The following is a 233,544-nucleotide window of genomic DNA, read 5'->3' on the forward strand; positions in this document are numbered from 1 at the left end:
ATAGCCAAAGTAATTTTGAAGAAGAAGACCAAAGCAGGAGGCATCACAATCCCAGACTTTAGCCTCTACTACAAAGCTGTCATCATCAAGACATCATGGTATTGGCACAAAAACAGACACATAGACCAATGGAATAGAATAGAAACCCCAGAACTAGACCCACAAACATATGGCCAACTCATCTTTGACAAAGCAGGAAAGAACATCCAATGGAAAAAAGACAGTCTTTTTAACAAATGGTGCTGGGAGAACTGGACAGCAACATGCAGAAGGTTGAAACTAGACCACTTTCTCACACCATTCACAAAAATAAACTCAAAATGGATAAAGGACCTGAATGTGAGACAGGAAACCATCAAAACCCTAGAGGAGAAAGCAGGAAAAGACTTCTCTGACCTCAGCCGTAGCAATCTCTTACTCGACACATCCCCAAAGGCAAGGGAATTAAAAGCAAAAATGAATTACTGGGACCTTATGAAGATAAAAAGCTTCTGCACAGCAAAGGAAACAACCAACAAAACTAAAAGGCAACCAACAGAATGGGAACAGATATTTGCAAATGACATATTGGACAAAGGGCTAGTATCCAAAACCTATAAAGAGCTCACCAAACTCCACACCCAAAAAACAAATAACCCAGTGAAGAAATGGGCAGAAAACATGAATAGACACTTCTCTAAAGAAGACATCTGGATGGCCAACAGGCACATGAAAAGATGCTCAACGTTGCTCCTCATCAGGGAAATACAAATCAAAACCACCCTCAGATATCACCTCACACCAGTCAGAGTGGCCAAAATGAATAAATCAGGAGACTATAGATGCTGGAGAGGATGTGGAGAAACGGGAACCCTCTTGCACTGTTGGTGGGAATGCAAATTGGTGCAGCCACTCTGGAAAACAGTGTGGAGGTTCCTTAGAAAATTAAAAATAGACCTACCCTATGACCCAGCAATAGCACTGCTAGGAATTTACCCAAGGGATACAGGAGTACTGATGCATAGGGGCACTTGTACCCCAATGTTTATAGCAGCACTCTCAACAATAGCCAAATTATGGAAAGAGCCTAAATGTCCATCAACTGATGGATGGATAAAGAAATTGTGGTTTATATACACAATGGAGTACTACATGGCAATAAGAAGGAATGAAATATGGCCCTTTGTAGCAACGTGGATGGAACTGGAGAGTGCGATGCTAAGTGAAATAAGCCATACAGAGAAAGACAGATACCATATATTTTCACTCTTATGTGGATCCTGAGAAACTTAACAGAAACCCATGGGGGAGGGGAAGGAAAAAAAAAAAGAGGTTAGAGTGGGAGAGAGCCAAAGCATAAGAGACTCTTAAAAACTGAGAACAAACTGAGGGTTGATGGGTGTGGGAGGGAGGGGAGGGTGGGTGATGGGTATTGAGGAGGGCACTTTTTGGGATGGGCACTGGGTGTTGTATGAAAACCAATTTGACAATAAATTTCATATATTGAAAAAAATAAAATAAAGAAACTTTTAAAAGCAGCAAGAAGAAAGAAAACACACACAAGGGAAATGCCATAAGACCATCAGATGGTTTTTCAGCAGAAACTTTGCAGGCTAGAAGGGAATGGCAGGATATATTCAAAGTTTTGAAAGAAGAAAAAAATAAAAAACCTGCAACCAAGAATACCATATCCAGCAAGGTTATCATTCAGAACAGAAGGAGAGATAAAGAGTTTCTCAGACAAACGAAAATAAAAGGAATTCATCACCACTAAACCGGTCTTACAAGAAATATTAAAGGGAACTGTCTAAGTAGAAAAGAAAGATCATAAGCAGGAAGTCAAAAAGTAGTAAAATTAAGTATATCTATAAAAATCAGTCAAGGGTTTCACAAAATAAAAGGATGTAAAGTATGACACCATATACCTAAAAGTCGGGGCGGGGGGAGGGCAGGGAGTAAGAATTTAGTGCTTTTGCAATGGATTCAAACTTAAGCAACCATCAACTTATGATATACTGCTATATGCATAAGATGTCATATATAAACCTAATGGTAATCACAAATCAAAAACCAGTAACAGATATGCAAAAAATAAAGAGAAAGCAATCCAAGTATATCACTAAAGAAAGCTAGGAAACCACGAGAGAAGAGAGGAAGAGAAGAAAAGAACACAGGAGGACTACAAAAACAACTATAAAACAAGTAACAAAATGACAATAAGCACATACCATCAATAATTACTTTAAATTGAAATGGCCTAAATGCTCCAGTCAAAAACCTAGGGTGACAGAAGGGTTAACAAGGCAAGACCCATCTATATGCTGCCTAAAAGAGATTTATTTCAGACCTAAAGACACATGCAGATTGAAAGTGAAGGGATGGAAAGCATTTCTCATGCAAAGGGAAGTGAAAAGACAGCCAGGGTGTGAATACTTATATAAGACAAAATAGACTTTTTAAAAAGACTCTAACAGGGGCGCCTGGGTGGCTCAGTCAGTTAAGAGGCCGACTTCGGCTCAGGTCATGATCTCGCAGTCCGTGAGTTCGAGCCCCGCGTCGGGCTCTGTGCTGACAGCTCAGAGCCTGGAGCCTGTTTCAGATTCTGTGTCTCCCTCTCTCTGACCCCGCCCCCCCCCGCCCCGTTCATGCTCTGTCTCTCTCTGTCTCAAAAATAAATATACGTTAAAAAAACATTTTTTTTAAAAAAGACTGTAACAAAAGAGGAGTGCCTGGGTGGCTCAGTTGGTTAAACACCTGACCACAGCTCAGGTCATGATCTCGCAGTTCGTGAGTTCGGGCCCTGTGTCAGTCTCTCTGCTGACAGCTTAGAGCCTGGAGCCTGCCTAGAATTCTGTGTGTGTCTTTCTCTCTCTGCCCCTCCCCTGCTCACACTGTCTTTCTCTGTCTCAAATATAAGCACTAAAAAAAAAAAAAAAAAAAGGACTGTAACAAAAGATAAAGAGGTAAAGAAGGACCCTATATAATCATAAAAATAACAATCAAACAAGCAAGAAGGTATAACAGTTGTAAATATTTATGCACCCAACATGGCAATACCAAAATACATAAAGCATCTAGTAACAAACATAAGGGAAATAATGAATATAATAATAGTATGGGACTTTCCTACCTAACTTGATCAATAGTAGATCATTCAAACACAAAATCAACAAGGAAACAGTAGCTTTGAATGATACATTGGACCAGATAGATCTCACAGATAGGTTCAGAACATTCCATCCAAAAACAGAAGAGTATACATTCTTTTCAAGGGCACAGGAAACATTCTCCAGAATAGATCACATATGTGGCCATGAAACAAGTCTCAACAAATTCAAAAAGACTGAAAGCATACCATGCATCTTTTCTGATCACAACACTATTAAACTAGATAGAAATCAACCACAAGAAAAAATCTGTAAAGAACACAAATACATGGAGGTTAACCAACATGCTACTAAACAATAAACGATTCAACCAAGAAATCAGAGGAAATCAAAAAAACATGGAGACAAATGAAAATGAAAACAATGTGAGGTGCCTGGGTGGCTCAGCTAAGCGTCCAACTTTGGTTCAAGTCATGATCTTGTGGTGGGTGAATTTGAGCCCTGCATCAGGCTCTCTGCTGTCAGCACAGAACCTGCTTCAGATTCTCTGTTCCCCTCTTCCTCTGCCCCTCCTGCACTGATTCCCCCCTCCTCTCAAAAATAAATAATCATTTTTAAAAAAAGAAAAGAAAATGGGGGCGCCTGGGTCACTTAGTCAGTTAGGCATCTGACTTCAGCTCAGGCCATGATCTCACAGTTCGTAAGTTTGAGCCCGGCATTGGACTCTGTGCTGACAACTCAAAGCCTGGAACCTGCTTCGGATTCCATGTCTTCCTCTTTCTCTGCCCCTCCCCCACTCATGCTCTGTCTCTCTCTCTCTCTCTCTCTCTGTCTCAAAAATAAATAAACATTAAAATTTTTTTAAAAAAGAAAGAAAAGAAAATGAAAACAATGAGATGCAGCAAAACTGTTCCAAGAGGGAAGTATAGCAATACAGGTTTACCTCAAGAAGCAAGAAAAATTTCAAATAAAAATATTAACCTAATACCTAAAGAAGCTAGAAAAAGAAGAACAAAAAAAAAAAAAAAACCCAAAACCAGCAGAAGAAAGGAAATAATAAAGTAGAACTAAACAGGGGCACCTGGGTGGCTCAGTCAGTTAAGCATCCAACTTCAGCTGAGGTCATGATCTCACAGCTCATGAATTTGAGCCCCACAATGGGCTCTCTGCTGTCAACATAGAGCCTGCTTTGGATCCTCTGTCTCCCTCTTTCTCTTTCTGCCCCCCTCTGTCTCTCTCAAAAATAAATAAACCTTTTTTTAAAAAGCAGAACTAAACAAAATAGAGACTAAAAAAACAATAGAACAGATCGATGAAACCAGGAGCTGTTTCTTGAAATGATCAGCAAAATTGATAAACCTTTAGCCAGTTTCATTAAAAATTAATTGATTAATTAATTAATTAATTGTGAGAGAGAAGACTCAAATAAACAAAGTCAGGAATGAAAGAGGAGAATTAACTACTGACACCCCAGAAATAGAAATACAAAGGATTATAAGAGAATATTATGAAAAATTATATGCCAAAAAATTAGACAATCTATACAACAAATGGATAAATTCCTAGAAATATATAATCTATCCAAACTGAAGCAGGAAGAAATAGAGAATTTGAACAGACCAACTGTCAGCAATTAAATTGAATCAGTCAACAAAAAACTCCCAACAAACAAAAGTCCATGCCCAGATGGCTTCACAGGTGAATTCTACCAATCATTCAAAGAAGAGTTAATATCTATTTTTCTCAAACTATTCTAAAATACAAGAGGATGAAAACCCAAACTCATTCTATGAGGTCAGCATTATCCTAATACCAAAACCAGATAAAGACAAGACAAAAAAAGAAAGAAAAAAGAAAAGAAAAGAAAAGAAAAAGAAAAAGAAAAGAAAACTACAGGTCAATATCTGATGAACATAATGCAAAAGATGCAAAAATCCTCAACAAAATATTAGCAAACCAAACCTAACAACACATTTAAAAATTTATTCGCCATGATGAAGTGGGATCTTTATTCCTGGTTTGCAAGGATGGTTCAGTATTCCCAGATCAACTAATGTGACACATCACATCAACAAGAGAAAACATAAAAACCATATGATATTTTAATAGATGCAGGAAAAACATTTGACAAAGTACAACATCCATTCATGATAAAAACTTTCAACAAAGTAGGTTTAGAGAGAACAAACCTCAGTATAATAAACTCCATGTATGAAAAACCCACAGCTAACATCATACTCAATGGTAAAAACAGAGATCTTTTCCCCTAAGATCAAAAACAAGACAAGGAAGTACACTCTCACCATTTTTATTCAACATAGTACTGGAAGTCCTAGCCACAGTAATCAGAAAAGAAAAAGAAGTAAAAGGCATCCCTGCTGGTAAGAAAGAAAGAAAATTTTCACTATTTGGAGGTGGCATGATAATATGTATAGAAAACCCTAGAGACTCCACCAAAAACTAGTAAAACTGATAAATGAATTCAGTAAGTCACAGGATACAAAATCAATATACAGAAATCCATTGCATTCTATAAACTTAATAAGGAAATAGTAGTAAAAGAAATTAAGAAAACAATCCCATCTCCAATTGCACCAAAAATAATACAATACCTAAGAGTAAACATAACCAAGGAGGTGAAAGAACTGTACTCTAAGAAATATAAAATGTGGGGCGCCTGGGTGGCGCAGTCGGTTAAGCGTCCGACTTCAGCCAGGTCACGATCTCGCGGTCCGTGAGTTCGAGCCCCGCGTCGGGCTCTGGGCTGATGGCTCAGAGCCTGGAGCCTGTTTCCGATTCTGTGTCTCCCTCTCTCTCTGCCCCTCCCCCGTTCATGCTCTGTCTCTCTCTGTCCCAAAAATAAATAAAAAACGTTGAAAAAAAATTTAAAAAAAAAAAAAAAGAAATATAAAATGAAAGAAATTAAAATGACACAACCAAATGGAAAAACATGCCATGCCCACCGATTAAAAGAATTAATATTGTTAAAATGTCTGTACCACCCACAGGAATCTACATATTTAATGCAATCTCTTACATCAAAATACCAACAGCACTTTTCACAGAAATAGAACAATTCTAAAATCTCTATGGAACCACAAAAGACCCCCAAATAGTCAAAGCAACCTTGAAAAAAGAACAAAACTGAAGACATCACAATCTCAGATTTTGAGATACACTACAAAGCCATATATTCAAAGCAGTGTAAATTGATGACTATAGTTGATAACACTGTATTAAATAATTGAAATTTTCTAAGAAAATAGAACCAAAATTTTATCACAAAAAATAATTAATGTGCATATTTTTGTGTATGTGTGGTGATGGATGTGTTAATTAACCAGATGGGAGGAATCCCTTCACAGTGTATACATATATCAAATTATCATGCTGTACACTTCAAATATCTTACAAATAATCTTTATTTGTTAATGATACCTCAATAAAGCTGGGAAAAAAATTCCATAGTTATTAACTGGAAAACTCAACAAATTGAAGATGTCAATTCTCCCCAAGTTGATCCACAGGTTTAATGCAATTTCTTTCAAAATCCTAGCAAGATTTTGAGGATAAAAACAAGTTTATTATAAAATTTACTTGGAACAACACAGGCTCTAAAATAGTTAAAACAGTCTTGACAAAGAAGAATATCTTGGGAGGAACTATTCTACCCAATATTAAGACCCATGATATAGCTACAGTAATCAAAACGATATGGTATTAGCTGAGAGATAGACACATGGATCAATGAAACAGAATAAAGAACTCAGAAATAGAATAAAACCGAAAAAAAAAAAAAAAAAGAAGGAAGGAAGGAAGGAAGGAAGGAAGGAAGGAAGGAAGGAAGGAAATTTAAAAGAGGTGACTGGCTAGCTCAGTTGGTAGAGCATGTGACTTTTGATCTCCTAGTTATGAGTTCAGGCCCCATGTTGAGTGTGGAGCCTACTTAAAAAAAGGAAAAACAAAAGAAAGAAATAGACCCAAACAGATATGCCCAGCTGATATCTTTTTCTGTTTCTATCTTTGGCATTTTAACTATCTACAAAATACCTATCATGCATTCCTTTTTTAACTTTTATACTGAAATACAATTCAAACATCATAAAATTTATCTTTACAAAGTGTACAAGTCAGTTATTTCTACTATGTTTAAAAGTTATGTAACCATCACCACCATCTAATTCCAGAATATTTGCATCTCCCCAAAAAAGAAACTCCATACCTATTAGCAGTCCCTCCTCATTTCCTCCTATCCACAGCCTGGCAACCACTAATCTGTATTCTGTCTATACAGATTTGTGTATTCTGAACTTGTTTACATAAATGGAATCATACAATATGCGGCCTTTTTTATCTGGCTTCTTTCACTTAGCCCATGTTTTCAAGATTCATCCATGTTGTAACATGTATCTGTGCTTCATTCCTTTTTATTGCTGAATGATAAACCCTTGTAAGGATATTTTATTTATCTACTAATAAGCTGACATACATTTGAATTGTTTCTACTTTTTTGCTATTACCAATAATGCTGTCACAAACATACATGAACAAATTTTTTGTGGACCTCTTTTGGATACATACCTAGAACTGGAATTGCTGGGTCATATGGTAACTCTGTTAGACTTTTTCAGGGATTGCCAAATTATTTTCCAAAGCAGCTGCACCATTTTGCATTCCCACCAGCAATATATGAGAGTTCTGATTTCTCCACATGCTTTTCAATACTAGTTATTGTCCATCTTTCTTATTATAGCCATCGTAGTGAGTGAAGTAATATCTCTTTGTGGTTTGAATTTACCTTTCTCTAATGACTAATAATGTTGAGCTTTTTTTCATGTGCTTTCTGGCCATTTGTCTATCTTATTTGGAGAAATGTCTATTCAAGTTCTTTGCACATTTATTTCAGAAGCAGAATAACCCACACTTGAAGACCAATGAATATCAGAAGAAAAGGAAAGGAAGGGGTTTGAGATGTATCTGAACCTTCTTTTAGGTGTAGTAATATGAAATTGCCATTTTTGTAAGTCAAAAATTATTGAACTTCACCAATTTAAAATGTTCCAAATGAGGGGCACCTGGGTACCTCAGTCAGTTAAGTGTCCAACTCTTGATTTCAGCTCAGATCATGATCCCAGGGTTGTGGAATTGAGCCTCATGTCAGAATCTGAGCTAATTGTGGAGCCTGCTTAAGATTCTCTCTCTCTCTCTCTCTCTCTCTCTCTCTCTCTCTGCCCTTCTCCCCCATTCTCTTTCTAAAATAAAATACATACATACATACATACATACATAATATGTTACAAATGAGAGACTCAGCAAATAGTTACTTTACAAAAACAAGATATGGCAAACAGATAGAAGAGCTATTTTTGAGTGAAGATATGATTTTTATTAAACAAAAGAAGAGAAGGATTAATTTCCAACTTTCAAAAGGCAGCCTTATAGAGATACTTTGTCAAATGTGAGAGGGAGTGTTCTGTAGCTCCTTTCCTTTAAATCAAAGGTGGCCTCAGAAAAGGGCAAAGGGTAAATTGCAAACTCAAGAATACAGTCTTTCAGAACGAAGAGACCTGTTTCATGTGTTTCCAGTGATCACCATTGTTCCCCTTCCTCCTGGACACAATGCTAAACTCCATTCCTTATCATCCCTTGAAGTTGGGTGTGGCTGCCACCAGAATGCAGGTGGAATTGATAGGCATTACTAGACATGGCCCATAAGACCTCCATGGTCGGCCTTCATTCTCTTCCCTATCTCCCAAGCCAATGCAGAGGCTTCATCAGAGGGCACCAAGCCAGAAGTGGCCCATATCCCTAAGTGACCACAGTGAAGTCTCCCCGTCAAACAGGAACATCCATATTAGACTTTCCTGAACAAGATGTAAACATTTATTGGGATAAACTATTTAAATTTTTAAGTCTAAGTTTGTTATAGCAGATAGTCTACCCTGACTAATATAAGCTCTTTAATAAATAGCCAAGAACTTTAGGCAACCATTTGTTTGCCATTATGCATCAGTATTGCTTCCTTCAAAGTCATAAGGGAAGAGTAAATCCATGGTTATGTTCCAGCAACAATTTCTCCTCATGAGTATCCTCCATCTGTTTTCAAAGTACAGGCCACTCTTCTTGTAACAGTCTGATTAAGTTGACACAGTATAGCACTTCAATAAAATCCCTAAAAACAATAAGCAAATCATTTTAAATGTAGGGTCATTAGGAAAACAAACTAGACACAGAACACTCTATGATGATTTCATAATTCACTATATAAGTTCCACAAGTTTCATAGCATTAAACAGACCCATGATGGCTTTACTGTATTTATCATCTCTCATAGGAAGAAATGAGAATATATAAAAGGCTCTTCAAATGTAAAATGTAAAATAGGGACTCTGTTTTCTCTTTGCTCCACGCTTTCCTAAAAAATTCTGCTTTCACCCAGACTCCCCATCTCAGGAAATGGTGCTACCATTTGCTGCTTGAGCCAAACACCTAATAGTTATGTTTTAAACTCTCCCCCCCCCCCCGCACTGAGCACTGAACCTGCTTAAGATTCTCTCTCCCTCTCCCTCTGCCCTCCCCCACTTGCTCAGGCTCTCTCTCTCTCTCTCAAAATAAAATAAAATTAAAATTAAAATTAAAAAAAAAGAACCACAGCTTGATTTTCTGCCTTGAAGTGTTATTTCTACTTCTATTCCTATTTCAAATTGCCTATTGTTCTTTCTCTCCTTATGTTTCACTCTGATTTTAGTCTATTTCTAGACACTATACTTGCAGTGACCATGAGTTTTGAACTTTTTATTTTTTTTTTATTTTTTTAACGTTTATTTATTTTTGAGACAGAGAGAGACAGAGCATGAACGGGGGAGGGTCAGAGAGAGGGAGACACAGAATCTGAAACAGGCTCCAGGCTCTGAGCTGTCAGCACAGAGCCCGACGCGGGGCTCGAACTCTCGGACCGCGAGATCATGACCTGAGCCGAAGTCGGCCGCTTAACCGACTGAGCCACCCAGGCGCCCTGAGTTTTGAACTTTTTAAACACAAAGGGTAAGGAACATATATTTCAAGGAATAGATTCAGTATTCTCATGTACCAGTATCTTTTTTTTAGGAGCATTAGGTCAAGTAAGCCACAAGACACTGGCCATTGTAATGTGTAACAACACACCATGCTCAGTAACACCAACAAAAGTCAGTAGTTTGAAGCCAATGCTCCTGTGCTGAAGTAGGAACAGTAACAGAAAAAGGTATGTGGACACAGACTTTTACAGATTTAGGGATGTTGCTATTTGTGTCAATAAATCTGAATGGAAGAGGGTACACCACAACAGAAAAAATAACGATAATGCTATAAGCTTCAAATGAGACAGGAAGGGATAAATCAAACTCAAGCAAAAGAGAAACCCTTAATTGCATGCCTTGTGGACAAGGTCATTTAGGACACCCTCTCACTAACCAATGCTTCATTCTTTTCAGTAGATGGATAAGTCTCCATCACTTTAAGCGCCACCTGGATGCAGACCTGCCTCAGGGACCAGCCCATTTCAGCCTAGAGAAGCAGACATTTGGGTAGCATGGGTCTAGAAAAGTATTGCTCAACCCAATTAGACCCAATAACCTCTTTATTAACAATGCTACCCTAAAGTAAAACTAATTAATATAACTTACTCATGTACATATTTCATAAGGCTTCAATAGTGATGTAAAGAAGATATAAAAATAAAGCATTTATCATTTCAGAATATATATTTCAAAATGTAACTGTTCAGAGATGAACTCCTTAAAGACCTAATGAAGTAATTAGAAGCTTACAACTATCAATAATAAATAAGTCTGAGTTAAGAAATACAAGAAATCCAAAGCCATTTCATATGAGAAACAGAGACAAATAAAAGAGAACATATGAATAGGAAGACATGCCTTGTCTTCTAGATAAGTAACAGGATAAGTAACAGGAAATCAAAATGTATCTGCATAGCAATAGGACAAAAAGGGAAAAAGCAATATTGCCGTGACAAGTTACAGACTATCAAAGTGATGAAAATAAGGAAATATATTTTTTGATTGATTAATAATGTCAATGCATTCATGCCAGGATTGTCAGATTTTACTTTCAAAGTCTGTGGAGGTTGTACCACTTAGAAATATATTTAGTTGCTAGTAACACATCTGAAATAACCTTGGCTTAAATATAATAAGGGCCTATTTCTCTCTCATGAAAAAAATCCAGAGGTAGTACACAATTAAGGGCTGGAATGATAACTCCATGATCGTCAGGAACCAGGCTCCTTCTATCTTTCTGCCAGACCATTTTTAACATATAGCTTTTACCCTAAAAAATGCCTCATAGGTGCAAGATGATCACTGCATCTCCAACCATCAAGTCTATGTTCCAGATATCAGGAAAAAGGAAGAAGACCAAAGGTCACATATCCCAACTGATTCAGCGTCCTGTAAAGTACTTTTATGAAAGTCTCACCATAAGACCCCCATTCACCTCTCATGGACCACTACCCTTTTCTGCAAGAGAGATCAGGAGATACAGCTGCATATCTGAGCACATTGCTACACCCAACATTTTAGGAATTTCATTACTAAGGAAGCAGAGGAGAGACTTGGGAGGAAGAAGAAAGCGATGTCTAAAGTGGAATGTTAGGAATTTAAGATGTGGAAAGAGCAATGCAGGTCTTAAGATACTTCCAAGAAGACAGATAATGAAGATCCACGTTATTCTTCAAGGGTTTTGAATTGCTTTGTGTTTTGTTTGAAAGTGACCAGCTCACACTGTCCCTGAAGACAAGCTTCCGGTCCAGGAACAATAGTCATCCACCCAAAACATGCAAATCAAGTTCAATAGAGAACAACAAGATTCAAAGGCAAACCCAAAGTATGGGTTACTTACAATATTTCTTACAAAATTAACCAAAAGTAATAGTAAATAGAAAAATAATCACATTTACTCTCCTTAGATAAATTTGATACTTTGAGCACCTGGGTCGCTCAGTGCTTAAGCGTCCAACTCTTGATTTCACCTCAGGTCATGATCTCACGGTTCATGGGACCAAGCCCCAAGTCAGGCTCTACACTGACAGGGTAGAAGTTGCCTTGGGATTCTCTCTTTTTCTCTCTATGCCCCTCCACCACTCTCACATTCTCTCTCTCTCTCTAAATAAATAAACATTTTAAAAAATTGATACTGATTTCTCTGTGATTGAATTAAAAGAAATGGAGAATTTGGAAATCATTTAATAAATTCAAGCTTTATATATACCAAGAGTATGAATATTAGTTTTGCTTTGGTTTGCTGTTTTGTCATTTTTATATTGGCCTTCCTGTCCCCAATCTTCTCATTCTGCCACCAGTTATTTTCCTAAGAAATAAATCTGATCATCTCATTTGACTGCTTAAGAATTTCTCTTGATTCCCTGTTGAGTAAGTGATAAAATCCATGCCCAACTTGGCAACAAGGTCTCTCACAGGACCCAAGCTTTCTTCTTCAGCTGTACACCCTCATGCCTGCCAGACTGAAAACTCAGACTGCACTGCCTTAGCATGTACTATTTATTCTCTTTGCCTCTGTGTCCTCCCCTACATCCTCATCTTCACCTGCCCGATTCCATCTCTCCTCCTGAGCTTGAGGGTTTGCTTCCTTGAGTGAAGCCTTTAGTGACAAACTCCCTGCCCAAGGTAGCTACCCATCCTCTACTCTTACAGCTTTCTTCAGATCTCTGAAATAGCATCTAAATATCTGTCACTTCCCTCAGATTAGGAACAAGAACGACTTTGTGTTTCCTCTGAACTCCCATGCCCGGCAAGTTGCCTGGCACTCACTGGGCAGTGGATGGCTAAGCAAATATTATGTATTCCACACCACCAATCACTTTCCACTGTTCCTCAGAGCTTCAGGGACAACTCACCATAGCTTACCACCAACAGGTCCATTGCCCTCACTCAGGAGGCCCAAGAAGTGGATAATGAGAGTTCTCTAAGCCCACACCAAGCATTCTCCTAGAAGTAATGGTGTCCTCGGGAACTAACACTCTGGGACACACCTCTGGGAGTCAAAAACATTTCCCATGGGTATCTCAAAATAAAATGTTGGGGGATGGGAAAGGACATGCAAAAATGTTTCCCTTTCTATTTAATAAATCTTCACACAGTAGAAAGAAAAAATGATAGAAGAAGAGACTGAGAGCAAGAGAGTGGAAAAGCAGCACAAGGAAGAGAGAGTGAGCTATCCAATGCCAGCCTCTGCTGTGTTTGTCTATACCTCCTACTACTCTGCTACTTAGGAAGTCATCTCAGCCAATCCCTTGTCCCTTTCCCATTGATCTTTCTGAGTCTTTCCACTGCTAATCAAAAATAAAAAGGGAAATTTGGTTTGTACAAAAAATCTAAATGATTTTACCAGTATATTTACTATATCTAGATAAATATCTTGTCGATATTCATGTCTATATTACATTAAGTAGCATCTATTTTCTGCTGGCAAATAATAATTCAGGGTTTCTGTTGTCTCTGCAACCAGCAGCATCTAATAAGTCAATTCCATTTTTTTCCTCAAATTCTTTGAGAAATATTATCAGAATAAGACAGCTTATCTTTCCAACGTTTTAAGTTTAAGTTGTCTGAAGTTTCTCTTCCTTTCTTCAGCTGTTTACCACCATGTTCAGCATCTGCAGATTCATATCCCAGAGTTAGATGAGCCCAGAGAGTTTCTAACTTCATGAACTCTCTGTTCTTGGCTGATTCCTGCCCCCTGGGAAATATCAGGCTGCTTTTAGAATCTTTCTAAACCACATATGGACTGTTGTGTAAGGACATTTCAGTGATCAGTTTATGACTCAGAGCTTTTGACAGTCAAAATCCTAGTATCTGGTTTATACAGCCTGCTGGATAGGGCTTCTTCTACACCTCACTTTCTCTCCACATTGTAGAAACTAGATCCAAGAATTGATGAGACAAACATTTGCAGATATCATGTTACATTATAACAGGATATTTTAGATAAGACAAGAATAAATAAAAGGGACAGAAAGTTTAATGAATATTTGGAAGTCATTTATTAATTAGCCCAATATTAATTATCGACTATATGACAAGCAATTTCACATACATTCTCCCATTTAATCTTAAAAGTAACCCTGTGGCATAGACATTAATTATATTCACATTAAAAGAGAAAACTGAGGCTCAGAGGTTAAATCCCCTGCCCAAGGGTCCCGCTACCAGTGAGTGCCACAGGATTTGAACTTATATCATTTGACTTGACTTTGAATTCTTTTCACTGCACCACTCTGTAGAAAAGACTAGTACATTCCACAGTTTGAAAATTGTCATCCATTATCTACAATCCACTTTTTAATGTAAGCCTTACAAAAATAAGTTTCTATTATAATACAACCTCAAAAGATTACCTTGTCTAGAAACATGAAATTGAGAGGTTGTTCCTATTCTTAGGATTGTCTCACTTAAGCAAGAACTGAGAAAGGTGGAATCTGTAGAGACTTGATACTGTTCCCAGGATCCTTTACAAACAGGAATAAACCTCTGTCTAATGCAGACTACTCAATGCCCCCCTCCTCTTGGACTAAATGGGGCCCTTTTACCGAGGAAGCTGCTAATATGGCATCAGGCTATTAATGGGAAAAGCATTTACTTTAGATTAAGAACAGTGTAAAGTAGAGCGGGGCCCACTATGACTGGCTATTAGGGATGTTAATTAAATATTTATAATGTCTAAATTAGCATAGTGAAAGCTCAATTCATCAATTTGTTCTGGTCTGTTTGTAAGGGGAAAAAAATAACTCCAAATGCCCCTGAAGAAAGATGCTATGTGAGTCAATAAGAAGATGACTGAACAATTTATTATGATTGTGGTAAACTTTTTATTTTGATTTTATTTAAAGGTACTTGTTGCAGCACCTTACCTTAAAGACCATTTACCACAGTCAATATACTGGAGGGCCATGCATTATTCATTGATATCCAATGAAAAATTTGCTAAGGTGCTTCAATGCTGCATGTCTCATTGATTAATTGATTTCTTGATAGTTACTTCCAAAAAGTAGGGACTAAGGTTTAAAGTTGAGAACTGGGGCTGGAAGCCAGAAGCCCTGGGTCCTTCCTCCATTACTAACAAACCTACCAAAGGACCTACTTTTCCAAGCCTTGAAATGATATCTTGCTAATAGAGTTGTTTCAGGCTTCATGGTTAATAATTGAGAGGAATAGTTGGATCTTCCACTGATAACAGTTAAGTATGTGGCTGCTTTTCTTTCTGGCTAGTGTCAGGAAGCCAATAATATTAACACCTAAATGCCCACAGCCTGTGAATGCTTAATGAATGTATTTTCTGAATCCCATTAGTTTAAAAATTTTTTTCTGCCTCATTTTATTATGGGAAAGTCCCAAAAGGGAAAGGTCAACTGTCCAACATACTTTCAAGTGTAGATGAGGCTGATTGCAATGGAGACTTTTCATCACCAGCACTTTAAATGGGGTTGTCTGTAGCTGGCTGAAACTCATCACCATTCACACGTTTTGATACACATAATTATGGGAGGGAAGTTTGGAGTTTTTACAAACCCATTCTTCCCACACTGGACCAGTGGTTTGTTTCATGATCATACTTAATGAATGTACTTCTTACCCAAAACTAAAAGGTAAAAAATAAAACTTTATGAACACGTTTTAGTTTGGCTATAAGGAACTGTCTTCCTTGTATCTTGTAGGTTCCTCTCCTATGGAGAAGCGACCAGAAATATTGATCCCTCTATATATGGGGGTATCTGATCTCCTTCTTTCTTTCCTCCTTCAGACAAGCTGGCCTCCCTACCGAAAGGGCTGAAGTGAAAGGGTTAAAGGTTTTCTGGTCAAAATGACCCAACAGAAGGAGCCCGGCCCAGAGCTGAAATCTAAGTGCTAATGACCGCTGCCCTTCACCCCACTGCTGTCCACCGGCCGGACCTGCGGCTGGGCGGGGGCCAGGGCTGGGAGAGGGCACAATGTTCTGCATTTAACATTTGAACTTCTCCTATGCGAGGCAGCAGGACGTTTTGTCCTGAGGTCGCTGACCCTGGCTCCCCCATCAGCTGCCCTGAAACCTTAATTGAATGACAGATGGTCATCTTCGAGGTCTCCAGAAGCTGCGCGCTGCCAGCCGCGTGGGGGCTACGGCCCCAGGCCCCAGCGGTCCTGCCCCGACTCTGCCAGCAAGGGGAGGGCGGCCCAAGCATCAGGCGCCCTGCAAACACGCCCGGCGCAGGAGAACAGCGGGGTCAGTGGGCCATGGCTGCGCTCCCGGTGGAAGCCAAGACCTCAGTGGCCGCGCGGGAGAAACCGCCGGATCCTAGTGCCCCTGCCAGCCTCCCGGGTGGAGCGCCCACGCCAGGCCTACGGCAGGGCGTTCTCCCTGGCAGGTGGAAGCCTGGCCCACCCTCAGGCCTTTGGAAGCGGCCGAAGCGGGACAAAACCGCGTCTTCTATACCGAAAGGCCTAAGTTCCAACATCCTCGGGACCCGCAGCCTCGTGGTCGGGAGCCTGTGTGGCCTAAGGCCAGCAAGCCATTGTCCAATCTCAGGACGCCCACCTCCAGGCCTGGCCCTCCCTCCAGGGCCCGCAAGGAGGCTGGATTCCGCGCGGACCGCTCTACCGCACGCGGCCTGCCCTAAGCCGCAAGGAGTAGCTTCGAGCGAGCGCGGTTCCCGGCCGAAAGCCACTCGAGCCTCGCTGTTCCCGAGGGTCCCTGCGCCTCCCGGGCTAATACCTGAGAGCTGGAATCTCAAAACCATCCCACTGCGGGGAGCTTTCGGGGTAATAAGGTAAAAGATGGGAGCCCAGAAAGACGCCCGGCGGCACCACGCCTAGCCACGCTGCCTCAGCCCTCTGCCCGCGCTCTAGTGTCCTTTTATTATTATTTTTTTTTAAATAAAAGCTGCGAGTCCTACAATTACTAGGATTACAGTGAGCGGGTATTGATCTGTAGCCAGCATTGTAGGATCAAGCAGGCGGGCGGAGGCAGACATCTCTGCCCCCACCCCTCGTCGCCATCTAGTCCAGCAAAGCGCTAAAAAAACGTTTCTAAATGTTTGATTTCAGACGCACCGTCAACACCTGCTGCAAAAGAATGACCCTCCCCCCACCCTCTCCTACCCACCAGAGCGGCCACACCTCCTTCCCTCCACCCGTGGGCCTCCCAGGCCCGAGCCAGCTACGCCACCACCTTCAGCCTTCCCCCCGCCCCCCCCCCGCCGCCGCTTTTTTTTTAATTACTGAGGAAAAATATACACATAAGCAAAAAAAAAAAAAAAAAGAAAGAAAGAAAGAAAAAAGAAAAGAAAAAAAAAGCCTCTCTGGCAGGCGCGAGAGGGGGTGGTGAGAAGGCCAGGGAAGGCGGTAATGCAACCCTAATGCACAGATAGCTGACATCAACTTCCGTCAGGCAGCTCCTGAAGATCGAACCTTTCGATTGTAACTGGGACAATTTGCATAGTGATTCCCTTTCAGAGCTTTCCCGGGTCCGTAACAAGCCCAGGCAGCTATTCAAATGCAAGTTGCAACCCCAAATGCGAGGGTGGCCTGACCAAAAGGAGCCACCCGGCTCCTGGGAGAAGCGAGACCCGTGCTCCGGTTCTCATCCTTCTCTGTTCTTCCTTTTCTCTTTCTCTTCTCCGGTTCCTGATTTAGCTGGGAGCTGTTTATTTATGGCTGCAAATGTGTGTGTGCGAGGGAGAGGGAGAATTGATCTTTGCCTGGATTTAAAGATGGAGCCGAAGGCGCTGGAGGGAATTTGGGTTTGTGCGTCTGGCTCAAACCCTGCGCGCCAAAGGGGGCCGTTTGGCACGGAGCCCGAGGTCTGTCTTTCTCGCACCCCTCACCTCGCGACCCTGCAGGAATCCGCGGGCCCAGGAGCGGCCTGACTGACCCACCTGCCCCGGGCTGAGCTGTCGAGAAAGGCTTCATGGAGGGGGCCAACCCGTCCTGGTCTTTAAAATGAGCACAATAAAAGGTATCACCTGCGACATGTGCGGATTATTTTTTCTTAGGGTTCATTGACGCGGGAGCGGGGTGGGGCGGCTTACAGGTTCTGAGGAGGGGGGAATTAGGGTGCCTGAAATTAGACTCCCCAGTTTCCCGGTTTCTTTCACATTTGAAATTATGCAGATTGACTCTCGTTTCCCTCCCTCCTTAGGGGGGCAAATCCTCCAACGCGAACCTGATCGCTTGTCACAGAAGCAACTTGCCATGAAATCCGCTAATGCGCCGCGACTCGCCCACCGGGGTAAGCCAGTCTCACAAGCGCGTGCGGGGGGAGGGGGGTGGGTAAGCCGGGGCAGGGGCTCCAGGGCCCTGCCATTCAGGTCCACTGCTGAGCTTGTGGCCACGCAAACAGGGTGGGAGCCGAGGGCGGAGGGCAGAAGCCGCGTCACGGCCTGGGTGCCGAGCGGGGGCGCCCCCCTCCCGCCTGCCCTCCCAGCCACGACCGCTAACGGGTCCTCCTGGCGAGTTTAAAGTAGCAAATGAGGGCAGGGAGGAGGACTCCCAAGCAGGGAGTAAATATCCCGGCGTGCCCAGCTGGGTGGCCGGTACGCGAGCGCGTATGCGGTTTGTGCGCGGTTCTCCTGCGAAGCAGCGTGAGGATGCAGAACAGCACCTGCATTGGTGCGCGTTGTGGAACTGGAGCCCTCGGAATTCACATACGGGGGTAGTGGGGAATTACCCCGATTGGAACTTGTCTCCACATCCCTAGAGAGCTTCCCGCTTTCTGAATCTCCCAGGTTGCTCGGTTGGCTCTCCAAATTCAGCCCAAACCTGCTAAAGATGATCACAGGCCACTATTCTTGCAGCATTGACCATTATCTCAGTGGCAGAACCAGCTTCTCTGGTGAGAGAGCAAAAAGCGGCGGCTTAATTTATTTTCTTTCTTTTCTTTTCTTTCTTTTCTTTTTTTGAAGTTGTGAGAAATTGTAGGCTTCTTAAACCCATGGAAGCAGCCGAACACATATTTGCCCATGTTCTTTGCTTATATTGGTTCCGGTGCTGGAAGCTGTCAATCCATGAGCTTTTTCGTTGTACTCGTTCTATGCAGAGCACTCGGGATATTTTTCTCATCTTTTAAACCTTTGTATCTTAAGAAACATATAGAATGCTCTCCTGATTGTTTCATAATAGGTTTCTTAAAGACTAGATATGTAGAGGGAGTGTTTGGGATTGAATGGTAAAAAAAAAAAAAAAGCAGACTGGAAGGTACAAATAAACTCAGTGCAAATTGAAAACAAATTGAACAAATGAAATGATTATGGAAGAAGATGAGGGAATTAACTAGGCTGGGAAGAATAGGTTTAAGGTCTGAAGTTTGCAGATTTAATGTCCATAGGTAACAAATTGAAAAGAATTAAATCTATGCTTTTGCCTGTGTGTGCACAACCAAAGAGCACACATCCTCCTGGGTATCTTGGTCAAGTGCACATTTATTTCAAGGCATTTCAAAGGGCAATTCAGCTTTGAGATGCTTTCCTGTTTTTGGCAAACTACAACTAGTTAGGTGACCTTTAGTTCCGGGTGGAAAACAATTTAAAATTTATTTCCGGCTGTAGAAAAAAGTAAAATTTTTACAACTCTGATAGTTAAATTATTACAGGTTTCTAAGGAGTTAATTTGATGTAAATAACCTACTCTTCTGTGAGCACAGGAGTAACTTAGAGGCCTTGGCTACAAGAAGCTTATGTCTGATGGTGACAGCTTTGTGTGTCTGAGGGGAGTGTGAGGAGGCTCTGAACCTAGCTTTGGGTTTGTTGCATCCCTCTCCCTCTCTTAAAACAGTAACTCAAGATGTAAGTAAAAGTGTTTTCATTTTTTATTGATCCTGCTAACATCTTTCATTATCCAGCATGTAGCCACAGCAAATTATTGCTCATTTGATACCGAGAATTCTATTGACCATCGCTTTCATTGGAGAGAGAATTCTAACTACTCTGCTGCTGTATAGTCAGTCAAAGCTAAGGCTGAGGACGTTCCTCTGCTAAAACTGAAGTAAATTGAGCCCTCTGCCTCCAGGAATTGATGGAGATATGTTCATTACATTGGGCCACGTGAACATGCATAGAAATATGCTTTTTACTCTGCTGACCTTGCCCCCATTCATGCAAAAGGTCGGCCCCTTTGGAACAGATCTGCCGTCTTGGAGGGCTAGGTATTCGTTTGCCTCTCCTGGATCCCTTGTGACAACTTCTTTCCAGTTCTGACCAGGGTTGGAGCAAAGGAAATGATGAAATGATGCAAAGGAAGCCTGCTCCTGTGGTCAATCCTGTGCTCAAAACCAGTCCAATTTGGACACCTACAGAAATCATTAAACCTCCCCACCCTCACCAAAATAAAAATAAATCTCCTAAAATATCCAGATGAGTGACTTTATGGTCTGGATATGATTTTCTAAATTAAACTGAACACCCCCCCCCCACAAACACACACACTAAGACCCCACCTTATCAGACAGGGCTAAGTAGGGGAGGAGGGAGCTCTGAGATCAGCATCTGTTCTCTCTTTGGTTGGCAATGGGCATCCAAAAGAGAATGATGGTCCAGGCGAATCCTGCGCTCACCTCACACCAGAAGCCAAGCAGGTGGAACCTCAAGCCTAGTGAAGGAGTGAAGGTCTGACCTTTGACCTGGAAACCCCAGCTCTGGGACTCTCAAGGCTGGAGACAGAGGCCAGTAAGGAAAAGAGGCTGGAGAGACGGACAGGGATAGGAGACTGCCGGGTTTGTTCCCTGAGAAGCTGGTAGATGAATCTGCCTTGACACAGGAAGGAGCTAGAGCTACCACACAGCAGAGGCCACCCAATGCCCCAATCCTCGTTCGGCCTTCCTCCTTCCAAAGGCAGCCTCCTCTAGCCCTGCCTGTCAGGACCCAGGGCCTTCACCTCCTCTCTTTGGGCATCTCCCGGCAAGGTGCCTGACTCGAGGGTACGCTGGCTGGGCCGGACAGGGCAGAGAGCAGCATCGAGCCCGATACCGAAGGAAGGCTAAGCTGGTGGGGCTGGACTGCTGCTAGCCCAGTTTCGGCACCCAGCCGGGCCTGTCAGATTTCCAAGTAACAAGCAATCCATGCCGGCTTCACCTTAAGCCCTCGACCGGGAGAAGAGGCCAAACGACCTTGGAGAAGCCACGTCCCTGGGGACTCCGTAGAAGAGAGGGTTAGGTTAGGTTTCATTTCAGAAACCTCCAGGAGATAAATCCTCCAGGTTCCAGAACAAAAGGAGAGCCAATTAACGACTTTAACAAATGAATCCGCGGCTTGTGCAACCCATTAAACAGAACCAGCTCCAAATCGGAAGGCGCGGGGGAATTCTAAGGGACCTGGCTTGGTAGTTATTTTCCTAATTGTGCTAAGTGCTCTTGAAGCTATTCACACTCTCTCGCAGGCCACGCTCCATGAACCTTAGTGCGCGGTTGGGAGCCACTTTGTTCTAGAACAAGGCAGTGAACGAGTGAGAGCCTGCTCTGGGCACGCTGGTCTCTGACCGAAGAGCAGAAGCTGAGAGATGAGGGTAGATTCTAACTCGGCTACTGGGGATAAAGGTAAGGGAGAGGGAAATGAATTTGAGACGAGATTCACATGGTGGATTTTTTTTTTTTTTTGGTTTTTCTTTTTGTTTTTAACGTAGATAAATACCCGCCGGCGTTGGTGTAACCAGCGCACGCCCAATACACTCGTATTCCTCGAATGCGCTCACCGCCGGCCACACTTGGAGAATCCAGTGCAGAGGTTTCCGAAACCCCATTTTCCTGATTGCAGCCCAGACTCTGGAAACCCACGAGCCTTCGGGGGAAGGGAGCCTGTTCCGGGCCAAGCGGAGGGTCAGGAGCGAGCGCGGGCCAAGCAGAGGGTCAGGCGTGAGCGCGCACATGCACACACACGCGCGCGCGCACACACACGCATACGCACACGCACACGGATGTATACACGCACTAGGACTGCGATGGAAGATGCAGGGTGGCTGGACGAGGATCTGGGAGGCTACGACTGAGGGAAGGCTCTGGCGCTGCCAGACCCGTGCAACCTCTAAAGCAGTGTCATCCTTAGAATTATTTAGGGGAACAAGACCTGGGACATGGGTTTGAGTTAAAGAAATTAGGGGCAAGGTACAGATGGCCCAGCACATCTTTAGAATGAAGCAGAATTGAGAACTGAGGAAGCTAGACCCGCACTTCTGTAAACTGAAGATTAGGAAATATAATACCCTCACACAGCAGCAGCACATGTCTCTGATGGCTGGCGAGCTCATCCCTGAGCAAGGGGTCTCTGGCCTCGCCACTGAGCTTCACAAACACCCTTTCAGCCTCCTCCAGGTTTTGCCAGGCAAATGAAATGAGCAGAATACCATAGTAAATTATTTTGTTCAGCCCTCTGTCTTTTTATGAGAATAAAAGGCAACACTTTGTCATTTTTAATCATATAAGCAGACAATAAACCTAATTTCGATATTGATTTTTTCCAGAATCAAGTGATTTTGTGCACTGTCTGTTGTGTTTCCTTTCCAAGGAATGGCCGCTTGCTGGTAGATTGTGTGGGTGTAATGCTGCATCTACGCAGCGGGCGATTATCTGTAACATGCAGTTGATGGTGGACTTTGATGCCAGATAGGTGAGAGGTGGCTCTTCCCGGATGGCAGGAAGTTTCGTTTTTGTCTAATTATCTAGATAATGGTTTCAACTGGGCTGCCTCTAGAGCCCTAGGGTAGATTTAAGGCTCTCGGCTGGCAGTTTTACAAGTTATGGCCTCAGAGATTCACTTTAATTTTTTTCAAAATATAGCCAAATAAATAAAAGTAAAAACAACAACCCAAGATTCTTGCTAATATCAGGGGCCCAGATGGCACCCGGAGGAGCATTAGCAAGGGGAGCACACTCTCCCTGTTTGTCGAGTTCCAAGCCTGGGAAAGGGGTGCCACTGAGCCAGCTGGACATGGCCACTGCAAAGACTCAGCTGAAAGTGTCAGGGGATACCTGTTACAGCAAAAGGGCCTAGAGGGTGCTCCCTCTGCATTCTGGAGCTGACTTGCCTCTTTTCTTTAAAAAAAAAAAAAATTATTTGATGTCTGTGCAGAATATAGTGAGCACCTTTCATAGGAAAGTCTTGAGGTGCAGAGAAGTAGACCAGGCCTCTCTGCTATAGAAGGAAGAGAAGGAAGAAGGAAATGAGGGAAGAAAGCTTTAGAGGAAAAAAATAATGAGAATAGAAATGGAGAGGGAGAAAAGAAGGAAGGTAGCAGAAAATTAAAAAGGAGAGGTGGAGAGGAAAGAATAGAAGGAAGGGGGAGGGAAATAAAAAGAAGTGAAAAAGATGGTGAAGGACAGGAAGAAAAGAAAAGAAGGAAGAAAAAACAAAATGTAAAAGAACTAAAAAATACAAAAATACCCCATCCTTTGCAGGAAACTGTAGTTGACCTGGAACATTTCCTGTGGCTCCATCCAGGTGGCTCCTACTCCCTCCTGAAATGGAGAACAAATGACTGGCCCAAGCATAAATTAAAAGCCTCCCAACTTCCTACTCTAATCCAAAAGACTAGACTCAAAACCCACCAGACTGAGTCATAAGGGGAGGACCCACCTACTATCCTAGCATCTTTTATAAGGATGCCCTTATAATTAGCAGGGAGGGGTCGCCCTCCCCCCCCCCTTTCGCTTGCAAACGCCTGGGACCCTGCCTATGGGAGGGGACCTGGTAGCCCTATGCTCCCCCCCCCACCACGCAGGGTGTGGGGGTGGAACTTCGGGCCTGAGAGTGACCCTGGGGCTTTGACCTTTCCCTGCCGTCCTCCAGGGTCAGTATTTAACCTTTCGCTCCCTGGTTCCTGCCCTCGGCTAGGGAGAAAAGGAAAGTGGGTCGATATTTGGGACCAGCCAGGAAGAGGGGGGAGGTGCCCAGGCCGCTTTGCTGGAGGATGAGTCCCAAACCTGAGCGCTCACACCACTCCCCACGCTTAGGAAACCGAGCCTCGAGGATCCTGCGCTTGCCCGGCGCTGGATGCCAAGGCCCAGTTACACCCCGTGCCTGGTAAAGAACCCCCTGAGGCATGGAGGAGTTGCGTGAGCGTCATTCCCAGTTTTCCTGCCCTGTTTAGAGCAGTTTCTCTTCAACCAAACTAATTCCTTCTTAGACATGAGCCACCCGTTCAAATGTGGGGAATACGGAGAGCCTTAGCCAGATGGACTGGAGGCGACAGTGTGGAAATCAGACCTGTGAGCTCCCTCCACCCCCCCCCCACCCCCCCCCACCCCCCCCCCCGCCAAGCCAAAAGTATTTGACGCTTCTATGGGAACGGGTGCCAAGAGGACCAGTGAAGAAATCGGGCCAAAGTCCGGGCTTCCGGGCCCCAATGACCGCTTCACTGTCCCTGCTGGGACAGCAGAGGCCAGCCTCGCCCCTGACACATTCCACTAACTTCCAAAAGCGCCTGCGACCAGCGCCCCAGAGGGCTCTCCTGGCGGGGGTGGGGGAAGGTGGGCTGCAAACCGGAGGCTGCAGAGGCGAGCAGAGGGCCCTCCACTCCCCAGCTCCCCGCGGCTTAGGGTTTTCGCGGTCTCCCCAGCTGGAGCCGGGGACGCCAGGAGCCAGAGCGTTAGGTTCAAATGCATCAAGACTCTGAAGTCATTTATCCGGTTTCATAAATAATTTTCTTATTACACTTAAGCCCGATTCCTGCCCCCTTCCCATTTTTATTGCGGGGTTTCAGCGGCTAAAAAGTTTCTAAGTCGTGTGGGCCGTTGTTTTCCTTTTTCCATCATTAACATCATTAATATACGCTATCAATAACCCTGTCGTTCGGAGCCGAGTTTCACGGTATTGATCCACGCAGCTATTCATCTCTGCCATGCAAGACACGGAATAATTTTCGCATTACAGTAGCTTGGATTTGCTTTTAATTCATATTTAAAGCTGCAACCGGCTCGGTGGAGCGCTCTGCGAAAGACTAGAGGCGCCTAATTAATAATAAGTTAGAAACGAAGGAAGGCACTGGCGAATAAATAATTAATACAGACATCTATGTCTCTTTGAATATTGCTCCTTTAAAAATTTAGACTTACCAGGACCATACTGTAAGTCTGCAATTTATATTGCAGGGATGATTTAAGAAAGCTATTTTTTTTCCTTGAAATACTATGCTAAATTATTTACAGTGTTTTGCAAACCTAAGTTCCTTCATTAGCTAGCCCCTCCGGTTTGTTCCTTCCAGGTGGAAAACACCAATTTTTTTAAATAATCGTAATAAGGATCGTAAAAATCTCCCAGCAAAAACCACCGTTTGCGATTAGCTGCGAGTGTCAAGGGTGGAAGCAGATTGGCCCAGAAAGTCCAATATGGGGTCTCCAGTTCTCTGAGGTCTGGGGGCTGCCTCATAGGGGGTTTTCTTAGGGAAGGCAAACAACAAAATCCAAACTATTGACCAGTGACTTTAGGCATTTGCTGGTACCAGAAGAGACGGAGTTTGAGGTACACTCAGAATCCTCAAAGGGCCTCTGGAAAGAGGTTGGGCTTTGAGGGTTCCAGGTTCTACCCCAAGGCAAAAAAATAAAAATAAAAAAATAAAAAAATAAATCAGGGTTTTTAGAGAAAGGCCATTGAAATCCAGGATTGGATTCCAGGTTAGCCAGCAACTACAGTGGATGAAGAGAAACAGCAAAATTCAAGTGGGTAGAAGTGACTGAAAATCGGGAGCAGTTTTTGTGTGAGAGAGACTAGGATTTGTTTGCAATATTGTTAGCAATATTGATTTTTTTGTTACTTGGATTAATGTATGTTAAACAGGAAAATACAGGCATTAGTCAAGTACATTATAATCATCTATTGTTGAGAGCAAAATTTTTCAGGTGAGTGCCAGAGACTGGCGACTGTAAGGCACTTCCAGGGACCTCAAGACCACCCAGGCTTAGATTGGGGCAGCCGAGGCCCCCAGGGGCTGGCTGTGTGGGAGAAGGAGGGGGCTTCACAACTCCAGCTCCCTCTTCCTCTCCCCTTTTTAGAATTACAGCCTTATATTTAACCAATCCACTACCCAGGTGTGTCAGGCTTGACCTCTCTCCAAGGGTTAAATGATGATTAGACAAAAGGAGAGGTGGAGGCGCTCTTGGCCACCCGGGTCCCTCAAAATTCCTCATCTCGCCCTCCCATCTTCCTTCCAGCCTCCTAGCCCCGCCTCCAGGCCTCCTGGCCCTGGTAACCAACCTTACAACCCTCCTGAATCTTGACCCACGACTAGGGGCTCCCACATCCCAGCCTTGGTGGCCCGAGGCCCGGCGGGTCACACAGCCCGCGTGCCTACACAAATACATGCACGCGCACACACACACACACACACACACACACACACACACACACACACAGAGGTTAGGCCTGAAAAAAAAGACACACGAGGTGGAGAGAGAGACACACGAGCTTCTATTCATGACCGCCTGCAGACCCTCCCAACCCTCGCCCTCCCCCAACCCTTGGGCGTCAACCGGGCGCAGAGAAGCAAGACTCGGAGAAACGACACATTCGCACCTCTCTCTCTCTCTCTCTCTCTCTCTCTCTCTCTCTCTCTCTCCCCCCCTTTCCTCACACACACACATACACAAACACACAAAACACCCCAATCCCTAGGGACGCCGCCCTCACCCCGCAGGCCCTGCCTCCACCGCCTGCTTTCGTGGGTTGGAGGCCAAGGCTGCGCTCTCAGATTTTCTTCTCAAGGCCCCTCCTGCGCCCTGGGTCACCATATTTATGTGGCAAGACACTGCGATGCACGCACGCCCCGCCGCCCAGGTGAAAGTCTTTTCCGAACTCTGGGGAAGCTAGCGGGCACTCCCAGGACCCCTTGGGCCTCGGGTGGTCTTGGGTGGCTCGGATGGCTCGGGCGGAGACGGGAAAGTGAGCTTCAGGGTCAGAGGGTGAAGGCCCGAGGAACAGATTTCTGGGCCCCAGAGATTTAATAATCCTGCGCCGGAATGGCGCGCGGGCCAAAGGCTGGCGCACTCGCTCAGAGCATGAGGGGTCCCATACTCTGAGGATGGGTTCGCGCGCAAGTCAGGGAGTGAAGGGACGAGGAAGCCGAGACTAGCAATGTGGACTGGGCCAGATGGGCAAGAAAAGAAAGAAGAGCGGAAAATATGAAGGGGAAAGAACAGATGAAGGAAGGGAGGCAACAGGGAGGCTCGGCCAGGAGAAAACAAAGGGCTCTGAGGGGGCCCGGCTGAGCGTGGAGGGAAGCGCTGTCAAGGGGTGGGGAGCCCGGAACACCGGCGTTTCATTTTTAAATCTTCTAGGTGTCTGCGGGTCAAATAAAGACAAGGGCAGTAACGATTATTCTGTTAAATCTATGGTACTTGACTGCGCAAACACTAATTGATTAGACACCAAAATGATTTGTTTAAAGAGTTTTCCTTCCCAAGTGCAGCTGTTCTCGGCCCGGGTAGACGTTATCCTGCGAGGCTGCGGAGAAGCCCGCCAAGTGGGCTGTGCGCCCGACCGCAGAGCCTGCAATCTAACGGTGTAAGGGTGTTTGGTCCCAGCCTCTCCAGTCTCAGGCTGGGCCGAAACCTGCGACTTTCACCCCTATGTTCATCAGGCCTGGAGGCTGGTGCATCGGAGACCGTCGTGAGCCGACTTTGTCCTCCGCCAGCCCTCTTTGTTCCGAGTTCTACTCACTTCGAGTCACTTTGCCTTGCACCAAAAGGGACCCTTCTCCCTTGTCCCGGTCCTCCCTAGACCCCAGCACTGCTACTTTCTACCCACCCCCCCCCCCACCGCCAGCGTGGCTAATCCAGAAAGGGAAGAGGAGCCTCTTAAGCATCGCCCCAAAACTGAAAAAATTCGTCGTCCTCCGCAGCCGTTATAGGTCTCTCCTTGTGACATGCTTCAACCATACAGAGATAAGACCAAGGAAATCCACGGAAGGGTTGGCGAGAGAAGCCCAACTCTCCCGGAATAGAGCTGACCGCGTCCAGCGCCTGGTCCTCTGGCCAGAGCGTCACCCAGAAGCTTTGAACCCTTCCCGCAGCCCCACGGCATCAGGACACCCCTTTTCCCTTCAGCGCTCTGATGCCTTAATAAGCCCTCGCCAGAGGCCAGAGTGGAATGGATTTAAGCCCATGAGAATCCGCCTCTGGCTTACAAGATGGCCCAAGAGAGGAAGTAATCAGAGATGCTCTATCAGGACCGCTGACATCCTGAGACCACTGCCTCTCGCATCTCCTGGAACGCAACCCTTGAACCTTCTAGAACCCCGAGTCAGGAGGGGTTGGCACGGGCCCTTCTCCAGTGTATCTTCTCTTTGGGACTTAGAAGGAGTGGGTAGGAAATGAAACAAAGGCGAATGCAAAAGTACAGTTATATATATACTCATATACACACATATTATATATTGTCATGGGCAAAACCCGTAATTTAGTTTGTTAGGTTTTCTTTTTCTTTAAAAAGGGAAAAAAGTTAACCTAAGAGATGAATAAAAACTATATGCTAAATAGAAGATCAAAGGTTGACAAAGAGGGCTAGAACAATTGGTTACCACTTCCTCGGGCCCCCAGAGAGGGGGGAGAAGCCATTGACTAATTTAAAAAAATGGTTTTCAATAGTGAATCACCGGGTCACTTCTGAATTTTTTTGGTGCTCTATTCTAAACTAACAGCAATTTTCTGAATAAAATTCCTACAGAGGTGTAAAGGACAGGAGAGGCTGGCAGGAAGCATCCAGGACCAAACACTTCACTCCACAGTTATCAAGTTCCCTACTGTTGCCAGACCCCATAGAAATGGTTCCTCACCAGGAGTTTAATTTTAGACTTGCTACAGGCATCAGAAATTCTGGTGAGTTACATTCTGAGGCTCTAGCCAAGGAGTCAGCCTCCCCTGGAGCCCTGGATGGGAGAATCTGCCCTTGACACCAGGTTTGCTGTTTGTATGGTCAACAAATAGGAAGTAAACATTTAATGGCTCAGAGGGGCTAGAAACATTTTTTTTGGAATGGTCCTAAAAACTAGAACTGAGCCAGGTTACATCTCTATAACTCACAAGAAGAACTAACACAGGAATTCTGAAACTTATGGAAGGTTCTGAGAGAATTTTGTGTGGCCAGCATTTGGAGAAATGGCCTTATTCCCAGTCTCTTTTCTAAGCATGGTAGAGTTACATGGCAAGCTGTGGCCCACTCAGTACAGGAAGGACTGTATCTGCCCAACCACTGCCACCCAACATTTACAAAATAAGCAGTCTGAAAATCTTGTTTCTGCACTGAAAATATTGCCACTAACAAACATCCAGTCTGTAGTATTATTTCTTTCCTTCTTAAATATATACATGTATGTAATTTCGTGGTGGTGATTGGCCCTATTTTTTTTTCCATTAATTTCCATGCTTCTACTCAAAATCTAATCGGCTGACAGTAAGCCCTCCCCTTAAATTTCTTGACTGTCATAAAAAATTGAACAGCATCCTGTAATTGTATACACTGACCAGCCAAGTAGTTTTAAGGGGCCCCTCTCGAGCTGTAATTATTTCTTTACCCATAGTTCACCTGATGGGTACCAGGCATTGTGTTGGCACTGCAAGGTGGGGTGGGGGGGAAGCAAGAGAGGAACAAAATGATGAAAAGCTATCGCAGCCCTCCAGCAGTTGGCAATCCATCTAGTGTCTGTCACACACACACACACGTATATTCACCTTAACTAAGCTTAAGAGCATCCTTCCCACTCATCACCCATCCTTAGTAACAGGAAAATTTTCCAAAAGGTCGAATAAGAATACAATGTTTCTTTAAAAATCATTGCAATTTGTGTCAACTACAGGTAAACAATGGTTATGAGAGGTGTGAAAAGCCAAGAAAGATTAGGCAGATTTGCAAACCAAAAGCAAGTCCTGTACACACATTACTGTAACATACATAACACTTATACAGATCTTTCCTTTGACTTCTCCTTTAGAGACCAAGACTGAACCAGACCCTCTTTTTGTAGGGGGTGGGGGCCAATGTTGAGCTCACCTGATCCCAGCCCTCTTCATAGGCTCCAGGGGCCCAGCTGGGAACCACACATGGACAGTTTCCAAGATCAAGTCCCTAATTACTTACACAAAGAGAAAACCATGAACACTTTGTGCACTTGGTGATATTCACGTCTTTCTTTTAACAAACTGTCTTTTGGGAAGAGAGTTGTCATAAGGGCAAATCAATCATTTCAAGGGGATTAAAATATGTGCGGGTGGGGAGGATACACAATGGTTTAGCTCAAAGGTTTAGCTCAAAGGCAGCCTGCTACTGTAAGCTATTGTCTGGTCTCATATGAGAGTTACGTACTCTATGTTGTAAGAAAAGAGAACAGAAACAATAAGGAACCAAGGATACAGCTTCCCACCAATATATTGTGATTCAGTAGGCAGAAACTGTGTTTTATGCTTTTGTGTGTGTGTGTGTGTGTGTGTGTGTGTGTGTGTGTGTGTGTATGAATAGTTTAGGTGTAGATATAAGTTTAAATAGAGTAACTGTGTTCCCTGACTTTCTTTATGTCAGTGTGTTCCCCCCCCCAAAAAAACTTTTCATTTCTGGGGGCGTTAAATTCCTAAATGTTCACTGTGCAGGTAGACACTAAGTCCTCCAAGATGCATTCCCATTTCCTGGGCCTCCACAAGCATTATTTGGAAAAGATAGGCATGCCTCTTGGTGATGAAACCAACCAGATTAACCAATCCCAGGACATGACCACTTTCAAGGAAGTCAAGTTGGACTGTACCCACTGGCCTTAATCTACCTGGATCATGATGTTGCCCTGGTTTTGTCAGGGAACTAGATAAAGAGATGGGCCTGCTCATGCCTTAGCTGATTGGAAGTTTCTCCCAAGGATTGTGTGGCTCAAGTGTTTGCTTAGGGGACTCAGTCACCACTACTCCCACTACCTAAGCCCTGGCCTCTCCTAGGGTCTAAGAACATTTTCAGCAGAGACACTGCTGGTGGGCTCTGATTAAGTGCCCCAGGAAAGGAATGTACAGTCTAAGTTTGGCCCAGAGAAGGCCACACATGCTTTGTTCCACATCCAGGTCCAGATAACCCAGGCTCTGAGAGCCTGTCCCCCATTGTGACCACTGCTTGCCTGGGGCTGAGGCTCGGCGCTGACCCGGTCGTAACTGCCAAGGGCTGGACAATGGGCACATCTGTCCTTTCTCTGAGGGATGAAAGCACCTAAGCAGACAAGGCTCTGCCTTTTGTTACGGATTTTTTTTTCTCTCTTTTGTAAATGAAAGAAAGCCTCGGCATGTGGTAGCCGGGTGTACGTCCCACACTGGGGGCCTCCCCACGCGTCCCCACCAAGCCCAAGGACCAGGTTCGATTCCAGATTGGAGCGTGATTGTGGGAAGCGGACAATTACGCCCGAGGCTGAATTGATTTTCAAATCTGGAGGCTTCTCTCGGGGACGCCGGGAAGAGGGCGTCCCTACGGGCCAAGCGGAGACCGGCGCGCCAGGTCCACACTGCCGGCGTCAGTTCTTCCCACAAGCAGCGTCCTCTGGGTGTTTCACCACGAGGGTCTTAGAGCAACCGCAGGAACAGCTCGCGCCTCGGCAGCCCCACCAGCACCCAGAAGTTAACGTGGGAACCCACCAGAGCACTCCCTACCCCCAATACACACACACACACACACACACACACACACACACACACACACACACTCATTCGCGAAGTGGCACGCCGCCTTAATTATCAGCTGAGATGAAGAAGGACCCAGGCGGCGGGGGACAGAGAGGTATGGCCGGGCCCGAACTCGTGGCACTGAGCGGTCTCCTCTCCCGCGCGTGTAAGAGGAAGGGTGGGCAGAGGATTATCAGGAAGGATGGAGGTTGTCGGGTCAACAGGCACCAAGCTGACCAAGGCATTTAAGATATTTGCTTCTACTCCCTCCAAAGAGGCCAAGCGTTTGAGGATGGGGAAAGCGCGGACTCCCAGAAGCCCTCTGGGGAAAAGCTTGGTAGACCAGAGTGTAAGGAGTAACGACACTGGCTGAGGCTCTCTGGGCAATCTACACCGAGAAGCAGCAACTGGACGGAGGGGTGAGGGCTCTCCAGGCGTAGCGCGCCTCCCGGGATGGGAGCCCAGGAAACGTTGCTGGGTGAAAGCGCACCCCAGCCAGAGAGCCGAGAGGGGTGCAAGTCTCCAGCGGTTGCGTTGGCCTCCCCAGGTCGCGGTCCACGCCAGGCCTTCGCACGTGCGCGCCGCTCCAGGGCCACCCAGAGCCGCTGTTAAGGCGCGGAGCCCCCCTTCCAGCATTTGTATGGGGACGTCACGGGCCTACCGCGCGGTGGCCGAGGGGGCGGGGCCGAGCCGCGCGCCTGCGCGCAGAGCCCGGCGGGCGTGAGGGCGGGCCGCAGCGGCGGCGGCGGCGGCGGCGGCGGCAGCGGCGGCGGAACCGCGGCCACAGAGTCTGCAACAGTAACCGAGCCATGGCTGGAGCTGGCCAGCGGCGCGGGCAAAAAGCAGCCGCCGAAGACGCGCGGGCTGCGTCAGGGGAGCCGGGGGCCTCAGAATTCTAAGAAGGAAAGGGCGAGAGGGGGCCAGGGGCGGGCGGGCTGGGGGCTCCGCGCTCGCCCAACGGCACGGATCCTTTTTGGAAATTAATATTTAAAAAAAAGCCGAGGACGCAGAGGGGAAGGTGGGGGCAAGAGGGAAGGCGAGACACTCAGAGAGGGAGACAGAGCCCCACAGTGAGAGGAAGGAAGGCAGGCAGGCAACAGTCGCCGGCAGCCGATGTGAAGACCGGACTGCGTGCGCCCTTCGCCGCCTTTGCCCGGCCTCATCGATGTTGTGTCCGCCGCCCGCTCGCCCGGATCACGATGAACGCGCAGTTGACCATGGAGGCGATCGGCGAGCTGCACGGGGTGAGCCATGAGCCAGTGCCCGCTCCTGCCGACCTCCTGGGCGGCAGTCCCCACGCGCGAAGCTCCGTGGCGCACCGTGGCAGCCACTTGCCCCCCGCGCACCCTCGTTCCATGGGCATGGCGTCCTTGCTGGACGGCGGCGGCGGCGGCGGCGATTACCACCACCACCACCGGGCCCCCGAGCACAGCCTGGCCGGCCCCCTGCACCCCACTATGACCATGGCCTGCGAGACTCCCCCAGGTATGAGCATGCCCACCACCTACACCACCTTAACCCCTCTGCAGCCGCTGCCGCCCATCTCCACCGTCTCGGACAAGTTCCCCCACCATCACCACCACCACCACCACCACCACCATCCGCACCACCACCAGCGCCTGGCGGGCAACGTGAGCGGTAGCTTCACGCTCATGCGGGACGAGCGCGGGCTGGCCTCCATGAATAACCTCTATACCCCCTACCACAAGGACGTGGCCGGCATGGGCCAGAGCCTCTCGCCCCTCTCCAGCTCCGGGCTCGGCGGCATCCACAACTCCCAGCAAGGGCTCCCTCACTATGCCCACCCGGGCGCCGCTATGCCCACTGACAAGATGCTCACCCCCAACGGCTTCGAAGCCCACCACCCGGCCATGCTCGGCCGTCACGGGGAGCAGCACCTCACGCCCACCTCGGCTGGCATGGTGCCCATCAACGGCCTTCCTCCGCACCACCCTCACGCCCACCTGAACGCCCAGGGCCACGGGCAGCTCCTGGGCACGGCCCGGGAACCCAACCCTTCGGTGACCGGCGCACAGGTCAGCAATGGAAGTAATTCAGGGCAGATGGAAGAGATCAATACCAAAGAGGTGGCGCAGCGTATCACCACCGAGCTCAAGCGCTATAGCATCCCACAGGCCATCTTCGCGCAGAGGGTGCTCTGCCGCTCCCAAGGGACCCTCTCGGACCTGCTGCGCAACCCCAAACCCTGGAGCAAACTCAAGTCCGGACGGGAGACCTTCAGGAGGATGTGGAAGTGGCTGCAGGAGCCCGAGTTCCAGCGCATGTCTGCGCTCCGCTTGGCAGGTGAGCCGGCCAAGGAGCTGGGCGCGTGGGGGAGATCAGAGGTTGGGGAAGCTGAAGGGGCCGAAGAAGGGAGGGAAAAGAGAGGGTTGGGCAAGCTTCATCCCATTCTCCTTCTCCTCCCAGAAGGGAGGGGGGTTCCCCTGGGCCTGGAAGAGCCAGCACACGGCTCCCAGATGCAGACCGCCTCCTCCAGAACTCAGTGCATTGGGCTGTGGTAGGCTCCGGGAGCTGAGCGGTACCGCCTGGGCGACTGCGGGGACGGGAAGCTTTTATGCTGGGAGACAGTGCTGGAAGCGCTCACCGCCGGAGGCGAAGGGAGACCCCGGCACCTGGCTGGATACGTCTGTGCGTCGCTTATCAGTTGGACGCTCCGGGTTTGGGAAGAGGAAGGCGACGAGTGCGTGGAACTGCGCGCAGATTCTGCCAGGCAGTACTCCTGGCACACGCCCGGGTGTTGGGTTGGAGTGTGCAGCAGCTGCCCGCCCACGTTTGGCTGAACTTACGGCGGTGACCCCCTCCGGAGCTCACTCTATTGGCGCGAGGCAGGGGTGGGAGGGATGGGGAGCGCACTCTGAGACTTTGGGTAAAGGTTTTGAAGCCGACGGAGGGTGTGTTTGGCGCCGACGCTGTGTTAAGAGCACGCACTCTACCCTAGTAACCGGTTGTGGAAGGGAAAGGAAGGCAGATGGTGCCGAGGTAAGGGTGACTGCGGGCGGAGCAGCTAGGGAGCTTACAGCTGAGCCCACGGACCGCCTTTGCTGCCGGCTAGTTTACGACTTCGCATTTCGTTTTTGTTGTTTTGTTTGTTTGTTTCCTCTGCTTGGTGTTTCGAGTGAATCCCCATGCAAGGGGGTGAAAGTGTGGACATGACCCCCAAGTCTGCGAGCAGAGGTCTCCCAGGCGCGAAACCCGGAGGCCCGGTGTTTCTGAGTTGAGCAGGAATGTCTCCTCGGCTCTGCACAGACAGCGCCTAGCTTTCTCAGTTTCTCAAAGCCAAGGTTCAAGGAAAGCTCCTGGAAGCAGGCTGAGGGGACAGCTTAGCCCAGGCTGAATCACACTGGAGATTTCAAGCGGATTCGGCGACCCCGGAGGGCAGAGGACACACGGGGAGGTAGAGCCAAGGGCAACCGAGGGCGGACACGGTTTGATGAGACCGGCAGACTTGATTGACTCCTGGGTCCGTGCTACTCCCCCCGCCCCAATCTCAGCCTTGTGCCCTGGCCTGAGTCCTGGCGAAGAGAAAGGTAAAAGCCGGAATGAGGGTTTGTTAATTAACTGATCGTTCTCCATTAATTCGTCCCTGGAGAATGAGAGACAGTCAATCCGCTCAGAGCCGGGGGCACTGAGGCGTTTCACAGTCTAAAATCAAAGCGAGAGGCCAGAGCCCCCTCCCCCACCTCGTGCGGGCCAATGAGAAGCTAGAGGGAGGCAGGTGCCGGCGTGCCAGTGAGCCTGCGGCGGGAGCCGGATGCTACCCAAAGCACTCCTAGGGTCTGGGCGCTCCTGGCCTCTCAGCGGTCCTCAGCACTGGCGGAGCCTGTGCTCCGCCAGTTTTTCCAGCCCAGCCCTGCGCTCCTGGTTCCAAGCAATGTCCCCGCGCAGGCTATTACAGCTTGCGCCTGGAAGTCAGGAGATGGGGGGATAGGACAGGAAGGTTAGGAGAGAGAGATTGACAAGGTGCCCTCCGGGGTTCCCGCGAATCCATTCCCTATCCCTGTGTGCATCCACCATATCGCCTCCCACCCTTGTGAGCTGACCAAGACCCTAGGGCAGCTGAAGTTCCACAAGGAGCGGGAGAAACAGCTACCCTTCTCCCTGACTTGCTCTGCCTCTGCAAGAGCCCAAAGTAGTCAGTGCCTTTTCACACGCCTGCGTCAGCCTGGTACTCCGGCTTGAGGACCTTTTAACCAGCAGTGCTCTCACAGGCCCGCCTGTGGGGCAGAGGAAATGGAGGAACGGGGTGGAAATGAAGAGGGATCCCCTCAGGGAAGCTTGGTACTCACCCCCCATCCCCAGCCTAGTGAAGGTTCTTGCTCGAGACTTCAGTGACCGCCTTTCCCTTCTGCGCCACCCCCCCCCCCCCCCCCGTCGCATCCTGGAAAATCAGACTGACAGGTTCTGCTCAGAGATGACCCCCAGCCCTGGAAACCCGACTTAGTACCGTGATCTGCGCGAGCGCCCTCTGACCTACACGCGTGGGCGCCGCAGTGCTGTTGAGGGAGTAACACGAGTACTGGGGCCGTCATGTGGGAAGGTTGGGCCAGCCTCACCGGACCCAGAAAGTTATCTAAGGGGCAACGGTCTGGCACCCAGCAGCCAAAGGCGAGTTAAGCTCGGCCCAGGCACGTGGCCTTTTCTTGGAGGGAAAAAATTTTAAAAAAGGAAAATCGGATACTGTGTCAGGACAAGCTTTGGTGCCCAACCCCAAGTGGAATCCATATCTTAGGACCTGGATGGAGCGCTGAATGTTTAATTTTCTTTCTTTAACTTAATTGAAGGGGTTGAAAAGACTGGGATGGGGACGCTTGCAGAGCGAGCCCAACCGGGAACAATCCCATTATATTGCAGGAACCACGACCTATTTTAAAGTCACCGAAGAACAAAGAGCCATTCCTTTAACATTTGCATTTCTCGGGTGGGGTGAGGAGGGCGTGAGGCCTTTTCCTGAAGTCTCCAAATAATCTCTAGTAGGCCCCAAGTGCAGATTTAAATGCATTGCAGGACACTTTGGTTGAGGCTGGGGACATTACCGCCATCATCAGCCTCCACGCACAGAGATGCCCCTTGCAGTTTGACTCGCTGTTGCACTAAAGACCCTCAACGTCGTCCCTATCCTGCTGGGTGGTTTTTTTGCGATGAGTGGCTTCTCCATCCTCTTCCGGGTGCCCAGGCTCCACGAAGCCTGTTGCGGAGGGTCAAAACCTACACTGGTGCTCGGCCTTTTGGCTAAGATCAAGTGTAAAACCTCCACTCGTGGCAGTGTGTTTGGGGAGGTGCTTTCTCCTTACAATATTACATTGGCTTGGTGGAAGATGGGAGACAGGAGGAAATTCTCACCAAATTAAGTACCTTTAAAAAATCAATATGTGTTCCTTCAACCTAATACTTGCTGCTGCCCCATTAAAGTACACTGCTGCTTCTCATCCTCAGTAGGCGTGGGCGGGCTGGACTGTATGGGTGGGTGGGCGCCTATTAAGACCCTGAGATTAGTTTCCAATTAAAGATTCCGGAAGGCTTTGGCCACAATAGAGGAGCTGTCAGCCTAGGAAGAGGCTGGAATGTGCACTACCCGAGGGCACAGCACCATGGACCCAGGAAGCAAAGCCCAGAGGCCCCAGGCTCAGGCAGGGATGGGTGCCAGGCCCCTTTGACAGTGGGGTACCTAAAAGAAGGGAACCTCCAAACAATGCCAGCCAGGGAGCCTTCCAGATCTCCTGCATCTGGGACTGCACCCCCTTCTTGTCCAGAATCGGCCACAGAAAGACCTGGAGGAGAGCCTGAGTCTGGGGGTATGTGTGTAAGGGAGAATGTTCAGCCAGGAAGTGGCCATGAGAAAGTCTCACCGGGACCAACCTGGGCTGTGTTTGCCATAAGTGGCCTTGCGGTCTGGTTGATTGATAACTGGCCTCCTTGCAAGTCCATTTGCTTTTTGTTAATATTTATCCCAGTGGGTGACATTTCAACTGTCCCCTCACATCCCTGGGCCAAGTGAGCCAAGAAGAAGGAGTGAAATGCTGGGCTTTGGGAACCTCACTTCCCCAAATCTCAAAGACTCCCAGGCCAGGAGAAAAACTAGGACTGGGCATATGGGGACATGGGAACTGGAAGAGTTCCTGGGCCCCAAAATAGGAGAAGGTGCCAAATGGACTGGTTCTCTCAAGCCCCACTTCTCACATTGGTGCAGCTTCTCCCAGTCCACTGCAATTCAAACAAAGGGCCTGTGGGCGCGGCCAACCGCATCTTCCTAGCAGCCCAGGAGCCAGTGGGACTGGGGAGGAGGGGCAGTGGTGGAGGAGAAGGGAGCACCTTCTCCCAACATGCAATGGCGGGGGCAGCCAGTTGTCAGGAGGAGATCAGAGGAGTCCCAAAGAACCCCCATTCCCTCAGGGTGAATAGTGGCCATGTGCTCAAGGAGTTGACTGTTGACCCCTCCCCAGCCCCACCCCTCCCACTCCCCCCCCCCCCACACCAGCCCAGCAGGAATCCAAAAGTTCTCATCCTTAGGGACAGTCACCAAAAAGCTCTGCATGGGCCTTTCTCTCAGCCTGTACCTGATCCCTTGAGGGTGTGGGATCCTTCTTATAGTCCCCACTAGGGAGCACAGATGCCAGTGAAGAGAGGAAGGAACACTTGGTGTTAAAAAGTGTGCATATGGTGAAGATTGGAGCCAACTATTTGACTGGTGTAGGAATACCTGTTATTGAGGCTTGAGGAAGCCTGGTGGTTAATGTCTGTAATCCTAGTGTTAGCACATGCAGGATGGCTGCTTGAGACAGTTAACCCCATTCTGATGGGAGCTGGCTGTCCCACCAACAGGTGCAGCCCCAGCGCCTTGGAAGTGCCCAAAGGTGATCAGGATCAGCCAGAGTGATCTGCTGGCCCCAGGGATGTAGTGGTCACTAGAGAGACAGACCCTGTCATAGCTGTTTTGCTACTGGCACTTGGGACAGACTGTGCCAACAATACCTGTGTTGTAACAACAAAGCAACTCAGAGCCCAGGCCGCATCTTTCTTTACCTTCAAGCATTGAGCCTCACTGCCCTGTGCAGAGCTGGAATCCTGCCCTCCCAGATGCCCTCCACTGGGCTCAGCTTCCCCAGGTGGCCTGATGGGTTGTGTGCGGTGATAGCTGCATACGCCCCCTGCAGGCTGCTGCAGCCGGCCACCAAGCAAGCCTCCAGTGGCTCAACATGCTGCGGAGAGGAAAGGGATACTTGCCATGGCTTTGTTTTTAGAACATCGTTATCCTAGTGATTTGCAAAACAGTAATTATTTTTTGATAGGAAAAGGGTGTGAAGGAGGAAGAAAGGGATACATAGTAGATCTATCTTGGCTCCTGACAATGTCTGGGTGTTACTCCACTAATGAGACAAAATTGCCATCCCCCCCACCCCGGAAGGAAAGAAAAAAAAAAAAAAAGAGGTTAGAGTGGGAGAGAACCAAAGCATAAGAGACCGTTAAAAACTGAGAACAAACTGAGGGTTGATGGGGGGTGGGAGGGAGGGGAGGGTGGGTGATGGGTATTGAGGAGGGCACCTTTTGGGATGAGCACTGGGTGTTGTATGGAAACCAATTTGACAATAAATTTCATATATTGGAAAAAAAAATTGCCATCCCCCCCAAAGTACACCCCAACTCTGACCTCTCGGAACAAAATTCACATTTGGATTTTCTATCCAAATTATACTTTTGCTGGCATGTTTTTGTTTGAGGAAAGCAGGTGACCCCGGTGGTGTGGAGTAGGAGGCTGGGGCTGGGAGATGCAATACTGGATGTGTGGATTAGTGGTTCCTTTGTTTTGTTGTTTCCCCTTCTAGCTAACTGACAGGAGTCTGGAGGCAGCCCTGAGGCTTTGAGCTTGGAGGTCTTTGTTTCCCTTAGTGTAGGGTGGATGAAAGGGCCTACGGAGGCCAACCGGCCTGGAGTCTTGGTGCAGCGTCAGGACCCTGGACAGGGCCCCGCCTGGCTAGGCTGTTCCAGTTTCTCTTTGCTGCTGGAAAGTGGGTAAGATGCCTTTGAAGAGTTGTAGTAAGGAAGTGAAAACTAACAGCTAATATTCTGAAGTTTATGAGAAATCTTGAGGCCCTGCCAGGAATATACACTGGCACAGTCAAGTAATCAAAAATATCAAACCTGTCCTCGTCAAGCCGGTGATTGATCTTTTCGTCCCTCCCCAGCAGCTTTCTGTGTGTGTCTGAGTACACGTGCACACCCGCTTACAAAATCAGAATTCGAGTCCCTATGGGTGTGACAGGGGTTGGATCATTAAGCTAAAACGTTCAATTCAGTCCCTTTGATCCGTGCTGGGGAAAATCTATAGTCATCTCTAATCTACGAGGTCCTTAAGAAGGTTGTTACATGAGCTGTTTTGATGTCATCATTTCCACATTCATGGGAAATTCAGCTAATCAAACAGTCATTGCTATCCAAAGTTCTCAGAGGAAATAGCTCTTACAGGGTATATCAGTAAAATTTATTCTTGATTTCCTTGTAAGAAAGAAAATCCTCAAGCCTGATGGAGGTGGGTAATTTAAAAAGAGGTTCTTTTTGTCTTGCTCCTCAAAATCCATAGCTAGAAGCCTTGTCCTCCAAGTAATAGTGCTCAGTGCTCTTTGTAAACTCCACATATTGGAATAGTTAAACACCAGCTTAATGTTTTAAATCAACCAAGGAGCCATCATGGATTGGATGAGAAATGCTTAGTTTCATTTCAGTTAAAACAGCAGAATCTCCACACTCTTGCTAAAATTGAATGGTCCCCAGCCTAGGGTAGCAATAGAAGGAGGTCTTATTGAAGTAATGGTAGTTAGAGAATAGATTTCTCATCATTCTGGATAAAAACATTCATTAAATACTATTTTCATCATGTCTCTACTTAAGTAAGATGAATAACCACCTTTGGGAGAAGAAAGCCACATTATTTCTCCATGAAAAGTGTCAGTTTCATAGAGTTCAGTAAAAAAAAAAAAACTGATTTCTAATAGGTATGAATTTAGTGCACAATCATAAATTCCTGTCTTCTATCAATAGATATGCACAGGTTTTTATTTTGTGACAAGTATGTTAATACTAGTGAAGTTTAATTTCCTCTTGAAGTGATAAGATTGGATTACATGACTACACCAATCACAAGACAGTCTGATTATTTTTTTCTGCTTCATTATAATATTTTTTCTTTTTTTCTTTTACCTAATTATTTATTTTTTATAATTTACATCCAAGTTAGTTAGCATAGGTACAACAATGATTTCAGGAGTAGATTCCTTAAGCCCCTTACACATTTAGCCCATCCCCACTCCCACAACCCCTCCAGCAACCCTCTGTTTGTTCTCTATACTTAAGAGTCTCTTATGTTTTGTCTCCCTCCCTGTTTTTATATTATTTTTGCTTCCCTTCCCTTATATTCACCTGTTTTGTATCTTAAAGTCCTCATCTGAGTCAAGTCATATGCTATTTGCTTTTCTCTGAGAAATTCTGATGATTTGATATAAACATAGGAATTTATGTTTTATCACTGAGTCTTGCTACAGAATCATCTACACTGTGTTCTTCCTAAAGGTGTTACATTATCAAGTTGGAAAACAGCTTCTAGAATTTTTCTTCTCCTTTAGATGAGACAATTTGGTAAACCAACAGCTAAACAGAACCAGCCCCTGAAGTACTACCCATCCAATTTGTCATGGCAATTAATAAAGAAGGGGCTTATGTCTGTTGTGTATGTTCTATTAGTCAAGTACTGTGTGAGGGCATAGGTGTTCCTATTTAATATTCACTGCCTATTTGAGTGGCTCCCAAATCTTGCTACATGTTGGAATCACTTAGGGATCTTTACAGATACGATTCCTAGCTAAAACCCTAGATATTCTCGTGCAATTAGTATAGGACATGACCTGGGCATTGGGATTTTTAAGAGCTACAATTTTAATGAGCAGCAAAGTTGGGGAGTCACTAGTTTAGTAGTAGTTACTATTATCTTCTCTATTTCCATGTTCATTGAGGTTACATAATTTACCTGTGGTAAGCACTGATGTCCTGAACTCAGCTTTCCCAGCTCAAAGCCCAGAACCCTCTTACTCTCCACCCTGTGCCTAGTACAGATCCACCAGGTCAGTGGACCTAGAATGTGGAGATGTCTAATTTGCTGTCATAAATACCCCATCTGGAAAGTGTCTGCATAATAAAGGTCTTGAAATTGAAGAGTGTGTGTTTCCTCTAGACTCTCAAGGAAGTTACTTATAGAAACTTATGGCTTTTTAACCGAAGACTTATAAGTGGGACTCTTTATTGCTCTCTTTTGAAGAAGCAGCCAGAAGGAATATAAGGCAGTGTGAAAGCTAGACATGGAACCCAAGTCTCCCTATCCATTTGTTCATTTAAACAGTTATTGATGGGCAAGATCAATCATTAGATGTGTTCTGTGGGTAGGACTGGTCCATTGGGACTCATGCCTGGAGGAGGGCCCAAAGGCCCAATCCTCCCATACTTTGAGGCATTGGTGTTCTGATCTGCACTTGGACAGCAATTACATTTCTTTGCTTCAGATCAGTAGCTGTCTTGCTATTTCAAGCTTGACTGTTACTCATATTTTAGGACCCTGCACTAAAAAATAATAAATGAAACTAAGACTCTGTGTATAAGTTGGCAATCATCCAGAGGACAACTTACAACTTCCCTCAAACACTATGTGTTTCCAGTTATCCGTGTGTCTCTCATCTTCCTTTGCATATGCCATAGGGTACTCAGAATCGACAGTTTCTGAAATCACTGCTTTCGTTTTTGCATCTGGTGATGATCTCATAGTCCCAAAGAGAGGTTATCAAAGGAACACAATAAACTATGAGCTTTTCACTTTCTTTCCTGTTGTCTTCTAAAACAGATCAATGGAGGGGGGTGGGGCGGGGTGGGGGGGGTGGGGCGGGGAGGTGGTGGGGGAGAAGGATTAAATAAATAAACGAGCGAAGCGCGCCACCTAGTGACCCCCGTGTTCACTGCAGGTGAAGTGCGTGAGAGGAGTGGGTAACGCGATTCAAGTATTGATGGAGTCGCAAAAATCGTTCATTAAGGCAATTTAATCTTTGCTATTAAATGTCCTTTCAATTCATTTGGGATAATTAAGATGCAGTTAAAGTGATTAAATTCTAATTACTTATGCTAGACAAAGACATATTTGTCACGCTAATGCGGTTAACTAAGGACTCAGAAAGAAAGTTAACATTTACTTCAAATGATGCAACTGGAAAAATCAGTTCCTCTTTTCATCATTAATCCAGCGAGCTGGGTGATTATGTAATGGCACTACAAGCTCATTAAATAGGGGAAGTGCTGATTAAAATGACTGCTAGGAGGAAAACCTGAACCAGGAGCACCTCAGCAGTTTGGTTAGCATTCCTAGCAAAATTTCTTGGTGTTCTTTCTCTCCAAGCCCCCATCCCAAAATAATAAACACCTCCTGAGTTTTATCCTGACATTAGAAAAAAAAAAAGGATATCTCACAGGAAGCCTTTATTGCCAGCCTACAGACATTGTTAAACCGGAAGATATTTTATTAGTTTATTAATTAATTAATTTATTTTTACAGAGAGAGAGAGAGAGAGCCGCGTGCACGCTAGTGGGGGAGGGGCAGAGAGAGAGGATCCCAAGCAGGCTCCATGCTGTCAACGCAGAGCCTACCTAACACGGGGCCTGAACCCCAAGATCATGACCCTAGACGAAGTCCGACGCTTAACCGACTGAGCCACCCAGGCGCCCCAATCAGCAGACATTTTTAAGTGGTAAATGGATTCTCAGTGTAGGGAGGAGCTAGGCAGATGAGCCAAGGGAGGGCTGGTGAGGGAATTCCCTGAAGTCAACAGCTCCAGAATGAACATATCCATTGAAGGCTTCTGAGGCCACTTTCCTTCACATAAGCACCCTTCCTAGTAAAGCAGTCCTTCTCGTCTCCCTGGTTGCACTTGTACTGCTTTGATTCAAGAGGACAGATTCCTCTGCAGGGGATCATGCCATGCTTGATTGTTATGCACACTCTGAATGGTGCTAAGTACCTCAGCTGCAAATTGGCCTTTTTCAGTATTTTTCTGCGTTCTGATATTATAAATTATTGAATATTAAAGCCATCTGATATTATAAACCATCAAGTTACTGAGGCTATCTTACTATAATGTTCACAAACAGCTCCCAGACTCTTATGATAGCTTAATTATCAATGCTCATAAGAGACAGAGGAATTGAAAAACTGAATTTGAAGTTTGCCTTCCTCACAAAAAGTGACTTATAAAGCCGTGTTTAGCATTTTCTGGGGGGGGGGGGGCGGGAATGAAATGATCCAAGGATGAAGATGGTCAGACATAAAATTGAGGATTATTTTCCCCAGGAGATAGGTGTCTTTTAGTACAGTCAAATTTACATACTGACAACTGTAATTGTGGAGGTTGCATTTTCCCCCTATTTATCCCAGTGTAATTCAATATTATCCCTGTTTTCTTCATAAGCAGAGAAGCTAAAATTAGTAAATTCATCAGTCACATAAGTCAAACAACTACCTTTAAAAAATAAATTGGCATTCATTTGGATACTTACAGTTATTTTTAATTTAATAGATCATTTTATGCCACCTTACATTACTAAAACAAATAAAGAAATTAAAATTAAAAACCCTGGACTAAGAATCAAAAGCCCCAGAGACAAGTTCTTGCATTAATTAACTCAGAGAACTTGTCATTTACCCTTTCTGGGGCCTCAGTCTCCTTAAATGTAGAATGAAGGAATTGACTGTAGGGTCCTTTCAGGTCCCACATTCTATGACTGATTGCCTTCTGGATGACTGTGTATCCACAGCAAAGTCTTTTGTCTCTACTTACTGCTCTGTCCCAAAGTCAGGATTCAACATTAGGTGTAAGGCCCAGGGGCCCATCTCTTGGGCAAAGACTCAGGTCAGGCTCTCCTGTCAAACTGTCAGGAGAAAACAACTTACCCAGTCAGGAGTGCTGCCTTCTGGCACAAATATGCTGCAGTTTGAGATTCCTGTCCCCGAATAATACAAGCTGTTGGTGAGGATTTGGATCAACAGGAATTCATACACTGCTGGTTAGGAATGTAAATTGTTACCATTGTTTCAAAAGATAATTTGGCATTGACTTATAAACCTGAACCTACACCTATCCAGTGATTTTACTCTTTGGTATATACCCTAGGTAAACTCACATCTCCAGATGCTCCTGGAGATGTATACAAGACTGTAGCAGCACTGTTCATAAGAGCAAAGAAGTCAGAAACATCCAAGTGTCCATTGACAAAGAGTGCATAAGTTGTGATATATTTATCTAATGCAGTAGTATACTACGATGATATTTTGCACCATATATAGCTATAGCTATATACAGCAGCATAGTTGAGTCTTAGGAACAATGTTGAATTAAGGGGAAAAAAGCTATGGAAGATCACATCAAAGCATTACTACTTTTGGGCACCTAGGTGGCTCAGTCGGTTAAGCATCCATCTTCATTTAGGTCGTGTTCTCACAGCTCCTGAGTTGGAGCCCTGCATCAGGCTCTGTGCTGACAGCTCTGAGCCTTGAGCCTACTTCACATTCTGTCTCCATCTCTCTCTGCCCCTCCCCTGCTCTCTCTCTCTTAAATATAAATAAACATTTAAAAAAGAACAATATCACCTTTACAAAGCTCAAAAGCAAGCAATGCTGAACAATTTATTGTTTAGAGATGCATAAGTATATGATGAAGCTATTTAGAAAAAAAAGAGGGGTGCCTGGATGGTTCAGTAAGTTAAAGCATCCGACTCTTGATCTCAGCTCAGGTCTTGATCTCAGGGTTGTGAGTTCAAGCCCCACATTGGGCTCCATGCTGGACACGAAGCCTACTTTAAAAAAATGAAAAAGTGAATAATAAACTCAAATTTCAGAGTGTGGTTACCTCCAGTAGGGGAAGGTCAGAAGATAAGTAGCTTTACAATGCAACTGATGTTTTAGTTCTTTTGTTGGATGCTGCCTTCACAAATGTTCATTTTGTTACTAGGCTTCCTAACTTAAATATACATATTGTTCATGGATGTAAATGTTATTTAATTTTAACATTGGGGAGGAAAAAGATTGATTTTTTTTCTGGTTTCCCAACCCAAACAGCTTGGACCAAACAAATCTCACAGCATTATGGTCATTTACCCTGTTCCTAGCCATGTACTAAATGTCAACCCTCTTAGAAATTATATTCTGCCAACTGTAGACAGGACACAAGAAGTGAAAGAGGATGCCTTAGAGCAACATTGTCTACAGTAGCCGAATTATGGAACCAGCCCAAGTGTCCATCAACTGATGAATAAAGAATATATGCCACACACACACACTCACGCACGCATGCACGCACACACTCAACAGTGGAACATTACTCAGCCATAAAAAAGAATGAAATTTTGCCATTTGCAATGACATGGTTGGAGCTAGAGGGTATTATGCTAAATGAAATAAGGCAGAGAGAGAAAGACAAATATACCATATTATTTCACTCATATTTGGAATTTAAGAAACAAAACAAATAAGCAAAGGGGGAAAAAAGAGAGAGACAAAGCAAGAAACAGACTCTTAACTGTAGAGAACACACTGATGGTTACCAGAGGAGAGGGTGTGGGTGAAATAGGTGTTGAGGATTAAGGAGGGCACTTGTGATGAGCAACAGGTGTTATATGAAAGTATTGTATCACTATTGTACAGCTGAAACTAATATGACATTGTATGTTAACTGGAATGTGAATAAAAACTTAAAAATAAAAACAAGTGAAAGAGGAAATTTTATTAGATAACGGAAAGAAAGACTTGCTTTTCATTCATTTGAGCACCAGCTACAGCACGTGTGCTCGGTACTGGGGATGGCATATTCAGCCAACTTGTCCCTTAGGACTTACAGTCTAGTGGGAAAGAGAGACAAATAGCTGTTCGTTTCCTTCTTTTTGATTTGTGTGTGTGTGTGTGTGTGTGTGTGTGTGTGTGTGTGTGTGTGTGTGTCTGCATGCATGCCAAGAGAACTTTGGGGTGTGATGAAAGGACAAGTTTGAAGATCTGGAAAATGAATAGGACTTGGGTCAGAAACGGAAGGGATTACCAGGCAGAGGGAACAGCAGTATGTGCGGAGGCCCAGGCTGAAATGTTTTTGCAGATGTCTTGAATCTGAATTATTATACAGCTGAAAGCTTGTTTCTTCCCTGGCACAGCTGAGTGACATAATACCTTCCCATCAATAACAAAAGTGTTCTCCAAGGCTGTGGTTTTCAGTGCTGGGGAGGAGTGGGCAGAGGGTTTTATATTCCTCTAAGGGAACAAATAAGGTTGGTGGAGGAGAGGTGGGGAGAAAATAGGTGCTGGTTAAAAAGCTTCACAGGTGATTCTAATATAATTACAGGTTGAGAATTAGAACACTTATATGGAGGGTTTAAGGCAAATTACTTTTGTTTTTGCCCCTTTATTTACCATTTTTCTGGAATAATCTATAGTTCCATAGTTTTATATTTGTAGACAGATAGAGATATAATACATAGTGGAATGAAGTCAGCTGTGTGCTTTTGAAAACAAACTTGAGTGAGATCGTAGGAGAATAACAATAGCAAGGAACTAGCTGGGAGGTGGGGTGAAATAGATGATGAGGGTCTGATTGTATGTCATCGTCAGCAAAGGTGGAGAAAACGGGTAGGCAAAACTTGAGAGATATATCAAAAGTAGAGAAGACATCGTGGAGAACAAAAATGAGAGAGGAACTGACTCCTATGGTTCTGGTTTGGGAAGCTGGTGCTTGGATACACCATTAGCCCTACAGGGTGGCTGTGTTGATGTAAATATAAAGATACAACATGTCAGAATAGCCCATCCACTCAAGCATATTCTTAAGAGAGGTGGGCTCTCTGGCCTCCACACAGATTTGAGATGTAAAATCATGTCCTCACATGTTCCTCACAGGAACATGTTACTGAATGGGGAAGACATGATGTTAGCATGCTAGTGAGGTGAAGATTGTAGGTTCAGTCCTTTAGGTCTGGTTTGTATTTCCCAGTGTTGGTGGGCAGTGATAGGTACTTTCATTCCAACCAGCTGCCTACCATTGGGCACACAAGAACCATGAAGAACGAGTGCCAAAGGTTAGCCCAAATCTGTTCCTGCTGGTAGAGAAACAAAAGCATGGGGCACCTGGATGACTCAGTCAGTTAAGTGTCCAACTTTGGATCAGGTCATGATCTCATGGTTGGTGAACTTGAGCCCTGCATCAGGCTCTGCACTGACAGCTCAGGGCTTGGAGCCTGCTTCAGATTCTATGTCTCCCTCTCTCTCCGCCCCTCCCCCACTGGCTCTCGCTCTCTCTCTCTCTCTCTCTCTCTCTGTAATCCTGTGTAACACTGGTCAGGAGCCCTGTGTCTATAAGTGAAGACAACAGAGGAGGGTATAGAAGCACAGGTGTATTGGAGGGCAGACAGGTACTGGCAAGTATTGGTTTTTGTCACTTTCACCAGAATGCAAATTTTGCTTTTCTAAAACTAGTCTAGTTTACACAGTTGTTCCCCCATGAGCCCCCAATTTTTTTTTAAATTTTTTTTTCAACGTTTTTTATTTATTTTTGGGACAGAGAGAGACAGCATGAACGGGGGAGGGGCAGAGAGAGAGGGAGACACAGAATCGGAAACAGGCTCCAGGCTCCGAGCCATCAGCCCAGAGCCTGACGCGGGGCTCGAACTCACGGACCGCGAGATCGTGACCTGGCTGAAGTCGGACGCTTAACCGACTGCGCCACCCAGGCGCCCCAAGCCCCCAATTTTTTAAATAATTGTTTTTAATTAATAAATGTTTATTTTTGAGTATGTTCTATGGGCACATTGTGTTTTAAAAGTTAAACAACACGGTGGGGCGCCTGGGTAACTCAGTTGGTTAAGCATCCTCAGTGACCTGATTTTGGCTCAGGTCATGATCTCATGGTTCATGAGCTCAAGATGCGAGATGCATTGGGCTCTGAGCTGACAGTGTGAAGTCTGCTCGGGATCCTCTCTCCCCCTCTCTTTCTCTGCTCCTCCCCTGTTCAAGTGTGCATGCACGCGCACTATCCCTTTCTCAAAATAAATACATAAACTTTTAATTAATTGCTTGATTAACAAAAGTTAAACAACATAGAAAGGTATACAGAGAAAACCAAGTTCTCCTGCTAATCTATTCCCTCAGTACCCAATCCCCCTGCCCTAGAAACAACCCTTGTTACCAGTTTCTTGTGTATCTTTTAGAGATAGTCTATGGCTTTTCAACTGTGTGAGCATGCATGTACATGCCTGTGCATGTGTGTGTGTATGCATGTGTATCCCTCTTTTAAAATAATCAAGGACCTCTTCCCTCTCCCAAATAACTTTCTGGGAAAAAGATTGAATGCTTCTTGCTTCCTTTATTCTGCTCTTTTGACTGACAGTTGCCTTCCTGTAAATATATTTATATGCCCAGCAAGGTACTGCCCAGTGCAATTATCTGAACACTGAAATTAAGGACTAGCACCAGGAGGGTGACCACCCTTCTGGGTATATTGAAAGTGGTATCAAGTGTTTCATTAAAGTGCTTTAATCCAGTTCTTTTATGAAAGACAACTTAATTTAGGAAAGTTGTTCAAAATTTAAGCTTATGTAAATATATGCTATCTACCACCCAGCCTCCCTATTTTAAAGTAATATAACACCCAGATGCAGCTACTATATTATTTTAGAACACTGCCTTCAATAGAATGATAGAGGTTTTTAATCAGTTAATTATTGTACTGTATATATATTTAATTTTAGACCCTGGTTTTGTCATGGCATAACCCTAGTAAACATTTTTACTATTTGTTGCATACCTACCATGTCTAGGCACCCTCTATCTTTTTATAATTTTTTATAATTTCATTTTTTAAATAATTTTGTAAACTTTTTATAATTTAAATTTTTTATAATTTCATTTTTAATTCCAGTGCTCTAAAAGAATAACTTCTTTGTAAAAGAAAATGTTATTCAAGAAAAGAAGATGACAAGGGGTGGACTGGCTGGCTCAGTCGGTGGAGCGTGTGACTCCTGATCTGAGGGTTGTGAGTTCAAGCCCCACACTGGGTGTGGAGATGGCTTAAAAATAAAATCTTTAAAGAAAAAAAGAAAGAGGGGTGCCTGGGTGGCTCAGTCTGTTGGGTATCCAACTCTTAATTTTGGCTTGGGTCATGATCCCAGGGTTGTGGGATGGAGCCCCACATCAGGCTCCACGCAGGCAGGGAGCCTGCTTGGGATTCTTTCTGTCTCTCCCTCTGCCCCTCTCCCTTGCTTGTGCCCTCTCACTCTCTCTCTAAAATAAAAAAAAAAATTAATCTTTATAAAAAAAGAAGAAAAAAGATGACAAGAATCACCCATAACACCCCCCACACAGAGATAACCCACCTTTTAAAGAATATTCTTCTAATCTTTTCTCAATGGGATGATACATACAAACTATTTTATAGCTTTTAAAATTAAAAACTCCCATATTATTACATTTATGGTAGAACATTCAAAAATACATAAAAGAATAATGGAGACAATAAAAATTCCTGATAATTCCATCATCCCTCCCCCCTCCCAAATACCTCATGACTAGCATTCATTCATTTAACAGATGTGAATAGATAAGGTGTTTATGATTTGCAGGATAGCAGAGATCAACAGAGAAAAACAAAGACAGTTCCTTCTACTCCTAGAGCACTCTATGTCAGAAAATATTACACATTTTGTGTTTTATAGCTATGCTGTCATTTAAGCAATCCCCTATTTTTGGACACTTGGGTTGGTCCATAAATTGATTGGGTAAGCATAAATTTATATGACTTTATTATACCTTAAATAAAGTATCATAACTGATATAAACTTTCTGACAACCTTTTCTATCACTGTACATTCAGTGATTTTAGGGGTTTTTGTTTGGCTTCGTTTTTTCAATTACTAAGGAATGACACAGCAGTCAGCCACATTATACATAAAACTTTACTAAATATCTGTTTTATTCCTTCAAACTTAATTTGTAATTATTAAAGTAATACATGCAGGATGTAGAAATTTTGGAAAATACGAAACATTATAAACAATACAACAGAGTCAAATTATCCATCCCATAATCCAGGATGATACCTGAGTATAGTTTTGTTTCCCTCTGGGTTTTTAAAAGTACAAAAATAAAGATACATTAAAAATTTTTATTTTTCACAAAATTGAGCTCATAGAGAATTTAAAATTGAACATATTTCAGTGCCATTAAATATTATCCAAAGCTTGATTTTAAACATTTTTCTTTGGAAATTATTTCACAAATTTTAAAAGGTACAAAAATAAAATGGTACCAAGAACATCCATAAATCATTTTCCCAATTGTTAGCAGGACCCACTGACCAGTCGTTTACATTTTACCCCACTTGCTTAAATGTACACACGTGCTCAAGCACTCATACTCCCACTCTGTGTCTGTCTGTCTGTCTCTCTCTCACATATACACACACACAGACATTTTTTTCCATGAACCATTTGAGGTTAAGTTATAAACATCTGGTCTCTTTCCCCTAAATACTTGAGTGTATTTCCAAGAGCACAGCTATTCCCTTATGCAGCTACACTTCACTTTTGTCAGTTGACCCAGTAATGTCCTTCATAGCATTGTTCTCCTCCAAGACAGAATCCAGTCTCAGGCTGAGCTGTCTCATATCTCCTTTTTTTTTTTTCTTTAATCTGAAACAATTCCACAGCCTTACTTCACCTTTTATAGCATTGACATGTTTGAAGCATACAATCCCCACTTTATTTTGTGTTTGATATTTCCTCGTGATTGGATTGAGGGGATGCTTTCTTACCCAGAAAGCTGCATGAGTGAAGTGTGTCCTCTCAGAGGATCACATCTTGAGGCCACAAAGTCTGTCTGTCCCTCACCTAACTGGTGAGTTTATTTTGATCACCCAGCCAAGCTGTTGCCAAGTTTCTCCGCTGTATAATTACAGTTGTGTTTTTTTTTTTTTCTTTCTTACAACTAATAAGCAATCTGTATAGAGACACTTTAAGGTCATGCAAATAACCTTGTTTAAAAAATTCCCCTTAGATTTGGCTTCTACTGATTCTTGCCTGATCTATTGTTTATCACAATGCTTTTATTTTTTTATTTTTTTTTATTTTTTTTTAACGTTTTATTTATTTTTGAGACAGGGAGAGACAGAGCATGAACAGGGGAGGGTCAGAGAGAGGGAGACACAGAATCCGAAGCAGGCTCCAAGCTGTCAGCACAGAGCCCGATGCGGGGCTCGAACTCACGGACCGCGAGATCATGACCTGAGCTGAAGTCGGCCGCTTAACCGACTGAGCCACCCAGGCGCCCCTCACAATGCTTTTAGAATGATATTCCATCTCCAGCATTCCTGCCATATTTAGCAGCCAGCTCTCAGCTTTCTTCCATGAGCAAGAGCTACCTTCAATTTATTACTGATGTAGCTTCAGACATTTCCCCCCCCCACACACACTGGTTTATAATTCATTACTGTACTCACCTATTTCAGTGCGCAAATTATCCCAGACTTGACCAGTGGGAGCACCTTTGACCTGCCTTCTATGTTCTCAGGACATTCTTCCATCTATTTTTTTTTTTTTAAACTTTCTGGTGTTATAATAAGATGGACCAACCCCGTCTATTACCTACCCTGTTCTACTCCTAGAATCTGCCATTTTAATGAGCCCTGGTATATTTTGGTGGGGAATGATATTAGCGACCAAAAAGTCCTAGGTGTGGGGTTTGGCTCCTAGGGTGACTTTGTTATGGGATCATTCAGAAAAATCCAGGAAATATATGCATGTATATTTACACGCACACACAAATGTACATACACACTCATACATATGTTATATACGTGTATACATAAACATGCTTATGTATGTACTTTTTAAATCATGAGTTCACACCAATACCTGCACATCCAATTACAATATATACCCATAGGATTTTTTCTTCCTTCTCCCACTCTGTATTTGTACAGGCATTCCTTGGAGATATTGTGGGTCCAGTTTCAGACCTCTGCAGTAAGACAGATACTGCAATAAAGTGAGTCAAGTGAATTATTTGGTTTCCTAGTGCATATAAAAGTTATGTTTATGTTACACTATAGCTTATTTTTTAAATATACTTTTTGGGGCGCCTGGGTGGCTCAGTCGGTTAAGCGGCGGACTTCGGCTCAGGTCATGATCTCACGGTTCGTGAGTTCGAGCCCCGCGTTGGGCTCTGTGCTGACAGCTCAGAGCCTGGAGCCCGTTTCAGATTCTGTGTCTCCCTCTCTCTCTGACCCTCCCCTGCTCCTGCTCTGTCTCTCTCTGTCTCAAAAATAAATAAACGTTAAAAAAAAATAAATATACTTTTTATTTTATCTGAGAGAGCATGAGCAGGGGAGAAGGGCAGAAGGAGAGTGGGGAGGGAGGGATGGAGAGACAGAAAGAGAGAGAGAGAGAGAGAGAAAGAGAGGGAGAATCTTAAGCGGACTCCATGCTCAGCATGGTGCTCCATGCAAGGCTTGGTCTCACAGCCCTGGGATCATGACCTGAGCTGAAATCAAGAGTTAGATGCTCAACTGACTGATCTACCCAGGTGCCCCAACTATAGCCTATTAAGTGTGAAATAGCATTATGTCTAAAAAAGGTGCAAACCTTAATTAACAATACATTATTGCTAAAAAATGTGAACCATCATCTGAACTTTAGCAAGTCATAACCACTGATCACAAATCACCATAACAAATGTAATGAAAAAGTTTGAAATATTTTAAGAATTACCAAAGTGTGACGCAGAGACACAGAGTAAATGCTGTTGGAAAAATGGCACCAATACACTTGCTCCATGAGGGTTGCCATAAACCTTCAATTTGTAAAAAAAATAAAAATAAAAATAAGTAAAAATAAAAATAAAGCAATATCCACAAAGCACAATGAAACATTGCATATCCCTTCCTCTACAATGAGAACCCGGCACCCATAACATCTCTATTTTTGTTTTTCTCTCCCCCACCCACACTTACTCATTTACTCAATCGTATCATAACATCTAAAGTAATTTCACCCATACCCATAAAATAAACAAATCTGCTATAAAAATTTTTGTTAGGGTTTATTTTCAATTCTTCCCCCATACATATGCCCCAGCATCCCTTGGGAACTTGTTAGAAAAAGTCCTACTGATTCAGTCCTGATTCAGAAACCCTGTGGTAGAGCCCAGTGTTTTTATAAGCTCTGGAAGTGATTCTAAACCTAAAGTTTGAGAGGCCTAGCTGGAAATGTGCACCATGGGTTTATGATATGTGTGTGTGTGTGTGTGTGTGTGAACACACATAACCATGCATTATTATGTAAAGTTATACTTTAAACATATCTTAAAATAGGGGAGCCTGAGTTAAGCATCCAACTGTGGCTCAGGTCATGATGATTTCATAGTTTGTGGGTTTGAGCCCCTCATCAGTCTCTGTGCTGACAGCTCAGAGCCTGGAGCCTGCTTTGGATTCTGTGTCTCCCCCTCTTTCTGCCCCTCCCCCACTCATTCTCTCTCTCTCTCTCTCTCTCTCTCTCTCTCTCTCTCTCTCTCTCAAAAATAAATAAACATTAAAAAAACATATTTAAATATAAAACAGGTCTAGTGCAGACAAATAGAGGTTCTTCTGTCACAGCATGGGTGTGAGGGTGTAATGTAAAAGAAAATAAACACCGTAGCTCTATTTTCTCTTCCTGGTGCCAGCCCAGGAGGATAATCAGGAGGCAGAGAGGGAGGGTGAGTGTGAAGTACCCTAACCTGCCAGAGGGGGTGCCCTCCAATTCCACAGCTGTCTCCCCTCTGAAGTAGACAACTGAGAGTACAGTCAAGATGGAGGAGGTGCAGTCGGTGCTGAAAAGGCTCACACCTGTTCCCCCTGTTTTCCCCTAACCTCCTCTTTCTTGAGAATCACCATATAAATCCCTCTGCCTCCAGCATTGAACACATGGATGCTTCTGCCCTAACTCCCTACATACTCACTTCTCCTCTACGGATTTTTATGACAGTCAACATACCTGGGTTTTTTCAGGGACAACTTCATGGTGGAGAAAGGGAAAAGAGTTACCTGGACCTTCCCTGGCCCCAGTGGAAGATCCTACCAACCAGGCTTTCCTAAACCTAAAATCAAAAGGCATCACCTGCTGCTTTTCTTAAAATGCAGATTCCCAGGCCACTTCTAAAATTGTGATTGGGTCAGTCTGTAGTCTTGACAAATGTGTGGAGTGATTCTTTTGACCTTCGCAAGTTCTGAAATACTGGCCTAGCCTTTTGTAGCAACATGGATGGAACTGGAGAGTGTGATGCTAAGTGAAATAAGCCATACAGAGAAAGACAGATACCATATGGTTTCACTCTTATGTGGATCCTGAGAAACATAACAGAAACCCATGGGGGAGGGGAAGGAAAAAAAAAAAAAAAAAGAGGTTAGAGTGGGAGAGAGCCAAAGCATTAGAGACTGTTAAAAACTGAGAACAAACTGAGGGTTGATGGGGGGTGGGAGGGAGGGCAGGGTGGGTGATGGGTATTGAGGAGGGCACCTTTTGGGATGAGCACTGGGTGTTGTATGGAAACCAATTTGACAGTAAATTTCATATATTAAAAAATAAAAAAAAAATAAAAAATAAAAAAAAAAAAGAAAAAAAAATGAAATACTGGCCTAGGAGCAAGCGGCTGTCCAACTTGGGTATCTGAATCACCTGGGAAGTTTGTTTAAACTGTGTATTTGTGAATCCCGTTTTCTCAGAGAATCGAATTCAGTAGGGATAAGATGAGGTTCTGGAGTGTATTTTGAACAAACCTCCTCTTCATGTGCCCAGGTGATGCTGATGTATTTGGCCCACAAACACATCAGTTAGAATTTCTTCTCTGGACTCTAGACCCTGCTTACTTGGAGTGTGGTCAGAGACCAGCAGCTAGGCATCACCTGGAGCTTGTTTCTTTTGCAGACTCTTAGGCCGCACCCAGAACAGCTGAATCATAATCTTCACAAGATGTCCAAATGATTCAAGTTTGTACACCAAGTTTGAGAAACACTGATGTAGAGTACTGGTTCTCAACCTGACTATGTATATGTTAGAATCACCTTGGGAGCTTTCAAAAATCTCAGGGCTGGGCCTCTGCTAGACTGAATAAGTTAGTATCTCTGGAGATGGGTTTCAGGCAGCAATGTTTTTGAAGTTTCTCAGGTGATTCATTCCTATTTATAACCAAGGCTAGGAACTTCTGAGGATCCTTCTAGACTCTCCCACTGCAAAATTCAGGCCAGAATGGAGACCCAGGGTGGAAGGAATGACACCTCTCACTCTTCAATCAAAGGTCTCCCGGGGCGCCTGGGTGGCTTAGTCGGTTGGGCATCTAACTTCAGCTCAGGTCATGATCTTATGGTCCATGAGTTCGAGCCCTGTGTCGGGCTCTGTGCTGACAGCTCAGAGCCTGGAGCCTGCTTCCGATTCTGTGTCTCCCTCTCTCTGACCCTCCCCCGCTCACACTCTGTCTCACTCTCTCTCTCAAAAATAAATAAACATTAAAAAGAAATTTTTTTTTTTAAAAAAAGTTCTCCCAACAGCCAGAGGTCCTACACAAAAAAATCCAATGATTTGGCAGTTACCAGAAGTAAAAGAAACAAAATGATATTTCATTTCACCTTATATGTAAATCATTCTTCATCTGAGTTTTTCAACCCTTGATTTGACTGCATCCCTGTATTTGAGGGATGTATGGACCAGTCACCACCCAGACTTAGCAAAGACAGACACAGCATGTTTCTGTCCTCTGATAACCAGTGTCCCCACCTGAGCATTTTATCTGGGTGAGGCTGATAAACTTGTTCAGCTTGTTTCAATGCTACTCCCAGCTTGTTTCAATGCTTCAGCCCAAATTCAGCCCCTCTGCATCTTCTGCTCTTCCACTCTGTTACTACAGTCCCCTCCTTACCTGGCCCTGACCTACCTTCTGACTCGGTCATAAGAGTAATGGCAGTGCTCCCTCTCACTCTCTCTCACTCAAAAAGAGAGAGAGAGAGAGAGAGAGAGAGAGAGAGAGAGAGAGGGAGAGAGAGAGAGAGAGAGAGAGAGAGAGAGAGAGAGAGAGAGAGTCAGTCAACCTTTATGGGGTGCCTGGGTGGCTCAGTGGGTTGAGCATCTGACTCTTGATTTTGGCTCAAGTCATGATCCCAGGGTCATGAGATTGAGTCCCACGCTCAGTGTGGACCCTGTTAAGATTTTCTGTCTCCCCCCCCACCCGCTCTGCCCCTCTCCTCCTCCTCTCTCTCTCTCCCTCTCTCAAAAAAAAAAAATTGGAGGTTATTTTTGAAGGAATTCCATTTTAGAACTTTCAATTGCTGTGAATATTATAAAGTATTATACATGGCTATTGATTAAAGAAATAGGATCGAAAAATTAAGACTTGCAATTCACAATAGGCCTATATGAGATAATAACACATCATAAGCGTGAAATTCATCAGGTCTACCATTTGTTTTGACTTTTAGAGGAATCAGCATCATAACTAGGGCATGAATATCACTTGTTTCCAATTATTAGGGTCTAAACTATTGAGGGGCTCCTTAAGATGAGGGATACCGATATAGTAAAATTCCAGTGGGTCAGGCATAAACAGAAGTTTAGGAATTTAAAAATCAGAATCCCTGAGGCAGTGTTTCAGAGAAAAGAGCCATGTTACTAACTGAATGAGCAGGTACAAGACAGCGGTGTTGCTTCCCGCTGGTTCCTTTGAAGCTGCAATGCAGGGAAAGAGTATTGTGGAGGGGAGGGTCAGGTACTGGGTATTTCTTCCTGTGAGTGTCAAAAAGCTTGAGCTTGTGCTCAGGAAAATGTGTGTGTGTGTGTGTGTGTGTGTGTGTGTGTGTGTGTGTGTGTGGAGAGAGAGAGAGAGAGAGAGAGAGAGAGAGAGATTGTCCATGCCCAGCAAGAGGACAAAGCAAGTCTCACAGGGATATGTATGAAAATGTATTCATTCAATGAGGATACTCAAGTCACCTTTCTGGTTCAGGTTCAGCCAGTACTGGAGGGAACACAGAACAAAAGGGAGAAGACAAATTTTGTGGGGAGAAAAACTAAGATAGTCTAGAACCACACAAAAAAGGCTGTTTGAGGGGCCACAGAGAGCAAAGGCTTGTGTGATTCCCTAGTGCCCTCCTGGTTTGTGTCTGAGGAATACCTGAGCCACATCTCCTCATCTCCTCCAGTACCATCACAGGGCCCTGCACAGGCTGGAATCCCGGCTCCACCGTGGTAACCTCAGGACAGTCCCTGAACCCCTAAACCTCAGGCTGCCCATTTGTAAACTAGAGATAATAATAGTACCTACCTCCCATAGTTGTTGAGAGGCTCTGTAAGGTGATACATGTGCAGAGTTTAGCACAGGGGAAGCAGCCACGCGTTTCAGATGATCCCGTTCCACTTCTCCCAAGCACAGGCAGCCTCTGCCTTCCTGGGATCATGAAGTCCAATAGCCTCACCTGTTGGGCCATAGCCTATTGAGTTTTACCTAGAGAAGAGAGGTGGATAGAAATATTTCATATGCTGACTCCAGAAGTACTCCAAACAGCAGAAGCCTGGAAAGACGGTCTCTGTCCTAGATGGCTCTGTTAAAGAAGCAAATCAGGTGGGGTAAGGAGAGGTTCAGGTGACTTTTCCAACCAGAATTTGTGTGGTTTTTAAAAAATTTTTAACGTTTATTCATTTTTGAGAGACAGAGCATGAGAGGGGAGGGGCAGAGAGAGAGAGGGAGACACAGAATCTGAAGTAGGCTCCAGGCTCTGAGCTGTCAGCACAGAGCCTGATGCGGGGCTTCAACTTGTGAACTGTGAGATCATGACCTGAGCCGAAGTCAGACGCTCAACTGACTGAGCAACCCAGGTGACCCTCGAACCAGAATTTGATAGGGCACGTTCTCCCACCTTTAGCTGCTCCCCAGCTGCTCCACTGGGTCAGCTCAGTTTCCTCTAGCTTCCTTTCAAAACCCATATCCACATGAAGATAGCTGTCCCCTGCCCCTCTGCATCCCTATCAAAACTAGTTTCCCTCTCCCAGGCCAGAGTGCGTGTACTGTCCCTGTAAAGCCGAATTCCCTCTGTGTCCTCTCCTGTGCTGCTCACTCTCCTGGATGGGCTCACTGTAATCCTTTCAGCCGTAGCAAAACAGGTCTGATAACTGGCTGCTGCCCACTGGCCCACTGCTCCTGTATCGGCTCACCTTGGCTGTGGGTTCCCTGGGCTCCCTTTCACCAGCTGTTTCTGCCCATTTAACCATTCTGGAAGAAGTTTTGATGATGTGTCCATTGTGCTGACATCTGCCTCCAGGGCACAGTGGGTTGAAAGTTCCCCCACCCAATCAGCTGTGTGCCCATAGACAAGTCACCTAGCCTCTCTGACATTGTTTCTTCATCTATAGAGAAAAGTAATACCCATTTCTGCCTCACTTGAGTTTTGTGGGGATCACCTAGGAAGGTTCAATGGTGATGTTTTAAGCACTGTAAAGCAAGAAACAGGGGTGAGTTATAGGGATCATTTCTGGCTGGGAATGTCTGCAGGTTTCTATTAGACCTTCCACGTGCATGCCCGGAAGAGTTTCCACTGGTGCTCTGGCTACCCGCAAACTCACAGACATAAGCAAAGCTAGCTTGTGTCCAGCAGGGTATACTGATTGGCTCTACCTCCCTCTGCTGGGCATCACAGTTTCCAGACAATGTATGCAGGAGTTCACTTCCTGTGCAAAGGCTGCCCTTGACCCCAGCAGCTGGAACTCACTGGAATTGCTTTTTAAATTACACACCATGCATCATTCTGTGTCCTCTAAATCTTCCAATTAAAAAGCTACATCAGTCCAAAAACAACTGGGAGCGTGGATTATAAAAATCTGCATAATATAGCAAAATAACTCAAGGCAAGGCAGATAACATTATGACCCAGTACTCCTGGAGTCTGAGCTATAATTCAGAAGCTGTTGTGGCCTGTACTCTAGTTGTTTGAGCTCCACAGTGTAGGTATTGGCCTGTTCAAATGGGCTCGGAAACCTGCCACATTCACTTCCATAGTTTCCCTTTTTATTTATTTTTTTAAAATGTTTACTTATTTTTGAGACAGAGAGTACACACGGGGAAGGGGCAAAGAGAGAGGGGGACAGAGGATCTGAAACAGGCTCTGCACTAATAGCATAGAGCCCAAAATGGGGTTCAAACTCACAAACCATGAACTCATGACCTGAGCCAAAGTCGGACGCTCAACCAATTGAGCCGCCCAGGCACCCCAATAATTCCCCTTTTTATATCTCTCCCAACCACTATCTTCTTTTACTGAAATCTGTTTTATTTGCATTCTTGCTCCTCCACATAGAGTCTGCCTTGAAAAGCAGCTTCAGCCGTCAAGAGAGGGTCTTTGGGGGCTCAGTAGATATGAGGAGCCGACCCCTGCTTGTCCTTGCTATAGTTCAGAAGAGGCAGACAGGGAGTGATAACAGAGGACTCACCCTGTGTACATGCTCAGCTACTTCTTTCGTGAATAATTTTATTAAGATATAATTTATATGGTATACAAATCACCCGTTTAAAATGTATAATTCAGTGGTTTTAGTATACTCACAGAGCTGTGCAACTATCCCCACAACCAGTTCTAGAATCTTTTCATCACCTGCCCCAAAAAGAAACCCTGTACCCATGAGGAGTTACTGGTATTTCCTCCTACCACCCACTCAGCTTTAGGTAACCACCAACCTACTTTCCGTCCCTGTGGCTTTGCCTATTCTGGCCCAGCTGCTTTTTTACCCTTTCTTGGCTTCCCTGAAGCCCCAAGCTCCCCTGAGCAGAGTATGCAGGGATGAAGGTGGGTTGAAGGGTTGAGTATGCAGGGATGAACGTGGGCAAGCCCATCAGAAATCTGGGTAGAATTTTGGGGTGTGCTTTTATCTTACCAGTGCACCCCACCTGACCCTGGAGCCTCAAGGGGCCTGAGGGCCTGAGCAGCTGCCTGCATTCTCCTCCAAACCGAGGCCAGACCTCCTGTGAATGACAGGGGGCATCATAGGGTCACCTGCTCAAGAATACTCTGCCTTGCAGGTTGTGGATTTCGGCCCCAGCATTGGCCTTTAGGGCAAAGACACTGGGTCTCTAGCAGGCCCCTATTAAAATGCCACACCGTCCTGAGATGGCAAGGCAATTTCATGGTGCCCTGGAAATTTCAGCTTTTCCCTTTACTTCTCTCTGACCCATCTCCCTTGGGGTCCTGTTAGTATGGCAGACACTTGGGCAGTTGTTTGGAGGGAGAAGATATTTTGCCATAGCACAGGGTAGGCATACAGTCCTCCTTCAATGTATTACATTCAGACCACCAAATGAATCCAATTTGAACCCGCCAGGCCTGGTTCTTTCACCCTGCCTCTCTGGGGTTCTCCATCCAGACATCAAGGCTAAAACTGCCCTCCCCGTAGGTTAAGTGCCTAAATTTCATTCAGCCTATCATATTGTAGTCCTCATAGTGCATTGCCGAGACTTAGTAATGCCTCTAAAGTGACAGACGCGTGATTTGTTTCTCATTTGGCCCCATTCCCATTTTATTCTATCAGATAGGCATGACTGCTTAGAAGTGAGCCCTCAGTCCTGATTTTCATTTGTGTGTATGTGCATCTACCCCCCGCCTCTGCCACAACACTTAGTCCTTCTTAGTAAAACTAAGGTAAGCTAGACTTTTCCTTTTAAAAAAAAAAATTTATTTTGAGAGAGAGCAAGAGGGCACGCACAAGGATATGTGTGTGGGAGAGAGAGAGAGAGAGAGAGAGAGAGAGAGAGAGAGAGAGAGAGGGAGAGAGAGAATCCCAAATAGGCCCCACACTGTCAGCACAGAGCATGATGCAGGGCTCGATCTCATGAACTGTGAGATCATAACCTAAGCCGAGATCAAGAGTCAGTCACTTAACCAACTGAGCCACCCAGGTGCCCCAAGCTAGAATTTTCTGAAGGACTTTTACAAAGTATGTCTAAGAATAACACAATTTATGAAGCCCAATTTTCTTTCTTTCTTTTTTTTTTTTAGTAAGTCAGTCAATACACGTTTATGGAGCCAGGCATTGTTCTGGTACCCAAGATGCAGTAGTGAATAAGAAGAGCCTACTTATTAGTGGCAGGGGTGATGGGTGATGTAAGTTTCTATCCAGGCATCAGTTCCTATCAAATGCAAGACTCTGTGCTTCTGAAGCTCAATTTTCTGATCCTATCTGATAATATCATTTACCATACATGCAGGTCTTATTCCCCTTCCCACCTCACTGGAAGGTGTTCTGCCCAACGATCTTCTCTCTTTAATCCCTCGGCCACCTCTGCCTGTCAGGAGTGAGATGGAGGTAGTACTGGTACGTGGGTGGTCTGACAAAAGAGAGGGCATGGACTGGAAAGATTGCCCAGCTATCCCTAGTGTGAACAGTTTCAATGCTCACACTTGTCCAGGTGCCCATTAATGACATAGAAACCCATAGTCCTGAACAGGGTCTGTACTGCCTGCTGCTTCCCTCTGGAGTGATGTAGAAAGCCATTTACATACATCAAGTCATAGAGTTGCACCTTGAAGGGACTATAAGTCATTAGTCCAATCCCTTCATTGTACAGTTAAGGAACCTGGACCCAGCTTGGTTAAATGACTTAATCCAGACATTCGACTAATTGATGACAGAGTCAGAGCAAGAGCCCAAAGCTTCTGACGACTAGTGCAATGCTTTTTATAAAACCTTCCTCCCTCATAGATGGATAAGATGGAGTATACATTGACTATACCTGGACCCACAGTACACTCTCAGTAAGCACATGTTGAAACATACACAAGAAGGTAGCCTTATTCCAGTACACAATTTCATCCGATGTGAGCAGCCAACTCTGGGACAAATTATCAAGAAAGTCAGGAAGCAAGTTAAATAAATTGTCCTACAATTTTCACGAAAATGTAGCAACCCAGTAAAAATATAAGCTGCAATGGTTTAATGGCTCAGAATCCTAGGAGGGCAAATGCTTACCTGTTCTCAATGTCTGTGGTCCTGGTTGCTGTAAATATTTTAACCTCCAGAGCTCATAACATTTAGAAGTCAAAGCAACTAGGAGGAATGTGAGTTTTTGTTTATCACGTTCATTCAGATGAACGCAGATCTGGATTATTTGCAGAACTGGCTGATGATCCTGCAGAGCTATTACTTGCTGTTTTTGAGAAGCCATAAGGTGAGAGGAGATGTGCTACAAAGTCAATATAGTGGCTATATATTCTAAAAGACAAAGTAAGGTTGCGTTGGAAATTTTTTAACAGAGGTGATAATAGACTTTGGAAACCAGGAGAGACACTGCAGCCATACATTAATTGACTCACAGGGCTTTTGAGTCCACAGAGGCCTTGAAGCATAGTCTGCTCATTTCAAGAAGGAAGAAAAAAAGATCAAGTGACGTGTCCAAGTTCATGCAGCAGACTAGAGGCAGAGCAAATATTCCAACCTACTGTGTAAATTCAATATTTATACTTGTATCATGACTGAAGAAGAAAATTAATTTGCACACATCTGGAATACTCCCTTAAGGGTTTATAGTTTTAATAATCACTTCAACATATATTGTCTTATTTAGTGATTATTTTAATCCTGTGATGAAAGAAGGCCATTGTTCTGTTTTGCACCTGGGTGAGCTAAGACTCAAAGAAAGTGAGGGACTTGTCCAAGATCACACATCTACCATTGGTCAGAGCTGGGACTTGAGCTGTGTCCTGAGCCCACGTTCATCTACAAAGTTATCTTATAAATGTATCTGGTTTTATAAATGTCTTCCAGGCCAGTATGTCTGTGCCCACATGCTCCTAGACAAATTTTTGGCAGACTTTTGCATAACTCAGTCAGCACTTTAGATACTGTGAAGTCCTTTCTGTCATTAAATCAGGAAACTGGATACAAGTTGATGAAGGAATGCTTGGCCAACAGCAGATTCTAAGATGTTACTGTCTACCATGCTTTATAGAGTATGTTCCAAGACAGGGTCTCTTAAACCCTATGTAGTCAAGGGCTAGTTGTTTGTTTATAATTTTCATCTGTCCTGGAACAATAGTTTTGATAATACAATTAAAAATGTATTACTAGGACAATAATAACACACTTGAATATTGTAGCAATACCAAACTGCCATGAAAATTTCTAACTGCTTCTTCTCAATTTTCTGTCCTGATCTTCCTGCGGGTCAGTGGGAGTTCACAGACCAGTATGGGCCTGCCAACCACATTTTGAGAAACACTGTTCTAAGTAATGCCATTCCTGAGAGAAAGTCCCTGAATAAAGAGCTCCTTAATCAAAGAAGCTTGGGAGACCCCGTAAGTATCAGTGCACATTAGTATATTAAATTGGGGGAGACCCCCAAGTGTCAGTGCACATTAACATATAAAGGCTCTAAGAAGTCCTGCATTTAAAAAGCTTTTTTAATCCTTAATTACTCACTAGTTCCCAAACTGACCTCAATAACTCAGGTTATTGTTATTGGATACCTTTCAACATCCTGCAGAATTCATATTTCTTGAAATACAGTTGGCTCAGTCTTGCCAACTATGGGCAAAGCACAGGTCCCAGGCATGCCTAAAATGAGAGCCTCTGTCTTTTACCCATATCCTCATGTTCTGCCTTAAAAAAAAAAATAATTCTTTACCATCTTTTATTCTTGTAGCACCCAAAGTCATGCTCTGCCTTTTACCATCTCTCATGCCTACTTCTGCCTCCCACTTAGTACTCACTGTGTGAGTACTCTTTGTAGCACCCAAAGTCATGCTCTGCCTTTTACCATCTCTCATGCCTACTTCTGCCTCCCACTTAGTACTCACCTTGCCCACAGAGAAGATCAAAGTCTCCTAGGATACCCCCACTACACTTTGCCACTGCATCCTGCAAATACACCAGCTGTGCACCTTCATAAAAGTGACTCACGACAGGTCATCTTCCTCTTCAACACTACCTTTCACAAGCAATAAGTACCCTCTTCCCTTTAATCCATTTCTATGATAAATACTTATCTATTTTTAATGGAAACTATATAGCTAAACAAGAAGTATAACTTTCACATAAAACACATGCAGTGGTTTTCCCTGAGCAGCAGTATCTCTTGTCATGTCTCACTCTCATTCCTCTCCTCTTGCTCCCTCCCTTGCACACTGTGTGGACTCTCATGACCTCCATTTAGTAGTCTCCAGGGTAATCTCTACCCTGAAATGTATTCCATGAAAATCTCAAAGCATTTCTCTCATTCATATTCTCTTAACAGTTTTAACAATTGTAGTTCTGTAGAGCCTTCCTGAAGCATGATTTTACTTCTGTGGGTTGTTCCTCCTAGCCTTAGTTAAGGTCACCCAGTGAGCCTCAGCAAGCTTTAGTCCACTTTTTATTCTACTGATATCTCTGCATTCTTATTCACAGAGTTCTCTGCAGATATACCACATTCACTGAGTCATAGCCACCCCCCTACAATACTTACCCTTCTATCCAGGCACTATACCAGCATGCCCTAGATATACAGAATGAGACAGCCAGGTGCCCTGCTCCTGGAATATCTCACTTCCCAGGTTCTGGCATTGTGACATCTGTAATGCTTGAGAGTTCAGGGAGGAAACTTCCAAACTGCATTTCCCCAACATTAGTATGAGATATTAATAGACATTCCCTACCATACAGAGTTCAAGGGTTAAATACATTTGGGAAACATAATTACATTTGCTAACACATATTGTGAATTTTGAGGAAAAAGATATATATATATAGTAGGTTTTTCCAAATGTGTTTGACCTGCAAGCCATCTTTTCCAGGAACCCATTGGAGACAGTATCATTTCTCTGACACCATTTGGAAAATGCTGGTTTGGGGGGCACCTGGGTGGCTCAGTAGGTTAAGCGTCTGAGTTCAGCTCAGGTCATGATCTCATGGTCCATGAGTTCGAGCCCCACGTCGGGCTCTGTGCTGACAGCTCAGATCCTGGAGCCTGCTTCAGATTCTATGTCTCCCTCTCTTTCTGCTCCTTCCCAACTCATGCTCTATCTCACTGTCTCTCAAAAATAAATAAACGTTAAAAAATTTTTTTTAAAAAAGGAAAATGCTGGTTTGGAAGTAGCTTCAGCCCACCCAGTCCTGCCAAATGCGAAGGACCAGATTGAAGTCATTCAAATATACAACCTAGTTAGGTGGAAAATGAGTTGTGATTTCCCTTAGCTCTGCCTTCTGAATGATAAATTGTAGTTCTGTAAGTTGAGTCTACAACTGATGCTCAATTACTTACCTTTCCATAGGTATGTTCTGTGTAATTTGCCATCTGGAGCCCTAATGCCTTCCCAGTCTACAGTCCTAGCCCACACCTCCCCACTGAGCCCTAGGCCCTATATATATACATATATATGCTGCTGTCTGCTGGACAACCACATGTTGGAGATCTTTAATAGAATGTCAAACAAGCACTTCAAATTCTTGTCCCACATAGAAGTGATTACCGCTCTCATAAAGTTCATTTCTCCATCTGCATTCCCTAATGGCCTCATTGCTACCTTCCACTCAGAAACCTGGGAGATGTTCCAATCTCTACCCTCCCAGCCAAGTTGTCATTGAGTCCTCTTGATTCTACCTTCCAAGAAGCTCTTACATTTGGTCTCTGTATTCTACCCTCAACTGTCATTGTCTGATATGGGATCCTCAGTACAGTGGTTTTCTCGGGTCAGGTTTTCTGAGTCTTGCATGTAGGCAGGTTATTGGAGAGAGCAATGGAGAATAACTCCCACTGGGGGAGCAGAGGAAGAAAGAGCAGGCTGAAGAAGCTGAACTTTGATATAGTTGCAACAATAGCCTCAACCAACCCTATGGGGTGCTATGGAACTGGGTGACACTTCGGAATTGTCCCAACTTGATGCAAGGGGTTGGGGAGGAGATCCTTAAACTAACACATTCCCACCCTCTTCATCCTTCATCCTCCAACCCCCATCCTGTACCCTCCGCACCCCCCACTGGTTGTAGGCAGCCTCCCACCCCACTCCCAGGGTGCCATAACCTTTGGCCAAGGGCACTTCCCAGAATGGCCCTCAGCTGAGAGCCAACAGCCACCAACTCTTCTAGCAGAGGAACGAATGTCTTACTCCGGAGGGGATCAGGGTGGCATACCCCAGCACCCTGCTCCCAATTCTTACTGCTTTCTGATTTATCCCTCACAACACCATCAGAAGGGTTTTTCTAAACCCAAATTTAATCACACTACACCCTTTCTCAAACCATTCGGTAACTCCTCCTTACCAACAAGATAATTCAGTTCTGATCTCTGTCCACCTGTGAAACCTTGTCTCCCACAGCTTTCCTCCTTTTATGTGCTCTTGCCCCACTAACCCCAATCTACTGATGTTTATCAATCCTACATGAGTGCTGCTCCCCCTGCTGGGCATGAGTTTGTCCCACTTCTCTCTAACAAGCTCCTATTCATCCTTTCTAGCCCAGAGTAAGCACACCTTCTTTTTGATGCCTCTTTTAATATCCCCAAGGAGAAGTAATATCCTGTATACTCTTTTTATACTCACAGTTATTTGCTTCTGTGACTGTAAGAGTGACCTCCTTAAGAGCAAAGCCTGTGTTGTATTCATTTTTTTTAATGTTTATTACTTTTGAGGAGGGGAAGGAGCAGAGAGAGGGGGGTACAGAGGATCCGAAGTAAGCTCTGTGCTGACTGAGACAGACCAATGCAGGGTTTGAACTCACAGAGCTAGAGATCATGACCTGAACCAAAATTGGAAACTGAACAGACTGAGCCACTCAGGCAACCCTGTCATATTCGTTTTTGAAAGTGAATGAATGAATCAGTCAGCTACGTGCATCAGTATTGTGTAAAGCTGGGTCTACATGGGCTGATTCAAACTAACTAGAGTTGCCTTCAGTCTAGTCAGCTCTTTTTTTAGAGACTTAATCTAGTTTGCCCAATGAGGGCTATAGTTGCCCCTGGGGGCAGGGATTCTATTTGGGAAATCTCAGCTGGTTCAGTATATGTGACTCAGTGCTCTGAGGGATGGGGCATTTAATACATACTTCCCATTATGTTGATGCTGCCTCTTATGTTGAGAAGGGGCACAGCCAGTAATGTTTGGGTGATGTTATGAAAGGTACCATATGGCCTGACTGGCCTAAAACTGTCTCTTTTATGACTGAGCTTTCCCGTCATGGCCTTTCTGAAATTCTTACCCTCATATTTCCCTGTGATTGGAATTGGACCGGTGGTCCTTTGGGGTGAGTGCGTGCTAGGGCCTGGGCAAGCTAATTCATCTGGAGAAGAGAATTTCTGTGTCTATTTATTTTTATTTTACTTGTTTCAAAATGTCTGTATTTTGTATATATTTTATCATGTATATAATACTGTAGTAGAGTAACACATATATGTAATTTGTAAATAAATAATATTAGGAAGTGTACACTCAAAACATTTTTTGCTAAGTAGCACATGGTTAAAACATTTTAGAGACTCCTTTATTGGACTCCAAAGACTGGAGTCTCCTTCAGCTATCACCCATTAACTTTTCAGCTGATCTGATTGCTGAGCTAATTTGCGCTAAGGCCTTAGGAAAACTCTGAAATCCAGGAGCTAAAGCAATTAGGAATGACAGGTAGGGGCAGGCAGAGGAGCAGGGCTATGTGTGGAGAGCACAGAGACTGCATCTGTCCCAAACTGATGAGCCATCTGGTAGGAAATTGAGAACCTGGAATAAAAAGAGGCAGGAGGTGGAGCAGGAGACAGCAATAGGAGGGCAGCCAACAGGAGGTATGAGGAGGCATGAAAGGGTAACAGAACTTCAGGCAGAGACAGGGACTGGGACATAGTCAAGTTGAAGTGTTGGGAGGGTGAACTTGTGGAGGTTCTGGGTTTGGAGGGGAGCCTGGATCGTGCCAGGGGCAGGTACACCCTCCTGCTGCACACCCTCCTAAGTGTCCTGGTAGTGATGGTGGCCTCGACATGCTGGTGTGGGCAGCTGAGATTCAAGCAGCCACCCCACCACCAACTGCCTGGCTGCAGTGCTTGCCATTGGCCTCCTCGTCCTCTGGGTGACGGGCTGCACTTGTACCTTCCTGCTCAGCATCTCCAGGCCCATGCTTCTGATTCTGGTGGATGCCTCACTGCACCTGCAAAACCTCAAGAACAAGATTGAGAACAAGACTGAGAGTATTGGTCTCCTAGGCGCCTGGGATCTGTACCCTGGAGAATGTCTGCCCACCCCCGACTCTGGCCTGGAACCAGGGACCCAGAGCCCTTATCCACAGCCTAAAAATAGAGCTCCCCTTCCAGTTTAAAAAATAGGACATCTGTGACCATTCACCCAGGTCCAAAATTGGGATATCCCTCCTATCCAGTCCCCATTACCTAGGAGACCAGACTCTTCCCCAGCCCTGAACTTGGGGCTTGGAGATCAGAGTATCCATGACCAACCTCAAACTCTGGACCCAGAGATACTCCCCCACCCTCAATCTGGGACCCACCCATCTCCCGTGCTCAGCCCCAAAGCCGGGATCTGGAACCAAGGGAATCTCTTGAACCCTGGACTAAGGCTTTTCCAGACCTCACCCCAGCTTTGAACCCAGGTCAGGGCATTACCAATCTTGAACCTGGGACCCAAGTGTTCCCAGCCCCCATCAAGACAGAGGATTCTAGGGGTGCCTGGATGGCTCAGTTGGTTGAGTGTCCAACGTCACTCAGGTCATGATCTCATGGTTTGTGAGTTGGAGCCCCGCATTGGTCTCTGTGCTGACAGCTCAGAGCCTGGAGCCTACTTCATATTCTGTGTCTCCCTCTGTCTCTGCCCCTCCCCTGCTCACTCTCTGACTCTCTCTCTCTCAAGAATAAATAAACATTAAAAAAAAAAAAAAGACAGAGGATTCAAGCATCCTGACCCTGTTGAACCCTTGGTTCCAGGTGACCTCCACACTCACCAGTCCCACTTGACTCTGTCCAGCTCTGCTGAGGGATTCTGCCCCCTCCCTTTCCAAAGTTCCACAGTGATGAGGACCAAGGGGTGGGGTGGGGTGGGGTGGGGGTAGCCCTAACCCAGAATGGGGCATCTGTATCAGTGTTACCATAACAATATAGGCTGTTGATCACTCAAGCCAAAAGAAAGAGAGAGAGAGAGAGAGGAAGAAAGAAAGAGAGGAAGAAAGAAGGAAAGGAAAGAAAGAAAGAAAGAAAGAAAGAAAGAAAGAAAGAAAGAGAAAGAAAGAAAAAAGGAAAGGAAAGAAAAGAAGAGAAAAGAATAAAAGAGTAACAGCCTCTACGTCAATCAGGAAGATACCCCATCTGCCTGTCACTGTTACTGGAGCTCATGTCAGAGTAGAGCCAGCCAGAAATGAAGAAAGCACTGGCTGCTCCACAGTGCCTATGTAGGGGGCTGAGAGGCAGCAATCTGATTGGAGTCAGGGCATAGGAGCCTTCTTAAGTTGCATTAGCATAACCAAAGCATCATTTTTATATAGGTTGTGCAGTTATTTGGGGATGGCTATAGACATTGATTGATGATGGAAATTAGGAGTGGGTGGAGCGTGTTATTAGCAATGTAGCCCTTAGTGCCTCTTTGGCAGGTGGAAGCTAGTGAGCCATATTAGCCCTCAAAGAGGAAGTATGGCACCTGAGGTTAGGAGAACCCCTGATCCAACACCAAACCATGGGGGCCCAAAGGCCACATTGGGATGATACACCAGAACAGTTCTAGCAGCCAAGAAGCATGATACCTGATGCAGGACCAAAAGGCATGAGAGGAAATAGGTCTTCTGAGTGGGAGATGAGGTAGGGGAAGAAGGAGACTCCAACGGCAAAAAGGCACAGAGAAACCCCAAAAGGGAATGTGCCTAATATGACAGGTTTAGCCCCAAATGCAAGGAAGCAGGCTTCACACCTCCCAAAGTCCTGGTTCCACTAAATAATCAGTAGAAAACTGATGGGCACGGTAGCATGCTATATACAGAGTTTTCTTACATACGGAGTTGCCTCGGAAGCAAAAAAGATCAGAAGGATAGCAAATGCAATTCCTTTTTCTATTGTTTTCAGACCCTCTTAGGCTCTTAGTATTCTACCAGAAGCAGACCGTAAACCCCTTGAGGGCTACAACCACATCTAGGTAATAAGACTTTGTAAAGCATTTCAGTTAACACAAACTTATGCATGTACTATTTCATATATCCTTACCACAACCCAGCAAGGTAGGTTTTTTGCAGATGATGATACAAAAATTCAAGCAATGAGTTTGTTTTGTCAGAACAATACAGAAAATACATTCTGCAGATGAGGAATCTGAGGCGCTGGTGGTGTTAATTGATTTACCACTTACCACGGACAAAGAGTTGATGCTTATAAAGCCAGGACCCACACCCAGGACTCGCAGAACCCCACCTCCTAATTCTCTATCCTTATATTACACTTTCTTCCCAGCCCAAAATGGTGCTAAAATTAGAGGTCAGCAGTCACAAAGTGGTCCATGAGGAATGGCAAACAAATGCTATTGGCTCTGCCTTTCTACTCTTGAATCTCCCAGGCAAGTTTGTTCTAACACCCGCTATGTTTTTTTGCAGCATGCAAAAGGAAAGAACAAGAACATGGGAAGGATAGAGGCAACACACCCAAAAAGCCGAGGTTGGTCTTCACAGATGTCCAGCGTCGAACTCTACATGCAATATTCAAGGAAAATAAGCGTCCATCCAAAGAATTGCAAATCACTATTTCCCAGCAGCTGGGGTTGGAGCTGAGCACGGTCAGCAATTTCTTCATGAACGCAAGGAGGAGGAGTCTGGACAAGTGGCAGGATGAGGGCAGCTCCAATTCAGGCAACTCATCTTCTTCATCAAGCACTTGTACCAAAGCATGAAGGAACACCCACAAACTAAACCTCGGTGGAAAAGCTTTAAATAAAAAAATTTTTAAAAGACCAGGACCTCAAGATAGCAGGTTTATACTTAGAAATATTTGAAGAAAAAAAAAAGTGTTATTTATAGTCCAAAGAAACCAAAGACTTAGCTCACCTGCATTCTGACTTTGTTCGGAGACACACACTTCAGCGGGGCAACGACTTGGCAAGAGAAAATATGAGCAGAAAAGCACCACTGGATCTCACACCTTCAATCCATGATCATTCTCGCTGTGCTTGGCTGTTTTGTGGTTTGGAGCATAGTGATTTTGAGCCATTGAGTGGACATCTTTTAAGATCAGACTTTCTCATCTGTTCCACTATGCCACGAAGGTGTATGGTGTCTCAGTACTGTGTGTGGGTACGTGAGTGCATACACATACATACACACACACACACACACACACACACACACACACACACACACGCATCACCAGTGGTTAGGGACTTAGGCAGGGCTGGTCTTCAGGAAGGGTTGTGCTATAGGAGTGCACCCAACATAGTGTGGGGTTGTCTGAGTTCATTGGATAGGAGTGTGATTTCGCTCGTCTAGCCTAGCGTTTGAACCTGCCAGGCCCGCAACCTAAATGCAGATTCAAACCCAGCAATGAAAATTTGAATGACACCTAAACCAGTGCATTCTCTTTGTTTGTTAAGGAATGTTCAGATATTTTTTAAGAAATGAAACAAGAGTCCATCCATTAAAAGAAAAATCACCTAGGTACCAAAGAACACACTTAATATTATAGTGCAGGTATTTTATTGCAATGATTTTAATAACCAAAGCTATTTTTACACAAGATACTATGTAAAGTTATACGTATAAACTGATCTAGCTGTAATACACATGCCACATAGAATCATGACTATTATTTATGACTCTTGAAGCATTTGAAATATTAGTTTTCAGAACTGGCAAGAAAGAATGTAGCTTCAGGGAAGCAATTAATATCAGAACAGAGAGGTCAGTGTAGTATACATGTACATCCAGATGGCACACTCCCTTTCGGGATCCATAAATGATACTTAGACATATAGACGTGATGCCATAATCTGTTCATAGCTGAGAAAACCTGGGGATTCTTCCAAAGTAGGACCCCATTTATAAATTAGAAAACTAAGTTTAACAGAGCAAACAATTAAATTAGAATATTTGTTCAAAGTAATGCTTTTTTAGTAAAAGACCACTGAATAAAGGATATCATACTTGGGTTAATTTGACTGAAAGTTGCTTTATGCATTTGACACCAAATACCTTTTTAAAATATTTTATGAACACACAAAGCGAGCAGACCAACATTATTATTACAATGAACTATCCAGTATTTGTAACCAAATTGATCTTATTGCCAATCTCAGACATATTATGACTTGAACATCAATAAAAATAGCAGAGGCAACTGAGAAGTGGTGGAACACCATTGAAAAAACCAGAGTTCTAGTGGAAGACAAGACTTTGGGTTCTATTGGCGTAAAGCTATTTATTTCACTAAGCATAGCCTCCAAAGTATACTACATTCTTTCTTGCTACTGCATTAAGCTGGAAATTTTCTAACAGAGAGTCCACTCTCTAACAGGGACAGATAAAACACTAGATCTGAGCTTCCAAATACAAAATTTTCAATTTCTGTTTTTCCAAATCACTTAACCAGAACTGGAGAAATCAAGGGGGAAGAAAAAAACTAATACAGTTGTACTAGCAATACCCAAGTAAATCACTTGCTTCCCAGAAAAATTCTCTCTGAACTCCATTGAATTGTAACTCAAACAAATGGATGTCTTTTGTACTATTAGGTAAAGAATTGGGTACTCTTGGTTAATTAGCACACCTAATTAGAGATATGAAGTGAAATGTTATCACAACAATTAGTTGTTAATTGATATTCATTAAAATGCTAAAGGAAAAATATTGAACCATCTTGACACAAAACCTAACTCCTTAAGGTCAAGTCTCAGCGTCTTGTCTAGGTCTAGAAAGAGATGGGCACCTGGAGAGATGAAACTAAACCAACAAGCCATCTGGATCTCCTTCATGTCTGCTGTAGAATGAGAAAAGCAAACCAACACATACTTCTCCTTTAATGAAATAGTGCATTTGCCTTGACACATTTTGTCTTAGTATTTTTTTTATCTCATACCAAACTCCAGCTTAAAAATTTCTCTTCTAAATATGGCACAACTACAGTTCAGCTATTAAAAGAGAGCATTTCAATGGCCACCCTTAGAGATTTGCTTAACATATAATCTTGTCAATGACATAAACCAAAAGGAAAAAAACTGATTAACTTTTTCACTCTCTCCAGGAATGGTGGGGGCCAGGGGTACAGCTATAATAATATATTTATAATTCAGGAGGGAGGAAAGCCTTATTTATTTAAAACATGAGAATATTAAATGCAGGGACATTCAAGCTGTGTCTACACACAATCTTACCAAATTCAGCTCCCCAGGAAAAACAAAAGTTGAATTCGAACACCATGGTTTTTGCTTCATTTGTGCTACATAACCTCTTCAGATTGATCCAATTGCATTTGACCTTTCAACCAATTATTTTGGTACTGTGTAGACACAGTCTCAGAGAATATTACTACATTTCTAATATTCCCATCATAATGCTTTTTTGAAAAAAAAAATACAGTGATCCTATTTGCTGACACCAAAGATAATTTTCATACCAGCATTGAATTTGCACCCATTACGCAATTTCAGGGCCTAGAGATATATTTTCTCATAAACAGATGCACAAATCAGAGCCTGAAAAGCAATTTTTTTACTTGACTGTTCAAGTATACTCACAACCTTTGCTTTTTAGAAATCATAATGACAAACTCAGCTTCTCACGAGCAATATACTTGTTACGTCATGTACAACTGATTCTTTATTGCTTCTAACTTGGCATGTGGCATTAATTTATGGCTCAGCTTTCTTAACCTACCACACTCAACAGAGCAGATCACATGCCATTTGCTCATCCATTATTTCTCAATCCTTTTGGAAAATTCACCTAAAAAGGTATCTCATTCTTTCATTTGTATGTTTGTTTCTTCCAGAACTGCACTTCACTTAACATGTTTTGGGGTTCTGTGGGGTTTTTTTTTTTTTTTTTGGTAGAATGGAAGTTAGACTGTTTTTCACCATAAAGCATTCAGGTCCTCTCATGCCTAGAAGTTTCCCTGAAAGGGGGCAAAGAAAGAGAGTGGAAGATGAGAAGTCTGGATACTCCAGAAACCCAGACTTCAGTAAATGTTCAGGTAAATGAATTCTGAATGTCAGGAACTAAGTATTCAGTCCCTGGATGCAGCTGTCATAGACCCCAAAACCCAAAGAGAATGTGGGGAAATTCAGAAATTCTAACTGAATATGTCACTCACTCTGCACCCCCCACCCCCCCAAAAAAAGCATAATTAATTTTCCAGGACAAAAAAGTAAAAGCACCATGCTACTTTTGGACTCATGCCACTCCCATTGCTACCCCAGGTGAATGATCCATCTTTGCAGGTTAAATGCAAACTTTGCTATACCAAAGAGTCCTAGGACATTTTCACATGAGCTATAAAGGCATTTTCTGTAAGAAAGGTCCTCCCTTCTTTGTACATAAAGGATGAAAACTATGCATTTAGCAAACAAAGAGAAAGCACTTCCCCCTTTCCTATCTATTTGTTTAGGGTGCATTCAAACACCAGAGGCCATTTTGAGATGCGATTGGCCTTCTGGATTATTCTTGTGGTGTGGTTAGCTTTACAGTACATTTGGTAACTATTTCCTAAATAGTAAGGACAAAGAAGCAGAAGGTAAGAAATAGCTACTTCCACGTGTAAAAAAAAAAAAAAAAAAAAAAGAAAAAAAGAAAAAAAAAAGTGTAAAGATCTACTATTTATAGTGTGAACCAAAGACGCTACCTCACTCGATTTCCATTGGTGATTTTAATCACATTGATGATACCAAAGAATACCAAAGATATTTTCATGCACGGCCTTGGTCTGCAGAGGGAACTCCACCCTTTTCCCTCCCCCACCTCTCCTCCCCTCCTCACTCTTCACTCAGTGTGTAAACTTGTCTTCATTCTTAATAATAATGATACGAAATGATAACAACAACATTAGGAAATACTACTCTTACTACTGCTAGTTCTACTTGTAAATCTCTAGGCAAACATGTTGCAAACTTTGTAAACTCCTAGGATGAGTGCCTTGCTTGAACCAAAGTGTTAAACCGCTGTTGACCTCTCACCTTATACTCTTTGAATACCTCAGCCTCTTAGAAAGGCCACTAATGAAAAAAAAAAAAAGGAATAATTATTCACCGTGGTGCTTTTTCCGTGCAACCATGCAATGAAACTTTCTTTGATACCAAAGGATGACTTTTCCCCCCAATTTCTTGCTGATAAACCAAAGCTCCTCCTCCTCGTTCCCTCTCAAGATCCCCCCACTTCACCGAGCCCCTTCACCAGGCAGGCCGTGCATCACTTTTACCAATTCCTCCAAATACCTCATAGTAATAAAGTTTTAGGGTTATGTTGTATAGAGAGTCTATGTGATAAGGCAGAACTTACTAGTTTGATAATTGTTAAGGTTACTTTAAAAAAAACTTTATAATTCTTATTTATTTTGTAGTTTGTATGTTTGGGATGTCCCCCCGCCACCCTCCCCCCCCCCCCCCCGCTTTGGTTTGGGGTTTATTTTCTTGGCAGAACTGCTTTGTTGCTCAAGGAAGACTTAATTTCCAGAAATGTTCCCCAGGTGGGTTAAGGGTTGTGTAAAAAATGCAAGAATGGAATAAGAAATGATTCTTCTTTTGATGGTTACTTATGAAGTTTTTGTGTTTTGTAGTAAATTTGTTTCCACAGGGTAAAAAAAAAAAAAAATATATATATATATATATATATATATATAATCTCTTTTTTGTGAAACTGGTTCCTATTTTTCTCTATAATGTGCTGTGATTTTTTTTAATTTAATTACATTTTATATGAGCTTATTTAATCACTGCTTTAATTTATGACTGTGTAGTTTTTAAAATGTATATAGTAGAATTGAAACGGCCAAAGCTTTACGTTACAATCTTTTTGTTCTTGATGCTAAGATGAAGCTGAAGGCAAGAGCTTCTCTAACTGCAGGGTGTATCTTCAGCTTCTTAGCAGACACTTCAATGTGTGTTGTGAACACTGCCAGGTTCCCCCCTCAAAACACTTGTACATGCCAAAATGAGTGTTTCATGGTAGTCCTTTTTGTCACTTAGAAAGGAGAAAGGCATTATTCGTGTTCTTCCTTTAATTTATTAATTTTTTTTTAGAAGAGATTATTTTGCAGGTTAGACCTGAAATTCCAAAGAATTTTAGAGTTGTTTAATGTTTCAAAGCACCGGCATTTTGTGAGATACTTTGCTACTTTTTTTTTTTTTAAACCATTCACACGGGTATGAGAAGTAAAGAGTGTAAAAAAACACAGAAAAAAAAAACAAAAAAAAAAAATCAAAGAGGCAAGCTAACTTGAATTTGGAAATCCTCTTAAGTTCCATCAAGTTTCTGAACTGCTTCAAGGCAGGGGGCAGGGCAGAGAGGCAATTCTTCTGGCCGAGCTGAGGAAAGTGGAATGGTTTTGTGCCCTGACTGAGAAAGTCAAGGCTGAGAGGCAGCCGGCCCAGCTCCTGCCTGTCTGGCCAACCCACAGGAAAGCAAGACATAATTGCTTAGCCCCAGTTATCAAGGAAAATGTTTCACAGTTACATGCTCCTCTCCACATCCATTTCTTGTAATCTGCTACCTACAGTTACCCTCCCCCTTTGTCCCCCCCCCTGCCCACCACCTCCCACCTCTACCCATCCCCCCCTCAATCACCCCCCAAAATGGCAAGAGCTCTCCTCAAATGTCAGAGTCCTGAGTGCATATATCCCAGCCCTATTTGAGTTTGTCTCTTCTCACTCATCTTCCCACTACTTTTCTTGTCCACACCAGAGATGGTCCCTGCCCCAGGCCCCCTTAATCAAAGCTGTTCAGATTCTTGGCCCTGCTTTAGGTCAACACACACACAATTCTCAGCCAACTAGCAGTATCCTCAGAAGTGCCGGTGCCCACTGCTTTGTTTTATTTTGCGGAAATAAATTGCTTCAACTATATGGAATAAATCCATAGATGTAAATACTTTTCCTCTCAATACAAGAATTTTATCTTATTTTCTTTTGCAAGGGTATTAGGGGTGGGGAAGGAAAGGGAGGGCTTAGACTTTGGGTCAAATGTTCCATTTTCTTAGAAACATTTTTATACTCGTTATGTATGTTAATAGGGCAATAAATCTGCTCTGACTTGCAGGATCATTGGTAAGCATTGACTAATTATTTGTTTTTAATACAAATGCTGAGCAGTGAATTACAGAAAGCCCAGGAAAATGGTTGAGGGAGTAGACTTTTACCATCAGCAATGAAACGCTGAACAGAGTTGTATTCACAAGGTCATGTTTTCTGTTTCTGTGTTAGTCTTGATTTTCTTTTTGTGGTATGTTCTGCATTTATTACATAATCATTGTGGGCTCATTTTAGATTTGCCGTCTGAACCAAGTGACAAGTATTTTTTAACAAAATAAACTTTAAAACATTGTCTTCCACTTGCTTCGGTAGTTTTCATATCTCCCTGTGTTCCTTGTCCCTTCAGAAGGCAGCCCATGTGTCACTCAGACCTGTCCCCCCTCCCTTCTATTTTCAGCACACCTTTGACCTTCACTATTGTTTGAGTGTGACTCAGTTTCCCTGTTCAAGTTAGCTTGATGGTTTATTATGTAAGGAGGGTGCCTAAGACAATCATCAGGTAAAAAAAAAAAATTAAAAATAAAATTTTAAAAAGATCAGTAGAGTAGAAAATCTTCCAAGAGCAGAGGGAGTTCTTCCTTAGCAATGAAAAAAAAACAAAAAACAAAAAAAAAAAAAAAAAGGTAAATACATAATTAAATAATTAATTTAAAAACCTAACCATGAGGGGCTTAGAAGATTTTTTGATAAAAGACAAACGTTGTTGTCATTTTCTTCTTCAATTAGAAAGCAGTGGTAGTTTCTACATTGCATCTGCATTTCAGACTAAATGATTATTGTACCCAGTTATGGTTGTTCGCTAATATTTTGTCTCTCTCTCTCTCTCTGTCTAATGCTTCTTCTGTATTTTTGTGTGTAGCAACAAAAAGTGTAATGCATTAGGCATTATTCTGGTTTGTTTATGAGTATCTCCTGTACTGCATTAAGGTTTCTTTCATTTTTTTAAGCTTCGCTACTGTTCTCACTTTATGCCGTGCAATATCATCTGCTGTGTTTGCTAAGCAAAAAAAGAAAAAAAGAAAAAAAAGCAAGTGATGATGCCATCATGCTTTTCAGTGTTAAAATGTTTCAGCATTTATGTAGTCACCAAAATGTAGTAAAATAAAATGTTGGATTTTCCAGCACTTTAAATTTAGACAATTCTTGCCTTCTTTTGTTCTTATTCTCTGCAATTCTCAGCAAGGAGCTCATAGTTTTTCTTTGGAGGAAGGGTGAAACTGAGAGGGTGACGTGCTTGAGAACTAACGCCAGTGTCATGGTTTAAAGAAGGGTTCATTACGAGGGAAAAAAGAAAATGGTATTCTCCAGTGGAGCAGAAGGCTGGTTTTGTTTATTTTGTTCTGTTTTGGTTGGTTTTGTTTTTTTAAAGATTTTATGTTCAGGTAATCTCTACACCCAACCTGGGGTCTGAACTTACAACCCCAAGATCAAGAGTCTCATGCTCTACTGACTGAGCCAGCCAGGAGCCTCAGGAGGCTGTTTTTAAATGGAAGGGGGACATTCTATTTGTAGATGTTAGCCATTTGTATTAACCTGACTGACTTTCAGAAGAAATAAAAATTATTATTAGAGAGAATGACCTTTAAAAGTCCTCATCAGTAAAATACTATGTGTTTGTGTGTGTGTGTGTGTGTGTGTGTGTGTATGTGGCTCAAGATCTAGGGGAGGATGGAGAATTAGGATCTTCAATTAGAAAGCAGTGGTAGTCTAGTGATTGATCAAGAGGCCTGGTTCAGGTACAAAAGGAAACTGGGTTTGGAATTCCTGCTATGCTCATTACTAGATTTGTGGGCACATTCTTTAGCTTTAATGATTTAACTTCCCTAAATCTCAGTTTCTTCATCTGTAAAATGGGGATAAGTATCTATATATTTTTTAAATGTTTATTTATTTTGAGAGAGAGAGAGAGCAAGAGTGGTGGAGGGGCAGCGAAAGAGGGAAAGAGAGAGAATCCCAAGCAGGCTCCATGCTGCCAGGGCAGAGACCAGTGCGGGGCTTGAACCCACCAACGATGAGATCATGACCTGAGCCAAAACAAGAGTCAGCTACTCAACCAACTGAGCCACCCAGGCACCCTGTGGGCTAAGTATCTATATTACAGGGTTGCTGTGAGGATTAGATATTACAAGTAAGTAAAAGTATGGTATCTGGCATATGACAAATCTTTAATAAACCTTAGCTGTCTTTATTATTGGTAAATATTTTAAAGTACAGATATTTTTCTAGTTAAAGAAATAATATCTAAGTTAGGCTTTCCATTTTTTCAATATAAAAGCAAGATTGCTTTCTCAGCATATTCCAGCAATTACTTTATATTTTCCAAAGTTAGGAGATATGCAACAAAGATGTACAATAAAATGTGAATAGGGATTTGCCAAGTGGTCCAATGGGTTGACCCTAAAGAGATGTCCAGTTTAATGTCTAACTTCCAGGACACCAGAAAGGAAAAAGCAATTGCCTGTCTGGAAGAAGTTTTTGAAGGGAAAGTGGACTTTGAGAGTCTCCTTGTAGGCATCCCAAACACTGACTCCTGAAGGCTTCAACTATTAGAGTCTTTAGCGGAGTGGAGCTAGTTTGGGTAGATTTGGAAGGCTCCACAGAGAGAACCTAGAAGGTCTAAGAGTACCTGCAGAAGAAATTATAAACGAAGCCCAGGGGAAGAGAAGTCAAAAATGGAAGCCTCCTAGATGGGGTCAGTAGTTCTCTATTTCATTAAGTGCTAAAACTAGCATACATACTGGCTGCACATGGCAAATAAATACCTATAAAATGTAATTGGTTTCAAATCCTTCCAAAGAAGCTTTTTCTGGGATGCCTGGGTAGTTCAGGTGGTTAAGCAACCGACTTCGGCTCAGGTCATGATCTCACCGTTTGTGGCTTCGAGCCCTGCATCTGTGCTGACAGCTCAGAGCCTGAAGCCTGCTTCAGATTCTGTCTCCCTCTCTCTCTGCCCCTCCTCCGCTTGCACTCTCTCTCTCTCTCTCTCTCTCTCGAAAATAAATAAAACATTAAAAAAAAAAACCTTTTTCTATTTCCACCCTACTAGGAAGGGTCCTCACCTCCAATGACTACATTCATGAAAACCTGATGCACTCAGTAGGTTTGTTCATGGGCTTAAAGGAGGTGATGGGAGACAATTCACCTTATTCCCTTTTCAGGTGTTTAAAACTTTACTCCCACCACCAACCCTCTAACGTGTTACTACTAAAAGTCTCCACAACCAGGGCATTTACTTCATTCCATTTGAATTTTAGTCAAGTTACCATGGTCAGGACCACACAGTGTTTATTACATCAGCCAGTTCCTTAGAAAACATTAAGCAGGAACATTTTGCCTTTGGCTTCTTGTTTCAGATTTTTTGTTTTGGGGGAAAAGGGTTAGGTCTCAAAGCCATCTTTCCATAAAAACAAGAATTTCAGTAATAGGATATGACATATTTTCTTAACCAGCAGTCTAAAAAAACACCCAGGGAATGAACATCAGTAAATTTGCCAAATAAGATGTTCCTCACTCATATCCCCCCATCAACAACAATTTGGTATCCATCCAAGGTCACAAGTACCTTCGTGGGAGCTATGGGATCCAGCATCATCTACCAAGGGACCCAGGAGGATTCTTGCCCACCCATACAGGGTAGTAAGTCCCAGCTTGTGGACCCTGCAATGTACCAGGAACTGGCTCTAGCCTCTCTTACCCATGGTCCAGGAACCCCTGGAGAACACTATCTTAGACAATTATCCATGAACAACAAAACTTTTGTGGAAGTCTAGGAGTCCAGCAGAGGTTCCAGAACACCATTGGAGCAACAACAACAACAACAATAACAACAACAAAATGAGTTCAGATGCATTGGAGAGGGTAAGAGGAGTGGTTTGACTTTACCCACATCACTCCTCCCCCAAGAGAGGCCTTCTTAGCCCATAATTTCTCCCACAGTGGAAAGTGAAAGCACATGAGTGAGCACACAACTTCTATAGCTGTGCAGCACAGGGCCAAAGATGCCCATTTTTCTCCCACTGCACCTAGAATACTGAATTGTGAGCTCACACATGGGAGACAGAAGGTGGCTGGCACAGGGGCAGATAGAGCTCTCAGGGCACTAAAGAGACACAAATCCTAATAACCATGTCATGGACTCCATCAAGAAGCTTACCCATGATCTACTGAGGATCCCTCACCCACAAATCTCCCCAAGTGGCCACAGTCATCCCAGCACTACTCAAGTCTCACCCCTCCACACACACACACACACACACACACACACACACTCTATAGTCAATTACCTATGTGTGCTCCCAATAGTAGTGAGAGAAAGCTTTGCAGATGGCTAGAGAGCCCTCACAGAAAGCCTGCACCAGTCCAAATCTTTGGTTGAGGGAAAGACCATAAAACTTGAGCTTTAGCACCACCTTTGGGAAAGCAAAAGGGAGGCTATCAGCACTCAGCCTGGTGTGAAGGATCAAAAGAAGGCACACAGCTTAAGAATTCTGCCACAGGAGGCAGCAAGAAGCATGGAGCAGGGATATCCATAGAAGGTCTGAGAAAACCTCAGAATCCCCAGCAGGACTCAAGGAAGATATTTCTCTGTCACACTTATTCAGTAAAGACTGGAGAGGGGCACTACAACTTCAAACATGAAGATAGCAATACAAGACTTAAAGGAAGATGAAAATTTGAGGCAACATGACATCACTAATGTATCACAATACTCCTCCAGTAACCTCCCTCAAAGACATGGAGATCTGCAATTTACCCAAGAAAGAATTTTAAACAGCTGTTTTTAGGAAGATCAATGAGCTATAAGAAAACATAGAGGGGTGCCTGGGTGGCTCAGTCAGTTGAGCGTCCAACTTTGGCTCAGGTCATGATCTCGTTGTTCATGAGTTCCAGCCCCACATTGGGTTCTGCTGACAGCTCAGAGCCTGGAGCTTGCTTTGGATTCTGTGTCTCCTGCTCTCTCTGCCCGCCCCCCCAGCTTTCACTCTCTCTCTCTCTCAAAAATAAGTGAACATTAAAAAAATAAGTATAACTATAATAATTTACTAATGGATACGCAATATAAAAAGAAGTAAATTATGACATCAAAAACATAAATACATGGTAGGTAGCAGTTGGGTCCCACTTTGGCTTTGCTGTCTCTTTGATCCTCAATAAATTTCTCAACCCAGTGTTTCTCAGACTCTGTACATAGATCACCTGGAGTTCTTGTTAAAATGCATAGTCAGATTCAATAAGTCTAAGATGATACCTGAGATTTGGCATTTCCAAAAGGCTTCCAGGTGATGCTGTGATGCTGGTCCACAGACCACACTTTACAAAGCAAGGACTTAACTTCTCTGAGCCTCAGCTTCCTCTTTTGTAAAATCAGGGATTAAGACTTGGAGGCTCTTCCCATTAGAGCACATTCTGATAACCCCACAGGCCGGGCTGGATCTTCAGAGGCACTAAGCACTGAAAGATTATGATGTACCTCCTTTCACCCACCTCCTCCCTACCATATCCCTAATGTAGAATTCAAACTCAAAATAATACTAAACCTACAGTACACAAAAAGAAATTAAACACATTTTCTATTTTTCCCATGGTAATTACTTTAATGCTTTTCTTAATAGATCAAACATCATAGTCTTTCCAAAATTTGTTGTCACATTTTGAGTGCCCCTGCATGGTTGGTACCTTAAATGTGTGTTTGGTCCACCTAATAGTAACTCATCTAAGCCAAGTCAATCAGCTGGCTCAGAGGATCTCAGGCCATATGCCCAGAACATTCAAGGCACCCAAAGCACTTGCTTATCTGCACATTATCATCCTCTGGGAAGAGCTAAGACCAACCTGGGAGCTATCTAATCATAAAGTGTGGTAGGGTCCCCTCCCTAAGGAAAGGAAAAAAAAAAAAAAACCTCAAGGCAACCTGGCTATAGGTGACAACATCCCTCACAACGATGACGTTGTAACATGAGACCCCTTAATCAGGCTACATGTTTGTGTGTTACCATATATGGAAGACAAAGAAGTAGAAAATATATAAAAAACTATGCCACGTGGCATTCAGGGCTCAGTTCTTTGGGTACAACCCAACTGAGCAGTGCCAGCAGGAATAAAGTTGCTTCCTGGAAAGAAAAGCCTCAGTGTCACGAGTCTGTGTTAGAATCCTGCTACAAAATGAATTTTTTGTTTACTTAACTGCAATTCTAACTTATATGCCAGGTACTTTCTATGCAAACATTCGCTTGCCTCCTCTGCCTATGCCTTACTCAAGGATTGCCCCATCTGTTCTCAGTTCCATAGCACCTAGGGTTGCCATATACAGCTATGCCCACCGGAAGGAGGTGACTGGGGATCCTATAAAAATTCTCCTTCCATCAGGCCAAGGCATTGGCTACACACTGTTATGTTAGATTGCCTCCTTATATAAATGTTCACTATAAAGGGGAAAGAAAGATAATTTAGTCTTTCCTCTAGCATAGTAATTCTCAACTAGGGATGATTTTAGTTCCCATGCAATACTAGCAAACCAAATTCAGCAACACACAAAAAGGATGACATACCATGATTGAGGGGAATCTATCCTAAGAATGCAAGGTTGGTTTAACATGTGAATATGCATTAATTTAACATACCATCTTAATACAATAAGGAACAAAATCCACATGATCATCTTAATAGATGCAGAAAAAAAATGTCAAAATTCAACATCTTTTCATGATAAGAACTCTCAACAAACCAGAAATAGAAGAGAACTTCCTCAACCACACAAAACACATCTATGAAAAACTCACAGCCAACACCATACTTAATAGCTAAAGACTGACCGCTTTCCTCCTTAGATCAGGGACAAGATGAGGATGTACAGTATCACCACTTCTATTAAAAAATGTACTGAAGGTTCTAGCTTGAGAAATTAGGCAAGAAACAGTAGTAAAATCCATCCAGAATAAAAAAGAAGAAGCAAAACTATATTCACAGATGACACAACCATGTGTATGGAAAATCTTAAGGGATCTATAAAAAAATTATTAGAACTGATGAATGAATTCAGCAAGGTTGCAAGATACAAGGTCATTATACAAAAATAAATTATATTTCTGTACTAATATATTGAATGAATAATCTGATTATGAAATTAAGAAAAAATTCCATTTTTATGAGCATCAAAAATAATAAAATACTGGGGCGCCTCAGTGGCTCAGTCAATTAAGTGTCTGACTCTTGATTTCAGCTCAGGTCATGATCTCATGGTCATGAGATCAAACCCCACATGGGTCTCCATGCTGGTCGTGGAGCAAGCTAGGATTCTCTCTCCCTCTCCCTCTCCCCTGCTCACTCTCTCTCTCTCTCTCTCAAAATAAAATAAAATAAAATAGAACAAAATACAATACAATACAATACTTAGGAACAAATTTAACAAAAGAAGTGCCAGACTTGTACGTTGAAAACTGCAGTACATTGTTGAAAAAATTTTGAAGCAATCTAAATAAATTATAATAAGATATACAAATGGAAGATAAAAACAAAAAAGATACTCAACGTCATTAGTCATTAGGGAAATGCAAATCAAAACCACAAGGAAATATTACTCTATACCCACTAGGAGGGCTATAATAAAGACAAAAACAGGCATTGGTGAGGATATAGAGAAATTGAAACCCACATTGCTAGTGGGAATGTAAACAGGTGCAGCCACTTTAGAAAACAATTTGGCAGTTCCTCAAAAAGTTGGTCATAGAGTTACCATTTGATCTGACAATTCCACTCACAGGTGTATTCCGACAATTCCACTCACAGGTGTATAACCAAAAGGACTGAAAATATGTTCACACAAAAACATGTACACTAATGTTCATAGCAACATTAGTCATAATAGCCAAAAAAATGGAAACAAGCTAAGTGTTCACTGGATACACGAATTGTGGCATGTCTGTACAATGCCCTATTATTCAACTATAAAAAGCAATGAGGAACTGATACATGCTACACTACAGAGGAGCTTCAAAAACATTATGCAAAGTGAAAGAACACAGGTACAAAAGGCCACATGTGTATGATGCTGCAGGGTCAGAAAATGTATCCCTTCTTCTCTTCTAAGTTCTTAGGCTACTTTAATATTTAAATTGATATAAAATGGATTGACAGGAGAAAAACATATTTAATTTCATATGTAGGGGGGCCCCAAAGGTATGAGACTCAAGGGCAAACCAGTTGTGGCTTGTATGCCTGCCTGAGCAAAGGAATAGGATATGGACCTGGGGCTTCGAAGGGGAGGTGGGTAATTCATAGAGCAGGTATTCAGTAACCATATATTTACCCTGACATACAGATACGTCTTTCAGATACAAAGAGCTATCTGAGGTAATAGCCCTCTTTCTGGGCAGGCCCCCTGTCTAAATTCTTTTAGGTAGTTAAGGGAGAGGTAAAAGTTTTTCTTGAGTCTGCAACATTTTGATTGACTGCAGCTCAAAATAATCCACATGCCAAAGTGGCACAATTTGGGGTGTCTGCTACCCTTCAATTCCATTTGTATGAAATGTTCAGAATAGGCAAGTCCATTAAAAAAAAAAAAAAAGTAGATATTAGTGGTTTCCAGGGACTGAGGGAAAGGAAATGGGGAGTAAGTGCTAACAGATTCCTTTTGGGAGTGATGAAAATGTTCTTGAATTAGATAGTGGTGATGGTTGCACAATCTCATGAATATACTAAAAAACACTGGATTGTACACTTTAGAAGCATGAATTTTATGGTATGTGAATTATATCTCAATACCATTGTTATTTTTTAAATGATGGTACCTGCTGAAGGGCACAGGAACAGACTTAAAAGAGCTCCCAAAGGCCTAAGCTTGGACAGTATGAACAACAACAAAAAAAACCGATAGCATTGGATTCTAACCCATAGAATAAAGTAAATATCCATGAGTACACACTGATATAAAGGAAAGAAAGAAAGAAAAGGAATAAAAAGAAAAGGAAGGAAGGAAGGAAGGGACAAAGGGAGAAAGGAAGGGGAGAGACAGCCCTTCCTTACAGCAGAATTCCAATTTCAAAATATAGGAGAAATGGAAATAATCACCACTAGGCAAACAACACAGTAATATTTGCTGCAAGTGACACCCATTGATGAACGCTAATATCACTAGGTGGAAGTATGATAAACAGGATGTGTGCAAAATCTCAAGGTGTCTCCCATAAGATACCCATCAATTTAAAAGAGGAAAATAATAACTTTACCGCAGAGAAACCTGACAGGCCCCTCCTTAAGTAAGAGGTCAAAGCTAGCATCACTGGGGGCACCTGGCTGGCTCAGTCAGTAGAGCACGTGACCCTGGATCTTGGGGTTGCGAGTTCAAGTCCCATGTTAAGTGCAGAGATTTCTTTAAAAAAATAACATCTTAAAAAAAAAAGTTAACATCACTATTTGTTAAGTCATATCAACATCATGTTTCCCCTTATATGATGCACTGACAAAAATGTATTTCTTCAATCTAATCATGTGAAAGTATCAAACAAACCGAGGGACATTATACAACATAGCTGACCAGTACTCTTCAAAAGCGTTAAGGTCAAGAAAGACTGAGGACCTGTCACCATTGGAGGAGACTAAGGAGAAATGACGACATGAGCTCCTGAATTGGATCAAGAAAAAGAACATTCGAAAGTCAGATTAGGTCTCTAGTATAGTTAAAAGTATTGTGTCAATGTTAATTCTCTGGTTTCAATAATGGCACTATGGTCATGTAGACTTAAAATTAAAGGAAACTGGGTAAAGGGTTAATGGAACTCTCTGTACTATTTTACAACTTTCCTGTAAATCTCAAATTACTTCAACATAAAAGGTTTAAAAACTTTTATTTAAACCCCTATTTCTAGAGTTATTTTTCTCTGAAAGTCAGTTATGGATTCCGTCTCTGCTTTATAGGTTGCTGACAGAATAATATGAAAAGCCGCAACCCAGTGACATCACAGAGCATGGTCTTGGAAACATCAGGTTTTAACATTTTCCCTGCCACATCGCCTTACTTATATACATTTTGGCCAGCAGATGGCAGCACTCAACCAAGGTTATTTTCAGCAAAACCCCCAGACAAAACCTGAGATTGCAAAGAGGGGAGGTAAAACAATGAGACATCCCCAACCCAGGAGTTGAAGGTGACAATGTCATTATATGATGTACAGTCACTATAGGGAGATGCCATTTTTATTGGCACTTAAGTGATGAGGCAGGAAGGAAAGAACTTGTAAACAGTGAGGTAAGGCTTGGAGGCAAAATTATCTACCCCACCCTATCCCCACCCTGCCCCCACACCCAGCCTGGGGCATCAAAGAGCCCTGGGCACTGCGTCCACTGGGTGCTAATGCCACACTGTTGAAATTATAACAAAGGATGGCTTGCAAATGTTTTTTAAGCTTTCAAGGAATGAATTACAAGGAAATGATAAATTATTAATATTATAAGACGTTTAATCATTTTTAAATACAACTAATAGCATTTTTTTTAACTGTAGACTTGGAAGAAACTCCACTTGGTTCTCTCTCTCCTCTCCTCTGTCTTCTCCCCCAAAGCCCAGAACTGCTCCCATGAAAGTCTGATACCCGACCCCCTTATCTCAGCCATCTTTACTAGTTGTTGAGCCCCAGGGCAGGCCAGAGACTGGTTTAAAACACCACAGCTAGCAGGTGCCAGAGCTAGGACTTAAAGACAAGAATTTGGATAAGCCCAGTCCTTCCACTGGAACGGAAACTGGTTCTGAGCTCCTGCCATTTATTTGCAAAATGAGTGGGCTCAAAGGTAACAGGGACCTGGGCCGATTTCAGGCATGCTGGGCACCAAGGATTCCCTGATGAAGGTGAGTTGTGCTAAGCCAAACCCTTTCCTCAATGGTTCAGACATATAAAATATGTATTGTAATGTTTTCTAGTCTGATTTTCCTAGACTGACGATTTTTGTTCCTCATTCCACTACCCCACCCACCTAACCTTTTCTTTCTCCCATTGAAGTAGGAGGGAGGATAATGGTTGTGAAATGTAAAACCCAAAGCTTCTGACCAGAGCTTCCTGCTTCTTCTGAAGCTTCTCCCAGAGTGACCTCAATCACTAGGCTTGAAACCAAACAAACAAAAAAAGAAATCTATTTAAAGATATCCTTTCTACCACTTCTAATCCATAGCCTACTGCTAATGGACAGACGGGCATTGTGGTGTCTGCTCAGAGTCCCCCAGCAATATGAAAATACCCAGTTAACACTCACTGCCTGGCATCCTCAGACATCCTTTCCCCCTCCAGCCCTCCCAGCCCGTTCAGCAAAGCAGCAGATTGGATGTGTAGAAAGACATGGCCTTCAGAATCAGTCAGACTCAGCGGGGCTCCCTGGGGCCTAGGCTTGAGAAATACTAAGACTGACAGAAATGGGGTTAAAGGATCCCAACAGGAGCTGTTCCTGAGTTTCTGGTACAGGCCCAGGTTGGGGGTCACTGCAGGCACCAGCCAGCCCAGGGGCCCACCTAACTTGTTTCTGTCTTCCCTTCCAACCCAGAATCCTTGCAGTTCATTTTGACCCACAATATCCCAAGACAGACCTTTTGTATTGCTTTGGAGCCTCTTCCCACATCTGCAGCTGAATGTGACAGGATGTGGGTAAAAGGACTTAGATACTGCGATGCAGGAATCCCTGGCTTTACATAACACAAGTTCTGCTCTGCTGACGGTGCAAAACTCAATACAAGAAAGAAGCAACTCAAGAAAGACATGCATGGCTGTGAACATTTTGATTTGTTGTAATTTCCTCCCCACGCCTCACCCCCACGTGTCAGTGATAACACTTGGCTTTAACCAGAAGGAAAAGAAAAATGAAGCACAGTCCTGTACCCTACTCTGATCTGGTAGCCTTCATTTTAAGAACTCAATCAAAGTCTGGTGGTGGAAGGAGGGGGATGGGTTGAGGGGATGGTGACGACACAGTTTGTTTTTTAACTTCAGTATACATCTTTTTAAAACAAGAACATTTTTCATTTCATTGTCTGCCCCACTGTCCCAGCCATGGCAGGGGAGCTGTGAGGGTCTCAGGGGCCTAGAGGCCTGGGGGGCTTGGACCCAACGCTGCACCAGACTAGGGGGTAGGGCCTGGGCCAGCTAAGGTCTCCTGTTTGAAAGGAGAAAGTGGGTGCTAGGGTGTGCTAGGAAGTGTCTGGGCTGTGGCTCCTGGGTTGACCCAACCCATCCCAATGCTCCCATCTGCCTCTTGGATGCTCTCTCTCTCTCTTTTTCCGCTGATGTTTGCATTTCTCTCTCCAGTTCTTTGCCTAGCTTTGGCTCTCTCTCCTCTGGCTCTGTGCCTTTCTTCTTACTGATTCTGCTGATCTGGGTCCTGGTCGTTTCTCCCTGGGGCTGACCCATCTGCTTCACTCCTCTGTGTCCCTGGTTCCTTTGGACCCCACACCGCTGATCCTGCAGAATCTGTCCCACAAGACCCCGCTGCCCTAGGGCATCCGGGCCGGCAATGTGATGAGGATTCGTAGCGTCATTCCTGTCAAGGCTGGCAGGTTTTATGTGAGCCTGCTGTTTAGCCAGGTGCAGGGTGGTGCCTCTGCCCTGCATTTCAACCCCCGGGCTGGATGAGTCTGCAGTGGTCTTCAACACCCTGGTGCAGGGCACCTGGGGCCGAGAGGGGAGTAGCGCAGTCATTCACTTCCTGTACGAGACAGCCTTTCCGCGTGCTCCTCACCAACGCGGAATAAGGGCTCAAGGTGGTGGTCAGCGATCCTGGGTGCCACCACTTCCGCTACCAGATACGCCCTCGAGTGCGTGCCTCTTGGAGGTGGATGGGGACCTGCTGCTGTAATAGGGGAAGCTCTGAGCTTCCCCGCCTGGAGGGCGCACCCCGACGGTGGGTAGCAAATAAAGTTCAGCCCATTAACAAAGTAAGTAAATTAAAAAAGAACGTTTTTTATAGTCAAAATAACATTTTCACATTGAACCAAATTAAATTATATAAATATATGCCTTAATGTAGAATTCCCAGTTAGAATTCAAATTTCTCAAATTGTCCTTAAAAATGTCCTTTATAGTTGTTCATCTTAAGTAGGTTCCAGGGGTGTCTGGCTGGCTCAGTCAGAAGAGCATGCGGCTCTTGATCTGGAGGTTGTAAGTTTGAGCGGTGTAAAATTACTTAAAAGAAAATTTTTCTAAAAAATAAAGAAAGAAGAGGGCGCCTGGGTGGCTCAGCTGAATAAGCGTGGGACTTCGGCCCGGGTGATGATCTCCTGGTTGGTGAGTTCGAGCCCCATATTGGGCTCTGCACTTCCAGTGCAGAGTCTTCTTGGGCTTCTACACCCCCTCCCATCTCTGCTCTTTCTGCACATGCTCTCTCTTTCTCTCAAAATAAATAAACTTTAAATAAATAAATAAACAAACAAACAAACAATTAGTAGGCTCCAACAGCGAGACCACAATTGCACTTGTTTTTTATTTCCCTATTGTCTCTTAATCTACAACATTCCCTTTTTTAATGCTTCTGACTTGGAGACTTGTGATCAGTTGATCTGGAAAATGCCTGCCTCCTGGGTGTGTTTGATGACTTCTTCCAGATGTGGCTTAGCTTGTTGCTCTATCCGTGAAGTTTCCTATAACCTGGAAGTTAGATCTAAAACAGATTCGGGTTAACTTTTTTTTTTTTTAATTTTAGAGAGATGGAGAGCACAAGCTAGGAAGAAAGGCAGAGGGTGGGAGAGAGAGAGAGAGAGAGACACAGAGAGAGAGAGAGAGAGAGAGAGAGAGACAGAGAGAGAGAGAGAATCTTAAGCAGGCTCCACACTCAGCATGCAGTTTGACAAAGGGTTCAATCCAGGGCCTTAGGTTCATGACCTGAGATGAAATCAAGAGTCGGTCACTCAACTGACTGAGCCACTTAAGCACCCCTGGGTTAAATGTTTTTAAAGAGCCAGCATTCTAAGAGGCACCTGGCTGGCTCAATCAGTAGAGCATGTGACTGTTGATCTCAGGGTTGTAAGTTTGAGCCCCATGTTGGGTACAGAGATCTCCTAAAAATGAAATATTTTCTTCTTAAAGTGCCAGAATTCTAAGTATGTTTTTATAAAATGGAGAAAGTGTCTCACAGAAAGACTGAATGACATAAATGACAATTGCATAAAATATTCATGTATCAACTGGTACTGCTCAATTAGACTGCATTTATCTTAGTCCCATGAAACACAAAACCTACTTACTTATTCACTATATGGATCAGAGTCTACTTATAATTCTACCTTTGGAATCTCATAAGTCATAAATATATGCTCTCATATGGTTTGGAAGAAACCCACATAAAATAAATTAGAATATTTAAATCTTTTACAGGAAACACCTGTTTTTTTCTTGGGAGCCTGATCTGTTTACATTTTCTGATTCACAGCCCTGTTCCGACCCCACCCCTGGATCTGATCCTGGTCCAACCGTCCACTTCACACCTGCTCTGTCTGGTCCCTCCCTCAGCCCCAGCCCCATAAGTAGAAGATTGGACATTTGAAGTTTTACCTGTTCCCAAAGTTTACAAAAGCTTCCAATTTCCAAACTTAATTTACCCCCAAATCTAAATATTTTACCATGTTTTGTGGAATAAAGAATTTGTTCTATGAACATGTGATCTACTCAAACAAGCCACCTTAAAGTGATCTCAGATATTTCTTCTGTTTAAGGAAATGTGGAGCCTCTGGATCCTCTTAAGACAGGATAACTCTGGGGGTGCCTGTGTGGCTCAGTCAGTTGAGCATCTGACTTCGGCTCAGGTCATGATTTCCCGGTTCATGAGTTTGAGCCTCAAATCTGGCTCTCAGCTGTCAGCACAGAGCCCGCTTTGGATCCTCTATCCTCCTCTCTTTCTGCCCCTCCCCTACTTGCACTCTCTCTCCCAAAAATAAATAAACAATTAAAAAAAAAAAAGGATAGCTTGAGCCTGTTATGATGGTCATGTAACACTGAACAGCAGCGGGGAAGGATGTGCTCCATCTCCAAGCGTACCCTCAGAATAAATCAGTCGATTGAAGAAACCTAGGAGGCAAAAAAAAAAAAAAAAAGTGGAGATTGGAGGGACACAACTGTGTGTACCCATGTAGGTAAGAAACAAAGGGAAAGGCTATAGGGGTACACCTATCTTACATCTGCCTGAGTCTGACTAGTATAACTGCAGAGATATTGAAGGTATGGGGTGGGAGGAAGACTAATTTTAACATATAGCCTTTTGAACTATCTGTGTTTGTTTTGTTTTGTTTTTTACTGTGTGGATATATGACTTTTTCAACAACTACAGGTTGTTTTTTCTTTGTTTAATGTATTGATATATGTTACCATTCTTGGGAGGGTTTGCAAATTCACATGTCTTCAGCTAAAGGCATCTATCAGCAATAGAATTTCAGGTGCTGGTTGTTAGAATAAGGAAGGTATCTTGCCCGGGGGAAAGCGTTTCTCAATTCTTCTAAAATTTCTATGATAGCTCAAGACTGTCTCCACTATGCTTCTGGGGGAGCTGTGTGATGGGCTATCTTTGTATTTGGGCAGCTTTCCAGAATCAGAATGCCCTGCTCAGGAGGGTGGCTGTGGCCTTATCCGCTCCTCTCCAAGGTAAAGCCCTACTCTCCCCCAGCTAGAGCAGAGAGAGGTATTTTTAACCTCGGTGTTGGCTTACACAAAGGTTCAGGTATTCTCTGTGGTGTACTATGAGACAAGAAAGCTGAGATCTGACACTTAGACTCATTTGCCCTACCTCAATGTGCTGGTTTTATGCACCTTGGAGAATTGGACTATAAAAGCTGTAATAAGTGAAAACTATTTATTACAGTTCCCCAGAAACCCTTTGGATATCATATTCCTTTGTTTCTGACACAGAAGTGTAGTGCAGGGATGGGCAGCTCACTCCACCCCCACCCCCGTGGGGAAGGGGATAGAAAAATTACCTGCACATCACCTGCCTTAACTAGACCAGGAAGAGAAACCAGATGTGGGTCTATTACAAAAGAACTAGAATTACAGGTAGGTTATTTAGGTCCTCTTCAGAAGGTGGCATGCATTAGTCATAAGATCTAATAGCACGTGCATGAGACAAATCAAGTCAACAGGAAATTGATCATGTTTTCATGAGATGAAGACAGAAGTTGAAATATGTGTGCTACACAAAAAGATTTGTAGGAAATTGGGGGTTGTGGGGGTTCTTTTTTCCACAAAATGAGTCTGAAGGGGTATGGATTTACAGATTTATTAACAAAAGAGGGGTACAAATATGACTTCAGTAAATATATACCCCTATAAGCCACCACCTACACAAGTGCTGGGCTAGAAAGCAACTAGTCTGGGCCCATTTGGGGATAATTGTCTCTTCCCTTAAGAGAAAGGAAAGTAAACTTAAGCAAGCTGTGAGTTTGTTTCAAACAAACTCATCACACAATAGGAAGATAAGTCTATGGAAACCATCAAAATTCTAATTACGAGGCTATGTGATTCTTTAATTTGATGGCCTTTCAGAAAATGGAGCCCATTGAAGAAATTAAATCAAATTCAGTCCCGGTTTTTTGGATTGGCACTCGTCTAGGAATAAACTTGCTCCTAGCAGTCTCCCAGATCACAGTTAACTAAGAACTGGCCACTCCTGTACTACTCACACAGAATGCCCCCAGTTACAAGGCAGGACAACTAACATACACTTTACTGCTATCTGTCTTGTTCCAAATTCCAAATGCCTGTTCGGAACTTCTCCAGGAGCCCCTGAGAGCTGGAAGGGAGGAGGACCACTTCCAGATTCCAGAGTCACCCCACAAGGTGGCCTCGGTGCTTTACTCCTCTTGGCTGTGACATCCCTCCATCTCATCTCACATCTCCATTGTCCTTCCCAGCTCCTTGTCCCTCTTCTTCCTTTGGGTCTTTCTTAGCTTTTTAAAAATTAAGGCTTAGGGACACAAGGTTGGCTCAGTTGTTAGAACATGCAACTCTTGATGTCAGGGTTGCAAGTTTGAGCCCCACATTGGGTGTAGAGATTACTTACAAAAAAGATAAATAAATAAAAATCAAGCTTTAAAATAATAAAGTAATTCTGACCGTGTTGTTATATAGCTATTAAATCTTTATTTTCAACTTGGTTCCTTTTAATTTCTTCAACAATATGAAATGACACAATTGATGGTAGAAACCTGGTAAATTTAAAAATCAGAATTCACTGGGGCGCCTGGGTGGCTCAGTTGGTTAAGCATCCAACTTCAGCTCAGGTCGTGATCTCACAGTTTGTGAGCTCAAGCCCCACGTTGGGCTCTGTGCCGACAGCTCTGAGCCCAGAGCCTGCTTCAGATTCTGTCTCCATCTCTCTCTGCCCCTCCCCTGCACATGCTCACACACACACACTCTCTCTCTCTCAATAAACATTAAAAAAAAATTTTAATAAAAAAAATAAAAATCAGAACTCATTTACAGACTAAGTCCCCATGTCGTAAGTGCCTCCATGTGGTTATGGTCTAATATCTATAGCCACACAGACTTAACTGAACAATCTTAGTTCTGTCTTGCTTCTTAATTGGAAGAGGAATCTGGAAATCATTGCCAAATAGGCTACATGAGTCACAACAGGTGACTGTATTTTCCTTTCTGGTGTTAGGCAGTGCAGGATAAATTTAGTTTCTATTATTTTTGTTTCTCAGGAAGAGCAGGATTTGCAAAATAAATTAGGATTGCTGATCTGATTCACGTCAGTTTTCATTTCTTTCAGGGGTGTTTCTCACCGATAATGGAAGGCCTTTTCACTAACTCCTCAAAGGCTCTCTGTGAATTGGGCCTCAGATGTGATGTTTTTGTAGTTAAAATGTATTTAGATCACTTAATAGCCATAATCAACTCTGTGGTTCATGCAGTCTGTTCAGCTGGTAGTCACAGCTTAAAGAGTTTTGGTCCTTTGTTTTTCATTTTCTATTCACCATTCCATAAACATGAAATAGATCCCCATGGTGCCTTATGAGGCACCTTATGATTACCTTATGAGCTGTGTGAGAGAAGGTGTAAGGTTTGGCCTCTGTTTTCAAGGAAATGGTTGGTGACTAATTCTAAGGCAGCCTGAATGGCAATAAATGATATATGTATAAGCGCTAAGATTTTTAAGGAGGGAAAGGATTGCCATAGGAGAAGGTCACTCAGGACAATATCATAAAGAAAGAATTGTTAAACTGGTACTTAAGAAAGCAATAGAATTTGAAGCACTTCTGCTGCTGGCAGACTAGATACTCTGAATAGATACCCCGACCAAACAGTTAGATCTGTAGTGAAACATATTTTCTTTGCATCAGTGAGCTTGTAGGAAGTAAGGGACATTTCCCAGGGGCAGAGATTAAAATGTGAGCTAAAAACAGAGTGTCGAATAATAAACACACAGGAGGAAAGCTGCTGTTACCCTGAGGGCAAATCCTAATGAACTGTACCATGTAGCCTATATTAGTCTGCTGGGCTGCCATAACAAAATACCACACAATGACTGGCTTAAACAATAGAGATTCATTGTTCTCACAATTCTGAAGTCTAGAAGTCCAAGATCAAGGTGCCAACCCTTTTGGACCTCTCTCCTTGACCTGAAGATAGTCACCATCTCACTGCTTCTTCACCTGTTCACAGAGGCGAACTCCCTTATAAGGAAAACTTATGACTCCTTATAAGGAAACCAGTCATATTGGATGAGGGGCCCACCCTAATTGGATCAGAGACCCAGCCTTATTTTAATGTTATCACCTAAATATTTAATGAGCTTATCTCCAAATATGGTTACATACTGAGGTACTGGGGATTGGGATTTCAACATATGAATTTTGGGGAGACAATTCAGCCCTTAACAGAGCCTACACCTTTGGTCGCAAAAATGAACCTTAGACTCTAGATTAAGCCAGAGACCCTGGAAGGGGCCAAAAGGTCCCTGAAGGCAGTGCCCCCTCCATGCAGAAACAAATGAAAGTTTCCTTTGAAAAAAGGAAAGTTAAGCTTCACCCTGAAGGTTCCTCCAGGTTAAGATCAAACAAATATGTACTCATTACCAAGGATCAATAAGGAAAAAAGGCACCATGAGTGAGTATCAGCAAAAACATTGATCATAAGTCATGACTTATAGAAAGAACCGTCCAAACTTCAAATACTAGAATTACCAAATAAAGACTAGAAAATAATATATGAAATGTCTAAATAAATAAAAGTTGGAGTCACAAAAATAGAAAAAGGAGACAATAAAAAATGAGAATTTGTATGTATGTATGTATGTATTTATTTATTTATTTTTTAATTTACATCCAAGTTAGTTAGCATATAGTACAATAATGATTTCAGAAGTAGAATCCAGTGATTCATCCCCTATATATAACACCCAGTGTTCATCCCAACAAGTGTGTTCCTTAATGCCCCTTACCCATTTAGCCCCTATACCCACCCCCAACCCCTCCAGCAACCCTCGGTTTGTTCTCCGTATTTAAGAGTCTCTTATGTTTTGTCCCCCTCCCTGTTTTTACACTGTTTTTGCTTCCCTTCCCTTATGTTCATCTGTTTTGTATCTTAAATTCCACATATGAGTGAAATCATATGATATTTGTCTTTCTCTGACTAATTTCGCTTAGCATAATACATTCTAGTTTCGTCCATGTTGTTACAAACAGCAAGATTTCATTCTTTTTGATTGCTGAGTAATACTCCATTGTCTAAATATACTACATCTTCTTTATCCATTCATCTGTCACTGGACATTTGGGCTCTTTCCTTACTTTGGCTATTGTTGATACCACTGCTATAAACATTGGGGTGCATGTGCCTCTTTGAAAAGACACACCTGTATCCTTTGGATAAATACCTAGTAGTGCAGTTGCTGGGTGGTAGGGTAGTTCTACTTTTAATTTTTTTAAGAACCTCTATACTGTTTTCCAGAGTGGCTAACCCAATTTGCATTCCCACCAGCAGGGCAAAAGAGATCCTCTTTCTCTGCATCCTCACCAACATCTGTCATTGCCTGAGTTGTTAGTTTCAGCCATTCTGACCGGTGGAAGGTGGTATCTTATTGTGGTTTTGATTTGTCTTGCCCTGATGATGAGTGATGGTGAGCATGTTTTCATGTGTCTGTTAGCCATCTAGGTATCTTCTTTGGAAAAGTGTTTATTCATGTCTTCTGCCCATTTCTTCACTGGATTGTTTTCTGGGTGTTGAGTTTGATAAGTTCTTTATAGATTTTGGATTCTAACCCTTGATCAGGTATGCTATTTGGAAGTATCTTCTCCCATTCTGTCGATTGCCTTTTAGTTTTGCTGATTGTTTCCTTCACTGTGCAGAAGCTTTTTATCTTGATGAGGTCCCAATAGTTCATTTTTGCTTTTGTTTCCCTTGCTTCCAGAGACATGTTGAGTAAGAAGTTGCTGCCGCAGAGGTCAAAGAGGTTGTTGTCTGCTTTCTCATCTAGGATTTTGATGGCTTCCTGTCTTACATTTAGGTCTTTCATCCATTTTGAGTTTATTTTTGTGTATGGTGTAAGAAAGTGGTCCAGGTTCATACTTCTGCATGCTGCTGTCCAGTTTTCCCAACACCATTTGCTAAGAGACTGTCTTCATTCTATTGGATATTCTTTCCTGCTTTGTTAAAGATTAGTTGGCCATATGTTACATATAGAACTTTTAAAATAAAAAATATATAGAAAATTTAAAAACTCAATAGAGATTAAATAGGCAGATTAGAAACAACTGAAGCAAAAATTGGCTAACTGAAAGAGAGAGCTTCAGAAATTAACAAGATGTAGCACAGAGAGAAAAGTTGAGATAGAAAGAAGGAAAATGTTTAGCATATGTCTAATTAGAGTCTCAGAAGGAGAGATCAAAGACAATGCAAGGATGCAGTATTTAAAGAGATCATTGCTGAGCATTTTCCAGAATGATTAAAGTCAAGAATTTAAAGCTACAGTAAAACAACATATGCTGAGAAAGATAATTTCTTAAATATCTAAACCTGGTTACATCATAGTGAAATCTGCAAAATACCAGAGACAAAGAAAGTATCTTTTTTCAGAGAGAAAAGGCAGATCACCTACAAAGGAATAGTAATTAGAATGACAGACAGTGGAATAACACTTTCTTTTTTTTTTAAGTTTTTTTTTTTTAAGTTTTATTTATGTACTTTGAGAGAGGGAGAGAACACATGCAAGCAGAAGAGGCAGAGAAGGAGACAGAGAATCCCAAGATGGCTCCATGCTGTCAGCTGTCAGCACAGGGGCTCAAACCTACAAACTGTGAAATCATGACCTGAGCCAAAATCAAGAGTCAGACACTTAACCAACTGAGCCACCCAGGTGCCCTTAAGACTTTTTATTTATTTTTAATTTTAATTTTTAAAAATTTATTTATTTTGAGAAAGAGAATGGGGGAGGGGCAGAGAGAGAGGGAAAGAGAGAATCCCAAGCACTGTCAGCACCTAGCCCAACCTGGGGCTCAAACTCACGAGCCATGAGATTATGACCTGAGCCAAGATCAAGACTTGGGCACTCAACAGACTGAGCCACCCAGGTTCCCCAAGATTTTTTATTTTTAAGTTATCTCTACACCCAACATGGGGTGTGAACTCACAACCTCAAGAACAAGAGTCACATGCTTGGGGCACCTGAGTGGCTCAGTCAGTTGAGCAGCTGATTTCGGCTCAGGTCATGATCTTGCAGTTCATGGGTTCAAGCCCCATGTTGGGTTTTATGCTGACAGCTCAGAGCCTAGAGCCAGCTTCAGATTCTGTGTCTCCCTTTCTCTTTGTCCCTCCCCCCATCATTCTCTCTTTTTCTCTTTCTCTCTCAAAAATAAATAAACATTTAAATTTTTTTTAAAAAAAGAGTCACTTGCTCTACTGACTGAGCCAGCGAGACACCCCAGGAATGACACTTTCAAAGTTGGAGGCAAAAGAGCTGACAGCCTAGGACTGTGTATCCATCAAAACCATTTTCTGAGAATAAGAATGAAATAAAGATGTTTTCTTTTTTTATTTTGAGAGAGAGAGAGAGAGAGAGAGAACCCACACGAGCAGGGGAGAGGGGCAGAGGGGGAGAGAAAGAATCTCAAGCAAGCCCAGCACAGAGCCCCACAGGGGGCTCGATCTCACAACCCTGGGATCATGACCCACGCTGAAATCAAGAGTCAGCCACTCAACAGACTGAACCACCCAGACACCCAAGATGTTTTCAGGTAAACAAAAACTGAATTTGCCACCAATAAACCTGCAAAAAGAGAATTTCACAATGCTCTTGTCTTCTCTGGGGTTTCCCCAAAAGTAAACTGATTAAATGCAAGTTGTAAGCAAGTAGGGAAGTGAGACAGGAAAGTAAAGGAAGCCTGGAAAGTGCATTGTCAAGCAAGTCACCACCATGAGCAATTGAAACTTCATCCCAAGGCAGAACCCTGGGGCCAATGTAGAATGCAATGAGAGTTCTCCTACCCAAAGGACAGGAGAGTTGGGAAATCCACGGTTCCCTTCAGAACTTGCTTGTGTGCTGCTCCCAGGAGGCATTACTCCTCCGCATTCTTGTCTGCACCTGGCAGGAGCAAAAGGGATGCAGTGGCCAGAGCCCTCGGGCAGAGAAAGCAGGACCAGCCGAGCTTGGAGATCGTAAGTGCTGAGGGGATATGGAAGCGCCACTGGCAAAGCCTACTACCCACGTACTGCCGGAAAACTGCAAAAGAGTTGTGCAAGGGGAAGGTCTGCTGTGCTATAAAAGAATAAGGGGTCAGTAAACTAACTAGCTACCATGTAGGTACACCTAAACCCTGTTAGTATAAAATGAGAATGTTAGTAGCTACCTTATAGTCCAACACAAAACAAAACAGAACATAATTAAAATACTGGCTGCTAGTATAGTTTAGTCTGTATCACTATTATAGACGAAAAAGTAAGTTAGGAACTATAACTTTATTTGTTTGTTTTAAAGTTTATTTATTTATTTGGAAAGAGGGACAGCATGAGCTGGGGAGGGCCAGAGAGAGAGAAGAAGAATCCCAAGCAGGCTCTGCACTGTCAGCACAGAGCCCAACGAGGAGCTCAAACCGTGAACCCGGAACCCTGACATCATGACCTGAGCTGAAATCAAGAGCCAGACGTTTAACCGACTGAGCCACCCAGGCGCACCCATAAGTTTTTTTAAAATAATAAAATTTAGCCAATTGTATTGGTAGGAGACTAAAGGTATGTTAACTGAGACCACCTGATTAAACAGCAGCTGGGATAAAAGCTTGGAGTAGCAGGAGCTTCCAGAAATAGCAAGCTTGATAGCATGGAGGAAATAGGGTGGAGGATGGCGGGAGAATAAACCTCAAAGACCTAACATTCTGTCCTGCAGGAAGAGGTCCCCAGCTTTTGTTTTTGTTTTTTGTTTGTTTAACGAGTTTATTTATTTTGAGAGAGAGCAAGTGGGGGAGGGGCAGAGAGAGAGAGAATCCCAAGCAGGCTCCACACTATCAGTGCAGAGCCCCATGTGGGGCTTGAACCCATAAGCCATGAGAACATGACCTGAGCTGAAGTCGAACACTTAACCAACTGAGCCAACCAGGTGCCCCCCCCCCCAGTTTCTATTTTTTTATCACACACATCATCCATTAATATGTTTGAATTTGTGCAGCTGTATATATTTGTATATTATGAAACATACACTAAAAAAGAATTATTAATGAGCTAGATGAGTTAAATAAGCATTAAAAATAGTTCTTTTTAAAAATGTTTATTTATTTTTTGAGAGAAAGAGAGAGCTGGCAGGGGAGGGGCAGAGAGAGAGAGAGAGAGAGAGAGAGATACAGAGAATTCAAAACAGGCTTATGCTGTCAGCACAGAGCCCGACTTGGGTCCCAAACCCTTGAACCATGAGAACATGACCTGACCTGAGGTCGCTTAACCAACTGAGCCACCCAGGTGCCCCTAAAAATAATTCTTAATATTTGTTCTTAAAAATAATAATTAGGGGCACCTGTGTGGCTTAGTCGGTTAAGCATCTGACTCTTGATTTCGGCTCAGGTCACGATATCACGGTTTGTGGGTTTGAGCCCCACGTCGAGCTCTGCACTGACAGTGCAAAGCCTGCTTGGGATCTGTCTCCCTGTCTCTCTGGCCCTCCCCCACTCACTCTCTATCTTTATTTCAAAATAAATAAATAAATAAATATTTTTAAAATATATATATAATTTATGTGAGCAATAAGCTGGGCTATGATTCATTATTCTGGAAATCTTAACTTATGGAAAATGGGTATATTTTGACATTGGGTTTTAGTGGCTGTCATGGCTGATAAAAGATAACTCACCAAAACAAAGCAGACCCAGAGGAAGAAGTATGCTTATAAATCACAATAGTTATTATTTCTTCAATACCACACACTCATTTTGTAAGTAATCTTGTTGAGATTCAGCTAGGAAATTTCCATGTTATCTGCTTTCAATCAGTGGTGATAGCATACTAATCAGAAGGGACTGATTTCAAGGTTTGTTCCTTTAAAAAAAAAAAAAAAAGTCCAAATCCCATTGAAATTCTTCATCAGAGCAATATTTAAACAAATTAGAAAGTAATGTTTCTGAAGATTTTTTTTTTATTTTGTCTTTAAGTAATCTCTACACCCAATGTGGGACTTGAACTCACAATCCCAAGATCAAGAGTTGCATACTCTCTTGGCTGAGACAGCCAGGAGTTCCTGTTTCTGAGTTTTTAAGTTGGCTGTGCCAGGAGGAGGCCACTGTAGCCGTATGGGTAGGAGGGTTAAGGTCTTCCAGTCAAGAGGTAGCTATAGAAAGAGGGGTCTGAAAACAAATTTAGCAGGGTTTGATAATGGCATATGGGAGGAGAGGGAACAAAGAGAAGTCTGGATGGAGTTACAAATCCCTGGATTAGTGAGATTTTTTCAGGTTACAAAATGCAAATAATCAAAGTATCTCCACGAATGGGATTATATGATAAGGACACATGGAAACCTAAAGGGGACAAAGAGCCACCTCTGTGACTGCATTGCTGGCCTCATGAAAAGGTCACTCATGACATTTCAGACGTGGCTCTGGTAATCCAGTATCATTTCAGGGCTCCACTGCAGTCCTCCTCAATGGCCAAGTTTGTGACTCAGGTCCTCAGAGCCTGCCATCTCTGGGTTTTTCCCTCCCACTCTGCAGTGGACTGACTTCCCTACTTCTACTGCCTCCTGATGCCTCTTTACTGCTTTTTCCATTTCTCTCTCTAATTCAACACCATATCACTTATTTAGCATCCCATCTCTACCTCACAGAAAAATCTCAGAGGGAGAGAGTCTGACTGATCCAGTCACTGCAGTGTTGGCCAAAGGACTCAGGTGAGGCCAATGGTAGATCACCGGCCTTTAGATTGACTGCCTTCGAGCAGGTGTTCACCTAGGGTGGAGAGTCATGTCTCCATGGCACAAATTAAAGCAATTTATGCAACCTAGGTTCCTGATAAAGCAGCTGTGGACCTACAAACAACCTGAGGCTTCACGTACATGAGCTGGGTAATCAGTCAGCTGCTGATACAGTCTGTGCATTATAGCCCGGGAGACAGGAAGATGGGATATTCTGGATGTGGCTTATTATGAAACTAAGACCAGTGACCTGCATACATGTATTTCACTTAACACCTAACTTAAGCTTTACTTCAGGTATAACATAGGAAATAATAATTTAAAAGTTACCATTATTATTACTACTAGGAACAGAAGTATGAGTTATCATGAGGTTAAGATCACAGACCTTGGGACTAGACTGCCTAGGATCATATCTTCAGTACTGTCACTTACTGGCTGTGTGACCTTGGACAAATTACCTAACCGATCTATGCCAACCGATCTAGTTCTCTCATCTGTACAATGAGTATAACCAAAGCTTATCCCATTGGTAGTTAATGAGAAGTGAATCCGTTAATATATTTAAATGACTTAGAACAGTGTCTGGCATATAATTATCGCTACGTGAATATTTGCTATTTTACTTTCAATCATGAGTTAGATTCCAACTATGTACCCCATCCATGCATTATATCTGCAACTTTGATCTCTTGATTTTTAGGTTTGTCCCCTGATTAAATATTATCTTGCACTGTTTGCTAATTATTTCCTGTTGCTAGTCTTGGCTCTCTAATAAGATTTTATCCTTTAATATGTATAAAATAAGTATTTTTTGACTCAGAATTGTAAAACTAGTCTGTTTTTATTTTATAGCCAACTCTAGGACTTCTCTGGCTGATAAATCACAGGGTCAAAATTCTGGGAAATTATTCCTATCATAATAACTACTTTAAAATTTTTCCCTTGCTCTTATTTTTGTTTCAAGGTATTTGTTATATTGTCATAGTTTTATTGGTTTCCCTCTAGAGAAGGTCAAGTTCCCTGGAACATTTGATGTCATCATTTAGAGATGAAATAGGTGCTATATATTTATTAAAAGTGATACACAAGTTGACTCAGAAACCAGGAGGCATACATTAATATTTTTTGCCTCAGTAATCTTACTGGCATGCTTACATACTTGAATTTGAATGCTGGCTCAAATGAATGAATAAATAGTTGGCATGATTTGCTTCAAGTATTGAAACTGCAATGTTCTACTCTATTTACAGATACACATTTAAACACATTTTCATGGGGTGCCTGGGTGGCTCAGTTGGTTAAGTGGCTGACTTCAGCTCAGGTCATGATCTCATGGTTCGTGAGTTCAAGCCCCGCATCGGGCTCTGTGCTGACAGCTCAGAGCCTGGAGTCTGCTTTGGATTCTGTGTCTCTGTCTCTCTCTGCCCCTCCCCTGCTTATGCTCTGTCTCTCAAAAAAATAAATAAACATTAAAAAAATTAAACACATTTTCATGATGTCATTGTATTTTGTGATTGCACACCCTAATCATGAGACATAAATCACCATGGCAACAAGCCAGTGGTTACATTAACCAGTGGATCCATCACTCCTGGGACATGCAGTCAGCCCATCCTTGAACTGAACTCCAAATTGTCCTGATCCTCTCACTGCAATGATCCTCAGAAGCTTCACCTTCAAGGAATCTGGTCTGGAGCTTGTGCAGATCTCTTGTCTTTCCTTTCCCCTGGGGGCCAATCACTGAGCCAGAGCAGTAACCCATAGACCATCCTTCCTCCGCAAAGCCCTGGGAGAGAAAGAGCATTTATGCCCCTCCAGTTCCCCCTCTCAGATGGCCCAAGTCACCAACACAATCACTGACCCTCTCAGCTCATTCTCTCCACCAGCATTATTACTGTGTCAGTCAGAAAGTCATGTGCTTTTCCTCCTCCCCACTGAAGCTGGCACAGGTCAGATGTCACCCTAGATGGGGGAGAGGGAAGCAAGGAATTTCCAAGCAGATGGGGACAGGACACATGTTTCCAAGTTAATATTGTAGGGGCTATGGAGGTGACACATTAGGCAGAGATATTTCATTCCTTACCATCTTGATATCAACACTGAAATCATTTAGAGCAGTAATGGTAGCCACTATCACTAAGAGTAGTAGAAGACTCTCCCTCAGTGTATGCATACCCCAGGATCTCTAATACCCAAAATAAGGTCAAATGAAATCACAGGGCCATGCTGCCTTCCAGCAAACTCAAATGTCCGTACTCACACAATGTGCAGAAATATGAACATATGACCCTCCACATTACCAATGCAACATTTTCCAAGCCAAAGTTGTGTACTTAATATATTTCTGGGTGCTGAGGAATTACCAAAATGCATAAGAGATTTTCTGAAGAAAAGTATAATCTTATTACAGAGCCACGACGAGCAACAGGAAACAATTTGAAAACTGTGCAAGATAACATTTAATCAGAAATCATAAATTAGAGAGACCAAAATGGCAGATACAATGCATTCTGGGGTATGTGGCCTTGGAGGGCCTTGGACCTTGGTTTCCTTATTGATTTTTGTTTTATTTTGGTTTTAGGTAGGAATAATGTTAATCCTTTACTGTCTGTTGAATGATTCTGTGACGCACACATGTAACAAAGAACATGTCAGCATTTTAAAAAATTCTTAGTATTGGGGCACCTGGGTGGCGCAGTTGGTTGAGCGACTGACTCTTGATCTCAGCTCAGGTCTTACTCTCAGGGTCATGGGTTCAACCCCCATGTTGGGCTCCAGGCTGAGTGTGTAGCTTACTTAAGATTCTCTATCTCCTGCTGCCCCTCTCCCCAGCTTGTTCCCTCTCTAAAAATTAAAAAAAAAATTCTTAGTATTCTAATGTAGGACATGATGATGATGATGATGATAATTGCCATTAGGATTATTTTTTCAATTATTTTTTTTTTTGAGAGAGAGCACACACAGAGGAGGGGCAAAGAGAGGGAGACAGAGGGTCTGAAGCAGGCTCCATACTATCAGCTCAGAGCCCAATGTGGGGCTTAAATCCATGAACCTTGAGGTCATGACCTGAGCTGAAGTCTGACACTTAACTGACTGAACCACCCAGGCACCTCACCATTATGATTATTAATATGATACTTTAAGTTACAATAGGGGTAGGGATCCTGGTATTCAGGGAAACCTTCCCAGAAAAGGAAGTATCTGAAAACCTGAGCCACCTCTAGTTTGAGCAAACCTCTAGTTTGAGCAAAATTCAGAAGGGGCACTAACAGGCTTGGGGTGGTAGCAGGGAAAACAGTGTGCACAGAGGCAAGGAGAGAAGTGTCAGGTTATGAGGCATCAGTCAGGTGCCTGTTTGGCTGAGCATAAGGACTGTTGAGGGTAGGAATAGATCATTTATTTTGGTGGATGAGGAGGCTGACCCAAGGCAGAACTCGCCATCAGGGTAGAGCATGAGTCCTGCAGCTAGCAAGGGATACGTTGGCATTTTCTTTGTTCAAGACTAGTGGGTTTGGGGAAGAAAAAAAAAAAAAAAGAAGACTGGTGGTTTGCTTATAAAAAGCAATATATACTCCTTAGGGCAGGAGTCCAGATAATTAAAATGTTTCATTCCACTACCCTTCCTAAACATTGGTTCTTTCTTCCAATTGAGTGTATTTCTTCCCTGCAGCTTTGGTTGTATCCGGCTGAGGGCTTAGCAGATAATAAGCACGGGACACTACTGGCTGGATTGAGTCCACATGACCTGTATAATTGTCCATCGTCACTGCTACCACTGCTCCCCAATTTCTTTCTGCTACCGATGATCTCATTCTATGCCAACCAATGGTCATTTGTCTTCATCCTTCTTGACCTCTGCTGAATCTGTGCCTGGCCCTTACTCATGCCACGTTTACACAGAAGGCTGTATTGTCCACTTGGTACTGGGAACAATTCCATTCCTGAGTCTGAGGCAAACAGCTTCAGAATTCTGCATGAAATTTAAACCACTGAGATATTTATACCTGTAAACTCAGTTTTTTTGTTGTTGTTGTTTCGAAATATAAATATATCCAAGGTGGCTAAAGAGGGCTGAGACTCACACTTCATTGTTAATGATTTTAATTATTTCATTTTTCTCCTACCATCTACCTTTAAGCCACACTGGAAGGAATGAAGAAATGCTTGCTTTGACAAGTTTAGATGGAAGGAAAAGTCATCTGGATGATGAGGGAATCATGCAGGAGGGCTTTGGTCAAATGAAGAGCAGAACAAGGATACCAGAGATGAACCTAGTTTTCAGACTCTTGCCAAAGCTCAACCTTGTCCATGTACACATATCTAGGCTCCCTTTCCCTCCCCTCACACCCGCTTTGGGCTTTTCTTCCTCTGGCTGACAGCCCTGGAAGAGAGACACCTTCCATGCCTCAGAGCGGCTTCAAATAAAAATAAACATATACATTATTTTCTTCCCTCCAAACAAGTCGGCAGGGAGCTCAGAAGGGAATCCTTGGCTCCTTTTCAGGACTGATCTCAGAGTTTCAGTTGCAAATGCTCAGTTGCAAAGTACATCTGCCTCCCCCATCTCATCCACCCATGAGCCACAGGGAGCGATGTTACTTACCTAGCTCTGCCCTGATTAAAACTTGGGTTCATGTAAAATTATAACTTCCAGGACCCACCTGTTCTGGAATGTTCTTCTGCTAGGATAAGACCGAATCACATGACAGCTGAGGGAACACTTCTCTCCTTCTTCTCATGTTCTATCGTTGACCCCTAAAATAGTAACTTCTGCCCACACTTTGTCCTCTCAGGAAAGTGAGAAAGCAGCTCCCAGTGCTGCCCTTTGGTGAGGAGTGACTGATATGACCAGGCAGAAGGGTAAAGGTCACACTGCTTTCTCACTCTCTCTGGCTGAGAACTGCCTGCACCTTCTCCTCATTGATTGTGTTCCTAAGAAGCAAGTTGATCTTGAGTGGGACTCAGGCCTACTTTTTGGAGGCTGATGTTTCTCTGGGCCTCCTCTCTGAGTGTAATAGGGAATGCGGGTGGAAACTGCCTTTCCTGCAGAGGCAGGTCAAGTATGCTCTGCAGAACAGCTTTCCCTACGTACAGGTAGAGCTGAAGGCCCTACCTAGACCAAGGTACAAGCAGTGTTCTCTAGTGCAGCTTTATCATTAATAAAAAATTGTCATTTTATTCCCACTAGATATGCATGCCTATTTCTCAACTGATTCAGAATCAGAGAGGAGGAAGCATGTGATTGATCAGGTCCCTATGATTTCAGTGGTGTTTTAGGGAGAATTGCTCAGCAAAGGCTTCTACTTCCTTGCTTCTCAGAATCCTCTGAAGAGCAAGAACCCATTCTGATATATCTTCTTAGAGATCTAGCCCCCATCCTCACCTCTACCCCTCATCTTTGCCTTCCCCCAGCCCCATGTGAGACCTGGGGTTTGTCAAATGTATTAAGTGGACTGGAGAACACCTACAGTTGGTGATGAGGACCCAGTCACCTGCAAGTTACTTCCTGTTCTGCTCCCTTTCAGTGTTCCCCAGGCTCTGATTTGGGCCACATTGTGGATTACCAGTGTATTTGCAATGCTCTAAGGGCCCTCAATCCAAGATACACTTAACTCTATGTGGTTTCCCTGCATAGTTATCAATATTAAGAAAGAGTGGACCATTTAAACAATTTACTATTCATGATTCCTTAGGAAAAAACCACTGTGGCAATTCTATAATTTATTATTTATCAATAGGACCTTTCATAAGACTAAATATTTTTATCTTTCAAGCAAAAATTTGATGGATTATCTTTAAAGAAAGATGCACTTTTGTTTCTTATATTACAAGTGTTTCTTATATTGCAAGTTTAGAATAATAACTCTAGAATTCAATTACATTGTCAGAGTTATCTGGCACAAACCATTATTGCAATGTCTCATAAAAAGCAATGAGACAAAAAATAACCATTGTTTTTATGACTGGAGTATTGGCTGGCTGGTGTCATGGCCATCTTCCAATTAGAATAATTATATTCCATCTATATATTTCTACCTATGATTTAGCTGGACTGATCTGTAATAGGAAAAGCCATGTCTCGCACTTCTGAGGTCTTTGGCTTAGAAAAATCTCATGCCATTCCACTCTAGAAGTGTATTTTTAAAATTAATGATAAAACAATTTTAATAACCCTATTTTCCAGCTGACCAAATTTTCTACCATAAAGGCTACAGAATGACGTTTATTTGCATGACTTGAGGTAACATAATATTTAAATAGAGATTGCACATTTTCCTAAACTATGTTGCTGTAAGATATTACTGTTAACATATCTTTTTAAAATTTTTTAAAATGTTTATTCATTTTTTCAACAGAGGGACAGAGACAGAGAGATCTCACAAACCCTGAGATCATGACCTGAGCCTACGTTGGGCACTTAACCGACTGAGCCACCCAGGTGCCCCTACTGTTAACATTTCTAAGCAAACATGTTCTTATATCTGATGCTTACAGCAAATGCTTAAGTACCTGCACTATTCTGAACACATATGAGTGGGTGACAATTCTGTGTGAAAATATTTGAGAAAGAGTGTTGCTCAGTCATGAAAAATCATATATGCTGAAAGAAATCTGAAATTAACTATGTAGTTTCCCTCCTGACCCCATCAATAACCCAGGATTGAAAATTTGGCATTCTGTTGCCTTTCTTTTTTGTGCTCCCCTATCTTGGTAGTTTCTTTTTTCTTTTTTTAAGTTTCTTTTTATTTATTTTGAGAGAGAGATAGCAAGCAGGGGAGGGGCAGAGAGAGAGAGAGAGGGAGACAGAATCCCAAGCATGCTCTGTGCTCAGAGCTACCCAGGTGTCCCTACCCCAGTAGTTTCTTATGTGAACTTCTCAGTTACTGTCTCCTTTTCATTCCTTTGGTCACATTTGTCCCCCTTCACTGAGATTTTCGCAAGGTACAGTGCTGTTAAACCAAGGCAAGAAAGGCCCCTGTGCTGCCTCTCTTCTGACCGTGTTCTTCTCCACAAAGTAAGGATACTGTACAGCTGAGGGACATATGGTATATGGGCCTCTGTTTTTACTTTTGCCTGAGCCCTACTAACATTAGCAAGAGGACTAACTGGCCTCCCTATGCCTAGAATTTTTCAACATTAGAGCCTCCAACTCCTAAAGTGCAATGAGGACACATCAGTGGTATTTTACATTTTTCTTAATGTTTATTTATTTTGTGAGAGAGAGAGCACGAGCCTGGGAGGGGCAGAGAGAGGGAGACACAGAATCTGAAGCAGCTCCAGAATCTGAGCTGTCAGCACAGAGCCTGAGACAGAGCCCGAACCCATGAACCACGAGATCATGACCTGAGCCGAAGTCGGACGCTTAATCAATTGAGCCACCCCGGCGCCCCACTGGTATCTTAGGTTTTAGCTTTAAGAATCTTTGGAAATGTGCTTCGAGGTTTTACCCTCAATTATTCATTTTGTGTCATTCATGGAGGTAAAAAAGAGTGTGGCTAGTATAAATGACTAACTGCATTGGTAAGTCTATCAATATCTCAAACCAATCAAATTACTGAGGAGTCCAGAGTCACTTTCTACATACTAGCTGAGAGCAAGCAAACCAATCTGCCAGCGATATCTGCATAAGCCTCCATGCAGCACCTTACCTCATTTGACCCTTACAACAACCCCTCCCCCCCTACCTCCAGGGCAGCTAGGTACAATATCATTCACTTTTCCGGATGAGACATGCTCAGAGAAGGGAAATCAGTGAGTTGCCTAAAATTAGACAGCTAATAAATGGCAGAGTATCCTAAGGCCTGACTCCAAGTTTTTGCTTCTAGGGGGTATCTGATCCAGACTTAGACTCTAAGACATACAGGTGTGCTTTTTATACTTGCAAAAACTACTCTAAGAAAATGCATTTGGCTGTCAGCTCTGGTTTGGCACTGACAAAGTTTCTTGGGGAAGTCGTCCAACAGGGGCAGGCCTCAGTTTCCTTCTTTAAGATTATTAAAGTAGATGATCTCCAGGCCTTCTTCCAGCTCTGTGGTTCTTTTACAGTCTATACCCCAGATTGCATTCCACGTGTGTGAAAGCAGCCTTCAACCCTGGGCAGCACCCCTGTGTTATATTAATGAGACTTTACCAAATGGCCCCAGGTGACCTCCATCCTCCCAGGTTAATCATATCAAGTAGCACCTGTTTAATCAGAAGTTAAACATGAACACTGGGGACAAAAAGGCAAACCAACAGTAGTTTTAGTTGTTGTTGCTGTTTCCAAACATTTTTAGGGACAAGACAAGGGCAATATTTTCCATAGTATACCTGTTCCAAGGGATATTAATAGGATCTCCTTGAAAAGGGAGGTTTTTGATCACTTGGCTGAACAATATCAAAAAATTTTCCTTTGTAGAGACCTTTTAATACTTAGAGGGATTATTAATTATTAATCTCCAGGAGGAAGATTTCTCACGTCCGAAAACTAATGCTTAGAATATAGCTTTGGAAAACCTTTGGGAAAGCATTTAGGACACACTGATTGTTGCTAGCACCTCAGAACTTATGCCCAAAGCAAAATGTAGCTTTTGGTGATGTCTTTATGTACTAAATGTGATACAAGATGATGAGGCTATTTGTTTGTTCCCCAGGAAACCCAAATGTAAGAATTTACCTGCCTACATGTCAGTTCCTCAAATAAACCCCTAGAAGATAATATACTTAATGCAATGCCTAATCAGATATGTCATGGTAATTGGGGGAATGATGCCAATTGTTTTAAAAGTTCTGCAAGAGGAGGGATGCCTGGGTGGTTCAGTCAGTTAAGTGTCCGACTTCAGCTCAGGTCATGATCTCACGGTTGGTAAGTTTGAGCCTGACATGGGGAGCCTGCTTTGGATTCTGTGTCTCTGTCTCTGACCCTTCCCTACTCGCACTCTGTCTCTCTCTCTCTCTCTCAAAAATAAACAAACATTTTTAAAAAAAGAGAGAGAATACCTGAAAGTATTAAAAAAAAAATTCCACAAGAGAAGCACCTGGTGACTCATTTGGTTGAGCATTCTCTCTCTCTCTCTGCTCCTCCCCTACTCATGCTTTATCAAAATAAATAAACCTTCAAAAAAAAGTTCCACAAGAGGTCTTTGGAAATTGAATTCTGGACTAGATGTGACCAACAGAAGGAAGTGTTCTTATTAACTAATGGTCATATTCTTCATTTTTTTAATTGAAAACAGCTTCACTCATTTACATTTTTTTAATGTGTACTTTTAAGAGAGACAAAGCACAAGCAGGGGAGAGGCAGAGAGGGAGGGAGACACAGACACTCAAGCAGACCCCAGCCTGTGAGCTGTCAGCACAGAGCCTGATGCAGGACTCAAACACATGAGCCGTGAGATCATGACCTGAGCCAAAGTCGGACGCCTAACAGACTGAGCCACCCAGGAGCCCCCTTTACGTTTTTTTTTTTTTTTTTAAGTAGGCTGCATGCCCAGTGTGGGGCTTGAACTCACGACCCTGAGATCAAGAGTCTTGTGCTCTACTGACTGAGCCTGCCAGGCACCCCTCATTTACATTTTTTATCAAACTTAACTCTTAATGACTTTTAGCTATTTTTGAAAGTCACATCTATCACTGTGGCAGATCATGTTTTTTTAAGATGCCTGCACTAATTCCATCTCACATGCTCTTCTTACAATGAGACCTTTAGCCAGATTATAAAGCTGCTGTGCACTCTTGCCTTGCTCTCATGGGACCCTCACTCACAGAATTCAACTACCATGCTGGGAGGAAGTCCAAACAAGCCTGTGCAGAGGGACTGCAGTGACAGACCATATGGAGGTGTGCCTAGTCAATTGCCTGTGTCAACTGCTAGACCTCTGAGTGAGGATGTCTCCATCTGATTCCAACCCTCAGCCTTTGAATCACTCCACCCTTTTTCCCAGCTGTAAGCCCTACTGGCCTATTGCAATCCCTGCCTTATGCCAGATCTCTTTTATTTTTTAACGTTTATTTATTATTGAAAGACAGAGAGAGTCAGAGCGTGAGCAGGGGAGGGGCAGAGGGAGAGGGAGACACAGAATCTGAAGCAGGCTCCAGGTTCTGAGCTGTCAGCACAGAGCCCGATGCGGGGCTCGAACTCACAAACCACGAGATCAGGACCTGAGCTGAAGTCAGAGGCTTAACCAACTGAGCCACCCAGGCACCCCTGCCAGATCTCTTTTATAAGCTCCAAAAGACACCTAGAGCTCTGGGACATCCCCAATATCTGAATTCTTTCAATGTTGAAACATGGATTCAAAGGTCATTCTCAAATTAAACTTACTGATCCTGATAAATGTGCTGGTGCCATAGGGCAGTCTTGATTAGACTTCTCAGCAGAAAATTAGTCTGAGAACCAGAAATGGGTCATTTGCTCTATGGGACCCCACCAAGTTTCCAGGAATATATCCTTTTATCAGTTCATAAATGGCTTGGATTCCTGAGAATTCTGGGCTCTGTGACTGACCATTTATCACCCACTACCACTTCTGAAATGTACATTCATAGCAATCTGTGAAAAAAACAATTTCTTATTTGTTTATTATTTTTTAAGATATATCTTCCATGAATTGATTATTGTTTTAATGATTGTCTTCCCTTCTAGACTGGAAGGCTCCCTGGGGGAGGCTCTGCCTGTCTTATTAGTTGTTCTCTCGGCTGCATTCAACACAGTGCCTGGCACGCATCAAGTACACAATAATACTTATTCAATGAATTAACTGTATCCCATTCATTTAGTCTGTGCACATACATTAAACACCTACTATGTGTCAGGTATTGATCTTGGAGGTAGGGATAATGTTATGAGCAATGTAGGCCCAACTCTTCTCTTATGGCTCTGACAGTGTAGTGAGGGGAGGGGACTGGAGAAATACCCAAGTAAACATGTCAACTCAGTAATTTCAGGTAGTGTTAGTAGCTATGAAGAAAGCAAAACTGTCTGGTGATAGAGGGGAAAGTCAGGGGTATCCCTTAGAAAGACTCTTATCAGTGGGCTAACGAATGACGGGCAGGCAGATGTTTATGGAAAGGAAAGAGCAGTAACAGTGGGATGTGTGTTCTAGTAGCAGATATAATCAGTGCAAAAGTCCTGAGACAGAATTTGTTTGACTTAAAGGATATGTTACATTGAGAACACAGGGTAGCTGGACCTTAGTGGAAGAGGACCACGTGGTAGGGGATAAAGTTGAGATGCTGGCAGAGGCAGAGCAGGGAAGGTCTTGGAAGCCGTGATAGAAAGTGATTCTAGAGGGTGCAGAGGAGTAAGCTGTAATATGGGTTCAAGGAGCCTGTCCCTTGTGGACCCAAAATAACATGTAAATACACACACATGAGGAACAGAAACTTCACTGGTTACAGCTGCAATCTTCCAGCTGCTACAGGTGCTAGTCTCAGACCAGGCCTCTGAACTTGAGAACACCTGACCTCACTGCTGCCTTTCTTTGGGATCAGCTGCCAGCAATATAGCATGCCAGGGACTGGTCAGCAACTCACTAGCTCTAGAAATTTGGAGTTCTGAGTTCTTTGGGGGCAGATATCAACCTGATTTGACATCATTATCATTGTAATAATGAAAACCGGCTCGAGCTACTTTACTGCAGTATCAGGAATCAAGCATTAAAAAAACTATTTGGAGTTGGCGAGGCTGTGACAGTCCAAGGGCCCCCTCCTCCAAAGCCAGGCCCCAGGCCTGTCTCTTTAAGGACTTCCCTCTGGGCTAACCCTCCCACAGACTCCTCCCTCTGCCTATTTATACCTGAAGCAGCAACTCACCACAGCTTCTGTTTCCAGACTCGGACCTTAGTCTTGTCTTCTGTGGTGGAGAACGCTTCTGGATCCTATGGATGGGACTTCATAGGTATGTGTCTGGAGAAAGTGGGGAATGGAAGGGGATGGGGGTATATGAGGGTACATGGTGGGGTGAAGAGGTTGAAAAGATTAAGCGGGACAAAGGACTCAAGTAGCTTTGTAATCAGATGAGGTTAGAGTTAGCTGGAATGTTCAAGGGAGATAAAGCAGAGATTGGGTACAAACTTAGAACAGGTGAACCTAACATGTGTACATATTATGTTAACAAGTCACTGTGGGGGCGCCTGGGTGGCTCAGTTGGTTAAGTCTCCAACTCTTGATTTCAGCTCAGGTCATGAGACTAGGGTCATGGATTCGAGTCCTGTGTAGGGCTCTGCACTAACAGCATGGGGCCTGCTTGGGATTCTCTCCCCTCTGCCACTCCCTTGCACATGCTGTCTCTCAAAAAAAAAAAAAAAAAAATAGTATTTAAAAAATATATAAAAGGTCACTGTGAAAAATAGCCCATAACTTGTCACTTTGTAACCAGTAGCTTGGTCCTTTAAGAGAGGAAACAGAATTTGAGCTTTGGGGCAAAGTTCTGCAAATACATGAAGTATTTTATGTGAACTTTTCAATTCAGTGGTAACCCCTTTACTCATAAGGTTCAATGATTTTGCAATGATCGGTGACCAGCAAGAGCCATGCAGGTTAATAAATAGTGGGAGAGGAGTTCCAAGCCAGTTACCATGCCAAGTGTGAAATTTCAAAATAATCAATCACAGGGAATTTAGACATCATCTAAAGGAGGCAAAGCTGACCCACTTTCCTGGATGTATTTTGTATCATGAAGACCTTCAGGCGGGATGTGCTATCTCCACTGGCCCATTCCTCATCACTCCCTAGCACTCCCCTCTCATCAGCCAGTTTCACGGAATTGTGTTACTTGGGTGGGCCCTGGAGAGGTTGAGGTTGTGAACACTGGTCAACTAAGAAATCTGCGAACAATTGGATAATATTGGGGTGGGTGATGTAAGTGTTCAAGTGAAAAGAGAATTTGTTCAGACAACTGGAATAGAAAAAAATATATAATTTTAATTTGGTGCTATATTTCTTCCCTAAAGCAGTTTAACAGAAACTCTCTCATCAATCCCAACAATTTTGTGGGGTAGATTTTACAAATGTAACTATTCCCATTTTACAGATTGAGAAACGGAGGCAATTTTAACACCAACACCTTGATTCAAAAAAAATCCTCTGAGGGGCTCCTGGGTGGCTCAGTTAGTTAAGCACCCAACCCTTGATTTTTGCCTGAGGTCATGTTCTCATGGTTGGTGGAATCAAGCCCCACATCAGGATCTATGTTGGCAGCACAGAGCCTGCTTGGGTTTCTCTCTCTCCCTTGCTCTGTCTGCCCCTTCCCCTCTCCCTCTCCCAAAACAAACATAAAAAAAAAAAAATCCTCTAAAACCTGGGTTCTATTAGAGATTACAATAAACAAACAACAATCGTGCCTTGCAAGCAGGTGTGCCCTACCATTTAATAACAATGATCCCCTGAAATGCTTTGGTTCACCAGGAGTCTGAGGACTAACCTTCTAGCAAATTTTATAAAAGGTTGTAAGGACTTCTCATTTCCTCTTTCTTCCCTCTCTTTACTTCCAGTAATTTCTTCTTTGGTTTTTCTCAATTCCTCTTTTTTCCAAAACAAGAAAATCGACTCCTTTTTGCTCCTTTTTGTTTGGTTGTTTTGGTGGTGTTTTTTGTTTGTTTTTGTTTTGGGTTTTTTGTTGTTGTTCTTTACAATTAAGGATCATACTGATTGTTAGCTGATGACACTTTAGCATGAATACATTTACATATCTGTGTTACACTGGCCAATTATTTGCATTTGAGGACTATCACAAATGAAAGGCTTTGCTTTGTTTAAAGGATTAAGACTCTGGTGAGGAGTATTTTTTGGTGGGGAGTGATACATAATCAGGCAGCCTTCACTCTCAAGGCTAGATGGAAGGTATACTTGATTCACCTTTTGGAACCTGGAAGAAAAGCCTTTGCCTCCCTTCACTGTTGAGGACGAGGGGGTTGGAACTCTTTCTCCTGTCAGTGAAAGGAGAAAGCTCTAGAAGGAGTAGGCTGTTACGGTTGTAGAGTCACAGTACCCACCTCCCACTCCCCCCACCACCCACCCTGCTGAAAGCAAGATTGACCCCAGTTTCATTCAGAAGGATTAGCTTCTTTGTTCATTTTTCATTTGTCCTATTTACTGTTCTAATTTAATATTCACTGCACCTTTCCCAGGGTAACTCCACTCCTTCCTTGAGGTTTTCTCCACTCCAGAAAACTTCCTTAAATTTCCTGTGATTCCACCCTCTGGTGACAAAGTTTTTGTGGCAGAGAGATAGTGTGATTTGGGGACAAAGATTTTCCTGGCTACCTTAAAACAAAACTGCTCTCGGGCTCACATACAAAAGGCAAACGAAATTAACAATCTCATTTTGGTCTTTAGTGAGCACTTGGTACAAACACTCTGTTATTTAAACTTTTACTTACTGAAACATTGTAAGAATGGTACAGAGAATTTCTGTATACCCTGTACCCAGATTCACTAGTTTTTCAACATTTACCACATCTGCTTTATTATTCTCTCCCTCACACCCCTGCCTTGTTTTATTTTTTCTGGACCATTTGAGAATATGTAGCAAGTATCATGCTCTTTGAGTGCATATTTCCTAAGAACAAGGATGTTCTTTTACATAACCATAATATAACAAATTCCAGAAATTTAATCTTGATAGAATAATTTAATCTACAGTATGATTTCAATTTTGTCAATTGTCCAAATAATATTCTACCCTCCCTATAAAATTGTATCATGTCTTTTAGTCTCGTTTAATCAGGAATAGTTGCTGTTTATCTTTGATGACTTTGACATTTTTGAAGACTTTAGACTGTTTATATTACATGTTCTATTGGTTCATCTGGTGTTTCCTCATACTTACATTCAGATTATGCATCTCTGGGTGGAATTATTACACTGGTGATTTTGTGTTTTCTCCAGATTGTCCTATCTGGAGTCATATGAGATCAGTCTGCATCTAATAGGTGATGACAATTTTAACCACCCAGTCATTGTTTATTTCTTCTCTGTATATTTATTACTTGTACACTTGGAATCAAGCCATCTTTGGAAAGACCATGAGTTCATACAAATACCCTGCTCCTCATCAAACTTTCTCCCCAAATTTAGCATCCATTCTTGTTCACACCAATCTTTTTCATGATGGCTGCAAAATGGTAATTGTCCAATTATACCACCACTGCCTCCACATTTATCAAATGACCTCTGTTATAAGGAAGAGTCTTCTTCCCCTCTAGTCCATTTTATGTATGTTTACAGCTTTAGTGATGAAATTCACATACCATATAATTCACCCTTTCAACATGTACATTCATGTTGAGGGGTTATTTCTCTTTATTACAGGAAAATACACATAGGAAATTTGCCATCTTAACCATTTTTAAGTGTACAGTTCAGTGGTATTAAATACGTTGATACTATGAAACCATCTTTATTTTCATAAGTCTTTCATCTTGTAAAACTCAGACTGTATACCCGTTTAACAATAACACTTTATCCCTGCCCCTGGCAACCACTGTACTCTGTGTCTCTATGGCGTTCACTACTCTACCTCAGTGGGATCACACAGTATTTGTCTTTTTGTGACTGGCTTATTTCATTCTGCACGATGCCCTCAAGGTTCGTCCATGTTGTAGTATATTGCGGGATTCCCTTCCTTTTTAAGGTGGGATAGTATTCCATTGTACGGATACACCATATTTTGTTTATTCGTCTATTGAAGGGCCCTGGGTTGCTTGCACGTGTTAACTGTTGGAAATACTGCTAAGAACATGGGTGTACAAATACCTCTTCAAAACCCTGCTTTCAATTCCTTTGAGTATATGCCCCAAAATGGAATGGCTGGATCATACGGTAATTCTGTTTTTGTTTTTAGAGGCAGTGCTATGCTGTTTGCCACAGCAGTTGTGCTATTTTATATTCCCCGCAACAGTGCACAAAGGTTCCAATTTCTCCACATCCTCACCAACACTTGGTGTTTTCTCTTTTTTTGATAGTAGCATCCTTATGGGTATGAGGCGGTATTTTTTTCTTTTATTTTTTTTAATCAAAAAATTTTTGAGAGAGAGGGAGGGAGACAGTGTGAACAAGGGAAGGACAGAGGAGGAGACACAGAATCTGAAGTAAGTTCCAGGCTCTGAGCTCTCAGCACAGAGCCTGATGCAGGGCTCCAACTCCCAAACCGTGAGATGATGACCTGAGCCAAAGTCAGATGCTTAACCAACTGAGCCACCCAGGCACCTCAGTATGAGGCAGTATCTTAACTGTGGTTTTGGTTCATTTCCCTAATGATTAGTGATGTTGAGTATCTTTTCGTGTGCTTGTTGGCCGTTTGTGTATCTTTGGAGAAATGTCCATTTAGGTCCTTTGCGCATTTTTTAATTGGGTTGCTTGGGTTTTTTCCTGGTGAATTTTAGGAGTTCTCTATGTATTTTGGATATTAATTTCTTATCAGATAGATGATTTGCAAATATTTTCTCCCGTTCTGTGGGTTGTCTTTTTACTCTGAATAGTGTCTTTTGCACAAAGTATCTTAACTTTCATGTATCCCAGCTTGCCTATTTTTTCTTTTTCCTGTGGCCTTTAATGTCCTATCTAAGGAATCATTGTTAAATCCAGTATCATGAAGTTTTGTCTAATTTTTGTGCCTAAGAGTTTTGTTATATTGAGTCTTAGATTTAGGTCCTTGATCTATTTTGTGTTAATTTTTGTATATGGTTTTAGATAAAGATATGTACTGCCCCATTGGATGAAGCAAGGGTAGAAAAAAAAAGCCCTGAATCTAGTAAATAAGTAATAAATAAGTGTACATTGTGCCATTCTCTTTTCTCATGTATAGTTGTTTGTTTCTGTTTTTTTTTTTTTTTTTTTTTTTTAATCCCACCCTACAAACCTCGCCCATTCCAGCCCTGCCAACTCTGGGTCATCACTGGGGACAAGTATGTCAGGGAGGTTCTGTTTACTGGATAGTGAACCCTCTTGAGGGAGATACCTGGGCCATTTTGGTCGCTATCATGTCCTCAGCATCACCCAGCACAGTGTGACAAATGGATGAACCAGTGAAGGAGTACACTCACTGTGTAGACAAGTCATCATCAATTTAGAAGAAAATACTAGGTGGCTCGGTCAGGTAAGCATCCAACTTCGGCTCAGGTCATGATCTCAGTTGGTGAGTTTGAACCCCATGTGGGGCTCTGCTGACAGCTCAGAGCCTGGAGCCTGCTTCAGATTCTGTCTCTCTCAAAAATAAGTAAACATTAAAATTAAAAAAACCTAAATATTGTGTATCAGGTTTCTACTATGGACCAGGCTTGAGCTAACTGCACTATTATTAATAGTTGTGATTATTAGTAGTAACAACACCAAATAAAAAATTAATCCTAACAAGCCATGAGGTTTCTTGTTTTTCTTTAAATCCTCCACCCCTCCAGTTTGCTCCCTCCAACCAACCTTCCCTTCCATCTTTCTTCCATATCCAACTCTTCATCCATTACTCTGCCCTCTCCTGCTCAAGGAAATACAGGACTCAACACAGTGAACCAACTAGATCTAACAGACACGTATAGGACACTCTACCCCAAAACAATGGAAGATACATTCTTCTCCAGTGCACATGGGACATTTTTCAGGACAGGCCATATGTTAGACCACAGCTTAAGTCTCAGTAGATTAAAAAATTTAGAGGGTAGTTTGGGTGGCTCAGTCACTTAGGCACCTGACTTGGGCTCAGGTCATGATTTCCTGGTTCAGGAGATGGAGCCTCGCGTCGGGCTCTGTGCTGACAGCTCAGAGCCTGGAGCCTGCTTTAGATTCTGTGTCTCCTTCTCTCTCACCCTCCCCCACTTGTGCTCTGTCTATCAAAAATAAATGTAAAAAAAAAAACTTAAAAAAAAAATATTTTTTCCATCTCATGCCTGACTGCAGTAGGAATAAAATATTCTTCAGTCCCAAGTGCTACCAGTGTGAAAACCCATGCAAAAAAGAAGAGAGGAAATAGAGGTGTATTAGCTGATCCTTAAGCCATTGGCTTAACTCAGGTTCTCATTGGTTCAAGGCTGGACATGATTGTGCTACAATGGTGCATTTGTGTAGTGTGCTTTTACTTCGAAAATATTTCTTTCATTCTCCCCTTTATTTACCAAAATAGCTTTATTCTTTTCACTGAGTCAACTGGCAGTTTTATTTGGACTATATTAAAACCATTTCCTGGGGCACCTAGGTAGCTCAGTTGGTTAAGCATCTAACTTCAGCTCAGGTCATGTTCTTTTGGTTAGTGAGTTCGAGCCCCTGCCTTGGGCTCTCGGCTGTCAGGGCAGAGTCTGCTTAAGATCCTCTGTCTCCCTCTTTCTCTGCTCCTACCCCAGTCGTTTGTGCATATGCACTTGCATGCTCTGTCTCTCTCTTTCTCAAAAAATAAACATTAAAAAAAAAACACCACTGTCTAAATGGTTATGCCATGGTTTGAGTTTCCGAAGATACTACTACTGCAGATTTGACCAAGTTTATTTATTATACTTAGTAATAAAAGATAAAGTGCATAAAGTGCACTAGTCTTAAGTATATAGTTTCAATTTTTACATATGTATATGTCTGGATAAACAATATTTGAGATAAAATGATAGAATATTTCCTATACCTCATGAGATTCTCTTGTGTGTTTCTCATTCTATTCCCTGAAGAATTAATATTTTGATTTTCATCAACATTTTTCACTTTTGCTCTTTTTTTTTTTAAGTTTATTTTTGAGAGAGAGAGCATGTACAAGAGCATACCCATGAGTGTGGGGGAAGGGCAGAGAGAGGGGAAGAGAACCTCCAGCAGCTATGAATTGTCCATGAGGAGCCCCATGCAGGGCTTGATCTCACAAACCATGAGATCATGAGCTGAGCTGAAATCAAGGCAGACGCTCAACCAACTGAGCCACCCCGGTGCCCCTACTTTTGCTTGTTCTTAAACTTCATATAAATGGGATCATATAATAGAACTCTTTTTGTCAGGCTTTCCTGCAACATAGTATCTGACATTTCTCTGTCTTGTTGATGGAGCCAATTATTTCTTTAATAGATGGGTAGTATTCCATTATATAAATGTGTCACTATTTGTTGATAAACATTTGGGTGGTTTTCTCTTTTGGATATTATGAATACAGCTGCTATGAATATAATGTACCAATGATACAACATTTGCACTCCTGTTAGAGATAAAATAGAATTCCTGTATCATAAAGCAAATGCATATTTAACCCTAGTAGAAACTGACAAATGATTTTTCCAAAGAGATTATGCCATATTTTACATGCCCCCCTCAGCAATATATGAGATCCATATCCTTAAAAACACTTCATATTGTCAGTCTTCTAAATCTTAGCCTTTCTGGGGTGGGAATAGTAGTTTCTCATTGTGTCTTCATTCTCATTTCCCTAATGAGTCATATAAAGCCCTACTGAAATTTGCTTCATATGTTTATTGTCCATGTGGATACCCTCCATTTCCAAGTTCCTGTTCAAATCTTTTGCCCAATTTTTTATTGGATTGGTTGTTTTTATCAGTTTGTAGATTTTTTTTTTTTTTTAACGGTGGTTCTGAATCCTTAGATATATGTATTACCAATATCTTCTGGTCTGTGACTTGCAAGCAAATTTATAGGCAAAAGGAATCTCAGATTCTTAACCTAAAGATTATAAAAAGACTGAGGGGAAAATTTTGAGGTATATTTGATCGTGTTCTTATAAATGAAAGACATGATAAAGAAATTGTGGTTTATATACACAATGGAATACTACGTGGCAATGAGAAAGAATGAAATATGGCCTTTTGTAGCAACGTGGATGGAACTGGAGAGTGTGATGCTAAGTGAAATAAGCCATACAGAGAAAGACAGATACCATATGGTTTCACTCTTATGTGGATCCTGAGAAACTTAACAGAAACCCATGGGGGAGGGGAAGGGGAAAAAAAAAAAAAAGAGGTTAGAGTGGGAGAGAGCCAAAGCATAAGAGACTGTTAAAAACTGAGAACAAACTGAGGGTTGATGGGGGGTGGGAGGGAGGGGAGGGTGGGTGATGGGTATTGAGGAGGGCACCTTTTGGGATGAGCAATGGGTGTTGTATGGAAACCAATTTGACAATAAATTTCATATATTAATAAAAAAAATAAAAATAAAATAAATGAAAGACATGTCATAATCTCAGATCAATTTTCTTTAAAAAAAATTTTTTTTAATGTTTTTATTTATTTTTGCGACAGAGAGAGACCGAGCATGAGCAGGGGAGGGGCAGAGAGAGGGAGACAAAGAATCGGAAGCAGGCTCCAGGCTCTGAGCTGTTGGCACAGAGCCCGATGTGGGGCTCAAACCCACAGACTGTGAGATCATGACCTGAGCCGAAGTCAGACGCTCAACCGACTGAGCCATCCAGGCACCCCGCAGATCAATTTTCTTAAAGAACTATTTAGTTGAAATCAACTAGCCATTTATGAAGCATCTGTTAAAGCCTTCTAGACATTCCAACGTAATAAAGATAGTCTTTTTCCATGAGGTGCTACTGTTGAGCAAGAGAGGCGCAAGCAGGTCAACCAAGATGGCCATAGGATGTGAAAACACCTGTTGATGTTCAGTGGACATGTGAATGAACAGAAAACTAATTTGGCCTGAGAGGAAGCGATGCTGGAGAAGGATGAATTTTGAAGATGGGGTAGGAGTTTTCCAGGGTTGGGTAGGCCTTGCAGGAAAAGGGAACATAAGGAACAAATGCCCAGAGGAATGAAAGGCCCAAGTGCCAGGAGCAGCAGGAGTCAAGGGTGGTCAGAATGTAGAATGAGGGAGAGGACGAATGACTTGAGATAAAGCAGGAAAAGTTAGCCAAGTGAGGACGTGGAAAAATTTGTAGCACTGTTACAATTTGGGACTTTATCCTGTGTGCTGGCAAGCCACCTGAGGATTTCAAAAGTATGGAAGTATTAAGATCAGATCTGAATAGATAGGATTAGAACAGGGGTTGTAACCCCTCTGGCTTTGAACCCCTTTGGAAGTTTGGTAAAACCTATAAATTCCAAGGAATAATAATTTTAAATGTATAAATTAAAATACATAGAGGGGTGCCTGGGTGGCAGTTAAGTGTCTGACTCTTGGTTTTATTACAGTTGAAACCTACATCTCAACATCATCTATAATTATTACTTTGAAATTATGATACTTATTAGATCTACCGCTAGATCTTTTTGAAAATGTGCTAATGGTGGGGTGCCTGGGTGGCTCAGTCAGTTAAGCATGTGACTTTGGCTCAGGTCATTATCTCATAGTTGGTGAGTTCAACCCCTGCATCTGCTGTCACTGCAGAGCCTGCTTTGGACCCTGTGTCTACCTCCCTCTTCCTGTTCTCTCTTTCTCTCTCTCTCAAAATAATTATTGAAAACAACAAAAAAAAGAATCCATGGGGTGCCTGGGTGGCTCAGTTGGTTAAGCGACTGACTCTTGATTTCAGCTCAGGTCATGATCTCAGTTTGTGAGTTTGAGCATCGCATCAGGCTCTGTGCTGACAATGAGAAGCCTGCTTGGGATTCTCTGTCTCCCCCTCTCTCTTCCCCTCCCTGCTTGAGTGTTCTCTCTCTCTCTCTCTCTCTCTCTCAAAAATAAAATTTAAGAAATCCTATAATATTGAAATACAAATATTTCTTAATTATGATATTTGTCCATTAGCACATTTTATTCTTAAAGTAGAAAAAAAATTGTAATGTTTATTTAATTTTGAGAGACCGAGAGACAGAGCATGAGTGGCAGAGGGGCAGAGAGAGGGAGACAAAGAATCCAAAGTAGGCTCCAGGCTCCGAGCTGTCAGTGTAGAGCTCAACTTGGGCTCAAACTCATGAACCATGAGATCATGACCTGAGCCGAATTCGGCTTGACTGAGCCACCCAGGCACCCCACCATTAGCACATTTTCAAAAAGATCTAGCGGTAGATCTAATAACATAATTTCGAAGTAATAATTATAGATGATGTTGAGATGTAGGTTTCAACTACAATGTGATATGAAAATATCTGTAATTACTATTGATGACATCATGGGTTCTAATACTATGGTTGTTTCTTACATTCATAATCAAAGAAAATACTAAATTTCAGTTAGATTTTACTGAAAATGTACTTTTCTCAGTATCATAGACCTAGTGAAGTCTGTGTATATATCCCAGACTAAGGTTCCCTGTGATCAGAAGGATATCCTGGCTGATAGACTAAGGGGTAAGTCAGAGACAGGAAGGCCAGTTAGGAGGCCATCTCAGTGGTCCAGATAAGCCTGAATGGAGGCTGTGGTAAGAGGTGGAGGGCATGGTTGCTATTTGGAAATAGAATCCAGGTATGTGTGTTGGGAGGGTGAGGAAATGATTTGGGAAATGGGAAAGGGGAATGCCTAGGAGGAATTCTTTCAGGTTCCCAGCTTGGGTAAGAGAGATGATGGCATTCCAAGCTATTACTAGCTCTTAGCTGGATTGTAGTAATCACCTACTAACTAGCTTGTAGGATATGGTCTTGCCTCACTAAGGTCTAATTTCCAAGGTCTAATTTCCACAGAGCAGTCAGTGAACTTTTTAAAGATAAGATTACATAATGTCTCTGCTCAAAGGCATGCAATGGTCAAAGTCCCTCCATTAGCCCTTAAGGCTCCATATAATATGGCCCTCCATCTTCTCTCTTCATCTTACTCCCTTCACCCCACCTATTCCCCTGCCTCCCCCATTTACTATGTTCTAGCAAGTTACTCTTCTCAAGTATACAAGGGAATGTTCTTGCTTTGGGCCTTTGCACGGACTCTTCTCTCCGTCTGAAACAGTCTTTCTTTAGATATCCACATGCTAACTGCCTTTAACACCTTCAGGTTACATCTACAAGGTCTATCTCCTCAGGGTGCCTGGGTGGCTCAGTTGGTTAAGCCTCTGATTTCAGCTCAGGTCATTATCTTATGGTTCCTGAGATCAGACCCTTCATGGGGTTCTCTGCTGTCAGCACAGAGCCCATTTCAGATCCTCTGCCTGCCCCCCTGCCCCTCCCTTGCTCACACTTGCTTTCTCTCAAAAATAAACATTAAAAAAAAAAGCCCTTCCTCAAGTCTCACTCTGTTCTATTTATTCCTGACTTTTAATATACCATATCACTTAATTTATTATCTACCAGCTCTCAGTAGAATAGGAGGCCCTTGAAGACTGGGATCTTTGTTTTGGTCACTGTGGTTTCAAACATCCAGAACAGTGATTGTGCATAGCAGGTGCTTGATAGATACTGTATGAATGAATAGGGAATGATGATGTATCTCCAAGAAAGGAAAGGCAGGAAAGGAGCAGAGGTTTTTAGGAAATGAAGGAAATGCTATTGATTTACTTTTTTGAGAAAGGACCTTTAGGCTGTCCTAATGGGTGTAGATAGTAGGTGGTATAGAGTTCAGGGGAAAGGGTGAATGGTGCAGAATTGTAAATAGGGAAGCTGTTTAGCTTGTGGGGAATACTTGAAGCTTGGTCTTGCCTGGAGAGTGCCTGTAGACTGATGAAAGAAAACTGGCAAATTTGGGGGGACAACTAACATTTAAAAAGTAGTCAAAAAAGGGGCATCTGGGTGGCTCAGTTGGTTAACCATCGTACCTCGGCTCAGGTCATGATCTCAAGGCCCCTGAGTTGGAGCCCTGCATCGGGTTCTCTGCTCTCAGCACAGAGCCTGCTTTGGATCCTCTGTCTGTCTCTCTCTGCCCTGCCCTTGCTCACACTCTCTTCTCTCTCTCTCTGTGAAAAATAAACATTAAATAAAAATTATTCCAAAAAAAGTAGCCAAAAAAGAAGCGATAGCTTTTTCTACTATTCTTTTTTTTTTTTTTTTTTTGCTATCGGAGAACACACAGAAATTATTAAATTTAAAAGTGGAAAAGTATATGTTCAGTGAAATTGGTAAGACAAAGTATTTTTAAATTAGATTTTAAAAACGTAATGGATTTTTCTAATTTTGGCAACAGTGCTCTTGTAAAACAGTGTGTTTTGGGGAGTGTTCGAAATGTTTTCTTTCAGCATTTATTTGTGTTTTGTATTTTCTAGCTGATGTGACACCAAGGCATCAGGTCAAATTTCTTTGAATTTTTGAGTGTCAAAGGAGACAGGGTATTACCTGTTTTAATTCTAAGCAATCATGTATTTAAATGTACTCAGAAGCTTAAGTGTGAGATGCAGAGACTGATGCGAAAAGTTGCAAAATTCTAGGGTCTTGTATTTTAAGAGAATGTATCAAAGTACAAAACAGTCATATAGTGCACTGAATTTAGAGAACTCATGTATAGGTGCTGAACAAAAGAAAGGAGGACTAGGTGTGAGAGAGGATTTAAATTGTGCAGGCATTCATCTCTGCCATTCCCCCACAACGACTCTCCCTCTCTCTCCCTCTCTCTCCCTCTCTCTCCCTCTCTCTCCCTCTCTCTCCCTCTCTCTCCCTCTCTCTCCCTCTCTCTCCCTCCCTCTCCCTCCCTCTCCCTCCCTCTCCCTCCCTCTCCCTCCCTCTCCCTCCCTCCCCCTCCCTCCCCCTCCCTCCCCCTCCCTCCCCCTCCCTCCCCCTCCCTCCCCCTCCCTCCCCCCGTCTCTCCCCGTCTCTCCCCGTCTCTCCCCGTCTCTCCCCGTCTCTCCCCGTCTCTCCCCGTCTCTCCCCGTCTCTCCCCGTCTCTCCCCGTCTCTCCCCGTCTCTCCCCGTCTCTCCCCTCTCTCCTTTCTTTGTTTCCTCTTGTTTCCTCTTCTTTTTGAGAGAGAGCAAGAGATTGAGAGAGGGAAAGACCATTCCAGAGGCAGAGGAAGAGCGAGAGAATCTTAAGCTCCACTCCCAGCGTGGAGCTTGACATGGAACTCTATCTCACAACCATGAGATCACGACCTGATCCAGAGCTGAAATCAGGAGTCAGTCACTTAACCGAGTCACACAGTCATCCCAGCTACTATCTTTTATTATGTGAGCATGAAAAGCAAGCCTTGAAGAGGCCATTCGTTAGTTAATAGTTTTCACTGTGCTGTTCGTGTAAGCCTTTCACTATGTTGTGTCATTCTAGTGTTGCATGTAAACTTTTGTAATCAACATATTCCATTTAAAAATTTTTTGGAGATTTTGATTGAGATTGCATTGATTTTGTAGATTGAAAAACCTTCTCTTCAAAACACTGGGGTTTCCTATCCAGGAAACATTGTCTGTCTCTCTAGCTATTTTGTCTTCTTTTCTGTCATTGTTTTTTTCCATGTAAGTCTTTAACATTTTTCATTAGGTTTACTTCTTTTTTTTAATTTTTTTTTTTTACATTCATTTTTGAGAGACAGAGACAGAGCACAAGTGGGGGAAGGGCAGAGAGAGAGGGAGACACAGAATCTGAAGAAGGCTCCAGGATCCGAGCTGTCAGCACAGAACCCGACGCAGGGCTCGAACTCACAAACTGTGAGATCATGACCTGAGCTGAAGTCGGATGCACAACCGACTGAGCCAACCAGGCGCCCCTCATTAGATTTACTTCTAAGTGATGTGATGGTTTTGTTGCTATTGTGAATGGATCTCCTTCCCCTAATATTCTCTAACTGGCTATTGTTGGAGTATTAGAAACTATTAACTTTTCAAATATTGATCTTATATTGAATTTCCTCATTAGTTCTAATAGTTTAACCATAACTTCTGAAATAGGTTTTGTTTCCTCTTTTCCATTGACTTGTATTTTAGGTTTCTTCCTGTTTCAATGTGTGTTAACTAAAACCTTAAATAGTGAATAGCAGTGGTGGAAGTATTCTTGTTTTTTTACTTTCAAGGAAATTCTTGCTTTGAATGTTTCACGATTAGGTGTGATGCTTGCTGTAGTGTTACGTAGAATTCTCTATAAGGAAGTTTTACTCTCAGCTTTCTTTGACATTTTGATAGGGATGGAATTAAATTTTGTCAAGTGTACTCTTCAGCCTAAGATGATCATTTGGTTTCTATTTCCTTTAAATGGATAGTGTGGTGATTTGTATTAATAGACTTCATACGGGCTCCTGGGTGTCTCAGTTGGTTGAGTGTCTGACTTTTGATTTTTGGCTCAGGTCATGATCTCAGGGTTAGTGAGATTGAGCCCTGTTTTGAGTTTTGGCCTGACAGATGGGAGCCTGTTTGGGTTTCTCTTTCTTTCCTTGCCCCTCCCCTGCTCTTTCTTTCTCTAAAGTTAAATAAACTTTTTTTTTAATGTTCTAAAAAAATAGACTTCATTATTTTGAAGCAGTTGTGTATTCCCACAATAAATTCTCTTAGTCATGATGTAATATATTCCTTTACCACACTACCATATTCTGAGCTGATACTGTATTTGGGATTTTTGCTTCTATGTTTATAAATGTGAGTTGTTTCTTGTGGGTTTTTTTTTTTTTGAAGGGGAGACAGAGACAGTACTTTCCATTTTGGTTTGTTATCAGGATTATGTTGGTCTCAGAATGAAATGTGAAGCTTTTATCCTTTTTTTTTTTTTTTTTTTTTTTTTTTTGCGCTTTGGGAAGCTTGTATAACAAAGAAATCATCTGTTCTTTGATGGTTTTGTAGAATTCTCATGTAAACTTGTAAAGTCTTCTGGGTCTGGTAACTCTTTAGGAGTAGATCTTTGGCTATTCTATTGCTTTTTTTTTTTTTTTTTAAGTTTATTTATTTTGAAAGAGAGAGAGGGAGAGTGAGAATCCCAAGCAGGCTCCACACTGCCAGCACAATGGCCAATGCAGGGTTCAAGCCCACAAACTGTGACATCTGACCTGAGCTGAAACTGAGTCAGACGCTTAACTGACTGAGCCACCCAGGCACCCTGGCTATTGTATTTCTTAGATGATGATTGGTCTAGTCTGGTTCTCTACCTGTTCTCAACTCCATTTTATACTTGATATTTTCCATAATACCCACTTTTATTAATTTTCAAATTTGTATAAAATTAGGTAAATAAAATTTTGAGGTAATTAAAATTATCTTCGGTAGCTGTAGTTATGCCATCTGTAATTTCTAAAGTCATCTGTGTTCTTTCCTTAAAGAACTGCAGGCATTGAAACTGCAATCCATTGAATTGAAGACAATAAGAGATAATCTCGATAGCAGTACTATAGCAATCAGACTACCTCTTACAGCAAGTACAAGTTCAGGTGTTCAGGGATTTGGGAATCTTGAAGAGACAGCCTGAAAAAATGTGAATGGTAGAATATAAAGAGCATCAGTCCTCTGATACTCCAAATAAAATAATAGCTAGAGAATCTGAGAAACTTTGAAGACCTTAACAGTGTTCCCAAAATTCTCCACTCTCACTGGACCATCTTACCTTCACTGGAAATATATTTACTCTTAATTTTAGGTGATCTAAGAAATACAGCATTAAAAATTTTTGCTTGACTATAAAGTTCCCAGCAGGATGTATCAATGTCCATTCCTTGACATTTCAATTTCACCAAGCACCAGATTCCATCTTCTCCATTTTTCTTCAATCTGGGTTAATGAATCACCTATATCTTTGTTAGCCTTGTTATCTTGGGCAATCCATGCCATTAATTTTCAGTTTATCTTTTACTGAGGACGAAGAAAAATGGCCTTTTTACTTCGGGGGCTCACTTTGATTTGTAGGTGGCACATTACCACTGTTGCAAAATACTGGCATATAAATGTCATCACCTTATTCTTTTTTGTTGATTTCTGCAAGCCTCATCTTGTTACTGTCCTTCTGGCTCTACTCAGTGGCCATGTTCTACTTAATAGTTAAAAGTTTTGTTAGCCCCATTTTCTATCATTTGCTTTGTTTCCAAATACAGTAAATCTTTAAAACCTCTGAACTAAACTTTATTCTAATGTAAATGTTGTATCCCTAAAGTGTTAGCATATGCCACACCCTTGTCAATGTGATACATTTAGAAAACCATGAATATTCAAAGAAAATGTAGATCACAAGCTTCTGAGACCTGTTAAATTTAGATCTGTCCATATAGTACATGTTAAGAGCCAAGCGGTCTAAGTATTCCAGGCTGGACTATAGCACCATACAGTCAGGAGTCATGTCAATCTTGTTCACTATTAAATTCCTAATGCTAGTTCACGTCTGGCACATAGCAGGTAATTACTACATATTGTTGATTGAATGATTGACATTTGTAGGCAATCTAATTCATTAATGTATTTTGACATTTTTAAAATAATTTTTTGTTTGTTTTAAATGTTTGTTTATTTTTGAGAGTGAGCAAAAGCACAAGTAGGAGAGGGACAGGGAGAGAGGGAGACACAGAATGTGAAGCAGGCTCCAGGCTCTGAGCTGTCAGCACGGAGCCCGACGCGGGGCTCTAACTCAAAAACAGTAAGATCATGACCTGAAGCTAAGTCAGACGCTTAGCCCACTGAGCCACCCAGGCACCCCTGTATTTTGACATTTTTCACTCATAATTTGGAAGTAATATAAAATTGTATGAGATACTTTTGAGTTTCAACTATTAGGGATGTTCAGGTTGCCTTTGTTTGGAAAGATTTACAGAACCATGAAAGACAGCAACAACAACAAAATCTCGGAAAACATAGGCTTCACAGAAAATTGGGCCATCATTCCCATCACTTGGGACTAGAAACACCCCCAGCAGTCTACTTGTAGTCCTTGGCTTAAGGGCACTTAATGCTCTTTCAGAACTGGGTGTCTCTTACTCAATTTTCAATTGCTCACTGTTAGGGAATCCTCTGTGTCTGCTCTCTGCTCCAGCTGTAACTAACTCTGTATGCCTCAAGCACATGACTACCCTTCTACCACCACCATCATAAAGAGTATGATTAGCTAGTCACTAGCGGATATATTGTATTCCTTCTGGGCTGAGTTCTCTAGGGCTAAACTACTTCACAGGCCACTTGCCAGCCTATAGAGTGTTTTCTTCAGGTCAGGTATTACCCTGATTCAATCACTTGTGGCCAGGAGAGTAGGGTTACATGGCAAAAAAATAAAAAATAAAAAAGAGGGCCACAAAAGAGGAGGGTACTTTGAGTTCTCTTGCATGGCCTAGAACTACTTTCCTATTAAAAGCCACAGCCAGGGTCTGTCCTGTATAAATATCTAACAATCCAAACAGCCATACTGGTTTTATTTTATATTCATGTTGCCATATCTTTGCTGTGTGGGTATCATTTGCCAGACAAGCCATCAATACCTGGCATGTTTCCTAGAATCATCACAGTGTATCCTGATGAAGAGACAGAAATAAGCCATAACTTATTGGGAGGAAAATGTCATGCATAGAGCACACTGAAGAGAAATTGAGTACACGGGCACTTAAGAATAAGAGCTGGGGAGAATTTATTTTCTTGGTTTTTCATATGTGTCATGCCTATAAATCAGAAAATGTTTCTGAAGTGCATTACTCTCAGAAAAACAATTTTGGTGAGATCTCTGCATGTTGGATTTTGCCAGTGCACTTCATGAGATCATGGATAATGGCCTTTTTGGGATATAGTACAGATGATATTGAATTCCCAAAATAAGTGTTCAGGGTAAATCTGTTGACTGTTCTCAGAATTATGCTGCCCTGACCTGGTGCAAAGTAGTGATCTGATTCAAAGCAACTACACTGTGAATTTCCCAGTTGTGGGTTATTGAATACACAGTGAGTTCAATGGGGCCCAGGCTACCTCTGTCCATTTGTAAAAAGAGTTTTTCTCTTAGGGGTAACAGGATAGAGAAATCAAAAGAATATTTCTCAGTCCTTCTTTTGACTTCCCTGCAACAGCCAACATCTGAGCACCTATCCTTCTCTTAAGCCATCATCTCTCCATCTGCACCCATGGGGAAGCCACCATTTGTATGCTAATGGTTTCTGAGTAATATATACCTAGATGAGACCTCATCCCCAATCTCCAGAGCAGAATCTTTCTTTACCTTCAGAATGTTTGTCTAGATGCTTACAGGTTTTTCAGGCATCATGTATCTAAAACTAAATACTCCTATTTCCTACCCCTACCCCAGCACTCAGTGGCCAATCTGATCTTTGTTTTGTATTTCCTACTAGTACCTGTTGATCCACCAACTATTCCAAGCCAGGTTGGGATGGAGTAGTGGAGACAAAAATGCTCCCTTCTCTTTTTTTCTATCAATTCTCCCTTTTAAATCTCTCTCCAGTCTGTCTTTTCTACTCCATTTCCACTGCCATTGCCTTGGTTCAGATCTGCATACTCTTGGGGTTGGCCCATTAAAATAACTTCTTTGCCACTACCTCTCCCACCATCCTCTTTCCATCTCTGTCCTCCACTTTGTTGCTGAAGCCAATTGTTTCTGAAACAATTTAGTTATCTGTTAAAATTGTTTATAGTTTTCTGTCATTCACATGATAAAATCCAAGTTCACTGTTATGGCTACATTGGTTTGCTATTGCTGCAATAATGCTGCAAAACAAATGACTCCAGTTGTATAAAACAATTTATACTCGGGGATGTGGATATATGGGTTGATTGTGGGGGTTTTGCTAATCAAAGCTGGGTTGATCTGTGGGTCAGGAAAGGTGGTTAGAGTTCATTCCACTTTTCTCTCATCTTCCAGGGACCAGTAGGGTAGCCCTGGCAAGTGTTTCTCATGTTAATGGCAGAGGTACAAGAGAACAAACAGCCAAGGCCTCTTAAGGTCTAGCTCAAAACCACCATTTTAGCCTCATTCTTTTCCTCAAAGCAAGTCACATGGCTGAACCAGGATCTGGGAAATGTATTCTGACCTATTACTGAGAGAGACTGCAGTTGTATGGGAAAGGCATGGAACTTGGAGGGGGGGGGGGGGTGATGAAGAACTGGGGTTAGTTTTTTTAAAAAAGGGGCTTTGTCTAATGCTGTACCTAATCATTTGCATTTAACTTTCTTAAATCTGACCTTCTAATAGGGCATCTTGAACAAAGTGTGTTCTGTCATGCTTCAGTGACATGCTGTGCTTCATCTGTTGGGAACAATTTCCTTCATCTCCATCCCACCCTATTTTGCCTGTCCAATGAGCTCCTCTTCATCTTCTAAAACATGGCTAATACGTTCTTTCCTTCTTGAGCAATTCCTTCTCCTAGAGAGAAGTGATTTTTTTTTTTCTTTTTGAGCTGTGTTCTTTATGCATGAATTTTTTTTCCTGTAATAAAACTAAGCTGTAGTTATTTATTTACATGGCTATCTTCTTTTTAGATTAATAAAATTTTTGAGGGGTCAGTACTAGCTTTTCTGGCCTTTGTCTCTCTAGGGGCCCAGCAAAGTATTTGGCATACAAAGTTCAGTGAATGCTGAATTGGATTACACTTATGTTAGACAAGAATGACATTTTGGAAATAAAGACCAATTACACTGAGTTACAAGTACATAATTTTGCCTGTGCAATTTAGAATAAAGAGGCAGCTAATGTTCCTGTCTCTCTGAAGCATGGCAGTATGAAATTATTGAGATATACACAACAGGCAAATAAAGAATCACTTCTAGAATTCTCTTTATGCTGAACTGAGCTTTTGGGGTTCTGATAGAAGCAGCAGAAGTTTGATTTACTAAAAATACATTGCAGATTGCTCTATCCGGTATATGTGAAGATTTAGTTTCAATTATGTGTTTTTCCATTTGTAAAAAAGAGTTGGGGTTTTCTGCATTATTTCTGTGCAGTCTTAGAAAACTTTTTTTTTTCTTAACCTAAGATAATAGAACCTAAGAAAAGATTTTTCTTACAGACTCTGCTTCCAATTTTTTTTCCCTGAAATATCTAATCATTTACTTTACTATGCACATTTTGAAATAGAGATTATTGTTGTTTATATCTACTTTTTGAGTTAAATGGTATGGATTCCTTTTTTTTTTTTTTTTTAAGTATCAAAAGCACTATCAGTAGAATTACCATTAGAATGCAGTGAACTAATATATTCTGATGAAAAGAGGAAAAGGATCAGTAATTTTACTTATAACAGAGTTAATGGCACTACCAGCTCATGGAGAGTTGAACTGTTTAGAGAAGTCCACCCATCACTACTTCTGAAAATAGTTCACACTGTTTGGGTTAAGGTAGTTCTGTATGTGAGCCTCTGAGAGGCATGCGGCAAAAAAGAACTTCTGTGAAAACTCAACTGAATCCAACATGTGCTTTAAAGGAAATTTCACTGCTATTCCTACCAAATCTAAGGTACACTCTTACCATGTTGTGGTGCACTCCAGGTCCGTTAGGATGCATGGAACTCTTCTTGACAGGACTGGAGCAAGCAGCAAGTTCCCTTATCTCAAAATTTGCACCCCTCGAAAGGCATCACTTGGTTAGGAGGAGAGCTGATTTCAAATGTCTTCTGTCATAAAGCAGTCCTAATAAAAATATTACGTGAGCTACACATGTAGCTTTACGTTCAGTAGCCATATTTTAAAAATTTAAAAAGAAACCTAATCTAAAATAGGATCATTTCAACATGTCAATATTGTAAAAGTATTAATAGAGATATTTTACATTCATTTTTATTACTAAGTCTTTTGAAATCTGGTGTATGTTTTACACTTTGAGTTTGGGTGCTAAACTTACAATAGAAATAATTGATCTGTATTTAGATACCCTAAAATTTACAGTTGGAAAAAGTAGATTCACATACTCAACTTTTTCCAGACATAGTTTTCTATTATTGAAACCAAGAACCCATCATTCCATTTAAATTAATTAAAATTAAAAATTGTGTTTCTCAGTTTCACCAGCCACATTTGAAGTACTCAGTAGCCACAGGTGGCTAGTGGCTACTGACTGGCTGGAACAGTTCTAGAGAATAGTGATGGCTTTTAGGTCTTGAAAAATTACTTGAGTCTTTGTGCCCAGTCTGGTGCTATTCAACATAAGAAATATAAGGGAATTTGAGGTCACGTTTGATTTCTGCCCTTAAAAGATAAAATGTAGTTTTAAGAGTAAAAATAGGCGTTCAGAGAAAACACTTGAGTGTGGGCTTTAGAACACATGATAAGGTAGGACTTGGGCCTTCAAAGTCCAGAAAGGTTTAGGAACTGGGGAGGGATGCATGATGGGGAAATGGCGAGAGCTCAGTGGCATTAAAGTACAGGGTTGGGGTGGAAAACCAAACTAAAGGGGACCAATACCAGTTGGTGGTTAAGAACTTATGCTCCAAAGTCCTGTTCTCTGAGTGTGAATCTTGGCTGTGCCACTTCCTAATTGCTTCACCTTGGGCATGTTATTAACTTCCCTTTTCCTATTTATTTAATTTTAAAATAGGGATAATAATACTTCACAGGGATGTCATGGGGATTAAACAAACTAATCCCTATAGAGTTCTCAATTGTGCTTACCACTTAAGTGTTCAAGAAAAGTTAGCTACTGTTATTAACTTGGTGGCTATTTGCTCTTTGGAGTTTATATGCAAAAAACAAAAACAGGGGCGCCTGGGTGGCTTGGTCGGTTAAGCGTCCAACTTCGGCTCAGGTCATGATCTCACGATTCGTGAGTTTGAGCCCCGCGTCGGGCTCTGTGCTGACAGCTCAGAGCCTGGAGCCTGTTTCAGATTCTGTGTCTCCCTCTCTCTACCACTCCCCTGTTCATGCTCTCTCTCTGTCTCAAAAATAAATAAACGTTAAAAAAAAATTAAAAACAAAAACAAAACAAAAACAGAACCATTTTATTTAGAACTTGTACCTCAAAGCATTGAGCCTAAGTTTATATAAACCAGTTGACATTATAAATGTGCAACCATTTTCAGTGTTCCTGAGCCTTAGTTTTCCCATTTGAAAATTTTGGAATAATTTAACTTCATAATGTTAAAGACATTAAATGAGCTCATTAAAGGAAGTAGACTCCTTCTACTTAGTAGCTATAGCTTTGGGAAAGTTACCTCTCTGAGCCTGTTTGCTAATCCATGAGATAAGAAGGTGGTAACAGGATCAAATGTATAATATCTGTGAACTGCTAAGCACAGTTACTGTTACAAAAATGAACAATTACTAACTTTTCAAAAGATCTTAAAACTCTGACTCAGAGACTTCTAGCAGCTTAGCAAATCTGATTAAGGGTTTCCAGGGCTTGAAATTTAGATGCTTTTGTATTTCTAAGTACTACAGTCACTTCTGCAGACAGGAAGTAGAATCACTTTTCATTTCCTTATACTTGTGGTCATAGAAGGTAGACAAACAGGAGCCTCAAAAAAAAAAAAAAAAAAACAAAAAAACAAACAAAAAAAAAACAACCAGCCAATTTAAGGGAAGGTGGAGGATTGTTTATTAGAAACAATACCTTAGCAACAACTCCACAATCTTTCTCCCTTAGAAACAAATGAACTGCAATGAATTTAAGTGAACCATTGGAAACAAGTTAGCTTTCTGAAAAGATAGCTTGCCTTTCCTCTTGTTATTTCAAGAACTAAAAGTACACAATTCGATTTTTTTTTTTTACTTATAATGCAAGACTAGCTTTATCTACATGTTAATTGTACTGTTTATTATTTTATGATGAAACAGATTGGCCATTCACCATATTTAAAATAGTGTATTTTCAATTCATGATTCTCAACCACTTAGTCATGATCATCCTTTATCTATGGTCAAAGTTGTTCTTCCACACTTGAGAGTTTTTTTTCACATTTGCAAGTGATTTACTGTAATTATTACAGAATTGAAGATGTCCATATTTAGGTGACCATTCGGAGCCTGGAACTTTAGAAAACTTGCAATATCAGCAATACAACTTACAAGCCAAGAAAAAAATTAAAGCAATATTGTTAGAGTTCTAGATAAGTTCCCTAAGGCTACAGTAACAAAATACAACAAAGTTGAGTGCCTTAAAACAATGATAATTATTCTCTCATGGTTCTGAAAGTGGGAAGGGCAAAATCAAGGTATTGGCAGTGCCATACTCCCTCTGAATTCTCGGGAGGAAAATCCTCACTTGTTTCTTGATAAATTCTGGTAGCTCCAGGCAATCTTTTGCATTCTTTAGGCTTGCGGCTGTATCATTCCTGTCTCTGTCACATGGCCACCTTCCCTGTCTCCTCTGTCTTCAAATTGCTCTCACTTTATTAGGAAACTAGTAGTTGGATTTAGGGGCCCACTTGAATCCATTATGACCTGGGCTTAACTTGATTATATCTGCAAGGCCCTATTTCCAAACAAGGTCACATTCACAAGTACAGGGATTAGGAATTCAACATAATATTTTGGGGGGCACAATTCAAACCAGGACATTCCTACTATTACGGGACAGTACATCAAGGACAGTGAAAACCTCTCCTTCACATGTGAAGTTTGTGCCACTAACTGATTTCCCAACGCTCTAGCTTTAACCTACTAGAGAGAAAATGTCAATCACTATTCGGGGTACAGTTTTGGGGCATGTAAACGAAAATTTTATTGGTTAATATAAAGTTTGACATGTATTCTGTGCCAGGTCCTCTGCTTAGTGCTAGAGATACAAGAAGAAAAGGGTGCCCATCTCTACTTTGGTAGAGCTCATTCGGGTACCCTGGACTCATTCCATGACCTTGGTAAAGTAACAGCCCTGTATTAATAAAATGGGCAAACCAGTTATCCTCAACACCTCAGTGAAAGAACTAATAGAGACCTCCATTAAATACGGTTTTGTTACATACTACTTCAACAAAACCTGTAAAAGTTGAGGGGATTATGTCCTTGCTGAAGAATGATTTTTTTTTTTTTTAAATTATATGTCTTTGGAACACTAGGGGAAAGCAAAATGGAGAGCAAATCAGATAGAAAAAGGGGAAGATTCCTGTCAGCTGTTTTGACTTCCTTGCTTTGCTGACCCTTACCCCTCACCAAGTAGAAACCAGAGATGTTTGTTTTGCTTGGGTGCCCCAAAGTGCAAACACATTTATCACGAACACTTAGAGTTGCCATTGTGGGAGGGTCCTTATTTCCAACCATTCTGGATATGTTTTCTACAATAATAGAATTGCTTTACAAAGGAAAGAAATTACCTTCTGTGAGAGTTAAAATGCTTCATTTTTACAGGTGAAAAAAGGCTCTGGAATGTGACTTGACCAAAGCTATGCCATAGTCAATATTGTAAGCTCCATAAGAAAAGTGACCCTGTTTTTCATCACCTTTTATTCTGAGACTAGGATGTGCCTAGCAAATAATGAGTGTTCAGTAAATGTGTGTTAAGTGAATGAAACAACTTGAAGAATGGGTCAAAAATAACACTTTTAAGTACTCTTTGACATAATGATCTCCGATTGTTAAACAGATTTAAGATTCCTAATAAAAATCTTCAAGTTAGTCTAAGAAATGTTCAGACATCATCATTTATTTATGTGCTATTAAAACTGAATTATGGAAAAGAGAATTCTAATTTGTGTTCCATGCTATCCAATATTCTCAACTTCAGCTCTCAACATTTTTTCTGGTCTTTATACCTTTTGCAAAATAGGCAGAGGAAAAGGAGCTAAATGGCAGATCTGGCTTCCAGATCTGTTCACTTACTAAGCCTTTTACAATAGCTGTTATCTGGTCCCAGCTGTTGTGCTAAATTTAGGGTTTTGGATTATCTGGAAGTGTTCCTTCTGTCTCCCATTACCAAGGTTAATCGAGAGGTGTTTGTAGAACAAGTAAAACTTCACAAAGGAAACTACATATTAGAGTATTCACTAATATCAGAATCAGGTCCACTAGGAGTTAAGATTTGTAGCCATTACAGAGACTAAGGAACTGTTGCCATTTGCCAGAAGTTTCATCTTCATCATAGAATATTTTCCTGAAAATGAAATGTTACCCTCATGAATGTTCTGCCCTGTTTTGGTTAGATACAATCTTAGAGTTAAGGTTAATCATTGCAGTTGTCCATGTGATTTTACTGTAAATATCAAAACATCTAGAAAATTAGTATTTTTCTTAATTGAAGTTTCATGTATTTGTTGTAAGGCAAAAAAATGCAAAAATTTCTGATGTAAAAGTAATACTGTAAAACCTTGGAAACCACAAAGGAGTACAAAAACTATAAAGTAGATCACCTTTTTAAAAAATGTTTATTTTGGGGCGCCTGGATGGCTTGGTCGGTTAAGCGTCTGACTTCGGCTCAGGTCATGATCTCACGGTCCGTGAGTTCGAGCCCCACGTCAGGCTCTGTGCTGACAGCTCAGAGCCTGGAGCCTGTTTCAGATTCTGTGTCTCCCTCTCTCTCTGCTCCTCCCCTGTTCATGCTCTGTCTCTCTCTGTCTCAAAAATAAATAAACGTTAAAAAAAATTTAAAAAAAATGTTTATTTTGAGAGAGTGCAAGGGAGGGGCAGAGAGAATCCTAAGCAGGCTTTGCTCTGTCAATACAGAGCTCATGGGAAGCTTGATCCCACCAGTGGGTGGGAACATGACCTGAGCCAAAATCAAGAGTCAGAGCCACCCAGGTGCCCCTAAAATAAATCACCTTTAGACTTACCATAATACTTTCCGGTTTTGATTCTTAAATGCAAAATTGTTTCATTAAAAGAAAAAAACCTTTTCATATGACAGCAAGAGCATTGCAGATTTGGTACTTTGTCTGTTTTGAGCTCACAACCCCCTATGTACTTTGTCTATAAACTGAGTAGCTAATAGCTTCAGCCCTTGTTAGGACTGCTTTTTTTTTTTTTTTTTAATTACTGCAGATCCTTGTCATCTGTTTGTGTTGAAGTGATGACACATCACAACACGAAATGTCATCATGTCACATTGTTATAGGACAACAAAATTACAGCTCCTCAACAATAACATGGTGTCAAAAGTGTCTTCCTGCCATGAGTCAGGGTTTTAGACGTTATAAAAGTTATTTTTAGCACAGCGAGTATCTTGGGAGCTTGGGTTCCGAATTCTGCTTAAAACCTCTAGGGATTTAGGAAAATCTAGAGTGAGAGGGGCTTCTTGCTCTTGAACTCCTCACTCCTTGATGCGCCTGGCTGCCCCCTCTCCTGCCACATTAGACCCGGGTTCCACCGTGTGCTGCAATCCACTGGGGCTCGGTCACAACCCAGAGCCAACATCCCATGTGGAGGAGGAGGAGACTATAATTATCCTCCACGTCTGGGGCAGGCCCGGGATGACATCTCCCCAGTCACCTGTGTTCTAATAGCGCAGCTCGGATTCCTGGTCCCAGACGCGCGGCAGCCGGCTCTCAGCGCGGCCAGGGGCCGAGCGGGGCCGCAGCGCCTCGCGCCTCCCGAGCCTCCCAGGCTCTGTCAGCCCTTCGCAGCTGCCGTTCCCCCGCGCCCGCGCAGCAGTCGGCCACCTGCACCGAAACCCAGGCCGCGGGGCTAGCGGCCCCGGGCGTGCGGGGTGTTGCCATAACAACCGGGCGCCAGCCGCGGAGGCCGCCGGGGAGGAAGTGACGAGCGGTGGGTTGGCTGTTGTTGGGACACGTGACCCGGGCAGTGTTTTGACAGGGCAAACAGCAGAGAAAGAACTGGGCGAGCGAGGGGGATCGGGAGCTGGGGCGCCAGAGCTAGAGACAGCGGGCGGGCGAGGAGCTGGCAAAGGCGCAGGGCAAGCGGGCCGGCCGGGGCGACGGGCGGGCGAAGCCCGGGGGCCGCGGGGCTCGGGTGCGAGTCGGGCAGGGGGACGGGCTGAGCGCTGGGAGTGAAGCGAGGCGGCGGCTGAGGCGGGGGTGGATGGCCACAAGGGCGCCCGGGAGCTGCGTCGGGCTTGTCGTCTCGGGCCCCCATGGTCCTCTAACGCAGCCCCGGGGGCCGCTGCGCGCCACGTTCCGCTCTCGCCGGCCCTGTGCCTCTCGGAGCCTCGGGTCTGAGGTGGGAGTGTGATGTGAGCCGCTGGGCGAGCGGCGTAGAGAAGTGCCAAGAGGAGGAGGGCTTGGGACGGGTGAGGAGAGAGAGTTAGTCAGCAGAGGTCGGCCGAGGGAGCCATGAAAACAACTCTCCGGCGGGAAGAGGGGCTGGCGCGGCGCTCGGTGCGGCGAGGCTGAAGGAAATCCGGGGCCGCGGAGGGGCGGAAGGCGCCCGCAGTGGGCAGGCTGCGCCGAGCAGGGGCGAGCGCCCAGCTGTAAACACCCCTCCTCAGGCTCACCTCAGGTCGGGCCAGTCAGGGTTGGGGGTCTGGTGCGTGTGGCGGTCTCGGGGCGGGGGAGGGGGGGGGGCGCGACCCGGGACAGCCCAGTAGAGTTCGTTTGGGGCTGGGGGCTGGGCGCGAGGAGATGACTCGCATTTCTTTCTGACCCTCTTATTGTGTAAACTTGGCCGCGGTTGCCACACGAAGGCTAGCCAGAGGGTAATTACACAGGTGAGGCCCTTCGGGGGCGGGCGGGGCTCCTGGCGAGGCGCTAGGGGTCGTGAAGAGTTTCCTGCGCCCGGGCACCTGGACGGAGAATTTCTATACCAGCCAGTGCGGAGGTGCCTCTGTTCCCAGCGGCGTTTTTTACAAAGGGGTTAGTTAGCTCGTGTTGCTTGAACCTGTTTTTTTTTTTTTTTTTTTTTTTCTTTCTTGCCTGTACCTCCAGGTTATAAATAGATCTTTCTTTTGGTTCAGAGACACTGTGTCAAGGAAGGACACTTTGGCCTGGAGAGCACACGGGCGGGAAGAGGGGTGCTGGGTCCGGAGGAGATGGGGCAGGCCGTGCACAGAGAGTTTTGCTTTTTTCGGAGCTGCCGAGGGTTGCTGTCACCGCAGTTCGTTGCCAGGAAGAGGCCTGTTCACAGTAGTTTTCTTGCAAGGTCTGGGTGTCAGAGCCTGGATTAATTTTATTTTGGTCTCTTTCAGCATTTTGAAAACGGAGCTGTAGCCACAGGATCAGCGGCGAGCTTGTTGAAAGAACCCACAAGTGTATTTCACAGCACCTTGGGTGGAAATTGGATGTGAAAATGAAGCCAGACCGAGGTAAATGACTTACTTCAGTAGGATTTTTTTTTTTTTTAATTTTATTTTATTGTGCCCCGGTTTGTAAGTGTTAACCTAATTCTCTGGCAGGATCAATTCTTTGCTTGTTACATATGCCCACTTGTTTCTGTTCTAGGTTCCAGCAGGTGAGGTAGAGGAGGGCACAAGGAAGACAGGGTTAGAATCTAGATGGGAGGATATATTCTTCAGAAGTGTTTGGAAAGTAGTAATTTCAAGAGATACTCTAGTGTCACTCAAAATGAAATTACCAGGAGCAGCATTTGTATCCGTTGCCACAATAGTTGACATCTTTTTAGAGTCACAATTTTTTTTTTTTTTTTCTGGTAACGTCAATCTGACTTCAACTTTACGGTTACAAACTTTCAACTGGAGAACTTGAACTTGATAAACTGAGAAAATTTAAGATTGAGTTGACAAATACTATTCTATTACTGTTAGTGCTTTTATTAGCTGATTTTTGTGCTTTAGGCAAACTCTAAAAGTTTGCAAAGCAGTCCAGAGCCTTAAATGTGTCCTTTCCTTTCTAAACCTGTATTTTCAGGATTTATGAGAATAACGTATACTGTGCTTTTCAAGGATTTAAAAGGAATTAAACACTAATTCATCAACCTTCTTTTGATTAATGACAAGGACCAAGTTGAGGAGATTATTAATATAGTAGTAGTTAGGAGTGAAGACTTTTAGATGCGGGTTTGATTCCCAGGAACATTGTTGGAAGAGGATTATTGTATTTGGTACAGAGTTGGACTAGATGACAGAGTTGAGACTTTAGGATTGGAAATAGTAATTTATCTTCATATAAATGAGATCCTCATTTTTTAAAAGATGTAATAAAATATTTCCTTATTTTTTTCAAAGTGTATTCAAAGGCTTTTTCTTTTCTAGTTTTAAAATAGGGCTTTGCTAATGGTGCCTTTCAAAATGCACCAGGAAGAAGTGGAGAAAGCCATACTTAAGTTAGTGGTTTAAATTAGTTTTAAGTGTTTGGCTGTTTTTAAAAAATCGGCTATGTATGCATGAAGTATTAGCAAGTGTACTGTTACTAAGCAGGTTGCTTGTGTAGAATGCCAAGTTGAGATTTTTAGAGTACATCAGTGACTTTGGAAAAATGGCACCAAGATCAGTAATTGCATGTCAAAATAAATAAAATAAAAGCAGCTCTTTGTTTTGGGGTTTTTTGTTGTTAAAATTTGCTTTAAGGCTGTAAGCAGCTTAAAAAAATAATATTTGCACACATCTCTATTTCAGCCAAAACTGGTATCAAACACAATAAAATGTTAGTTATGTGCTGATACAGATTACTAGGAAAAATAAATACCTTTATTCATTAAGAATAAATAGAATAAGAATAAATTTTTTCTCTTGAAAATTGTAGCTTTCTTTAGCATTATGATGTAAAAATGATAGAATTGCAAGTTTAGTATTATGATTATATTTCATCATGATGATACGGATCTTTAGGCCCATGGCCTAAAGGATCTTTTACTTTGCCAAACAGTATAGAAATACAAAAATAAACCTTTCACAAAGCGTACTTACCCTTACTCTGTGAGTGTGGTCTTGTCTTTTCTGTTCTATTTCTATTTTTAAAAACTGCTGTCACAACCCATTGAATGGATTTCTTGACCTGCAGTTGGAAAGGCACATGACGGGCAGTACTTAGCTAAATGACAGTAATAATTCATTTGCTTCTACGTTGGTGTCTAAGAAACTGAGTGAATTCTCTGTATAATTGAAACTTTACTCTTTAAATGCCAAAAATATTTTCAACTCTAATCACGATGTATGGACAGACCTCTAAAACAGGGCTAGAAAGGCCCTACAGAGAGATTTAAATTTATGAGCTTTTTGGGTTTGGAGTTTTTGTTTTTGTTTTTGCCTCTAACTTAAATCACGTCTCCTTTTTTGTTTTTTTGTGAGATCTGATTTTTAAATTCTCATTTAATTGTTGCTGCTGTCAGCAGTCTTTGCTGTTAATGTTTATTCTTGCCTCCTTTTAATTTCACTGCTTTTGGTCTCTGGGCTAGAGAACTTGGTAACTATACTTAACACTGAGTTCTCTATAAAATAAGAGTAAATAGGAGAACCCTTCAGATTTCTATGAGAATCTGAGTAAAGTGTGTGAATTCTAGTGTAGAGAGAGACTCCGAGATATTTGCTTAGCAGGATACAGCTGTGCTTCAGAGAGTTTCTAAATAAGTAGTTGGGTGGCTAGTTTAAAAAGTCAGTTTCAGTGAGGAACCATAAATATAACAGCTTTAATTAATTCACCTGTGTTTTTATGCAGGCTCAGGGTTCTTTTGGGGGGGTTAAATGGGGTCAGTTTTTCAGAGTTTCATATGCTCTTATATAAATGACACTAATAATGTGCACCTAAGATTTCTAGTTTGTTTTGTTTTTTTCTAGTTTTCTAGTTTCGCTTTCTTAAAAGTGAAATAAGACTTGCAGAGCGGTGTGAGGATGGTATCTTTTATATTTAAAAACATTTTAAAATTATTAGTGTTTCACACAATTTTATACATGTTTGTATATACAGAAGTCAATAGGAATTTGTTTCAGAAGGGGAGGGAATATATGTTCATCACATATGTTCTTTCCAAAGCATGCAGCAGTTTTCACAGAAATAACCTTTTTTTGCACTCATTTCATTGATTTATATATTATTTAAATAAATTAGTTATTATAAATAGGGTGGTATTATAAATAACTTTTGAGAACAAACACCAGATTGTAATGAAGCATACAACTCAACTGGTAGAAGTAGAAAGTGCAAACAACTAGAAAGTACCTTGTTAGCAGCCAGTGTCTGCCAGTTTATTTTTATGGAGGCTATGGAAAGCATTGGTCCATCTTGCTAATTGATTAAGCAAAAGTCTTTTAGGAAAATTTCGGTACTTTCAGATAATTTAAGATGCGAAATGTAGCCATTGGCCTATATGGTAACAATAGTTAATAGTATTTTACCATAGTCTGAGGTAAATTATTTTTTTATTTTTTTAAGTTTTAAGTAGTAACATAACATTACTTGGGCATTGCAGCCAAAGATGAGTCTTTGATGTTATCATTGGCACAGGATTTGGGAATAGACCTGTTTGTATCTTTGTTCCTTTACTTACTAGCTAGGTAATCTTCTATCAAATTATTTAATCCCTCAGAGTCTCAGATTGTGTGTACAATGGGGATAATTCTAATTTCTCATAGTTGTTAGAATGAAATATGTTAGTGGTTAACACATAGTAGGTTTTAAGTAAATGGTACCTTTGATCATGTTTAGATGCCTAACAGTTGGCCAGTTACAAAAGAATGTTTGAGGAAAGAAAATAATCAAATGTGCAATAACCTCATACTGTTTTGTTTCGTTACGTTTCGCATTCATAGTGTTCAATCTGCTAAAGCTCAAGGAGATTTAGTTGGCTTTTAATATATAGTCATCTGAGAAAATAAAAAAGCTATGAAAGGGTGGTTGACATACATGTATAATTTCTTTATACTGTCATTTGTTATAATCATAGCTTAAAATATAAGGGGGGGCATGGGTGGACTAAACTTCCTGGGAATGGATGTTTAAATCTATTAAATGTGTCAACTGCTGACTAGAGCTGGGCAGCTGGGAGGTTCAACAGTGTTATCCACCTTGTACCCAAGGATGTAAACTTTGGACCTGGTCCTAGATAGATACTGAGTGCCCAGTATTAAAAGTCTAAAGCATGGCCTTTGCATTGAAACAATTAAAACGCTTTGTGGTTTTAACCTTTAATAATTACTTGTGTTATACATGTGTAGTATTTCTGGAGTCCTAAATTTATCCTATTGCATGAAAATAAAAAGCTTTTTAATTTTGAAGGTAAAAGTTTGCTATGCTTTATGTTTTTGTTAGAAACAATTTTTTCATCAGACATTTCTAAGAGTATCTGAACTTATCTGAGCTTATCAACTGTTACAAAAGACTAAGTCTGCCTATAAAATCTAGTAAATCATCAATAAATCAGTAATTTAAAATACTATATTCCAATTCATATTTGAATACATATTATTGGTGATTTATGATTGTTAAATAACACTATTAGTGTAAACCGGTTTTTTTTTTTTTTTTGGAGGTTAAAACTGAGAGGAGTGCAATTGTAGTTTTTTCCCTTGTTAGAGATTTGTGTCCCCTCCCAAAATTCATGTGTTGAAATCTTAAGCACCCCCCCAAAGTGGTGGTGGGTAGGAGGTGGACCCTTCAAAAGGTGATTAGGTTGTGATCAGGTGGAGGCCTCATGAATGGCATTAGTGCCCTTATAAAAGTGGCCAAAGAAAGCCCTTCCACCATCTAAGGTCATGGTGAAAAGACAGCCATCTATGAGGAAGCCAGCTCTCTCTAGACTCTTAATCTGCTGGTGCCTCGATCTTGGATTTCCCAGCCTCCAGAACTGTGAGACATAAATTCCTGATGTTTATAAGCCACTTAGTTTATGGTATTTTGTTACAGCAGCCTAAAAAACTAAGAGACTCCCCTTCCCCGTGTTAATTATATTACAAGTTTAGGCTTTAACCTTAGTATAACAGTGGTTTATGAACTTACTTAGGATATGATACAACCCTATTAACCTCAACCAATTCCTTCCTAGGCAACTGAAATAGGAGGAAAGAAGTGGTTAGACCTAGACAAACAATTAGCAAGGGAATAAGATGCCTTGCTTATTTGCTTAAAATAGCTCATTGTTAGCCAATGTAAATCAAACAATAGAAATGAGAGCTGTTAGAGGAAAAGAAAACAAATGTTGATGAGATTAAGTAGTCTAGATTAATAAGCCTTTTATTAAATTCCCAGGAGGAGGTGGTGGTGGTAGTGTTAATAATAACAGCTAACTCTTTTTTTTTTTTTAATGTTTTTTATTCATTTTTGAGACAGAGAGAGACAGAGCATGAGCAGGGGAGGGGCAGAGAGAGAGGGAGACACAGAATCTGAAGCAGGCTTCAGGTTCCGAGCTGTCAGCACAGAGCCCGACGCGGGGCTGGAACTCACAGACTGTGAGATCATGACCTGAGCTGAAGCCGGACACTTCACCGACTGAGCCACCCAGGCGCCCCAACAGCTAACTCTTATATATACTATGTGCCAGACACTGTTCCAAATAGTTTACATATATCATTCATTTAATCTTCACAGTTGCTCAAAGAAGTAGATGTTTTTGTCACCTTCGTTTTATAAATAAATGAATCTGACTCACAGAGATTTGGTAAGTTACCCAAAGTCACATAGCTAACAAGAGGGCTAGCTCAGGTTTGAAGTGAGCTCAAGTATATACTTTTAATCCTCTGACATTATAAGATAATGGGACCAAATTGGCTTGAGGAAAACCCAAAACAGATCTGGTAAGTATTGTGACCTTGGAAAACTCCTTATCTTCTCTGCCTCGCCTTCTTCATCTTTACAGTGAGGAAAGTAATAGTATCTTGCTTACGGTTGTTTTCAGGATTAAATACATGTATTTAGTGTTCTTAGAACTGTGGCTGGCTCATGGTAAACATTCAGATGTGAACTGCTTTTGTTATAAGCCATACTCTAAGAATTAAGTCATTTAGAGGACAAAAGAGAGGCTAATTCAACTGTACATGTTTTGTGTACTCACTGTGATATCAAGTCAGAAGTTACTGCTGGTCTAGGGGCGCCTGGGCGGCTCGGTCATTTAAGCATCCAACTTTGGCTCAGGTCATGATCTCATGATTTGTGGGTTCAAGCCCTGTGTCAGACTCTGTGCTGACAGCTCAGAGCCTGGAGCCTGCTTCGGATTCTGTCTCTCTGTCTCTGCCACTCCCCTGCTCACTCACTCACTTTCTCACTCAAAAATAAATAAACGTTAAAAAAAAAAAAAAAAGTTACTGCTGGTCTATCCTCCATTTACACTGATGGGTCTTGACACACTGTAGCTGTTAAATAATTGCTGGTTTGATTTAACTTCTGAAATTAGATACTAACAGGATTGACATAGACCTTCCCTGTCTATGTTTTTGCCAATCATCTAGTAAGAAGGAAATGATTCAGTGCATGGAAACTGTCATTTCTTTGAAGCATGAGAAAAAAGATAATTGGAAGGCAGAATCGAGAGGCTAGTGTGTGTACAGGGAATGTGACTTAAAAGGTGATTTCCATTTCAAAAAGGTGAAGAAACCCATGGAGACTGAGCATTCTGCATTATGAACAAGTATAGAAAAAATGGTTAAATGAAAAACATTTGTATTTACTTTTTTGTCTTCTCAACTTTATATCGAATTATAGGACTATGGTTCCCCCATTTGAGGCTGAGGATATTAAAAACTAAGTTAATATCAAACTTAGAATTCTAATTTAATACTGAATTTTATTTTGCAATAACAAAAAAAAAATTGGTGGTATCTGGAAACAGTACTTCTTTTTCAGTATGTAAACAGATTTGTCAATAATTCTGTCTTTTCTCAAATGGGTGAAAAATGAGAATAGTTCATTCATTATATTAGACATTCATGTTAAACTGAAACAGGATGGACTGGGTAACAATGTGAATCCCATGTCAAAAATATTAGACAATAATCGATGTGTAATACCAAAGACAGCAATGATCGGAGCTGTTTTATTTTCCTTTTCATATAAAAGATACGGATGCAATAAAATTATAATGAAGCCTTTTGCATTTTTTTTCTCCTTGTTCACCATGCCCAGCCCTACTGGCTACCTTTTAGGTTTTTGATGACCGTTCAGGGCCTTGTGTGGATTATTCCTTCTGCCTAAAAAGCCTTTCTCCCTAGGCATCAAATGGATGGCTCCTTGTCATTCTTCTGATCTTGGCTTAAATGTCACTTTTCATAGAGGCTTTCTCTGACTACCCTATCTAAAGTGTTCAGTTAATGTTAGCTGCTATTATATTTATTAAATTGGATGTCCTTTATTGTTCTTTGTCTCAACAGTCTGTTTCCTTCATTGTATTTACTGCATTTTGTAAATGTTTGTTTATTGTCTGTCTCCACAACTAGATTTTAAGTTCCCTGAGACCAAGCACCTTGTCTCTTGTTCACAGCTGTATTCCCATTACCTAGCAGACATCCTTGTATACGGTAGGTGCAGTGTAGGTGCATAGGAGGTGCTTAATGTATATTCGGTGAAAGAATGAATGACTAGGGTGTCTCACTGTTGAGCAAATAGGAGTATAAGCAGAGGTCAGCAATCACTGATTGTTTTACTCACAGCAATTAGAATTGTGCCAATTTAGGGATTTGTTTGAATTATTGACTCTTAGGCTATTATCACAACTTTATGCCCAATTTTTATATTTATTTATTTATTTAAAGGGCAAGCCCCCCCTTTTTCTAATGTTTATTTATTTTTGAGGGACACAGATAAAACATGGGGGGTGGGGCAGGGCAGAGAGAGAGGGAGACATAGAGGCCAAAGCAGGCTTCAAGCTCCGAGCGGTCAGCACAGAGCCCAACGTGGGGCTGGAACTCAGGAGCCATGAGGTCATGACCTGAGCCGAAATCAGCTGCTTAATCCGACTAAGCCACCCAGGTGCCCCTATGTCCACTTTTTAAAAAATAGATTTAAAATGCATTTGCCCATGACTTAAAGGAAAACTATATTTTTAAATTGACTAAATCTCATTGAATGGAAATACAACATTATAAAATAACAAAGGAGTAGGCAAAAGCTATTTGGTATAGGTGGTCCCTGTTGGTACATATCTGATTAACAAATGATCCACAGACAAATATTTGCTAGAAGCTCTATGCCATCCACCCACCATGCAAGATTTGTTCTGGTTGGCTATTTGTCTGAGGGAGAGATTACATTGGCTGAAGAACTTGAGGTTTACGAGTACAAGAGATAGGGTAGATTAATAGGAAAAAGACTCAAAGGATTTAGAGTTTAGACTTGGGACCCATTCTGTCAGTTACAGTTCTGTGACTTGGGTTAAGCTCCAAACCTGTTTTCTCTTCTGTAAAATGTATTTGGCTCAAAGTGATGCTTCTGAGCTTCAGGTGAGATGATGTGCCAAAGAACTTTATAAACTGTGAAGTGTTAGATACGTTGACTAGTTGACCCAGTGAGCCTAATCATTAGTGTAGATGAGCAAAGGGCCAAGTGTGCCTAAGCACAGCTAACTGTATCTTAGTTGGGGACACTCCATGTAAACATGCATTCATATAGTGCCTGATTTTTACCATTTTGAAAGTTTCTCCTTTTATGCTGACTGAAATTATACTAACTAGAGATTTACCTAGATCAATAAATGTATATTTAAATAAACATTTTTAAAGAATCTTGAAATGATGGCCATATTTTGGTATAAAAGTAGCTTAGTGGGTCCTTTTTAGTAGCATGCTATGAAGCAGGAAGAGATAAAACCCTAAGGCTATAAGGTCAGGCAGATAGAAAGTGTAACCTCAGCACTTGACCAGTCAAATGATCTTGAGCAAATTGCATAGCCTATCTGAACTTGATGTCTTTGCATTCTAGCACCATCAGTTTTAAGGACTGTAGGAGAGATGAACTGAGCATCTGTGGTTCAGCACCCTAGCATATGCCTGGCGCAGGATAGGGATTGGTAGTGTTTTATTTCCAAGGAAACACAGCTTGAATTATCTGCACTGAGGAGTGTTTTCATGCTCTGTTGTGAAGACTAGTCATTACAGGTGTAAGAGATCAACATATCCTTAATGTTACTCTGAAATTTGTGTTCTTCAACATATAACTGGAGGAACTCAAAACCAGCATTGAACTACACATCTATAATGTGTATGAAGTGAGAGAAAAAGTGGGTAATTGGAACACACCAACGATTTCTGGTGATAATATACCACCATGAACATTTAGAGCAGCATTGGGGTAATGAGATTGAGATGTACAGGTGGACGCTAGGAGGTTGATGGAAAATATTAAAGTGGTGAGATGGTGCCCCAAATTGTCTTTTCCCTCATATCAGAATACTACCCAGGATTGATTTAGTGCTTGGACCATGGCCCTTGTACTTCTTTGAATTTAGACTTGTTCCATAATGCTGCAAGTAATGGCCATTATAGATTAAGAAATCTTTGGTAGGCTAGCCTGGGGAATCTAGTCATAATTCACATTATTTATAAGTAATATTCCAAATATGACCATTATTTGGACTTAAAAACTTACCCTTTGGGAGTGCAACCAATTTATCATTGGGGATTAGCATTTTAAATTAGTGTGTGGTTTCCATTTTTTATTTTCCCGCTTACCAAATTAATATCTTTTTGAATGAAATTAAAATTTGGTATCAATATCTGAAATCAGTCCATTTATAAAGCTAACCCTCAGGGAAACCTGGCTGCCTCAAGTTGGTTAAGTGTCTGACTCTTGATTTCAGCTTAGGTCATGATCTTACAGTCCTTCAGTTGGAGCCCATATCAGGCTCTTTGCTGACAGCCTGCTTGGGATTCTCTTTCTCTCACTCTCTCTCATTCACACTCTCTCACTCTTAGTCTCTCTCTTTCTTTCTCTCTACCTTTTCCCATCTCTCTCTCTCTCTCTCTTTCTCAATAAATAAGTAAATAAACAAACAAACTTAGAAAAAAGAAAAAAACTAAAGCTTACCCTGACATCTAAAATATTTTACATTTTTGAAACCAAATCAGCAGGTTTTTTTTGTGTGTGTGTGTGATGTGGTATCATAGTTTGTCACATTATCTAGTGGGTAATTTCTTTCTAAATTTATAATAGTAAAAGCGTGTGTAATTTTAGCACTTAATATTGGCAAATTGCTTTTTTTGGAGGCGTTTTATAGGTTGAAGTTCTATATCATATTCTCTGTACTTGATGAAAGGATACCGATACACCAAAAAATTATGATTTAATCTGTTTGCAAGAGAATTGGCTGTAGAATTTCTTTAAACTTCCTCCATTGTTTGCTTTATAATTTATATCTAATTTGTAAAAAAATTTAAATCCAAAGAAAAGTTGAATCATATAGTTAATAATCAAATGCCTTTTCATAGGTTAATTGTCAACATTTTACCACTTTTATCTCTCTCAATAGGTGGGTGGTAGATTAGATAGACACAAGGGAGTTTTCATTTAAAAAAAAATGTTTTTTTTTATTTATTCTTGAGAGACAGAGAACAAGCAGGGGAGGGGCAGAGAGAGAGGGAGACACAGAATCTGAAGCAGGCTCCAGGCTCTGAGCTGTCAGCACAGAGCCTGACGTGGGGCTTGAACCCATGAACCGTGAGATCATGACCTCAGCCGAAGTCAATTGCTTAACTGACTGAGCCACCCAGGCACCCCAAGGGAGTTTTCATTTTTCCTTTTTGTTTTTAGAATTTGAGAGTAAGTTGTAGACCTGACATGTCAACCCTGAGTTATTCAACCTGGAACTGACTGGTATTAGCATGTGAAAGCTGACTGTACATTTCTTCCCAACTCTGTATCAAGTTAGCTGCTTGCTATCTACAATAGTGGCTAGTTTTTACAACGTGGAAATTGGCAGTGCTGCAAACCAGGTGCTGTTTCCTCTGGAGAGCCAGTTGGTAGACATTTACCATCATACCACTGCATGTATCTCCTAAAAGTAAGAATATTCTCCTTCATACCTGCAGTGCATTTATCATACTCAAGAGATCTAACACTGGCACGATGCTAATATCTAATATACATTGTATATTCACATTTCTCATTGTCCCAATATTGTCTTTAATCATGTTACCTTTTTAAGGAAGTAAATTGCTTCCTGTTACAGAAAGAGAGTTAGACCCTGATGTTGAACAACATTTAGAAAGGTTTTAGATTATACCGTAAGAATAGGTAAAAGTGTAAGTGGATGAAAGTATTGGTGTTGGGGTGGTGGGGGGGAGAAATTAGGTCGTGTATATAGGACAGTTAATTAAGATTTTAGCAGATTTTTCCTCATTTTATTTAGCTTAAAAAAAGAGATTACTTGGACCAAATAGATTTAAGAGAATCATGAGTATTGATGAAATTCCAAGATTTTTTTTGATTGAAATGAATTACATTGGAATTGGGGAAGAATTACATTTTAATCCTAAAGTCTCAGGCTACCTCTCTGACCTCATTTTTTTAGTAGACTTGTAAGATCCTTGCAGTCTAGGCACATTGGTCTTGCTGTTCTTTAGTCACCACAAGCACGTTGACACCATGGGGCCTTTGCATTTGCTATCCGTTTTTGGAATACAAGTCTCATGATGCTGGCTGGCCTTTACTGCATTTGACTTTGTGCTCAGTTGTCACCTCCTCAAAGAAGCCTTCCTGACCATCCTATCAAGAAAAGTACAGCTTTTTAATTTTCTCTTTACACTTCTTTGTAGTGATTATCACTGCTTGACTTGATGTTCTATATTTATTTACTTATTTGTTTTTCTCCCCAATAGGAATGTAAGCTTCATGAGGGCAGGGACTTAGTGATGTTTGTCCACGACTGTATTTCCCTATGTGTGGACTCGTGCCTGACATTTTGTAGCTGCTCAATAAATATTTACTATTAAATGAATGTTTGCATGAATTTTAGTATCTTTGTGATGTACCATAAAACTTACTACTGGAAAATTTTATGCATTCTTTCCCTGTGATTTGTTAGTTTTGTAACCCTAAGAATTAACTCTCTAGTATCAGTTTTTGTTTCTAAATGGGAATGTTTATCCCTGCTTCTCAAGGTTATTGGCAGATCAAGTGAAATAACTATGCAAACATACGATATCTGATAACTGAATAAATGGTAAAAATGTCTATCATCAGAGTTGGTAAGAAATCATTTCACCTGCAGTGATTAATTTCACGGCACAGCCTGTCTTAGAGTCAACAGCTGTATTGAGCCTTAAAAGATCAGGTATGTTTGGGATAGGTGGAAGTTTACAAAGATTGAGAGGGGGAGGCCTGGAAGAGAGGACAATCTGAGCAATTAAAATGTTCAAGGGACAGAAGGTAGACTAACGTGAGTTGTAGGGATTTCTCAGAAATGAGGAAAATTAGGGACATTTGAAATGTCAAGCTAAGGGATTTGAGCTTCATTCACCTGATAGGCACTATTAAGTAGTTTGGTCTGATTAAAGAGAGCTTTATTGAAGAATAATTTGTCAGTGTATTTCTATTTAATTTCATTATAAACAAAAAATTATTATTGAATATCTGGCAGTTTTAAAATCAGTTTTTAGCCCCAACATTATGACTTGGTATTATAAGAATTACCTGACATTCATCTCTGTTGGCTAATCTTTTTTCTTCTCCATCTATTTTCCCTTTGCCACCGCTCTTTAATATATGAAGGAGTACTGTTCTCTTTTATGAAAATTCCTGGGAATATTAACATGGTACACAACTCTGACAAGGCCATAGCTATTGTTTTATGATACTCTTGTTAAAGTAGTAAACTACACTGTTTTAAAGTACCTGTGTGTTATAACAAATAAAAAAACAGGATAAAATTGGAGGGTTTTTTTCTCTCATTTCAGACAGTTGCTGGCAGAAACTTCATAAACTCTGGGATTATAGGCCCTTGTACCTTCCAACCACTTGTGAACTATGGGTGCAAGGAGATTCCAACAATACTGATAAGCTTTCCTACCTATGTTAAGGAGGAAATGGACATCTATCCTCCCTGCTACCCAACCAAATAAATACTTTCACACCAAGGCTTCAAGAAAAGAATTTTTTTTGGCCATAGAAGAGGTTTGTTCAGTGTATTGTGGTAGAAAGAGCACAAAGCAGGAAATCTTAAATCTCTTCATTTATAACTTCTTAAAAATTGTCTGGGATTTATGTTCTTAAGTTGGTATTCTCATTCAGAAGTTTGAATAAGGAAAATACCTACTCCTTTGAGGAAGCGTATTCAAGTCTTAGTAATTATTGTGTCAATTAAATGCTGGTCCAGAGGCATATTTCTGTAGTCTAACATATAATAACCCTAACCTGTGTTTTTTCTTATTTTGCTTATGTTGCAGAGTTCAGATATCTGCCAGAGGGCTCAGAATAGCTAACAATGGAAAAAAAAAAAATCCTCAGGTTACATTGTGGTACAGATTAAATTCCATCAAAAAGAGCTCGGGACATTAAAATCCTTTTGTTATTCTGAAATTACTTTGAAACTCATGCTATTCCTGGAAATCAGAGTTGGGAATGTCTTTAGGAAGTATGAGTCTTTCATTTTTATAGTTAGGAAAACCTAAGACCCAGAGAAAAAGAAGTAACCTGTCCAACTATTAAAGTGAAACTCAAATTTCCACTTGCCAGTCCAATGTTTCTGTATTTCTGCGTCTAGCAAGAGCACAATTGCCTCTAGGTTCTACACCAGAAATGACATAATTAATGATCAATCAGCCTTCATCAGGGAACTTGAAAGAAAGAATGGTGATTATATTATAACATTGTTCTCCAAAGAAAATATACCTTCCTTCAGAAGAAAGCTAAATGATAATAGACTGGAAGTAAAAGGCATATTTCATCCTTAAGACAGTAAGCTAAAAAGAAAAAATGCAATGAAATTAGAAATTAGAGATAATATCTAAAATTTAAAAATCAAGAATTCAGGGTGCGTGGGTGGCTCAGTTGTCTAAGTGATTCTTGATTTTTGGCTCAGGTCATGATCACAGGGTTCATGAGCTCAGTTCAAGTTCGAGCCCAGTGTAAGGCTCTGTGGAGACTGCTTGGGATTCTGTCTCCCTCTCTGTGCCCTTCCATTGCTCGTGCTCTGCATTTTCACAATAAAACTTGAAAAATAAAAATCGAGAATTAGAAAAATCTGTCATTAATTTTGTCATATGAGAAACAGGACTAGAGTACTTAAAAGGCTATCATAATGTTTAAATGAGGTAGTCCATGTAAAATGCTTAGAATACTATTTGATTCTGAAGAAAAAAGATGTTACCTATTATTAATATATTAACATTTCTTCAACAAGTAAGATAAGTACATATTCTAAAGGAAACTTACAAAGGCTAAGAGGGTGGCTTAACCCAGGGCAGGGAGAATCCCTTTTGGTTAGGATGATTAGGTAAGGCCTCTCTTTGAAAGTAGGGTGAGGATGTGAAGGAGTCAACTATGTGAGGATTGAGGGAAAGAGCATTCCAGGCCAAGCAACTAGTATGTGCAATGGTCTTGAATTTATAAAGAGCCTGGCATGCTTTAGGAGCTGAAGAACAGACCATATACCATCATTTGTATTTCCTTCATTTGCTTACTTTAGATTGTCTTCTTCATTAGAATATTTGTTCTCCAAGCACTGGGACACATCTGCCTTCTTCACTCACACTTGTGACAGTGGTTGGTATGGAGTTAGCATTTATTAGATACTGGAGAAAACATTTTAAGTGCCTGTTGCATACATAATCACTATCAGTGCCTTATGGGTGAGGACTTTATCTTTCTCCTTTCAGACAAAAGTAAGCTAGGATGCAATGAGTTGCACATGGTACCTTTTTTTTTAAAAGAGCATCTGCAAAATTGATAGACAATTGTCAAGTATTTCAAATATAAAATATAAATTTTATGTTTTGGCTGATCAGTGAGTTTCATGGAAGAAAAAAATTCAGTGTAATAATTTGAGTTAACCATTTTATATCTGTTTAACTGTGCTATAAGGTTCAGATTTTCTTAGGGGATGGGATGGAAATACTACCTGGGATAGTCCTGGTTTATGCCTGTTGCCTCTGTGCCCAATCCTGTTTCATTGTCTTCTTTCACTCTACATGTATCCTTGTTTGGACAAAGAATTTTATGGTCACCTTAATTATTAGCCATTTTTCTGTCCTGCTAGAGCACTCTATAACTCCTATTTCATTCTGTATTAAAATAGCTTAAATATAGCTTGAGATAGATAATTTGCCCCAGCTATGCTCTGTAAGAGAGTGCATATAATATTTTATAATTTACGTGGACTCTTGTACAAATCAAGGGATTGACAACATGGAATGCTTACTTGGATTTAGTACAAAACACTTGGACTTTGTTTCAGAGATGTTTGATTTCTAAGATGTTTTTACCAAAATGTACATATTTTGACAAAATGTTCTTTTTATTCAAAGTCATCTGAATTCTTATGAATGATGCCTTCTGCGATAAATATTAATGTTACATAAAACATTGGTAAAATGATTTATCATTTTTAGAATTTATTTTCAAATATGTTGAAACTTTAGACATTTGTGTCCCTTTTCCTCTCTTCTCAGACAAATATTCATTGAGCACTGTGCTGGAAATGCATTGATGAACAAGAACTAACATGGCCTCTGGCCTCTGGAATTGGTGGTCTTTTTTTTTTTTCCTGAGTAAACAGACAAATCAGGACTAGAGGTTTACCCTGTGCTGGGTTGAAAGAGGCTCAGGTGGGGAGTAGGGGGAGTGGCCCAGAGGAAGAGCATATTACATGGTCTGCACAGATCAGATCTGTAGAACTCCTACATTTCACTACCCTCTTCTATTTGTAGTGATCTCAAATATTTTTGGTTTGAGTATAGGGGGTGTGTGTGTGTGTGTGTGTGTGTGTGTGTGTGTGTGTGTGTGTGTGTGTTTCTGTTTATTTTGGAGAATGAGCAATGGAAATTTATTTCTCAGTAAATGCAAGTTTCACTTGAGGTGCTCAATTCATGAGGCTTTCATGATTTTGCCCTCTAGGCAATGCAGCTAAAACCTTCCTGTCTAAAAGTTTAAAAACAATTGAGGTAGTCCATGATAAGTATAAGTACTTCCCACTGGCTTTCTGGGTGACGTAATTGTATAGACTACAATAATGTTGAAAATGAACAGCTTTGACAGATTGACTGTAGCATTTAAATGAGGAAAAAGAAAACTATCCACAAACTTATCCACAAATAAGTTACAGAATTTGTACTTTCTTCATCTTTAAAGGTCTCTAAACATTTGTGTCTCTACTTGTATACTGTCACCCCTAGTAAAGAAGGGTTTATAGAACTGAATAGTGGCATCATGTGAGGTATGTGAATTTTGGTCGTGAATCCCTAGTATCTGCCTTTTTTTTTTTTTTTTTTTAAGTTGATTTATTTTGAGATCTTGCACACACATTCAGGAGGGGCAGAGAGAGAATCATAAGCAGGCTCTGCACTGTAAACATAGAGCCCCACACAGGGCTCAGTCCCACGAACCATGAGATCATAACCTGAGCCTAGATTAAGAGTCGGATGCTTAACCAACTGAGCAACCCAGGCACCCCTACTTCTTTTTTAAACTTTATTTAGTAAAATAAATTTTAATATCAGCCTTTGATATGTGCTTCCAAAGTCCATGTTGGTTGAATATGATACGGTTGAACCAAATATCTATTAGGGGACATGGCTGGGGATGACAGTGGTTGAGAGACATTATAACATGGAGCAGTGGCTTTAAAATTTTTTGTCAGCCCACAGTTACAAAGACAATTGACAGTGCTTCTCAATCCCAGCACTCCCTCCCCCAAACCAAAGTCATTACTTAGCAAAGCTAAGTGGTGGTTGATGTTTTCTTTTTCCTACTTAAAAACAAATGATAGTTCCAACCCCTTAAATTAATTTGATAGCACATTTCATCCTACAGATTGTTTTCACATTAGGAGAATTAGAAAGACTTGCGTTCAGGTTCTGGTTTTTGTCAACTGCTCTGTGTAACCTTGATAAAATTACCTAACTTGTCTGAGTTTCAATTTACTCATTAGTTAAAATTGAGGTAATAAAAGTATTACTTTCATAGGTTTGTTATAATATAATCTAAGAGAGTGGTTGTGTCAGGTATTTAATTGTTTAATTTTTATTTATTTTTAATGTTTATTTACTTTTGAGAGAGAGAGAGAATGAGGAGGGGTGGAGCAGAGAGAGGGAGACCCAGAATCTGAAGCAGGCTCCAAGCTCTGAGCTGTCAGCACAGAACTGGATGCAGGGCTTGAACCCAGTAACCAAACTGTGACATCATGATGTGAGCTAAAGTGGGATGCTTAACCAACTGAGCCACCCAGGCACCCCTGTGCCAGGTATTTAATAAGCATATAATTAATGGCTATTTTGATTGTCTCCAAAGTTTGCAAGCTTAGGGAATTGGGAGTAAGAATAATGGTATATCCTATTCAGAGAGAAATTAGTTCAATTTTAGATACGTTAGAATTTGAGGTGTTATAGGTAGCCAGAGAGTTTAGTCCTATTATTTGGAAACAAAACTATACAAAATAGTCTGAAGTTAGCAAAATTTTAAAAATGCCAGCAGAGTACTAGAGCTTCAGGGACTTAACAGTTGAGTCTTTGTTAAAGCTACATGAGGTCTACTTAATTCTACGGCTGTTGAATTTTGCCAGATTTTTGCTAACATTCTCCAAAATTTGAAATACCGAATCTGTCATTTGTATGACTATTGGCATAATTAGTAGAGGTAAAGATATGTACCACTGATAGGTAGTTGTGGAAAAAGAAAAGCAAAGGGCTTGGAATTAAACCTGGGTTAGGTGATTCAACTAGGTAGGTAACCCACCAGCTGCCTTAATCTTTATGGTTCAATTTCTTTATCTACAAAATACTCTTTTTCAAAAATGTTTTATTCATTTTTGAAAGACAGAGTGTGAGCGGGGGAGGGGGCAGAGAGAGAGGGAGACACAGAATCTGAAGCAGGCTCCAAGATCCAAGCTGTCAGCACAGAGCCCAGTGTGGTGCTTGAACTCACGAACTGCGAGATCATGACCTGAGCCGAAGTCAGATGCTTAATTGACTGAGCCACCCAGGTGCCCCACAAAATACTCTTAGTTCACAAAGTTAGATTGCCAAAGGGACAAATAAATGTAAGTTTCATTATTTTCCATGCAGATACTTTTAGTAAACATCATTTTTGGCAGAATAAAAAATTCATGATGGCTCTAGATTTTAAGACTGAATCAAGCATACCATTCTTTATAATATAATATCGGGGATAACATCCTAGAACTTGTCTTTAAGAAGTATGGGTATAGGTAAATGGGAACCCATGAATATCTTGGCACATTTTATGCAATGATGATGGTTTTAATTTATAAAGAGTACTTTAGGATGTTAAAATGCATTCTTATACCTGATCTTGATACTTGCTAAATCTAATTAGTGTGTGTACAAGATATTATTAGACAAAGTGTTTGTCCAGTATCTTAGATTATAAATAACCCCTGTTCTAGCTCATTTTAAACAATGTAGTATGAATGATGCCAAAAAACAGGCTAGAACATTTTCTTCTCTCCAAGATGTGAGATTTTGTAAACAAGACTGCTTCTAGAGCTAATCTAGGTCATCATAACCTCAAATCTTTTGAGGAGAAACGCCACTAAGTCTCTAGGTACTTTTTAATATTTTAATTTTAAGAAACATTTTAGCTCTTAAAAACACAGTATTTTTGGATTGCCACTTAGGTTATTTGTACCATTTCATAATGAATACAAATCACTGGGTAATCATTTTGGCAATAATGATGGCTAGAAATCTCTATGTGAGTGGAAATTAATATAACTTATTAGGGCTTAATTTATCCCAGTACTGACCTAACGGTAAAACATTTTGTTTTTTGATAAAAACTGATTTAATGAGAAAGCCCATAAATTTCTTAATTTCCAAAATTGTTAACAATGTTAAATTTTAGCTATTGCTTAGCCTTCATTGCAAATTAGTTATTGAACTGTAAAATGTGCTGTTAAATGTTTAACTTTTGTTAAATGACATTTTTTAAGGAGTTTAAAAATATCAGTGTCATAAATCTTGCTTTAGTAGTCAAGATTTAAATTTTATCCTTATTGTTATTAATGTGGTATACTAGTAATGTATTGTCCTTTATTTGTGTGTGTGTGTGTGTGTGTGTGTGTGTGTGTGTGTACACTTACCTTTTATTAACATCCTGTAGACCTGATGTTTGCAAAGGAAAAGAGGAAACTTAAATGGCTTGAGAGCCAAGTAATGTGGTAGGTGATTTATAATTCTCAATGAAATTATTATTCCCACTTTACAGATGAGGAAATAGACTCCGGTTAAATAATGTGATAGCACAGCTTGTTAAGGAGAAGGATCTTGAGCTCCTAGACTCTCTGGCTCTTTTCTATTTTGTCTTGCTGCTTTAAAGGATTATTCCAGTAATGAGGTTGATTTTTGTGCAAACATGTTTAGTTTATGCTGCTATCCCCTAGAAGATCACCAGGGAAGATGATATTCTAATTGTATAGAATGTCGTTGTTTTCAAAGTAATTTTATCCTATCCTATTTGACCTTAAGAACAAACCAACACTGCAGGCAAAACAGAAAAGAAAAGGGGTGGCTGGTGGCTCAGTGGGTTGAGCATCCGACTTCAGCTCAGGTTATGATCTCATAGTTGGTGGGTTCAAGCCCTGCATCGGGCTCTCTGCTGTTAGCTTGGAGCCTGGAGCCTGCTACGGATTCTGTGTCTCCTTTCTCTGCCCTTCTCCTGCTTGTGCTCTGTCTCTGTCTATCTCAAAAATAAATAAATGTAAAAAAAAAATTTTTTTTAAACCAGTAAAGAAAAAAGGATTCCTGACTTAGAAATGAGCAATTTCATGGGGCGCCTGGTGGCTCAGTCGGTTAAACGTCCGACTTCAACTCAGGTCTCGATCTCGCGGTCTGTGAGTTCAAGCCCCGCGTCGGGCTCTGGGCTGATGGCTTGGAGCCTGGAGCCTGCTTCCAATTCTGTGTCTCCCTCTTTCTCTGCCCCTTCCCCCATTCATGCTCTGTCTCTCTCTGTCTCAAAAATAAATAAACGTTAAAAAAAATAAAAAAAAAAAAGAGTGATTTCAGAGAAGTACTTAAGATCACAAAGCTGATTAGAGGTAGAGTTTAAACTACAACCTGGATCTTTGGTTCCTGGTCAGTGTTCTTTTCTACTTCATTTTCTTTCTCTGGATTACATATGTGATCTATGATCATGAAGTAGTGAAGTTTTATAGACTGAACCTTTTATTGTGTCTTCATGTAGTGATCACACAATAGCTATAGCCTGGCTCCCTGTTTAGCAGTCAAATCCTGTTGTCCTGTAGTATAAGTAGTCTATCGATGACAGATTTGGGGGGTAATGGGACTGTGATAGTGCTCATTGAATGAGTAATCAATGGAAAATGTTAACTTGAGATTTCTGTAATTAAACTTTATTCTTGTATGATGCCATATTTGCCTTATGGAAATATATATGTAAGAATGGAAACGTATATAAGAAAGGAATTGGGTTTTTTTAAATGTTTTATTTTTGAGAGAAAGCAAGTGAGTGAGGGAGGGGTGGTGGGGGGGAACAGCAGATCTGAAACAAGCTCTACAGTGACAGCAGTGAGCCCAGTGTGGGGCTCCAACTCACGAACCATGAGATCATGACCCGAGCTAAGGTTGGACCCTCAACTGACTGAACCACCCAGGTGCCCCATAAGAAACAAATTGTTAAGGGAAGATAGCAGTGGTTAAGAGCATGCATGTTAGATTCAGGAAGACCTAAACTTGAATCCTGGCTTTACCCACTTAATTCTAGTTACTTGGGCAGGTAACAAGCCAGTTTTCTCATCTTTGGGGATAACACCTGCTACAGGGTCAAAGGAGACAGGTATGTAAAGAGACTAACACCATGCCTGGCCCATGGGCCTACACATATAGAAGCTATTGAATCATTACCTTAGTAAGTTTTTTTTTTTTCTATTAGCAATATATCTTTTTTGCTTAGAAAGTATCTAAGCTGGCATCATTATCTCTGAAGTTTCTTAAAAGGAAATAGTTCCCAATTATTTCTGCTAATGGAGGGCATAGATGATCTGAAACAGTTGATGTTTGAAATTTTTCTATTTTATTTTTAGAATATGTAGTTAAAAGAATTAATGGAAGATCTCCTTTTTAATTTATTTCCTTACATTAGGATAATATAAGCAATTTATATTTTTTGAACTGTCCATTTCTAGAGCACAATTATGACAATGCTACCTGAGTTGCAGGGGGAAAAGGGGGCTTTTCATGGTTGGGTGTTGTAAATTGAGAACCTGGAACTAGCACTCCGTATAGAATTTTATATTATTAGATTCTTAATTTGTAGACTGTTGAGACCTACAAAGTAGATAACCTGCCATTTTATAGCGTACCCATTTATAGCTTTGTGTACTAAGATAAACAAAAGTAGGGAAAAGCAAGCATTCTTCAGTTACATAAAGTGCCACTTTGAAATTTATTGGAAAACTGGCACCATAGAAGAAACATTTCACTAAATCTTTGTTAGATTTTACTTTTTAAGGTGGCATGTGTCATGTACATTTTAATTCATTTATAATTACATGTTTCTGACTAAATTTAATATTTTTATAAGTTTTCTTTGTATGTTAATAGTTTTAGATTATAGAGGATTCCATTAGCCTTTAATTTAAAAGTTTGAGGATTATAACTGAAGGGAAATATTCCAAAATAATTTAGGGATTGTATATTATTTTTCCTTTTTTGAGAGTGATAGAGGTAGATTTTGAATTATAAAATTATTGTACCAAAAAAATTTTTTTTTAATTTTTTTACTGTTTATTTATTTTTGAGAGAGACAGAGATAGAATGTAACTGGGTTGGGGCAGAGAGAGGGAGACACAGAATCTGAAGCAAGCTCCAGGCTCTGAGCTGTCAGCACAGAGCCCCATGTGGGGCTCGAACTCAAGAGCTGTGAGATCATGACCTGAGCTAAAGTCAGATGCTCAACTGACTGAGCCACCCAGGTGCTCTTCCAATTTTTTTTTGTTTTTAACGTTTATTTATTTTTGAGACAGAGATACAGCATGAATGAGGGAGGGTCAGAGAGAGAGGGAGACACAGAATCTGAAACAGGCTCCAGGCTCTGAGCTGTCAGCACAGAGCCCGACGTGGGGCTTGAACTCACGGACCACGAGATCATGAACTGAGTCGAAGTCGGACGCTTAACCGATTGAGCCACCCAGGCACCCCCAAGTTATTCTACCAAAAATTTAAAAAATTTCCTTTGACTTCTAGATTTATGACTTTGACTTGGGTAAATAAACTTTTAGAGCTGATTTTATTTGAACAATGCAGATAATGATACTTGTTCTATTTACCTCTCATGGTTGTGCAATCAGATCAAACCAAGTATCATATGGGATAGGAATCAGGCATGGTGCTAGATAACCAATAATGTAGACAAACATAGTACTTCTCTTTAAAGCACTTATAGGTGGTGAAGGAGAAGTCATTTTGCAAATAATTATTTAACATTCTATGAACTAAGTACTAAGAAGGAGGTACAGGGAGCCTAAGACTAGTCTTGGATCAGGGAAAGCTGCCCTGTGGAAGAGAGATTTAAGCTGAGACTTGTTTATTGAAGGGTTTGTGGAAGACCACTCCTAGCAGAGAGGAATAGTATTTGCAGAAACTCCCAAGTTTTGAAGAAGCTTAGAGGGTCCTTAGTAACCAAAAGTCCAGTCTGGCTGACAGCATTTTTTAGCCTTCACAATAGCCCTGTAAGTTGACTCCATGAAAAAAAAATTTTTTTTAATTATTTTTGAAAGACAGAGAGCCCTACCTAGTCTGGGAGGGGCAGAGAAAGAGAGGGAGACACAGAATATGAAGCAGGCTCCAGGCTCTGAGTTGTCAGCACAGAGCCCGATGTGGGGCTTGAACCCACAAACCTTGAGATCGTGACCTGTGCTGAAGCTGGATGCTTAACTGACTGAGCCACCCAGGTACCCCAACTCCATTTTATAAGTAAGAAAACAGAAGCTCAGAGTGGCTTAGTAAAGCCTGTTACTGTTTATAAATGACAGTTTCATGTTTTGAACCCACATTGGTTGGTCTGTCTCCAAACTCCTTGCTCTCTTCTATGCCATTCTTTGTCTGAGTCACTTACCTCACAGGCTTCTTGTGCTCCCAAACACATCTTTCTTCTTGTTATTTTCTCAGAGGGCTTAGCAGTTCTCCCTCTGGCTAATTGCGGAGCCAATGATCAGGTTTTTTCTTTACACTGAGGTAATAATGACATTTAACCCTCACAGGTTGTGTACTTGGTACTCTTACTCGTATACTGTAAAAGTCCTAAAAGCTTTTGCAGGGGTGGAATCTTGTGGACTCTGGGGCTGATTTAAAACTGCAGCGTTGTCTGTGGCCTCTCATTTAAAAATAGCCTCATGTTGCTCATGGGGTGCCTTAATAGAGCCAGCATTTCCATCAGCTTCTGCTCCCTACCCCCAAGACACTCCAGATAAACAAAGATCTGAGTAATAAACAGTGTGCTGCTCCTGTAGCTTCTGCTTTCTCCCACAAACCTCTCTTGATAGAAATCCTAAAGCCACCATTAACAATTATTTTATTGGAATAATGTAAATAAAAAGAGTTTAATTGCTTTTAAGGTTTAAAAAACACTATCCTAGTTTATGTAATGTTCACAGGAAATATTTCTTAAACGGGAATTTTTCAATCCTTCCTATCTGTTTATTTCTTACCATGGGCACTAACTCTCCTGAAACATCTTTGTAAGTTGGGGAGGGAGTTTTGTTGTTCTTAAAGCCTGAGGAGATGGTATAGACTGATAACATTGAAGCCCGGTACTTGAAACCTGAAGAAAATCTCCTATGCCCTCAATGTCTCCAGATAATTTTATGATAAAAATAAATGAATTCAGGCTAAATGTCCTTGTTGCTTTTTGTAAAAAGAGACGTTTTAATGCAAATACTTAGTTAAATCTTTATTGTTGAGAGTTTGCTTAGAAACTATTTTTCCTTTTCAGATCTTTTTCTAATTTCTTAACCTTCAATTTTTTTTATCTTCTCAAAAGGCACTGCATACATTTGAGGGGGCTACTTTATGCCCTATCCCATTTTAACTAACAGGTTGTGCTTTTCTAGGACTTTGTGAAGCTTGTTGTAAAGGAATTCTTTGTTCTGGTAAATGGAGGCTGATGTTTTATTCTAATTGTTATGAGTTTTTATATTTCTTTGTTTTCAGAGGGTTTCTCTTGGTGTAGAACCCGATTTACTTGAAATGTGAAATAATAAATTGATTGCCTCCACCAGCCTTCTTTGTCCTGTTTTATGTGAAATACTGAAATAAATGTTTGCCTTGTGAATTTCTCTCTTTTAAAAACACCCAGAGCCACCCATTTTAGGGGCGCATGCTAGAATACTTTTGTCATTATTGTTCTACTCCTCTTTCCTTTCAAGTTGCCTAAACACAGCTGAGTTGGTAAGAAGAGCAAAGACAACATGATAGTGCTGCCAAGTAGACAGGAAGCTGTAGTGGACCTAGCAGGCAGGGGCGGCTGAGCACACCCTCCATCCAATCAGCTGTGAGTGCTGTTGCTATGTGCACTCTTACTCTGCTGCCTTTGTGGAAAACCTTACACAGAGGGAAGCGGAATCAGCACCCACTGCTGAACATTTGTTTTAACCACTGCAGACATCTGGATCCCTCAGTTACTGACTGTGTAGCTATTGACAGCCAGAAGGCAACTTCTTTTATACAAGGATTCCAGTATGGTTTTCAGTGGAAACAAAGGGCTTCACAGAGAAGGTGTGTAATGAAGTGTTTTTAACGGCTTTATTTTTAAACTTTGAATTTTCTGTAGCTGTTTACCAGTTGTGGTGTTTGCTTTGCATAGATTTTTTAGTAAATAGGTCTAGAAAAATCTCTCTTTGAAAAACCTTGAACTTAGAGAATTTCCTTTAGCTTCATATTTTCTTTGAACAGCATTGCTTAAAAGATTATTAAAATGCTGGTCTGAACAATGAGTAGGAAGAAAAGAAACCAAAATACAATGTGCTCACTTTACCGGGGGGAAAAATGTGATAAAAATGAGAATATAGGGTAAGAGAATGGGGAGTTAGCCAGAAGCATTAACTGTATTTGGGAGCAGGAAGTGTTTTTGAAAAATAAAAACTGCTAGGGAGAAAGTATTTAAAGTAAGTTACATATTTTTAACTGAATTCATTGTTTCTGAATTTGACAGAGATACTCAGAATTTAGCTTAGTGATAATTTTGGCATAGTTTAGGAAATTGACGTGCTATCTTTTTATAAAGGATTTCTGAAGATGCTACCTCAAATTGTACACTCTTGTAATTATTTGATCCATTGACTACTTCTGAGCAGTTCAGATAAAGGATAGTTGTATTAACCAACTGCAAAGTCAGTGTTGTGTTCTATTAAATGTCCAAATGGAAAGTGGGAAAAATAAAGGATGTTGAAGACAACATAACACAAATGGTTAAGATAGTATTTTAAAATTAGAGTAAGCCTCTTAAATGTAATATTTCTGTACCTGTCTTAGTTAATGCTGCAAATATAGTAAAATCTTATTAAATTAAGCCTCACTTATTCAATATTTTAATAATTGAACAGACTATGAGTTGCAGTTTGGTTTTATGGGATCTGGAAAAACCGGTTTCTCCAATTAATTGATTACACGAAAGTTTTATCTTAGATAAAAGTTTTTTGTTTTTTTCTTTTACATTTTCTCATATAGAGTTTACACAGTTGATTTAACTAATGATTCTTTTAAATTAAAGCAGGAGACTAATTAGCATATTGCCCATTTACGAAGAGTTTTCTTTTAGTTATTCATTTTCACCTGGTTGTGTAACCGGCTCCTCTTTAATTCACTCAGTGATTTATGTCTGATGAATAAAATGGGTATAATATAAATTTAAAGTTGATATTAAAGCTTTATTTCTCATTTCCATAGGGATTGATTTTGTTGTTAGTCTTTTCAGGAGGTACCTGTCATTAGGTAGATTTAGCAGTCAGTGTTAGCATAGTTTGATAAGTGAGAAGAGAGATTTCTTTGAAAAGAATGCAAATATAGCTCATGCTTTGGTGGCCATCACTGATCATTTTTAATTGTACATATATTTGTGTTAACGGCTTCAAATAATAGATGCAAATGCATAAAACAACTTATCCTTAAACATTAAAGTGTTTCACACAAACCTGCATGTTGCTGAACTTGAAACAAAACAAAACAAAACTCTGGTATTTCTTAGTTTTTTCATTTTGTTAGGTAGAACCCAAAACTAAAACTTGATAGGAGTTTACCATAAAAATTATAGCAAATTGGGGGCAGCTGGCTGGCTTAGTTGGAAGAGTATGTGACTCAGTCTCAGGGTCGTGCGTTCAGGCCCCATGTTGAGTATAGAGATTTCTTAAATAAATAACTTTTAAAAAATTGTAGCAAAATAAAGAAAGCTACCATATTCTTCAAAATTGGTGGCCCCACAATTATAAAGCACCCCTGTACAGAAAAAGAGCTGTGAGGGAGCCAGAGGTTGGGAGGCAGAGGATAATGAGAACCCAGGTTCATTGAATGTAACTCTAACCACATGGAAGCCATTCTCCTTGTTTCTGTTTTCTAGAGCTGTCATTCTCATCAGTTACTAACTTTGTTTTTTAATTATAGAACCACAAAAACCAGTTTTCCTTGAATTGATCTGCTACCTTTTCCTCCTGGTTTATTTCTTGGGAATTAATAGACTTCCTAAGAGCAGGCTAGTTTCGTTCATGTGCTGTAAAAGATAAAGGAAAGTGATATTGGCAACAAAGTTGGGTCTACTGCTGTGTCACACAAAAGCTTTGCCATTGTGTTGCAGGAGGAATAGTCTTGGCAGAATCCCAAATTTTATTCCTGGGCTCAGCACCTAAAGATGTTTTTAATACTGGAACATCTGAAAGTTTCTGTCTAGTATCAAAACCTCAGGGTAATAACTGATGTTTATACCCTGGTCAAATATAGTAACATTGCAGGAAGTTTCAACTCTTTGAATTTATCTATTATTTGACAATAGTATTTTTGTTGCCTTATTCTATGTCAAATCTTTAAATTGACCATACTCTTGTGTACTTGTAAAATAAAAAAAATAGTTCAGTTCTTATAAATAGCGATTTCTTTTTCTTTTTTGGCCACTTGATAAAGAATAGGAAATAGAAGTACTAATATTTATCAGATACAATGATATAACTGATTTTATTTTAAATAAATTTGTTTATTTTGAAATCATCAGGCAATAATATGTAAACAGTGTCTCATGTACAGTTCTTCAGAAAATTCTGTAATTTAAAACCTCAGAAAGGGGTAACACTATGAGTTTTTCTTTTTTCTCCAGGTGTCCTGTGAAAAAATTTTTATTAATAATTCCTACTTCAAATATTTCCCAAATATTTGATTCCTATATGTGTGCTTAAGTGCTGTATGACACAATGTTTTTGTTTTGCCTCTTCCTTGCAAAAATACCATTACTTGTTTATGAACAGTGTCTCATGTACAGTTCTTCAGAAAATTCTGTAATTTAAAACCTCAGAAAGGGGTAACACTATGAGTTTTTCTTTTTTCTCCAGGTGTCCTGTGAAAAAATTTTTATTAATAATTCCTACTTCAAATATTTCCCAAATATTTGATTCCTATATGTGTGCTTAAGTGCTGTATGACACAATGTTTTTGTTTTGCCTCTTCCTTGCAAAAATACCATTACTTGTTTATGTTCTGAATTCCAGAAAGATTTGTCAAGGGAATAGTCTTGACAACTTTTGTCAGGCATTTTCATATGGCAATAGTGGTATATACTATATTGTTTTTCCAAAAGTATAGTAAAAATAAATATATATATTTTAATTTTTTTTTGAATGTTTATTTTTGAGACAGAGAGGGAGCACAAGCAGGTAAGGGGTAGAGAGAGAGGGAAAGGGAGAATCTCAAGCACTGACAGTGCAGAGCCGGACACGAGCTCAGTCTCCCAAACCGTGAGATCATGACCTGAGCCAATATCAAGAGTCAGGCTAAATTGACTGAGCCACCCAGGCGCCCCTGCAAATACATATTTTTTTAACCTTCAGATGTCACTGTATCTGAAATCAAAGACCCAAGTTTTAAAAATATAGTTGTTTGCATTATTGCTTGAATCTGATTGTATAATCCTTTGTGCTGAGACTGAATTAAAAGTGGTAGCGTGAGGGGCACTTGGGTGAGTCAGTCGATTGAGAGTTCAATCTCAGCTCAGGTCATGAACTCATGGTTTGTGAGTTCGAGCCGCACATCAGGCTCTCTGCTGTTAGTGCAGAGCCCACTTTGGATCCTCTGTCCCCTTCTTTCTGCCCCTCACCCCTCTGCGTTCTCTGAAAACTAAGCAAACATTAAAAAAAAAAAAAAAGGTTGTCAGTACACCCCTTTAAAAACAAAAGTGGTAACATGATTAGTATTGATAAACTGGAAATATTTTCTTGTTCTTTCTTTGCTTGTCTTCTCAATTTTACTCATTCAGAAACTTCTGAACATCAAAGGACTTGAATTATAAAGTTTATGATAAACACAGGGACATGAAAATTATAAATGATAAGAAATAGTCAAGATGGAGTGGAAAAAAATAAGGCTCATACATAGTTGGACCTCAGATTTTGCTATAAGCTTCTTGTCATCCTGAATATGAAAGGGAAACTCTACTAATCAATTAAATATGTCTGTTATTTAACATTTTTTTAAAGCTTATTTATTTATTTTGAGTTAGGGGGAGAGAGAGAATCCCAAGTAGGCTCCATGTTGTCAGCACAGAGCCTCATGTGGGGCTCAAGCTCGTGAACTGTGAGATTATGACCTGAGCTGAAATCAAGAGTCAAACTCTTAACTAACTGAGCCACCCAGGCATTCCTGTTATTTAACAGGAGTTATTGCTAAGTATTGGCCATTAAAATCTAAGTTGGTTTCTGTTTTGTTAGTATTTTGAGATTTTTTGTTGTTGTTCAAATTTGGGGGAGCTTGTATTATCTATTCTATATTATTTGTTATTATTTACCTATGTCCTATTGAGCATGGTTTCACATCTTTGAACAGTAGTTTCCCTATCAGTATTAGGAGGTCCTTAGGGTAATTGTGGAGTTTAAATGAAACAGTGTAAGAAAAGTACTGACCCAAGTGGCACAGGGTTAATACTCAATAAAATGTGAGATTTTATAATATATTCATTAAAATTATTCTACATTTTTGGGGTGCCTGGGTGACTCAATCGGTTAAGCATCCGACTTCAGCTCAGGTCATGATCTCATAGTCCGTGAGTTCGAGTCCCATGTCGGGCTCTGTGCTGACAGTTCAGACCCTGGAGCCTGCTTCGAATTCTGTGTCTCCCTCTCTCTCTGCCCCTCCCCTACTCATGCTCTGTCTCTCTCTGTCTTAAAAATAAATAAAACATTAAAAAATTTTTTAATTATTCTACATTTTTAAATTCTGAGAATACTAAGTATAGTTTTTTAGACTTTACCCATGAGCTTCGCATATGTTGATATACATGTAGTTTTCTCAATTTTCTAATACTTCATGATATAGAAAGTCATGGAAATACTGGTATTTGGGCAGAAGAAAGGGTACTGGTTTCATAGAGAAGTACATGGATAAATTTCTGAAGAAAGGTAATAGTCAATAAAAGTAAGGAAATAATGGGTAACAGAGGAAGATAAAGAGGAGAAGGCAGAAAACTGATGATGTTATCTTGGGGGTGTGTGTGTGCATGTGCATACACATAAGTGTCCACAAATACTGAGCTAATGGACTAGAGCTGGTAAATCCACTGGGGATTTGTTTACTGGGAAGTAACTTGTTTCTGATTTTTGTTTTGAATCCCTCAGCTAGGATTAGGCTAAGGGTGACCTTGTGTTTGCCACCCACATTAATGACAAGGGATAAGCCAGTGGCCTGGGAACCAGAAATTAACTATCATCACATACATGATGAATATAACTGTATTGAAATAGAAAAACTTTCAGAAAAGAAAAGCTGGTGGTGTAGGGCTAAATTTTAAAAACTTAAATGTCTAAGCCAAAATGTTCAGAAACTACTCTTTAGTCATTTTGACAAGTACACAAGATTTCAACTGACCACATTATTTTCGTTGCTTTGAGTGGTTATAATTTAACAGTATTTTGGGAGGGAGGTATAATCTGAGTTCCCATCCTGGTTTTCATATTTTCATCAAGTGCCAAGATTTTGTGATTCCTATATATACTTCTATTATTTAGCTCTCCAGTTTGCTGAAGATACAGTTTATTGAGAATTAGAGAACAAGCAAATGTAAAGAAAAGATCTTTTTCAAGTGTACTCCATTTTATCACTGTTAATATATTCAATAGTACTGCCCAACTAGCTTCTGCTTTGGGTCCAGAGACTGTTCTGCAACAGATAAAGAGGATAGGAGAACCATTTTAGAAATAAGTATCCTGGTTTACCCAATTGCATTGCATTGGTGTATTTTGTGGGGTGGGTGGATGGGGGAATACATACTTTAAATCACTTTTCTCAAGAAATCCACACAGAAAAAGAATAAAAGAGAGATTTCTCTGTGTGAGTATTTCTCAGTTTGGGGTACTGACCCTTTTGAGAATCTGCTGAAAATTGTCAGTCCCCTTGCTAGGAAAAAAAAACAAAAAGCAAAACACCACATATATGCATATACACACTTGATTTTGTGGAAAATGTCCAGAGGTTCATAAATTCTTGTAGGTTAAGAAATCTTGTTGAACATATTTTGGTTTTAGACAAAATATAAAAGCATTAATTTTTAAAGAGTGAGTTTTAAGATAGACTGGATAGGAGTATAAGGTATGTATACAAGCAAAGTGTGAAGTAGTGACCTGGAGCACTGTTTTGTAGCTTCTAAAAAAAAATGGTAAAATGGTCCAACATGTACTCCATACATTAGTGCTCTTGCAGATAGGTTTTCCCTGGGGAGTCCCCCTTATTCCTATGCTGACTCCTATATTTTGGTTGGGCTTCTGATAGAGAACCTTGCACAAAATGACCAGACCTGGAATGCAATGTCGAGATCCCCAGGACCTACATGCCGTCTCCGAGTTGTAGACTGATATAACAGGAGACCTAGAAGACACCTTCTTTGGCCTTAGGCTACCACTTGGACTTTCCCCCAGAAATCATTCTGCACTGGAGATAGAGACTGCTATGGATGTCATCTAGTTCTTTCTTTATTCAAGCAGAACCAAGCAGAACTGATTTTACTGTATGTGCTCAAGTTTCTCAACTCTTAATTTAAAAAAATTCTCTATTCTATCCACTTTTTATTTCTGCTGTTTTAGGTTTCACACATGCAAACACACAGTGGAAAATATGAATGTTGAGAATACTTAGAAGAAATAGGGGTCATGCCTGTGGGAAGGAGGTTGAAAGGACAGAGTGTATTTCTGGGGACCAGCCTATGTTGTAACTATATTCCCATGAGGTAAAAATGTTAAGACTAAATTAGGTTAAGCTTGAGTATAATTTGAGAAAGTTACGTGCCAGTTATCTGGGATTTGTAAAGCTAGAACAGAACAAAACAGCACTGGAATAGTGGATTGTTGCTTTTTTAGCACAGGGTCACCTTCTGAGTGTATAGCTAAATCTAGAATTTGTGGTTTTAAGAGACAGTACTTTGCTTCCTTCTGTGACACTGTTTTCTCATCTTTTCGTCCTATGGTTCTTTCTGGAGTATGGAGTGATAATGCCATATAATCAGAAATATTCGCACAAAGGACAATGAAGAGGACAATATTTCCTACTTGAGGATTTTTCGGGCCCTGAAACAGTGATGAGTTAGGTCTAAATGGTTTATGCAGAACACTGAGAAATGAAATTACATAGGGTTAGTGCAGGTAAGAAGGAAATGAATTATATTGGTGTAGCTCTAAGTTTGTGCCCATGCATCCGTGATGGTGTGACTTAAAAGCACGATTGTGGCAGCTTGGGCTTTAAGGAAGCAGGACAAATGGAAATTTCCTCAATAACACTGACTAGTTTTAATTCTTACATTTTAAATATCAAGTCCTCTGGGAGCTTTCTCTCATGTCCAAGATTGAGTTTCTTAAGCATTCCCAGCACCCTAATTTACCCGTGTTACCATTTATCATATCACCATGAATTAGGCTTAACCATATCATCTCCATCAGACTGCCCTCTACTTGAAGGCGGCACAACAGCTTGATCTCCCATTGCTTTGGGGAGAAGAGCTAGGTTTCACTGATGTTTTTGACAGGTAGATACTTCTCTTTTACCTTCTAGCCAGTCTTTAAAATTACTTAAAATTTAGTTTTCTTTTCTAGAGCTGAAGCTCCTCCATACTTGCCATATAAGCAGCCAGTAGATTGTTATGATGATTTCTCTCTATAATCCCTTAAAAGGCAAAATTACAATAATCAATATGGAAATTAGATCTCAGAAAATGCTTTCTCACTCGCTCTCTCTAGGCTAGAGGTTTAGCAATTACCTAACCCAATTTCATTATTTTAAAAACAAATGTTTCCTTGTTCCATTTAAGAGAATTCTATTGGGGTGCTTGGCTGGGTCAGTAGGTAGAATATGCAACTCTTGATCTCAGGGTTGTGAGTTCAAACCCCATGTTGGGTGTAGAGTTTACTTAAACAATTATGTTGATAAAGGGCATTACAAACAACAAAACTATTTTGGTGAGAAAGAGCAGGAACTAGGCCCCTGTTGACTAAATTAAGACCTGCTACGGGAAGTGAAGAAAGTTAAGGAGATTATAATTAGATTTAGTGCAATGTTTCAGGTGATACATTTGTAGAATTTTATTTCTAACTTTGGCTTTTTAAATATGAAAAAATAGAAAACCTGTTGGGAATTAAAATATTAAACCCAAGAGAAGAATAAAATAATTATCTGAAGAGGGTAACAGCAAGCTTTATTCACTTTAATCAGAAATAAGCTGAAATATGAAGAAAATAAGACATAATGGAACATTGACCACTCATTATTTCAACAGGTGTTCCAGTGCTTGTTCATGCCAAGAAGCTAGGCCAAGCAACAGGACCATCTTGTTCTGGTGGAGCCTAATGGGTTAGAAGAGAGATGCAAATAATTTAATTTTCTTTGTGTTAGGTTTTAGGAAGGGAAAGTGTAAGGTGCAATAAACTCTTATAAATAAAAGAATAAAAAGGGGCACCTGATGGCTCAGTTGGTTAAGCGACTGATTTTGGCTCAGGTCATGATGTCAGGGTTTGTGAGTTCGAACTCCACATTGGGCTCTCTGCTGTCAGCACGGAGCCTGCTTCAGATTCTGCTTTGGATCCTTGGTCTCCCTCCCTCTCTCTCTCAAAATCAAATCAACTTTAAAAAATAAAATAAATAAAAAACCATGAAAGAGTATAATGGGATCAAATGAGATGGACAACACCTAATGATGAATTATGTGTTTAAACTGCAATAGAGATCACCTCATTATTTTTATTTTTTTAATGTTTATTTGAGAGAGAGACAGAGTTGGGGAGGGGCAGTGCGAGAGGGGGACAGAGGATCCAAAGCGGGTTCTGTGGTTGCCCGCTAACCAACTGAGCCAAGCCACCCAGATGCCCCAAGATGAAATCATTATTTTATACCCTATTTATTTATTCATTTAATGTATTTTTCCAGTATAATTAACATACAGTGCTATGTTAGTCTCAAATGTACAATATGGTAATTCAGCAACTCTATACATTACTCAGTGCTCATCACAGTAAAGCATATTCTTAATCCCCTTTACCTGTTTCACCGACCCCTAACCCTATGCCCCCCCCTTTTTTTTTAATCTGTAGAACTTTTTAGAGTAGTAAATTCTGCCTAGTGTGGGGCTTCAACTTATGACCCCAAGATTAAGAGTCACATCCTGTCCCAAGAGAGCCAGTAGGCACCCCAATCTATAGAAATTTGATTAGGTGGTAGAGTTAAAATTTTAACTCCATCTGAGTAGAAATTATGTTAGAAAATGTAATGAAAAAAAATCATGCACAAGAGCAGCAAATATAATCTTGGATGAACTCAATAGAAAATTTTAAGACTTTTATGAAGAAAATTTAAAAAGTCTGCCAAACAAAGTTTTAAAAGGCTTGCATAGGGGCGCCTGGGTGGCTTGGTCGGGTTAAGCATCCGACTTTGGCTCAGGTCATGATCTCATGGTCCGTGAGTTCGAGCCCCGCGTCGGGCTCTGTGCTGACAGCTCAGAGCCTGGAGCCTGTTTCAGATTCTGTGTCTCCCTCTCTCTCTGCCCCTCCCCTGTTCATGCTCTGTCTCTCTCTGTCTCAAAAATAAATAAACGTTAAAAAAAATTTTTTTAAAAAGGCTTGCATAAATGGTGAGATTTTAATATTTAATATGCAGTTTTTAAAAAGTTGAAGTGATTGTTGAGTTATAATTTGGGGGAATCATTGATAATTAGTGAGGTATGTGAAGACCAGAAAGGCAGTAGGTATGTTAGGAGAGTTGGAGTGCTCCCCTGATGCACAAAAGGATGAATCACACCTCATTATCACAAAGTTTTTCTATGGTAAGGCTTTAAAAATATTGGCATTGTAGGAAAGAAGGATTAAGAAAACTCAGGTAGAGCTATGAGAGGAGTGCTGGAAACAGGAGGAATTCTAAGTGATTCATTAGAATATAGAGGATGGGATATCTTGCGGAGGCCCTAGGAGAGAATGAGTAGATCAGTTTGGCCAGAGTATTGAGTGCTTAAAGGCAGTAATGAGAGAAGTGAAAAAAGGTAGGTAGGGTTCTTTTTCACCTCATCTCTCATGACTCTCCTTTATGCATCCAGTACACCAGCCAAACTGGGAAAGGTAAGGGACCAAGTATGGGAAGTTGTTAATAGAAACAGTCAGCCCTTACCACTGATGGCTTACTGAGGACAAGAGAAAGAGAGGAGGCATAGATGATTGTAAGATTTCAAATCACAAAATGCAAAAATAACTGTGCTTGGGAAAAGTTTTTTACTCTCCCAGCAACCCCATCACTGTTTTTAGTTTGTGGTTGACTAGATGTGCCAGGATCAGTCTGTGCTTATGGCCAAAGTGGTACTAACAATAAATGGGATAGTAGTATTTTGTGATTCCAAAAATTGCACAGGTAGAATCAGATCTTGTTTAAAGTGGAAGGGGACATCTAGTTTCACAAACTTTCATTTTACAAGTGATTTTGCTGAGGGTTACAGATTTTAATTGACCTTTCCCAAGGTCTTGGGGCTGTCCAGCTCTTTTGGCTTCTAGTGTGTGTTTTCATACTTTTTGCAAGTTGCTACAACATTTTTATCATTAGATTTTGGTTTTGAGAGATCTAGGAATTTCGAGATCTATTTCAAGTATAAATGTTATTAAGATCTGTTATTTCGGTATCAAAATTTAGGGAAAAGATCTAAGTTAAACGTGGAATGAAAGCAGATTGGCAAATTTATTTTCTAAACAGATAATTTTGGAAAAATACAACAACAAATAATTGCTTGATCATAATAGCTATGTTCAATTGACTACAGTTCTAATTGTGTGTGAATTGGCTGAACTAAAGCCAGTTTAATCTGGTTCAAGGAACTATTCTGTACTTGCCTGACTGAAGTTGACGATAATGACCACAGAGTCATCCAATAAAACATTAATTAAAAGCATTACATTAGCATTAAATCCTACTGCTTGATCATTATCTTTATCAAAGGATATTGTCTTTGGCAGAGGTACCATTTTAAAGAGGATAGAACAATATGAAGCTTCCTTTGTGAAAAAAAATTAGAAGAGAGTATTGTTTCTGTTCTCCCTACCCTTATAGGGAGGTGATATCCTTACAATAGCCACTTAAAATTAAACTGTAATTTTCCATCCTAAAGAATTGATCTCCCACATTTGCACAGAGGTTAATGAATGAATCCGCTTGAACAAATAAATGGTTACAAGGGTGGCATTGTCTGCCTGTTTCAACTGGTTGAATCACTAGAGGAACTGGTGGGTATTCTTTCTCGGTGCTATTACATCATCTCATTTTCTTTCTGGCAAACTATCATTCTCATAGACTTCTGGTCCATTGCCCCCTTTTGAAGAATTGGCAGTTTCCCACTTTTATGGAACATGGTTTCTACCCTTCTCATCATTGCTCTTTCAAATGATAGATAAGCTTCCCAGTCTGATTGAGGTAGAAGCAAGTGGAGAGGGTGGGGAAGGACCCCATTAGTTGGGCTGTGGGTTACCATTCACACACACACTGAAGTCAGTTTTCAGGTTAGTACCTTACGGTGGTGATTGCCAAAGGCTGATCCTCAGACCCATGCTAGTCTAACATTAGCTTTTCATTTGTCCATGGCAAAGGTAGCAGCAGCCTTTCTCAAGAGGGACTTGGTTTTCTGTGATCATGCCTTCCAAATTTTTGTAATTAAATGCCTTTTCTGAAGTGATGGTGGAAGTAAAAGATAGGTAATACCTTTTTTTTTCTAAATTGCTCTTATTTAAGAAGTGAAATATTTAGCAGGGGCAACTGGGTGGCTCAGTGGGTTAAGTGTCCGACTCTTGATCTTGGCTCAGGTCATGATCTCATGGTTTATAGGATCGAGCCCCTTTTTGGGCTCTGTGCTGGCAGCACTGAGCCTCCCTCTCTCTCTCTCCCACCCTCCCTCCCTATCTCCCCTCTCTGTCTCCCCCCTCTCAATCAATAAATAAACTTAAAAAAAGTTTTTTAGTAATAAAGGTGCTTAGTAAGTAGCTTTAGCAAGCTTATTTAAGCAAACTTTAGCAAGGTTTAAGAAAATTTTTTTATTGTTTTTGATACCGGTCATCTTTAACTTTATACATTATTGAAAAAAATTATGAATATAAAGTATATGTTGCTATTTAACTTAATGGACTTTATCATATATTTTCCTATATCATACAATTATTTTAATGGCTGTAGGATATTTCACCATGTGGACATCACTGAAACCATTTTCTATAAGTAAATTAAAAAAAAAAATTTAGGGGCACCTGGGTGGCTCAGTTGGTTGAGCATCTGACTCTTTGGGCTTGAACTCCCAAACATACCATGAACCATAAGATCATGACCTGAGCTGAAGTCAGATGCTTAACCAACTAAACCACCCAGGCGCTCTTAGACTCTTGAAAATTTCTGAGACACTTGAGCTTATTAAGTATCAGTAGAATTAGGTTTTATATGATAGTGTTTATTGTATGCCAGACACTGTGTTCAACATAACATACTGTTACCTCATGAAATTGGTGGTGCTATGAGATAGATATTACCTCCAGTTTTCAGGAGGTTACTAGCAGATAGTAACTAGCAGCAGAACCAGGACTCAAATTATCTGTTAATCATAAAACTATAAATATCCAGTCTTTGCATCCCATTATTGCACTATAAATTTACTTTAACCAATCATTATTAAACATATTTTAATGGAAGTAGTTTTTACTTTGATTAGAAATAAATAAGCATTGGGGCACCTGGGTGGCTCAGTTGGTTAAGCATCCGACTTCAGCTCAGGTCATGTTCTCACAGTACATGAGTTCGAGCCCCGTGTCGGGCTCTGTGCTGACAGCTCAGAGCCTGGAGCCTGCTTCAGATTCTGTGTCTCCCTCTCTCTCTGACCCTCCCCCATTCATGCTCTGTGTCTCTCTGTCTCAAAAATACATAAACATTAAAAAGTAAATAAGCATAAAGTATGAATGCAGTTTATATGAATACCTGCACTATAGCTATGTCTTTTCCCCCCTTCATTTAAGAAGTTTGTTGGATATAGGCACCAGGGTGGCCTAGTCAGTTGAGTGTCCAACTGGTTAGGGTGGTGATCTCATGGTCCATGGGTTCGAACCCCAAATCGGGCTCTGTGCTGACATCTCAGAGCCTGGAGCCTGCTGCAAATTCTGTGTCTCCGTCTCTCTCTGACTCTCCCCTGCTCTCACACACACTCTCTCTCTCTCAAAAATAAATAAACATTAAAACAATGAAAAAAAAAAAAAAAAAGGAAGGGGCGCCTGGGTCGCTTAAAGTGTCTGACTTCGGCTCAGGTCATGATCTCACAGTTGGTGGGTTTGAGCCTCACATTGGGCTTGATGCTGACAACTCAGAGCCTGGAACTTGCTTTGGATTCTGTGACTCCCTCTATTTCTCTCTCTCTCTCTCTCTCTCTCTCTCTCTCTCTCCCTCTCTCTGCCTCTCCCCTGCTCGCATTTGTGCTCTCTCTCAAAAATAAACATTAAAAAAATTTTTAATTTTTAAAAATTTAAAAATCCAAAGTTTGTTGGGTAAATGATTTCATTCTTCAAGGTTGGTTTGCTTTTCAGAAGGGGCTGAGAAAGCATTCAATTAGCTCATTTAGAAAGAACGGGATTCTCTTCCGTCTAGGCTCCATGCTCTCAGCACGATGTGAAGCCGGATCCCATGAACCATGCGTGACCTGAGTCAAAATCAAGAGTCAGACGCTTAAGCAACTGAGCCACTCAGGCACCCCTCAAGCTATTTTCTATAGATAAGTCCTTTTATAAACAGAAATCCAACAGGCATTGAATTAATATTTCCCAGACTGCTGTATTTACAGACTGCTGAAAGCCATCATTGTACAATATATTGTACTGCTCATTAGGGACTCTTATTCTGGCATGGTCTCAAAATGTAGAATTTAATATATAGAGATATTACTAGTGTAATCCAGGGGAATATTGTTCAAAAAACATAGCATCAGAGGTTATATGAGAGACAAGGTTGTTGTCCGTAGACTTTGAGAACGTCAGTTATTATAAGAACGGTTTTCCCTCACTTAACAATTTTTTTTACTTGTGATGCAAATCCAATAATGAATAATGTCACAGAGACAGCATTTCTCCCTTCTTCCATTAGCCTGTTTTCTCCAGGCCCTGAGGACTTCTAAACTATGTTAATTTAAGTTTGTACAGAAGGCTTTTTTTTTTTTTTTTTCCCGGTTCTAGAACAGTAAAGACTCTTGAGCTTCGATACTTTTTATTTTTGGTTGTGAAGTTCCCCTCTATGATTTTTGGTTTTTTTCTTCATAATTCATGCTTCCTGAGGGAACATCTTAAGTATAATTTTAAGATAAGTGAGTATATTACTTTCATTATTGATTTTTATTTTTTAACTGCAAAATTAAAAAAAAATATTTTGGGGGCATTTTATAAAAGGTAAATTTTTTTAATTAGTAACTTTATTTGTTTAGAACAGCTTTCATTTCACAGCAAAACTGAGCACAAAGTACAGCGTTCCCATATATGCCATGTCCCCACAGATGTACAACTTCCCCCACTATCCATGCCACCCATGCCACAGTGGTACATTTATTACAATCATTGAACCTGTGTTGACAAATCACCACCACCCGAAGTCCATATACATTAGAGTTCACTCTTGGTGAATAAAGATATATATTTTTTTCTGGCATTTTATAGGAGGTAAATATTTTTGAATGTGGTTATTTTAACTAAAAATAAGTAATATACATTGAAAAATGGTATGATTTTTGGCAATCCTTGTCCAGATGCTTTTTTGCTCATAAAAAATTTCTTTTGCACTCATGGGGCACTCATGGGGCATTCTAAAGTAAAAAATGACATTTCTTTGAGGGATTTATTTTACATGGTTATCTATCAAATCAAATCAAAACAATTTTTTATAAGCCTTCTCAACCTGATAATGGACGTCTATGAAAATTCTATACTTAACATCACACTTAATGGTAAAATATTGAACACTTCTTGCTAAGATCAGAAAGAAGGCATGCACTCTAGCCACTTCTATACTGCATTGTATACCTAGCCATTGCCATAAGGTAAGAAAAAGAAATTGGCATTAAAAACTGGAAAGAAGGAAGCAAAATTCTATTTGCATTGACATACTTTTTTCTATATTTTATATAGAAAACCCTAATGTAAAGCATATAGGAATGAATGAGCTAAGTTCTGTCTTCAAGAAGTTCAGTGGCTAGTAGCTTTAATACCAATACATACCATAAATATCTGCCTGAGGAAGTAAGGAGCTTTCACCTGTGCCTCTGTTATATGATTTTTAAACTTATTCTTAAGTAATAAGAATTTGGGCTTTAAATTGTAAGTAATGGAACCATTATGGAGATTTAAGCCATTTATAGCCATTTAAGCCAAATATAATCACATTTATATTTTACTCTTGGTCCTTTTAATACAGGCAGCATTTATATTTTAGATAGGATTCTAACAAGGGGGATGGGGCTAGATGGGAAGGGTAAGAGACTAGTTGCAGGAAGACTCATCACAGAGCTATTGTAATTATTCATGCAAGAGATCATGGCCTTAGTAGTTTTGGCAGAGGTCATAAAGTGAGGAAGAAAGTGGCTGGAGCTATTTAGGAAGTATAATTTATAGGGCTGAATTACCAAGTTTTTGGCTTGGACAATTAAGCATGGATAATGTAAGACTATATAGAGAACTCAAGAAGGAAGAACAAATTTGTCATTGGAAGAACATGGTAGGAGGGAGTAGGATATAATGTTGTACTTAGTGAATTCTAAATGGATTTATCATTATTTTTATTTTCATTTTCCCTTTATTCCTCACTGTTTTCTGTCCTAATTTTCTTCTCTTGTTCCCACCTTGACTTCATTAAATAGTCATGCCATAGAACAAAAGGGGTCTTTTCCCCCCTTTTGAGTAAGAGCAATCTAAGAATTCAGTGTTTGACATGTGTCACTTCTGATCATCATGGCGTTTATGTACGGTGCTTACATAGTTATTATAATTGTTAGGGAGTCACAGTACTACTCACTTTTTCCCCTTCTGAGTTCCAACTAGAAGTATGTATACATGATTGATAGTAGAATAAGAAAGTGTCACTTTATTAAATTGGGCGTGCACCCTGTAATCCCCCAAGTGCAAGGTTTCTGGAAACCCATGTATGCCTGGTGTTTTCACTCCCTCTTTTATTAATAAGGAACATGTAGGTTGTAGGGGACAAGCTTCATCTTGCCTTATCCAGGAATCTAGAGCTAAGTACAAGACTACCTCCTTTGAGTTTCAAGAAGAAACAGGAAATAGGGAGCCAAATTCCTGGCTGTTAGTTTTTGTGTATTAGTCAGCTTCAGCTGCCATAACAAAATGTCATAGACTAGGTGGCTTAATCAACAGGAAATCCATTTTCTCACAGTTATGAAGGCTGGGTAGTCCAAGGTCAAGGTGCCAGCTGATTTGGGTTTTGGTAAGTGTTTCCTGACTTGCAGCCAGATGTCATCTGTGTGCCCACATGGTCTTTCCTGGGTCCATGTGCCTGGAGAAAGAGGTATCTCTTCTTCTTTCTATAAGGCCACCATTCCTGTTGGATTAGGGCCTTACCTAAATAATTTCATTTAACCTTAATTACCTCCTCAAAGCCCTCCCCAAGCCCTATTTCCAAATATAGTCACATTGGGGGTTAGGACTTCAACGTATGAGTTTTAAGGGGACACAATTGAGTCCATAGCACTTGGTAACCTCTCTTCAGGGGTTGTTCAATGGCTTAAAATCACACCATTCATTTGGTTTCCAAATAATTAAGAGATTTTCCCAATATCTTCCTCTTACTGGTTTCTAATTTAATTCCATTGTGGCTAGAGAATACACTTTGCTTGATTTAAATCCTTTTAAATTTATTGAGACTTGTTTTATGGCCCAGAATGTGGTCAGTTTATCTTGGTAAATGTTTTTGGCTACCTAGTAAAAATGTATATTCTGCTTTTGTTGAGGGGAGTGTTCTGTAAATGACAGGTCAGTTTGTATTGTTCAAATTTTTTTATATTCTTTCTGATTTTCTGTTACTTGCTCTATTGATTATTGAAAAGAGAGTGTTGAAATTTCCAAATATAACTGTGAATGTGTCTCTTTCTACTTACAATTCTTTCAGTTTTTACTTTATACATTTTGGAGCTATTTTATTAGGTTCATAAATGTTTAGGGCTGTTACTCTTTCTTGATGGATTGGCTTCATTAATGTTATGAAATAACCATCATTATCCCTTGCAATATCATTTGCCCTAGAATCTATTTCATCCGATATTAATATAGCCACTCTGTTTTCTTTTAATTAATGTTAGGATGTGTATCTTTTTCTAAGCTTTAACTTTTAGCTTATTTGTGTTTTTATATTCAAAATGAGTTTTTAAGGGGCGCCTGGGTGGCTCAGTCAGTTAAGCATCCGACTTCAACTCAGGTCATGATCTCACAGTTCATGAGTTCAAGCCCTGCATCAGGCTCTGTGTGGACAGCTCAGAACTTGGAGCCTGCTTCGGATTCAGTGTCTCCCTCTCTGTCTCTTCCCCTCCCTCACTCATGCTCTGTCTCTCTCACTCTCTCAAAATAAATAAACATTAAAAAAATTTTTTTTACAAAACAAAATGAGTTTTTTATAGGTCATATATAGTTGTCTTTTTTTAAAATCCAATCTCAGTCTGCTTTTTAATTAGACCACTCACATTGAAGGTTATTGTTGATGTGGATGGGATTAAATCTACCATCTTACTATTTACTTTCCATTTGCTCCTTTTTGTTCCTCTTTGTTCTTTTTTTCTTTTTTTTGTCATCTTTTGGATTTTTTTAAAATTCCAGTTTATCTCCTTTGTTAACTTATTAATTATAATTTTGTGGTGGGTTTTTTTTTTATTTGTTTTTGATTTTGATTCTTTGTTTTTGTTGTTTTTTGGTATTTTACTAGTTATTTTAAGGTATGTGATAATCATCTTTAATTTGTCACAGTTTACCTTTAAGCACATTATACCACTTTTTGTACAGTGTAAAACCCTACAGTGATATCATTCCATTTCACCCTCTTCTGGCCTTTATACTGTTGTTATGATGCATTTTACTTTTACCTTGTTAGAAACCACACTCTAATTTTCCTTTAAGTAGTCAATTCTGTTTAAAAGTGGTTTGAAAATCATTTTATATCTACATATGTAATTATGATTTCCTGTGCTATTTGTGTAGATCTGCATTTCCAAATGGTATCATTTTCCTTCTGCCAGAGAACTTTATTTAACGTTTTTTTTTTTTTGGTAGTGCAGGTCTGTTGTTGATTAATTTTTTCACCTTTCTGAAGCATTCTGATTTTTTTTTTTTTTTTTAAGGATTCTAGGTTGACAGGTTTTTTTTCTTGCAGTACTTTTCTTGTTCTCCAGAGCTCTCCTTTTGTGTGCTACTCTTTCCTGTCTGTTGGTTCCCCCTGTGACTCTAGCCACCTTGACTTCCCTTCCCCCTAATTCCTTTGTCCTCCATTCAAGGAGACTGTTAGGCTCTGTCTGGCTTCCCCTTCCCTACACTTCAGCTCTGAAACTTATTCAAGACAGTATGGATGGGCAGTTGTAGGGCTCACCTGCTGATTTCCCTGTCAGAGAACACCGTCCTTCACTGTCTCTTGTCTAGTGTCTGAAAATAGTTGTTTTGTGTATTTTGTGTGATTTAAGATGTGTGGGTAAATCAGGTCCCTTTTACTCCATTATGACTGGAAATAGCCCAATGACTGCCAAAGTCAAACCAGTCAGACTACCCACCTCACCTGCCTTGTGGAAGAATTCATAAAATGAGATTAGCCTTTTCCCCTTCTAACGTGCCCCCCCCCCCCACAGAAAGATAAGGCTTGTGGTAAAGTCCCACTCTCCCTGTGTACAGAGACCCCTCTTGAGTAAAAGGAAGAAGTTCCTTTCTTCCCTAACACTTATTACCATTTTATAAATGAAGAAATTAAATAACATGTCTGAACTTGCCTAGGATTGGGCTCACTGGATCTTATTGCTGTCTTTGTTAAAATGGTAAAATTTTGAATTTCAAATTCTACAGTGAATATTTTACCCTTTGCAGTTATGAAATAGTTACTAAAGGTCAATTTTGTTTTCAAATCTTTACATGAATTTTAATTTTTACTTTGGCCATCAGTTATGTTTAATTTCATTTCTGAAGATAGGAAGATTTTATGTTTTGTTGAATCAAATACATTATGAAGGAAGTACCCCATAAAATCAATAATTTCTTGATTAATATTCTGGTCCTTTATATGAAAACTTCACTAGATATGTCTTCTGACTGTAAGGAGCAATGAATGCATGTATAGTAGGTTTTTAAATACTTGTCAATTAATACTGAATGCTTTTTAAGGTTAAATAATAACTGGTATCTAATCTCAAAATTCCTGCCATAGCAAGATATGCCAAAATCAAGGGTAGAGTCTTTTTTTTTCTCAGAAATTTATCAAAGAATAGATTTATTCCAACTTGCCTACACTCAGTGTTTGAATTTACATCTACTTGATCATAAAGCTTATTTTTTTCTCCCAGGTAGGCCACAGTTACAGAACTATTACAGTGCTATAGAAAAGTATCAAATTTCAGTATTTCGGGTTTAAAATGAGTTATAATTTTGGCATCTTATTGAACCCTTAGCAGAATTAGTCTTTAAGATCATTTGTGTAAAACCAGTAGAAGAAATGAATATGACTAATAGAGTTATCAAACAGTAAATCATCTCTTAGATACCAGAGAAATAATTATGAGAACTACTTGCTTAAGTTTTGGTCACTATTTTATGCTTATTAAACTGAAGCACCATACCTTTTGAGCACTATTATGAACGAAAATTCACATTGAATTGGTCTTTCTACTTTATAAAATGTTTTTAATCAGTGGATATAAGCTAATTTCTTATAATTAAGGGAACATTACTTAAGAAATACTAACATGGTCCTTAGCTAGATATAGTATTGATTTTGATAATTAGCTTCTTCACAGTGTAGAATTTAGTAATTATATCCACAAATTTTTTTTAAATGTTTATTTTTGAGACAGTGCAAGTGGGGTAGGAGCCGGGGGTGGGGTGGGACAGAGGATCTGAAGTGGGCTCCACACCAACAGCAGAGAGCCCGATGTGGGTCTTGAAACCATGAACCAGGAGACCATAACCTGAGCCAAAGTCAGATGATCAACCGACTGAGCCACACAGTATATACATATATACACCCATGTATATGTATATGTACATGTACATGTATATGTTATAAGTATATGTATATGTATATATGTATACATTTATGATCATTTTCATGTCTGATCATTTTCAGAGTCTGCTTGTACCCCAGCACGTACTTTCCACTTTTCATAATGAGTTGGAGCCTAGAGTTGATCCACTCCAGTGACTTTTTCATCTTGTTTGTGGCTACCATCTTCCTGCCTTAGGTGTGGAAGGGCCCCAACCAAAAGCAGCCGCCAAGAAGGCTTGGAGAGAGAAAAAGTTCATAAATATTTTTGAATGCCTTTTATATGTAGTCATAGTCCCTGTGTATTGAGGCTATGTCAGTCAACAGACCTGACCAAAATCCCTGCCATTGTAGAATTTACAGGGAGCAGACAAGTAGTGACAATATAAATAACTAAATCATATAGTTTGTAAGGGGAATCACTTGGCTAATAGACGTGATTTAAGTTATGTAACAAACAAAAGAGTCCGTGACTTGTAGTAGACTACATCACAAGATGCCAACAACGTACCCTAAGGAAGCAAGTGGTAGTTGACTTGCTAAGGAAGCAACTGGTAGTTGTAGTACAGACTAAGTCTATTGTATATTTAGTGACATTTACTTACCCCAAAAGTACATACTGTGCTAATGTGAAAGCAAAGGGCTGCTTATTCAATTTCAAAAGAAAATACTATGAGCCATGCCATTGCTTGTATCAGCATTGTATTTTAGAGCATTTTAGTTACTTGTCCAACCAAGGAAATCTCTGAACTTTTCATTAATAGTATCTTTCAGTTGTGTTCATTGCAAAATAAGACTTGCCTGAAAGCTTGATTCTTACATGAAAAAAAGTAAAATTTATTCTAGAAATAATATATATGGCAAATTAGGCTTAGATATTTGTCCTATTACTTGAATTTATCAGCTTTGGATACTACCAAAAGTTAAACAGTATTGTAAATTGAGTACTGTCTTTTTTCTTTCTTTTATATTGTGATTCTTCACCTTAATATTTTCATCAAATCCTAAAATCCCAAAGTCGGCAGGGTTTTTTAGGGGTAGTATAGTCTGACGTTAGCCGGAGAAACCTAGAACAAAAGAGGTTCATAATGGAGAGTGTAGACCTCATGAATCCCACCTAGATCATACTGTCTCACAGTGCAGCATTCTCAGATGTCGGTTTTCCATATGCATGCTGAAATTTTTAGTTTATTTTTGTCACGTTTATAAAAGAATATAGTAAATTGTTTAAGTTATGGAGCACATCATCAACACAAAGATTATGTGCATTGTAATTTCTCATTCAGTGGCTACCAAAAGCATTATCAGTCCCTTGTGTGGAGACTCCTGTATGCCTTCCCTCAATTATAGCTCCACCAATCACACTCGAAATATCCACTGTTTTAAATTTAGTGTTAATTATTTCCTTGTACTTCATTATACTTTTACCACATATGTATGGGATCATCAAGTATGTTGTTTGATTTTGCTTGTTTTTTAAACATTTATGTAAATAGAATCATCCTACTTATAGTCTTCTATAACCTGTGTGTACCTATCACTTTTTCTTATATTTATGTCCACTGTTGTATTGTGTCCCATTATATGAATATACCACAATTTACCCATTTTATAGATAGACATTTGTTATTGTTTTCACGACTTTTGTTATTACAGACAGTGTTTCTTTGAATATTCTCATATTGGTCTCCTAGTGAATGGGCAGAAAATTTTCTCTGAGTTATATACCTAGCAGAGTAACTATTGAGTTGTAGGGTATGCACTTCTTTGCTAGATAATGCCAGGTTATTTTTCAAAATGATTGTACTATGGTATACTTTTACTAGCAGTATATGAGTATTGCAGATGCTCTACACATTTACCAACACTTATTTAGTCAGACTAATTTTTCCCCCTTAAATCTGTTGATTTTGAAATGGTATGTCCCTGTGGATTTAATTTGTATTCTTTGATGATTAGGGAAGCTCAGCATCACATGTTCATTAGCTTCTTAGAGTTCTTACGTAAAATATTCCAGATGTTTATCTTTGGTTGGTTATTTAGGTTGCAGATTTTTGCTCCCGGTTTTGGGCTTGTTTTCAGTCTCTGTGGTGCCTTTGGGTGTAGCATTTTGCTCCCTTTCCACAAGTACTTCTTATAGCCTACCATATAATAAAGACAATTGTTGCACTCAATGACCCACTTGGACCACATAGTTTAAAACAATTGTTTTAAGGGTGCTTGTGTGGCTCAGTCACTTAAGTGACCGACTTCAGCTCAGGTCATGATCTTATGGTCCATAAGTTCAAGCCCCGTGTCAGGCTTCCTGTTGTCCCTGCTGTCAGCTACTTCCCTTCTCCTCTGTCTCCTTCTCTCTCTGTCCGCCTGCCCACCACCACCCTCAAAAATAAATAAACATTAAAAAAACCTAATTCTTTTAGAAGTTTGGGGCTCCTTTTATAGAGGTGCTAGTAGAACATGTGTGAGGAAACAGGAAGAACTACTTTGGAATGTTTGAAAGATGGAAGTTTGGGGAAAGAATCTGAGAAACAATTAGGAAACAAAGTATTGGCTTTCCTTAGATTTCCACACCCTACCCCTTATTTATTCAACTTCCTCTAGCTCTACTTTTACTGTTTTCTTTATTCTTCCTTTTATATTTTCTCCCTTATTTTCCTGCTGTTTATTGTTTCTCCATTTATTTTGTTTACCTTTTTCTTTTTCTCCTCTTTTCTCTATTTTGATTCCAAATATTAACTATTTTTTATATATTAAATACAATTTCTTGTCAGAGTGGTTTCCATACAACACCCAGTGTTCATCCCAACAGGTGCCCTCCTCAATGCCCCAAATCTTAACTATTTATTCTTTTCTGATTGTTTTCTTTTTCAAATTAAAAAAATTTTTTTAACATTTATTTTTTGAGAGAGAGAGAGAGAGAGAGAGAGAGAGAGAGAGAGAATGAGAACAGGGGAGGGGCAGAGAGAGAGAGAGGGAGACACAGAATCTGGAGCTCAGGCTCCAGACTCTGAGCTGTCAGCACAGAGCCCGGATGTGGGACTTGAACTCATGAACCATGAGATCATGACCTGAGCCAAAGTTGGATGCTCAACCAACTGAGCCACCTAGGTGCCCCCATAAGTCCTCAGATTTCTAACTTTTTTCACATCTAAGAGATCTTGGTTTGAGGCCTCACTTTGCCATTATATTGCCATGTGTGTCTGAGAAATTACTTTACCTCTCTGAAGTCCAGTTTCCTCATGTACAAATTAATGAAAATACATGCTTTTGAAGGTTCTTTTGAGTTTAATTTGTGACTTGTGTACAAAAGCCAAGACTTGGTCTTTAAAAAAAAAAAAAAAAAAAGCAAAACCATTTATCCCTTGTCTTTTTTCCCACAGAAGCTGCTTATTTTTCTTTGACGATAAAGGGACCAAACTCAGTTTTAATTAACTCTTAAGTGTTTTTTAATGCACAAAATAGAACATTGAAACACTTTATTTATAAGCAGATATGATTGTACAGTTTTGCCAAGCATTATAAGGATAATGTTTCAAGACGCCTGGGGAGCAGTCCATTAAGCATCTGACTCTTGATTTTGGCTCAGGTCATGATCTCACAGTTTGTGAGATCGGTTTGTGAGATGGAGCCTCGTGTCAGGCTCTGGGCTGACAGTGGGGAGCCTGCTTGGGATTCTCTCACTCTCTCTTTCTGCCCATCCTGCATGCACACATGCACAAACTCTCTCAAAATAAATAAATAAACATTAAAAAACATAATTTTTTAAGTGGGATATCCTCTTGCTTTTTCTGGAAGTACATAATCTAGACCTTTCCATAATATCTAAATTGAAAGAGCCTTAAAGAGGGAAGACATAAGGCAGGAAGGGAGTAGTTGTCCAAATTCATTTAATACCAAGAAGATACGTCTGTCTGAGGAGCTTTAAAGAATCCATGCCTTGAGCTGGAAGGTTAGACTCGAAGTCATTTTTGTGTGAAATGAAAAATAAGTATGAGCTTCTATAATTGAGAGTTAAGGACTATTGGTAGTGGCAAGCAGGTTTTTAAAGATAATTCTCTAGTTAATGATAATATATGTGTGACTTGGGGCAAATGATTTTACAGAATTAGTTTTCACATCTTTAAAGTGAGAGGAAGACCTGTGTCAGTGCATTTATGTTTACCTTAAATTTAACAAACAATTCCATAGTGATCGCTCTGTGTCAGTTAATATTCTGGAAATTTTACAAATAATATCTCAATCCTTGTAACTACCTTCTGAAGGTTGATATTATTATTTTCTCCATATAATAGAAAAACTGAGGCAGGGCACCTGGGTGGCTCAGTGGGTTAAGCATCTGACTCTTGGTTTCAGCTCAGGTCATGTTCTCCTGGCTTCATGAGTTCAAGCCCTTCTGCCAGTGCAGAGCCTGCTTGGGATTCTCTGTCTCCCTCTCTCTTCCCCTCCCCCACTTGTGCTATCTCTCTCTTATAAAGTTAAAAGAAAAAGAAAAAAGAAAAACTGATACAAAGGGAGGTTGTATAATTTGCACAAAGCCAAAGAACTAAGTAGTAGAACTGGTTGTCTCAGAGTTCATGCTCTTAACTATTACTTTGCGCTACATCATGAAAATTAAAAGGAAGAAGCACTTGATAAAATACTTCACAACTCAAGAAGATGATGATCATCTTTGTGTAATTGGATGTTTGGATTAAGTGACAATTAAAATTTATAGCCAGTTTTTGAAAAGGTAGATTACTATAAAAACATACATATGACTTAGTTTTCTGGATGACACCTCAGAATATTACAATGCTTTAATTATAATTTTGCACCTTGGTAGTTATTGTATTATGTAGATGTACGACAAAAATATTTGGTTGAATTCACACCCATATTTGGTTGAATTCATGAGTTCTAGCTCCACCTCGGGCTCTCTGTTGACAGCTCAGAGCCTGGAGCCTGCTTAGGATTCTGTGTCTCTCTCTCTCTGCTCCTCCCTCACTCACACTCTGTCTCTGAAAAATAAATAAACATTAAAAAAAATTTTTTAAATCAATAGAACTCTCCTGGAATGACTTGATAAAAGATAAAAAAAAAGAGGCTAATAAAACAGACTAACAACATTTATGAACCATTCCACCAATCTGGTGATGCCTTAAGAAGTGAGAAACTTGAGGGGCAGGGGCACATGGGTGGCTCAGTTGGTTAAGTGTCTGTCTTCGGCTCAGGTCATGAACTAGCAGTTTGTGAGTTCAAGCCCCACATGGACTCTGTGCTGACAGGCTCAGAGACTGGAGCCTGTTTCAGATTCTGTGTCTCCCTCTCTCTCTCTCTCTCTGCCCCTCCCCTGCTCGTGCTCTGTCTCTCTTGCTCTCAAAAATAAATAAAACATTAAAAAAATTTTTTTAAAGAAAACTGTTGTCTTTGTGCCTTATTTTCTTCATCTGGAAGTAAGGTACGATCCCTTACAATTTTTGCCTAAAACAGAACCATGAAACACTTATCTTTGAGATTGGAACATAAAGATGAGAAACCAAAATTTTTTCAGTGTATATAGAATTTAACCCATTGAGATACATATCCATGAAATATTAAAAATATTATTATAAAGAAATGGATGGGTTGAGTTACCCATGGAACTGTTAATATAGTGCTTAGTTTTTCCTGAAGTGATGGTTGATTTGCACTGATCTATCCTTTCTTTTTTCATGTTCACATTTGTGGTAAGTGCCCCAAGTTTGAGCAAAGGTTGCCTGAAGTTAGCAGTACAGCCTGTTTATGGAACACAGTGAAACTTACCCATGTGGAGGTGAAATTCATGACCTTAGGACTGTGAGCCAGCACCCTGAAGTAACCATTCATAGCCTACATGGCTTACCTAAGTTCTGGGGAAGAGTATAACGTCAGTGACAGATGAGTGTGGAAATGAGTTAGGAAAGGGCTCTTTTGTGAGGAAAAAAAATAGGGAATGAAGAAACTTTTCAGAAAGCTCAGAATTGTTGGAAAGAAGAAGAATCAGCCATGTTTAATAGGTGAAAAAGAACAAGGAGTGGCACAAGCATGGAATAGGTCACAGTTTGGCTGGAACAGAGAGACTATGGGGGGAGCAGTAAAAGAGATGAAGAAGCAAAGGTGGAGAAAGTTAAGACTCCAAAGGTAGAGTCTAAAGCAGGGTCACCTCAGTGTGTATCCAAGATGCAGCATTCGCATCAGAACCTGGCAGTGCACAGCAAAGTGTAGTGTGGTCCTGGCCCTAATGTCAGAGTTTACATTAAATCAGAGGGCGGTTAGGGAGCCAGTAAAACAAGCGGAAAACTTAGAATGAAGAGGAATGTGATGAAATGGCTTTTCAGGAATATTAATTGCATTCAAGTGCAAAGTGAGTAAGAAGAGGCTTAGAGTCCTAGACCATAGCTAGGAGACTGTTGTAGTAATTCAGGCATAAAATAGTAAGAGCCTAACTTAGGTTAACTGTCTTGAGGTCAAAAAAGAAGAGTTTAAATCAAAGAAAAATTTTAAAGTAAGATTAGTAAGATTTAGTGGCTGGATTTCAGGACCATAAAGAGGGAGAATCTCCTACCCTTGTCTCATAGACTTAGAAGGGAACTTCTTTTATTCTCATTTTGAGATTTGAAGACCATTTTGAGTGATGATATTGTGTATTTAATACTTACCTTGTTTTTATAGAAAGGGCTGTTGTAATACATGAATGGTCATTTTTCTCGGGACTCAGAAAGTAGACTTTTGTATTTATCATCTATACCCTTCAGAATAATTGACAATGTATGTCATATCTGCCTAGTCTTCCATCACTGTCTACTGAGATCACTATTGTCATTCATGGTCACCAGTGACTTGCTTATTGTCAAATCCAGTGGTCACATCTTTGTTTACATTTTATTAAACCTCACTGGTATTTGAAACCATTGGCTCTGCCCTTGAAACATTTTTTTTCCCTTGTGCTTCTGTGATACAAGATACTTGACAGCTCCTTTGGCTGGTTCATCATCCTCTCTCAGATCACTACTTGGTGGAGCCTGGTGGAGTGCCTCCAGGCTCTGTCATGAGTTCCCAACATATTCCTTTAGGTAGCTCTTGATTGTGAATACTCTCCAATTGCCAATGATTCCCTAAACTATATCCCTAACCCTGGACAACTACAGTAGCCTCCTAACTAGTATACCTACTTTGGTTTTTATTCCTATTATCAACATAGCAGCCAAGGTGATCACTTTAAGATGTAAATCAGGGTTGCCTGGATGTCTCAGTCAGTTAAGTGTACACCTCTTGACTTCAGCTCTGTCACCTCTGTGCTGACAGTACAGAGCCTTGCTTGGGATTCTCTCTCTCTCTCTCTCTCTCTCTCTCTGCCCCTCCCCTGCTTGCACATTAGCTCTATCACTCTCAAAAAATAAAGTTTTTTTAAAAAAAGTAAATCAGATCAACCCATTTCTCTAATTAAAACCTCCAAAGGCTTCCCATTGAATTTATGACAAAATTTCAACTCTTTCCTCGAGAGCTTCAAAATCATCCTGTATAATCTAATCCCTCACCACCATTCTGATCTTCATCTTCCTTTCCTTCTTGCTGCCTTTCAAGCCTCACTTACCTGGGACATTACCCATTCATTCTCACCTTAGACCCTTTGCTCAGAATACTCTTTCCCCTAATTTCTGAATAGCTAGCTCCTTGCTCAGATCTCAGCTTAAACATTGCCTACTCAGAAAAGCCTTCTCTGAACACTTGATATAAAACATTCACATAAGCATTCTCATTTCACTCTTTTTACACTTACAGCATAGCACTTCACACCATCTGATATTTGTCTTTAAAAAAATTTTTTTAATGTTTTATTTTGAGAGAGAGAGAGAGGGAGACAGTGTATGAGTGGGGGAAGGGCAGAGAGAAGGAGATACAGAATCCAAAGTAGGCTCCAGGCTCTGAACTGTCAGCCCAGAGCCTGATGCGGCTCTCAAACCCATGAACCATGAGATCATGACCTGAGCTGAAGGTGGAGGCTTAACTGACTGAACCACCCAGGTACCCCACCATCTGCTATTTTTCTTATTAATTTGTTCTTGTTTTTCTCCACCACCACTAGAATATAAGCTCCAAGTCCCAGTGTTTAGGAAAGTGCCTGGCACACAGGAGGTATATAATAATACATATATAATAAATAATTGTTGAATAAATGGAGTCTTAATACCAATATACTGGTTATGTCAACAGAGAATCCAGTTCTTTGAGCATAATCTTTTCCACTCTTAACACCCATTCTCAGTTCCCTACATATATGTTTCTCATATTGTTAGTATAAGACTCTAGATCTCAATTTTTTAAATTTTATTTTTAAAAAGCAAAAAAAGCATTTTAAACTGCTAAGTTATTTCAACCTATGCTGTTACCTGTGTTTGTCTTCACGAATTCCTATATTAAATAACTAAACTACGGCCTACTAAGTAGGAGTTCTATAAGACAGTGACTAAAATGTATGACACTAGGTAATGCTTTTATTTACATGTTATTTTTCAATTAAAAGGCCTTATCATTTATCTAATACCAATCAGAGAACAGTAGTTTATTTAAAATTTAGCTTATGTGTTTGTATGTTAGCTTTATGAAAGGGCTGATCATATTTTATTATATATACATCTTTCTGTGTACATGGCACATGTGATTGTGGCACAAACACATGATCATAACACTCTTTCTTTTGAAACACTATGTTTTCACTTTCAAGATATTTTATAGATATCTTTCCTTGTCAAAAGTAAACCTATATCATTATTTTAGATATAACTATACCACAGTATATCAACCAGTCCTGTATTATTGGACATTTAGGTTTATTCCATTTTTTAAATTGGTATAAACATTTAAATAAATATCCTTTAATATTCAGCTCAGTGTATGTGTTATTTTATAGAAAGAGGATTTTGATTCATATTACCAGATTGTCCTTTATGAAGTTGAAAGGACCTTATTGTTAGAGAAACTTTTTTTTTTTTTTTTTTTTTTTTTTTTTTTAGCAACCCCCAGGTTATTCTCCTGCTTGTCTTGTCATTGTCTTCCATGTCATTAGAAGTGTGGAATTTTCTGCTACCTTGCCAGGCTTTAGAAGTAAAGTGAACCTTGAAGAGGGCACTTGTTGGGATGAGCACTGGGTGTTGTATGGAAGCCAATTTGACAATAAACTATATTTAAAATAAATTAAAAATACTAAAAAAAAAAAAAAAAAAAGAAAGAAAGTAAACTGAACCGCATATCTAGCAGCCCAGTGATGGGTAAGACCTTCTTCTCTCATTCGTTTTACACAGAGCTTTGAAGAAGTTCTGAGCTATCCTGGGAGTTTTTTCTGAATCACTATATGATGAGTACTGGTTCAGAGGGCCTCCTGGGGCTCCTAAGAAGGAGGTAGTGGTTCTGGCTTCTCTCCTAGGGTTTTTTCTGTGCTGCTTCTGCAGAACAGATTCATAGACTCTCAGGGTTGAAAGAACTCTTGCTACCACTTAACTAGCTGAATACGTTCAATCACACCCCTGGGATGTGTCTATCAGTCTGTCCTTGAATATCCCTGGTGATAAAGAATTTACTTCTACTGAGAGTTAGTCCATTTTATCTGTGGATCACTCTGATCAGAGTTTTCCCAGTTACCAAATTGTTCACCTCTTTTATTAAACAGAACAGATGGGGAACTGTATAAGAAATAGCTAAACTCCACAGCCAGCATGCTACTACAAAAGCAGCCAGTCTGGTCATGGCTCTCAGTCAAACTGGTGTAAACCCAATCCTCATTGAGGTCTTGGAGGTAGAGGGATTCTAGAACTATGTTTTGATTCATTAATCTCCAGTCTCCAAAGATCTGTCCTTCATAGCCTGTGAAAACTTGTAACATCCTTTGTTTGCTTCAATGCTATGCTTTATATCAAATAATTTATTTCTTCTAAAATATGTAACTACTAGGTAAGATTGACAGTCCATATTTGTCTAGATATGAAACACCTTTTGTTTTTATAAAGGTACATTGTTTTCAGAGGCCCTAAAATCATAACTTACTTCTAGAATAAGCTCAAAATATCAAGTTCTATTGAGTGAATTTTCTTTAGCATGACATAGTTCTCAGTTATTGTTCGTATTCCTTATGGTAGTCTCTGCTGTCTGGTGTTTTAGAGGTTGACATTATCAAAATTTTAACTATGTAACTTTTCTAATGGCCACTGTGATTTAGTATTCTCATTTCTTAAAATTCAGACATCCTTACATTTTTCCTGACAGTTCCTAAAGGTTGTCATCATAAAGTCACATGCATTTAGGTAGTATTTTATTTTTCATAATGCTACAGTATAATCCATGCTATTCCTTGCAGTTCTGTTTTGTTTTGTTTTGTTTTTAATATGTGTTTTTGGGAGAGTACAGTGGAGGAGGGGCAGAGAGAGGGGACAGAGGATCCAAAGTGGGCTCTGCTGATAGGCTGACAGCAGTGCTGAGTGACAGCGGGTCTCGAACTCACTAACTGCAAGATCATGACCTGAGCCAAAGTCAGATGCTCAACCAACTGAGCCACCTAAGTGTCCCGTAATTTTTATGTAATGGTTACATAGATAACTAATATATAACTACTGTCATCTCTAATCTTTGTGTTAAGTTTTTCATTTAAATATTTAACACTCTGGGGGTGCCTGGATGGCTTAGTCACTTGAGCATCTAACTCTTGATTTCGGCTTAGGTCATAATCTCATGGTTTGTGAGTTTGAGCCCCACATTGAGCTCTACACTGACAGCACTAAACCTGCTTGGGGTTCTCTCCCTTTCTCACTGCCCCTCTCTTAAAATAAATAAATAAACTTTTAAAAAAAGTTATTTTTGTAATAGTTTAGTTTTTATCACTTTAAACTTGATAATTCCTGGTGTGTAAGCCATTATTTGCTAGGGCTTTAGAGATAAATTATAGTTTTGCAGGCATAAGGATAACACTGTCATTCTCCCCACTCTTTCTGCCCTTCCCCCTTTCTTAATCTGACCTTGTAGGTTTTTTCTCAAGTATAGATTTTTTTTTTTTTTAAGTAGTAGCACATAAATGTAAGACTTATTGCTTAGACTGTGGATCATCCTTGGTATTCACATGGAGTAGCTGACATCTTGGCATCATTCAGCATTCCAAAGATTAGGAGCCACTACTCTGTCACAATTCTTAGTTTTCCAGGATTACCTGACAAACTCAGGGAAAGGAACAGGATGAGCCCAGAGAAATATCTCAGGAGCTGAAATCATGCCATGTAGCCCATGGCAAGCCTGAGGTAGCTTTGAAAACCCATAGAACCACCAGAGAAAGGGATTGAATGGAATCCTTTTTACATCTTTTGCTTCCCCGTGAAGGACACCAGGATTTAACTCAGTTAATCCCAAGGGACTACAGGAAACCTTTGATTTATAATCTAATTGATTTCTAGAGGAAAGTGGAAAGTTGAGATCACTCTCTTGTTTTTCTTGTCACATTATTATAAACTAGGGTTCTATCCCTGGACACTACAGATCTTCCCTGACTTACAACGGGGTTACATCCTGATAAGACATTTTCAACTTATGATAGGTTTAAGTGAAAAATGCATTTAACATTCCAAACCTAGCAAATGTCATAGCTTAGCCAAGCCTGCCTTGAACGTGCTTAGAACACTTACATTAGACTACAGATGGGCAAAATCATCTAACACAAAGCCTATTTTATAATAAAGTGTTGAATATGCCTGTAATTTATTGAACACTATATTGGAAATGAGAGAAAGAGAATGGTTGTGTTGGTACAGACGGTTGTAAGTGTATTGGTGTTTTGCCCTCTCCATCATGTGGCAGACTGGGCCCTGGAGCTCACTGCAGCTGCACAGCGTCATGAGAGGACCCTACCATATTGCTGGTCTGGGACCAGATCAAAAGCCAAATCACTTTCACACCATCGTCAAGTCAAAAAATAGTAAGCTGATGAGGGGCTGTCTGTTCCAATATGTATTATTAATATATATGTTGCATATTATTATTTTACTTACATTTTTATAAACATATACTAAAGTATGTAATAACAGTTTTTATAGCTGCAATGAAAGAAAGCAGGCATGAGGTAGTAGTGGTTAAGGAACCAGATTCTGGAGCCAGACTGTAGATTCAAATTCCAACTTCATTCTTTACTGGCTGGGTAATCTTGGGCAAGTTACTTAACGTCTCTATGCTTCAGTTATCTTTAAAATGGTAGTAACAGTTTCTGCCTTACAGAGCTGCTCTGAGGATAGAATGAATTAATGTGTAGAAAGTACTTAGAACTGGCAATGTCTGACATTGTTACTAAGTGTTCACTGTTATTTTATATGTTGCACATGGTCATTTTAGGGAATATTTTCTGAATGGTCTTAAAATACCAACTCAATAAAGTTGGCTTTGAAGGCTGCTGCATTTCCAGATAAGCCTTCCTGATGCTAGAAATGGGCATTCTTCGTCATTTCCTTCAGGGCTATTCATAATCTGGCTCCAGTCCTTTCTTTTGCACGCTTTCTCTATACAGATTCTCTACTCAAGTTGCACTTTCTCTCTCCTGGTTCTGCTCAATGTCTACCTCCTTTTAAAAAAAATTGTTTTCAGTATAGTTGTCCCACAATGTTACATTAGTTCCCTGTGCACAACATAATGATTCAGATTTTCTATGCTGTGCTCATAAGTGTAGCTACCATCTATCACTAAACAACGCTATTACAATATCATTGACTATATTCCCTATGCTGTGCGTTTTATTCCCTTGACTTATTTATTCCATAACCGAAAGTCTGTATTTCCCACTCTCCTTCACAAATTTTGCCCATCTCCCAGCCCCCTTGCCTCTGACAACCAACGATTTGTTCTTTGTATTTATAGGTCTGACTCTGCGTTTTGTGTATTTCAATGCCTACCTCTTTTGCAAAATTTTACCACTGTTATCTGAAAAACGTTGGAATGTATTAAATGCTGTAGTGTTCTATTTGTTTTGAAGATGATTTATGAATCATGAACCCTTTGAGACTAGGATCTATGCCATAATACAATTCTGTATCCCCTGTCACTTAATACAGTGTAGCAAGTACTTAAAGTATGTGATATTTAATTGGATTGCACAACAAATTGAATTTGTGTGTGTACATTTGCACGAGTGTTCAACTCGTGTAACAGGTTAACACTTTTGAAACTTAACTGTTTCACAAACTTGAAGCACTTTCGAGAAATTTAAAAATTACTACAAATAAGTGAGAACACCTGCATTTCAAATTGTTTGGAACTGCATAGTAACAATAACAACAACAAAATTCACACTTTATATATTGTAATTTGGGCCTGCATCTGCTGCTGGATAATTATAACATTTCTCCTTTTGAAACTACTAATACTGTAAGGCATAGGCAGAGAAGGACTCCAGAGCTCTGAATGTCCACAGCACAGATGGGTTGTAAGAATAAGGAACTAGATAAGAAAGGGACAAAGGAGAGAAAGGGAGAAACATGTATTTGAATTTGCATCCTTAATATTTAATAATAGTAATAAAACAGCTAAAAAATATGACATAATAAGACCTTTTAACCTTTTGGTTATTGGTGAAATTTTGGGTGTAAAAACTGTTGCACTTGACATCTGAAAAATATAAGATATCTAAATATCTATAGGATTATAAATGTATTCCTAAATCTTAGACATTTTAACTGAAATTGACATAAAAATAATTTTATGCTATAATTTCAACCACCTTTACCTTAACTGAAATTTGGAATTATCCATTCTCTCCTTACCTTGTATACCTTGTGAATCAAGAGTTTACTGTATTTTAATTGCCTGATTTTTACCCCCCTTTCACTCTTTGTTAGTGAATATACTTGAATATAGATTGTGACATTAGGTATTTTAGGTGTAAACGGTGAGTTCTTAACAAGAATACATTAAATTAGAGACTCATTTTTTTTTTAAACCAGATACTCTAGATGAATATTTTGAATATGATGCAGAGGAGTTCTTGGTCTCTTTGGCCTTGTTAATAACAGAAGGACGAACACCTGAATGTTCTGTAAAAGGTCGCACAGAAAGTTTCCATTGCCCTCCAGCACAGTCCTGTTACCCAGTAACTTCCAAACATGAATGTAGTGACAAGCTGGCTCAGGTGAGAATTGTGTATTGAGTATATTTTCTTTTTCTTTCATATAAACTAGTTTAAATTCTGTGATCACTTTTGTTACATGACAATTATAATGTTCACACTTAAGTATAAAATCACTTATAACTACAATAAAAAAAATCCTAATCTTGGACCATAGCTAATACCCCTAACTCTTAAGCGATGCTCTTAAAGTCACAGTAGGTACCTTTGCAGATCAGCATGCAGGGTGACAGCCAAAATCATACCTGCCTTCTTACTCACCAGATTTAAGATAATTGTTGCTATTGATCTTGTGTTTATTTGGTAGAATTACTTTCATGATCATTTTCTTCAGATTAACCAATTTCCCTTTTATATTCCTTTTTTCCTACGGGAGGATACTTTTTGCTATCTTAGTAGTATTTTTATATAATGTTAAAAATAGTTATTTTGATAGGTAGTGTATAATTTGCTATAGGGATTTTCCCAACAGTTTCTTAAATGTAGTCCAAAATTTTACATTTTTAAAATCTTGTCTATTTTGAGCATTTAATGAAAATGAGATTTTAATATTTTGGTTTTTACTTAGAATGAATCTTTATTTTGTAACAATGACATAGTTAACAAACTAGGCTGGGCCACCTTAAGGCCTGTCAGATGTGGTGTATGACAGTTATTTTTCCACAAAATAGAGTAGAAATATCCCCCTCCCCAAGAAACTTTGCATCATAAATGTTCAGTACTAATCCTTGTACTCTAGAACTCACTAGTGTTAATCCACTATTTAATGAGGAAATCTAAATAAGCCTAAGCAAAGATCTACAGTTGACTCATTTCTCATATAGATGTCTATTTTACAATTATAATTTTAAACTGTAAATATAAAATGCCTTGGGTTATTGAGGTATTTCGCTTACATTCATTTTCTCTTAAGTGTCGCCAAGCCAGAAGAACTAGGTCTGAGGTCTTACTGTTGTGGAAGAATAACCTTCCAATCATGGTGGAAGTGATGTTACTCCCAGATTGCTGCTACAGTGATGATGGGCCCACCACAGATGGAATTGATCTCAATGATCCTGCAATTAAGCAAGATGCATTATTATTAGAAAGATGGATATTGGAGCCAGTTCCTCGACAGTAAGTTGTTGAACTGAGTTTCAAGTTGTTCTTGCTAAATCAGGTTTTCCATTGCTTCTATAAATTATTTTAATAATGTATCATGTCTTTGACTCTAATGATGTAGTAAAATTTAGACATTTAGTTCTTCTGTGACTTCAAGTGACACTAGTAAATGCACTTCGATTCTCTTGAAAGCACATATCCAGAATATATTTATTTTAGCTTCTGTATTTCTAAAGTTCAATCATTTTGTACTTGCTGACATTTAAATGATACTTTTTACCTCCCTTAGGAGTGGCGATCGGTTTATTGAAGAGAAGACTCTTCTATTGGCTGTCCGCTCATTTGTGTTTTTTTCTCAGTTAAGTGCTTGGCTGAGTGTTTCCCATGGTGCTATTCCACGAAATATTCTTTACAGGTAAGTATTGAGCAAAATAAGGACAGTGTGTATTTAACCTTGTTGGTTAGCTACTGAATGATATTTTACCTTTTAAGCAGTTTATTTCCTTCATTTCTAAATGTAAGTGGATAAAATTTACTAAAGATTTTCTCAAAACAATTTAGAGAATTTAAATGCGAATCAGTATGAATTTTACTTTATTTCTTTTTAATTTGTTTTTTATTTTTTTAATGTTTGTTTACTTTTGAGAGAGAGGGAGACACAGAATCAGAAACAGGCTCCAGCTCTGAGCTGTCAGCACACAGCCCAACATGGGGTTTGAACTCCCAAGCGGTGAGATCATGACCTGAGCCGAAGTCAGATGCTTAACCAACTGAGCCACCCAGGCACCCCCGGCATAGATTGGTTTTCAGAGAGCTTTTTAGCTTTAAAGAACCCCCAATGGGCTTACGTATAAAAACTTTCTGGGCTGCTGAATTTCCATAATGGTAGACTTATTTAATTTTTGCATCTTGAAAACTGTAAATTTACAGGCTGCTGACCAAGTGTCTAATTGTTTCTTTAGGCAGGTGGCCCTGAGATTGAGTATCTCTTAATCACCTTGTACAACAGAATTAGCTAAATCCATTTATTTAGAGTAAATGCCATTTTTTTTTGTTTTAAGAAATAATTCTAAATTATAGTATTCTTGAGCTTTAATGCCTAAGTAGTCCAGTGTTCATAAAAAGATCATCTCTAGGCTCTTTCCATAATGTCCATCAACTGATGAATGGATAAAGAAATTGTGATTTATATACACAATGGAATACTACGTGGCAGTGAGAAAGAATGAAATATGGCCTTTTGTAGCAATGTGGATAGAACTGGAGGGTGTTATGCTAAGTGAAATAAGTCCTACAGAGAAAGACAGATACCATATGTTTTCACTCTTATGTGGGTCCTGAGAAACTGAACAGAAGACCATTTGGGAGGGGAAGGAAAAAAAAAAGATGAGAGAGGGAGGGAGCCAAAACATAAGAAACTCTTAAAAACTGAGAACAAACTGAGGGTTGATGGGGGGTGGGAGGGCGAGGAGCGTGGGTGATGGGTATTGAGGAGGGCACCTGTTGAGATGAGCACTGGATGTTGTATGGAAACCAATTTGACAATAAATTTCATATAAAAAAATCATCTCTATTCTAAGCATAAACTATTGTGCTTTTTATGTTGGTTTTATCAGAATGACATGCATGGTAAAGTAGCTGAAAGTAAACCCTTAATAGTAACTAATGCAAATAAAGATAAGTATGTAACTGTTGAAAATTTTTTATAATATATAACGTTATAAGCATTACAATGCATTGATTCTGTATATTTCTATATGATTCTAGAATCAGTGCTGCTGATGTAGACCTGCAGTGGAATTTTTCACAGACCCCGATTGAACATGTGTTTCCTGTTCCTAATGTTTCTCACAATGTGGCCTTGAAAGTCAGCGTTCAGTCCTTGCCCAGACAATCTAATTATCCAGTTTTGACCTGTAGTATTCACACTAATATTGGCCTTTATGAGAAAAGAATTCAAGAACATGAACTTAAAGTCCATCAGCACCGCAATTCTAGTGAAGTAGAACAATGTAGTACAAATAGTTCACAGCGTCTGTGTAGCAAACAATCTTGGACCATGGCACCTGAAAGCATATTGCATGCAAAAAATGGCACAACTCCAGAATATATTGCAGCTGTCAAAAATGTCAAACTGTATCCAGGCACTGGCAGTAAATCTGACTATGGAACACGTCAAGCCAATATTCTGGGCTTCAGTGGTAGAGGAGATAAAAAGTCACATGAAACACCAGTGAGAACTTTAAAATCATTTTCAATGATTGATTCCAGGGTCTCTAGCCACCAGAGTTCCTGGCAGTCAGTTGGTGAGACTAATCCTTTAATAGGCTCTTTAATTCAGGAGCGACAAGAAGTTATTGCAAGAATTGCTCAGCATTTGATTCATTGTGATCCAAGCACTTCCCCTGTTTCTGGACATCCATTTAATATGCAAGAGTCTAGTTCACTTAATTCAAAACTTTTCCGGGTTTCAAAAGAAAATGAAAATGTGAGAAAATGTAAAGAAACTTTCTCCATTTCCTTTGGTAGTCCTGAGCTTACCTCCTCAGAAGACACCAGTGAGGGAAAAATTCAAGTAAAACCAGATACTCCTCGAAGTGAAACTGGCAGTTCCAATGGTCTTTATTCTCGTCAGTCTATTGGTGAGACAAATCCTTTGATCGGCTCTTTACTCCAGGAGCGACAAGATGTTATTGCAAGGATTGCTCAACACTTGGAGCATATTGATCCAACTGCATCACATATACCCCGGCAGTCATTCAACATGCATGACTCCAATTTGGTTCCTTCGAAAGTATTTAGGAGTACATATGAAGACAACAATTTGTGGAAGAAAAACAAGGATGTTACCTCTGTTTCCATTTCCAATACAAAATTTTCCTTGTTAGAAGACAGCAGCGAAGGGGAAAACTTAATACCCAATAAATCATTTAGTTCTTTTAAATGTAATGGTAAAGTCGAATCCTCTTTGAAACCTCAAATAAGAAGAAATCTGTATCAGGACAATCCTAGTGAAACCATCCAAAATACTTTCCAAGAGACACAGAACAAAGCCACTAGTTTATTGACTCCCTCAAATATGCCTCACTGCAAAAAAAATAACTTAGATTTGACAGTCAGATTGGAAAATACACTTTCTGAGTGTCAATTTAAGGAGCAAGAAATTAGCAATGAAACTGATAAAAAGTATTCAAATTGCAACAGTATTGACAAACAGATTTGCACAGATAAGTATAAGGAAAAAAGAATAAAAAAAGAAAATTCTAATCCAGAATATTTTAAGAATCATGAATTTGATAATTCCAAAAAAGATGACTCAAAAATAAAAGCTACTATGTTGGAAATGTCTGAATATTTGAACAAACATGAAAACAAGTGCTCAAATAAAGACTCAGAAAGGCTTAAGACATGTGAGCAAAATACTCAACTTAATAGTATAGAAAATTATCTCAATAAAGATAATGAAGTTCGCAAATGCAAAAAGCCAGACCTATTAAAAGTTGAACAGGATAAGAAAGAAGAGATAATTGATGAAAAATCTCAAAACTGTTCTCAGAGAAAGAAAGTAAAAGACTGTTTGTCTACATGTGAACGACTGAAAAATACAGAGGTGTTGGTAGGTAACATCTAATATTTCAAATATAATTCTCAAACATTTATCATGGTTTCAATTTACAGTCAGTTCTAATAAACCTGCTACAAAACTAGTATTAACATCCTTGAAAAATAACCTACTTACTTAAGAGCAAATGCTAGGTGAATTCTTCCCATTGCCCCTTTTTGGTTATTTCAACACTGGACAATTGCTGGAGGGTAATTAGGAGTCAGAAATGAAACTCACATCAGCTTAATGTATCATTTGTTAGTAGCTCTGGCCTAATACAGTGCACCCGTTGTAATGCCACTGCTCAGCTAGGGATTTTAGGAATATCTATAGAGAAGTCACGAGGCTGTTTGTTGGTTAGAATGCCTGGGTTCCTGTCCTGACTTCACAATTTGGACCTTAAGTCACACTGAATAAGTCACCTAACTTCTAAAAACCTCAGTTTCCTCAGTTCTAAAATAAGAATGATAAATCTCTTTTGCCTATCTCAGAGTTGTGACAATCATATAATAGATTTTAAGAAATTTTGTGAATCTTTAATGTACTATATAAATAAAAGATACTTATTTACATTTTATTTAACTTTCTACCAAACCATTTTTTAGCTTTAGAAAATTATTATTAGGCAGAGAGAGGAACACCGAGAATCCAAAGCAGGAACCCAAGCCATTAGTGGAGAGCAGGATATGGGGCTCAAACCCACAAACCAGAGATCATGACCTGAGCTGAAGTCTGACGTTTAACCAACTGAGCCACCCAGGTGCCCCTGGAAAAGTACTTTTTAACTGTCTTGACCTAAATCTGAATGTCCTTAGTTTATCTTCTTTATCAGTAAAATAAGTTCTGCTGGACAAAAGAGTTTTAATAATTGTACCATGTTTCCAATTTCTGTTTTTCAATAGAATCTCTAACATGGATTGTATCAAATGCTGGTTCCAATTTTCTAAAACTATAATTGTCACAAAAACAGTTAGCTTTTCATGATCCTTTCTGGTACCTAAAAGGAAAACTTAATTTGGCCACTGTATTTTTCAAGCTACTAATATTCGGTTTTTCATGCTCTTGTTTTAAATATAATCATACAACATTTACTAAGTGCCCAGACACTCTTCTGAATATTTTACACATATTGGCATACTTAATCCTTCCACTAAACTATGAGAGTAAACTAGAGTAAACTCCAGTTTACAAATGAGGACCCTAGGACTGGAGAGCTTAAGTAACTTGCCCAAGGTCACAAAGCTAGTAAGTGGCAGAGCCAGGACCCAAATTAGACTTTTCTGATTTTTATGTGTTGCCTAAATTCTTAAGAAATAGCTTGTTTCTGTATCACATAAAAACATGGTACTGCAACTGCATTAGATATATTTTTAAATTCACATTTATTGTATTTCTGTGTCGTGCTCTACCAAATTACATGCTTTGAGAACGACTCTTAATATTAACATAGTTTTATATCTTAGAATACTCTTTTTTCTACCTCTGAGTAGTTGTTTTTTCACAAATTAAAAGTATCAAATATTAGCTTACCAGATGTTAGACTCTGAGTATTTATAAATATGAGCATATGTATAAGACGATTATATTTGGACATAGTTTCTTTAGAATATTTGAGTTTATTCAGTACTTTAGAAAAAACTCTTAGACATTGTTTTATTAAAGTGTGTGTGTGTGTGTGTGTGTGTGTGTGTGTAGATCTAGATCTGTAGATGATTAGCATTACCACCCAAGATATAATATCTCAGTACATATTAGGGATAAGACCAAAATTACTTAAATGTTATCATTAAAATTAATTATTTTCCTAGCAGAAGACTATACCACTGAAACATTCAAGTGTCTGGCGGAAACATAATTTTCATTCCTTAGATGGGACCTCAACCAGAGCTTTTCATCCTCGAACTGGATTGCCTCTTCTCTCAAGTCCTGTAAGGTTTCTTTCTCTTATTTCATATTTATACTTGGAAACATCTAAAATGTTTACAAATTATTTTATCTGAATTGTAATTGAAAAAAATTTAAATGCACTTTTTAATTTTTTTTATTAAAAAAAATTTTTTTTAATGTTTTTTATTTTATTTTTGAGAGAGACAGAGACAGAGTGTGAGCTGGGGAGGGGCAGAGAGAGAGAGAGAGAGAGAGAGACAGACTCCAAAGCAGGCTCCAGGCTTTGAGCTGTCAGCACAGAGCCCGATGCAGGGCTCAAACCCACAAACCGTGAGTGAGATCATGACCTGAGCTGAAGTCAGCCGCTTAACCAACTGAGCCACCCAGGCCCCCGAAAAATGTAAATGCCTTTAAAAGGAATTTCCAGGGGCACCTGGGTGGCTCAGTCGGTTAAGCGTCCGACTTCAACTCAGGTCACGATCTCGCGGTCTGTGAGTTCGAGCCCCGCGTCGGGCTCTGGGCTTATGGCCTGGAGCCTGCTTCGGATTCTGTGTCTCCCTCTCTCTCTGCCCCTCCCCCATTCATGCTCTGTCTCTCTCTGTCTCAAAAATAAACGTTAAAAAAAAAAAAATTAAAAAAAAAGGTAAAATAAAAGGAATTTCCAGTTAGAAAACACTTTTAAATATATTTAATAGCTATGTGTTAATATGAGAAAAGACTAAAAATATGAAAAAAATTAGAATTATAAAATTTCTCTGAAATTCTTTTGTCTAATCTTTTAATTATTACTAAATATAAAGAAAATATTTAGTGTCAAGTGGGTTTGTATAAATAAATTTGTATCTGAACCTGGTTGACATCACCAGCTGAGTTATTTGGGAATCAGATTTGTGGTTGTTTTTGACTTGGAACCCATGCAGCATCTTATTTTGAGACATATAAATTTCCCCACTCTACATTTACAAATAGATTTGTAGATCTGAGTGCAATGGTTAGGAGTCTTGCTTTGGAATCACCCTGACTTCACCCTAGCATAATGTCTGCTTTAGTATTATGGGGATGATTAATATAATTCCTGACACATAGTAAGCTATCAGTTGTTAGCTGGTATACCTGCCATTTCAGTTAAACCTGAGTCAAGTGATCAATATCAGGGAGAAGTATAAAGCATATATATTTTGCTACTGATAGAAGATAATTTTTGGTGCTTTTCGTGTTTTTTTTTTTTTTAAGTTATTTATTTATTTTGGGAGAGACAGACAGTGTGAGTCGGGGAGGGGCAGAGAGAAAGGGAGACAGAATCTCAATCAGGCTCCGCACTGCCAGTGTAGAACCCAATGTAGGACTCAAACTCATGAAAACCGTGAGATCATTCCTTAAGCCAAAACCAGGAGTTGGACGCTTACCCGACTGAGCCACCCAGTCACCCTACTTTATCTGTGTTTTTTTAAGTAAACTCTAAGGATACAATATCTGGCCTATGTTCAAAAAATAATTATTGAATAAGAGATCTTGAATTTAAATTTATAACTTGGACCTTAGGTGTTTGTCTTAGAGAAGCTGAATTCCAAACAACTTAAAATAACCCCAAACATTTGACCTAGGTATGAGGTGCTTTCGAAAGACCCAAGTGATCAGGAAAAAAGATTTGTCAGCATCATACTGATAAAAAGAGCATTGTAGACTTCTGTTCAGCATGGTAGACTGAGTTCATCTACAAAGACTCTTCCTCCTCAAAGACAGAAATCATGGATAGAATATAACCTTTAATAAAAATAATACGTAATACCTGATATAACCTTTAAGTACATAATATAATGTAAGAGAAAGAAAGATAAATCTCCAAATACTCATATGAGGCAAATTATGGCCCTCTGGGATATCTGAACCTAATTTAGTGCTAGGGTTTAATGCCTCTGCTGGGACAGGTACAAACAGGAGGTAGGGATGCAAGAACTTATGAACTTGAAAAATAACTAAATAGAAATTTTAAATATGAAAATATTTTAATTGCTATATACACACACAACATGTGTGCCTACAAATACAGAAGGATTAACATTGAATCAGAATCAGCTGTATAGCAATGTAGTGATGGGTGGACAGATGCTAAGAAAGCATCTTGAAAAAAGTACAGAAAGGAAGAGAGTTGGTAAAATATGGGAGAGCCATGGAGGATAAAATGAGATGCTGAATATAAGTGTAGTACAAATTCTAAAAGTAGAACTAAGTGGAACAAAGAAAATGCAGTATCAGAAGAAATGAAGGTAAAGAAATTTTCAGAATTGAAGACATGAGAATTTAGATTGAGAACTTCACATTAAGTTCTTTTTTTATATATAATTTTTTTAAAGTTTATTTTGAGAGAGAGCACAAGCAGGGGAGGGACAGAAAGAGAGGGAGAGAAAGAATCCCAAGCAGGCTCTGCAGGGTGAATGCTCAAACTCAGGAAACTGTGAGATCATGACCTGAGCCAAAATCAAGAGTTGGACGTTTAACCAGCTGAGCCACCAAGGCGCCCCCAATTAAGTCCAGGCTACAAAAAATAGCATGGTGCACTCATGAAAATCTCAAAAATATTGAGATTGCTTAGACATTCAGTATTATCTTTTTTCTTAACGACGAATGTACTGTATACAATACATATTTATTCTAGTAACAAGTCTTTTTAACTTGCATGTTGTATGTGATTTTACCTTTAGTTTACATTTGGGTCTTTTATTTTTAGGATATTTTCAGCTAGATGGTGGTTGGATCATGGTCTTAAATGTAATGTGTGGTATACAATGGTGGTTGAACATCTGGAGCAGTATTTTTCAAACCTATTCTCTGTGAAGCCCCAGAGTTCTTAGAAATGCACAGTGGGTAGGGAGGGACAAAGGAGCAGCAGAGTTGGCAGGACTCCAGGCTCCCATCACCATTTAATTCTTTTTTTTGGTTTGTTTATTTTTATTTGAAAGCTATAAGTCTTTTACTCCCTTCACAAAATACAGAAGTACAGTTGACCCTTGAACAACACATATAGAATACATATAACATACAAAATATATGTTAATTGTCTATTTATGCTGTTGGTAAGGCTTTCAGTCAACAGTAGGCTATTAGTAGTTAAGTTTTTGGGGATCTAAAACTTTTTGTGGATTTTCAACTGCAGAGGCTGGGCGGGGGAGATTAGTGCCCCCTAATCCCTGGGTTGTTAAAGCGTTAACTGTATATAAAGTAAAAAAGTAAAAGTCTTATTATATATTGGGATTCCATGTAAGATTTTGTTTTAGAAAAAACATTCTGCTTCTTAAAGAGTCAAAACCTACTAAAAGTGCTTTTGTTAATCATTTATTTTTTTTCTACCAGTTAATAAAATGAGAAATAAGGACAATATGTAATAAAGAGTATGATTGTAAGTAGACTGGGGAGAAGTTATAGTATTTGTAAAATATGCTTAACTTTCATTTGAAAAGTGTTCTATCAGTTCAAGAAAAAATTACAGTCTTTTTAAATATTACAAATGATTGTTTTGACCTTAGGTTCCTCAAAGAAAGACACAATCAGGTTGCTTTGATTTGGATTCTTCATTACTGCATCTGAAAAGCTTATCATCTGGAAGGTATTTATATTAAAACTGATTTGTGTATTTGAAATAATATACTAATTTCTAGTCTTGTGTAATAAATGTTTACTCTAAAAATCACAATTCTAATAGGAATATTATTTTCTAGTTGGGTATCATTTTCAATATTAATTTCACACAGTTATTAAGGATGAAGGGAGAAATTAAGACAATGAGTAGCTAGTGTATATTGGTCATCATAATAAATACATTGGTTTTAGCACTTAAGTAAGTTTGAATATTTCTGGTCATTCACCTCCTCCTTTACCTTACACTTCTTTGCAAAAAAGAAGCCTTGGAAATGTGTCCATGTTGACAAATAATACTCTCCTTATTTTCTTTAGTCACATAATTTTGCCTTTATATTCTCATTTTTAACTGAAAATGAAGACTGATAAAGAAGACTGCATTGTATATTTCTAGCAGATGTCACTATGTGATATAAATTCTGCCTTGAAACCTTCTAGGATATTACTTATATATTTTTTTGTCAAATATTATAACAAAGACCATAAAATCTAATCAGGAATTTAAACTAAATATTTCATATCTTAAAATTTGGTTGGATTAATTTTTTATCATGTAGTTTAAGTAAAATGGATCAAATTCTCCTAATTTAATTTTATACAAAAAATAAATTAGAAAATACTGTGCTTAATGTGTTTGTTTGCTGATTTTCTTTTTAATAGTCATCGACCATGTTTAAACACTGAAGATGATCCAGATATTCATGAAAAACCATTTCTGAGTTCTAGTGCTCCACCTATAACAAGTCTTAGTCTCTTAGGAAATTTTGAGGTAATGTTTTTGAAAACTATTTTAAGAGTTGAAGTTTCTTAACCTAGACCTAGGGTGTTATTTATGTCATTTGTTTGTGAAAGGGAAATAAATAAATGGATTGTATTTTTTCAAAGCCTTGAAATCAACTTATTTCTTTTCTTTCCCTTTTCCTTTCTGTGAGAAGTGAAGTTAGAATTGTTGGTACTGCCATCTTATAACTGGGTACCTTGTAGGGGAGTTTAGAGGACTTAGGTAAACTGGAGTGAAGTGTCTGTTACTCTAGCCAGAGAAGGGACTTGACCACACCTTACCTGATAGTACTGGTTCTGAGTCCCAGGAAGGAGGATGGTGGACTGATAGGAGCCCCTTCATGATCAAGGAGGTTAATTTTCAAAGTCAAATGTTTTTTTGTACTATACTTGTAACTCTTTTGCAAATCTAAATCTATTCTCTTTTTATTTTTGGGAAAGGGAGAGCAAGCAGAGCAGAGAGAGAGAGAGAGAGAATCTTAATCTTATGCAAGAGAGAGAGAGAGAGAGAGAATCTTAATCTTACGCAGGCTCCTTCTTGACGCAGAGCCCAACATGGGGCTTGATCCCATGACCCTGAACCGAAATCTGGAGTAGGATGCTCAACCAATTGAGCCACCCAGGCACCCCTAAAACTATTCTAAAATAAGATTATTTTAAAAAATGGAATGGTTAGTCTCCAATAATGTGCTATTATTTTATTTAATAAGAATATTTCTACTTGGGATCAAGTGTATTATTGGATTAGCTACCTTTAATTAGAAAACAGCCTTTAACATTGAATCACTATGTTGTACAGCTGAAACTAATATTGTATGCCAACTGCACATCAATTAAAAAAAAGAAAAACAACCTGAAACATAAGCCTGTAAATGGAGTTTTAAAAGTGAATTTAATTGGTGAGGTTTTTTTTATGGGAAAATAATTTAAAATTAGTAGTTTTAATTTAAATAGCTTTACTGGAGTTATGGCAGTTTGATATGTTAATAGTATGCTGTATTTAAAACTGTATTTGATTTTGAAGCTGTCTTTCAAAGTTTTAAAATAGTTATGATAAGTTGATTTCTTTTCCAGTCATTTTTAAGGTATTACTTCAGAACTGTTGAACTCTCTATTCTCTGTCATTTTAAAATGGCGTGAGGCCATTGTGAGTATCACTTATTCTGCAACCTTTGTAGTAAAAGAAAATTTGTGAGTGGGGAAAAAGAGCATCTCCTATGTGAAAGCCTTAGGAAAGAGAAGATGGTTAAAAGATCAGTACATTGGAATGTTATTTGTGCAGATATGCATATATTTTCACTTCAGTAGAAAAATAGAGAAGTTCTGAGACTGTCCAACCCATAAATTCTCTTTAATTTATAGTTGTCCTTTGTATAAAGAGTTTATTTCTTTTTATTTCCATTATATTGATATACCACTATTTGTTTATTCACTCACTTGATTCTAGGCCTTTGGGTCGTTTCTAGTTTGGGGCTATTACAAATAAAGCTGCTGTGGATATTCATGGATGCATTTTTGTGTGGACATAAGTTTTCATTTTGTTTGGGTAACTACCTAGGAATGGAATGTGTGGGTAGTATGGTAGGTATATCTTTAACTTCTTTTAAGAAACTGCCAAGGTGTTTTCCAAAGTGGTTATACCATGTTTAATTCCTACCAGTAGTGTATGGGGGTTCTAGATCATCCACATCCCTGCCAGTGTTTGCATGGGTCAGTCGTTTTAATTTTAATCATTCTAGTAGTTTTGCAATGCTGTTGAACTGTGGTTTTAATTTGTATTTCCCTGATTACTCATACTGTTGAGCCTCTTTTCTGTGCTTTATCATTTAGCTTTTCTTTCCCAAGTAAGCACATAATGTTTTCCAAATAATTATTTTTTTCATTTATGTTTTTTGAGAGAGAGAGAGAGAATGAGGGAATGCAAGCATGGGAGAAAGACAGAGGGAGAGAATCCCAAGTACGCTACTCGCTTAGTATGGAGCCCAATGTGGGCATCCAGCCCACGGCCTTGGGATCATGACCTGAGCAGAAATCAAGAGTTGGACACTCAACCAGCTGAGCTACCCAGACGCCCCTGAACAGCAATAGATTTTAATTTTAGTTTTGTTAAATGTCCAATTTATTTTTTTCTTTTATGGATCTTAATTTTGATAGTGCATCTGAAAAATCTAACCCAACACTTCTCCACCGTGGCACTATTGATATTTGAGCCAGATAATTCTTTGTTATGGGATTTGTTTGATGCATTGTACGATATTTAGTAGAATCTTTGGCCTCTGTCCATTAGAGTTCAGTACCATCATCTGCCCCTTACCCCCCAGGAATAGCAGTAAAAAATGTCTCTAAACATTGACACATGTACCGTGGTTGAGAACTATTTGCTTGACCCCAAGGTCACAAAACTTTTTTCCTACAAGTTTTATTGTTTTAGCTCTTACATTTAGTTGTGTGATCCATTTTGAGTTAAGATTTATATATGATATGTAGTTTATAGTCGTTTCATTTTTATGAACATGAATGCCCAATTATTTTAGAATTGACATGAACTAATGTGAGTTCTCTAACATGTTATTCTTTCTTTTTTAAAAAAAAAAAATCTAATGTTTATTTTTGAGAGGGAGAAAGAGACGGAGTGCAAATGGGGGAGGGGCAAAAAGAGAGGGAGACACAGAATCCAAAGCAGGTTTCAGGCTCCGAGCTGTTAGCACAGAGCCCAACGCAGAGCTCAAACTCACAAACTGCCAGATCATGACCTGAGCTGAAGTCAGATGCTTAACTGACTGAGTCACCCAGGCACCCCTATTCTTCCTTAAAATTGCTTCAACTATGGTAGTTCCTTTCCCCTTCATCATGTAAGTTTTAGAGTTAGCTTACCTATTCCTACAAAACAGACTGCTGAGATTTTGTTTGGATTGCATTGATAATAGGTCAATATGTGGAAAAGTGACATCTTAAGAATATTAAATCTTTATATTTTTAAGGTTTTTAAAGTCATCTCTAAACCCAACATGGGGCTCACTTAAAACCATGAGATCAAGAGTTGCATGCTCTACTAACTGAGCCAGCCAGGTGCCCCTAAAATGTTTCTTATACGTAGCAAGTTAGCACTGAATTGTTACAAGTGATTATGTCATCAAGTGAGCTTGAGAGTGTTAACAAGATTTTAAGTGCTTCTCTGTGTCTGGCACCTTGAATAGGCTCTATGAAGGGTAAGAAAATTTCTATTATACCTGCTCTGGTAGAACATAGTTTTATTTACAGAGATAAGAGTAACATATTAAATAATTAGGTTTGAACAGTGGTGAAGTTTAAGGATAGTTCAGTGTGCATTGGAATAGTGAGAGGAGGCCAAACTTCGTAGGATTGTAGAAGATTGAGAGAGAAAAGTTGATTTCGGTTCAAATGAACATCTGAATAAGGACTTGAAAATAGTAGCAACCTTTTTTTTTAGGTTTAACCTGTCATTTATTTATTTTTATTTTTAATTTAATTTGATTTTAATTCCAGCATAGTTAACATACAGTGTTATATTAATTTCAGGTGTACAATGTAGTGATTCAACAATTCTGTACATTACCCTATGCTCTTCAATGACAAGTGCACTCTTTAATCCCCATCACTTATTTCACCCATCCCCCCACCCACCTCCCCTCTCGTAACCATCAGTTCTCTATAGATGAGAGTCTGCTTCTTGGGTTAACGCTCTCTCTTTTTCCTTTACTTGTTTGTTTTGTTTCTTAAATTCTACATGAGTGAAATCATACGGTAATTGTCTGTGATTGATTTATTTTGCTTAGGATTATACTCTCTAGATCCATCTATGTTGTTGCAAATGCCAAGGCTTCATTCTTTTATATGGCTGAATAATACTTCATTGTGTTTGTGTGTGTGTGTGTGTGTGTGTGTGTGTATGTGTAGCTATATATATATATATATATATATATATATATATATATATATATAGCAGTATAACTGTGTGTATGTGTATAGATACTTACACACACACACACCATATCTTACATTCATCTATTGTAGGCTGCTTCCATAATTTGGCGATTGTAAATAATGCTGCTGTAAACACAGGGGTGCATGTATCCCTTTAAATAGTGTTTTTGTATCTTTTCTGTACATATCTAGTAGTGTGGTTACTGGATTGTAGGGTAGTTCTGGTTTTTAACTTTTGAGGAACCTCTATCCTATTTTTTTCTTTCTTAATTTGTTTTTTAACATTTTTTGAGAGCGGGAGAGTCAACAGCACGAGCAGGGGAGGGGCAGAGAGAGAGGGAGACACAGAAACTGAAGCAGGCTCCAGGCTTTGAGCTGTCAGCACAGAGCCCAGCATGGGGCTCAAACCCACAAACTGTGAGATCATGAGCTGAGCTGAAGTTGGAGGCTTAACCGAATGAGCTGCCCAGACACCCCAGAAACCTCCATACTGTTCACCACAGTGCCTACACCAGTTTGGATTCTCACCAAGAGTACAAGAGAGTTCCTTTTTCTTTACATTTTTGCCAACACTTATTATTTATATTTTTTATTTTAGCCATTCTGACAGGTGTGAGGCAATATCTCATTGTAGTTTCGATTTGCATTTCCCTAATGATGAGGGATGTTGAGCATTTTTTCATTTGTCTGTTGGCTACCTATATGACTTCTTTGGAGAAGTGCTTGTTCATATCTTCTGCCCATATTTTAGTTGGATTATTTTTTTGGGGGTGTTGAGTTGTGTGAGCTCTTTGTATATTTTGGATACTAATCCTTTATCATATATGTCGTATGCAAATATCTTCTCTCATTAAGTTACCTTTTAGGTTTGTTGATTGTTTTCTTCGCTGTGTGGAAGTTTTTTATTTTGATGTAGCCCTAATAGTTTATTTTTGCTTTTATTTCCCGTGTCTCAGGAGACATATTTAGAAAAATATTGCTGTGGCTGACATCAGGGACATTACTGCTTGTGCTCTCTTCCAGTATTTTTATGGTTTTAGGTGTCTCACATTTAGGTCTTGAATCCATTTTGAATTATTTTTGTGTATGATGTAAGGAAGTGGTCCACTTTAATTCTTTCATATGTAGCTGTCTAGTTTTCTCAACACCATTTGTTGAACAGACTGTCTTTTTCCCACTGGATTTTCTTTCTTCCCTTGTCAAAGATTAATTGACCATATAGTTGGGGGTTTATTTCTGGGTTTTCTATTCTGTTCTATTGATCTATTGTGTCTATTTTTGTGCCAGTATCATACTATATTGATGACTACAGCTTTGTAATATAACTTGAAGTCTGGAATTAGGATGTCTCCAGCTTTGCTTTTCTTTTTCAAAATTGCTCTGGTTGGGGTACCTGGGTGACTCAGTCAGTTAAGTGTCCAACTTTTGATTTCCACTCAGGTTATGATCTCACAGTTCATGGGTTTGAGTCAACATCGGGCTCCACACGGATAGTGTGGAGCCTGCTTGGGATTCTCTCTCTCTTCCCCTTTCTGCCCCTCCCCTGCTTGCACTCTTTCTTAAAATAAACTTTAAAAAATTTCTCTTGTCATTTGGGGTCTTCTAGGGCTCCATATAAATTTTAGTATTTTTTCTCTAGTTCTGTGAAAAATGCTGTTGTTATTTTGATAGCAGTTGCATTAAATATGCAGATGTCTTTGGGTAATATAGAAATTTTAACTATATTTGCTCTTCCAATCCATGAGCATATAATATCTTTTCATTTCTTGTGTGTCCTCTTTAATTTATTTCATCATTGTTTTATAGTTTTCAGAGTATAGGTCTTTTTACCTCTTTGATTAGGTTTATTCCTAGGTATCTTACTATTTCTGGTACAATTTTAAGTAGGATTGTTTTCTGAATTTCTCTTTCTCCTGCTTCCTTATTAGTATATAGACATGGAACAGATTTCTGCACACTGATTTTGTATCCTGAGACTTTACTGAATTCATTTATCAGTTCTAGTAGTTTTTTTGGTGGAGTCTTTAGGGTTTTCTAAATATAGGATCATGTCATCTGCATAGAGTGATAATTTTACTTTTTCCTTACCAATCTGGATTCCTTTTTTTTCTTTTTATTGTCTGATTGCTGTTGCTAGGACTTCAAAGTGAACACCCTTGTCTTGTTTGTGATCTTAGGGGAAAAGCTCTCAGTTTTTCCCCACTGAGTATGATTTTAGCTGTGGGTTTTTATTTAAGGCCTTAATTGTGTTAAGGTATGTTCCCTCTAAACCTACTTTGCTGAGGGATTTTATTATGAATAGATATTGTACTTTATCAAATGCTTTTTCTGCATCTGTTGAAATGATCATATAATTTTTATCTTTTTTCTTATTGAAGTGACTATCCTGTTTATTGATTTTCAAATACTGAACCATTCTTGCATTCCTGGAATAAATCCCACTTGATAGTGAGAAATGATTTTTTTAACATATTGTTGGATTCTGTTTGAGTAGCAACTATTTTTTTGGTACCAGAAATCATAGTAATGTTTTTATTTAAATGAAAAAAGAAATGAATGTGTTAACTTCTAAAATTTGTTTCTTAAAATTTATTTTGTCTTCCAGGAGTCTGTCTTGAACTATCGTTTAGATCCTCTTGGCATTGTTGATGGTTTTACTGCTGAGGTCGGGGCAAGTGGTATTTTCTGCCCCACACATTTGACTCTTCCAGTTGAAGTGTCATTCTACAGTGTTTCAGATGATAATGCTCCCTCTCCTTATATGGCAAGTATTTTAAAAAATTGTCTCTGTCTGCTAAAATCAACCAATTAAATCGCAAGTGTCTTTAAATTTAAAGAAATTTAATACTGCTTTGTGGTAATACTTGAAAACATAAAGCATTTCCTAAGAGAAAACTGAAGGCTGAATAGAAACAAAAGTACTGACATGTTATCTCACAACTTCTTTCTGAGCTAGCTCTAACAACAAATATCCTCTTTTGCATTTGAGGATCTGCTGAAAATTTACTTGTTTCTATGTGATTAAAAAACATGATAAAACTTTTATTAGTGACACTATGATTTCATATCTTGCTGAATTCAGACGACAAATTCTCAAGTACTTACTGTATACTCTGGTCCCATAAGTGTTGCCTTCACATGTGATCCTCATTTCAGGAAGATTTAGGTAAAGATTTGGTGAGTTATTAAGTCTTCTGTGAGACTCTTTCACTCTCTTTATGCTGTTTGTTTCGAGACCATTTTTTTCTAATCCTAGAGTTGTTTAGAATACTAGCTATTTCTGTTTTCCACACTAATGTTCTAGTGGAGAGTAGGATAGCTAAGTAAAAGCACAGTTTTGACTCAATGATCCCATGATTGCGTCTTTCCCATTTTTTTATTCTGATCACTTGAGATAAAATAAGCCTTTAACTGCAAAAATGATACTGAGTTTTGGTGCATGTTTGGTATCAGCCCTTTTACAAAAGACAAAGAAAGAGAAGTGGCTAACCCTGCAAGTCTATACATAGTTTACAGTAATGGTCTCAAATAAGGGGTCACATCTGTGTTTTCATGTTAGGTCTTACTTTGAGAAATACAGATTGCTATAGTTACAGAAATGTACAGCCCTGGCCTTGCAATTTGAATTTTCTAGCTTCCCACATGGCCCAATTGCTTCCTCTAATATCCTTCTCCACAACCTTCTAGATTTTCAAGAAAGAACTAAAGGTTGTGAAACGAGAAATCTATGTAATAGACAACAAAGGAAAGGAAGTTATACATTTTTAGGGACTTAAATATAGCCTACTCATTGTTGGCCCCGTTTGCTTAAGGAAAGTTGTTTTAGCCTTACTCCATTTTAAGAGTAAAATGAAGAGCCTGATCAGTGTTTCATACTTCGAATGAGAAAACATAATGGTGTCTGCTCATTTATTGTAATCTGTCATTAATGTACAAAGCCCCCAATGACCATTAAGGTGGGTTAGAAACAAGATAAAAGAGTGAATGACTGAAATCAGCTCAAATAAATATTTTTGAGTGAAATTCACAAGGAAGAGAGAATTTGAACTATGCTTTTTAAAGAGTAGAACAGCATTAATCTTGACCTTGGTTGACAACTAAAAAGATAGGATTAAATGATAAAGAGTTTTGTCACTCTAGAAAGTACACACAAATGGTTATAACTTTTGAATAGATACCAGAAAGAGTATGAAATCAGGTTATTGAGTTGAGTTTGTCTGTCCTTTAAGAATCCCTGACTTACTCAGTTAAGCATCCAACTTCGGCTCAGGCCATAGATCTCAGGGCTTGTGAGTTTGAGCCCAGCATTGGGCTGACAGCCCAGAGCCTGCTTCAAATCCTTTGTCTCCCTCTCTCTGCCCCTCTCCCTCCCCTCCCCTCCCTCCCTCCCTCCCTCCCTCCCTCCCTGTCTCCCTCCCTCTCTCTCTCTTTCTCTCAAAAATAAACAAACATTAAAGAATCCCTGACTTACTTTTCTTTGATAATATTCTTCAGTAAACTTTCCATTTTGTAATTAAATTTTTTCTAAGTTAGTTTATTCATTAGGAATGGGTTCCTTTTGCAAATGACCCAGTCCAAATCTTAGACCACAAATCTTTCCTACTATAAATTAATAAAATTAATCATATTTATTTAGGGAATCTTATTTACATTCTTGTAGTTTAGTGTGTTTTTAAAGGACTGATCACATTTTGATAATATATATCACAGACCAGCAGAACTGAGATACCAAATTCCTACTTGTTACCTTAGGACCTCTCATCACAAATAATACAAATGACTCACAAAAGATAATATTATGTACAGAAAATTCTGTTTTTGTGATATATAACTGGTACAGGACTTTTCATGAAATAATTCCTTAAAGATTAACTCAAAAAGCCACATGATATCTCTCTCCAATTTGGGTATCACTGGTAAAAATGTTCTCCAACTGTTACATAACAACATGTCACTGTTTAGAAACTATTGAATGGTGGAACCAGGTAGAATGGTCTAAAGAAGGCATGCCAGTGGTAAATTCATGGTACGACTTCAATTATCATCAGATTAACAAGACCATATGTTATCTTTCTCTATTTGTAATTCACCAAATTAAGATAAACTTCTTTCAGTTTTACTTACTGCGTGCATATTCTCTATAGTAGAGTAATTTGTGGAGTTTTTGTGTAAGATTTTAATTCTGTTTATCTTCATCTTTCTTTTCCATCCTTAAATACCAGACAAAATGTATTTTTCTTCTTTATGTTAAATAAAATAACTTTTGGGGCACCTGGGTGGCTCAGTTGGTTAAGCGTTGGCTCAGGGTGGTAGGATTGAGCCCCACAGTGGACTCTGCACTGACAGAGGAAGGCTGCTTGGGATTTTGTCTCTCTCCCCACCTTTCTCCCTCTCTCTCTGACCCCTCCCCTGCTTGTGCTTTCTCTCTGTCTCAAAATAAATAAATAAACCTTAAAAAAATAAATACAATAAGTACAGTAACTTTTATGGGTAGAAACATGAATATTCTGACCAACTAAAATTTAATTATTAAAAATAATTATTAAATAATTAAGTTATTTAAAATTACAATAATAATAAAATTCCAAATAATTTCCCAATTTCTGTCTAAAATTCGTAATTTGCTAGTGCCCCTACTGATCTTACGTTGCTTAGAGATGGTTGTAAAGTGTTGGCTTAACCTATAAAGTTTTAAAAATACACATACTCTCTTTATAAATTGATTTAATTGTTGCTACCATGTTCTGAAAACTATTAGAATTGTATGTATCAAAGGAAATAAGCATAGGCTTGGTAGTAGTAGTTTTTGCCCCACCAGTTTTCTTATACGTATTTAGGGGAAGGAGGCAAGGAAAGAACAGTAATGTATTGCCTATAGCAGTGCTATTATGAAAGGTAGCTATTATTTGGATATATTTTACTTTTTTTTCCTGAAACTAGGAAGAAGAGGGGCATTATATGCCACAGCTTTTTTCACATAAAGCAGATCATAAGAAATTGTTAAAGCTTCATTATTATTTTGGTTAGAGATGCAGTTTGTTAATATGCTGTTTTTATGCTTTAAATGACCACGTGGTAAATCACATTAGACAAGAACAACATATGTCCTTTCAGTGCCCATTTCCACAAACATTTCCTAATATTAATATGTTAATTTAACAGTCTAAGGATGGCATTTGATTCACATAGCAGAGTCTGGCTTTCCTTTTCACCTTTGTGCACTTTTTCTTTTTACCCACCAACCCTGGTCTTTGTTACAAATCCAGCAAAAATGTCTGATGGGACAGTCCTGTTTTATATTTACTTCAGTTGACATGTCTGGTCATGTACAATGTAAAATGATGGGATATGAAATGCAGAGCATGCATTTATTCTACTTAACTACTCGAAACTATTTCCCCAGTTAAAACCAATGAAACAGCCCCCTTTCTAAGAATTAAATATCACAGTTACCACCTGTGGTCGTTTGGTCATCTTAGTTCTCCAGAAACTTGCATATATTCAATTCTAGCTTTCCTTGTTTGTTTTTTTTTTTTTTTTTTTTTTTTTTTTTTTTTTAAATTTTTTTTTTTTCAACATTTTTTATTTATTTTTGGGACAGAGAGAGACAGAGCATGAACGGGGGAGGGGCAGAGAGAGAGGGAGACACAGAATCGGAAACAGGCTCCAGGCTCCGAGCCATCAGCCCAGAGCCTGACGCGGGGCTCGAACTCACGGACCGCGAGATCGTGACCTGGCTGAAGTCGGACGCTTAACCGACTGCGCCATCCAGGCGCCCTAGCTTTCCTTGTTTTAATTTATACGTGCTTCCCGTTGTTTGGGTTTCTGTAGTGATTAGAACATCCTTCTCAGAAAATTATGTTCTCTAATATAGGGAAGTATAGTACTTCTTAAACTTTAATGTACATATGGTATCATCTGGAGGATCTTACAACTACAGCTCTGATTTGATAGATCTAGGGAGAAGCCATAAATTGTGCATTTCTAACAAGTTTGTAGGTGATGCCGATTATGCTGGTCTACCTCTAGTCAGAAATGCATATATGTAATTTAACTCACTGACTAAAGAATTTACTTCACTATTGGCTAAGACTTAGACCCTTCTGCATTCTTTACTTTTTGTATGTCCAAAGAACAATAAATTAGTTGCTTTTTCATTTCTCTCTTTCCACATGATACAAGAAAATAATCCTGTCTTCTAACTGTATTTCCTTTTTAAGGAACTTCTATATTGTATATCTTAATGGAAATTTCAAACAGTGTAATGTTATTTATTTCAACATCTGCAGGAAGAACAGTAAATTGTTTCCTTTTGGGTGGGACCCTCAATATTTCATACTCAGAATGTATCTATTGATGGGAATGTTTTTGCATACAAATAGAATTCTAAAATTTTAGTAGTTACATAATTTATTATACTTATTTTAGCCTTTCATATACATATGCATCAGTTTGTACTCAATTTGTCTTCTTTTATTTCAAGGGTGTGATTACTTTAGAGTCCCTTGGTAAAAGGGGTTATCGAGTACCTCCTTCAGGAACAATACAAGTGGTATGTGTTTTATAGTCTACAATTGCAATAATCATTCTCTCACATACATATAGAACTTAGCCCTTTCTCCTGCTACTGCTGCTGCAACAACTTTGGTAAGTAACAGTGGGGCTGCAGCTTTCTTTGGAGTTTCCCTGCTCTCTGCCCCAGGAATGGCCATGTGGGGACCTCCATAAAAGGAAAACATTAATAATCTAATCAAGGTGAATGCTTTAGAAAAATAGTATATGACAGTTTACGTAACTTAAATAGAGCTGTTTTCAATGTAATTAGAACTTTACTAGTTCCTTCTATTTAATATAGTTAGTCAGACTGAGATTGACCTATTTAAAAGGAAACCTCAAATGCTAGTATTGCTTTGGCAGGAAAACTTGGGAAACAAAATTATATTATCCCTGGTGTAATAATTTCTAAATTAACCTACTAAAATGGTTACACCAAGTAGAAATGTAGTCTGACAGATGTGAGGGCAGAGAAGGCATCTTTCCTTTTGGTGTAGCTGTTGATCTAGTTTTGGCTCAGGAGAATTCCTTGAGCCCAAAGCAATCCTTCATCATCGTTGGTCTTGGTTTTTCAGAAGAGTAATTTGATATCAAGACCAGTTTACAATTGGGTTCATCTCTAAGTCAGACCCAGGATAATCTTACATGCCCAAAAGTATATTATAAAGCTGGCTCTAGCAGACTGACAAGAATCTAACTGATATTTGTCAGTTATACCTCAAGAAAGTTGAAATTAAAAAAAAAAATCAAAAAGTCTAGCTAAGTTCCTTATACTCAGGATCTGGTCTAATTCAACAAGCCTTTTTATGCCTTTTGGCCTCAATGTGATCAATGCTTCACCAGACCACTTTTACTCATCACTATTGTTCAAATACAGCAAGGAGTTTTCTGTACATTTGCTTAGTTCACATCACACAGGGATGAAACATGGTATTATGTGATACATTTGTGTGCAGTATATATATTGCAATATATATATATAATTTCACTGAGGAAGAATCATTGCATATTAAAGTAAGACTTTTATGTTAAATGGATTTCTTGAACTAAAAAGAGTGATAATCATCTTGTTTTCTTGCCCTTGGCTATGTAGTTCATGTGAAAGCATGGAAAAGCTAGCTATCAGTTGTCATAATAATGAGGCATAAATCCCAAGGCAGCACGTTCATACCCCTTTGTTTGAGGACTACCAACTTTAATGATTAATTTTAAATCTGAAATTTAGGTGTGTCTTTCATTCCTTATATAGTTTAATTATTTATAAACATGGTTTGAACTTTTAGCTTGCTAGTTGTTGTGGTTGTTGAATGTATTAGCCTTAATCTTAAGACTCACTAGATTTCAAAAGTTGGATCATAATATTGATATATTTCTCATTTTGATTCAGTGAGTGATGTCCAGTGCCACGGATGAGCTTCTGAAAGCACGGGCACCAAGTTACCTATTGATGTGTTGGTAATTTGGTTAAAGTCAGATCAGCAGCTTGGGATCTTGTTTAAAAATTAGTACTTTAAAAAATAATATTCCTCTGGTTATTAATAGCCAAGTATCAATTGAATTTAATTCAGTCTTAACTAAGGATACATATTTTGGTCTATTATAATATTGATGATTTTACACTACAGTTTTCGAAACGAATCCAACTGTGAGAACATGAAGTATTATTTAGTCTACTTGGTAACTAATAATACACCTTATTTTCTAAACTTGGAAAAATTTCCAAATAAGAAAAAGTCTCTTTTTTTAGAACATGTTTTTAATTTTATAGTAACTATACATACCTAGTATACCAAAAAGTCTAGTTTTACCTAGCTTTTTTATTTTAAAACAATTTCTATTTACTTATGATCAAAATGTGATGAAAATTAACATTCTGTTTTGAGTACTTTGGGGTTGACACACTTTAATAAAGCTAATGTTTGAAATAAGTGAACTGGAATTTTTTAATCCAGTAAGGGTGTATTTTGCCTACTTTAGTGGAAGCATTTGTAAAAATCTGAACAAAGAGTAAAAGTTTATATTGTCTAATATGAAATTTGTGACTAAATATTTTGATTTGTTACAGGAAATAAATTGAACCATTTTTTAAAATAGTGATTATCTTTTCATAAACTTATAAAATGTTATTAACTTTAGTTCCCAAAACTAAATTATATCCAGTGGGATTAACTTCTTATTAAAAAGTCTATTTTATTATTGGCACAATTATTTTGCATCAACTCAATAAATCACTTTTTTAAGAATAATTTTTATATTGTTTCTTCAGACCTTATTTAACCCTAATAAGACTGTGGTGAAGATGTTTGTTGTGATATATGACTTACGAGATATGCCAGCTAATCATCAGACATTCCTACGACAAAGAACTTTTTCTGTACCTGTTAAACAAGAAATGAAGAGAAGTGTTAATAAAGAGAACATCCGACATACAGAAGAACGGTTATTGCGCTACCTCATACATCTGAGGTAATGTTTCAAATAAATATGAAAACATGTTACTTCAGAAGAACAACTCCAAATTTTTTTGTTTATTTTAACATGTGTCACTCTAGACCAGTGCCCCCTTGGAATTTGCTTAATTTGGAAACTTTTCATATGCCAAGATGCAGAAAACACAGAGCATATCTTCCTTCATTCATTGTTACTTGTTGAATTAAGGAAGTTTTCATTTATAGCTATGTAATGTAAAATATTTTATATCAAAACAAATTCTGACATATCTGGGGCAGTGAAGCACATTTTCTAAATCAATGCTGTTCAATGGAATTGTAATACGGGGGCGCCTGGCTGGGTCAGTCTGTAGAGCATGGATGACACTCTTGATCTCAGGGTTGTGAGTTCGAGCCTAATGTTGGGTGTAGAGATTACTTAAAAATAAAATCTTTAAAATATTGTAATATGAACTGTATATGTAGTTCTGTATTTTATAGTAGCCACATTAAAAAAAAAAAAGTTGTTAAGAGGGGTGCCTGGGGGGCTCAGTTGGTTAAATGTCTGACTTCGGCTCAGGTCATGATCCCATGGTTCATGAGTTCAAGTCCCCCGTTGGGTTCTGTGCTGACAGCTTGGAGCCTGCTTTGGGTTCTGGGTGTCCCTCTCTCTGTGCCTCCTGCTTGTGCCCTGTCTCTCTCTCTCAATAATAAATAAGTATTTAAAAAATTTAAAAATAATAAAAATAAAGTGATAGAAAAAAATAAGAAACAGGAAAGATTGGGGTGCCTGAATGGCTCTGTCAGTTGAGTGTCCAACCTTGATTTCAGTTCAGGTCATGATCCCAGGGGTCATGGGATCAAGCCCTGCATCAGGCTGCTGCTCAGCACAGCATGGAGCCACCTAATAATCTCTGTCTCTCTCTCCCTCTCCCTCTCCCTCTCTACCCCCATTTCCCCACTCACACTCTCTCTGAAATAAAAAAATTTTTAAAAAGGAAACAGGAAAGATTAATATATTTCCTTTAACCCAACATACCCAAATGTTGTAATTTGAATATATAATCAACATAAAAATTATGAATGAGTTATTCTATGTTCTTTTATTGCACTAAATATTTGAAATCAAGTATAGGTTTTATACTAACAGGGCAACTCAGTTTGAACTAGCCACATTTCAAGTGCTCAGTAGCCACATGTCGCTAGTGGCTACTGTATCGGGCAGGGAAGTTTTTAACCCTCATTTATTCATTCAACAAATATTTATGTGTTGAGTATGTTTCTGGGTACTAAGGAACAGCAGTGTGAAAATCTCTTTTCTCATAGAGTTTATATTCTGGTAATTCCATCAGAAATACCTTTCCTCTAACTTGTACTACCCAGGTCACAGCACTAGATTTTGAAAAACCATTTGTTTGCCCTTGAGGTCTATGTTGCCAGTATCCTGAGGTAAGGTTGTGGCCCTGAAATCCTAGTGCAGTTCTCAGGCAATGAGCAAATCTGTTGGTTGGGAGAGAGCTGAATAGTCTTTTGCCTGTAACTTTGTTCTTGGTAATTTTCAGATGCTATTTATAGTAAGTTCTTAACCACATCAGTGACAGTAATTCATTTTAGCCTAACTCCTTACTTCAAAGATCCTATTCATGAGGAGGAGGCACCTCTCATCCAGGGTGCAGGCAGAAGACCTCTTTAATCTGCTGCTAATGGTGACTGCCAGCTTTTTTTCAAGAGATCTGCCTTGTGGTCATCAGGAGTACATGAAGACAGAGCTGTCCACTTAACCCCATACTTGAAAAAGTCTATTAATGGGTTCCCACATAGTACTGCTTATCCTGGGGTCTTCTGTCTGGTGTTCTACATGCTAAGGACATGTTGAACTGGAGCAATGTTTTTAAACCCAACTCTACACTACCTGAGATGAGCCTAATGTGAAATGTATACAGATTGTGAAAATGAAAATCTGAAAACAGACTCTGAAGACTTTTTTAAAAAGAGAAATGGTATGAAATAGCAGACTATAAGAATAGATCCCAGCCCAAGCTAGGATAAGATTCAACTCTCTCTAAACTTCCATTTGATACCATTCCTCTTGAAGTTTAACCGCCATAAATAACCAACATTCTCAAAAGTAAACATGAACTACCCCAGCTTTTATATAATCCCCACAGAGTGATTAGATCCTTTAAATGCTGTAAAGAAACCTCTTTGGGAAGTATACCATATATATGTATGAGTATGGTATACTTCCCAAAGCTCTCATTTTTCTCCTTCAGATTGAGAAGGTGAAAAAACTTCAGACAGATTGAAAGAGTGAGCTGGCATTCAGCTCACATAAAACTGGCCACCAGATTTTTCAGCTAATTTAGGAGTAAAATTCATACACCCAAAGAGTATTTCTGCTATGCAAAGGGTAAACCAGAGAGATTAGCACAAAAGGATATGTTTGACTGTCTGCCAGATACAGTTCCATATACAGTATTGATAACCATTTTCATTTCACTACAAATTTTTGTCTTTTTAATGATGATTAGGCTTTATTAGCTAGCCATTACTGATGATAGGAGTAATTGTCCTCAATAGTTGATTATTTTCTGTGGTGACTTCTCAAGTGTGGAATCCATTTTAATGTACTCACAATTGGGGGAGGACAAGTTATATGAAATAAGGCAGTCTGTGTGACTGAAAGATGCTAGGGCTGCAAAGCCCAAAAGTAGTATAATTGACTGATATGAACTGAAACTTGACATTGTAGATAAGGGAAAGTGCATGTGTTATGGTGTCAGAGATTTAAAAAAAAAGGATCACATGTGAAACAAGCTTTATAGAAATAAGAAACATCTCTGGGGCACCTGGCTGGTTCAGTCAGAGGAACATGTGACTCTTGATCTCAGGGTCATGAGTTTGAACCCCACATGGGATGTAGAGATTATGTAAATAAAAAAATACCTCTGACATTGTAAGAAGGAAAGGGAGTATGGGATGTTTAGGGAATAGTAAGGAAGAGGCACTTAAATAGCAGCACATACTTTAGCAATGTAAGACTAAGTATCTTGTTAAACAGTTACTCTTAATATTGGTAGCAAGACTCCTTCTTGTTTTCAAAATTTACTGAACTTTATTTTAAAGACTCATTCCCTGAAATAATGCATCTTTTTGTTTGTTTAGGTTCCAGAGTTCTAAATCTGGAAAGATCTACCTCCATAGAGATGTACGGCTCCTGTTCTCTAGAAAGTCAATGGAAGTTGATAGCGGTGCTGCGTATGAACTCAAATCTTACACTGAATCGCCAACAAACCCTCAGTTTTCACCAAGATGTTGATAAGGAGTGACAATTTAAAGCGTTCGCTCAGTACCCAAGTTTGAAAGTAAAAATTAGCATAGAACGGAGTGCACCAATTAACATCCAGGAGGGTGGATCCTCTCCTGTTATCCTGGACCAGTTTTTATTAAAGGATTCCTGGAATGAGATCCACATATTCCAAGTAGACTGGAAACACTCATGTCCTAATCCATTTTGTACTGTTGAAACCACTTCATTGGACATGTTGCAATAGCAACCCCCCCTTCCCCAATTAGATTAGTGTTTACACATTTTATTTCTCAGTTATTTAATATTTAATGTTTTCCTTAATACTCAAGTGATGTTTGTCTCTAGTGTTCTAATGTAGCACAAATCCTATGTAAAATCATACTATGTATTTTTGACATTAATGTTGAAATCCAAAATATATGCACAAGTCTTTAATTTTGTGTGTGATGTGTTTTAAGTACTATTCATTTAATTTATTGAAAATGAGAATGAAATGTTGAGCTTCTTTAAGATTAACGCACTATGCAAGCATGTGTACTTTTTATATCTCCAAGGTTTAGTTTTTACAATATCCCATCCTGGTTGCTATCTCACATACTAGTCCTGTAACATGCTGTTTTTGGCAGTGCAACGTGGACTAAGCTGCTTCACGTTCCCTTTGCAAATTCAGATCATTATGCCCATTCATATTCCTTCTAGAACTCCTTACTCCCAAAACAGTTCTATTTTTCCTTAATTGCTACTACAGAAGCTTTACATTAAATTGCTGTCCCATGCTAGATGACTTTGCAAATTGTTAAAAAAAATGTACTTTGAAAACAAATTAATATTTATATTGTAAATATACGCAAAAACAAAGAAACGTGTATTTGGCTTTTATTTTTAGATGAGATCTTCATGTGATTAAGTGAATTTCTGATAACCATCAGACAGTTTCCATTCTAGCTTTACAGCTGACAAGAGGGGAAGGAAGATGTCTTGAGCCTCTTCCCCAAAGAAATTTATCATGTTCTTGCTCAGGGTCACAATAGGAAAACCACTGAGGAAGGGAATTAATTGAGTGCATCAAAAGCCCTCCTTCCATCCCCGTAAAAAGAAGAATGGTTTTAGATGTTTGTGCAGGGACAGTGGACAACAGCAGATCAGATAATAAGGCACAGATACTGGGAATGCTGGTACAAAGCAACAAGTGCAGGTTAGAGAATACATACTACTCAAGTAGGCCACACCAAGAGACCTGGGAGTCAAAGATCAGGTGAGCGCTTTGGAATTTTGGAGATGAGAAGGTCCTTATATTGGGACCCAGATAATGGATAGACTATTCAAGGGAAATCAGACCAGTGATGAGTATGTGACTGCAGGCTGTGGGGTGGCCAGCAAGAAGCCTCTTATAAATAACTTTTAAAATACTTGCTGGGGCATCTGGTGTCTCCATCACTTGAGCATCCGACTTTTGACTTTGGCTCAGGTCATAATCCCAGGTGTGGGATTGAGCCCACATCCAGCTCCCTGCTGAGCATGGAGTCTACTCCCCCCCTCCCCCGCCCCCCGCTTGTGCATTCTCTTTCTCTTAAGTAAATAAATAAATAAAATACCAGCTCAAAGAGAAAAGGCCACTTACATTCCATAAAGCTAAAAAAAAGTTTTCGATGGCACACATTTTTGAAGACTTATTCTTGATTTTCAGGCTGTGAAAACAACATGGAATTAGGACCCAAAATGTTGGGATTGTAATTCTAGCTCTAATAGCATCTGATGGGACTGACTCCAGGAATCCTCTAACCTTTCTGGGTCTGTGTGAGAGAATGAGAGTATTGATAATATGCCTTCTTAAATTGTCATATGATTTTTGGAATTGGCATTCCAATATATGTATCTAGACTTACTCATTTGACCAAAGTAAATATTGACAATTTTGAATGAAACTTGGAAAACACCAAGTAGTTAAACCATCAAAATGCTTTAAAAAAAAAAAAAAAGTTATTCTTTGACCTCTCCAGTAATCCAAAAATTAGTAATATATGTTGGATAGAGGTGTCTTCTTATGTGGATACCTCACTGTAACCTTTCTAGAATTACTGCTAGTACATGGTTTTTCTTGTTTCTGGGTATTTTAAAGAAAATTTCAAGAACATGATTGCAACATCTGATTGCATCCTGTGCCCTTCCTGGGAAGGGAAACATGCTGGCATTTTGTCCCTCTTCTTCTTAGGGTCTTTTATGCCCATGTTTTTTCCACTTGAGGTATGGTGACCAAGTACAAATCTGCTCTCCCTTGCCCTGGCACTATCTCTATTGTAATAGTTCTTTTCCTACCTGTCTTTGTCACAGGCAGAGTCTTTACCACTCTTGCCATATCATGCCTCTTTGTATTCATAGACCATGTCACTAGATTGAGTGTTGGCATGCAGGTAAAGATACCAGCAAACAACCTGTCCACCCGTGGTAGGTAATGGGGATCTCCTCATTTACCACAGGCTCACTTGACAGTTCTGCACTCTAACCCAATAAGTCATACTAGTAATTTGCTTTGAAAAAGAACTCCAAGTCACAAACAACCTGCAGAAAGTCCTTGGGAATTTTCTTATCAGATGAGAATTAAAAATAGTGATGAAATGGGTGGGGACTGAATGGAAGGCATCCAAAAGAAGATTCCTTCTTCCTGCCATTTCCCCAGACCAGGTCTTTGTCATTCCCAGTCCCAGTCATTCCTTTCTTTCCTGAAAGAAAGGAAAGCATTTCTCTTTCAAGGCTTCGTTCTAAGGATCTTCACTCTTACTTAGGTTTGTGAATCAAGTGGTGATCCTTTTTCAAACTTAATTTTAAAAATTCATGCAATATATGTTCATTATAAAAATTTTCACACTACATAATTATGTAAACATGAAAGTCCCTTTCTCTGTTCACCCTTGTAGCTATCATTTTACAGAGGTGGTCGCTGTGAAACTTTTGGCATTTGACACCCCATATGGTCTACTGGATCTAGGAATACAGTGTCAGTCTAGATGGGAAGAAGGCTTTTCATCATGGTAGGAATTCATTCTCAATTCCTAAAACTATATGTGCATTGGAATCAGCCCCTTTTACTCTATCATGGATCATCTATGAAAAAGATGCCCTTTCTAAAAATTTTTATTATGGAAGTACAGTTGATGATACGTATTTTAAACTTGGACACTGGGAGGAGGAAGAGAACATGTGAATGCCTACTATGTGCCAGGCACTGTAAACAATTTATATGTTATTTAATACTTACAGCCATACTGCAGAGAGTATAGATATTCTATAATGAAAGAAAAGGAAGCTTGA

General features: G+C 40.2%; 2 protein-coding genes, 1 long non-coding RNA gene and 1 pseudogene across 10 annotated transcripts; all 4 read left to right on the top strand.

Annotated features, from left to right (window-relative positions):
- The first annotated feature begins 32,828 nt into the window (after positions 1-32,828).
- Positions 32,829-72,336, top strand: ONECUT1 (one cut homeobox 1). Its single transcript, XM_042987690.1, has 2 exons — positions 32,829-34,040; positions 71,406-72,336. The coding sequence occupies exons 1-2, from the start codon at positions 32,936-32,938 to the stop codon at positions 71,696-71,698; spliced, it is 1,398 nt and encodes a 465-aa protein (XP_042843624.1). The 5' UTR covers positions 32,829-32,935; the 3' UTR covers positions 71,699-72,336.
- A 15,719-nt stretch (positions 72,337-88,055) lies between these two features.
- On the top strand, positions 88,056-89,881 carry LOC122239226. The gene is made up of 3 exons (XR_006218181.1): positions 88,056-88,280; positions 88,536-88,877; positions 89,564-89,881. It is a non-coding gene; the product is annotated as an uncharacterized LOC122239226 (long non-coding RNA).
- A 92-nt stretch (positions 89,882-89,973) lies between these two features.
- Positions 89,974-90,868, top strand: LOC122239497 (annotated as a pseudogene).
- A 24,344-nt stretch (positions 90,869-115,212) lies between these two features.
- On the top strand, positions 115,213-230,670 carry FAM214A (family with sequence similarity 214 member A). Of its 8 annotated transcripts, none has more exons than XM_042988820.1 (13): positions 115,213-115,268; positions 143,024-143,140; positions 201,808-201,992; positions 202,903-203,105; positions 203,380-203,505; positions 204,858-206,706; positions 208,503-208,622; positions 212,106-212,185; positions 212,878-212,986; positions 219,548-219,706; positions 224,426-224,494; positions 226,763-226,962; positions 230,091-230,670. In XM_042988820.1, exons 2-13 carry the CDS (start codon positions 143,125-143,127, stop codon positions 230,242-230,244), a joined length of 3,270 nt encoding a protein of 1,089 aa, XP_042844754.1. In that variant the 5' UTR covers positions 115,213-115,268; positions 143,024-143,124; the 3' UTR covers positions 230,245-230,670. The 8 variants fall into 8 exon arrangements, 7 of the variants coding, with proteins under 7 accessions (XP_042844754.1, XP_042844755.1, XP_042844752.1 ...); XM_042988821.1 differs by lacking the exon at positions 115,213-115,268 and adding an exon at positions 141,629-141,648; XM_042988818.1 differs by lacking the exon at positions 115,213-115,268 and adding an exon at positions 141,684-141,852.
- The last annotated feature ends 2,874 nt before the right edge of the window (positions 230,671-233,544 follow it).

Source organism: Panthera tigris, chromosome B3, assembly GCF_018350195.1.
Source record: "Panthera tigris isolate Pti1 chromosome B3, P.tigris_Pti1_mat1.1, whole genome shotgun sequence".
Taxonomy (NCBI): Eukaryota; Metazoa; Chordata; class Mammalia; order Carnivora; family Felidae; genus Panthera; species Panthera tigris.

Excerpts from the sequence above, each read along its gene's own strand:
- ONECUT1 (XM_042987690.1), top strand. The coding sequence starts at position 32,936 with ATGAACGCGCAGTTGACCATGGAGGCGATCGGCGAGCTGCACGGGGTG. Across the intron at positions 34,041-71,405 it reads GTCTGCGCTCCGCTTGGCAG|CATGCAAAAGGAAAGAACAA; the intron begins GTGAGCCGGCCA and ends GTTTTTTTGCAG.
- FAM214A (XM_042988820.1), top strand. Across the intron at positions 212,186-212,877 it reads AAAAGCTTATCATCTGGAAG|TCATCGACCATGTTTAAACA; the intron begins GTATTTATATTA and ends TCTTTTTAATAG. Across the intron at positions 226,963-230,090 it reads CGCTACCTCATACATCTGAG|GTTCCAGAGTTCTAAATCTG; the intron begins GTAATGTTTCAA and ends TTGTTTGTTTAG.